We start from the raw sequence: 288,358 nt of genomic DNA, 5'->3' as shown, positions 1-288,358 counted from the left end.
CAATACCAGTTTTAAGAGTTCAGTGACTAATGGGGAGCCGATGGGATACATGCAGAACTGTGAAAGCGATCTCACTTAGCCAGCTGTACACGTAGACTGTAAATCTACATTCAGATCATTTCTGAACTAAGACTATCAGCTCAGTTTATCTGTTGAGGTCAGCCAGGAAACCCTAGAATATACCTTGATTTTTGCAAAAAAACAAAATAGGGGGAGGGGTTTCTTCAGCATTTCAGTCCACGAGTAACAGTATCCTAACAGGCAAAGTGTTCTCTCACTGTCAACATAGAATGAACTGCTGCTGGAGGTCAACTTGGGCTTTAATTTGCATTAGCACTTACATGCATAGTAGTCCAAGTTGTTGACCTCATGACTTTAAAAAGTAACTCTAAAAAGGTAAAATGGCCCTTCTTGGAAGACTAAAGAAAGACATCCAGCCACAGTTGTAAAAAGTCTCATCAAAACAATATACCCTTTAATGAATTACGCCTCAATTTAAAAAAAAAAAAGTAGCCCCAAATAAGAAGCAGCTCTGAAAAAGAAAATATAACTTAAGATATTTGAAAAAAAAAAAAAGGTGAATACAGGTTCAAAAGAACTTAAGATATATTTTCTTAAGGCTATCTAGAATTAGGCTTTAAAGAATTCTACCATTTCAAGTTTACCACTAGTTACTAGATACCTATTTACAAACAAGATGTTCACCTTTTTTGTTCCTTTATCAAGAGAAAAATCTACCTTCAGACTATGAGGGTGGTGATGGGGAGGGACTAGAAAACAAGATTCAAACAATCCCATGCAAATATCACATTTTTCAAATGAAAGAACTCCAAACTGCACTAGAAGTTCCAATCGCTAAGACACTTTCCATTGAAATGATTTAAGTACAACTACATGGCACCAAGGTTTAGGCCTAATATAGGCCTGACAACCAAGTCCTTGTTTTCTGGAAGAAAGGCCTCAAAAGTCCCACTCAATTCCATATAACAATACTTCAAAGATCAATTAAGTTTTCCTTTCCTTAATATTTTTGTTTTTGACTTCTAATCCTAAAGACTAGATTAAAACTTAGCTCATTTCCCAGAAGGCATTGCTTCCCTTTGCTCTATGAAAGAGTCCACCAAGACCTCTTCCTAAAAACCATCTAGCTCCCCGCCTCCAGCCTTTGCTTATGATGCATCTTTCTCAACATCCTGAAAAGGTAATGTAGGTAAAATATGCTCATAAACATTAAAACTAGTTGTTAGAAAGACGTAACTAGCTTTATAATTTAAGTTTTAAAGCATAAATACTTGCAGCTTAATCTGCACTGACAATGATTGTCGAAGCCTAGAATTCAACATTTACAAATTCTCATTCACACACACAAAACACACTATTATCACACAACTTGTGTCTTGAGAGAATCTTCTGCTTTTTAAATCTTTGGCCTCCCAGTCAATTCCAAGTTCAACCAACTTTTCCGAGTTCTGGTAGTTACCTGGACCACTGAGGCATTGCCACAAGACTTCTTCTCTTTTGAAACATCCTTTTTCTCTAGATATTAGGATAGCTACACCAGCTTGTTTCTTCTGTGGTGTATGTTGGTGTGGGATTATCTATTGCTTGACTTTTCATGGATGTGTTTAGCTTCTTTGGGTTGAATATTCCCTTCTAGTGCTTTCTGTAGGGCTGGGTTTGTAGACAGGTATTGATTAAATCTGGTTTTATCCTGGAATATTTTGTTTACTCCGCCTATGGTGATTAAGAGTTTTGCTGGGTATAATAGTCTGGGTTGGCATCCGTGGTCTTTTAGTGTCTGCATGAGATTTGTCCATGATCTTCTAGCTTTCATAGTCTCTATTGAGTAGTCTAGTGTTATTCTGATGGGTTTACCTTTATATGTTACTTGGTCTTTTTCCTTTGCGGCTCTTAATATTTTTTGGATCCAGCCTATTCGGTGTTCTGTAAGCTTCTTGTATCTTCATATGTATTTCTTTCTTTAGGTTAGGAAAGTTTTCTTCTATGATTTTGTTGAATATATTTTCTGTGCCTTTGAGTTGGTATTCTTCTCCTTCTTCTATCCCTATTATTCTTAGGTTTGGTCTTTTCATGGTGTCCCAAATTTCCTGGACGTTTTGTGTTATGACTTTTTTGTCTTTAGTGTTTTCTTTGACTGACGAATCTATTTTCTCTATCATGTCTTCAGTGTCAGAGATTCTCTGTTCCATCTCTTGCAATCGGTTGGTTATGCTCGTTTCTGTAGTTCCTGTTCGTTTTGTCAGGATTTCTATTTCCAGCATTCCCTCAGCATGTGTTTTCTTTATTGTCTCAAATTCATTTTTCAGATCTTGGAATGTTTCTTTCATCTGTTTAATTGCTTTTTCTTGGCTTGATTTGATTTCTTCCCATTTTTTGTTCGTTTTTTCTTCCATTTCTTTAAGGGAGTTTTTTATTTCCTCTCTAATGGAGTTTTTCATTTCCTCTTTAAGGGAGGTTTTTATTTCCTCTTTAAGAGAGTTTTTCATTTCCTCTTTAAGGAAAGTTTTTATTTCCTCTTTAAGGTAGTTTTTCATTTCCTCTTTAAGGAAAGTTTTTATTTCCTCATTGAGGGAATGTTTTATTTCTTCTTTAAGGGACTCTATCATCTTCTTAAAGTCATTTTTAGGGTTGATCTCTTCTGTTTCTTCTGTCATGGTATGTTTAGGTCTTGCAGGTGTAGAATCACTAGGTTCTGATGTTGCCATATAAGTCTTTATGTTGCTGCCTGTATTTTTGCACTGGCGTCTACTCATCTTTTCCTCTGTGCGGTGCAGGTGGTGTCTGTGTCTGAGAGTGCCTCTCTTGTTCTAATTTTTAGTCTTGGTTTAGTAGGGGTTCTTGGTTAAATTGGTGCTAGTGGGCTGTTTCTTCAGGGACAGCTGATTTCAGTCGGTGAATTATATACTTATGATTCTCGTGATCTGGTTTGGTGACTGGGTAGCGCCTTCTTCTGTGTTCCCAGGTCACGTTTTGTTCATTTGTCAACTCCTCAGCTGATCTTGTTTCTTCAGACTTCAAACTGTAGGCATCTGAATCCTCTCCCAGATGGGTTTCAGCTGAGCAGGGTAGTCTCACCAACACCTCCAAGTTGTTGGGTTTCACAGGATCAGCAGTTGGGCCCTGGGTTGTCCCCAGACAGAGTGTCCAGACTCGCCCTGGTTCCGACCCACAGAGATAGCCTCTTCCCCAGGTGTTGGGGCTAGCGGCATCCCCGTTTCAAGCTGCGTCCGCCCCTCTCCGTCCCCGGGCCTGTCCACCCCTGTGGCCCACCGCCACAGGCCCACCTGCGTCTACTTGTCTCCACCACTGGGCCTGTAAGTCCCTGTCAGCTGCCGCTGGGTCTGTCTGCCTCTGCGGGCGGCCAATGGGCCTGTATGTCTCTGCCGGCTGCCGCCGCGGGCCTACCTACCTCTGTTTGTCACTTCTGCCGGGCCCATCCACCTCTGCGAACTGCCACCGGGCCTGTATGTCTCTGCTGGTTGCCGCTGGGCCTGTATGTCCCTGTCGGCCGCTGCCACTGGGCCCTTCCACCTCCGCAAGTCGCCGACCTGCGTCCGCCTGTCTCCGCTGCGTGGCCTGTCCACCTCTGTGGGCCACCGCCAGGCCTGAATATCTCTGTTGGCAACCGCCGGGCCCGTCCACCTCCGTCTGCTTATCTCTGCCACAGGGCCTGTCCACCTCTGCGGGCCGCCGCTGGGCCTGAATGTCTCCACCAGCTGCCACTAGGCCTAAATGTCCCTGTCAGCCACTCCCGCCGGACCCGTCTACCTCCGCAGGCCGCTACCACAGGCCTACCTGTGTCTGCTTGTCTCCGCCATCTTTACACAGTCCTGAAAAATGGCAATCTTACCAAAAGCAATCTACAGATTCAATGCAATTCCCATCAAAATCCCAACACAATTCTTCACAGACTTGGAAAGAAAAATACTCAACTTCATATGGAAAAACAAAAGACCCAGGATAGCTAAAAGAATCCTATACGATAAAGCAACCATTGGAGGCATCACCATCCCTGACCTCAAACTCTACTATAGAGCTATAGTAATAAAAACAGTTTGGTACTGGTATAAAAACTGAAGACCCTGACATTAATCCATGCACATATGAACACCTGGTTTTTGACAAAGGAGCCAAAACTATACAATGGAAAAAAGAAAGTATCTTCAACAAATGGTGCTGGCATAACTGGATGTCAATGTGTAAAAGATTACAAATACATCCATATCTGTCACCATGCACAAAATAATTCAAGTCCAAGTGGATCAAAGACCTGAACATAAATTCAGTTACACTAAACTCAACAGAAAAGAAAGTAGGAAGCACTCTTGAACACATTGGCACCGGAGACCATTTCATAAATAAAACACCAACAGCACAGAACCTGAGCACAACAATTAATAAATGGGACCTCTCGAAGTTGAGAAGCTTTTGCAGGGCAAAAGACACAGTCAGTAAGACAAAAAGACAGCCAACAGAATGGCAAAAGATCTTCACCAACCCCACATCTGACAGAGGATTGATCTCTACAGTATATAAAGAACTCAAGAAACTAGAAATCAAAATACTGAACAGTCCAATTAAAAAATGGGCTAAAGAGCTAAACAGAGAATTCACAAAACAAGAATCACAAATGGCTGAAAGACATTTAAAGAAATGCTCAACATCCTTAATGATCAGAGAAATGCAAATCAAAACAACTCTGAGATACCACCTTACACCTGTCAGAATGACTATGATCAAAAACACCAAGGACAGTCAATGTTGGAGAGGATGTGGAGCAAAGGGAACACTCCTCCACTGTTGGTGAGAATGTAAACTTGTACAACCACTGTGGAAATCAGTATGGCGGTTTCTCAGAAAATTAGGAATTGAACTACCTCAAGACCCAGCCATCTTGGGCATATACCCAAGGAATGCCGATTCATACCATAAAGATACATGCTCAGCTATGTTCATAGCATCACTATTTGTAATAGCCAGAACCTGGAAACAATCTAGATGCCTGTCAATGGAAGAATGGATGAAAAAAATGTGGTACATATACACAATGGAGTACTACTCAGCAGAGAAAAACAATGAAAGCATGAAATTTGCAGGCAAATGGATGGAACTAGAAAAAATCATCCTGAGTGAGGTAACCCAAACCCAGAAAGACAGTCATGGTATGTACTCACTCATAAGTGGATTCTAGATATAAAATAAAGAACAATCAGACCACAACTCATAGAACCATGAAGGCTATATATATAGCATGGAGGTCCCTAGGATGACTGTGGCTTATAATAAATTTCGGATTTACTCAATTATTGAAAAAAATAGCCAAATGAATGGAAACACATGAACTATGAACCAAAGGCTGAGGGGCCCCCACCTGGATCAGGCCCTCTGAATAGGTGAGACAGTTGATTGGCTTGATCTGTTTGGGAGGCAACTAGGCAGTGGGATCGAGTCCTGTGCTCATTGCATGAGTTGGCTGTTTGAAACCTGGAGCTTATGCAGGGACGCTTGGCTCAGTCTGGGAGGAGGGGACTGGACCTACCTGGACTAAGCCTACCAGGTTGATGGCAGTCCTCAGGTGAGGCTTTGCCCTGGAGGAGGTGGGAATGGGGGGTGGGCTGGGGGGAAGGAGAGGCGGTGGGAATGGGGAGAACAGGGGAACCCATGGCTGATATGTAGAACTGAATGATATTGTAAAATAAAATAAAAGGAAAAAAAAAAAGCCCCAGCCATACCACTCTTGGGCATATACCCAAGGAATGCTGATTCATACCATAAAGATACATGCTCAGCGATGTTCATAGCAGCACTATTTGTAATAGCCAGAACCTGGAAACAACCTAGATGTCTATCAACTGAAGAATGGATGAAGAAAATGTGGTACATATACACAATGGAGTACTACTCAGCAGAGAAAAACAATGAAAGCATGAAATTTGCAGGCAAATGGATGGAACTAGAAAAAATCATCCTGAGTGAGGTAACCCGAACCCAGAAAGACAATCATGGTATGTACTCACTCATAAGTGGATTCTAGATATAAAATGAAGAACAATCAGACTACAAAAAAAAAAAAAAAAGAAAGAAAGAAAAGGAAAAAAAAAAGTAGGACACGGTTGATACCTCCACATTGTTTTCTGACTTTGGATAAAACCTGCCTCACTTGGAACAGCACAACAACAATAAAGTGAAGGCTTAGCTCAGGGGAATATTACCCTTAGGGCACCTTTTCTATGCTTACAGTGATAAGCAGGTACCTTCTCTTTAATGGCACTAACCTCCTTGAATTTTACTGCCTCTGTTTCAGCATGTAACTGCTAACTAAAGCTACCCAAGTTTTGGGATTAAAACATATGAGCCACCATGCTCAATGTCTCTGTCTTCATTTCCAGTTAGCAATTGTTGATAGTTTCCTCCAAACAACACATTTCATTTCTTTTTGTCCCAGTTAATCTTTTCTGCTATGGATCTGCATGATTCATTAGTAAAGGTATCACTTACTAAATGTTTTCTAAACAAAATTAGCTCATTGCTTTTAATTCAGCCTTACTTAGGTTCTCAGGATGTGGCAGAATATATACATTTGCTCTTAGCTAAAATATTGCACAAATAATATTTATTGTTTGGCTGCTTTGAAGAGGCATCATTGCCAAGGCAATTTTTATCATAGTAGACTTTAATGAAAGCTTACTTACATTTTTCACAGGATTAGTCCATTGCCATCATGGCAGGAAAAAAAATGGCAGTAGGCAGGCATAGAGCTAAGAGTTTTCTTATCTTCAGGCAAGTGAGATACTGGACCTGGTGTGTGCTTTTGAAACCTCAAAGCCATGTCCAGTGACACATCTCCTCCAGCAATGCCATACCTACTAATATTTCCTAATCAGTTCTGTTAAGTGTTCAAATATATAAGTATATGCAGGCCATGCTCATTCAAACCATGACACAACCTCTGGCCTAATTTTTCGTGGAGTCTATTTCCCACCAAATCTTGACTTCGATGTCCACTGACTGCACTCCTCTCAACACTCTTTATCTTCCATGTTCTTCTGGAATGGTCCATTAAGCTATGTGCATAGCTTCCAATGGCTTAAACTATCCACAGTCCTAATATCCTCCAAATTCCTCTAAAAGATAACACTCAGGTTCTTACAGCAACTGGGGTACTTTTTTTGTTCTTACTTGCTTCTCTGTTGCTGTGGTGAAATATCCAACCAAAATCAACTCAATAATGAATGGGTTTATTTGGCTGATACTGCCAGGCCACATAACTCAGACTAGCAGAAAAGTGAAAATCATGGTGGAACACTGCTTGCTGGTGTGTTTTCTTGCTGTGTCACTGCGTCATGCTCAGCTACACTCTTATCCAGCCTGGGCCACTTGCTTAGGTATATCGCTACTCTCGGTGACTGTGCCTTTCTATTCCATCCTCAATCAAAGCAATCTCCCACAGACATTGCCACAGATGGTAATGATCTAGGTAAGTCCTCATTTGGTACTCCCTCAGATCATGCTAGACTATGTAACACTGATAGCTAAAGCTAATTAGGACACACAGACAATATATAAACCAGGTGTATTATCCATATATTACTTAAATAGCAAAATACCAAGAAAATAATAACAAAATTTGGAAAACTCAGATATGCCTAAGAAATGGGGAAAGGGAAGCCACTGAGGTTGAGAAGAGAAAAATAAAACTACTTCCCTACAGAAACTTCCCCATGTCAAGAAATTTCAAGGGACTAGTAAGATACTACAGCCAATTTTCAGAATACAAAAAAAAAAAAAAAAAAAAAAACATGAAAGTCCAAAGTTCTGAAAAATGAATAATGGATAATTAAATGTATAATTAACTTAAAAATGTAACATAGCATCACCGATGAAAGACACAAACCTAAAAATATACCATGGTCCTTTAAACAAAGTACAAGATTCTAATAAAACAAAAATAAATCATGGGCCAGCATTCATACTGTGGCACTTTAGTACTCTGCCTTGCCAATAACAGAAAATGATGTGTTGGTGGAGTTCTTCTTCCAAAATTCAAGAGACTTACTTGAAGTAACTCTGACTACTTCAACAATGAAGATAACAATTTTAACAAATAAAACTATTTCATTCTCTTATGATAGAGGAAACGATGCCTTTTGTGATCACTTAAACTATGTTATTTCCTATGATTAGTGCTTGAAAGTAATTCTGTAGCATAGCAAGGTAAGGTAATACAAACCTTTTAAAACCAAAAGCAAGAATACAGATCTTAAAAGAAAATTTGAATGCTTTGTATTATACACCTAAAGCAACTTGTTTTCCTCCAATTGTTTCATACGCCATAAGCACTTAAGTGTAAAATAAAGTTTAATCTTTTTTTGAGTGTTTGTGTGTATGAAAGAATGTCTTTCAAGTCTATACAGGTGAAAAGATGTTTGTCAGATATCCTGGATCTGGAACTGCAGGTATATATGAGCTTCCCAGCATATGCACTGGAATGTGAACACAGGCCATCCCCAAGAAGAGTATAAGATGAGCCACCTGTTCAGCCTCAAAGTACATTTTATGCAATAAACTAAAAATCTATCACATATTAACAAAACAATAAAAGAACTAAATAAATGGTAACTCATTTGATGATCCTTGTAAAAATTAGGAGGTGTAACTTTAATGGCATGGGTATGGCCTTGTTAGAACAAGTGTGTCACTGTGGGAACAGGCTTTGAGGTTTCCTATGCTCAGGATACTGTCCAGTGAGTCAGTAGACTTCCTGTTGCCTGCAAGATGTAGTATGCTCAGCTATTCTTCCAGCACATCTACCGGCAAGCTGCCTTGCTTCCTGACATGATGATAATGGACTGAACCTCTGAAATGTAAGTAAGCCACCCCAATTAAATGTTTCCTTGATAAGAGTTGAGGTGCTCCTGGTGTCTCTTCACAGCAATAAAACTTAAAGACAACCATAGACATATCCTCCTACATACAAGTTAAAGTGCATTTTACAAAAAGAAGAGTGATGCTGGGTGGCGGCGGCGGCAGCGGCGGCGGCAGCAGCAGCAGCAGCAGCGCACGCCTTTAATCCCAGCACTTGGGAGGCACGGTCAGGCAGATCTTTGTGAGTTCAAGGCCAGCCTGGTCTATAGAGCGAGATCCAGGAAAGGCGTAAAGCTACACAGAGAAACCCTGTCTTGAAAAACCAAAAAGAAGGAGGAGGCAGAGGAGGAGGAGCAGGAGGAGGAGGAGGAGGAGGAGGAGGAGGAGGAGGAGGAGGAGGAGGAGGAGGAGGAGGAGGAGGAGGAGAGTGACAGTGCACATTGAACCTGTGAGATTTTTGCCTGGTGGGGGATGGGCTCATTTTCCATTGGAACTGAGCTAACCTTGAGCAAAATGGAATGGTGTGCTTTGCTCCAATCTTAGCTAATGACCTCATCACAATGGAAGCAGTCATGTGTCTTGGCCATCTTCTTTGGGTTTCCTAATGCCATGCAAGCTCTTGGTTAATGTAGCATAAAACAAATTGAAGATATCCATGAACTTCCTGCTGCCACTGGATAATCTGGTTATTCCCCTATTTATACTAAATAGGTGATACCTGATTTCAATGGTGTGTGTTAGTTTTATTTTTCACACATTGCTTTACCTGATATATTTAATGCATTTTCTTAGCCATGGGACTCCAACACTAGCAAAGCATCGAAGGGATCTGGCACTTTTAAATGGTTAGGCATGGAAAGATCAAATAAATTTTCATCAGCCTAGAAGCAGTTTTGGACAAGCACAAGCCCTACCAAAGAATACACCACCAGGTGCTAGAAAAATTGTTTCCAGCAGACACATTTTATAGCTGCGGGCTGGAGATGGAGGTTATTCTGGGTTTTTCTTAATAGCTAGCTTTCCCACCTGAAATCACCAAAACTTTTTCTCTAAATATTACTACAGTCCATGTTCTCTGCTCACTTTAGCACTAACATACACTAAAAACAATGTCTTTATTTTAATTTTCTAGTCTCTTCACAGGCCTTGGAAAAGCAGAATATCATCCCTTCCAGACAAATCAATATTCATGCCCGCCAATTCCTTTTTCTCTCCTTATAAGAGGCATAAACTATAGCAGGGGTTCTTAACAAGTGTCCTGGTGGGCTCTCATTGCTACCTATTTACCACATTTGAGGTAGAGATAGTCTTGCTGCTTTGGTCAAGCAGTCATTTTAAGACTTCGGTTGTGATATTCTCTGCTGAAAAATCTTTGCACTCTTCCCTCATTTTGTGCAGATTTGGGCTCATAAATTTCTTGAAGCAGCAATTCTAAGTTAGTTTCTGTTGCTAAGCAACCTTATTTCTTCTGGATCATCAGGACTGAAGTAAAAATGAACTGAAAAATGGCTATTTACATCTTACTGCTATCAATGACACGTAAGGGGTATGAATAGATGGCTCAGCAGCTACAAACACTGCTTTTTTTTATCCACAGGGCCTGGCTTTGATTTCTACCACAGAGGTCACAGCTGTCTGTCATTTAAGTCATGGGTTATCTAACAACCTCTTCTGGCCTCCACTGGTACCTGGAATTGAATTGATATACACACTGGCAAACATATACAATCAAAATTAATTTTAATTAAAAGATAACACATATGTGAAAAATTTTTTTAAAAATATGTAGTTACATACATGTATCTACACCATATGCATATCTGGTGCCCAGGGAGGCCAAAAGAATGCATATCTTCTGCATTTAGGATCACAGGAAGTTCTGAACCATCTGACATCGGTGCTAGGAATCAAAATTGGGTATCTAATAGGATCATCATTACTGAGCCAACTCTCAAGCTACTAAATGTCATTGTAATACAGTAGATGAAGATACCCCATTACTCTTTCTGTCATCTGTCACTTGAAGGTAATGAAAGCCCCTGCTACATGGTTGAATGATTCAAGGGATTTCTAGTCTTCTGTGAATGGACTCTGAGGGTTATTGTTATTGTTGATCCACTTGTCTTAATGTGAGTTAAGGCAAGAAAAGGTTTTCTTCAGTAGAGATGAGTCCAGCCAGATTACATAAAAAAATTTCCATAATCCTGGGTGGGTTTTGTTGTTGTTGTTCCTTTGAATTTTTGGGACAGGATTTCTCTACATAGTGATGGATGTCCTAGAATTCACTATCTTGATCATGTTGGTCTGAAACTCAGAGAGATCCTCCTGTGCTGCATTTACAGGCATGTACCACTATGCCCAGCTGAGATATGATGATAAATATCCTATTTTTGAAACAGAATCAACCAATAATATAAATTTTAAACAGGAACCATCATTTTGATGATCAGTCTACAATGAATTCATTTCAACTGGTAAATCATTTCATGTTCTCAATATTTTGGTTATTTTCTTTGCATTCCTGAATTTAACTTTTTAAATTGTTTTAACTGTGTATACACTTGTGCCATGGTGTTGACATTAAGAGGACAACTTACAGGTGTAATTTACTATTTTGCCCATGGGAGTTCTAACAATCAAATGCAGGTAGTTAAGTTTGGCTGCAAGTGACCTCACTCACCTCATTTCAGTTTAAATATTATTTGTGTATGTGCTGGTATATGAGTTTGCAATATGCCCAGCCCAGATAGAGAAATAAGAGAAAAACTTGGAAGAGTAATCTGGATCTCCCAGAAATTGAACTCAGATCATCAGGCTTAGCAGCAACCAATTTTACCCAGTGAGACAATTCTCTGGAACAAGTGTTTAACTCTCAAAATAAACTAACACTATGAAAAAAAAAAAATGACAACATAAGTATCATTTTCATTTCAAAATAGGATTCATTATTCAAATTGCCCCATGTTCCTCTATCTTTAAATGACTCTGTTTACAATTTGAATAAAAGAATAGTTTATTGCTGTAATGTTTCTACTAATCATATATGAGGACTGGTGAGACGCCTCGTTAGAAAAAACTCTGTCTGCAATGTACAAGGCTGGCAACCTGACTGTGATCAATGTCTTAGGATTTCTATTGCTGTAAAGGGACATTTGACCAAGGCAACTCTTATGAAGAAAACATTTAATTTTGACTGGCTTACAGTTTTAGAGGTTTGGCCCATTCTTTTTTGAGAGACATGGAAACATACAGGCAGAAATGGTGCTGGATGAGTGGAGCATTCTACAATTTGATCAGCAAGCAGCAGAAGCAACTGTGTATCACAACAGGCATATAGCTTGGAGCATTAGAGATCTCAAAGTCCATCCCCCACAGTGACACACTTCATTCAACAACACCATACCTAAAGCAATAAAGTCACACCTTCAAATAGTGCCACTCCCTAAGGGGACCATTTACTTTCAACTCATGACAATCGCCATATGAAGAGGGCCAAAAGAATCCCCACAAGGTATTCTTCCAGGCCCAACATATTTGTCATTGCCTACAAACTCATAATTGTAATACATACACACACAATGGAAATGTTTTTAAAAAAATAAATCCCGAGCTGGGCAGCGGTGGCACATGCCTTTAATCCCAGCACTCAGGAGGCAGAGGCAGGCGGATCTCTGTGAGTTCGAGAGCAAAGCTATGCAGAGAAACTTTGTCTCAAAAAGTCAAAAAAAAAAAAAAGAAGAAAAAATCACATTGCCCTTACATTATCTAGAATTGTTGTTGATGCTTTTAAGTTTTTCTCCTCAATAAATAATCTTGTGCAATTAAACTAAGTTTGTTGGCTAAAGATTGGAACAAATCCATTATAATCAGAGTTCTTTAGTATGATCAAATTCTATGATATACAAAGGCTTAAATTAATTACTCGGTGCAGGATTTACTCTTGGATAATTTCTTTAAGGGTTTCAAAGACTAAGGTGATGGACAAAGACTTTATAACACTGATTACATTCATAGTTACTCTTCAATATGAATTTTTCCATGACTTTGAGGATAACTGTGACATGCAAAAGTTTTATCACATTGCTTATATTCATAGGGTTTTTCTCCAGTATTTCTGGGGTTTTTGTTGTTGTTGTTTTAAGATTTATTTATTATATCTAGTGTTCTGTCTGCATGTATGGCTGCAGACCAGAAGAGGGTGCCAGATCTCATGATAGATGGTTGTGAGCCATCATGTGTTTGCTGGGAATTGAACTCAGGTTCTCTGGAAGAGCAGCTAGTGCTCTTAACCACTGAGGCATCTCTCCAGCCCCAAAATAAGGAGATTGCTTGTGGTTTTTTTGTTTGTTTGTTTGTTTGTTTGTTTGTTTTTTAGGCAGGGTTTCTCTGTGTAGCTTTGCACCTTTCCTGGAACTCACTTGGTAGCCCAGGCTGGCCTCGAACTCACAGAGATCTGCCTGCTTCTGCCTCCCGAGTGCTGGGATTAAAGGCATGCGCCACCACCGCCCAGCTTCTGTTTTTGTTAATGTAACATAATTTCCTTACTGAATCATTGGGAATTTCTCATCATGCACACCAATTCCACTCAACTTCCAGTCCAGCCATATCCTCATTTCATCCCTGCAGCACCCCCAAGCAAATTATTTAAAAAAACAAATCAAACCAAGCAAACAAACAAAACAAACCACAAAAAAACTTATTTGCTTCTCTATCTTCCCCACCTTCCCAACACCTCTTCATTTGGCCTGAGGGCATTGAGATCCTTGGTGTTCACACAGTATATCCTTTTGTACAATCAGCTTTACTTGCAAATGATCATTGCAATGAGTTTTATTCAAGGTCTCTTGTTATACCAGTATAACTTTATCCCTGGATCCTCACAGAAACTCCTCTTGGATATCCAGCAGATGCCCCAAGTCATGGAGATTCTGACGGTATTGTTCCATATAACCAATCCTTTCAGGAGCTCCTGTAGGTCCTAAATGACTCCATGTTAGAGTGCTAAGAGTGGGCCAACCCCAGGCCTGGCTGTGGGTCTGCATGGTTGTTGAGCTGGTCAGTCCAGGCACCTAGGGTTTCTTCCCTTAGGCAAAGAGTGGATAGAGCCAACTCTCTTATGCCCAAGTCATCAGGGTAAATCCTCCCTTGCCCATGGTGTGGGGTATGGCCATCTCCCCAGAGTACAGGGGTGGGGCCAGCTCTTTCAGTACCCAATGAGGGGCAGGAGCTGCTATCCTGAGGCTAGCCAAGGGCAGGGATGGCTCAGTATGGCCTTCTGATTTCATGACAAATGGTTCCTACGGTCCCCTGTGGTGACACATGACACAGGAATCCACACGGAGCCCTGTTGCAGGAGAACCAGAGACCCAGACATTGCCCTTAGCAGGAGCTTGGACCCAAATGGCATTCTGGCTCTGAATGGAAGCATACATCACTTGGATCACGATGGCTCTGGTGGTGGCCTGGCTCCCGCATACCAGTAAGGCCACAGGTTTTGGCCCTGACCCCAGGTTTCCATGTAACCTTTGGTAGTAGGACAGGCCTCAGACTTTAACACAGACCCTAGCTTGGAGAGGAACACAGACCCAGATATGGTTCTTACCAGCAGCTGGGTCTGGATGTCACTACTGTTTTGCGTGGCAGTGCAGGTCACTCAGGTTGATAGCCCCAACAGTAATAGGGCCCTAGGACTCTAACACGACAACAAAACTTGGGCATTCACATGATCTTTGATGGTAACAGAACACTGAACATCAACAGACAGTTGATGCAGTAGGGCCATGGACCCAGACATGGCTCTCAGATGCAGCTCTGGCCTAGACATCACCATGGCATAGGGTAGCAACACAGGCTGCTCAGGTCTGCATGGCCCTGGCTTCAACATGGACTCAGGTGGGTGACCAGAATCTGGGAATCAACATGGCTCTTGGTGGCAACAAGGGCCATGGACTTCATCACAGATCCAGGCTGCAGTAGGTTCATGATGCCAGACATAGTCCTTGGCAGCAATCTGGGTCCATATGTCACCATGGCCCCTGGTGGTGGCTCAGGCCACACAGGCAGGAATGGCTTTGGTAGCAGGGCAACCCTCAGACATCAACATGGCCAAAGGTAGTGGCCCAGACCCCAGAAATCAACATGCCCCCCACCTGGCATCAGGAGCCATGGACATCAACACAGACCCTGGCTGTTATGGGGCCACAGACAGAGACATGGTCCTTGGCAGCAGCCTGGGCCCAGATGACACCATGGCCTTGGGTGGTAGCACAGGTCACTCAGATCTGTATGGCCCTCACTGGGGCAAACCCCTCAGCCTCTAACAAGGTCACAGTTATCAGGTGGCAACAAGAGCCACAGACTTGAACAGACTCCAGCTGTGGTAGGACCACGAACTCTGACATGGCTATTGGCAGCAACCCCCTTCTGGATGTCACCATGGCCCCAGGTGGCAGCACATGGTAGAACAGCCCCTGGACATTGTCTTAGGGTTTTTATTGCTGTGAAGGGGCATCATAACCACAGCAACTTTTATATAAAAAACATTTAATTGGGGTGGCTCACTTACAGTTTCAGAATAAAGTTCACTATTGTCGTGATAACATGGCAGTGTGCAGGCAGACATGGTACTGAAACTGAGAGTCCTACATCTTGTAGGCAATAGGAAGTTGACTATGCTCAGTTTCCTATGCTCAGCAGTATCCTGAGCATAGGAAACCTTAAAGCCTGCCCCTAAAAAGACAAACTTACTCCAACAAGGCCATACACACTTCAACAAAGCCATATCTCCTAATAGTGCCACTCCCTATGAGATTATGGGGGTCAAATACATTTAAAGAATCACATCTACTCCCTGACCCCCATAAACACTATTATGGCCCCATAACAATATCATAATGGAAAATGCAATTAGCCCGACTTCCAAAGTTCCCACAGTATATCACAGTCTCATCAATGTTTGGAAGTCCAAAGTCTCTTGAGATTCATGAAATCTCTCAACTGTAAAATCAAAATGCAGATCACATCATTCCAGCATATAATGGTACAGGATATACATTACCATTCCAACATGTAGGGAAAGGACCATAGTGAGGAAATACAGGACCAAAGCAAGACCAAAAACCAGGTGGCCAGACTCCAAACTCTGCATTGAAACACCACCTCCAACTCTGTTCAGCTTTATTGACAGCAACACACTTTACTCTTGGCCTGGTTCCAACTCCTAGTTAGCAGCTCTCCTTGGTGAGTATATCCCATGACTCTGGCATCTCTAACATCTTGGGTTCTCCAAGGATTTCCAGGCTATAGCTTCAGTTACACATAATGTTCTTCCTACTAGGCCTCCATTCTGTGACACTTCTGACACATGCCTGGCCTCAGTGGCATTCTTGAGGCATTGAAACTATTTCCATAACCTACTTCTTCTATCCTTAACTCTAAAGCCTGAACAACATGGACAAAGCTGCCAAGTTCTGCTGCTTGCTGGGGCTGGAACATAGCCCCCATGTTCAACTACATCTTCACCAGTTTTCTGTTTTCCACTTTCACTGCCTAAGCTTGACTGTATTTGAACTTTATACCAGGTTGGCGTCAAACTAAGAGATCTATCAGCCTCTGCCTCCTGAGTGCTGGGATTAAAGGCATCCACCACCAATTTGGCTCTAAGCTTTTCTTTAGTTCCTTTCTACATGTTGGAAACATAGCTGGATAGGATCTTTCCCTGAAATAACCACTCACTTTATTCCATTTCTTGATCTTCAACACAGGACTTAGTACCATTCCACTTTTCGGTGTTCCTTTTCTCCGTAAATTTTACATTTTGTAATTCACCCTGTTCAACTTCTTCCTTTTCATAAATCTTCATAAGAGTTACCACTAATAACAACATGACAGAATCTATACTATGCCGTTTGGAGATTTCTTCTGCCAATGAAACTAATCCATAATTCTTCAATTTATATTCAGGCACACTCTTCAGGTAAGGGCAAAAGGCAGTAATTTTATTTATTTTGTTTTAGCTTCTGGAGGGCTCTGGGTCAATACCACAGTCACCTTGAGTTTATTTCTAATTGGATTTTTATACACCAGCAAGGGGACAGGCAAAAGTTCTGCCCCTTTCAAGATCAAAGCACAAAGTACAAACAAGTGTAGAACTTTCCATAATTGTTTTTCTTTCTTTAATTTATTAAGGAAATTTTTATTCATTTTACATACCAACCACAAATGCCCATCTCTTCCCTTCACATACGCCTCCAGCCTTTTCCCACCAACCCATTCCCCCATTCCCTCCTCCACCAAGGTAGGGCCTCCCATAGGGAATCATCAGAGCCTGGTCCATTCAGGACAGGCAGGTCCAAGGCCCTCCCCCTGCATCAAAGCTGTGCAAGGGGGCCACCATAGGCACTGGACTCCAAAAAGCCAGCTCATGCACCAGGGATAGATCCTGATCCCACTGCCGGGGGACCCTTTAGTGGATAAAGCTACACAACTGTCTTGTTTATTCAGAGGGCTTACTCCAGTCCCATGGAGGCTCCACAGTTTTGGTATAAAGTTCATGAGTTCCAACTAGTTTGATTTGGTTGTCTCTGTATGTTTCTCCATCATGACCTTGATGCCCCTTGCTCAAAGAACCCCTCTTCTCTCTCTTCAACTGGACTCCTGAAGCTTGGACTGATGCTTCACTGTGGATCTTAGAATCTGTTTTCAGCAGTTACTGGATGAAGACGCTATGATGACAAGGTATTCACTGATCTGATTACTGGAGTAAGCCAGCTCAGGTACCCTCTCCACTATTGATAGTAGTCTAAGATGGGGTCCTCTTTGTGAACTGCTGGGAACTTCCCTAGCACACAGTTTCTCCCTATCTCCATGTCTCCCTCTATCAAGGTTTCTCTTTCATTGTTCTCCTATTCTGTACCTATTCCAACTCAACCACCCCATTCCCTTATGTTCTCATCCCCCATACCTTACCCTCTATTGCTCCCCCTCATCCCCAGTTTACTCTTGGAGATCTCATCTATTTCACCTTCTCAGGGTGATCCATTTCTCCTGCTTAGGGTCCTCGTTAGCTGGCTACTCTGAAGCTGTGGGCTGTAGTCAAATTATCCTTTGCTTTACATCTAGTATCCAGTTAAGAGTGAGAACATACCATGTTTTTCCTTCTAAGTCTGGGTTACCTCATTCGGAATATTTTCTAATTCCATCCATTTGCCTGCAAATTTCAAGATGTCATGTTTTTTTACTGCTGAGTAGTACTTCATTGTATATATGTGCCACATTTTCTTAATCCATTCTTCAGTTGAGGAGCATGCAGGTTGTTTCCAGGTTCTAGCTATAACAAATAATGCTGCTATGAACAAAGTTGAGCATGTATCTTTGGGTATGATTAAGCATTCCTTGGGTATATGCCCCAAGAGTGGTATGGCTGGGTCTTGAGGTAGATAGATTCCCCATTTTCTGAGAAACCACCATACTGATTTCTACAGTGGTTGTACAAGTTTGCACTCCCAACAGTTGTACATTCATTTTCATTGAATTCTAGGAAGTCTTTAATTTCTTTCTTTATTTCTTCCTTGACCCAATAGTGATTCAATTGAGGATTATTCAGTTTCCATGAGACTGTAGCCTTTCTGTAGTTTGTGATGTTGCTGAAATCTACCACTCCACTTTTTCGTGTTCCTTCTCTCCTTAAATTTTACATTTTGTAATTTATACTGTTCAGCTTGCTCCTTTTCATTATAAATCTTCCTTAGAGTTACCATTCATAACCACATGACAGAATCTATACTATGCTGTTTTGAGGTTTCTTCTGCCGAAGGAACTAATCCAAATTTCTTTACACTCAGGCAGGCTCTAGATAAAGGCAAAAGCCAGCCATTTTCTTAACCAAAATAATAAAAGAATGGTCGATCTAAGCAACATACTAAAATCTTCTCTTCTTCTTCTTGAGTGAGCCACTCACATTTTATCAAAATCACATTCAGTACCACTGTCTTCTATGTACCTACTAGTTTGGCTCATTAAGTAGTAGTGCTTAAAACATTCCACTGCTTTCCAAACACCAAATTCCTCCAAACAAAATCATGGATCATGGTCAGGCCAATATGGATGTCTTCCCACCAGCTGAGGTCTTAACTCAGTCTGGCCTGTGGGTGGCTTGTATCCATCGGAGCCAAGTGGCATCAGATGGGCCATGGATGTCTTCTTGCCAGGCCAGATCTTGAGAACCCAGGCTGGCCTATGAGTGGCTTGGGACCCCCTGAAATGAGTAGCAAAAGTTGGGCTGTGTTTGTCTTCCCCTACTATGAATTTTGTATGCATTTGGAGACCACTGTATTCTGAAAACACTCTACCACATTCATTATATTCATAGGGTTTCTACTGATTATGAATTATTTTATGTGCTTGGAGACTATTGTAATCTGAAAAGTCTTTCCCACATTAATCACATTCTTAGGTTTTCACTCAAATATGAGTTCTTTTATGAATTTTGAGATGACTCCATTGTGAAAAGGCTTTCCCACATTGCTTACATTCATAGGGTTTCTCTCCGGTATGAGTTCTTTTATGCGATTGGAGACCACTGTGTTTTGCAAAGGCTTTCCCACATTCATTACATTGATAGGGTTTCTCTCCAGTATGAGTTCTTTTATGTGTTTGGAGACTATTGTGGTGTGAAAAGGCTTTCCCACATTGATCACATTCATACGGTTTCACTCCAGTATGAGTTCTGTCATGTATTTTAAGAGCACTGCAATTTGCAAAAGTTTTATAACATTGCTTGCATTCATAGGGTTTTTCTCCAGTATGGGTTCTTTTATGAATTTGGAGATGACTCCGTTGTGAAAAGGCTTTCCCACATTGCTTACATTCATAGGGTTTCTCTCCAGTATGAGTTCTTTCATGTAATTTAACATAACTGTAATCTGCAAAAGCTTTTCCACAATGATTACATTGATAGGGTTTCTCTCCAGTATGAGTTCTTTTATGTGTTTGGAGACTACCATGTTTTGAAAAGGCTTTACCACATTGATTACATTCATAGGGTTTCACTCCAGTATGAATTATTGCATGTCTTCTAAGATGAGTGTAATCTGTAAAAGCTTTTTCACATTGATTACATTGATAGGGTTTCTCTCCAGTATGGATTCTTTTATGAATGTTGAGATGACTCTGTTGTGAAAAGGCTTTTCCACAATGATTACATGAATAGGGTTTCTCTCCAGTGTGGCACCTTTTATGAATGTTGAGATGACTTCGATTTGCAAAGGCTTTTCCACATTGATTACATTCATAGGGTTTCTCTCCAGTATGTCTTCTTTCATGGTTATGGAGATAACATCGATGGGAAAAGGCTTTACCACATTGCTTACATTCATAGGGTCTCTCTTCAGTACGACTTCTTTTATGCCTGGGAAGATAATTCGCACACATAAATGTTTTACCATATTGATTAAGTTAATGAATGCTTTTATCAATATGACTTAATTTTACAGTTTGGTCTAATGGTAAAGAGGAGTCAGATCTTAATGTTTTACCATGTTGTTTACATTCATAGGGCTCTTTGTAATAATGGGTTCTTTTGTGTGTTTGAAGATACCTGTGATGGTCAGAGCATTAGTACACGGCTCATATTTTTGGCATTTTCCTATGAGCTTTTTCATGTTAATTGGAGAGAATTGGAAGAGCCCAGAGCTACACACTGATTATATTCATACCATTCTCCTATACTATGAGTCACACTACATTTGCAAAGTGAATCAGAACAAACAGAAGAATTTCCACTTTTTTTTTATTCACAGGGTTTTATGTGGTATGAGTTTGTTGATATATTTCAGATGAAGTTTACTACATTCAGAAAGCCTACTCAAAGTGGGGACTTACTACATATCTTCTAATTGTTCTAGGAGAAAGGTACATTGTATTCTTTCCATATCCTTTATGCAACTTGGTTAAAGAGTGGCATATATTATACCAATAAAGAAAAAATACTAAAGGTTTCCATAATGCACCCACAGTTTAATTTTTTGTTCATCATAGAGATATGGTATTAAAATTTCTCGGCAACCTTAACTCTCATAAACTGCCACTCTCACTATATTTTGCTAACTTACCACCACAAATACCTGAGTAACACTACCTTTACTATACACTATATGCTTATTAGAAGGCTTCAGACATACACTTATTGCCTAATCGACAGGTATGCCTTTTGCTATATCCCACTGGTATGGAACTAAATGGATTGACAGATCTACAGCCTAGCACTCATGGAGCTATGATTAAAATGACGATATCTGTTAAAGCATTGTTTCCTTATCTTCTTTCTTAGAAAAATGCTTTTCGAACAGAGAGATCAGCTACCTGACATTGAGATACATCATGTTGTAAGAATTTAATAGTCATCAACACACTTAAAGCTGTGCTTATTTTCACTGTTGCTTTTCCTTAAAACTTCCAAGGCACATTAAAGTTCTTGTGAGTATTAGCTTGCACATGAAAATTACCTTCCACGTCTTCGAAATCTTTGACAATGTTCTTCGATATTATGGTCTTCCCATTTGTAGCCTATAATATAGTATCAGAAAATGCACAATGTATTACTGGAAATTATGCAAAATTTAAGTTACTATATTCATTGACCCTAAAAACCATGCCTTATTTATTCACCACATTCTGCAGCATTTTCAATCAAAATTAAAGAGGAGCATCAATAACGAAAAAACAGTTGTCTCCTTATTTTAAATGTTGAAGGGAAATTCAGTCTTACCTATAGCAGTAAGGTTACTGTAGGTTTCCAGCATCACATCTTTGTAGAGTCTCTTCTGGGAAGCATCCAGCAAAGCCCACTCTTCGCAAGTGAAGTTGATATGCACGTCATCATAGGTCAATGAATTCTGAAATATCCCATATATGTGTGCAACAGAAAGCATGATATTGATCACAATGTGAATATATACATCTTTGACAATATAATATATTCATATAATTCTGGTGTTTCACAGACTCATTCCTTGATGGAGAAATTCTAATATAATCACCAAGTCATTTTAGAAGGAAACTCAAAAGGAGGTTCACATGTGTCATTTCTTAGCTCTTTGAATAGGATTTATTCTTCTAGGAAAAATGACTATTAACAGATATAAAGAGACAAGCAACAAATCAACAATACTAAGTACACATTGGAGAAATTGAAGGAACAATTAATAACTACAAAAAAAGGGGGGGGGAGAACATGGTATATTGTCCCATGTCTTTAATACCACCACACAAGAAGGTGAATCTCATTGAGTTAGAGGACGGTCTGCTCTATGAAATAAATTCCAAGAAGGTACATATTTGGACCATGCCCTACCCCTTCAAAAGACCTAAATCAACAAACAAAAGAGAGGATCTCATTGAAGTTCCTACAAAGAGACATGCATTCATTATGGTTCTGAATTCATTTTCCGAAAATTGGAATGTCATAGTTTGAATTGTAAGATTAATAAAATTTTACTAAAAGGGAATGCATGTTTAAATTCATTAGAGATGGATAGATGAAAACATAAGCATTGTAAAGGGAGATCATGAAAAAAAGAAAAAATAGGGTAGGATAGTTGGTGCAGCAGTGAACAGCACTTTCTGGTCTTGTAGAGATGTGTTCAATTTCCAATACTTATATGAGGTCTCACAACTATCAATAACACCAAGTTCAGGTTTTCTGGGATGATGTTCTGACTACTGGGTTCACCAGGCACACATGTGGTACATATCCATATAGACGGGCAAAATATTCATATTTGTTCAAAAATTTCAAAACATATACAAAAGGTAGTAAGAATGTCACACCCCTGCATTCCAATGACTCAAGAACCTAAAACAGTATTAGTGTCATGAATATAAGCCAGCCAAGGAGATAGCCTCTGCCATAGTTTTTAATTCAAGACATGTGAAGTTCAGCACAACAGAGTATGTTTTACATGTACAAAAACCTACATTCCAGGTTTACCAGCCAATAATATAAAACTTAGAAACCTGGGCATGTTAGCCCACACCTGAAATGTCAGTGCCTAAAAGGCAGAGTGAGGCAGATCTCTGATTTTGAAACCAGCCTGGTCTCAAAAACTATTTTAAGAACACCCAGTGCTATACAGAGAAACCTTGTCTTCTAAAACAAAACAACAAAATAAATAGATAAAAATGGGCAACAAAAATGGCTTACAGATGAAAAGCATTTTCTTCTAGCCTATGTTATTTAAGGATAGAGTCAACTTGGTAGTGAATACATGACAGCATGAGGAGCTGGTTGATCAATTTCAACCACAAGAAAGAAGACACAAAGAACAGAAAATGGGGTGAGGCTATAGACCCTCAAATCACATCCTAAACGAGGAGGAACTTCCTTTAGAAAAGCACCTCCTTGCCGGGCGGTGGTGGTGCACGCCTTTTTTTTTTTTCTTTTTTCCGATTTTTCAAGACAGGATTTCTCTGTGTAGCTTTGCACCTTTCCTGGGACTCACTTGGTAGTCCAGGCTGGCCTCGAACTCACAGAGATCCACCAGCCTCTGCCTCCCGAGTGCTAGGATTAAAGGCGTGCGCCACCACCGCCCGGCTGTAATCACTTTCTGACACAATTTTTTCCACACTTCTAAGGTGTTTTAGTTGCTGCTTAATTGCTTGAAGATGAGAAAGGCTGCTTTAATCATCTCTTCATTGGCTAGATAATCAGCCAGGTTACTAAGAATATATCATTTTATACAAGCCGAATAGTCTGCTTTAGACTTTGTGGGCTAGTGAGACACTGGGAAGTCATAGCAAGGCCTAAACTGCAGGTTGAGATGAAGGAAGAGGCAACCATCACTGGACAGATAGGTCCAAAGTGACTTAGGAAAGGAGGAAATCTTTCCCAGGACATGAGACAGTCTTTCCCAACACGGCTCTCTGCTTAGATTTATTTTGCATCCTGCCATCCCAATCTGGGCTCATATAACTTCTCTGTATGTACAGGTGCACATGCTCCTTTGCTGATCAATATGTGGATTAGAAAATTAAAAAACAACACCCCTCCCCCCCGGAAAAAAAAAAGCAGGTATTAGGACAATAGGGAAAAACACAAAGACAAATTATACTTCCTTTTAAATGTTCCTTTAAGAACTAGGTACATCAAGTCGATCACAGTCCTCGGGGGAGGACTTGTCCTGGAGGAGATGGGAATGGAGGGTGGGCTGGGGGTAAGGGGAGGGCGTGGGAGGGGGGAGAATAGGGGAACCCATGGCTGATATGTAGAACTGAATGGTATTGTAAAATAAAAAATATATATCACAAAAAAAAAAAAAAAAGAAAGAACTAGGTACATGAGCTGGGCGGTGGTGGTGCACGCCTTTAATCCCAGCACTCGGGAGGCAGAGGCAGGCAGATCTCTGAGTTCAAGGCCAGACTGGGCTACCAAGTGAGTTCCAGGACAGGCGCAAAGCTACACAGAGAAACCCTGTCTCGGTGTAAAAAAAAAAAAAAAAAAAAAAACTAGGTACAGAGCTAGGCTAGTGTGCATGTCTAATCTTAGCACTCAGGAGTCAGGACAGCCAGGGCCACACAGACTTTCAAAAACACCAAAAAGCAAAACAACAGAAAAACCAACTAGGTAGTAAGCAGCAAAGAGTTTTCAGCTCATACGCTAATTTACAAATACAAATGAGTCACTGCTGCTGTATTGTGTGAGGTTCTTTGGTGGAGGTAAGAGCTGGGACTGCTGTGGGCACTGCATGAAGAGGAATATCTGCTGTGGGGATCCACAGAGACCAGATGGAAGAATAGGGATGTTTTCTATTACATTTAAAGTTCATAAAACAATCAAAATGCACAGGTGCATTTGCATTCCTTTGACCCACCCCCACCCCCCCCCAAAAAAAAAAAACATACTGTCCTTTTCAAAATAATCCTAAGAGATCTTAAAGCCAGATAGTCTCAACATCGTAATGTACACTTGTAATAAAAATCCCATCACTTGGGAAATAGATGGCAGGATTTGAGTGAGACTTTGAAAAAACAATATCTTAAAAGTTGTGCTAAAATATTAGCTAATTTATTACTTACTAAATTTTCAGAAAACTTTGATCCTCAATTATATTATATTTTGAAACTTATTCTTAAAGTTCTCAACACTTCTCTAATGAATTAGAGCCTTCCTAAAATGTTTTTGCTTGTGCAACTTGAAGGTACAGTGCACTGGAGAAGATTTATCCATTTTGTACCCTCACCAAATCTTTCTGGATAACAACATCTTGCAGGTTTATGGAATTTACTGCTAAGCTATGTATTGATGCAATGAAATCTAACATATGCTGTTATTTAGTTTGGGTATTTTATTACTTCAGTCACTTCTGACCATATTTCCTTTTATATGACTGCTCACTCTTTAAACACACCAGATGATTGTACATGGAACACTTAATAAAATTCATATGTGTTAAAATATAAGTGTTTTCACTTATTTGTCCTAATTTGTTTAAATTTTGGTTATATATGTATTGGTGGAAAACACAGCATGAGCCAGTGAGACAGTTTAGTAGGTAAAGGTTCTTGCCACCAAGTTTGACAATCTGAGTTCAGTCTCCAGAACCCATATGGTAGAAGGAAAGAACTGACTACTGTTCATGCTCATACATTCATACCTACATACAAACACATAAGTGTAAAAATATAGAAATTCTGATCTTAAAAAAATCCCGTATCTGTAAGGACATTTCCAGAGAAGTTGAACTGAGACCAGCTCTGAAATTGGGTGGTACCATCTATGGCCTAAGATCCAAGGATAAATAAAAAGGAAAAAAGGAGAAAGCAGCTAGGTGTTAGCATTCATCTACCCTTGCTTCTTGACTGTGGGAGTAATATGACCAACTTTGTTAAATTCCTGCCATATTGGGTTGATTATATGCCCTCAGACCAATGATTCTCTGTTGGGAGCCCTGCGGTCTAGTTTTGGACCAGTATATGAGTGCTTGTCCAACAGGTCCAGATGAGGTAAAAGCCCACAGGGACAGTCTTACTCGGCAAGGACCAGTGGACTTCAGGATACTACAGGATACCTGCTGGGACCACGCAGCCTGCATTCTCTCTTCTCTCTTCTCTCTTATGATGATTCTCTTGGTGGATTTAGTGTCATTTTGTCAATCTTGCACGGAACAGATGTGATCATTCCTGGAAACCCAATTTTTCTCCAATATTTTCCCCTAAAATTCTTTGGGAGATGATGCTTCTCAGGTTTCTTGTCTGGGGAAGCCAGCTGTCTGAAAGAGCCTGGGAGCTGTTCTGATTCAGAGCTGACAAGATCGGAGGCAGATCACCCCTATTTCTGTAAATATGTTTTGAATGATATTGTTGTTCTTGAAAATGTGTGCCTATGTCAATTACCTTTTAGTTTTGTAAAGACAGGATGTACACAACTCGATATTTGGCCAAGCCAGCAAAATGATAACTTGTTTTGGGTTTAAAGATGTTTTGATGTTAAAGTTGGCCGCCGGCGGTGGGGGTGCACGCCTTTTCTTTTCTTTTTTTTTTTCAGAGCTGAGGACCAAACCCAGGGCCTTGCACTTGCTAGGCAAGCGCTCTACCACTAAGCTAAATCCCTAACCCTAAAATCCCTTTCTTAAAATGAACTCAACAATCCCAGTTTAACAACAGCAGAGGTCCCTATAAACAACTGGTTTGTTACAATACAGCAGTGTCTCTGACTCTTTCATCTTTGCACAGAACTGCTATTTTTGTCTGACCATTCTCAAGTCTCACTAAATAGAAGGGCACACTTGAGCCAGAAATGGGTGTGCAAGCCTGTAATAGCAGCAACACACTGGAGACAGAGGCAATAAGACCACTGTCAATTTGAGGAAAGCCTTGCTATATATTCTCTCTCCCCTGTAGTATATAATTTCTCTCTCTCTCTCTCTCTCTCTCTCTCTCTCTCTCTCTCTCTCTCTCTCTAAGACCACTGTCAATTTGAGGAAAGCCTTGCTATATATTCTCTCTCCCCTGTAGTATATAATTTCTCTCTCTCTCTCTCTCTCTCTCTCTCTCTCTCTCACACACACACACACACACACACACACACACACACACACACACACACAGAGTTAAATATAATTTTGTTTTGTTGTTTGTGACAGGATCTCATTAGAGAGCTCCAGTTGGCCTGGAACTCTCTATGTATACTTTAATTTATAATGTATACTAAAACTCATTATTCAAAGTATAAAGGTTTTCTAAACAAAAGGGAACTTCCAGCAATATTCTTTATATTTATTAATATTTGAAGAAAACTGGAAGTGAGAGAAATTTATACAGTTTACACTACTATGTTGTTTACCTTCATCCTATCATTCTATGAAACCAGTATCTTTTCTTAAACTTTCTATTTTATAAACATTTCAATTACTTTGTAAATTAAGCTGTTTGCATTTTGTTTTACTGCTAAGACCCTAACTATAGAAGCTGAAACAATGCCTATTAAAGTAAATATTCTAGCTACTAGCGACCCAGTAAATTTTTAAGGTTTTTTCAAAAGTAGAAAATTTCCAAGGATTACATTAAAATTTTAGGAAGATCAATTATTTTTCTTATTTTACTGGGGTCCAAAAGAGAAAAGGAAGTTGTTGAAACAGTTATACTATCATTTGTTGTGCTATCAACACATTGAGTTAAATAGTAGTCACTTAACTTCTTGGTCCAATGAGAGTTGGTGGATAGGGGTTGCAGGCAGATGGGTATTGGTGTAGGGCATGGGGTCTTGTTGCAGGATCTGATGGTGGGTTTTTGTGGGGGAGCCTGGCCTCAGGAGTTTTCCCTGCTGGCTAGCAACTGGGGCTGATTTCTGTTGAACATTTTTATGTATTTGTCAGCCAGTTGTGTTTTATATTCTAAGAATTCTCTATTTAGCTCCGTGTCTCATGATTAGTTTTAAAATATGAATACATATCAACTCCCTTCCCCTTCCTTTCTTTCTCCAATCACCTCATGCCCCTCACAGACTCCATCTTAAATTCATTACCTCTTTTGTTATTATTATTGATATATATTTATTAAGTATGCACATAAATATTTAAATATAACCTGTTGAGTCCAGTTGGTGCTTTGTATGATTTCATGGCAGACTACTTGGTTTTGCATAATCAACCAACAGGCTCATCCCTGGGAAAGAATTATTCTCCCCTCTCAATCATCGTTAGTTTCCTGTAGTCTTTTGTTCATAGATGGGGTCTCATATTTCCCCTCTCCTTCTATGTTAGTATGCTGTTTCTCCTTTACCTGACATCTTGCAGAACTCAGGGTCTGTCTACCCTCCCAGCTTTGGCTCTGGAAAATTCCCCTTAAAAAATTGAGGAACAGACAAACAAACAAAAAAAAGAAGAAGAAGAGGAGGAGGAGGAGGATGGAGGAGGATGGAGGAGGAGGAGGAGGAGGAGGAAGAAGAAGAAGAAGAAGAAGAAGAAGAAGAAGAAGAAGAAGAAGAAGAAGAAGAAGAAGAAGAAGAAGAAGAAGAAATCAATAAATCCCTTAAGGAAAGTCAAGAAAACCATGAAAAGGCAATTAAACATGTGAAGGGAACAGTTCAACATCTGAAAATTGAAATAGAAACATTGAAGAAGAGGCAATGCTGGAAATAGAAAATCTGAGTAAATGAACAGGAAACAAAGATGCAAGTATAACCAACAGAATACAAGAGATAGAAGAGAGAATCCCTAGTGTAAAGGATACAATAGAGGAATAGATTTGTCAGTCAAAGAAAACACTAAAGCCAAAAAAGTCATAATACAAAATGTCCAGGAAATTTGGGACACCACTTAAAGGCCAAAACTTAGAATAGGGATAAAAGAAGGAGAAAAATACCAACTCAAACTCACCGAAAACATATTCAACAAAATCATGGAAGAAAACTTTCCCAACTTGCGGACGATTATGACAAAAAGAAACTTGTGAAAGTCTTCAAAAAGAAATTTGCCTGTAATGGTACTGTGATTGAACATCCCGAGTATGGAGAGGTTATTCAGCTTCAAGGTGACCAAAGAAAGAACATTTGCCAGTTTCTTTTGGAGGTTGGCATCATCAAGGAAGAACAGCTGAAGGTTCACGGATTCTAAGATGAACCCAAACCCTTAAATGGTTTTGTTCTCTCAACCTTGTTTGGCTGCCTCAGGGAGATGATTCTCTACAGTCAACGATGGACTTTGCATTTATTTAATCATTCAGACTTCCACTCACACCTGCATGGCTACAGAAAACACAGGGTATGTAGGCTCCTGAGTCATAAGAAAATCGTGGTGAGATGGGAACGAAGCCCCAGTTCGTCCTAACATGTTTTCAATGGAAAAGATTTCGTTTTGAGTGTTTATTGTTCAGTTTATTTTCACTTGATTATTACATGTTTGTTGTTGTTGTTGTTGTTGTTGTATTAAACCGTGTATGTTGCAGCTTAACAATAAAAAAAAAAAGAAAGAATATTAAGAACAGCAAAGGAAAAAGCCAAGTGACTTATAACAACAGACCCAGCAGAATAACACCTGACTTCTCAATGGAGACTTTGAAAGCCAGAAGGTCCTAGACAGATGTAATGCAGACAGTAAGAGACCATGGATGCCAGCCTAGACTAATATGCCCAGTGAAACTTTCAATCACCATAGACATAATGAAGAAGACATTCCAAGACAAAACCATATAAGGATATCTATCCACAAATCCAGCCCTACAGAAAACACTAGAAGAAAAAATCCAACCTAAGGAAGTCAGATACACCCATGAAAACACAGGCAAGAGATAAACACACAGCAGTAAATCCCAAAGAAGATAAACACACACTACCACCAAAAGATAACAGGAAAGAACAATCACTGGTCATTAATACCCCTTAATATCAATGAACTTAGTATACCTATGAAAAGACACAGGCTAATAGAATGGACACAAAAGCAAGACCCATCTTTCTGCTACATACAAGAAACACAGTTCAACTTCAAAGACAGACACTACCTCGGAGTAAAAAGCTGGGAAAAGGCTTTCAATCAAATGGACTTAAGAAGCAAGCTGGTGTAGCTATCCTAATATCTAATAAAACAGTCTTCAAACTAAAGCCAATCGAAAGAGATTGGGAAGGACATTACATATTTATCACAGGGAAAATCAACAAGATGAAGTCTCAATTCTGAATATTTATGCCCCAAATACAAGGGCACCTACATTTGTAAAAGAAACATTACTAAAGCTTAAAATACACATCAAACTCCATACACTAGTAGTGGGCGACTTTAGCACTGCACTCTCACCAATGGACAGGTCTGCCAGACAGAAACTTAACAGAGAAATAAGGGAACTAACAGACATTATGACTCAAATGGACTTAATAGATATCTACAGAATATTCCACCCTAACACAAAAGAATATACCTTCTTCTCAGCACCCCATGGAACCTTCTCTAAAATTAACCACATACTCAGTCACAAAGCAAATCTCAACAAATACAAAAAACTTGGAATAACCTCCTGTATTCTATTGGACCACTATGGCTTAAAGTTAGATTTCAACAACAACAAAAATTACAGAAAGCCTACAATCTCATGGAAACTGAATAATGCTCAACTGAATCAAGGAAGAAATAAACAAAGAAATTAAAGACTTCCTAGAATTCAATGAAAATGAATGTACTACATACCCAAAATTATGGGACACTATGAAAGCAGTGCTAAGAGGAAAATTCATAGTATTAAATGCCCAGATAAAGAAGTGGAAGAAATCTTACACTAGTGACTTAACAGCACACCTAAAAGCTCTAGAACAAAAGAAGCAAAGTCGCCCAGGAAGAATAGATGCCAGGAAATCACCAAATTGAGACCTGAAATCAATAAAATAGAAACAAAGAGAACAACAGAAAAAAATCAATGAAACCAAGAGTTGGTTCTTTGGGAAAATCAACAAGATAGTCAAGCCCTTATCCAGACTAACCAAAAGGCAGAAATAGAACATCCAAATTTAAAAAATGAGAAATGAAAAGGGAGACATAAGACAACAAGGAAATTCAGAGAATCATCAGGTCATACTTCAAACACCTGTACTCCACAAAATTGGAAAATCTAAAAGAAATGGACAATTTTCTAGATAAGTACCACATAACAAAGTAAAATGAAGACCAAATAATTTAAATAGACCAATAACCCCTAAAGAAATAGAAACAGTCATTAAAAGTCTCCCAACCAAAAAGAGCCCAGGGCCAGATGGTTTCAATGCAGAATTCTACCACATTTTAAAAGAAGAGTTAATACCAATAATCTTCAAACTGTTCCACATAATAGAAACAGAAGGAATGTTACCAAACTCCTTTTATGAGGTTACAGTTACTCTGATTACCAAGCCACACAAAGATGCAAAGAAAAAAGAATTATAGACCGATCTCCCTCATGAACATAGATGTAATAATAATACTCAATAAAAAAATATTGGCAAACTGACTCCAAGAACACATCGAAAAACTATTCACCATGATCAAGTAGGCTTTATCCCAGAGATGCAAGGATGGTTCAACACATGAAAGTCTGTCAATGTAATACAACATATAAACAAACTGAAAGAAAAAAAAACACATAATCATTTCATTAGATTCTGAAAACACCTTTGACAAAATCCAACACCTCTTCATGATAAAGGTTTTGGAGAGATCAGGAATACAGGGAACATACCTAAACATAATAAAGGCAATTTATAGCAAGCCAACAGCCAACATTAAATTAAATGGAGAGAAACTCAAAGCGATTCCACTAAAATCAGGAACAAGGCACGGCTGTCCACTCCCCCATGTTTATTCAATATAGTACTCAAAGTCTTAGCTAGAGCAGTAAGACAACAAAAGGAGATCAACGGGATACAAATTGGAAGGAAAGAAGTCAAACTTTCGCTATGATAGTAGACATAAATGACCCCAAAAATTCTACCAGGGAACTCCTACAGCTGATAAACTCCTTCAGTAATGTGGCAGGATACAAGATTAACTCAAAAAACAGTAGCCCTCCTATATACAAATGATAAATGGGCTGAGAAAGAAATCAGAGAAACATCACCCTTTACAAAAGCCACAAATAATAATAAAATACCTTGGGGTAACTCTAACTAAGCAAGTGAAATACCTGTATGACAAGAACTTTAAGTCTCTGAAGGAAGAAATTGAAGAGTATCTCAAAAAATGTAAAGATTTCCCATGCTCATGGATAGGAAGGATTAACATAGTAAAAATGGCAATCTTACCAAAAGCAATCTACAGATTCAATGCAATCACCATTAAAATCCCAACACAATTCTTCACAGACTTGGAAAGAACAATACTCAACTTCATATGGAAAAACAAAAAACCCAAGATAGCTGAAAGAATCCTGTACAATAAAGCCTCCTCTGGAGGCATCACCATCCCTGACATCAAGCTCTACTATTGAGCTATAGTAATAAAAACAGCTTGGTAATGGCATAAAAACTGACATATGGACCAATGGAATCGAATTGAAGACCCTGACATTAACCCACACACCTATGAACACCTGATTTTTGACAAAGAAGCCAATACTGTACAATGGAAAAAAGAAAGCATCTTTCAACAAATGGTGCTAGCATAACTGGACATCAACATGTAGAAGACCGCCAATAGATCCATATCTATAACCATGCACAAAACTCAAGTCCAAGTGGGTCAAAGACCTCAGTAAAAACACTTCAAGCTACAGTAAGGACTGATCTGGCAAGACCTGCCCACTGATATTTACAACAGCAGCACAAATATCATGAGAGTAAACAACCACTTCCTAACTGTATCTAAGTCCCTCGCCACAGGATGAAACACACACTTGGAACCATTATCATACTAGTAAGTCATGGGCCTTAGCAAAGTATTTAACTATTATGCTGCTAACTGGACATAGATTTAAACTGACTTCAAATAACTTACCATTCTATCCATAGATTAATGGATCTCCTATCCCTCATCTTTGATGTTTCTAATTGAAGTTGATTGTGATTAAAGTGATACATAACTGGCCAAGGTGCAGAGAATAAGGGACTGGGGAATGGTCTTAAAGCAACCAATCACCTACTAAGACTCAGGGATCATTGTGGAAAATGTTACAGGAAGAGCAAAAATGGCAGAAGTGTGTTCTGTTCTTCCAGATCCAATTCCCTCAGGCTTGTCCCTAGTGGCCCAACAAATGACCAGCCAAAGCCTACCTTCCCCACTGCCCACATCTCCTGTGGATCTCACAAATCTTCATCTCAAAACATCCCTCCACACACGGGTTGCTGCATCCCAGTCACCAACACCAGCAGGCTTTCCCTGTGAACACACAGCTGAGCAGACCAGTAAATGGGCCACACACAGCCAAAACACTTTCATAAAATCCAGAGAGGAAACAAAAAACAAAGAACATAACACCCAACCAACTAAGACAAATCCAGAAATCAACACCTAGACCTATAATCATCACAGATCCAGATGCCAGCATAAGAATATAATCAATAACAACCAGGGCAATATGTCTCTACCAGAACCCAGCTATCCTACCACAGCAGGCTCTGAATATTTCAAAAATAGCTGTAGCACAAAAAAAAAAAAAAAAAAAAAAAAAAAAAAAGACCTTATACCAACAATATGAAGATGATAAATGTCCTTAAAGAAAAAATTAATAAATCCTTTAAAGAAAGCCAGGAAAAGCCAGTGGTGGAACACATCTTTAATCCCAGCACTCAGGGAGGCAGAGCCAGGGGAATCTCTGTGAGTCAAGGCCAGACTGTTCTACAGAGTGAGTTCTACAACAGCCAAGACTACACAGAGAAACCCTGTCTCGAGAAGGGAAAAAAAAAAAAAAAAATTCCATTCTCTAGGATCCATCTCATAACAGCTCTGATTTAAGAGTATAACTCAAATGTTGAGTAATCTGTATAGTAAGTGTTAATATTCTGATCTGCCCTCTTGAAATCTCACCCTCTGGCACCGCCTGATGTAAAAGGCTCATGTTAAGGAAAAACTCTACCCCTTCTCTCTCTCTCCACTCCTACAAAGTCTGCACCCCTCGATTCCTCTCTCTCCCTCCCTCCTTCTCTCCCTCTCCCCAATCTTTTCTTCATCTCTCTATTATAACAAACCATTACTGCATGCGGATGTAGTGTCTGGGTTGTGAAGATACACCTGCCGCCCCACCGCCATGCCTGCATGAAGTGGGTCACCCACCAGCTCACTGCTGCACCTGCCCAGCATGCCAGCATGGTTTCCTGCACAAGTGGGATACCCTAGTTCGAACAGCTGGGGGGTTCCTACATGTGCATAATTCATAACACTGATGTCCAACATCACCAGGCAATCCTATTGCTTTCAACTGTGCAACAGTAGTCTGTGGAGCTCTGGGATCCTATACTACCTGCCATTTTTCTAGCTGGAGGACCTCAGGGGACTCTTCACCCTACCGCATTGGTAAGATTCCTCTCTTCCTTTCTGGCCTGCCATTTTTCTAGCTGGAGGACCTTCACCCTACCACATTGGTAAGATTCCTCTCTTCCTTTCTGGCCATTTACCCACAACTAAGGATTCGTCTCCTTTCACTTACTGGTACTGTATGTCTTTTGGGCTCTAAGCCCCTCAGCCCCCACCCCTATGCGATGGCATATGGAGGTGGCCTATGCCCTCTGAATTCCACAGCCCATAGCCTCTATAATGACGGTCCATTAGCTATCCATTATCATTGGCCCTCGCTGACCCTCTAGGGTGCTGGAAGTCAGTCTGCTGGGCCTTGTACCTCATTATGGAAAAATGCACCTACCCCCTCCCAGCCACCCCCCCCCATGCTCCTCTAACCTCTGATGAGCAATTGCATCATTATCTGCTGCCAGGTTCCTTTATATTTCATGTACACCCCTTGCCTCTACTTCCTCTCCTTGTCTGTAATTCTCTCTTAAATCTTCTCTCTGTCACTTGATTCCTGTTCCACCCACAGGACTTTGGTGAAGGGCCCTTACCAAGCTCTACTGGTTGCTATGACACTGCTCAGAGCCAAGCCCCTCCTGCCTCCAGCAGCCCACCTTTCTTCTACTGCCGCTGCTACCAGAGCTTGAGAGATGGCCACGTTACCTTGTTTCTGACTAACTTTTAAATGCTTCACTTTACCAGTTCCTTATCTGTTCAATTTGTCTTGACCCCCCCCCCCAAAAAAAGACCATGTGGTCAGTCGCTATATTTGATAGGGGCGATCAATGATCAGGCGGCACCATCTTAAATAAGGACAATCACGTGATCAAAGCAGCATCTCGAATGTGGGCAACCAGGTGATCATCTTAAATAGATGTGGTCTAGCCACCATCTTGGCTAAGGTCAAAACAGGCAGGTCATATGGCCTCCCTGCCATCTTTACTAAAGGTAGCATGGGCAGAGCAACCGGCGCTTGTGCCGTCCGTATGGAGGGAAGTTAGGGAATCATCTCCCCTCACGCATTTTTCACCATTATTTTATGGGCCAAGGAAATGCCCTCCAGCCTTGGCCTGGCATCCCCTAGCTGCCTCTCTCAGGCTCCAGCCATCTGAGTAAAGGGAAGTCCAGTTGCAACATGTCATTTGTTCCTCTGCAGCTATTCATGTGGGCTGGGCATGGAGAGGTATGTACTCCCTTCTGGGGCATCAGTGGAACCACATGCAGGTGTTATTGTTATATTAAGATTTTATATTTCAGATTTTAACATTAATACAATTCTGATACACTTTGGGTCACAAGCTCAGGGTTTTAAATTTTCCTTGGCTACTCATTACCTGCTTTTCCACAATTTGGATTTCGGCACTGATTGATAATACTAATTTATCTAAAATTTTTATTTTTTCCTCACTTGTCTATGCCTAAGGATGGTATTTTTTCTCTCTCCTGGTCTTGGGACTCCTCCTCTTCTCAATTACTAAGAACATGGGCGAAAAGGCTCTAAACAAATACATAAATTTTAACTTCTGTCTCTAGCCTATATATTTCAGCAGGCTGGAAGTAGACCACAACCTACATCACTTTCCCTGCTATGGATGCCAGCAGAGATTCTTGTCTACATGATGTGGACTAACCCAGCCAAACGTAACTGTTCCCTAACTCTACAGCCAGTTCAGACAACCACATGCTTCTGACAAATGCCCCATTGCCTAGCCTTTGACTAGACATTCAGCCTTTTTGGGAACTCTGACAACACCACAATGCCAGCTTGAAGCAGTTCCAGAAGAGAATAATACATCGTCCCATGTTCCCTGTCCAGAATAGGCTCAAATGCTGGGTCCAAAGGAAACCTCCTGGCATAGAGAACCAATTGGCTAACTAATGCCAATTGATATTTATTAATTAAAATGGTTCTGCAATAAGACAAGACATTTGACCTTCTTCATGCAGAGCCAGAGATATTGTATGACTTTAAGGGATTATTGTTTCTGTATAAATCCTTTGGGATGGAATTTCTGGTCCACCAAGAGTATCCTTTTCCTCTTCTCAATGTTGGGTTGCACCCTCGCTTGCAAGCCCCTTTTTGTCTGTTCTCATTCAGCCGTGGGATCTTTCCCTATCACTCTTCTTTGCCTTCTCAGGATACAGCTTAAGAAATAATTATTTTACTGGGGGTAGTGATGCACACCTTTAATCCCAGCACTCGGGAGGCAGAGCCAGATGGATCTCTGAGTTCGAGGCCACCTTGATCTACAGAGGACAGGCACCAAAACTACAGAGAAACCCTGCCTCAAAAAAACCAAAACAAAAAATTATTATTATTATTATTATTATTACTATTATTATTATTATTTCTATATAAGCCATTCAGGATTATAATCTGGCTGCACTCAAAGATAAGCACCCCCTTCACTGCTAACTAACTGGGAAACCTGTATATTCAGATTTAAGTCATATATATATGCTCTCAAAGTTATAAATACATCTAACAGATTTTGTTTCCCCAGTCCTAAAACACCTGAAGAGATCTGAGAATATGGCATTTAATATAAAAGATTTTTATGATAAAGAGACATATCAGCTCCTGGCAACATCCTTTATCTCCTCCAAGAAGATGGATGGCCTCAGAAGAACTTCCACCCAGAAGCTTATGGCAAGGCTGGCCACACAGCAAAAAGCTGAAATCCTGTCCAGACTTTGAATAAGTGGAACAATGGAGGACCCATTGCCCCCTACTGCAAAGCCAAGGTGGGTCAGTCCCCCCAAATTTCTACTCCACAGAAAAAAATGTCAGATCTTCTAGGCCTATCAGGTGAACAAGTGCTGCCTTTGGGGCTCCCACCACACACACAACCATGGAGAAACTTGGGATTGCTGCTTAGGTAGCTGGGAAGCTGTCTCACTTCTTAAATTTATCCTTCTCAGATCTGATGATATTTGATTACTACGGTATCAGTTTAACAGCCCCAATCCCAAGATTTTATTTATATATTTGCTCTCCAATTACAGACAGGTGTGCTTCATTCACAAACATCATGGTACTGGTTTCAGATATAACTCTGGTGGCTCAAAGTTTTAATATTGATAAATGCAGCTTTGATAAACTGATGGAACATTGACCACAAAGAGTTCTTAAATTTCTATGGATTTTTAACCCTTTTGCTATGATGTAAATCCATTCCAACTGTCTTACAGATTACCTTCAGGTTCTAAGAAAAACTTCTGCTATATCTATCTATTCTAGCAACCTGCCCACTCAGCCCACTTAAGGAACAGTCACCTGAGATCTCCATGTCTGAGATTTCAACAATGACAGCTAACTATGCTTCTTTACTCCTGCCTCCCACCATGCAGGACTCAGCTCCCCCTCCCCACTTTGCCCCTAGTCAGCTTGAAGTAGCCTTGAGAATTCAGCACCCTTGTTCCTCCACTTGCTCCCATAACTCTTTTTATAATAATCAAAATGGAAGAATGTTAATATTCTGATCCACCACCTTGAAAAACAGCCCCTTGGGGCCACCCTGAATCGTGATGTAAAATCCTCATCTTAAGGAAAACTCTGCCCTTCTTTACTGTTCCTCCCATGAGGTGTGCACCCCTCTCTTTTGCTTCATCTTACTCTCTCTCTCTCCCTCTTCCTGCCTTTCTACCTCGTCATCTCTCTATTATAATAAACTTTCCATGTGAATGCAACATTTGGGTTGTGAATTACTGGCTGCCACCACGCCTGCATGTCGTGCATATGCCTAGCTCCCACTGCATCTGTCCAGCATGTTTTGCACAGGATATCCTCAGGGGTCCCCTTTCCCCACAAGCAAATTCATAGCAGTAAGCTCTTATTGCAATCCTGACAAGCAGCCAAATTTGGTTACCATTACTCCACACTTGTTGAGTTTTTGTTTTTCAATCCCTCCAACCAATGTATGAATGGCACAATGGATGTAAACAAATGCCCTGTTTCTCTGCAGCCTCTGTTATATAGCTCAAATTGCCTGAACCATTTTCCTTTCTAACTCTAAAAGAAGTAAACCTAGCTCTTCAGATCTGACACTAAATTTAACTATTCAGAGGAGTACATGGCATACAGGCCTAGCACTCAGAAGCTGGAAGGAAAACTGCCATGAATCAGTGGCTAACCTGGGCTAGATCACAAAACAATAAAAAAAAATCCACTCAGGACAGTAAGAACAGGCCTAAGATTTCCAAGTCACTGAAAAACTCTAAAACCTCAGAGTGGCATAAACTGAGCAACACTTTAACTCGATCACTTTGGTTCCTGACCTGCTTTGGTGGGGTGGTGGATGGGGGGGGGGGGTTCAGATCCCAAAGAAGATGTGTAGAGTCGGAGGAAGTGATTGGAAGGAGACCTACATGGTCTGAGGGTGAAACGGGTTAGCTGTCAGCAGCTTTTAATTGGGAAAAAAAAACTATACCTTTCATACTCAATAGTTGCACATAGGATTAAAAGGGAGACTAGGGGTGTGACTTGAGATCAAGGGTTGACAAATCTAACATTGACCTTGACATACAATACTCATGAAAATGAAAGGGCCACAATATCCTCTTGCTGGAAATAAGAATGTCTCCCTTGCCAGGCAGTCGTAGTGAACACCTTTAATCCCAGCACTCGGGAAGCAGAGGTAGTTGTATCTCTGTGAGTTAGAGGTCAGCCTGGTCTACAGAGTGAGTTCCAGGATAGCCAGGACTGTTACACAGAGAAACCATGTCTTGAGAAAATAAAAAAATTTTAAAAAAAGAATGACTCCCGTTTTAGCAAGCCGGAACTTTTCTCAAGACCCCGAGGGAATGGAGACCCTTATCCAAATGACTGACCTTGGGAAAAGGACTTCTTTGGGGGAGCACACAACTATAATTTCTATAATTATTCTATAATTTCTTTATATTTTGGCACATTCTGCTCATAATGCTCTCAAAAGGGAAGGTCCTGATGTCTTACTCCTTTCCCATTATAATGTACACTTCTGTTTCTCTGTATTTATTAACTGAACTCTTGCCCTTTTGGCCTCAGTCTCTGGATCTGAATTGTAGGCATTTCATCCTTGGGATCAGGTGTATCTAGTAAATAGCTAACATGCCTGTTCTTAGTGTAACTAGGAGGGAACAAATTAATTCCTGGTTCCATGGATTTTTTCCAACAAATTATTTTGTTTAGAGAGGTTACCATTTTACACGGTTTTATCCTTTACCAAAGCACACTCAAAATTTCTCAAAAAGAAAGGCATCAATATCAAGAATCATTAAAGATGAAATTAAAAAGGTGCTAGAGATATGTGGTCTGCAATGTTGCAATGCTGGAACTTTGTCAAGCAGCAATGGTCACCATGCAGACCATGCCATCTCCCCCTTTTTGTTTTTTAATTTATACTTTTTGAAATCATGTTGAGGAGATCTAACAAGGCTTGTCGGTCACTGGAGGATGACTGGAAGGAGAAGGATGAGAATGAGCACAACGGCTAGAATAACGTCTAAGTTGGTAATAAATGACCAAAGGGTTTTTCCTGTCACAATAACTAGATCACTCTGGTTCTTATATGGGAAATAACTATGTGGCAAAAAAGGAAAAAACACCACTCGGTACTCTTACAAAGGGGTAGAGTGTCAGTTGACTGATGCTAGAGTAAGAATGCCAATGAGCTGGTACCTTTGAGACACTGTAAAAAGTAGTGTGACACTATTGTCAATCATTCCACTGCCTGGTATTATATATGTTCAGTCTCTTTTTAAGGGTTTCTGTGACACCTGATAAGATTTAATGAATGTAAATCTGTGTGGTTTTAAAGCATTTTTTGTTGTTTTTTGGGTTTTTTTTTTGGGGGGGGGGGTGTTTGTTTGTTTTTGTTTTTGTTTTTTGAGACAGGGTTCCTGTCCTGGAACTCACTCTGTAGCCCAGGCTGGCCTCAAACTCACAGAAATCCACCTGCCTCTGCCTCCCAAGTGCTGGGATTAAAGATGTGTGCCACCACCACCCGGCTTAAAGCAGGGTTTTTAAAGGAAGAAATTATTTCTGTTTTCACTGGACCAAAAATGCTTATTAGTCAATCAAATTATTGAAATAAAAATATAAGCAAGTTAAATTTTAAATCAAATTTTAAACTCCCTTTATTAAAAGTACAGCAAAGAAACTTTATCCTAAGAAGGGGGAAGGTGGCTTCTCCCTAGAGAAACTTTTGGTATGATTTAAAATTGAAACATCTTTTTAAAGAAAAAGCACTATCATATAACAACTTGGCCTAGAATTATACATGCATACTGTACTATAAAGGCCGTAGTCCTAACTTTGACATTACAAATTAGTTAGGTAAAAACTAAGCACTGAGGATAGTTTAATAAAGATGAGAATCAAAGCCATTTTTAAACTAATTCATCCCATATTAAACACTACCAAGTATGTTTTCAGTTTGTGTCGCTTCTGTGTCTAGAACTTAACAGCATAGAGAGAATGTCTTGACTCCCCTATTCATAGTTCTCCATTTTATTTCCTTCTTTGTAAAATTATAATAATAGACATACTACTTATGCTACTTTCCAATGTTAAAATGAGGATCAAATGTATCTCGGCAGTTTCTATTGTTAATTGAAAAACCTGTATGTCTGGACAGCAGTGGTGCACGCCTTTAATCCCAGCACTTGAGAGGCAGAGCCAGGTGGATCTCTGTGAGTTCAAGGCCAGCCTGGTCTACAGAGTGAGATCCAGGACAGGCACCAAAACTATACAGAGAAACCCTGTCTCAAAAAAAAACAAAACAAGAAAGAAAAGAAAAAGAAAACCCTGTGTAAATGTACCTCAATGAGCATAAGGCCACACTGAATACTATTTATTTAAAAAGACCAGACATTATTAAGCTGTATCTAGAACGCAAATTATTTCCAATGATCATTACTGAATAATTCTCCATGATACTGGTGTGGTACACAAAAGTTTTCAGTACCTTTTGATGTTTTGGGTGTCTCTTTAGACTTTACCAGCTAAGCATATATCATCCATAAGGCAAAAGCATTTTGACAGGATTTCAGATTTTATGATGAGGCATGCTCAAAATACCTAGTGAATATTTTAGAAGATAAGAACACATTTCCAGAACTAATGGGATAAAAAAAAAAATCATATAGGCTAGAAACTTCAAAATACTTAGAAGTAATACTCACTCTCTAAAACATGCAGTTTTCCTTTCTACTAAAACAATTTCCAATTTTAAGTAATGAACTATGTAATTTACTAAAATCCCACAAATTCAGGAACTAAGAAATAGTCAATTGAATCACTGGTCAACATAAAAAAAAAAAATGTCATCTACCATGTACTCCAAATATACTTTTTCACACTAATTCCAGGAGGATAATAATGGATATTCCAAGGCTGAAGTTTTGTTAACAGCTTCATGGAATCCCTACAATGACACCACAGCCTTCTCTCCTATTCTTAAACTGTTGGGATCCTCTCACGACTTTCTTTTCTTTGTTTTTGAACACAATGAAAATAAAAATAGATCCAGGAACTGTGGATCATTCCCCTAGTCCCATAACTCAAAAGGCTGGGGCAGTAGGGTAAACACATAGTACAGCCCAGTCTCAAAGAAAGACAAAGTATACATTACAAACACATGTACAATGAACTTCAATGGTTTCAAAGATGCACTCTGAGGGGTTGGGGATTTAGCTCAGTGGTAGAGTGCTTGCCTAGCAAGCGCAAAGCCCTGGGTTCAGTCCTCAGCTCCAAGAAAAAAAAAAAAAAAAAGATGAGATGTACTCTGAATTCTAGAATAAAGAGTGATTTTATGAGAATAATGTAGGTTTCTGTGGGTTTAATCCATTCCAACAGTTCTATAGTAAGAATGAAAATCTGAATAACAAAAAGATTTATTTTATGGTATATTTCATTCCTGTTGTAAAAGACTATAAAAGAATGGAGTTATGGTATCTGTTTCAATCCAGGAGGAGACATATATGTGGTGGAATGTGGTATAATTAAGCAAATGACTAAGTGAGGAAAATGACTAAAACTGCTTGCAAATGGAACTAATGAATAAGGATACACATGAAAAGGAAATAAAAGCCAACAAGTCCTTATGAATTCATTTATAAAGGAAAATAAAAATTAAGAAAAAAATAAAAATGTAAGCAATTAAACCACCAGTAGGCCCACGTTCAGTCAAAAATTCCAAGAAATGCTTCCAAGCAAAGATCACATTATAGCTTGACTTCCAAGAGGATCACACACAATTCTTGACACATGATATATGTTAATGTTTGTTGTATGATTAAGCAACAGAATTTGGTGAAGAATAATTTCAAAGATACTCACTGCCTCCCTATAAATCGATGAAATCATTTAGAAATGTTTTCTTGAGTGAAAATTAAGGTAGAATGGTAATGGGTGGCATGGACCACATGGCAACCACTGCTGCTTGACAAAGTTCCAGCATTTTGAAGAATGAAAATGTATATACAATGACAGTCTCTTTAAACAAAATAATTCTTTGGAAAAAAATCCTTACTACTGTGTATGTATAGTATGATGACTACACACTGGAATCCCCAATGTGCTCTCCTGATTACACCAAGGACAGGAAAGTTAAAGAGATTTACTAATTGGACATACCTGACCCCAAGAATGAAAAGCATCCAATCTAGATCCAGAGCTGAAGGCCATTAAAGGCAAGAGTTCAGTTAGTCAGTATGGAGCAGTCAGAATGGTATGGTATCATGGAAGAGGGGTAAGAAATCAGATCCTTCCCTTTTGGGAGCATATGAGACAAACAGGCTCATATAGTAAAATTAAGACACAAAGAAACACAATTAGGGAAAAGTTCACTGTTTTTGCTGCATCATGCCCCTTGAGGAATGAAAATTGCTCTTAAATTGTAGTGGAGTGTCTGGTCTCCAAGGATGGCCTTTCTCAAGGTCAGGTATTTGGATAAGGGCCTCCATCCCCTTAGGTGCTTGAGGAAAGTTCCTGCTTGCTAAGGCAGTCATTCTGCTTATCTCTGGCAGGAGGAACTTGTGGCCCTTCCAGTTGATGTAAGAGGGTGCCAAGTAGAGTTACTGAACCTCTGAGAACAACAGGCATTCAGATACTTGATCAATGATGGATTGGATCCCCTCAAAGCCTGAATCTTTTGCAGGCTTAGCCATGGAATGAAAGATATCATAGTGGAAATGGTACCTATCTGAATTCCTTCGTGACCTGGATATGGTAGCAAAGGAGTCTGTGCCTTCCCGAACTGAAGAAATAGTTCAATCGCCTATAGTCCCATCCTTAAACTGCTCACCCCTCACCCAAAAGAGGCACTTATTGGATTTGGGAACCAACGGAATGGTCACGGCAATAGTAGCACTGCTGGCTATAAGACAACCAACTAAGGAAGGCATAAGAAAAAGCTTTATCTTCTCCAATTCATATTGTGTGTACAATGGTATAGCCATGTGGTCATCAAAATGGAAAACCACAAACTGGCAGATAAATAATTTGCTCAAGGGAGGCATGGATGGAAATGACAAAACATAGCAAAGACATCAAAAACTTATGTAAGCCATGTAAACATGCACACAGGCAGGTCAGACAAGACACTTAAAAATAATGAAATAGTAGACAAATTGGCATTGTGTTCAATTAAGACTAGAATATTAAAACTTCCTAGGGAACAAATTCAGAATAAATTATCAAGGATGATAGATCACATAGTTGGTGAACTTGAAAGTTTATCCCTATCACTAAAAAATGAGGGGAAATGGAGAACCAAATTAAATCATGACAACCCTATGAAAATAATTATTTTTTTAATTTTATAATTTAATTTAATTTTACATATCAGCCACGGATTCCCCTGGCTTCCCCACTCCCCAGAATAATCATTAAAATGAACACAGACTGGAAAATTAAGAAACCTGAGAATATTAGCATAATAGTAAACGAGAAATCCTAGATCACTTAAAACATAGACACACGTGGTTTGATAAAAAGAGCGTTAAAGTATCCTGGCAGACCTGTAAAGAAGCCATTAGAGACTGCTGCCTTTGTCCAGCACTTAAAACTAGATTCAGAAATCGAGTATCAGCTATAACATGGTCTCTTAAGTAATTTAATTATAAACTACAAATAGATTTCATTGAACGCTTGACTAGTCACAGGGGTCTATCTGCCTGCACCCTTGTAGATATAAGCACAGTCCTTGGATTAGCTAGAGAAAGTCATAGACCAGACCAAATGGCAACAGATATATACTCTAGTGTTGGGTAGCCAGATACAGCTGCCTAATAATTATTGAGTCAGATCAAGGAACATTTAACAGGGTCTAAAGTCCACAGGTGGTTCCAGACTATTGACAGTGGGTCTTCCATTTAGCATATAACCCAATTGCAGTTGGCAATATAAAAAGATGGAATGGACTGCTTCAAACCAATTACAACTCAAAGATACCCCTTGAAAAGGCTATTTAAATTGCATGTTGTGAGTTGAACACTAGACAAAGACTGAATAGAGCTTTTATTGAATAGAGCTTAGAAAAAGCTATTAACTCAGATTTAGAGATAGAATAACCATATAGTTCTTGACTATGCAGAATAATTCCCCATGAATGTCTTTACAGAAACAAGAAATACTTTAGATTTAAAGAGACAGAAGTTGTGGCACCTGGAAGAAGCAATACAATCTGGACTACAGACAAGAAAGGAAATCTGAACCGTAGAGAAAAAGAGAACACAAGGTGGAATACCACCATGATATCAATCTGCTAGGGCAAAGCACACAGGACACTACTCCTGGGACTCCTCCTGTTGAATTCCGTAAATTAAACATTACCCAATTAGTCAAGATCAGGCTCGTTAACAACACCATTGTTTGCTTCACCATCACCAACACCATTGAGATGGTCAAAGTCAGAGTCATCATCATCTTCATCAACAGCTAAATCTACAGCAACAGGAACAATAAACAAAACAACCATCATACCAACAGCTTCCATAACAAACAAACCAAGAGTAAACTATGATATTTGTGATTTACCCTACTACACCTTGGATGGATTCCTACCAGAATATTAGAACAATGAACACTCCATTCTAAACCCCATACACACCAGGAATACATTATATGATCAATATGCTCATTGTGAAGCTATTAGGAATGCAGTTTGGTATAGCTATTGTGATGAGAAAAGCTAATGCCCATATTGCACCAAGTTTGACAGTCACCAAAGACCAAAAGGACAAGGAAAATGCCGATTTTAAAGAAACACATTGAAATATCATTTAACATAAATTTGGAGAAATATCACAGCAGCATCAGGCATCTACAATTTAAACTAGAGAGAAACATCTCTTAAACCATCCTTCCACCCTTACTATGAAGAACAAGGAGATAATGAGATTTGAGATGCCAGATACGGCAGCAAACATAAAATTCCTCTCAGCACTTTTGGCCTTATACATATGGCAGACAAACCCTGTGTTTGGTTACCAGTACAATAAAACTACAGGGATTGCAAATAAAATGTATACAATAATCAGGATTGAGACCAGAATAAAGAGCCAGGTTACTTGACTGAAGGGACATCAGCATCAACCATCACACACCCATGAGACAGTCAGTGACAGAACACCACGGAAGCATTTTTCGCTCTTGGAATACAATACCACTACCATACAAATGCAAATGCTCAAAATCACTTTTTGAACTATAACCACAACTGAATAGGACAAACATAACTGTAGTGTTTCTGGCTGAATTTCCTAAACTACCCTACTATGGTAAAATGGACATATGAAATAACTGATAGAGAAGGCAGAAAATGATTCGTTTCCACCAATTAATAACTGGCTGGAAATTACAGCATTGGGAACACAACATTACAGACTTTCATTGATCTTGACTGACCTGCTGCCACAACCCTTCATAACCACCACCTGAGGAGAACCCATGTGTTCTATGGAACTCAGATTATACCTTAGCACAGTTAGTCATATTTTATACAGACATGGCTTATATAGCACAATTTTTAATGCAAAAGGCCTCAACCCCCATATAAGAATCTCTGAGATGGGTACCAAATGATGCGAATAGGACTAATGTACTAACTAATGTCACCTCTTACATATGAGATAAATTCTCAATGCAATCATCCAATTCACACTAGATCTGAGAGAGCAAGTCTTTTCAAATTGCCTTGTAGTCCATCAAGTGCTCCAACTTCAACTGGACTTCCACTATACAAGGTTCAATAAACCACCAATGAAACAACAAATCTAAGTGGTAAGAAGAGACAATGTAGTCTAACTAACCTATCCATCATTTTCATACACCATTTTCAGAAGATTTACAACTTGACAAGTACATTTACTGATGTATTTTTAAGGAAAATTATGAAAGCATAGGAACAATGGACTCTACTAATTATCAATGATACAAACCCATCTTTATAACAAAAAAAAACCCTGATTGCCAAATGAGGAAAAAAATTTTTGTGCTGTGATACCAAGCATACACTCCATGACAATGAAACAACACTTCTCAATTCCACTGAATACACACAAAGAATATCACACACTTCTTTCCTCCCAGAATATGAAACATTAGTTCCCAAACTGTTGAAATTTCAGCCTAGACTTATACCAGCTACCAAATTGATTATGTCAACCCAAGAGTGGATATGATACAATTTACAACCAGAAGATGCCCTAGATACTATGACTCTTTTGTGCCAAGTTATCACATAAAAAAGACAGACCACAGAAACTTACAGTTGTGGAAAACTGCAGGTATGATCTTTCCCAAACTGAAAACATGCACACCTACGACTTCCCTATTATTTCTACATGATTCTTCCACTGCCACAGCTCAAGGAATGGGGCACTGGAAACTTTGTGGCCTATGAGCCCAACCGCACATCACATGCAGGAACTCTTCACAAAGGACCCCAATTTGATGAGTGATATATCTTCCCCATAACATGGAAATCCTGTAAAATCAAAGAAAGCAGTCTAACACCATCCATTTGTCAACTTCCCTAATTCCCCTCAAATGGTTACCAGAGAGCCCATGGTGATGCCTTGACAGAGTCCACAAAGATACACAGTAATGAGAGCTGATATTTATAAGGCTACCATACAGAGAAATTCCTATCTGATGGAGGCTAAGTTCATAAGCAAGACTTATGGAAAATACTGTCTATAAATAACTGGCTGCATCTACCTGTGATTCTCTTGTGTTATCTCATGGTTTCTCTTTATAACAGGACTTGTCACACAAATGCTGGCATATATTCCTCAGTTTCTGAGCACTATTATCCCTGTGTGCTATAGAAGGATGACTTTTTCCTACACTGTATTTTCTGGTATATAAAACAAGCTCTCAGAGTACAGTCATTATCTCATTTTTTGGTGAGAAACTGATGCCTGTTCTCTATCAACAGCCCAACTGACAGGGTAAGTTACCCAAAGAAATGTCCTTGTGAAGAGAACACAGGAGGAGCTTTCACAGATATTATTCATGAGAGGAACTGCAGCTGTCTGGTCTTGCTTAGATCAAAGCCCTTCAGAAGACTTGTGGTGAACTAGAAGGATAGTGTAGGTGTCTGTCCTTGTTATATTATAGTCCTTCAAGGGATCAAATAGCGACTTGAGCTCCCTTCAACCCTTATCAGAACTGGCATTTCCACGCTCTGACTCAAAAGAGCACTTTACGCTTTGTTTACAGCTTACACACCAGTTTTTGATGTAAGATCTAAGCTCAGTTAACTGATTACCTTTAGTCCTGGATTTTATGTGCCTATCAGACAATTAGCCAACTAAATTATTTTAACCCAATTCAGAGGGGATTTAGTGTTACACTCAGCTCTACCATGGGAAAAGGCTCCAGAGCCCACAAGTTATGAGATAATTGTCCAGTCTCTCAGCCTTAAACAAAAAGTTACTAGACCCATTCCCTAGGCTATGGTAGGGCAGAAAATGTATTCTTAGATCTGAAATGTCCCCTTTTTTATGCAGCCAGCTTTTGGTGAATCAGCTCTACTTGCTTCCTCCTTGGTTAACAGGTTGCCATGGTTACTAACTATACCTGGCTCAGCAGGAAGCTGCTTTTTCAGGAAAGCGGCAGTACCTGTGCTTTTTTTAACCTTTCTGCATTTTAGGGAGTACAAAATATTAGCCTACACTCTTGTATAATATTTGAGGGACCAACCTTAATATTATACATCCCAGGGGCTCAGGAGAGAGAACTACTAACGGCGAGGACTATTTTCAGGAAATATAATCTCAGCACACCAAGTTCTATAGTCCACTTGCTTTAATTCCTCTGGCATAACATCCTTTATACACAGCTTCAGTTCTGTTCTCATGTCTAGCTCCTTTCTTGCCTGATTTCTCTATATTTATCTACTGTCCCCTCTAGGTTCTATCTTAATTCCTTCATCTAGTTTTGTCCCTTCTAGGTTCTCATCTATCTAGTTCTTTCCCCTATCAGCTCCTCTCACATCTCCTCTCTCATCTGGCTCTTCCTCATCTTGTTCTTCCCCATCTGGCTCTTCCTCATCTTCCATCTCATTCCTCTAGTCCTCTCTTTTAGCCCTCCATTCTAGTTCTTCCCCATCTCATTTTGTTCCTCTCAAGTTCTTACCCATCTAGTTCTTCCATTCTCTTTTCTCTTCTCTTCTGCCTCCTAGAAGTCTCGGTATATAAAGGGAGGGTCCGAGCTAAATTGTGTAAAGCTATTACTTAACATCCACCTCTCCTAGGCGGTGTCTCCTTGTGGAATTTACCGTAAATCAGGAGACTTGCATGTGGGCTGTTATCATTGTTAGTCCACCTGGGTGGTGTTTCCTGTAGTCCTTGAAAGTGGTCAAGGGAGATAATCTGATTCCAGAGAAAGCCTTTCCTGAGGCTGTTCTCCAAATACCTGGAATGTGTATGTCCAGAGAGTGATTAGTCTACACTGTTAGCCCTTCTTAGGGAAAAGTCAATTGGGAAAGCTATGAAGGCACACATGATTTTCATAACAGAATACAGCTGATATATAACAAGCCAAGTAACACCAAAAACTCCTTGGGATTTGGCTTCCTCTGGAGGAATTCCCTGATCCCTCCAGGTAGTGACTTTGCCATAACCAGCTGAGTTCTTATGATCTTATATATTCCTGCGGCCCGCAGCACTACACTATTAGTACACTTAAGAAATGTAAAATAATGCATACATTGTTTGCCTTTTTCTTAGATCTCTCAATGGTTTAGTTTCCTCCCTTTATAACCTGCCGCAGCCCCTTTAAGAGGTAGTGGAACCTTCAGAGCTGAGCTGCAGTTGGCTACAATATAGAAAAGTTTTGTTCCATGTAACTTTCATCATTTCTTCAAAGAATGCCTGTGTTCCTGAGATATGACCTTGTAAACTTTTTTAATGTTATCAAGTTGTTAATGAATGGATATATATGCTTGTGAATTAATTTATAATGAGAATAAAGAACACATATAATGAAGAACCCTGGCCTGTGTGTGTGAAGTTACTACAGAAATCATTTACCCCTCTCACTCCTGAGAAGTTTTTCTGAGGAACCCTGGGTAAGGGCTGGGAGCTGATCCTCTGGATCCTTACAATGCCTGACCTTAGTCTACCTGCACGACATAATTACACAAAGGATCCAGAAGATCTCACTTACCTTCAACCTCAAATCATGACTCCTACCTGAAGAACTCTGCTCTGAGACTGAATTTAGGAGAATACCAGTCTTCTCCTACTACTCAGGGAATAGGTTTGCTGCAAGAAAATCTTTATAATTGATAGTTGCTGGAGTTACGTTGGTTAGCTCCTTACTTGGAGTTGGCATAGCATCTTCTGTTCTTTTGGATATCAATACAGATATAGATATAGCAGACATTAGAAATCTTACTTAACAACAAAAATTGACTAATAATCCCTTGTCTGATGGACTAGCTACTACTCACAAACTGATTACCTGCCTTCATTTGGAACTGTCTTAAAGCAATCATTGGCAGATACTAACAAATATACAGCTTAAAGTTTGAAGAGACTAGCTACAGCCAGCCAGATCTCTCAAAATTATCTGCTACAACTTATTCAGAAGAACAGACAAAGAGAAGAATATATCCAAGCAAAACTCAGTTTTCAATGAGTATGCAGACCTATTTCAGCCCTTTTCTACAGGATTTGGAACAAAATGGTAATCTGTAAGTTTCTACTGGACCCAAGGCAAACCTCTTTGTGTGATCATGGATTCTGCAAAATATATTTATTCTTAGTCTATATGAACAATGCAGTACCAGCTTAATACACACACCTACTGCCTATTAGTCTAACTACAGAGAATATCTAGTACCCAGAGAAACATACCATTTCACTTGGGACCTTTGTGAACACCCACCCTCTGCCCAGTGAGCTCCAAATGTCGGAACTGACTCCTTATGTATTTGCAAACCAACTCAAAGACCAGTCTTTATGGAATGCTACATGAAGGCCTTCAACTTCACAGTTATTATCTACATCATCACCAGGGATACCTTGGACTTCACTTTTTATTCTGCACAACCTAAATGTCTGGCTATATACAATGCTACTAGAGTTACAACTCATTTCTCAGGACATGTAAACATGTCCAGGATCTCCAGCCTAATCCCTGAACAGAGAGACATGTTTTTGACTCAGGTACCCTATATAATAATGAACGCACAGATGTCTTAGGAAAGCTAGAAAGCCATTAATGACACTTCCACTGTTCTTTCCTTTAACATGCCACAATTACAGTCAATGGATTATGAGATTACTAGGGATATTGAGACCCTGGGAGGACAGATAGACAGATAAGAGTCCATCATTTATGAGCTGTATTCAAAGCAGACACCATTGCCTATGCCCATAGTAAGCAAGCTTAAAAAATGCTCTTTATTTGATATAACCTGTAGAATATTTAGATTTGACTATACCAGATGCCCCACGAGGAACTTATTCCACTGGATAAAGGAAAGCTTTTGGGGTTTTTTTGTATACATATTGGTCCTTTGGGCATATAAATTCCTTATGATTATTTTGGGCTTGTTTAATAAGCTTCATTTTAGGAGTAACTTTGACAACAAGCTCCAGAGACTATTGTTACCACAGAAGGAACAAAGCAAGAACTTATGATTCTGGCAGACATATCTGTGCAAATCATTATTCAAGAAACTTTTTTAGGAAATGTTTCATCTCCATGATGACACCTCAGGCTATATTATATTATATCCCATATCCTTGGTTCTGTCCTACAACATCATTGTCATTTTTGCCAAAAGGGGGGGGTCTATATACATTGGTCATACACAAAGGTGGAAGTCTCTAGAGACTCACCAGACTTCCTGATGTTTATACTCATAATTTTTTTCATAATATTAACATACAAAAAAAACTGAGAAACAACTTTAGAAGCTAATTATGAAGCTTACTGAACTCTTAGTTGCTCTTTTCATTAATAAAAGAAGAAATATCTGGCCCACAACCATGAACCCCAGGCTCTTACTTGACACTATCAAGTTAGGATGATGCTGTACTTTGATTGGCTTAGCTCAGAGCCCTACAGCTCCAACAAGGCTATGCCCCCTTTACAACATTTTTGTTTGAAAGTGATTGCATTTCCTTCTATTTATGAATGTGTTTTCAACTTGGTGCATACCAAACTTGGAGAAACATAAATTTGGGAAAGTAAGTATATGCCAGAGGGATCATAACAATATCCTGTGATCTATATAATTGTTACATGAATCTTAAAAGGTCTTATTAATAAAAACAAACCTGGGCCCAGGTATTGGGGTGAATGCTGAAAGATCAGAGAGACAAAACAGGCCACAGCTAACCTCGCCTCGCCAATGCCTCAGCTGATCTTGTTTCCTCAAACTGGAAGCCTCCAAGTGCTCATTCATAATCAATCTCAGCTGAACTGCTGCTAAAAGCCTAAAAGCTGAACCAGGCTCTAGTTCCTGGTTTTCATGCCTTATATACCTTTCTGCTTCCTGCCATCACTTCCCAGGATTAAAGGCGTGTGTCACCATGCCTGGCTGTTTCCAGTGTGGCTTTGAACTCAGAGATCCAAACAGATGTCTGCCTCCAGAATGCTAAGATTAAAGGTGTATGTGCCACCATTTTCTGGCCTCTATGTCTATCTAGTGGCTGTTCTGTTCTCTGACTCCAGATAAGTTTATTAAGGTTCACAATATATTGGGGACATGCCAGGCGGTGGTGGCGCACACCTTTAATCCCAGCACTCGGGAGGCAGAGGCAGGGGGATCTCTGTGAGTTCGAGGCCAGCTTGGGCCACAGAGTGAGTTCCAGCAAAGGCACAAAACTACAGAGAATCCCTGTCTCGAAAAACAAAAAAAAATAAAAATGTTGGGGGACACAACATAACATTTTGAATAGTTTTATGTTTTGGTTCCTGAGACTTTTTTTATATTTATTTGTCTATTAGTAATTAAAATTATTCATTGTATGCTTTGTCATTTTCCTATTGTGGCCTGAATTTGCAAATTTCTGTGAAAGTGTTAATAATTCTTATATGTGGTCCCCATTGGCACTATGCCTCAAGGACCAGGGGATGAAATGTAATGAGCATAGTTTTAAAAAAAAGACCTTTTAGATATGTAAAAGTAGCTGAATCAGGAACCCCACTATACTCAAGGCTGTACCCAAAAAGCAGTGAGTAATATCACTCACTCAAGATAACCAGACACAGCTCTAGAACTCCAAGACACCACTGGAGAGCATATAAACAGAAACCAAGAGCAATGCTCCGCTCTGCACATCTGGAGAGACATGACCAAGATCAGCCCAGTGGCTAGAGTGTCTCCCCTAGGATCCTGACCCTTGAATCAGACACTTCTATTAGCAGCTGGACCTGAATTTCAGGTAAAATAGGTCACACAGGTAAGCAGCCTTGGGGAAATAGGCTTAGGACCTTAGTTAGGAATTTAGAGTGTGAATCTTGTGTGATGACAGTATACTAACTATGCATATCAACCCTCTTGTTCACAAAAGTTAGGATCATTTTCCTATGATTAATATTTAGATATTTAGATAAAAGTCTACATCAGAGTGAGGAAAGGAAAATTTGCCAAACCAAAGGCAAGATAACAAATTTGTTTTGTTTTGGTTTGATTTGGTTTTTGGTTTTTCGAGACAGGGTTTCTCTATGTAGCTTTGCACTTTTCCTGGAACTCACTCTGTAGACCAGGCTGGCCTCGAACTCACAGAGATCCGCCTGCCTCTGCCTCCTAAGTGCTGGGGTTAAAGGCGTGGGCCACCACCAGGCAAGATAACAGATTGTTAAAGAAACATTGTAATAAATACCTAAAGCAACTTGTTTTGCTCTAATTGCTTTATAAGTCACAAGCACTTTTGAAAACAAATTTATCCCCATTTTTATGTGTATGTTTGTGTGTATCAGAGTATCTTCCATGTGTGTGCAGATGACCCAGCAGAAAAAAGTGTATCAGATCCCCTGGACCTGGAGTATAGGTGGTTATAAGCCTCTAAACTTGGATGCTGGGCTCTAACTCAAGTAATCTCCAAGAAGAATGTACTGACCAACCAAGCCCCATAATACTTTTTATCCAATAATCTAAAAGTCTTTCACATATTAACAACAACAAAATCTAAATAAATACAGTAAATAAATAATCCTTGGGAACATGATGCATCAATGTTAAGATGTTGTTTATGGTCGATTTGCACCAGAAATTGAATACAATCCAAAAACAATGACCCAAAATTTGTAACAGCCAAGCTGAATTCAAAGCCTCATGCAAAATTGAAACACTTCAGAATGCTAAATGGAATTATTAAAAAATAGTACACACATTGACACAATGTAACTTCTATATTTACCACTAAAGCTACAATAATAAAGAATGTGTGGGCATATACCCAGGGATGCTCAATCATGATACATGCTCAACTATGTTCATAGCAGAACTATTCGTAATAGCCAGAACCTGGAAACAACCTAGATGCCCGTCAACTGAAGAATGGATTAAGAAAATGTGGTACATATACACAATGGAGTACTACTCAGCAGAAAAAAACAATGACAGCATAAAATTTGCAGGCAAATGGATGGAACTAGAAAATATGATCCTGAGTGAGGTAACCCAAACCCAGAAGGACAAACATGGCATGTACTTACTCATAAGTGGATACTAGATATAAAGCAAAGGACAATCAGACTGCAACCCACAGAATGAGGGAGGCTATAAAGCAGGGGGGCTTATAATAAGTTTTGGTTTTACTCAATTACTGGGCAAGCCTCAATGAAACATTTCACTATTAGGATAAGAATTTATACTGTATCAAGCTGATAACAGAAAAATAAGTAAATAAATAAAAATGAAAAAAAGAATGTGTACAGTATTTGTGAAAGAATGAAGGAGATAGAGAGAAAAAGCCAAGACAAATACAGTCAATTTTAACCAAAAGACCAAAGGAAACCCAGCCAGGAAAACTGTGATCTTGAGCAATGCTACCTATGAGTCTATGTGTATAGAAATTAAATAATTGGGACTTCACAACTCCTACAAAATTAACTCAAAGTGATCCTTAAACTGTTAATTTTCTGACCCTCCAGCTACTGATATTTCTTACGGAGAGGCTCCATGCTCTAGAGCTCTCTCTGCAAATGAAGGTGATCTCCTCCAGAGCTTATTTTGGGCAAACTGAGCCCCAGTGATTCCCAATCACAAATCAATGTTCTCTGCTTCCTGCCACATGGATTATGGCACAAGATGTGGCATCAGTGTGAGAGGGGGGAGAATGGGGAACTCGTGGCTGATATGTAGAACTGAATGGTATTGTAAAATAAAATAAAATAGTTTAAAAAAAAAAAAAAAGATGTGGCATCAGCCCTATCCACCTGCCCAACACCATGCAAACCTGAGATACCTCTGCAGCTCAGAAACTCCGTTTGTCCCCTGGAACTGAACTTCACTAATCCACACCATGGTGGCTAACAGTAGCAGACAGTTAAAAGCATTCTAATCATGTATTGCTTTAGGATGATCCCCATTACCTACTTCCTACCATTTTCTAAACTATCTGTAACATTATAAGATGAACTTGAAAGTGGAGTGCAACATTCAGAACTTCTAGAAACTAGGTCTTCAGCTTTGCAACCTGTCTTCCCACTACACAACCAAAAGCAATGCCTATGTATGTGTGTGCACACTAGACCATGATTATTATAAGCATCATAGCCTCCCATACCATGGTGGCAGAGCCTCTTCAGGGAATCCATACTCAGCAAAGCAAAGAGGTCAACAGCTACCACACAGGGACCAACAGAACCAGCATGGTCTAACTCAGTCCCAGCAGCTTAGACTCTGACAGTTCAGCCAACCTGCTCTTCCTGGACTGGGGATAGTGGTCCCCACACTCACTATGACATTGCTTGTGGCCTCGCTCACAGCTTCATATAGCAGAACCAGAGAAGAATCCTGAAAGAGCCTAGAAGCTACCTCCCCTTGGTGCTCCTGATTGTTAAGTCTTCCTTCCAGAGTACCTCATTAGCTAGGACCACCCAGCTGGGTCGCAGGACATTAGCAGTTACTATACTGGGTGAGCTGATATCAAATGACTCAGACAACAAAGGCCTTCCCAGTTCTGCCTTTCCACCCTAGGGTCACACAGGATCCAGTCTAGGAAACTGTAGCTTAGTAGAATCTTCCATTCTCCCAGAACACTTCCTGTTTCTCTTACAAGGTACAGAGTCCTCTGTGTGCACATTCCATTATACAGTCAATGCCCAGTGCAGTCAAACACAGATCACATTCCAACAGTAACTGTTGTTAAAGCAAAAAAAGGCCATGGATTAGAAAACAATGAAGGGTCTATGGGAGGGTTTGGAGGCAGGAGAGAGATAGTGGAAATGACATAGCTATAATCCCCAAAAATTATGTTAAAAAGTTGAGACAGGTTTTATGGCTATGTGCTCCAGAGACCAGAGATTTGTATTAGAGCACACTAAGTACTACTTATACCATTTCTCCAAAGTTGTGCATCTTAAACCTTGAAAAAACACAGACATGTTAGGCAGGGCCACACCATTTTATCCAGTTCTTCTATTTTGGCTGAACTTAGTGTAACTAAGTAGATAAAAGTTCTTTATCCAGATTCTTAATTGCCTTGTCTGTGAACCCAGGAAATGGTCAGTCAGGACATTTACAGAACATCTAAAATTGATTCCCTCACTACTCATTGCTAATGTCAACTACTGTCAAAGCAGGAAAGCTTTTGTTATGAATTTGCAAGAGTGGGGAACCCCCAGCTGGCCAGAACAAGGTTATCCTACGAGTTGAGGGAAAATATGCGAGGCAGATGCAGTTCTGGGAGGGGGGCAGCATGTGGAAAGTCCTTCACACCCAGGTGCTGCATCCACATGGAGAGTTTTATTATAATAGAGAGATGAAGAGAAGGATAGGAAAGGAGAGAAGAAACAGAGAGAAAGTGAGAGATGTCAAGGATGCACACTTGGAGGAAAAGCGGAAGAGAGGGAGGAAGGGGAGGAGTTTTCCCTTAAAATGAGGCTTTTACTTCAGAACACAGGGCGGCCCCAAGGGGCCAGGTCAGAATATTAACAGCTTTCATCCTTCATCTTGACCTTTCCTTTCTTTGCTGTGACTACAACTGCTTTAAAGTTGGTCAGTGAACTCAATTCTTACTCTTCATTTGTAAATTCCCAATAAAATCTAGAGGAGTTGGAGGATACTAATTCACTAGTAAACTTTTCCTTCTCACAAACCAGCCTGAAAGGAGTTGCAAGCCCTGGGCAGCACAGGCAGGATTAGGTGTTCAAGAAATTCTCAATTATATATTGTGAGGCAGGCCTGAGCTACAGGAGACATTGATCTAAACCAGTGTTTCTCAACCTTCCTAATGTTGTGACCCTTGAATACAGTTCCTCATGATGTGGTGAGACCACAACCATAAAACTATTTTCACTGATACTTCATGACTATAATTTTGCTACTATTATGAACTGTAATATAAATATTTGTGTTTTCCAATGGTCTTAGGCCACTCTTGTGATAGGGTAATTTGATTTCCCCAAAGGGAGCTGCAACCTCCAAGTTGAGAACCACTAATATAAACTGATATAAATAAATATCACTTAAGATAAAAATGGAGCCGGGCGTTGGTGGACCACGCCTTTAATCCCAGCACTCGGAAGGCAGAGGCAGGCGGATCTCTAAATTCTAGACCAGCCTGGTCTACAGAGCAAGATCCAGGACAGGCACCAAAACTACACAGAGAAACTTTGTCTCAAAAAAAAACCAAAAAGAGCCGGGCGTTGGTGGCACACGCCTTTAATCCCAGCACTCGGGAGGCAGAGGCAGGCGGATCTTTGTGAGTTCGAGGCCAGCCTGGGCTACCAAGTGAGTTCCAGGAAAGGCGCAAAGCTACACAGAGAAACCCTGTCTCGAAAAACCAAAAAAAAAAAAACAACAAAAAAAAAAAAAACCAAAAAGAAAAAAAAAAAAAAAAAAGAAAAGAAATAAATAGAATGAAAGTCTTAATGACTAGAAAATAGAAACAAATAGACATTAAAGCAGTAATGCACTTAAAGAAAATGAAATTTTAAAATTGACTTTTTAAAATGATAAAAATAATTGGAAGAACACTTTGCTATACTGACTTTGAAACAAAGTAGGTGTTTCCCTGATTGAGAGAATGCCAATAACAAGACATTTTAATTCTTTGTCCCTGTAAAATGTTAGCTGCTAAGTGCTTTAAGCTGACACAGATTTGCAGCTAATGGCCTGTGTCTTAAACCTATGAGCTGTGTCAACCAGTATTGCACATATCTGCACAGGAGAATTTTCTAACTGCAAACTGAATACTTGGTAGTTCAAGCTACACTCCCTAAATTGTACACCCACCAATTCTGTGTCTTCATTCACATGGAAGGAATTAATACATGCCAGGAAATTACACAGAAAATCACTCACTGTGCCCCATCGGCTCCTTCTTTATGATGGAGACCCCTGCAGCTCACTGCCTTAAACTTCAATCTGTGTCCTAGCTGTTGCCTAATCTGTTTCCCCCTGCAGTGTACACAGTACTGTTCCTCCTCTAGTGATCTGCAGGGAGAAGCCCTGCTCCACACATAAATCTTTCTTTCTTTTTCCTGTTACTGCAATGGACAGTCTACTATGTAACCCAAACTGGTAAGTTTAGAATGCTGTGGTGCTGCAGACCTGTAATTCAAAAATTTAGGTTTGTCAGTCAGGGGGACAGCAAGAGCAATGTGGCTACAGCCAGGGTTCAAGTCCACCTCAATCTACATCTGAGACTTTGACTAAAAGCCACTTTTCTTTTTTGTTTTGTTTTGTTTTGTTTTTCAAGAGAGGGTTCTGCTTTGTAGCCTGTGCTGGAACTCATTCTGTAAGCCAGACTGGCCTTGAATTCAGAGGTCCGCCTGCCTCTGTCTCTCAAGTGCAGGGATTAAAGGTGTGCACCACCACCGCCCAGCACTCCAGCATTCAAAACTATTTTTCAAAAAGGCTGGAGATGCAGCTGTTCTACAATATACCTTTAAAGCACACCGGGACTTAATGGTGGTTGTGACACTATAATGTCCCCTTGAGCAGCATGTTAGAGGCCTACTTTTTGATGGGTGGATGGGTCTTGTAGCTGGTTGTAAATCAGGGTGGTCTCCTTTGTTATGGGAATGTGGCTTAATGTCTGGTTAATCTTGGTGAACATTTACATCTTATCCTAGTAATCTCTAACAAGCATGGCTAGCATACTACTTATCTTTGGAGTATTTGGGAGGAAGCCCTCCCCTAGCTAAATTCTACTTTGTGTAACTTAATGTCTCCTAAGAATTGATAAATCCTTATACCATCAATTCTAATCTACATCACAGTTTAGTAGTGGAGTACCAAGCGGAACAGGAGATACAGTTTTACTCCAGACAGATCCTAAAACTAAATGTTTAAAATACAGAACTTCTGGAAGATACTAGAGAGACCAGAGCTCTACCAGTTTAGCAAATCTGCCCTCCACAATGATAATACAAGCACTCCAAGACCCAGCATTTCACAGTGACTTCCACAAGGATACTTCTAAGCGCAGTCCCACTCCCAGTGATCTGCAGACCCAGTCCTTAGAGTGAAGTTATGAAGAAGCTGCTGCCCAGGCCCAAGGAGTTGCAAGGACTACCAGGCAGGACCAGGAAGGACGTGCAGGAACACGCGGTTCTGGCCGCTAGCTCCCATCCAGCCGGGGAAGGACACGGGTTCCCTCGGCTCAGCAGTACGCTCCTCCCAGTCTGAACATGGCCAGCCACTCCTCCCCATCTGAGGACATCAACCTCTCACTCACCATGATGCGGCTGCCGAGGTTGGCTTCGCTCTCTCCACAACGGAAAACACACCGCAGCCCAGGAGCCAACTTCCAACGTCCTCACGGCTGAAAACACACCGCAGCACAGGAAACAACTTCCGACTTCTTCAGCAGAAGTGCTGAGTTAGAAGCCTGGTGCCGGAAGAACCCTCCCATCTGACTAGCGGTTCCGCTGGAGGCTCTGATTGGCTAGTGAGGCCTGAGTGACAAGACAGGGTAAGCTGAAGGACATATCCCTGTAGTTCTCAGCCCTGGCTTCCACCTGAAGCACAGATCTATCCTAGGTTAGCTGGAGATTTGTGGCAAATTCAACAGCAAGTCTCTTGTTAAAGTAAACCAATGGGTTCAGTTTTAAAAGGAAGTATACAAATTTAGAAGGAAACTAATCAGACAATGTTGCACAAGAGGAACACAGGGTATTTTAAAGAACATAAACAAATGCCACAGGAGTGTTGAGACTGATAGCCACAGCAACATATGTGGCAGGAGTTGATTTCTCAGGATCTGAAGCAACCCCTTCCCAAAGGCCCTGTCTCCAGATCTTTTCCAGATCTCTCAAGCATTTTACTTGTTTTTGAGATGGAGTTCTGTTTTTGCTCTATACATCAGGCCTTAGACAAACCTCCCAAGGCCTAGGCAGATAGCCAAACTTGGAGAGGCCTAGTTTTTCAAGTATCTTCTAGAAGTTCCGGACTTCCCATTTGACATTTAGGTGCAAGGTCTATTCGCAGTTAATTTTGTGAAAGTTATAATTGGCATCTCATGTACTCCATTACTAAGTTGTGATGTAAAAGAGAAGAATTGATGAGGATTTACCAATGCTTAGGAGACAGTCACACAAAGTAGAGTTTAGCTAAAGGGGGGGCGGGCTGTAAAATACCCCAAAGATAAGTAGTAAGCTAACCAGGCCTGTTAGAGGTCAGAATGCTAATTTAAATGTTTGTTGGCTTTTTATGTATACTGTTATTTGTCACACATCTGTGGTAAAAACAACTAATGAGATCTTCATCCATGAAGAGTCTAGAGAGAAACCTCTGTGTAAAGATTTCTCTATACTAAGCTTGGGCATCATAGTTTTAAGAGGGATTTCTTAATCATATTGTACTGGATGCTACACACATTAATTCAATGATGTTTTGTTATGTATTTGCTATTTCTTTGTATCAACTACAAAGACACATTAAAAACCAAAAGTGTGCTTATAGTAGTAATGTCATGTATTATATGATGACTACCTTGTATTTTCTCTAAGGTTTAGTTTAACAGATTGTACCTAGGAAATATTATTACATTATCTTATACACAATTTCTATTCAACTTTCTGTCTTTCCTTTTTTTTTTTTTTTTTTTTTTTTTTTTTTTTGATTTTTCGAGACAGGGTTTCTCAGTGTAACAGCCTTAGCTGTCCTGTAACTCACTCTGTAGACCAGGCTAGCCTTGAACTCACAGAGATCCGCCTGGCTCTGCCTCCCAAGTGCTGGGATTAAAGGCGTGCACCACCACTGCCCTGCCTGGCTCTATTCAACTTTCTTATATTTATTTGCTGTTGCTCAGCACTATCTTTTTTTTTTTTTTTCATTTTATTTATTTATTTATTTTTCTATTATCAGCTTGATACAGTATAAATTCTTATCCTAATAATGAAATGTTTCATTGAGGATTGCCCAGTAATTAAGTAAAACCAAAGCTTATTATAAGCCACAGTCATCCTAGGTCCACCCCCCCCACCCCCCACCCCCGCGCCCCCCCCATCCCATGCCATATCCCATCCCCCCATCCCCCCACCCCCCCTCCCCCCCCAGCTTTATAGCCTCCCTCGTCCTGTGGGTTGCAGGGTTGCAGTCTGATTGTTCTTTGCTTTATATCTAGTATCCACTTATGAGTGAGTACATACCATGTTTGTCCTTCTGGGTTTGGGTTACCTCACTCAGGATCATATTTTCTAGTTCCATCCATTTGCCTGCAAATTTCATGCTGTCATTGTTTTTCTCTACTGAGTAATACTCCATTGTGTCTTTGTACCACATTTTCTTAATCCATTCTTCAGTTGACGGGCATCTAGATTGTTTCCAGGTTCTGGCTATTACGAATACTTCTGCTATGAACATAGTTGAGCATGTATCTTTGTGGTATGACTGAGCATTCCTTGGGAATATATATGCCCAAGAGTGGTATGGCTGAGGTCTTGAGGTCCCAATTTTCCAAGAAACTACCATACTGATTTCCAGTGGTTGTACAAGTTTGCACTCCCACCAACAGTGGAGGAGTGTTCCCTTTGCTCCGCATCCTCTCCAACATAGACTGTCATTAGTGTTTTTGATCATAGCCATTCTGACAGGTGTAAGGTGGTATCTCAGAGTCGTTTTGATTTGCATTTCTCTAATGATTAAGGATAATGAGCATTTCTTTAAATGTCTTTCAGTCATTTGTGATTCTTCTTTTGAGAATTCTCTCTTTAGCTCTTTAGCCCATTTTTTAATTGGATTGTTTAGTATTTTGATGTCTAGTTTTTTGAGTTCTTTATATACTTTGGAGATCAGCATTCTGTCAGACGTGGGGTTGGTGAAGATCTTTTTCCATTCTGTAGGTTGTCTTTTTGTCTTATTGACCGTGTCTTTTGCCCTACAAAAGCTTCTCAGTTTCAAGAGGTCCCATTTACTAATTGTTGCTCTCAGTGTCTGTGCTGCTGGTGTTATATTTAGGAAGTGGTCTTGTGTGCCAATTCGTTCAAGACTTTTTTTTTTTTTTTTTTTTTTTTTTTTTTTTTTGAGGAGGAGTATTCAAGACAGGAGTTTCAACCTGCCCTCAAACTTGCAGATCTGACTGCTTCTTCCTCCCAAGTGCTAGGATTAAAAGTATGAACCACCACTACCCTGCTTGGAATGCTCAGTTTTGGGGGGGGGGGGGTGTTTGTTTGTTTTTGGTTTTGGTTTTAGTTTTTGTTTGTTTTCTTTTTCTTTTTTCTTTTTTTTCCAGAGCTGAGGACTGAACCCAGGGCCTTGCACTTTCTAGGCAAGCGCTCAATCACTGAGCTAAATCCCCAACCCCTGGAATGCTCAGTTTTAAAGCAACATATTTAGCTCAATTCCCTCCTAAGTCTCAGGGATCACTGTGGAAGATATAGCAGGAAAAGCATAAAAGGTAGAAGTGTTCTCTGTTCCTCTAGCCCCAATACCCTCAGCTTGTCCCTTGTGCTACAACAGATCACCAGCCTCCCCACTGTCCACATCTCCTGTGGATCCCACAGACAATCCTCTCTTAACCTCCCTCCCCCAACTACTTGCTGCAGCCCACCCTCCAGCACCAGCAGGCATTCCCTGTGAACACAACAGAGGAAGGTCAACAAATCAGGCAACACACAGCCATCACACTCTTTCAAAAATCCAAAGAGGAAACAGAAACCAAGGAGCATAACACACACCCAACAGGGACAAATCCAGACCTAATAATCATTCCAAACTCAGATAACCTAGATGCCTGAGTAGGAACTTAATCAATAATAGCCAAGGCAATAAATATATTTCCACCAGAGTCCAGCTATCCTACCATAGTAGGCCCTGAATACTCCAAAATAGCTAAAACACAAGAAAAAGACCCTAAAGCCAACTCTATGCAGGTGAAAGAGGTCCTTAAAGAGGAATGAACAAATCCTTTAAAGAAATCCAGGAAAACATAAATAAACAATTGGAAGAAATGAATAGAGCCTTTAAAGAAAGCCAATAATAAACAAACAGTTGAAGGAAATGGAGGGAAAAAAATACTCTCCCAGATCTGAAAACAGAAATAGAAACAATTAAGAAAACACAGGCCAGGCGGTGGTGGCCCATGCCTTTAATCCCAGCACTCGGGAAGCAGAGGCAGGTGGATCTCTGTGAGTTCGAGGCCAGCCTGGGCTACCAGGTGAGTTCCAGGAAAGGCGCAAAGCTACACAGAGAAACCCTCTCTCGAAAAACCAAAAAGAAAAAAGAAAACACAAACAGAAAATTCTGGAAATGAACAATTTAGGCATGCAAACAGAAACCACAGAAACAAACTCAACCAATAGAATACAAGGGATGGAAGAAAGAATCCCAGGCATTGAAGACATGATAGAAGAAGTGGATGTATCAGTCAAAGACAATGTTAAATCTAAAAAAAAAAAAAAAATCCTGACACAAAACATTAAGGAAATCTGGGATACTATGAAAAGACCAAATATATGAAACAGGAATACAGGAAGGAGAAGGATACCAGCTCAAAGGCCCAGTAAACATTTTCAACAAAATCATAGGAGAAATTTTTCTTAATCTAAAGAAAATGCCTATAAAGGTACAAGAAGCATACAGAACAACAAACAGATTAGACCAGAAAAGAAAGTTCCCCCACCACATAATAATCAAAACACTAAACATACAGAACAAAGAAAGAATATTAAAAGCTGCAAGGCGAACAGATCAAGTAACACATACAGACAAGGCTATTAAAAATATACCTGAACTCTGCAATGAGATCCTAAAAGCCAGAAGGGCCTGGACAGATGTGATGTAGACTCTAAGAGACCAGATATGGCACCCCAGAATATTATACCCAGGAAAATTTTTAATCATCATGGATGGAGAAAATAAAGTAACCCACGATAAAGTCAAATATAAACAATATCTATGTACAATTCCAGCCCTATAGAAGGTGTTTCTTTTTCCTTCTTTTTTTTTTTTTTTCTTTTTTTTGGTTTTTCGAGACAGGGTTTCTCTGTGTAGCTTTGCGCCTTTCCTGGAACTTGCTTTGGAGACCAGGCTGGCCTCGAACTCACAGAGATCCGCCTGCCTCTGCCTCCCGAGTGCTGGGATTAAAGGCGTGCGCCGCCGCCGCCGCCGCCGCCGCCGCCGCCGCCGCCGCCGCCGCCGCCGCCACCACCACCACTCGGCTTAGAAGGTGTTTCTTAGAAGGAAAACTCCAACACAAGGATGATAACTACACCCATGAAAACATAAGAGTTAAATCATCTCATACCAGCAAAATCAAAAGAAGAGAAACACACACACAAGCTGGATAGAAGAGCGTACATAAAATTGTATAAAACTTGAACTTAGTCACACAGTTAGGAAATTTTAAAGTTTTTTTTTTTGGTTTTTTTTTTTTGTTTTTTTGTTTTGCTTTAGAAAGGTTAATTACAATGTTCCATATATTAACACAAGATGGGCTCCTTCGGTATAAAAAATGAAGTAAGTTTTAAAAATATTTTTATCTTCAATAAAATAAATGCCAAGTTTATAGAAATTGTCTAAGAAGAGTGTGTGAGAATGCATGACTTTAGAAGGGACCGCTAAGAGGCAGGCTGATCTCTAAGGCTTTGAGGCTATCCTGGTCTACATAGCAAGTTCTGGTGTCTTGCATGGGCTCACTCTCGTGGAATGGTCCTCAAGTCAGATCAAACCTTGGTTGGACATTCCCATAAGTTCTGTGACAACATTGCCCCAACACATCTCGCATGCAGAACTTACTGTACGTCAAAGGTTTTGTGGCTGGGTTGGTGTCCATGTTTCTTTTCCAGTAGCCTACAGAGTACCTCCCTGCACCAAAGAGACTAGAATGTAGGTGTGAAGGCTCCATGCAGGCATGAGCTTGACCTCTGCTCATTCAGTGAACTATGTGGATATTGTCCTCAGCAATGGGGCCATGGTGTTAGTTTGGGAAAAACAATTCTCTGTCCTAGCCTGAGCTGTTTAGAGATCTCCACAGAATCACCTCAGCTAATGACCCAACCCAATGTAGCCCACTTTTGCCACTGAAAGTCTTGCCTGAATACAAGAGATGGCCAATAGATACTGCATATCCTCATTATTAGGAGACCTCACTGGGGCCACCCTCATAGATTTCACAAGGTTTTTACACACACCCCAAGTGACTCTCAATTCCAGTCATTTTTTTCCACTACCCTCTCCCACTATCTGCCCACACCTGATTCATCTTGTACACATTCCTACCTGCCCGAAGTCCATCAGCAAGATCTATTCTATTTCCTTTTCCTAGGGAGATCCTTGCACCCTGCTTAGAGTATTCCTTGTTGCTTACCCTCTCTCAGACTGTGGATTATAGCATGATTATCCTTTACTTAACAGCTAATGTCTACTTATAAGTGAGTACATATCTTTGTTTTTCTGGGTCAGGGTTGCCTCACACAGGATAACTTTTTTTTTAGTTCTACCCATTTGCCTGCAAACTTCAGGATGTCATTTTTTTTTCTAACAGCTGAATAATACTCCATTGTGTAAATGTACCACATTTTCTTTATCCACTCTTCTATTGAGGTACATCTAGGTTGTATCCAGTTTCTGGTGATTATGAATAAAGCTGCTATGAACAAAGTTCAGCAAGTGTCCTTATAGTAGGGTAGAGTGTCTTTTGGGTATATGCCCAAGAGTGGTGTAGCTGGATCTTGTGGTAGATTGATTCCCAATTTTCTGAGAAACCATCATATTGATTTTCATAGTGGCTATAGAAATTTACACTCCCACCAGCAATGGTGGAGTGTTTCCTTTGCTCCACATCTTTGCAATCATAAGCTGTCACTTGTAATATTGACCTTAACCATTCTGACAGGTGTAAGATGGAATCTCAGAGTAGTTTTGATTTGCGTTTCTCTGATGGCTAAGAATGTAGAACATTTCTTTAAATGTTTCTCCACCATTTGAGATTACTCTATTTAGAATTTTTTTTGTTTAGATCTGTACACCATTTTTAGTTGGATTATGTGGTTTGTTGATGTCTAGTTTTTTGAGTTCTTTATAAATTTTGGATATTAGTCCTCTATCAGATGTGTAGTTGGTGAAAATCTTTTCCCATTTTTGTCTAATTAATAGTGTCATTTGCTTTACAGAAGCTTTCAGTTTTGTGAGGTCCAATTTACTAATTGTTGATCTTAGTGCCTGTGCTATTGGTGTTTTGTTCAGAAAGTCATCTTCTGTGCCACTTTCTCTTCTATCAGGTTCAGTGTATCTGATTTTATGTTGGTGTCTTTGATCCATTGGACTTGAGTTTTATGTAGGGTGATAAATATGAATCTATTTACATTCTTTTACATGCAGACATCCGGTTTGACCAGGACCATTTGTTGAAGATGTTGTATTTTTTCTTATTTCTGACTTCTTCATAAAAAAACAGATGTCCAATGAGGTGACACAGAGACCTAAGGTAGAACCATACTCAACTGGTATAAAAAAATCAATGAATAGGCCGGGAGGTGGTGGCGCATGCCTTTAATCCCAGCACTCGGGAGGCAGAGGCAGGCGGATCTCTGTGAGTTCGAGGCCAGCCTGGTCTCCAAAGCGAGTTCCAGGAAAGGCGCAAAGCTACACAGAGAAACCCTGTCTCGAAAAACAAAAACAAAAACAAAAAAAAAAAATACGCAATCCGTGGCAATAACAGTGATATTCTGCTATACTCATAGATGAGTGCTTTGTCATCAGAGAAGCTTCCTCTGACAGCAGATGGCAGCAAGTGCAGAGACCCACAGACAGACATTATGTGGAGAGAGAGAGTCTATACTGGAGGTCTTCATCAGGCTCCTTCTCCTTGGAACTCAGGGAATCCTAAAGAAGAGTGGACAGGAAGATTGAAGGAGTCAGAATGGGACTTCACCAGGTCCTCTGTGTATATGCTGTGGCTGTTGGCTTGGTGTTTCTGTGGGATTCCTGACTGTGAGAGCCAATGGGTCTCTGACTCTTTTGCCTACCCTTGGAACATTTTTCCTCCTGTTGGGTTGCCTTGTCCAGCTTTGGTGTAAGGGCTTTTGCCTTGTCTTACTGTAGTCTGTTTTGTGGTGTTTGGTTGCTGTGTCTTGGAGGTCTGATCTTTTATGATGGAAGATGGAGGGGAATAGATCTGGGGGAGGGGAGGTGTGTGGAGAGCTAGGAGGAGTGTAATGAGAGGAAACTGTGGTTGGAACATATTGTATTTGAGAAGAATCTATTTTAAAAACCAAAATATTGGGTTAGAAAGCTACAGTGTTTCTTAATTTTCTAGAAAATTTTCAACATTTACTTCAGTTTTACAAAATGATATGAAGTTTATATGTAGTATAAACATTAAAAGATAGTAGGTAGTAACTATGAGATCAAGCCATATTGTATTTATTCTTGCTCATAATATTAAGATTAGAATGAAACACACACAACCAATAAACTATAAGGTAATTACTATAGTTGTAGATACATAAAACTTGTGCCAAATAACTAATAGCTATCATTTCAAAATTTCTAGTCAATAGATTTTGAGTGTAAAAATTATCCAGAGCTAGTCATCACATGCTAGAGATATACAATGAAATGTCACACCATAGCCCATGAATACATAGTATAAAAAAATTAAAAGTAAAAAACAGTGCTGTAATAGTAACTCATGGTAAGGTGAGTACCTAGATTCAATCCAGAAGAATGAAAGGATCTGACAAATTCTGAGAGTTTTCTAAAGAAGGTCCACTGTTGATTATTTTTTCCCCAATCCACAACTCTTCTAACTCTATGACCAAGAAAATACAAAGAGCAAACTCTCAAGCTGCATGTCAGTTTTAAAGTTATCAATATACAATGACTATAGTACCCTCAAACTTGCCACCTCAAGTGTATAAAAGGACCTCAACTGTATAAAAAAGAAAATCATCAATTATCTAATATATAGATTTAGCATGTTACACAAAGTACCAATAAAAGATATAGATTGGACTATGACAGTGATGTACAAACTTCTGTACAGACACATCAATAAATTACCAACTTGTATGAACACATAACTATTAGAATCTTATTCTAGTTTCTTCATACAAAGAAGACACTACTATAACAGAAGCCTTCAAAGACAGGTACATCAGGAATAACACCATGACTAGCCCTACCACTTAATTACCTACAAATTTTACTTCCTTAACCAAACAAAAATTCCTTTTGGTTCTATATGGCTAAAAGTAAAACATATATAGGTCAAAATGTTCAGATGAAAATTTAAAACGATACTTCAAATACCTGTTAAGTCAAAATGAGAGCAGATTATAGAAACCAGGGAAGATGGAGCTGCAACTACTTCCTACCATCACCAGACAGAAGGCATTTACAGAAGTACCTATCTATGGCTGTACCACGACTCCCCAGACATTTCTGAATGCCATGGTGGGAGGTATGTGTAGCTAATGGAGCTGGTATAACAACAATTTATAATATAGGACAGTCTCTCCAGCAAAGAATTGCCTGATCCAAAATGTCACTAGTGATACAGTAAATCCCAATTGAGGTTTCTCTAAACTATTAAGTGCAGAAAAATATAATCCCGACACAATTAATACCAAAAGAAAAATTTTATCTGTACAAGTCTGAATATAAGATTGTGAAAACATTTCCACTATCTCTTTATGTGTAAGAATCTTCAGACTCCTTTCATTTCTTGAAAAGAACACACTCCATAAATTATTCTAGCTAAATAAATGCCAATAAACTTCCAATAGGTTTTGGACAACATCAAATGATTAAATGGGATACTGGTTTTATTACAGTAACATATACAACCTAGTGAAAAAAATTAAACAGGAAAAATGAAATCCAATGTAGCTAAAGTTCTTTCTCAACCATTATTTAAAACTTTAAAAATAGGCTAGGTGGTGGTGGCACACGCCTTTAATCCCAGCGCTTAGAAGGCAGAGGCAGGCGAATCTCTGAGTTTGAGGCCAGTCTGGTCTACAAAGTGAGTTCCAGGACAGCAAGAACTAAGCAGAGAAACCTTGTCTTGCAAAAGAAAAAGAAAACAAAAATATAGATATGATAGGATAAAAGGGTAGATTATTGAATCTACTTTTAAAGAGCAACAACTTGTTTAAAATTGCTATAGATTTTAGTTTATTACAAATTTATAGTTAATTTTGTTATACTGTATAATATATATATATTTCTACTCTTGTTTAAAGTATGTTTTATGCAGCTCATTTGAAATTGTAACATATAATTAAGAAATATAGATTAATAGTTAGTCATCCATGATAATCAAACTTATACTCATATTAGTTAAGTTTTCTAAGTACACATAGATATATTTCAATTAGGTAGGTAATCCTCAAACACTTCAAAGACCTACAGAATATGGCATTTAAAATGTTTTAAAAACTTAGACTTTCTGGACAGTGAGACACATCTGCTCCAGGCAGCACTGATTTACTTCAAAGAGAAAGATGGGCATCAAAGACACTATATGAAGTTTATCTTCTTGGCAAAAACAGACATTTGGGCAAAAAACTCCTCTTGCCTGGACTGCTGATAATATGTTATATAAACTGGATGAGCAGAACCCATAGAAAAATGACCAATAAATTTGCCAAAACAAAGTGAAATGGTCCTTCAGTTTCCTACTTTGCAGAGGAGACTACCAGACAGTCTACAGGACCAAAGAAGAAGCAACTGAGAGACTCTAGGCCTATAGGCCAAAGGTAATGCCCCAATGTTGCAGAGAAACTTTGGGTGACTGTCCAAACAGCCAGCTATCTGTGTCATTCTAGAATTTTGGAAGTTGCTTACAATTATTTTCCTGTTTACCTAGGTAATATTATATTCTTCTGGGGTCTTTGATGTAGTTGAAGACTAAATAGCTACAATTACAATTTTTCTTCGTTATGATAAAAGATAAATTAGTTATAAAACTTTAGACTCACAAATATAGGATAGATAGAATATTTTCTTTAATTTTGCCAAATACAAATAGACTAGATATTATAACTGTAATTCTTCTTGATAACTGTTTTGTTGTATGTAATTTTACTAGATTAAAGTTAAAGCCTTCCTTTTTTATTAGACAGAAAAGGGAAGTGCTGTGGGATGGCGTTCTGTATGCTGTGAATATGTGTTGCTCTGATTGGTTGATAAATAAAACACTGATTGGCCAGTAGCCAGACAGAAAGTATAGGTGGGGCAAGTACACGAGGAGAATTCTGGGAAGAGGAAGGTCAGAGTCAGGAGTCAGGAGTTGCCAGCCAGACACAGAGGAAGCAAGATGACAAGGCATAACTGAGAAAAGGTACCAAGCCATGTGGCTAAACATAAATAAGAATTATGGGTTAATTTAAGTGTAAGACCTAGTCAATAATAAGCCTGAGCTAATGGCCAAATATTTATAATTAATATAAGCTTCTAAGTGATTATTTTATAAGTAGGCCATGGGACTGTGGGGGCTTGCCAGGACCAGAGGAACAATTCTGACTACACAAAAATTATATACTTTCATCATTCCAGCCACAGGCCTACTGACTCATTATTTGTACATATGGGAATTTAGTTTCAGTTAAGTGGCAGATGTGAATTATAGAGTAAAATGGCTGAAAACCGCCCAATATTCAAACAATTAGTGGTACATTGAAGTAGAATGGTATAGGCAATAATTTAACAGACAGAGAATCATAAACTTACTTAGAAACAGATCCCTGAAATATGATTAAACAACAAGAAAAATGGGTTAAAACAATAAATAATCTTATTTTTGGTGATAATACAAACATGTCTGATTTCTATACACATGTATATAGTAAACAAAATATGTATCTCAAAATGTTCCTAGTTCATGAAAATTAAAAGTTTACCCCTCTAACTCTTTTTTCCCTTATTTTTTAGAGTCTCACTATGTATCCTTGGCTGGCATGGCACATACTTTGTAACTAGGATGGCCTGCAACTCATAGAGATCCATAGAGAACTTATTATTGCCTTCCTAATACAGGGATTAAAGGAACACATGCCTCTTAGGTTTGACAGGGGAAGAAAGGGGTACCTTGGTGGACTGGGACAAAAAAAATGCCACAAAGTCACACCACTCAACAGGCCTCACACAAGAGATGTATTAGGGGGAGAGGGGCTTGGTATACAAAGGCTGCCTCTGAGCAAGGCTGGAGGAGAAAGAGGACAGGCCATGAAGGTACTGGCTTTATAAAGGGGGATAATACATGTGCATAGGGAGAATACAGGACTCATGGCAACATTTGAAATGTGTTGCATTTGGCAGTTGATGAGAATGTGGTCATTGTTGCTGAGTTACTGGAGGTGGGCTGAGTGGTGGGTGGTTTCCAAGAATGACATTAGACCTTTCCAACTTTTAAACTTATAAACAGGCCTTACTTTAAAATCATGAAAAATTTAAACTTTGAAAAGATGCCAACATATAACTGAACACACAAATCTTCCCATCACTCTTTCAAAATTATATCTCTTAGCTTTTACCTGTATAAACTCTACACCAAGAGAAGATTGACTAAAGTAGGTTGGCACTACAGTAAAAACACAGCAGGAACCACTTCCAAACCCTAGGTACAATGCACTGGCTTAATTCAGTACAGTCTAATTCCAGAAACTAAATCACAAGCTCACTATATTTTCCTTCTTATGTCTTTATTTTAAATGTTTTTTTCACGCCCAGGTATGTTACTTCTCCAGGCTTCCTGCCCACTAATTGCACAAGAGACAATGTTAGCATTCAGGCATTTACTGCTGCCTGCCCTCAGGGACCTAGAAGGACATGTCATCAGCAGCAACCAAGATGTGACACTGTTGCTACTGCCACCACTGAGTCACACAATCCCTCTGTGCACATACACTGTCTTTCCTTATAAAAAGCAAGCTCTTCTCTCCACGCTCTCTCTTACCACCAAGGTATTTTTCACTGTTAAATCATTACAATAAGCTATATGCTATTTAATTACTTCAATAGAAAAATCTGTCTCATTTTCATTTCCTTGACTAAAGTCAATTAGTTACCTGAGACAAAAGTCAACACAGGATTAGAACCCACATTTTCTGTCTCCAAATAAAATGTTCTGTAATTCTTTCTAACTTAATACTTTAAATTAGTTCCTACAAATTAAGTGCAATTTTAGTCCTATGTAGAAGATTTACTGTATCTTTTGCTACAAGTTTGCTGCAGGCCGCAGGAATATGTCATAAGAACTCAGCTGGTTATGGCAAAGTCACTACCTGGAGGAATCAGGGAATTCCTCCAGAGGAAGTCAAATCCCAAGGAGTTTTTGGTATTACTTGGCTTGTTATATATCAACTGTATTCTGTTATGAAAATCATGTGTGCCTTCATAGTTTTCCCAATTGACTTTTCCCTAAGAAGGGCCAACAATGTGGACTGATCACTCTCTGGACATACACATTCCAGGTATTTGGAGAACTGCCTCAGGAGAGGCTTTCTCTGGAATCAGATACCTCCCTTAGCCACTTTCAAGGACTAGCAGTAATAACAGTCCACATGCAAGTCTCTTGATTTAAGGTAAATTCTACAAGGAGACACCACCTAGGTCAGGTGGACGTTAAGTAATAGCTTTACACAATTCAGCTCAGACCGTCCTTTCTTACAGCCTTACTAACTTTATAGACCTTTAACTCCTTACCTAACCACTTCTAGGAATATTTAGATAACCTTCTGTGCTAATAGCTATGCTCAACCAGAACCCCAGTTCAAGCCTGCCTGTAATTATCATCATTGGCAGCATCCGGCCAGGTCCATCCCCAGATGGAGGAAAGTACCTTATCAGAGATACCTCTGTACTCTCTAAGAACAAACTTAAGCATTCAGGCTACCTGTTTGAGAAGGCCTGTTGGATGTGCCAATTAAGCTTTACTTCCTCCTTTCCCAAATCTTACCTCTGGTTCCAGATCTCCCTTTAACTATCACCAAAGGCATCTAGCTGTACACAGGTTGCCTAGTGACTGAGCATACTTTCCCCCACCTTGCAGAAAAATGGCAGATAGCTTGAACAGATAGGAGCCACAGGAAAAAAGAAGACAGTTTTATTTTCTCCCGTTGACCTAGCAACTTATAGATTCTTAACATTTTCTACCAATCATGTTTAAGACTATAGTTGAGCACATAAGATTCCCTCTTCTAAGATATTACATGAATTTAGCCTTTAGTTAATTCATTTCCCCATTGGTCACTTCCCTTTTGGGTTGCAAATGATAATTAACAGTTATTGCCTCTCAATGTAATTCTTATCACCCCTCCGTTTGACCCTGGAGGCCTGGCTTTATATACCAGGACTTCCAGGGCACAGGGGATGGAGAAGAGAAAAAAAATGAAAGAACTAGACAGGTAAGAACTTGAGAGGAACAAACTGAGATGGGGAAGAACTAGATTGAAGGGCTGGAAGAAAGTACTAGAGGAATGAGATGGAAGATGAGGAAGAGCCAGATGGGGAAGTACTAGCTGGGTAAGAACAAGCTGAAAAGGACCTAGATGAAGCAGAATTAAAATGAGAGAATTAAGATAGAACTTAGAGGGAGCAATAGATAAGTATAGAGAGAAATCAGGCAAGAAAGGAACTAGACATGAGAACAGAACTGAAGCTGTATATAAAGGATGTTATGCCAGAGGAATTAAAGCAAGTGATCGATAGACCTTCGTGTGCTGAGATTCTATTTTCTGAAAATAGTCCTCGCCGTTAGTAGTTCTCTCTCCTGAGGCCCTGGGATGTATAATATTAAGGCTGGTTCCGATAATATTATACAAGACAAGTTCACCCTAATAATCTGCGAATTGAGGAGGTGGAGGCACATGGGTCAGGAATTAAAGGTCAACCTCAGCTGCATAGCCACTTTGAAGCTGGCTAAGCAAAAATAAGTGAAGAAAATAACAAGAAAATTTAAAAAAAAAAAAAAAAAAACCGCCGGGCAGTGGTGGCGCACGCCTTTAATCCCAGCACTCGGGAGGCAGAGGCAGGCGCATCTCTGTGAGTTTGAGGCCAGCCTGGGCTACCAAGTGAGCTCCAGGAAAGGCGCAAAGCTACGCAGAGAAACCCTGTCTCGAAAAACCGGAAAAAAAAAAAAAATATATCAAGAAAATTAAATTTCATCAAACCTCATTACTTTTCTCATTCAGCAGCTACAGAAACCTACAACTTACACTCATTCTAGGTATTTGAAATATCCATTTCTAAAAATCCATAATGAAATTTAGGTTTTAATATTTATACTACATTCACATCCTATTAAACCTAGAAAGCTAACACCTCTTTTACTCAATATTAAATGGTACTTCAAGATTGTATAATCCTAGACAGAGACCTTCAAGCATTCAAAGGCTGATGAGGGAAGAACAAGCTAGTCTGTCTTTTCAGGGAGGACACTGATCTCAATCTTAAATGGTCAGCCCTAAACACATACAAATGCAGGCAACATACTAAGCTTAGTATGGCAAGGCGTGTGTGTGTGTGTGTGTGTGTGTGTGTATGTATGTATGTATTAGTGTATACACAGCAAAGATCAACATAGAAGAATATATCATAAGTTTGTAAAGGTGTGCCTTCATCCACTGAGCCATCCCATCAGCCCAGTGCTTTCAATTTTGTTTTTGTTTCTGTTTTCCTGTTGTGCCCAGTTTGTAACCCCAGAGAGACTACCAAGGACAAGCATACCAGAATGCAAAAGCAAGATTTATCTGTTACAAGTCATGACAGGGAACTCATCTCAAGCATTCACTGGCCTCAGCGCAGTGAGGCAGGGAGGAGTTACTCTTTCTTAGGGAAGTTAGTTTTTATAGGCAAAACCCATAAAAGTTCTTAGAGGGGAGGGAGTTAGTACGGGTCCATCCTTGTTTGGTCCAGTCTTTCCCAGGCCTGGACTTTGTCTTATTTTACCTTATCTGTTTGCCCTGTCAGGAGTTTTACAACCCATCTCCGGGGTCTGGTCATGTTATCTCCGGAGAGGGGTTAACTGATTACCATCAGACATCCTGACTTTGTTCTTTTGAAAACACCTGACTTCACCCTCTCCAGGAAGGGGGAACTGACTCAGTTTTGTTTATTTTTAAGATGTCTCTTTCCTCAGCTCTTTTGGGTTTCTGGGGAAACTGTGTCTGGGTCTTTTATCTCCAGTGCGGAGATTAAAGGCATGTGCCACCATATTCCCATGCCATTTGGTTTTGAGACAGGATCTCTATAGCCCAAACTGGCCTGTGTTATGCCCAGATCGAGTCCCCAAAGAAGCCACTGGAGACTTTAGGTACAGAATGCATAAGCAAGGTGTATTCTAAGTTTACAAGCCCTGGCAGGAAAGCTCAGAATGAGCCTCTCTGACAGCAGGGAGGTTGGAAGGAGCAAGCGCTCCTTCTTTGTGAGGCTAGTTCCTAAAGGCACAGACCATATAATTCATTTCAACCCGCCTCCCTTTTTCAGTCTTTTGGTCGAATATCCTGACTCTTTGTTTTTCAAAGTCCCTGTAGCAGATACGGCCACCTGGGAAAAAGGGGTCTAAGTTCTTATCTACACTTAGGAATCCTGGTTTAAGCTTCTCTTTGTCTGTAGGGAATAGAGTGTATGTGTGTGTGTGTGTGGGGGGGGGGGTTACTGAGGTATCACATTTCCCTTTTATTGAAATAAATTCTTTTCTCATAAAATATATCCTGATTGCAATTTCTTCTCCCTCTATGCCTCCTAGTTCCTCCCCTCCCATCCAGATTTGTTTTCTTTCTGTCATTTATTAGAAAATAACATACTTCTCAAAGAGAGCAACAAAACAGAACACAATAAAATATAATTAAAAAAAAAAAAAAGCCATCATATGGAAGTTGGGTAAGACTAACCAACAGGACAAGAGTCCAACACAAGGCACAAGAATCAGAGACTCGTTTATATACCCAAGAGTCCCATATAAACACTAAGCTGAGTGCCACCACAGATATGCACACCTCTGCGGGCCTCGTGCTTGCTGCCTCAGCCTCTATGAGCTCCTATGAGCTTTATGCATAATGTATGTTGAGGGCCTTGATTCCATGGTGTCCTCCTTCCCCTCAGGCTCTTACACTATTTCCACCTCCTCTTCTGAAGGGTTCCCTGAGCTCTGAGGGGAAGGATTTGGTGGGGATCTCCTATTTTAGAACTGAGCATTTTCAGTTTTAAAATTAAACCCACCAGAAACAAAAATTATTATTTGATTAACTCCCAGAAGTTTTGAGGGGCAAAATTAATCATTCTAGTGTTAAGTATTTTTAATTAGCATACCAAGTATTAGTTTTCTGTATGATATTTTTAAAAAACAACTTGATTTTGAAGACACCCCACCCCCCGCCTGCCCGCCTCCAACATTCCTACCCTTTTGTACCTTTTCATCCCTAATTGACTTTTTGTCAGTTTTCCTATCATAGGCAGTCTATTATTACACTCCCTATCCCCATTAGGACAGCTATTTTCCCTTTCTTCCTTATAGTTCATGACCTGCCTATAGCCACATCACTGCCACATAGTACACACATAAAAAGCTAAGATCTGGGGACTGAGGAGACAGCTCAGTCAGTAAAGTGCTTGCTCTACAAGCGTGAGGGCTCAAGTCTACTCCAGAATCTGTTTCTCAGTTCTGCAAGAAAGTCCTTTTCCCAAAGTCTGGCAATCGGACAAAACTGGCATTGCCTCCAGGGCTTGAAGAAAATTCCTATTGCTAAAAAGGAGTCTTTCTCCTTATCTCTGACAAAAGGGACCTGTTGTTACCATTAACATATGACTGTGGTGTCTATTAGCATGGCAAGGGTGAGGCTTCCTCTGGTCTACTCATGAGCCCCACCTCAACTCACAGGTGCCCTTCATTCCAGGTGAGGCCGGGTGATCAGAACTGGATAAGGCTGCTACAATGAAACCTTCTGTCAACAAAAGACAAAACAAAAAAAAATCAGACTGCATATATTTCAACTCTATTCTGTAGATCACAAAAAAAAATTTCTGTTTTCTAACTCCCCTAAGAAGAGTCAATGAATATAATTCTGTCTGTGTTATTATAAAGCATATTTATTTATTTATTTATTTTTGGTTTTTCGAGACAGGGTTTCTCTGCGTAGCTTTGTGCCTTTCCTGGAGCTCACTTGGTAGTCCAGGCTGGCCTCAAACTCACAGAGATCCGCTTGGCTCTGCCTCCCCAGTGCTGGGATTAAAGGCGTGCGCCTCCACCGCCCGGCATAAAGCATAATTTTTAAAGAAAAAAAACTATCTGTTTTCACTTGACCAAAAATACTTATTCATCAATCAAATTATTGAAATATAAGTATCAGTAAATTAAATTCTGTACCAAATTTCCAACTCTCTTTGTCAAGAACTTAATAGAGTAAGAAAGTTTATCCTAAGAAGGAGGCAGAGTGGCTTCTTCTTGAGAAATTTTTGGTATGATTTAAAGTTGAACCATCTTTTTTTTTTTTTTTTTTTTTTTTTTTTTTTTTTTTTTGGTTTTTCAAGACAGGGTTTCTCTGTAGCTTTGCGCCTTTCCTGGAACTGGCTTTGTAGACCAGGCTGGCCTCAAACTCACAGAGATCTGCCTGCCTCTGCCTCCCGAGTGCTGGAATTAAAGGCATGCACCACCACTGCCTGGCTAACTATCTTTTAAAATAGAAGACACCAGCATGTAACAGCTTGGCCTAGAGCTGAACACTTCACTATATGAATGATATATTAATGGCTGCTAAAGATAAAAAACTTGTTTTTGATGCCTTTTCTAAATTACAAAAGGTTTTTAGCCTAGCTAATTTACAAATAGCCCCAGAAAAGGTACAGGTATCCTTTCCCTATGATTATTTAGGTCATGAATTGTTACGCACAGCATACGTCCACAAAAGATTACTCTGCATACGGATCAGCTACGCACGCTTAATGATTTCCAAACCTTTCTGAGAGATATTCAATGGCTTTGGTCCACTTTAAAAATTCCAACAGGTCAGCTTCACCCTTTGTATGATGTCTTAAAGGGCGACCCTGACCCTTTATCTCCCCGTAAGTTAACAACTGAAGGGCATATAGCCCTAAAACAAGTGCAAGAGGCCAGGGATCAGGCTCACGTGCAGTATATAGATCTTTCTTCTCCCTTATTGTATTTGATATTTTGTTTTTCTCACTCACCTACTGGAGTGTTTTGGCAAACAGGTCCTATTCTATGGGTACATTCCCCAGCTTCTCCAGCAAAAATCATTACTCCTTATCCATAGGCTGTTGCTCAGATTATATCTAAGGGAATCAAGATCAATGTTCAAACTTGTGGTAAGGAGGCAGATATTGTGGTGACCCCATACACCCAGTCTCAAAAAACATGGTTGCAAGCTAATGATAATGATTGGAACATATTGACATGCTCCATGCAGGGTCAGTTTGATACTCACTACCCCTCCAATGATGTGTGTCAATTTTTTAAATTGCATCCTGTTATATTTCCCAAGATAGTACAGATGACTCCTATTTCTCAGGCCCATGTGGTATTTACTGATGGCACTTCATGTGGTTTTGATGTGATGGTTTCTGGTAACATAGTGAAGAGAATGAAAATCCAGGGCACTTCTGCCCAGATGATAGAGGTACAGGCACTGTTGCTTGCTGTGGATACCACTCTATATAAATAAAACACTGATGGCCAGTGACCAGACAGGAAGTATAGGCAGGACAAGGAGAGAGGAGAATTGGGGAAACAGGAAGAAGGGGGGAGAGACACTGCAGCCACTGCCAGGACAAGCAGCATGTAAAGACGCCGGTAAGCCATCAGTCATGTGGCAAGGTATAGATTTATAGAAATGGGTTAATTTAAGATATAAGAACAGTTAGCAAGAAGCCTGCCATGGCCATACAGTTTGTAAGCAATATAAGTCTCTTTGTTTACTTGGTCGGGTCTGAGAGGCTGTGGGACTGGCAGGTGACAAAGATTTGTCCTGACTGTGGGCAAGGCAGGAAAACTCTAGCTACAGTTGTTTGCTTGACAGATGTTTTCTGATGAGAGTGTAAATATTTATACTGATAGTCAATATATGGTACATGCCATTATGCCTTTGGAGACAACAGCCTACATACCATCCATTTCTCCCATTCATGAATATTTATTGCAAGTACAAGGACTCATATGGTCCCGCTCACATAACCTTTATGTGGGTCATATTAGAGCTCATACCCAATTGCCTGGACCTCTAAGCAAAGGTAATCAGAGGGCTGATGCCATTACTCGTATGGCTGTCACATTAATTTGTTCTGCCTTTAAAAAGGCTACTAAGATGCATCAACGTTATCATCTTAATGCTGGATCTCTTTATCATCACACAGGCATAACCTGGGAACAAGCCATCCAGATAATTAAATCATGTCCTATTTATGTTGAATTTTTACCTGTTCCTCCTTTGGGAGTTAATCCCCGAAGACTTTTTACCTAATCATATATGACAGATAGACGTCACACACATGCCTTCCTTTGGAAAATTACAATATGTCCATATGTCTATTGATACATATTCTTCTCTAATTTTTGCTTCTGCCCATTCAAGAAAAAGGTTAAGGATGTAAAGAATTATTGTCTTCATGCTTTTGCCTGTATGGGAGTGCCAAAATGCATCAAGACTAATAATGGTCCCACCTACAGCAGTACGGGATTTTCAAAATTCTGTCAAGACTTTTCTATTATTAATAAGACTGGTATTCCTTATAATCCTCAAGGACAGGCTATAGTAAAATGCTGCCGTCATACCTTAAAAACTTATATTGCTAAAGTAAAAAGGGGGGAGCTAGGGGCTCATCTCTCCTCTCCACATTCTATTCTTTCCCTTGTTTTATATATTTTAAATTTTTTATTGGTGGAGTCTGCTGGAGTATCCACTGCAGATAAACACTGGAGGGCTCCTGTTGCAAATCATCCTCTGGTGCGATGGAAGGATCTTTCTACTGGCACTTGGAGGGGACCCGATCCAGTATTGGTGTGGACCCAGAGATCTGTTTGTGTCTTTCTACAGGACAATGAGGTGCCTCTCTGGGTTCCTGAGCACTGTGTGCACCCTGTGGCTGCTGCTGAATCCCAACATGACAGAGACCTATTGGGCCTTCGTAAAAAATCTCTCCCCTTCTGATGCCAATGGGGATTGAGAGCCCAATATGGCTAGCCTTGGCAAACATTAATGTAAGCCTAGGAACTGTAGCTATATGGTTAGATTCTTCAGAAGGTAATATATGGTAACTTTTTTCAAAAATGTTAAGAATGTGTCACCCAGACACCTTGGAGATTAAGGATAACTCTAAAGGTCACTGACCTTCATTTGTTAACAATAACATGCCAGCTAAGCCTTTTCCATTTTCACAATCCTCTTTGAGCTGATATAGTACCTACTTTCAGGAGTGGCTCTGTGCAACATTTATTGGCCTCCTGAAATTCATCTAGCCTCTTTTAAAGATATCTTAAAATCTGTGAGCCTAAATGTAGCCATTATGAGACCATTAGTTCTGCTCCTTGTTTGTTGTCTGTTTTTCTTTATGGTTCTCAGTTTTTCTTTTGTGGAGATGCCAGCTTAAGTCGTGCTAGGATCAAGAAAAATGGGCCTTTGTAGTTCGTGTTCCTGGAGCTGTGTCCATGCCAGTGGACTGTGGCAGTTAGACACAGATGATGCTCACATGCTCCAGAAGAGAATCTGACATCGCTGTTGTTGTTGTTGTTGCTGTTATAGCGGTGGTGGCCACTGCTGCTATTGTTTCTGGGATTGCTATTTCATAATTGGTTACTACAGCTAGCACAATGGAGACCCTGGCAACAAAAGTAGCTACCACAGTTAGTTAATCTTTCATTTTATTGGGCATGATAAATTTAGAGAAGCCCTCCAGCAACAATGTACATTTCAATTGGTTTTGAAAGTTGTAAATTTATAAACTCAAGTTCCACTTGCCTATGGTATACCACCTTACAAGGTCTCCAATTTGCAGTAAGGCTCATAAAGGAAGAGAATGGCTCAATTGCCTTTAGCCTAATGGTTTATGGGTGGGTTAAGACTTCTGTTGGTCTTTTCTGTGTTGCACAGATTGCAAGCCCAGTGCCATTTTGAGATCTTTGGCAGCAGTTACTCTACAGTTCACGCGGTTGAGTCTGTATGATAATGAGTATTCAGAGACGGGTAATGCCTGGGGGGCAGTCATCAACCTAAGTCAGAGCGCCTGTATGGCCTGGGCAGATGTCTCCATGACGGGTAAGGTGACCTGCTGACGTCCCACACAACCTAAGTCAGAAGCTCATTTTTTAGTGAAAAGGGGGTACCTGTGGGCCCTGGCCTTCCCATATTGAGTAAACTGTTGTCTGCTTGCCGACCTTGACCAGATGTCCTCCCTATGCTGATTCCCTGCCAGTTTCCTTCTTCCTGAACGCTCACCAGAGGTTCTTTGTTTGTGTATCCTGCATTTGGTGTAAACAGCTTAGATACAAGAATGTAGAGAACATTGAGTAGCAGACTTCTGCCCTCTGGGGACCCTCTATTGTGCTGTAAGCCTGTATTTAAGGTTTCCTCCCTCTTTCAGTAAACAGCACCTGGCATTCTGCTGAGGCGAATGACCTGCTGTCTTTTGTCTCTGTATTTCGATCCACAGCCCCTCTCTCGGACATGGTAAACATGGTGAACGGATGGTGGTAGCGCGGGCTTTATTGCTACAAACAAGCAAAAAGCCTCTGGTATTCTGTGGGTCTCCTCCAGTTTTCAATTAAATAATTAAATGTATGAGTAAATGTTGTCTACTTAAGCAAGATTATATCTTATTGTGAACAAACTGTGGAGTTTTAAGGAAAAACAAAAGTACTTGAGGGGTTGGGAATATAGCTCAGTCAGTAAGATCCTTGCCATGTGAGAACCCTATTCTGATCCCTGGAGTCTAAAGAAAGAAAAGCCCTACCAAAACAAAACAGACAACTTGTCATGCTTGTACACACTTCTCATCCCAGAGCTGGGGAGTCAGGTGTAGACTAGCATATCCCTGGTGCTTGCAGGCTAGTCAGTCTAGCAAAAAACAGTGAGTCCCTGGCTAATGAGAAACTCTATCTAAATGAAAAAAAATGAGAACAGGATATTGTATTGGAATTATTTTTTCTTTGAAAATATGGTAGAATTCTGCACTGAAACCATCTGCTCCTGGGCTTTTTTTTTTTTTTTTTTTTTTTTTTTTGGTTGGGAGACTTTTGATAACTGTTTCTATTTTTTTAGGGGTTATTGGTCTATTTAAATAGTTTATCTGGCTTATCTGGTCTTGATTTAACTTTGGTATGTGGTATATACCCAGAAAATTGTCCATTTCTTCCAGATTTTCCAATTTTGTGGAGTACAGGTTTTTGAAATATGAGCTGATGATTCTCTGGATTTCCTCATTGTCTGTTGTTATCTCTCCCTTTTCATTTCTGATTTTTTTTTGTTTTTTGGTTTTTCGAGACAGGGTTTCTCTGTGTAGCTTTGCGCCTTTCCTGGAGCTCACTTGGTAGCCCAGGCTGGCCTCGAACTCAGAGAGATCCGCCTGCCTCTATCCTGGGTGCTGGGATTAAAGGCGTGCGCCACCAACGCCCGGCTTCATTTCTGATTTTGTTTGGGTGCTCTCTCTTTGCCTTTTGGTTAATTTGGCTAGGGGTTTCTCTATCTTGTTGATTTTTTTCAAAGAACCATCTCTTTGTTTCACTGACCTTTTCTATTGTTCTCTTTGTTTCTATTTCATTGATTTCAGCCCTCAATTTGATTATTTACTGGTGTCTGTTTCTCCTGGGTGAGTCTGTTTCTTTTTGTTCTAGAGCTTTCAGTTGTGCTGTTAATTCATTGGTATGAGATTTCAAGGAGAGGATATTGATAGCTTCAGAGGAATGACACTTGAAAGGTACGAGAACTCACAACTGCATGCACACACATACCCCATGCTACATGCAAGCACACACAGAGAGAAAGAGAGACAGAGAGAGAGAGACAGACAGACAGACAGACAGACACAGAGACAGAGACAGAGACAGAGACAGAGACAGAGAGAACATCTTTTTGTTTGTTTTTTGAGACAGGATTTCTCTGTATAACAGTTCTAGCTGTCCTGGAACTCACTTTGTAGACCAGAATGGCCTTGAACTCACAGAGATCCACCTGCCTCTATCCTGGGTGCTGGGATTAAAGGCGTGTATCTCCTGGTAAGAAAAAGCATCTTTGACTGTTTATGTGAAACAATTCTTTCAGGGTTGAGTCACCACTCTTGTGTACCCCTTACAGTCATTGGAAACACTTGACCTTTTTGATACCACTTTCTTGTTTGAGTGAAGACAGTGAAAGAATATAAAAGTGTTTATCTTTTGTTATCAGAAGAAACACCCAGCATCTCTCCCATGCTCTCTAATAATATTCATACATTGTGGTTGTTAATTCTACAATGATCCACTGCAATTCATGTTCTGATCTCAGATTGGATTCACAAAATCCAATCCATTGAATTTGGAGCCTTCTTAATACAAGAGGATATTAGTGCAGGTGGCTGAGGTCAAAGTTGAAGCTAGTAGTAGTGATGGCTCAGCTGTCCTGGGAAACTCTAAGTCAGTCTGGCTTTCATCCTGTCATTGCTGAAGCAGCAGTCAAAAAGACAGAAGCCAAGTGCACACTTTTATGGAAAAGCAGGAGGTTATTATGTGAGTGCTGCAAAAATACCACTTACAGCATGTATTTCACTGTGAAACTGTCTGACATGAAAAATTACTCTTTTGAGCCAGTTAAATTTTAAACATGGGACAAAGGACTGAAGTGCCTATTTAATACAGCAAAGCTGAGCTGGCTATCAGGTTCTGCCTGTTTCTTCTAGCATCTCTCAGTCCCTACCTGTTACTGGATGTGGCTGGCATATCCCAATGCCTACAATAAATTTCTCCAGCCCAGGGGCTGGGCTGCACTCCTCCCCCCCCCCCCCCCAGGCTCTCCCATGTATAATTCAACCATTTTGGTTCCTCGCACTTTTGATGGTTTTAAAAATGATAAGCAGCGCTGGTTACTGGGCAGAAAGGTCATGAGGCACAAGCCGCAACTAAACCCAGTATCAAAGCTTTATTAGGAGGAGGTGGTGTAGCACGAATCTTAAAGGGTCTTATTAATAAAATTAAACCTGGAGCCAGGTTTTGGGGTGAACGCTGAAAGATCAGAGAAGCAGAACAAGCCATAGCCACCTCACCTTGCCAACTCCTCAGCTGATCTTGTTTCCTCAGACTGGAAGTCTCTATGTCCTTATTCAAATGGATCTCAGCTGAACTGCTTCTTGAAAACCCGAAAGCTTAACCAGGCTTTAGTTCCTTGTCCTCAGGCCTTAAATACCTTTCTGCTTCCTGCCTTCCTGAGATTAAAAGCATGATTCACCATGTTTGGCTGTTTCCAGTGTGGCCTTGAACTCAGAGATCCAGGTTTATCTCTACCTCTGGAATGCTAGGATTAAAGGTGTGTGCTACCACTGCCTGACCTCTAAGATTAATATTGTGGCTGTTCTGTTCTCTCACCCCACATAAATTTATTAGAGTGCACAATATTTTGGGGAACACAACACCACCACAAGGTGGGAAGACAAAAGAACCAGGCCTGGGGAGAAGCACATGCAGAGAGCACAGAGGAAGAGAGAGATAAGAGGGGAGGGATAGAGAACAGAGAAGAGAGAGGAGGATTCTGTGTCTAGCTTTTTAAATATTCCCGAGAACATACGCAGGCAGGCTTACAGAGCTACGCCATACATGTGCTGATTGCATAATCATGTCATGTGTAAGTAATCATGCAGTGCGCACTGATGATGTTAGACGGAAGACCCCTTGCTTAGCTACTGGACTGCACATGTGTGGCCACGCAGCTGGAATAGTGGCAGAATCCTAACAATTTTTGTACCTTTGTCCTCATGACTGGTGCACCTGGTTCCCTTCTCTTCCTTTTCCCTTCCCCTCTCCATCTCCCCACATGACCCAGCTTAGCCTTGTCATGCCCACTCTGGACTCTCCCAGATGTCCCTGTCTGCCTCTGACTGTGCTCTCCCATTTATCTGCAGTAAACTTTCTCCTCAGCCATACCTAGGAGCAGTCATATCCTTTCCTTTCCATTTTGTTTATTTTTTTCACTCAGCCTCTATCTAGAAACCCAACAATCCTGCTCATGCTTTCTTTCAGAGTTCTAGAAGGCCTTGCAGCTGGGGGAGACTCTCTAAGCTATAGGGCTAGCCTATGTTCCGAGGGCCTTATCTTCCCTAACAGTTACTCATGGGAATTTTTCTTTTCTCTTAATTCAGTTCTGTAAATAAATACTCTTGTTGGAGATAGAGAGATGGCTCAGTCAGTAAAGCCCTCACTGCACAAGCATAAAGACCCAAGACTGGTTCCCCCACACCCAAGTAAAGTCAGTTATAAGGACATGCATATATAACCAGTGCTGGGAGATGTGCAAAGGTGGATTCTGTTGGGTATATATAGCTTTGGAGAACAAAGGGAAGAGGAGCCAACATGAAAGAATGAAGAAAAGTAGCCATCAAGAAAACAGGTGTGTGTATTTTTCTTAACCCCTCAGAGAGAAAAAATTCTGAGCTTCAAGACACTGTGGACTTTTCCTTTGAGCCCTGCCTGCAGCCCAGAAGCTGGTCTCCCAGTCTTCAATATAGCAACTCTTATAAAAGAGAAAATTTAATTGGAGTTGGCTTACAGTTTCAGAGGTTTAGTCCATTATCATTATGGCAGGGAGCATGGCAGCATACAGGCAATCATAGCCTCAAAGAAGTAGCTGGTAATTTTATATCTGGATCTGCAAGCAGCTGGAAGAGAGGAACATTGGACTTGGCTGGGCTTTTGAAACCTCAAAGCCCAGCCTCAGTGACACACTTCTGTCGCGTCCGCCTCGACCAGCAAGGAAGATGCAACACCAGGCTCTTCTCCAAGCAGTTTATTCAGGAACCTTGAAACAATCTTCTGACTTCTGACCCCGGGGAAAGCCAACCCACAACCTAAATAGCTTCTGGGCAGCCAACCCCAATCTGCCACGTGGGTACTGCGGATAGGTCCAGGTGCGCGGAAGCAAGCCAAATCCTTAGCCTTAGCCAAATAAGGAGTTGTTTATCACAGAGAGCATTCACTGTCGGGAGGGTGAAAGGCGGAAGCCAGTGCCATCTTTGAGGCGGGGCTGCACGCAGCTCTCTACAACTTCTTCCAACAAGGACACACCTCTTAATCCTTTTCAAATAGTGTCACTTCCTGATGACTAATCATTTTAATGTATGAGCCTATGGAGGGCATTCTTAATCAAATCACAACACCCTGTAAGTGACATAGCAGCCAACCACAGAGTAGCCCTATGTTCTGAACACAGTAATGTGATTCTTTACTTAACAAGACTGTCCTGGAGTAATGGAGTCAAGCAACCCAATAAGGCTGTCTTTGTTTGTATAGTGCACTGAGAGAGATTAGTTCTAGAAAATTGAAACATCTCTTCAGCCACCACAATGAAGCATTGTCTATTCAAATGAAAAGGAAGCTAGCTACTCTTCAGGAGGAATGCAGTCAATGAGTTTGTTCAGGCAACCCAACATCTGCAGGATAGCAGACACCTTCTTAAGGCATTATGGCACTGCTCACAGCATTGTACCCAGAAACTTCACTTGACAATGGGAAAAAAAAAAGGAATTGCTTGATGTACAGAATTTACATATATCTTTGTGCTGGATACTTCTATGCCAACTTAACATGAGCTAAAGTTATCTGAGAGGAGCTAAATTAAGAAAACGTCTTCCATAAGATCAGGCTGCAAACAAGCCTATGGGGTATTTTCTTAGTTTGTGATCGATGTGGGAGGGCACAGTCCATTATGCCATCACTGGGCTGATGGTCCTGAGTTCCATAAGACAGCAGTCTGAGCAAGGTACGGGAGCAAATCATCAAGAAGCAACCTTCCACATCCTCTGCATCAGCTCCTGCCTCCAGGTTTATGCCCTATGTAAGTTTCTGCCATCACTGCTTTTAAGGATGAACTGTTATATGGAACTGTAAGTGAAATCAACCCTTTCCTCCCAAAATTGTCTTTGGTCATGGTACTTCATCACAGCAATAGTAACCCTAACTAAGACACTTGTTGTTAAACACTGCAAAACATTATAATGCCTTCTGTATTCTAAATGTCCTGAATCCAGAAGCTGAGGCCTGGAAAGGGAATGTGTAGTATCCACTATTTGTTCTAATCTAAGGTTCATAAAACACTTGCCTTGTGTCCCAGAGGTTCTAGGTTCTGCTTTTAGAGATACTAGTACCTACTCTACTGATCTCACCCAACATTTAGGGGCTTTTGTAAAAGTTTAAAACATTTACTTTCCCATGAATATGCAGTTTAGATGACTACTTTATTGCAGTGAAGCCATACCAGGATCAAAGCTACTATTATAAGAGGAAGTATTTAACTGGGGGCTTAACCTCTGTGGTTAAATAGATTGTAGCACACAGTCTTAAATACTAACAACTACCTGTAAGAGAAAAACATACAATATTTGTCTCTGGGGGTCTGGGTTATCTCACCCAAGATGCTTTTTCCTAGTAGCATCCATTTACCTGAAAATTTTATAATCTCATTTTTAAAAATTTATTTATTTATTTATTTATTTATTTATTTATTTATTTATTTATTATATAGTATGCCCGTGTGTCAGAAGAGGGCCCCAGATCTCACTATTGATGGTTGTGAGTCACCATGTGGTTGCTGGGAATTGAACTCAGGACCTCTGGAAGAGCAGCTAGTGCTCTTAACCTCTGAGCCATCTCTCCAGTCCATAATTTCATTTTTACCAGCTAAATAATATTACATTGCATAAATGTATGACCTTTTCCTGATCCATTTCTTTGTGAATGAACATCTAAGTTGTTTATAATTTCTGGCTATTATGAATAGAGCAGCAATGAACATGGTTGACTAAGTATCTCTGTGGTAGGATGAAACATCCTTTGAGTATATGCTCAAATGTGTTATATCTGCATCTTGAGGTAGATCTATTCCCAGTTTCCTGAGAACCACCACACTGATTTTTATATTTCTGTAGTGGCTGTACAAGTTTGTACTTCCATCAGCACAGGCTACTATTTCCTTTACTCTACATACTTGCCAGTACAAGCTATTATTTGAGGTTTTTGTTTGTTTGTTTGGTTGGTTGGTTTTTGGGGGGTTGTTTGTTACTGTGTGTTGTGGCATGGGTGTGTGGGTTCACCTGTATCTGTGGAAAGAAGACTCACAGGCATCTTAAGAATAACTCTACCCTTTCATGGCTGCAGGGGGGTCCAGCCTCAGAGGACTGAAGCATTTTCCCTTTGCCCAGGACATTTTTATTTCTAATAAAAGTGTTTGTTTCCGTACCTTTAAAGCAACCTGAAAGGAGCTCCCAGAGATAAAATGCCAAGTGCAAATTCCTTGATTTTTCAGGTACCATGGTTTTCTGGGTTTCCTGAACCAAGTTTTGCATACGCCTTTGATCTTTGGGACTCTTTGATCCTTGACTCTCAGTCAAGAGTCACACAGGGTGATAAGAGAAACAAAAGGTGTTGGTTAAACAAAGGATGCATTAGGCTAGGTACTTCTCTCTGGAGCCAGGCCAAGAGTAGCTCAGCAGGAAAGCCTCTACAGTTGTTTGTTTTTTCAATCTTGGTCATTCTGACAGATGATAAGATTTTATCTGTAAGATAAAATCTGAAAGTTCTGATGTGCATTTCCTTGATGGCTGATAATATCGAACAATTAAGTGTTCAGCCTTTTTTCTTTTAATTCATAATTACTTATAGAAAATTTATGCTGAAAATAAAGGTTGCAAGTTAGAGTGAAAGCTGTTTTACTTCTGGTTCAGTTTTGCCATCTGGGTGCCCTCCTTCAGAACCTCAGCCTAGTTTGTGCATGTTTGCGGTGAGAAAGGAAACAGTACATTATCTGACTCCCCATTACTTGTGCCCTTAAATTTTCTTCCATTCCTCTTACAGGCAGAATTATTTTTCTGTAAATCCTTGCTCAGTTTTAGCTTGTTATTTTCTTTTTCTACAGTATCCATTCCCCATCTGCTAAGATATTATAATACCATAAGTTAATATTTTCCATACTTTTTTGATATTTCAGGAGTTACTCCAAGTGAGCTATTTCAAAGTACCAATCCTTCCTTCATTATCTTTTATTTGACTTAACTGGGGGCAGTGTAAGGAGTCTGTCCTTATTACGTCATCAGCCTGCGACGTTGTCCCAGCCTAAAAAGCACCTCCCACACGCTCTCGCTCGGTATTCTCTCTGTACTTGCGTTCCGCATGGTTCAGTCCCCACCCCTTCCCTTCCTCTTAATAAAGCTCTAAAAAGGTAACCATGGCTCGTTATTCTTTTGCCACCGAGGCCAGCCACGAGCCCTGAACATGGGCCCTCATATATGTCAGAAAAATATTCTTCCACTGAAATATTTTTCCAAACCTCTTTCTACTTTTTATTTTGAGACAAGATCTAATTTGTTCAGATGATTCTTTAACTGGTTCTACCGCCCAAATTAGCCTTCCTGTGGTCTTGTCAAAGCCTCAAGCTGAGGTCACAGGCTTAACCACCAGGATCAGTCCTTCTCTAACTTTTTATTTTGTGATTAACAGAAGATTTATTCATGTAAGAATAGAGTCATCCTTGCCAAACTTAACAGGGCATCTTTAAAGTTCGGTTCAATTTTCCTTCCTGGATAAGTCTTTCCTTTCTGTTCCTGTCTGTTTTGAAAATATAATACCAGAAGATGAGGGGCCCAAATCTTTGGAGTGGGTCTGAAACTAGGATAAACATTTGTTGATTTTTGCATAGGTCCAACGAATCAAGGCAGGGTCATCGATGTGCAATGTGCATTTGGGGGTGTTATACTAAAGCAGATATTCCCATTTAAGCTGGGCCCTCATACTCAAGCGCTCAACCTGTGCCTTTCGGGTCTCCAGAGACACGTCATACTTGGCTAGTCGAGGGTACTGGGAAGAGTGGCCAGGGGTGAAGGCTTATACTTGGAACCCGACATCTTGGCGACCTCATTTTTTTTTTAACTCTATAATGGCACAGTGCAAATACTTGATCATTCTTTGTTTAATCTTAAATTGTTTCATATTTTAAAGTCATTATGAAATAAAGAGAACTTTACTTTCATTTTACTGTTTATAAAAATCAAGTCAAAGGACTGAGAGATGGTGCAGTAAGTAAGAGGCACTTTCTACTCTTCCTGAGGATCCAAGTTCAGTTCCTAGCACCCACACTAGACAGTTCACAACCTCCTGTAATTTAAGCTCCAGAGGAGTCTAAGCCCCCTTCTGGTCTCCACCAACATTTGCACTTACGTGCTCATACTCCCACACAGACAAGCACACATAACACATCATTTAAAAATAAAATTAAATATTTTAAAAAGATAAAGTCAAATAAAATAGTAGAATATTTTAAATACTTCATTATCAGTAATATAATATGTACTTGGAAAAAAATAATGACAGTTCAATTCAATCACATCTGAGGCTAAGATATGTTATACTTTTGCCTGTCTATTGATCAATGGGGGAAGATGAAAAGTTGCACACTTATATGTTGTAGATAAAAAGACAGGTCAACTTTTCTTGACATTTCCGTGTATTAAATATTATCAGAATAAAATATCATTTAATGTAAAAGTCAAATATTTAAGATACTAACCTTACCTGTCATTATTCATATTAATTAAAGTTGCTAGCCAATCAAAATTAGAGATTGAAAGAATGGATTTTTTTTTTTTTTTGGTTTTTCGAGACAGGGTTTCTCTGTGTAGCTTTGCGCCTTTCCTGGAGCTCACTTGGTAGACCAGGCTGGCCTCGAACTCACAGAGATCCGCCTGGCTCTGCCTCCCAAGTGCTGGGATTAAAGGCGTGCGCCACCACCGCCCGGCTGAAAGAATGGATTTTATTGTAATGTTTTAGCTACATATTCTACATAAGAGATTTACATATAGATCCCTAAATTTAGCTAGCCAGAAAGAAACAAGATAGAAAAGGATATATCATCAAAATAGTACTCAAATGGATATAATATCAAAATAGCAGCCAAATGAAAAGTAGAGTAGCTGTAACCATATTAAACAAGAACACACAAAAGTTTGTTTCCTGGAAAAAAAAAAAAAAAGAAATTGTGTGGTGGCATCCATCAAAAGACATAACACTTATAATAGATGAATTAAATAAAAGTCAAACCCATACAATGGAAAAAAATGTTTACAAATCATTTCTATAAGATACAAAAATATTTACAACTCCACAGTAAACAATTATTAGTTTGAAAATGACCAAAAAATTTTAATAGATATTTCTCCCAAAGGATAAAATGATGTACAAATATCAACACCACATTATGCATAGCACTTGTCATTATAGATGTGTGAATCAAAACCATCAAAACTCATATAACTAGAATCATAAATCATAAAAATTAGAGAAAACAGCATGTTTATATAGCATTACTATATTACCCAGAAAATGCTCCTTTGGGTATATACATAAAAACATTTTATATTAACAATGACAACGATCAACTGAGTGTAGAGACAGCCTTTAGAATGGGGAAAATACTAGCCAATCATTGATATGACAAGGGCTTAATATCCAGAATATACAAAGGACTCATGGAAATCAGTAACTGTAACATGAATCTTAAAAGGTCTTATTAATAAAAAAAAAAAAAACCCAGTGGCAGCTATGGGGTAAATTCTGAAAGATCAGAGAAGTAGAACAAGCCACTTGCCAACTTTGCAGCTTCCAAGAAGAGTGACTTCCTGTCTACCCAGGTTTATATGCCTTGCTGTTCTGCCATCTGATTTGCTCTCTGTCTAGCTACATTGTTTCCTCTTCCTGGCCAGCTCTTTCCCTTCCTGTCTGACAGGCCTCTAGAACTCTATGGTTGGTACTGGGATTAAAGGCATGTGTCACCATGCTTGGCTCTGTCCACTTTGAACTCACAGAGATCTAGACAGATCTCTGCCTCCGGAATGCTATGATTAAAAGGCATATGCAGCTGGGCGGTGGTGGTGCATGCCTTTAATCCCAGCACTTGGGAGGCAGAGGCAGGCAGATCTCTGTGAGTTCGAGGCCAGCCTGGTCTACAAAGCAAGTTCCAGGAAAGGTGCAAAGCTACACAGAGAAACCCTGCCTCGAAAAACCAAAAAAAAAAAAAAAAAAAAAAAAGGCATGTGCTACCACTGCCTAACCTCTATGTTTAATTGTTTAATATCGTGGCTGTTCTGTTCTCTGACCCCCAGATAAGTTTATTGTGGTATACAATATATCAACCACATTTCCCCTTTCTTTGTTTAAAATAAAAATATTATAACTAATATAAGGAAAAGTATATACAATAAGTATATACAATATATAGTCAAGAATTACATTAACAATGTCTAGTCCATTAATATTTGACAGATTCAGAGAAAATATTCCATTATCTATCCCATTTTGGTGAGTCCACAATGTACCTAATTCACTTTATATGCTATCTTTTCTTACCAACAGAAAAAAAAAAAAACCACTATCTTATAATGTATTTCAAACTTATACACTTTACACCTCCTTAGTGAGTTTCTTTTCTGAATTTCTTAATAAGGAAAATTGTTACTACAACTATGTAATCTTCAACTCCCTCAGAGACCCAAGAAGGAAATAATATTACCTAGTAAAACAGTAATTGCAAACAAGTGACTTCTAATAAATGAGTTATGACAGACAGACAGCTGCCTAGACAGCCACCTGAGGTTTCTCTGCAACATTGGGGCATCATCTTCGGCCTACAGACTTAGCATGTCTGACAGACTCATTTGTGAAGCAGGATGTATGCAAGGCCTTTTTCTTTTCAAATAAGAACCTTAAATCTAATCTCCTTTGCTTAGCTTCTTTCCTGACCATTAACAATAACAACTTGTAACCAACCATCCTAAACAACGACAATTATCCCAAATCCAAAACCCATCCAAAGACCAAAAACTACCTGCACCACCTCTTGGGAATGGGGGCATCGTTTTCTTAAAATTACTTCCTGCTTTTTGGGGTCAAAGACATCTTTAGAGGATCCTGAAAAGAAAATTTTGGGGTTAATTGCCAAGTCCTGGGAGAGTTAGCAGTATCATTTGTTGTCCAGTCTCTTCATGATGGAAAATGCAGGGTTTGTCTCAAGTCCTTGCTTGAGTAGTCTGTGAATCTGAATCATCTTAGCTAGCCATCTCAAAATTGTCCTGAGTAGTTAGTAGTCCAAAGCTGATCTGTGGGTGGTGTTAATCATCTTAATGGCTTTCTCATAGTCCATGTGGAATCATCATTGTGGGATCCCATCATCCTTTTGAAGATTTCAAAGTTGCTGCAAGACCATTTAAGATTTGTGTTACATTTGGCACCCAACTTGTGGGATCTGAATTTGCAAAAAAGCCACTTGCCTGTGGCCTTGTAGTTCCCAACTCAGGCCTGAGCTTCCCTCTGCCGGTTGTGGTGCACTCTGGTAGGATTTGCTGAAGAATGCAGAGTCAGGAAGATCCCAAGTTCGAGGCCGGCCTGGGAGGCTTGCTGAGGAGAAGCTGTGGCCAGGGCCGGACCCGTCCACAAATGGTGGCAGCGGAACCATGGAGGCAGCAGCTGCTGCTCCATGTTGCTGACTGCTTCTCATCGTGTTGATGGCCGCTGCAACGCTGTTACTAGGGATGAAAGGTTTACTGCTGCTTGTTCAGAGAACACGTGCCAGGACCAACGTGTTACAAGAAAGCATCGACAAAGGTCAGTTTGGAGAAGTTTGGTGAGGCAAATGGTGGGGAGAAATTACTGTGAAGATTTTCTCTTCTAGGGAAGAATGTGGTCCCGAGAGACAAACATTTGTGATTGCTCCAAACCACAGAGGAAAAAAAAAAAAAAGAAAAAGAAAAATTTCTGCAGGGAACCATGACTACGCCATTTTTCATTATGCAGAGACTGGACAACAAATGATACCACTAATTCTCCCTGGACTTGACAATTAACCCCAAATTTAAGAACACAATGCCCACATTCCCAGGAGGTAGGGTGGGTGTTTTGAGTTATTTAATGAGTTATGGATATTGTCGTTTATGATGGTTGGTTATAAGTTGTTAATTGTTAATGGTCAAAAGAAAAAGCTAAACAAAGGAGATTAGATACAGGGTTCTTGTTTAAAAAAAAGAAGATATAGAAAGGAGTAGATTTTTTAATCTACTCAGAAAAGAAAAAAGAGAGAATATGGATATAATAAGATTAAAAAGGTAGATTATTGAATCTACTTTTAAAAAGAAACTTGTTTTCAATAGTATAAGTAATGAAATTTTTTGTCTGAATTTGTCAAATGTTAATGGACTAGACATTATTAATGTAATTCTTGACTGCATATACTTATTGTATATACTTTTTCTTATATTAGTTATAATATTTTTATTTTAAACAAAGAAAGGGAAAATGTCATTGATATATTATGCACCACAATAAACTTATCTGGGGGTCAGAGAACAGAACAACCACTATATTAAACATAGAGGTTAGGCAGTGGTAGCACATGCCTTTAATCCTAGCATTCCAGAGGCAGAAATCCATCTCTGTGAGTTCAAGGCCACACTGGAAATAGCCAGGCATAGTGACACACATCTTTAATCCCAGCATTTGAGATCTCATGTCTTGCTTGAGAAAGACACATCCCTTTAATCCCAGAAAGTGATGGCAGGAAGCAGAAAGGTATATAAGGCATAAAGACTAGGAACTAGAGGCCTTTTAAGCTTTTATCTTTTAGCAGCAGTTCAGCTGAGATCCATTCAGGTGAGTACTCAGAGGCTTCCAGTTTGAGGAAACAGGATATGCTGAGAGTTGGTGAGGTGAAGTTAGCTGTGGCTTGTTCTGCTTCTCTGATCTTTCAGAATTTACCCCAATAGCTGGCACTGGTTTTTTTTTTGTTTTTGTTTTTGTTTTAATAAGACTGTTTAAGATTTGTGTTACAAGTAACAACAACAAAACTTTAATAAATATTATATATATTTTCATAGCTAGATCTTAGGAGAAGACTTACAAATATCCAACACATATATTTTTAAATTCTGAACACCTGAATGTGTGTTTTTCTTGTCAAAAAAATTTTTTTAACTACTTTGCGAAGCATCATCTATCCCTAAATAATGGGCTATCAAGCTATAAATGACAGTGGAAAGCAGGAATTGCATTGAGTGGAATATAAGAGTAAATCATGATGGGTGGTGGTCGCACACGCCTTTAATTCTAGCACTCGGGAGGCAGAGCCAGGCGGATCTCTGTGAGTTTGAGGCCAGCCTGGTCTACAGAGTGAGAGCCAGGATAGGCACCAAAACTACACTGAAAAACCCTGTCTCAAAAAACAAACAAACAAACAAAGTAAATCACCTTCACCTTCATTAATTCCTCTCAATCATTTTTTTTTTTTTTTCAGCAGGTTTGCCTACCACCACAGGCTTCCCTGGGTAAAGACTGGGTAGAAACATCTGAATTTATAGACAAGCATAAAATGTTGTAAATTTGAGAAACTTACCCTCAATTTGACACAAATTGTAGGGCCTTGTTACACATTTTTTAAGCATTCCAAGCCTAGTTTCTTTTATTTTTGAATGAAAAAATAAGGACATGACTGCTCCAAGGTATGGTTGAGAAGGTTTATTTTAGATATGAGGGAGAATACAGTCAGAGGCATCTACAAGGGTCCAGACTGAACATGGTCAGCATACTAAACAGGGCCATTAGATGAGTGGGGAACAAGAGAGAAAAGGCAGGGGGTGGGGGGCACAAGGGAACCAAGATAGGAGCCAAGCCCTTAACCAAAGAATAGATGAAGAAAAGGTAGTACACTTACACAATGGAGTATTACTCAGCTGTTAAAAAAAATGACATCATGAAGTTTGCAGACAAATGGATGCAACTAGAAAAAAAAATCATCCTAAGTGAGGAAACCCAGACCTAGGAAAATAAATATGAAATGTATTCACTTATAAGTGGATATAACTGTTAAGTAAATGACAATCAAGCTACAATTCATATACCCAGAGGGGTTAGGTAAAGAAGAGGGCTCTGAGAGAATGCATGAATCTCCCTGGGAAGGGGAAATAGAATGGAGTTTATGAATGGACTGGGGGTGGGTGAGGATAGTTGTGGGGTGATCAGGTGGGTGAGAGATGGAGGGACAGGTAATTGGAACTGGAGGGTATCTGGGAGGCAGCGTGAAAACCTAGTGCAGTGGAATCTTCCTGGACTCTATGAGGGTGACCCTAGTGAAGACTCCTAGAAATGGAGGATATAGAGTCTGAACTGGCCATTTTTTGTTTTTGTAGCCAGACAAGGCTTCCAGGGGTGAGACTGGGTTGGTTGCATTCAGCTGAGGTTTTTGGTTGAGGGAGTTCGTTCCATGGAGATCCTCAAACAATGCAAGCTGATTCAAGGACAGACGGTCGCAGTCTAAAAACCGACAGCAGGATCCCATTTCTAGGACAACTCATTGAGCTGGTGCTGCTTGGCACCTTCACTCCCATGTTCTAGTCTCTTTGGCATGGGAAGGCATTTTACAGGCTACAGAAAAAGAAACCTGGACACCAACCCAGCCACAAAACCCTCAACCTACATACAGTCTGTCCTGTCTGTAATATGTGCTGGGGAAATGGTGCCACAGAACTTGGTTTAATCAAGGGCCATTCCACAAGAGGGATCTCATGCCCAACACTGCCTGGATGGCCAGGAACTGGAGACTGAGTAGATATATGGCAGAACCAAACATGAGTGGCAAAAAGAAAATAAATGAAGTGATTCCTAATGATATTCTGTTATACTCATAGACTGGTGCCTTGTCCAGTCTTCATCAGAGAGACTTTCTCTGGCAGCAGATGGGAGTAGGTACAGAGAGCACAGCCAGACATTATGTGGAGAGTCTAAATTGGAGGTCTTTATTGGATCCCTCCCTGTGGAGCTCAGGGAACCATTTGGAAAAGAAGAGAAAAGATTGTAGGAGTCAGAGAGGACAGAGGACACCAGGTGAACATGGTCCACTAAATTAACTAATCAGGGCTCATATGGGCTCACAGAGACTGAAGCAGTAAGCATGGAGCCTCTGGAGGCAGAGGCAGGCAGATCTGTGTGAGTTCAAGGCCAGCCTGATCTACAAAGCAAATTCCAGGGCAGCCAAGACTTTTACACAGAGAAATCCCATCTTGAAAAACCAAAAGGGAGAAAAAAGAAAAGGAAAAAGAAAAAGAAAAAGGGGGCTTTGCAGAATTGTTTGAAGGATAATAGGTTATTTTTATAAACTTAAAAAGATTTGAACATTAAATATCTGTTCAACATGACTTTCCACACAGAATATAACTTTCAAGTTCCTTCTCCCACATCTCCCCAGCTGATATTTGTCACTCCATCAATTCAAAACTTGCTGTGCCTTGGAGCATTTTCTGATCACTTTACTTGAAAAGCCCCTTACCTCCTTCTTGGCTAGTTTCACTCTTTTGGAAATAGATAAGATGTCAGATTTTAAGTGACCCTAATCCAATGAGTCAGTTTCTCTTCTTCATGTTTTTATTGCACCAAGTACATAGTTGTTGTAGATAATTTACATGCTATGTTCATATTCATTTATATATCTAATTACATATTTGTCTCTACTATGTTGGCTTTTATTCTTATATCCTCTACATTGGTGGTTTTCAAAGTGGGGGAAATTCTGCCCCCGCCAGTAGCGTTTGGCAATATACACAAATATTTATTTTTAAGATTTATTTATTTTAGGTGGCAGTTGGTGGTGCCCATCTTTAATACTAGCACTCATGAGGCAGGAACAGGTAGATCTCGATGAGTTTGAGTGCAGCCTGTTCTACAGAGCTAGTTCCAGGACAGTCAGCACTACACAATGAAACACTGTCTTAAAAAAAAAAACAAACCCAACTTATGTTTATTTATTTTATGTGTATAAGTGTTATTGCCTGCATGTATGTATGTGTACCATGTATGTGCTTGGTGTCCATGGAGGTCTGAAGAAGGCAGTAGGTCCTTAGGACTGTAGTTACAGGTAAGTATGTAGTTATGAGCCAATATTTGGGTACTGGGAACTGACCCTAGTCCTCTGCAAGAGTATCAAGTGCTCTTACTTGAACAACTGAGGGGGAAGTTGGTAACAGTATTTAGTGTAGAGATGGCAAAGATGTTGCTAGCCAAAGGTTCTAGATAGTTCTCCATGAGCTATTCAGCCCAAAATGTTAATAAGAAATCATGCACTATATTTGGTTCCCCCTTGTCTTGAAAATAAATACATATACTTTCTCTCCCCAAATTCCACAAAATTATACACTGAAACAGGGCAAAATGAACTTTGGTTTTGGTAGTTTAGTTTCACCCAGCATCTCAGTCTGGACTTGAACTGGAGATCTTTCTGTCTTAGCTCCCCAAATGCTACGTGGAGTTACACTTGCATGCCACAATGTATGGATTTAAAATGAACATTTGTGTCAGTGTTCATGTGTGTGCAAGTGCATGTGTGTTAAATGAACCTTTAAAGTCTAATTTATTACTCCATGTCATGGGCAAAATAAGATCTATGGCAAGATAATACAAAGAAGATAAAGTGAGACAATATAGAAGCAATGTCTGGAAAGCTGGCGTTTCATCACTATTAGTTCATTTTCATAATAAAGTACAAAGACTAATCAAAGTCTCCCCAAAAAGTGCTGAAATGAGTTATAACAACTCTGAAGCCAAATCCCTTCACTTTGTAACTGAAGAGCTATGACTATAAAGGTCAACCCTGCTGCATCCTCTAAATCCCTTCTTTTCATAGCTGAAGAACTGTGACTATAAAGGTTAGCCTTGCTGATTCCCTGACATCATACCTGAGTTTCCAGCTTGTGGCAAAGCAAAATTTAAATAGAAAGAAACTACATGCTGACTCTTTGAAAAGAAGTTACTACCCCTTTTGGCTCAGATGATACTTTTTTTTTTTTAACTGTAGATTTAGTAAGAATCCAGAATTTTTTAAATACATTGTCACAAAACACTCAAATCAACAGACTTTCTAGCATATAGGCTAAAATGTAGCTACTTAGTAATGATTCAGCTATTCATGATCAATTACTAACAGAGACAAGCAAGTTTTTTAGCAAAATTGAACTCATGTACATCATCAGATGTCTGATTCTAAAATGCTATGGATTTTTTTCTTTAGCTCCAGCCATCTTTATTTATACATCAAAAACAAGCATGCTTTTCCATAATAACAAACATGTTTTTTCCATCCTCCATTAACCCCCAGCAAAAACAAATATGTCAAATGTGTTTTTCCCAACTTTAACATCAAAACATCTTTAAACCCAAAACAACAGTTATCATTTTGCTGGCTTGGCCAAATATCGAGTTGGGTACATCCTGTCTTTACAAAACTAAAAGGTAATTGACATAAGCACACATTTTCAAGAACAACAATATCATTCAAAACATATTTACAGAAATAGGTGTGATCTGCCTCCGATCTTGTCAGCTCTGAATCAGAACAGCTCCCAGGCTCTTTCAGACAGCTGGCTTCCCCAGACAAGAAACCTGAGAAGCATCATCTCCCAAAGAATTTTAGGGGAAAATATTGGAGAAAAATTGGGTTTCCAGGAATGATCACATCTGTTCCATGCAAGATTGACAAAATGACACTAAATCCACCAAGAGAATCATCAATATCACAAGAGAGAAGAGAGAATGCAGGCTGCGTGGTCCCAGCAGTATCCTGCAGTATCCTGAAGTCCACTGGTCCTTGCCGAGTAAGACTGTCCCTGTGGGCTTTTACCTCATCTGGACCTGTTGGACAAGCACTCATATACTGGTCTAAAACTAGACCGCAGGGCTCCCAACAGAGAATCATTGGTCTGAGGGCATATAATCAACCCAATATGGCAGGAATTTAACAAAGTTGGTCATATTGCTCCCACAGTCAAGAAGCAAGGGTAGATGAATGCTAACACCCAGCTGCTTTCTCCTTTTTTCCTTTTTATTTATCCTTGGACCTTAGGCCATAGGATGGCGCCACCCAATTTCAGAGCTGGTCTCAGTTCAACTTCTCTGGAAATGTCCTTACAGATACGGGATTTTTTTTAAGATCAGAATTTCTATATTTTTACACTTATGTGTTTGCATGTAGGTATGAATGTATGAGCATGAACAGTAGTCAGTTCTTTCCTTCTACCATATGGGTTCTGGAGACTGAACTCAGATTGTCAAACTTAGTGGCAAGAACCTTTACCTTCTAAACTGTCTCACTGGCTCATGCTGTGTTTTCCACCAATACCCATATAACCAAAATTTAAACAAATTAGGACAAATAAGTGAAAACACTTATATTTTAACACATATGAATTTTATTAAGTGTTCCATGTACAATCATCTGGTGTGTTTAAAGAGTGAGCAGTCATATAAAAGGAAATATGGTCAGAAGTGACTGAAGTAATAAAATACCCAAACTAAATAACAGCATATGTTAGATTTCATTGCATCAATACATAGCTTAGCAGTAAATTCCATAAACCTGCAAGATGTTGTTATCCAGAAAGATTTGGTGAGGGTACAAAATGGATAAATCTTCTCCAGTGCACTGTACCTTCAAGTTGCACAAGCAAAAACATTTTAGGAAGGCTCTAATTCATTAGAGAAGTGTTGAGAACTTTAAGAATAAGTTTCAAAATATAATATAATTGAGGATCAAAGTTTTCTGAAAATTTAGTAAATAATAAATTAGCTAATATTTTAGCACAACTTTTAAGATATTGTTTTTTCAAAGTCTCACTATACAACCCAGCTGATCTTGAACTCAAATCCTGCCATCTGTTTCCCAAGTGCTGGGATTTTTATTACAAGTGTACATTACGATGTTGAGACTATCTGGCTTTAAAATCTCTTAGGATTATTTTTAAAAGGACAGTATGTGTTTTTTTTTGGGGGGGGTGGGTCAAAGGAATGCAAATGCACCTGTGCATTTTGATTGTTTTATGAACTTTAAATGTAATAGAAAACATCCCTCTTCTTCCATCTGGTCTTTGTGGATCCCCACAGCAGATATTCCTCTTCATGCAGTGCCCACAGCAGTCCCAGCTCTTACCTCCACCAAAGAACCTCACACAATACAGCAGCAGTGACTCATTTGTATTTGTAAATTAGCGTATGAGCTGAAAACTCTTTGCTGCTTACTACCTAGTTGGTTTTTCTGTTGTTTTGCTTTTTGGTGTTTTTGAAAGTCTGTGTGGCCCTGGCTGTCCTGACTCCTGAGTGCTAAGATTAGACATGCACACTAGCCTAGCTCTGTACCTAGTTCTTTTTTTTTTTTTTCCGAGACAGGGTTTCTCTGTGTAGCTTTGCGCCTTTTCTGGAACTCACTTGCTAGCCCAGGCTGGCCTTGAACTCAGAGATCTGCCTGCCTCTGCCTCCCGAGTGCTGGGATTAAAGGCGTGTACCACCACCGCCCAGCTCATGTACCTAGTTCTTAAAGGAACATTTAAAAGAAAGTATAATTTGTCTTTGTGTTTTTCCCTATTGTCCTAATACCTGCTTTTTTCTTCGGGGGGGGGGGGGGTGTTGTTTTTTAATTGATCAGCAAAGGAGCATGTGCACCTGTACATACAGAGAAGTTATATGAGCCCAGATTGGGATGGCAGGATGCAAAATAAATCTAAGTAGAGAGCCGTTTGTTGGGAAAGACTGTCTCATGTCCTGGGAAAGATTTCCTCCTTTCCTAAGTCACTTTGGACCTATCTGTCCAGTGATGGTTGCCTCTTCCTTCATCTCAACCTGCAGTTTAGGCCTTGCTATGACTTCCCAGTGTCTCACTAGCCCACAACGTCTAAAGCAGACTATTCGGCTTGTATAAAATGATATATTTTTAGTAACCTGGCTGATTATCTAGCCAATGAAGAGATGATTAAAGCAGCCTTTCTCATCTTCAAGCAGTTAAACAGCAACTAAAACACCTTAGAAGTGTGGAAAAAATTGTGTCAGAAAGTGATTACAGCCGGGCGGTGGTGGCGCAGGCCTTTAATCCCAGCACTTGGGAGGCAGAGCCAGGTGGATCTCTGTGAGTTTGAGGCCAGCCTGGGCTACCAAGTGAGTTCCAGGAACGGCGCAAAGCTACACAGAGAAACCCTGTCTCGAAAACCCAAAAAAAAAAAAAAAAAAAAAGCAGGTGATTACAAAAAGTATCAGATTAAGAGTCTGAATTAAATTCAAACATTCCAACAATGGTTACAATAGACATTTATTTAAAGAGAGGCCTCTGCAGAGCAAATAATTCTTAAATTGTGATTCAAGTTGAAACTTCATAAAAACATGCTAAGGCCAGGCACATCCACAGATCTCAACTACAAGATCACTTCTTTGTCCATTCTTCTTTCTCTTTTCTTTCCCGAATAACCTCTTTCAGATAAGGTTCAAGGTAGAATTTGTCCTAAAGAATGAAGAAGAAAAATAATAGGTCTTAAATCTCAAATTCATTACAATCAAACTTTTTCCTTGTAACATAAGAAAATATAATCTGAACTTCTAGGAACTCTGTGCTCTTTAAATGTAACACCTCACAAAGATCATGCAATGAGGAGGTCAGAAGGAGTACCAAGGAAAAAACTATGTCTATAGGTTTGCCAGGTTTCAATGATGATGTCCAGGCTAGGAACTAGAAGATCACTCAGGGTCTTTATATAACTAAACTGAAACTCTTTTGATTAGAGCAGGAACTGGAGTAGAGGGAAGAAAAAATGGCCCACGAGGCAGAAAACCTAGATTCTAGACCAGGCTTTACAGACTAGCTTAGTGATTTTATTTTATTTTATTTGTTTTTGTTTTTGGAGACAGGGTTTCTCTGTGTAGCTTTGGAGCCTATCCTGAAATTCACTCTGTAGCCCAGACTGGCCTTGAACTCACAGAGATCCACCTGCCTCTGCCTCCCGAGTGCTGGGATTAAAGGCGTGCGCCACCGCCGCCCGGCTGCATAGTAATTTTAAAAGTCACTTCAGCTCAAAGTCTCTCCATGTTGTTCTTTAAAATAGAGCTGATAGTTTTCTGCTAAGCTCACTTGCTGTTGAAATGCTATTTCTGTAGCATGACTTGGAGAACACTAAAGCACTGCCCAAATGAGTGTTTCTCCTGTTTCTAATACTGCATGCTGAGTGACAAACACTGTTATTTAGAAAAAGCAAACCTGTTCTACCTCCTCATATTTTGTCCACTGCTCCTTAGGCAAGATCTGATGCCTCATGGTCAGGTCCAGAGCTCTCTTAATTCGAAACATTCTGTCATTATAAATATTCTCAGGAAGCCTTCTTATGGCTTCTTTCACATCTTCAGTCTCGTATATTGTATCATCTCGCATTAACCCTGTGATAGGAACAGAAAAAACAGATTAAAGAGCTATCTCAAAAAAAAAAAAAATTTTTTTTTTTTTAAGACAGGGTATCACTATGTAGCCCTGGCTGGCCTTGAACTCGAGAATAACCCAGTCTCAGACTCCTATTTGCCTTGAAATCTTGAAATGACCATCTTTTTGTCTCTGTCTCTCCACTGCTAAAATTAAGGCATAACTCACCATACGTGGTAGGAGCTTTTCATGTATGTGTGTGCATGCACATACATGTACCTCCACATACACGTAGAAGTCAAAGGGTAAACTGAAGGTGTCAATTCTTGCCTCTCCACCTTGTGTGAGATAGAGTCTCTATGCCACTTGCAAGAGCTAGACCACCAGCTTCTAGAAATTCTTGTCTCTGCCTCCCATCTTCCCACAGTGGCAATCTGGGATTACAGCTACTTGTGCTACTGTTTCAGCTTTTATGCTGGTTCTGAACTCAAGGTTATCAGGCCTGTGTGGCTCACTGAGCCATCTTCTCCACTCACATTTTCTCTTTCTAATGAGCAAAATATCTTAAGATTTATAATTCAAGATCTGACTGAAAAAGCACCAAATCACTATGAAAGACAGAAACCAAAAGCATTTCAGACCTGAGTTATTTCTTGAAGGAATATGTGGGCCTTTTAAAACCACTATAATAAAATTCCTATTTCATATAAATCAGTTCAAAAAATATTTACTCTTTCTTTTTTCTTTTTTTTTTTTTTTTGGTTTTTCGAGACAGGGTTTCTCTGTGTAGCTTTGCGCCGTTCCTGGAACTCACTTGGTAGCCCAGGTTGGCCTCGAACTCACAGAGATCCACCTGGCTCTGCCTCCCGAGTGCTGGGATTAAAGGCGTGCGCCACCACCGCCCGGCTCTCAAAAAAATATTTAAAATGTGTATCTTGCCATTGAAAACCTAAGTAGACCACATCTCTTTTTCTAATCTTAGATGAAGGAAGGTATTAAATAACTAGAACCAGTGAGATGGCTAGGCAGGTGAAGGTACTTATTGCACAAGTCTATTGACCCAACTTAGATCCCTAGACCCCATGGAGGAAAGAGAGAACAGATGGACTCCAGAAGTCCTCCTCTGACATCCACAAGCACACGCTGGTATGAGAAATTCTTTTTTTTTTTTGTTTTTTGTTTTTCGAGACAGGGTTTCTCTGTGTAGCTTTGCACCTTTTCCTGGAACTCACTTGGTAGCCCAGGCTGGCCTCGAACTCACAGAGATCCGCCTGCCTCTGCCTCCCGAGTGCTGGGATTAAAGGCGTGCGCCACCACCGCCCGGCGAGAAATTCTTTTTTAAAGTCATAAAGAACTTAAAAATTATACTAAGGAATCCTAAGATCTGCTGATGCTTCCATTCAGCTTCTAGACCACAAAATAAAGTTCACAGAAAATTAGAAAGCTCTAAGAAAGCCCACAAATCACATAAAGATGTGAAAGCAAACATCTGGGACTTTAGCCCTCTCTTCAAAAGATCAAGAACTCAAAATAAATTTGATACACACAAAAACAAAATAAAACATCTTTTTGGAACTATAAGAATTCTTGCTGGGCGGTGGTGGCGCAGGCCTTTAATCCCAGCACTCGGGAGGCAGAGCCAGGTGGATCTCTGTGAGTTTGAGGCCAACCTGGGCTACCAAGTGAGTTCCAGGAACGGCGCAAAGCTACACAGAGAAACCCTGTCTCGAAAAACAAAAAAAAAACAAAAAAAAAAAAAAAAAAAAAAAAGAATTCTTAAAAATTCAGAAAGAACACACACTGCATTCAGGAAGAACAAGAGGACCACAGAAAACAGATACTTACCCAGTTTGTTGAATCCTGCAGCATTATAATACCATTTTCGAAAACCATCCAGCCACTTGCTTGATGCTGCAACTATAATTACCACACTGTTAGTTGCTACACTTACAGACGAATGCATTAATAGCCAAAGAACTCTTATAAATTTAAGAATAAATATCCCTTCGTATACAATATAGATAATTATTTCACTTATGATATCATGTGAGAAAACCATGAGCTCAATACTGAAGGTGCCTAATATCCATCCACAGGTATACTTCCTGACACTTTGGGTTCTCAAAGTCCAATGCCCTCTGCCCTGACATCATCTGCTACTATCAGAACTGAAAGAATCAGGGACAGGAAAGAGACCTGGAGCATTTCTACTATTTGTAGTTGCAGAAATTAGTTTTTCTTTCCAAAGGGGGTAAATCTATGAGATTTCAGGTTAGGTGACAGGCTTCTCCTAGTCTCCAAAATAAAAGTTCTCATAATCTCATTTGGCTATCATCTTTGAAATATAATTTCTGGAAAAACTTTTATAACAGCACTTAATAATTTAATTATCAATAGATTTTTCTCCTCCCAAACAGCTAACTGTTCATCAAGGGATTTGAACAAGAATACGGAGAAATACTTCATGTTAAAATTTATTGTAACAGAGCACACATGTAACCTCAGCACTCAGGAAGCCAAGGCAGTTAAGATTGTGAATTATAGACCTTGTATAAACAAACAAACAAAAACTAAAATAAGGGCTGGAACACATAGCTCAGCCTTAAAACAAAACAAACAGCCGGGCGTTGGTGGCGCACGCCTTTAGTCCCAGCACTCGGGAGGCAGAGCCAGGCGGATCTCTGTGAGTTCGAGGCCAGCCTGGGCTACCAAGTGAGCTCCAGGAAAGGCGCAAAGCTACACAGAGAAACCCTGTCTCGAAAAAAAAAACAAAAACAAAAACAAAACAAACAAAAACAACTTATAACTTTTGGGGAACAAAGCTGAGCCTGATGAGTAAGTAACCTAGAAGAAGAGGTCAAGGAAGCAGGAGAGTGCCTGATGTTGACAAGACAGATGTAAAGGCAACAAGCCTAATCTTTCTTTTTAAAACATGAGGGGTGGGAGAGGGACAAGTGTGGGCCAGAGGACAACATTAGGTCCTAATCATCTTTTTTTTTTTTTTTTAATTTTTGAGATGGCATCTTTCACTGGCTTGGAACTTGACAAGTATACTAGGCTACCTGAGTCCCAGAGATCCACCTATCATCTCTCCACCTCTCCAGCACTAACATTAAAAGCATGGACTAGGGCTACTGAGGCAGGGCTCACCATGTAACTGGCTGGTCTGGAACTAAGGCATTATTACAAAACCAACCAACCAACCAACAACACGGGCTCTGGAAATTGAATTCAGGCAAGTCCATGCATTGCAAGGCAAGCACTTTATCAACTGAGCTCTCTTATCATGCCCTAAATTTTCTTTTAAAATTTTGTCTAGGGCTAGTTTCTTACCAAGGAGAAAAGCAAGTTATCTTCTCAGTTAGCTCCTTATGACTTCCTACTCCTTAGGAAGATTACTAAGATTAGGTTTAGATTACTACATGGCTTCGTCCAACCTCAGAAATTAAAAGTTGTGTATAAAATAGTTTCTAAGAGAAAATTAAAGCAGTTAAGGACTAATCACTCAGTTGGTACAGTGCCTGCCTAACATGCACCACAAAGCCCTGGGGGTTCCATCTCCAGCACCATATAAAATGGGTGTGGTGGTGCATTCCTTCAATTCTAGCATTTTTAGGTTACCAAAACGATCAGAAGTTCAAGGTCATCCTTCAATACCCAGTGAATTCAAAGCTGGCTTGGGCTACATGACACCCTGACTCAAAAAATTCAAATATAAAACTTAATGAGTAAAAAAAAAAAACTACAAACAAACGCATAGGAGCTAAACTGTACACAATGCAACGATTAATATTCATTTAACAAGTATAATGTGCCAGGCACTACTCTGTTCACCCTTTCCACATTAGCTAGGTTAAAAGTCTGTTGCAGGAAAGGAAGCAGCCTTATGGAAGGGAGCCAATCTGAACTCTGTTGAAATCAAGTCTCTAGTATTAAGCACCAACACCTAGGCTGACTACGTTAAATTTAGTAAGGTTCCTTAAAATTTTGACAAGTGGGTGACCTTCACAATTTCTAGGGATGTGAGAAAGGTACCAGTATTGTTTTGAAACGCTATTCCAATTTATACCGCCAAAAGGCAAAGATTTGCTTTAAAAAGGGGGGGGGGAGGGTAAGGGGTACTACTTGAAGTGAATGTTTTCAATATTCTAGTGCCTACAGTAAACACAAGTCCTTCCAGCTCTGCAGCTCCAGCTCACGTTCCAGATATACCTCAGCATAAACCTATCTTATCTCCCTCTAACTGGACGGAAGCTCGTGGTGCTGAATGTGGGGTCAGAACGCTATTTGCTCCGGTCACTGTCACCAGCGTGAAACAACAGAAGCGGTAGGACTTAAGCAGCTAACGCGGAGGACAGCGTCTGACTCGAAGTGCTCCCTCAGGTCACTGCGGCAGACTTCCGCTACCTTCTCACCGCCTCACTTCCCCAAGACGTCCTAAGGCCGAGGGGAGGAGGCCGAACCCGCTGTCCAGCCCCGGCGGGCTTCTTCGGGCAGAGGTCCCCGTTCGAACCCGCAGGCTGCCCGGGCCCGGCTCAGCGAAACCTGTCCTTTGAGCTGTGCTGGGACGCCACACTGTTTTTCCCACTGTGTGACGAAAAGTGTTTCTAGCAACCGAGCGCACAAAATCATCAGCCCAATGTGTGGACTTAACGCAGATAAGAAAGCCTAAACAAGAGCCTTCGGCGGGCCGTCAGAGCTCACACTGACTACTTAGAGCAAAAGGGGAGCAAGCCGGTAGGAAAATCAAACCGAGAAGGTTCACTTACCTGCAGGTCGGCCCGCCATTTTGACCTGAGCGTGGAGCGCTGCCTTCTGGGTAAGTCCTAGACGACGTGGGGCTCACGCGCAGGCGTCCTGCATACCTTAGGATGGGGGAAGGGGAGGCGGCGGCGGAGGAGGAGGAAGTGGGGGGGAGGAGGAGGGAGGAAGAAGAGAGGGGAAGGGAGAGGGGAGGGGGGAGAGAGGAGGAGGGAGGGGGGAGGGAGGAGGAGGGAAGGGGCAGAGAGGAGAAGGGAGAGGGGAGGGGGGAGAGAGGAGGAGGGAGGGGGGAGAGAGGAGGAGGGAGGGGGAGAGAGGAGGAGGAAGAAGTGGGGGGGGAGGAGGAGGGAGGGGGAGAGAGGAGGAGGAGGAGGGGGGAGGAGGAGGAGGAGGAGGAGGGCTCACGCGCAGGCGTCCTGCATGGAGCGGGGGGCCGCGCAGGCGCAGCTCTGACGGCCCGCGGAAGGCTCTTGTTTTGGCTTTCTTTTCTGAGTTAAGTCCACACATTGGGCGCTGATTTTGTGCGCTCGGTTGCAAGAAACATTTTTCGTCACACAATGGGAAAAATACTGAGCGAGAAATTAGGAGACGGGGATATTCAAGGTTCTGTTACAGGAAGGTACTTTTACGGTATAAATGGAACCATTACTTAGAGACGGTTAATTTACATGTATCTCCTGCATTCTTTAAATAACCTCTAGATTACCTTTAATACAGGATATGAAATAAACGCTACACAAATAGCTGTTACACTGCATTATTTTGGAAATAACACAGGAAAATGTACATACATGTGCAATACAGATATATCCTGCCCCAATCTGTGGTAGATTGAATCATTAGATGTCGGATCTTCAGACACAGAAGGGTGGCTGTATTCTCACTTAATTCTAAATCTATGGTGTAATTACCGTTCTTATCAGTATTGGAGAGAAAAGGAAGCTAAACCTCAGAAAGATTAGGTAACTTATCCAAAGGCACTGAACTGGGAGGAGTCCACTTTTTTTTAAAACTAGAATTGAGAAATACAGGTTCAAATTCAGGTTTCCTTATTTTAGAATCATATGCTGCATAACTAATCCCAGAAGACTAAACCTCTAGGCTTCACTTTCTCCACGTAAGGATCCATATCAGACCATTTTAGTAGAAAGGTCAGATAAACTCTAAAAATAATAACTTTAAGGCGGGAGTAGTGACACATGCCTATGGTCCTAGAATTCAGTAGGCTGAGGCAGGAGGATCACTGCCAATTCTAGGCTGGAGTTGTCTACATAGTAAATTTGACACCATTCTGGATCACCCACCACCACTCACCTAAAACAAAACAAAAAAACATATTAAACCTAAGGTATATTTTGGAATCTGTATATAATATTAAAAGTGTAGCAAGTACATAGACTGTATACTTTCAAGGTCTCAGCCCAAACAGGTGAAGTCTAAGACATAAAACTAAGGACAGAAAATAGGGAAACTGATAGTACTGTTGAGTTTGACTATGACTCAACATTGTCTTTACCCTGCTGTCTTTCAGTCTTAAGTTGAAACCTGGGACAGCATAGAACTGTATCATTATGAATTCAAGATGTTATTTAATGGCTTTAGTCACAAGTTCTAAAGTTCTGTTGCCTTCTCCCCTTCTGTTTCTGCTACCTTATATCCCTCAGCTCTAAGAGTGTATGCAGTAGTCAATACGAAGTCTGAATGATAGGAATAAACAAATAGATTAGTACACTGGCATATTGCTTTGCAGAGGTTATTCATTAAACTCTTCATCCTGAAATGTTTCAGCATCAGGGTGAAAGTGGCCAGAGAGGAAGATCAAGGTATGCCAAAGTATCAGATATCCACGATAGTAAAAAAAAAAAATCCAGCTTTGTAGACAGTAAGCCTAGGGCTTGGTGTTTGTTAGTGCTTGTTAATGCTGGTTTAAAATATTTTAGGGGATTGGGGAAATGGTTCAGTGGATACAAACACTTGCTGCTCTTCCAGAGCACCTGGGTTCAGTTTCCAGTGCCAATGTCAGGCAGCTCATCACCACCTCTAAAGGATGGGAGGCAGAGGCAGGCTCCTCCCAAGTGCTGGGATTAAAGGCGTGAGCCACTACCGCCCGGCTCTAAAGCCCTTTTTTGACTTCATGCATGTGTGAACATACATTCACACACATATACATGCAAATTACTACAATGAATTTTAATATTTTAAAAATTGTTTTATTTCTCTACCGCTGGCATAGAGATTACACTACTTTGACTCTTTAATACATGTGATGCTTTGGTGTACCCTGCCAAAAAAAAAAAAAGCTCAGCAAGTTTTAAAAAGTAATCTTTGACATTTCTTTTCCCTTTAGAAGATTGGTGACACTCCAGTCATAACGAAGACATCCAGAATGCATCAATCTGTTCCATTAAACCACTTGTAGTCTCAAGAAAGGCATGCTCAAGAAACAGCCATTATGTTTTAAATTGCTTAAAACTTTAGGATTGTCCAGCGCAGCAACACAGCTAACACATTCTTTGTATGCCCTGTGTGTGTTTGTATGTCAATATGTGTGCATGTATGTTTGTTGACATGTGCATGCCAGAGGTCTAAGTTGAATATTGTTGGTTGTTTTCTTACTCTTTCTTTGTGGGCCTATTACCCAGCTCCCAAATAAATCACACATGGAGGCTTATTCTTAATTATGAATGCATGGCCTTAGCTTGGCTTGTTTCTTGCCAGCTTTTTTTTTTTTTTTTTTTTTTTTTTTTCCCGAGACAGGGTTTCTTTGTGCCTTTCCTGGATATCGCTCTGTAGACCAGGCTGGCCTCGAACTCACAAAGATCCGCCTGCCTCTGCCTCCCAAGTGCTGGGATTAAAGGCGTGAGCCACTACTGCCTGGCTTGCCAGCTTTTTTTAAATTAATTTTACATTCCAATCACAGATCCCCCTCTCTTCCTTCCTCTCATCTCCCCAGCCTCCCCCCACAACCCACCTTCCATTCCCTCTTTTGAAAAGGTAAGGCCTCCCATGGGGAGTCAGCAGAGCCTGGTCCATTCAGTTGAGGCAGGTTCAAGCCCCTGCACCAAGGCTGTGAAAGGTGTCCCACCACAGGCAATGGGCTCAAAAAAGCCAGCTCATGCACCAGGGATGGATCCTGATCCTACTGCCAGGAGGGGCCCAGATCAAGCTATACAACCGTCTCATTTATACAGAAAGCCTCCAGTTCCATGGAGGTTCCACAGCTGTTGGTATAAAGTTCATGAATTCCCATTAGCTTAGTTTGGTTGTCTCTGTAGATTTCCCCATCATAATCTTGATACCTCTTGCTCATAGAATCCCTCTTCCCTCTCTTCGACTGGACCCCTGGAGTCTGGCCTAGTACCTGGCTGTGGATCTCTGCATCTGCTTCCATCTGAATGAAGGCACTATGATGATAGTCAGGGTATTCACTGATCTGATTACTGGTAGTGGTAGACCACTGCTAGTAGTCTAAACTGGGGGTCATCTTTGTGGATTTCTGGGAACTTCCCTAGTATCAGGTTTCTCCCTATCCCCGTGATGTCTCCTTCTATCAAGGTATTTCTTTCATTGCTCTCCCACTTTGTTCCTGTTCCAGCTTGACCATCCCGTTCACTTATGTTCTCATCCCCCATCCCCTGCTCTTTATTGCCCCCCCTTTAGTTTACCCATGGAGAGCTCATCTAATTCCCCTTCCTAGGGCAATCCATGCGTCCCTCTTAGGGTAATCCTTGTAAGCTACCTTCTCTAGAGCAGTGGGCTGTAGTTTGGTTATCCTTCTTACCAGCTTTTCCTAACTTTAAATTAACCCATCTGTCTTTTGCTTCTGAGCTTTTGCTGTTCTCTATTCCTGTGTACCCTTCTTTCTTACTCTGTTGCTGGTTGTATAGCTGGGTGGCTGGTCTCTGATGTCTCTGCTTTCTCTCACTCCTAGATCTCTTTTCTCCCAGATTTCTCCTTCTATTAATTCTTTCTGCCTGCCAGCACTGGCTATCCTTTCTCCATGCTATTGGCTGTTCAGCTTTTTATTAGACCAATCAGGTGTTTTAGACAGGCACAGTAACACAGCTTCACCGAGCTAAGCAAATGCAACATAAACCAAAGTAACACATCTTAAAATAATATTCCCCAATAGTTGAATGTCTTTCTCAACTACTCTTCACCTTAGCTTTTGAGATAGAATCTTTCACTGTATTTAGCGTTCACCAATTTGGACAAGATTGGCTGGCCAGCAAGCCCGAGGGATTCTTCTGCTTCCATCTCCCCAGCATTGGGATTATGTGTGAACTGTAGCCCTCAGTTATTACATGGGTTCTGGGGATTAAACTGAGGTTCCCGTATATGAGCAGCACTTGGCTGACTAAACCAATGCCTTAGTTAGCTCCAAGCTAGCCTATTCTGAGTGGATAGTTCATAAAGGCAAATGAAGTCCCCAGACATAGACAGACCAGGTAGGTCTGTGCCGTCTTAGCTGTTTTTTGTTTGTTTGTTTGTTTGTTTGTTTATTCATTTGGAGAACTGATGGAAACACACAACTGTGTCACATTAACCAATGTATTTTAGAACCTTAAATGTCAAATTAATAAGTAATAGGAAAGATACTATATCTGGTCCTGAGCAATCACCCACTTAGTCACTCACAGTAGTCTTTCAGGATATCCAATACAACATAGAACTCTGGTGTAAAGTAAACCACATCCTAGTTAAAACTCATTATGTCCCAACTTTGACTTGGCTGGGTGTTTCTGCAAAGACTGAAATACTCACACTGCTGGCTTTCCTACCTCACATCACTTGACATGTTGAAATGGCTGAATTTTTTTTTAATTGTTATTTTGCCAGCCATCTTCCTCTCCACCCAGTTTCTCTGGCAATTGGTCTTCTTTATAGTTCCAATAATTATTCTAAGACTAGCCCTAATATATAAATGGTTTTCAAGGCACTGCTTAATAATGTTCAATGAGCCAAACCATATTGGCCCAGAGTCACTGTGGAAGGAAACTTCTTGAGCAAAGACATAGGGACCAAGTCACTTGTCCTGGTTAACATATAAATAGTAATTGGGGAAAATGTACCAGCTCATGCTATAAATCTTGCTGGTGCTAAGCCCAAGGTTTCTTATGGCCATCACTATGTCTCATTGCTTATCTTCAGAGTTTCCTGATTCCCAGTAACTAATTGTGGATAATTTTAAATACTCATGCTCAGAGAAGGTGACATGATGGATAATCCCAAATGGTCTGTTAGAGTAGAACAGGAGATACTGGATGAGTGACATTTCATGCTCTAGCAACTCATAACATTTCAAAATAAAAAAAAAACTGTAACAAAACTATTTTCAAAGACCAGTGAATGCAAAAGGAGAAAATCCTCCACTATTCTCAAAGCTTCCCAGGAATGATACATTATTGGCCTGTAGTAAATTTACTCCTTTTCTCTAAGCTCACTAAATTTTAGTTCTTCCTAGGAAGGATGATTAAATCAAACATAAATTAATTTACTGGAAATTTGTAAGAAATCCCTACCAAGGTATATGTCTACAAATAGACAACATCAAGAAATCATTTCTGGGATTAGAGAGATGGATTAGTGGTTAAGAGCACTGGCTGCTCTTCTAGAGTTCCTGAGTTCATTCCCAGCACCCACAAGGCAGCCCACAACTGTCTATGACTGTAGTCCGAGTCATAGGATCAGATGCCCTCTTCTAGTGTGCATACATGCAGACAAACACCCATACATATAAAATACATAAATAAATCCTTAAAAGAAATCATTTCTAATGAAACCATCAGCTTACAGTAATAAAAAATTTAAATCAGCTGGAATGATGGCTCAGCTAGTTAAGGGCCTGCTGCACAAGAATGAAGAACTGAATTCAAATTCCCAGCACCCATATAAAAAAGCTACCCACAGTGATACACACTAATAACCTTAGCTCTGGGGAAACAAAGGAAAGAATGTCCTTGGGGCTTGCTAGCCATATAGTCTTGTGGAACTGGTGAGCTCCGGGTACAGTCAGAGACTCTGTCTCAAATAAGTAGGTGGACAGAAAAGATATGACTTTGACCCCTGGCATTCACACACACACACACTTTAAAGATTTTATATTCTACTACAGACACTTGCTTAGTTATGTTCATTGCCACTCTATTAAGTAGCTAGGAAATGGAAACAATGTCAATGTCCTTTAACTCATAGATAATTAAAATGTATATAACCACAACGAAATTATATTCAGCTGTAAAGCAAAATGAAATAATAAAATTTGTAGGCAAGTGGATGGAACTGGGAAATAATATACTGATTGAGGTGATCCCAACCCAGAAGACAGATTCTCTTCTGTTACTTGTGAATCCTAACTTTGAATCTTTAGGTTTGAGTGTACAGCCTGTAGTAAAAGCAGGAGCCAGGAAAAGAGAAAGGCATCCTGGGGCAATCAGCAAAGAAGGAGCTCTAGAAAGGGGATGGTAGGACAGAGATGCATGGAATGGGAATGGGGGGCACTTTAACTGGGGAGGGAAGAGGAATTATATAAAATGGAGTTATTGCACATGGGCTGATAATGCTTTCAAGAGCCATAGACTACAAAAAAAAATTAGTGCCAGCCATAGAAAACCTCCCTTCAAGTTGTTGGTCAGGAGCCAGGAGACTACCCACAAAACAAAGGCTATTGCTGTTGCCCTAGGTTGCCTCCCATACTTGGTGGATTTTCCCTGTGATAAATATGTAATGTCCTTCCTGATCTCTTTTGATTGTTTTTAGTTTGAAGTCTATTTTATTAGATATTAGGATAGCTACACCAGCTTGCTTCTTAAGTCCATTTGATTGGAAAGCCTTTTCCCAGCCTTTTACTCTGAAGTAGTGTCTGTCTTTGAGGTTGAGGTGTGTTTCTTGTATGCAACAGAAGGGTGGATCCTGTTTTCGTATCCATTCTGTTAGCCTGTGTCTTTTTATAGGTGAGTTGAGACCATTGATTGAGGGATATTAATGGTCAGTGATTGTAACTCCTGTTATTTTTTTTGTGGTAGTGTTGTTTTCCTTCTTTGGTATTGGTTAGTGTGGGATTATCTATTGCCTGAGTTTTTCATGAGTGTGTCTAATTTCCTTAGGTTGGATTTTTCCTTCTAGTGCTTCCTGTAGGGCTGGATTTGTGGATAGGTATTGTTTAAATCTGGTTTTATCATGGAATATTTTGTTTACTCCGTCTATGGTGATTGAGAGTTTTGCTGGGTGTAATAGTCTGGGTTGGCATCTGTGGTCTCTTAGTGTCAGCATAATGTTTGTCCAGGACCTTCTAGCTTTCATATTCTCTATTGAGAAGTCTGTGTTATTCTGATGGGTCTGCCTTTATGTTACTTGGCCTTTTCCCTTTCGGCTCTTAATATTTTTCTTTATTCTTTATGTTTAGTGGTTTGATTATTATGTGGTGAGGGGACTATTTTTTTTTTTTTTTTGGATCCGGCCTATTTGGTGTTCTGTAAGCTTCTATCTTCATAGGTATTTCTTTCTTTAGGTTGGGAAAGTTTTCTTTTATGTTTTTGTTGAATATATTTTCTGTGCCTTTGAATTGATATTCTTCTTCTTCTATACCTATTATTCTTAGGTTTGGTCTTTTCATGGTGTCCCAAATTTCCTGGATGTTTGTGTTAATGACATTTTTTGCTTTAGTGTTTTCTTTGGCGAACGAATCTATTTTTTCTATTGTGTCTTCAACATCAGAGATTCTCTGTTCCATCTCTTGCATTCTGTTGGTTATGCTTGCATCTGTAGTTCCTGTTTGTTTAGTCATATTTTCTATTTCCAGCATTCCCTCAGTTTGTGTCTTCTTTATTGTCTCGATTTCAACTTCTAAATCTTGAATTGTTTCCTTCATCTGTTTAATTGCTTTTTCTTGGCTTTCTTTGATTTCTTCCAATTTTTGTTTGTTTTTTCTTCCATTTCTTTTAAGGGAATTTTTCATTTCCTCTTTAAGGGAATTTTTCATTTCCTCTTTAAGGGCCTCTATCATCTTTTTAAAGTCATTTTTAGGATTGATTTCTTGTGCTTCTGCGTTAGTATGTTCAGGTCTTGCAGGTGTAGAAACACTAGGTTCTGATGTTGTCATATAGGTTTTTATGTTGTTGCCTATATATTGCACTAGCTTCTATCTACTCATCTCTTCCTCTGCTTGGTGCAGGCAGTGTCTGTGTCTGAGGGTGCCTCTCTTGTTCCAATTGGTATTCTTGGTCCACTGGGAGTTTTTGGTCAAATCGTTGCTGATGGGCTCTGTTTCTCCAGGAGCAGCTTAGTCCAATTGGTGTTAATGGGTTGTGTCTCAGGGAGCAGTTGTTCCCAATCAGTGCAGGGTGGGCTTATGGCTCCGCTGGTTGTTGGTGTCACATGGGATGGTTTTCTTGGCGAGGGGCAGGGAAAGAGGCCGTTGTCTGGTCCCTGGGGCTCCACTGGCAGGGACCAGGCAGCTGCTAGAGGGGCTAGAGATCTGGTCTGCCAGACGGGAGATAGGGCCTTACCTGTTCCCAGTCAAAGTAGGGTGGGCTTATGACACTGGTGACCCGGTCTGGTGGCTGGACGGCTCCTTCTCTTGTGTTCTTGGGTCGTGCTCTGCCAACTCCTCAGCTGATCTTGTTTCCTCAGACTGCAGGCTTCTGAGACCTCTTCCTAATTGCCTTGCATCTTCTAGGTGATCTGTATGCAGGTTGCACTTAAAGAATGAAGGATTCACTTGACACCCTCTTCTGACTTAGTGTGCCAGGGTCACACAGCACCTCCCATACTTGAAAGAAAGCCTGTTGCCAGAGACACCACATGCTTTGACATAAGATTTAGAGTAATGGAGCTGCAACTGACCTGGAAGCCTCCTCCCTAAGGACTGGTTCTTAACATACTGGAAGGTGCAATGAGATCTGTCAAGGGACAAACACAATCAACAGTCCTACCCAGGTATAAAGCCTATGACTACAAAAATGATGGGCCTAGGAAAACACCCACAACTGTGGAATAGTGGGGATATCTTTAAGGGTAATCAATAACTTTCTATTTGGACTTAATTGTCCAATCAGCCTGCTCAATAGGCGGGAATGCATGCTTGCTACTGTAAACCTGCCAACTACCTGTTGTTGGAGACGTCACAGAACCTAGAGAATCTACTATTGCCATTTTCCCAAACCAACATTATTTCTAACTGTATTCTAAATACTTATCCACAATCTATTATCACCACTTTACTAGAGCAGCATAACTACTTAACTTTCTAAATCTTATCCTTATACCTAGAGATAAATCTAGCTACGACCTTTCATCAGAAAAGCCTGTCTTTACAGTAAATGGAGACCATCACAGAAAACCACAACTGGATACAATGCAAAGATCAATGGATTGTGGCAAGCTCAGTCCCAATGGATACATCTACATCACAGCTCTTGCATGTATGACTCAGAGAAGATAGAGGAAGACGGGGCAGAAATATTTAAGAGCCAGTGTGGTGATATTTTGTTTGTGATCTAATCAATAAAGCTTACCTGAAGATCAGAGTGTAGAGCTAGGCCACTAGTTAGCCATAGAGGCCAGGCAGTGGTGGCACACACCTTTAATCCCAGCACTTGGGAGGAAGCAGGAAGTTCAGGAGTTCAAGGCCACCCTGGGCTATACAAGATTGATCCAGTCTAAAAGAGAAACACAGCCAGGGAGTGGTGGCACATACCTTTAATCCCAGCACTAGGTAGGTGGACACAGGAAGTGATATGGCTGGACAGAGAGAGGACTATCAGGTGGGAGGATACAGGAGCTCAGTCTTTCAGGCTGAGAAGTTCTCTGAGGTAAGAGGTGGTAGTTGTGGCTTGCTTCTTTTTCTCTCTGATCTTTCAGCATTTACCCCTATATCTGACTCCGGGTTTTTATTATTCAGACCAAATAAGATTCATGCTATAAGCCAGGACACTAAGAAGTCTACTATGAAACAATCTCTCTTAGAAATGACTGGATAAATAAGACTGAAATGAATGGCAATATCAATGGACATGCCAAACATGGAAGGGAGAAATTTTTGAGGGGTCCCATCCCTAGACAAATAACTATAGGCAACTAATGACTACTGGCAGAAAAATTTAGCCTCTCTCTGTGATGAGCTTCTATATTGATTGGTGTAGTATTTGAGTAAGAACGATTAATTACCAGGGAGTGGCACTATTTGAGAAGAATTATGCTATGGGATGATCCTTCTGTACACTGTTTATAAGTATTACTGTCATTGGTTAATAATAAAGATGATCTGTAGCTGGAAAGCTTTTCTCTCTGGGTTCCACCAAGTCCTGCCAGTCCCGGAGCCCACTTATAAAATAAACACACAGATGCTTACATTATTTAAACTGCTTGGCCATTAGCTCAGGCCTATCATTGTCTAGCTCTTACTCTTTTCTATTAATCTATACTTTACTGGTACCTTACATCTTGCTTGTCCTGGCAGTAGCTCTAGGCAGTCTCCCTCTCTGCCTTCCTGTTCCCTCAATTCTTCTCTCTGTTAGTACATACTTCCTGTCTGGCTACCAGCCAGTCAGTGTTTATTTATACAGAGCGATATCCACAGCACTGATCAACCTCCAGCAAGGCAGGATAAAGTTAGGTGGACAATCAAACTGAGGACTGGGAGGAAGAAGGGGGAGTCAGGAGAGACCCAAGCAAGCAGCCCAAGAAGCAAGACACCAGAGGATCAGTAAAGCCATGGCCATATGGCAATACATAGAAATAGGTTAATTTAAATGTAAGAGCTAGTTGGTAATAAGACTGAACTACTGGCTGAGCATTCTGTAATTAATATAAGTTTTTGTGTATTTGGGACCAGGAGGTCAGGACAGAAAAGCTCCACCTCCATTTACAGGATTAGGCGGTATGGACATATTGGCCCATGCCAGGCCCAGTCTCTTCCTCTCTGCCTATAGATTAGGATGTAGAACACACAGCTACTTCTCCAGCACATATCTCCTTGGGTGCTGCTATACTCCCTGTCATGATGATAAGGACTAATCTCTGAAACTGTAAACCATCCTCCAATGAAATGCTTTGTTTTATAAGAGTTGCCTTGGTCATGGTATCTCTTCATAGCAACAGAAAAGTGACTAAGACAGTTAGCCAATGCAGAATGATGAACCCTGAAACCGTATACACACAAGCAACAAAAAGACTCAGCAGACTGTATTTATATATTTGTGCATGCACATATATACATGTATACTTGCACTTAACAGTAATAAAAGGGAGCTATCAACTTGAGGGAGTACCTATGGGAAGTAGGGGAGAGAGTACCTGAGAGAATCTGGAGAGAGGGAAGGAAAGGGGGAAAGTGATATAATTTCTTCTAATAAAATTAATAATAAATGTAAAAAGCCAACCAAACCAAAACATTACCAAAAATGAGAATTATGAGAAAAATGTTTTCAATATTAAAAACTGAGGCATTTATTTTTTAAAATACACTGATTTATTCATGTATACATTTATTTTACAAGAATATATTTACACTTTCATCAAAAACTAAAGCGTTTTTAAGAATTTTTCAAAATCTTTTACTGAAGCTTTGGCAATCTCTTTGCAGAATACTTCATCAGGAACAGATACGAACTTGTCCAAAGAGACATAGTTAGGTTTTGCTGGATCATACTGCACTTTTCCCAAGTAGGTAAGAAACAAGTGTCTTTCTTTAATTTTAAATATTCTTGTATTAAATACCTGGAAAAGAAAGGAATTTACAATAAAAAGCGGAGGGGGTAGCTCGATTGAAAGATAAATGTCTAGGAGAGGCTCTGAGTTTGAGCCCCAGCACACACGTTAAGTATTAATAGATAAGAAATTATGAGTTGAGCATAGTGGTGTTCACCTGCAATCACAGCACTTGGTAAACTGAAGCAAGAGTAGAAGGTGTAGTGGTAGCCTAGGTCGTGTAGGAAGTTCCAGAGTAAGCCTGACATATTGAGCAGAAATCCTGGGCCATAGGGCAAAAGCCCATCTTTCAGAAAAATGAAGGAGAAGAAGGTAAATTATAATTTAAGAGGGACTAAAAACCAACATAGAATGATAATGAAAGAAAGCCTTTGCTGTGCAATGGTGGCACATGCCTTGAATCCCAGCACTTGGGAGGCAGAGGCAGATGGATCTCTGTGAATTTCAGGCCAGCCTGGTCTACAGAGCTAGTTCCAGCATAGCTAGGGCAACACAGGGAAACCTTCCTTGTCTCAGGGAAGAAAAAAAAAAAAAGCCTTCAAGAAATGCAGCCAACATGATGACTCTAGAGACCCAGGAGAGCATTGGAAGAGCAAATCCTCAGGTCTCACCCCCAAACCACTTCATCTGAAACTTGGAAATGAGGCCCAGAAATCTGTTTTAACTAGCTTTTTAGATTCTAGATTATCTGCCAAGTGTGAGAACCAACATTAGAGACCAAGATCTATGTCAGCACAAAGGAACTCATCATCTGTGTAGTGTTAAAGTGTCTCTGTTTTGATCTTTAAATTCTGTTACCCAACAAGAATCAAAGTAAAATAAGGCTGCCACTTTGGGGGGGAGAGGGTAAAAAGGGAAAGCATGCCTTTTCCTATTAAAATCCCCACTGTTGAAAAGTAACTTGCTTTGAGAACAGTGACCAAAGAAAGTACATGCTGCTAACTTGGAGTGACACTGGTATGCTTCTGGAACAATCCCTTTGTGTCTCTGCACTGATGGTCATGAGGTCCACAGAAAAAGAAACATGAGACCGAATAACACGTAGCAAAAGGAGGCCTGTGTGGACTGGCATAAACCATCAGTGCTGGACTTGCAGACAAGATGCTGGATTAGAAGCCCCCATGTGATGTTATGGAGAAGAGTCAGAATAAGAAAAAAATAGACTTGACTGCAAAGAGACTGGGAGAACTACTGCTGGAAATTAACTACTACCAAGAGAGGCAGACTGGTACCCTCCAGACACACCTACAGCCTACAGATCTTCAAAACCCACTGCAGGTTTTAGTGAGACAGTGATTCCTGAACCAGTGGTAGACAGGAATCTCATTTTGTCCCTTTGTTTTCCTCTTTTGTCAAATAGGGATAATTGTTGGAAGAATAATTATAATGAGTGCATACACACAAAGCAGTGACAACTCAATAGGTATTATTATATCTATGATTTTCTCTCTCCTTCGTACCAAATCAATTGCCCCATGAGCCCTCTACTAATATGTAAGCTTACTTTAAACCTCTGCCTCTCACATTAGATTACAAGCCACGTATGACTGAGTTCTGTAATCTTAGTGCTCACACACATTCTAGCCCAGGTTAGATTGTCCATTTTATAATGAATTTCTGGACCCCACTTGTGGGATAACCTTTCTTTACACTGTAAAGATGTGTCTCTGCCTAAGTCACCTTTTGATTGGTTTAATAAAGAGCTGAACAGCCAATACCTAGGCAGGAGAAAATAGGTGGGACTTCTGGGGAGAGAAATGAATCTGAGGCAGGCAGGAGATGCCAGTGAGATGCAGAGCAAGTTGGGCATACAGAATGGGAGAGAGGTAAAAGCCATGTGGCTGAACATAGATTAATAAAAACAGGTTAATTTGAATTATAAAAACTAGTTGGGAACAAGCCTAAGCTAAAGGCCAAGGTTTCATAATTAATAATAAGTCTCTGTGTCATTACTGGGGAGCTGGTAGTCTCAAGGAAAATCCAACAAGAAAGATAGTTATATCCAATGGGAAGGTAGGAAGAGGTCAGATTCTCATATAACCCACTCTCAATTATCTAACGGTCTAGAAGACAACAAACTGTCACTGCTCTTTCATAGATTACTTATAATTATTCCATAAGCTGAAGTCCCACAATTCTAGACCTCCTATACTTTATTATAATGAGCCAGCATCATCCTATATTAAAGGGCATTCAGAGTATGATGGGCAAATACACATCACTCCATGTGAAGGAAGTGAACTACATGTAATCTAGTTTTGAGAATTATTAAGATTATATATCTTTTCATATCTCTACACCATGAACAAAGGACTTAATATTTTTAAACTTAATGGAAAAAAACCCAAGAGACTGAGTTTTTTCCTGATTCCAACAGTCAAAGGTGGGAGTAGGTAAAAGCTACAGGGGTAGAGACAAACCTCAGGAGCCCTACAGCTGTGAACTTTCTACAAATACACAGCACCACACCTGGAAGTCTGAGAGCAGGGCAAGGGCAGCTGTCTGAGAGGGCCGGGAGATGTGTTACCTGTGGGAACTTGACAATGATGTGGTGGGGAATATTCATCACATTGTGTACATAATCAAAAGTCTCCGTAAGTTTCCTTTTGTTTGCAGTTAGCATCTTTGGGATTCTGGTGACCATATGTTGAATTTCATTATGTTTAAAACCAAGTTCAAGGCGATAAACCTACAAGAAAGTAAATTCCTGGGAGTTATGAGTAGAAATGGTCTTTTGGTACTATGCTGGAGGACAAATTGATTCTTCTGAAGGTTAAAGTAATGACCTTTTAAAATTCAGGGGCATATATACCAGTATGCCTCAAGGGATTACAGTTCACTTGTTGGGGCCACCCAAATTTCAAACCCCTTATCTGAGCAAGAGCTTTTCTGCACTGATGGTCATGAGGTCCACAGAAAAAGAAACACGAGACCGAATAACATGTAGCAAAAGGAGGCCTGTGTGGATTGGCATAAACCATCAGTGCTCACTTGCAGACAAGATGCTGGATTAGAAGCCCCCATGTGATGTTATGGAGAAGAGTCAGAATAAGAAAAAAATAGACTTGACTGCAAAGAGAATGAGAGAATTACTGCTGGAAATTAACTACTACCAAGAGAGGCAGACTGGTACCCTCCAGACACACCTACAGCCTACAGATCTTCAAAACCCACTGCAGGTTTTAGTGAGACAGTGATTCCTGGGCCAGTGGTGGACAGGAATCTCACTCTGTCCATCTGCACACTGTTATGCAGGGATTGTGCCATCTTGAGTGATAACCTATTATTTGAAACTGAGATATACTGGAGGCCTGAATTTGGGGAACAACAGGGTGCTTTAATCCAATCTGCAATAGCCTCAGGGTGAGAGAATGCCTGGGGAGGTAGTTGGGGAGGCAGAAGATGAAAAGTACAGGTGGCAGGAGGCCTACATGGTGAAATGCATAGGGAAAAGTAACCCTGCCCTTGGTTGCCAGGAGCACGTTGGCCTCTGGAGGACCCATCTCCCGCTCACTGCTGTAAAGCCTGAAAATTGAAGCTTCTGTGGTGTACCTTGTAGCAGGAATCTTAGAAGTTTTTATTAATAAAATCAAACCTGTAAGCCAGGTATTGGGGTGAAGCTGGAAGATTAGAGATACAGAACAAGCCACAGCTACCTCACCTCGCCGGATCCTCAGCTGGTTTTGTCTCCTCACACTGGAGGCCTCTGAGTCCTCATCCAGAATGGGTGTCAGCTGAATTGCTGCTCAAAAGCCTGAATGCTTAACCAGCCAAATGCTTCTAGTTTCTGATCCTCACGCCTTATATACCTCTCTGCTTTCTACCACCACCTCCTGAGATTAAAGGCTCGCTTTCTGAGATTAAAGGCGTGAGTCACCATGCTTGGCTGTATCCTTGAACACATGGATTTCTGCCTCTGGAATGCTAGGATTAAAGGCATGTGCTATCACTGCCTATCTTAAGTATCTAGTGGCTTTTCTGTTCTCTGACCCCAGATAAGTTTATTAAGGTACACAATATTTTGGAGAATACAATATCACCATAGTACCTGACATCTACTGCTACATCTCTCCAGCTAGCTGAATAAAACTTAGAGAAAAGTGTGAAGACAGGTTCACTGCCTGAACAGATCTCAATGTTATGACTGCTTCCCACACTTCTAGTGAAATTGGGAGATAGGTCCAGCTGGAAAGTAGTCAACATAGGGATTATTAGCTGGGGAGTTTTCTGAGGGTAAGGGGACCTGCCCAGCTTATAGACTGCAGAGCTAAGTGAATAGAGCTATGGTGGAGCTTCCAAACAAGCTAAATCAAAACCAACACAGGAGCAAGCTATACTACTCTTCAGTCTATACATGAAGAAATTAAGTCAACATACTGCAGATACTTGCATATCCATTTTTGTTGCTGCAGTAATCACAATAGCTAAAACATGGACTCAGTCTAGATGCCTATGAACAAAGGTAATGGGTAAAGAAAATGTGGTACATATATACAACAGAATTTACTTCACCTCTGAAGAAAAATGACATTAAAGGAAAATGAGGCTGGGTGGGGGTGGCCCACACCTTTAATCCCAGCACTCAGGAGGCAAAGGCAGGTAGATCTCTTGTGAGTTTGATGCCAGTCTGGTCTACAAAGTGAGTTTGCATCAGGATGGCCAGATACACAGAGAATCCCTATCTCAAAAAACTGAAAAGAAAAAAAAAAAAAGAGTAAAATTGGAGACCACTGTGTTAAGTGAAATAAGCCACACTAAGAAAGTCAAATACCACATGATTTCTCATATACAGACTTCAGACTTAAATTTAGACATAAATTTAATATACCAGTGTAGATGCATGTAGGTCATGAAAGTAGAAAGGGGACTGTGAAGGGGTGGAAGAGATCTTAAAGGGGGAGGGAGGGGAAAAAAGAGAGCAATGGAATTCATGTTGACTTGCAGGCACAAGGGGAGCTACTTGGAGAAAGAGTACCAACAAAAGGGGTGTAAGGAGATGGGGAGGGCAGCAGAGGGGAGTGAATAAGAACAAAGTAAAATAGCACACATATAGGAAACCATGATTTTATATAACTTAAGAAAATAAAACAAAGTAAGATTTTCAAAGCAGTTTTTGAGCTTTTGCTCCCAAGCATATACACATAGTTGTCATGGAATAGAAATCCAAATTCTGGATAAAAATGATAGATGAAACGAAACATCCAAATATCATAGGTCCTCTCTATATGCTTTTGCACTCTCTGAAACTGTCATTACACCCTACCCCACCCTGGCCAATCAATCCACATCATCACTTTTGACTATACTCCTTTAAATTCTAAGAGCCATGAGAACAGGGACTCCCTCCTCAGAACAGCACCTAGGTGGGAGGTTATAATAACACTTCAATGACTGAGTATGAAATACTTCGGCATCCCAGAGAACAGGCCTTACCTAACAATTTCTACTCCTTGTGCTGTTCTGTGCAAACCACTGAACTGCTATTGGTGTCATACTACTCTTTTGAAAGAGAGACAGGAAAGTGTACTTGGCATGTTCTGTCATAGAAGTGGAGCTGACAAGTGACAACTTCACAGAAGTTTCCTTGAGTCAGCCTCTGTACTTGATACAAGGTAGAGTCATCAGAGGAAGGAGCCTCAGTTGAGGAAAGGTCTTGAGATCCAGCTCTAAGTCATTTTCTCATTTAGTGATCTGTTGAAGAATATTACTTTAACTATGTAAATATGTTACATTTGTTATGGTGTGGAATATTACTTTAACTATGTAAAGGTGCGTTCCATTTGTTTATGCTCCATTTGTTTAATTATGTAAAGATGTATTGCTTTGCCTGCCTAAGGCACTAGGTTGGTCTAATAAAAATCTGAATGGCCAGGGCCAGTGGGCAGAGAATAAATAGGAGGAGGAACCTAGGCTCAGGAGGAGAGAGAAGAGAACGAGGGAGAAGATGCCTGGGGCCAGCCAGGCAGCTCAGACAGACATGGAAGAAGCAGGAAAGTAGGACATACAGAATGAAAGAAAGGTAAAAAGCTCCAAGGCAAAACATAGATGAAGAGAAACAGGTTAAAATAAATTATAAGAGCTAGTGGGGTAAGCATAAGATAAGGCCAAGCCTTCCTTCATAACTAATAATAAGTGTCTGTGTCATGATTTGGGAACTAGCTGGTGGCCCCAAAGAAAGCCTGAAAGTGATTAAAGGGCTGCTGGTCTTGTGTTCTATAAGGTGGGCTGAGCAAGCCATGGGGAGCAAGCCATTAAGCAGTACCCCTCCATGGCCTCTACATCAGCTCCTGCCTCCAGATTCTGCCCTGTTTGAATTCCTGTCCTGACTTCCTTTGTAATGAACAGCAATGCTGATGTGTAAGCCTAATAAATACTTTTCTCCTCAACTTGCTTTTTGGTCATTGTGTTTTGTAGCAGCAACAGAAACCCTAATTAAGACAGCCTTCAACATTCTCAAAACATAAATTCTCATGATAGTCAAAAGTGGTTTGTTTCACAGAATGAAAACACAGGCCAGGAAGCACAGACATTGCCTGTCACACCAAGTAATGAAAAGCCGTTTCCAGGTCCCAATTATACCTTACTGCTTCAGGATCATGGGTCCTAATGTCTACCAGTTATTGACTTAGGTAGAGTGGGTAGGTAGCATATGCAAGACAACTGGATAAAATAAACTGTCATTTCTGTCCTTGAGAAATAACTTCTGTTAAAAATCTGTTTTTTTCTTTTTTCTTTTTGCATGATGACAACAGCAATATTTAGTCTCTTATGAAAACTTGGCCAGGTGGTGATGACGCATGTCTCTAATCCCAGCACTCAGGAGGCAGAGGCAGGACAGCCAGGATTACACACAGAAAAACCCTGTCTCGAAAAAAACCAAAAAAGAAAACTTAAGTACATAAAGAAATTAGCTTCTTATAGCTTGAAGATATGTTACCTTCATATTTTCTTTCACAGGCTCCAGACTTCCCGTCAGTAGCCTTGGAAGACGAACAACCAGATCTCTAGTCTACAGTTAAAACATAATAGTTATCATCACTATACATGCACATTTAACTAGCTTGGAAAACTAAGGCATTACAAGGAATACCAAGCTAAAATTTAAAATATGACCCAATTAAATAACAGAAAGCTTGGAAATATGTATGAACTTAACATTATTTGATGAGAAATCCAACATGGAAACAGAATTTAAGGAAGCTATTTGATAGTCTATTATAAAGTGGTGGAGCCTCTTTTTTAATCTATCAGGCTTACTCATTTTTGTACACAGAGTATCATGCATTTACAGGATCTGCGTGGGTCAGGCACTTAGAAACATGACACTTAAAGGTTACTAAAAGAGGGAATACATTTCCTTACACTTTTTTCTTTTTTACCTTCTTCGTACTCAGTTCAAGTTCTTTCTGAAAAAATCCCAGTCTGTTATCCAGTCTTTCCACCGAGAAGCTCAAGAGAAATGGTGCCTGTCTGACCATCCGTGCGATATCTGCATTACTGAAATGTTTTGACTGTAGATAAGCTACTCTGGAGAAATAATAAAAAACAAACATATGCATGATAAACACTTCCTAGAGCAATAAAGCATATTATGTTACTTTCTGAAGTAATATCTAAAATTTTTTTGAGGCTTTGAGTACATACAGGAGTACTATTATTTACATAATTTCTATCCCTACCCTACTCCTGTGTCCCGCCCTCATCTCTTTACAATTTTTACTTTTACACATATATATTCACAATATGTATATATTAATAGAAACTTCTGAGTCTACTCAGGGCTAAAGTAACATTTTTTTTAAAGGATTCTATAACTTCTCCATAAAAAAGATCAGTAAAAGTACTCTGTAAGCTGGGTAGTAGTGGTGCATGACTTTATCCCAGTACAGATAGGTGGATCCCTGAGTTTCAGGCAAGCCTGGTCTACAGAGTGAGATCCAGGACAGCCAGGGCTACACAGAGCAACTGTCTCAAAAACGTCACCCTTCCCCCCACAAAAAAAACCTCTGTAATAGCTAAAATATGGGTACATTTTCAGGAGAAGCACCTGATACATGTTTTACTGGTTTCCATTTACTTTGAATCAGAAAACAATTCTAATATACTTCTGGGTAGATCTTTAAATTAAACAAATCATTATTATATGCATATCATGGGAGTCAGGGGACATGCACATGCCTTGGTGAACAAGTGGAATTCAGAGGGCAATCTTAGGGGTTGGCCCTAGCCTTCCACCTTGTTTTGGGACAAGATCTCCTATTGTTCATGGCCACATAAGCCAGTTTAGCTATGGTCTGAGCTCAGAAGATTATACTCTCTGCCTCCCATCACCAAAAGCCTGCTGAGATGGCATCTGGCTTTTTGTGAGTTCTGGGGAGTCCACACTCTAGTCTTCTCACATTTGGATGGCAAGCACTTTATCCACTGAGCCATCTGTTTCCAGCCAAAATTTTTGGTTTTGAGACAGGGTCTTATTACCTACCCCAGGCTGCCCTTGACCTTTTCATTTTCTGGGCTTAGTTTCCCAAGTGCTGGAATTACAGGTATGCATTTCCATACCTCACACAAAACAATATATATTTATATAAACTATATGCAGTTTATTCATTTGGAAATTCTACAAAGGACTTGCAATTTTACACTCTAAGTTATCTGCATTGAAAAGAAAATGAGTACATAAAATTGGTGCTATTATGGATATTGTAGAAAATAAGCCTGCTATATCTAGCAAAGACAAAACCCAAGTTTTAATTAAATATTTTTATATTCTTGCATATTCAGTAGAAACTCAGTTTATCATATACCTTTTTGAGTCTATACAGATAAAATATCTACAAAGATTCTAATAAACATTTCTCTAGAAGTCAAGAGCATGTGGTGACTTGAACAAGAAACTTGGCTTCCTTCAAACAGGTTTCTTTCACAGAATTAAATGTAGGAAGATGCTATGTACAGTAAGTATCAAGACTCTGGAGTTTGGCCAACTTAGTTGGGATCCTAGCTCTGCCATTTATACTGTGTATCTTGGTTAAATAACAAACTTTCTATACCTCATGCAATAATTACGGTGAAACCTCTCAAGTGATTCCCACTGCCTGACATTCATGCTTTCCTAGAATAAATCTGGACTAATGAGGTGCACTGGCTTTTAAATGAAGGAATCTGTACCTGAAGCCAGGATGCTGGGTCTGAGTTTCTTAGAATCACTCTTTCCCTGTGTCACATGATAGTTTGTATTATAGGACTCTATAAATCTCATGATGAGACAGCATCAGTCTTTTAAGTCTGATGCCTGGTCCAGCACCTTAACTATGTAAGATGGTGATATAAGAAATGCAGATTATTGAGTTTCATTTTTTTCCCTTCATTTTTTCCCCTAAGTCACAGAAAAGGAATTAGTGTATTAGCCAAGGAACTGCCAAGCCCTTAGCAGATCAATCCCAATGTGGAGAACAATCTACAGCAGTGGTTCTCAACCTGTGGGTTGAAATCTCTTTGGGAAAGGGTCAAAAGACCCTTCCACAGGGGTGGCATATCAAATATTTACATTATGAATCATAACAGTAGCAAAATTACAGTTATGGAGTAGTAATGAAAATAATTTTATGGTTGGGGATGACAACATAAGGAACCATATTACATGGTAAGAATTAGGAAGGTTGAAAACCACTGGTCTATAGGGATTGGAACTGGGCAATAAGAGACAAGTGTGATCTTGGCAGGACCAGAGACAAAGTATCCTAGGCAGAGATTGAGAGAAATGTGTAGGCAGAAGTTTCTGTGTCCAGCCAGCAACTCCCAAATAGCCGGCAGCCACTTCCCAAATAATTGACTCTGAGGCTTATTATTTATGAATGCTCAGCTGGTTACTCAGGCTTATTACTAACTAGCTCCTGTGCTTAAATTAATCCATAATTCTTATCTATGTTTAGCCATGTGGCTTGGTACCTTTTCTCAATATGACATTCTTATCTTGCTTCCTCTGTGTCTGGCTGGCGACTCCTGACTCCACCCTTCATTTTCTCAGCATTCTTAGTTTGGTCGCCCTGCCTACACTTCCTACCTGGCTACTGGCCAATCAGCGTTTTATTAAACCAATTCGAGTGACAAATCTTTACAGTGTACAGGAAAATTATTCCATAGCAGAAATGTCCAACTGATGTGACAGGTGATTGAGGTTGAACTGAGGGGTCTTGGTGTTTCACTGGAGGTGGATTATTGTAGAATATTATTTTAAGGTGTGTTATTTTTGTTTATGTTGCATTTGTTTAACTCTGAGAAGCTGTGTTACTATGCCTGTCTAAAACACCTTGACTGGTTTAATAAAGAAGTGGATAACCAATAGCAAAGCAGGAGAGAGAGACGGGCTGGGCTGGCAGGCAGAGACAATATATAGGAGAAATCTGAGAGGAGGGGAAGAAAAAGATGGAGGAGTGAAGGAAGAAGTAGCCAGAGAAGTAGGAAGACTCCAGGGGCTAGCCACCCAGATACACAGCAAGACATGGAGTAAGAGTAAGATTTACAGAAGAGAATGTGAAAAGCCGTGAGGCAAAAGGTAGATGGGATAATTTAAATAAAGGAGAGCTGGCAAGAAACAAGCCAAGCTAAGGCTAGGCATTTGTAAGTAAAAATAAGCCTCCATATGTGATTTATTTGGGAGCTCGGTGGTGGACCCCCAAAAAAGCAAGAGTAAAATCCCCCAAATAACAACAATGGATGCCAAAAGTTATGAGTGATAGTTGTGATTTGGGTAATAAGGTAAATAGAATAGTACTTCCACTCAGTGTGTCTGAGAATACACACCAACACATGGGAGACAAATGGTGAAATGAGAGTTAACCTAAGAACAGGGTCCTGTCTTGCTCTGTTATTCTTAATGTCTAACACATTAACATCTTATAGTAAATGTTTCCACAGATTAATAACTCTTTGATGAATGAAGTGCAAAGATGTTTATAAATGTTCTATTTAAAGAAACGATCATCAACTAATCTTGATTGTCAACTTGACTACACCTGGAATCAATTAAACCCAAGTTGTTGGATGCACCTGTGAGGGATTTTTCTTAATCAGGTTATTTGAGGGGTGAAGACCTACCTTAAATCCAGGTCACACCTTCTGGTGGCAGCCTGTAGTGCAAATTCTAATAGGTCTTAACAATAAAAATCCTGAGTCAGATATAGGGGTAAATGCTGAAAGATCAGAGAGACAAAGGAGCAAGCCACAGCCACTTCTTACCTCACCAACTCCTCAGCATGAAAAGGGCCTAGCTCCTGTCTCTGCCTCGCCTTATCACTTCCTCTCTCCACCCAGCCATATCACGTTTTTGTTTCCTCCTCCCAAGTGCTGAGATTAGTGTTGTATGCCACCACTGCCTGGCCTCTATGGTTAGAGTGGCTAGCTCTGCCCTCTGATCTCCAGGCAAGCTTTATTTGTTAGAGTACAAACAAAATATCACAGCACCCACATAAAAAGACCTCCAAGAAGGAAGCTTTTGGTTTTCGTCTGTTACCTTCAGTCTAGTTGACAAGAAGTTCATTTATTGTGTTGCTTTGGCTTTCCTTTGATGATATCAGTACCAACTTCTTGGGGTTTCTAACATATACTGAGGACCACCTACACGCCAGGAATTCTTTGAGGTTCAGCAGCAGTCTAGGTCTGCTGAGACTGAACAACTAGAGCATTCTTGGCCTTTTGGTCATGAGGCAATCATTGTTGAACTAGCTGAATTACAGCCTGTAATCCATTCTAATAAATATATATTAAAAGGCTACCAGTTTTCTTCTTTAGAGAACCATGACTACAACAGTGGGAATAACCTTCCAATTTACAGAAAAGTATATTATAAACAATTTGTTCAAAGAATGCTAAATGTCTCCTATCAAAAATCAGAAATGCAGCCAGGTGGTGGTGGTGGTGGTGGTGGTGGTGCACACCTTTAATCCCAGCACTCGGGAGGCAGAGGCAGGCAGATCTCTGTGAGTTCAAGGCCAGCCTGGGCTACCGAGTGAGTTCCAGGAAAGGCACAAAGCTACACAGAGAAACCCTATCTTGAAAAACCAAAAAAAAAAAAAAAAGAATTAGAAATGCTGGGTATTGTGGCACATATCTATAATTCTAGTACTTAGCAAGCAAAAGTAGGAGGGTTATGAGTTCAAGGCCAGTCAGGGCTACATAGTGAGATCATATCTCCAAATATGAAAAAGTACAGAAAAACAGTAACAATCTGCCCGACTTCTAAGTCTGCTTTTAGATAATTCAACTTCTTGTTAATAGAAACTTAAGAGAAAAATTTCCAGGTTCTGAAGAGAAATATTTCAATACTAACTTATCAATAAGTTGAAAAGAGAAATAATTGACAGTTGACAAAACAAATACTTAAAATATTCTATTTAGATTAAAAGTCCACAGCTAGAAGAACCATTCATACTCACTCAGCAGATCCTTGAATAGCAGACTAGAAAATTTCTCACACATACATAAGTAATTCTTCCATAAGCACTTCTTAGGTTATGTGGGAATCATTTCAAACTTTACCTTGTCTTAAGATTTTCAAGGTCTTCAGAGAAAATAGTATAATTTTTTGTCAGGAATGGTCCCAGGTGGTTATCTTCTAAACCCAAATCTTTAAGAAATAGGAGTATTTGCTTAATGTCCTTTTCAAAATCCAGTCTTAGAAGGAGGTTGGCTACATCTGGATGTCTTTCTATCTTAGACAAATCCACTCCTATAACAAATGAAAAGGATTAGTTAGAACTCAATTTGCTATTCAGCCATTAATTTCATACAGGAAAAAGTACTGACAATAATCTATTTAAGGGAGAAATGACATAGACAAATGGAAACTTAAGGTATTTTTAAATAAAACTGTTTGCAGAAATAAATTTAAATCAATAATACTATTTATGTCAAAGGTCAATGTAGAGAGGAAGACAAAACATTTGTGTTTAAATTTCCAACAAAGAGAAAGCCACTAAATCACACGGACAGCTACTTGGGAGGCTGAGTCAGGAGGATCATAAGTTTGAGGCCTATTTGGGTTATACAGTGAGCTCATGATCAATGGTCAAACTTGAAGAGACAAATATTTTAAATACAAAAATTAAATTAAATTAAAAAAGGCTAGAGAGGGTGGTTCAGTAATAGAGTGCTTGTTTAGTATACATAAGACTGTAAGTTCAATCCTTAGGACCACAAAACAAAAACCCATTTTCTAAAATTATTTCTAGAGGTACTTTTATATAAGTCTTATTTATAAAAGCAATGAAATAACATTTTTACCTAAAAGTATTCACACTCAAAAAAATCATCATATTCTCTCTTTGAGTTTGAGGCCAGCCTGGTCTACAAAGTGAGTTCCAGGACAGACAGGGCTGTTAGAGAGAGAAACCCTGTCTTGAAAAACCAAATAAAATAAAATAAAAAATCATCACATTTACTCACCAATTTTAGAAACAAATGCACACCTACCCACACCACACATGGAACAGAGACCAGAAACTAAAACAATTTTTCTACACACTAGTGATGGCATTTTAATTCAGTAAGAAAAAGATAATACTATTCCATTAGAGTACAATGGGATCACTAGTTATACTAAAATGTTTTTGTGTCTGATTTCCAGATTGATTAATAATCTAAATATGTGTTAGTTCTACACACAGAAAAAAATGTAAACAAATATTAATTATGGAAAATAAAAAGCCCATGGCTAGGTTTCCATTTACTTTGTAAGAGAAAGGTTTGGAAAGTTACTCAACAAACTGATAATAGTGGTTATACTTGGGGGCAAGGGTACCTCTTGGAATAGCTGAACTTTAATCAACTACACGTAATTCTTTTGTAAGTGAAAAATAATACAAAATCAAGTGTAATTAATGAATGAATAAAAAAATGAGATGGAAGCCAGTTTCAAAAATCTATGATAAATTAGGGAAACATAGCTTTAAAATAACTGAAAAAGACTTGGACTCCAAGTGAGTTTACACATGTGGGAAGGTCTTGCTCAGTGTGAGCTGTCACACCCTGGCTGTGAGAAAATGGAAAGCTGCTTTTTAGTAGCAGTAGGAGAGCAGAATCCCATCAGGAGAGCACAAGGCTTACTTAAGTCACTCAGCTCACTCAGGATTCTACTAAAATGAAAAGCCAGACACTGGCTGCCCACTGTGGACCAGATACTTTTGCTAAGCACTGGGAATAGAAAATGAACAATATATGCTGTAACAGATATTGACATTGAATCTATTACTGTTACATATATTTAGTCATCAGTCAGATCTGCAAAGCAGTAAATATTATCCTACAGAGCTCAAATAAAAAGAAATGTAAGACAGTGGCATGAGCAGAACTAAGTGGACACACAAAGGCTATCTAGCAGTAGAGATAAGGAGACCAAGCCTTTTCCGGAGCTCAGAGGGAACTGTAAACTATTAGGGAAGTGCTGCAAGATAGGAGCTGTTGCCATGGAATGAGCAGTTATAGGACATGGAGAATGAAGAAATGACCTGACCTGGCCCTTCTGGCCTTTATGCTGCTCTGGCAGAAGCTGCCTAGAAGCCAGGTAGCATAGGAGCCTCTGTGCACAGGACTGGCTTCCTGGGATATAGAACAATCAGAGAAAAGAGGAAAACAAACAGAGGAGGACCACAGCTTTATTACTAAAAACAGTGACAAGCACCAATGGACCCTCTTAGTTACTGCCATTTACAGTTACTTCTAAGACACGCTGTTGAGGTTATTAGCACATACAAAAAAGAATATCTGAAAGCTCTAAGTATACTGTAAATTATTTATAGGTCTGGACCATGTTGATCCTTTATCACCCTGAGTAACTGCTGTAGGCTAGGGAAGCTGCTCTGGAAGGAAAGGTAACTTACTCTTCTGCTCAAAGCAGGTATCAGATGTCATCTCTCACCTCTGAACTTACTACAGAAAGTCTTTTAAGCTGTGTACATTCTGAGGTTCAACAGATGTTTAAGGTATATCTACACTGTTTAATGATTAAACAAAGCTAATTAACCTATCACCACATGTACCATTTTGTGGATACTTAAAACACACTTAGAACTAAGTATGGAAACTCAATACCCTCCCACCATCATCTCCCTATGGTCACCTCCGCTACCCCAAACCACTATTCTTCTCTCTCTGCTTCTAATGTGACATGCCTTTGTATGCAAGTCCTCGAAGTCCTGTTGGAAATGACAGTACTTCACTCTCGCTACTGGTGACTAGTATAGCATTGTGTATATGTGCAGCACACTTCCTTTAACCATTCGTTAACTTATGGATGCTTGGGTTAATGAAAGAGCCTTTATTTGTATTTCTCATTTTGGACTTCTCATTTTACCTCCATCTTCATCTTCCAGTTCTTCTCAAATAGGTATTTGTAATCCTGACTAGCCTAGAATTCACTACATAGACCAGGATGGCCTTGATCTCAGAGATCCACTATTGGTTTAAGTATTAAGGCAACTCCATGTAGTTAAAAGGGAGGTTTATTTTGTGGGGTAACTTACAAGTGAAGGGATAGGTAACGGTCTGGGAAAGTGAAGTGCAGTCCAGCGGTGTTCTCTGGAGAATTCTGTTCGGTCTACCTCCAGTGTCCAGGATCCAGAAACCAAGAGAGCCGGCCCATTGGGATCTTGGGTCTTCAGGGGTCCTCTCTTGGCTCCGCCTTGTAGGCATGACAGTTACCGAAGCCTTAATGGGGGTGGTACTTCCAGGTCAAAGCTGGACCCACTACATCCCACCTATCTCTGGCTCCACATACAGGGATTCAATGCCTAGCCTCACATGAAGCTTCGTGAGAACACAAGCCATTTCCTACACATTTGGGTAACATCTGGCTAACTAGGTCCCAAACAAGAGTGAAACATTACCATATACTGTCATTAGTGCAGGCATAAAAGCAGGCAGAGTGGAACTCAGAAGGGTCACTCAGATGGTAGGGCCAGAGAACACATATCTATGGTGATATTTTAATTATGCTTAAATGTGGTGATATTTTATCTGTGCTTTGATAAATAAAGCCTGCCTAGAGATCAGGGGAAAAGGCCAGACATTTTAAGTAAACAAAGTCAGGCAGCACACACCCTTAATCTGATCACTTAGCAGGTAGGGTCTCTGTGTGTTCAAGGCCTAGGCAACAGAGCCAAGCATGGTGACACACACCTTTAATTCCAGTACCAACCATAGAGACCTGGAGGTCGGTACAGACAGTGACAAGGGAGCTGGGCTAAGAGCCAATGAGAGGGCAGAAAAGCAAGGCATATAAAGGTGTAGGTAGACAGGAAGTAGCTTGCATTTGGAAGCTGCATTGGTGAGGTAGTGTTGGCTGGTGGCTCTTCCTATTTCCCTGATCTTCAAGGTTCTCACTCCTATATTTGGCTCCGTGTTTTTTATTTAATAAGACCATTTAGAAATCCGTCTACACATATCAGAAGCTGCTTGAACTTGAGATAAGTTCTCCAAGAGTGAAGTAGGCAAGAGGAGAGGCTGACAAAATGAGCAGGATGAAAGCAGGGAGAACTCTAAGGCCTTGGAAGGCTTTGAAGATTTGAAGCAGTTAACCAGTGCTCTCAATTGCCAATTTAGAGGGAACACTACAGGGAGTTTTCAGGGCCAATACAGTGAATAGAAAGTTATCAAGTTAGGGGCTGGAGTTAGGCTCAGGAAGTATAGTGTTTGCCTTGTAAACATGGGGACTTAAGTTTGATCCCCAGAAGCCACATTTAAAAACACCCAGCAAGGTGGTGTGCACTTGTAATCCCAGCACTGGGTAAGTGGAGACAGATACATCTCCAGGGCTCACTGGCCAGTCAGTTTAGCCTATTTGCAAGTCCAAACCAAGGAAAGAACCTGGCTTTTGGCCACATTTACACACACACACACACACACACACACACACACACACACACACACACAAACACAAACTCGCACACAGGATTACCAAAGTAGGAGGTGTCTACCTGATAATTCAGTGACAAATGAGTTCTAAAGAAGGGTAACTACAGGATAAGAGCAAACTTGGGACATGGACTTGTAGCTTAAAGTCCTCCTGTGTCCACCCAGCTCCTGTATCCTCCTGGTCCTGCAGCCTCTCAGACCCAAATGAACACAGCTTATATTAATTATGAACTGTATGGCCTATTGGCTCAGGCTTCTCACTAGCTAGACCTTACATCTTAAATTAACCCATTTTTATAAATACTTTACCACATGGCTCATGGCTTACCGGTATCATTACAACTGGCTTCTCATGGTGGCGGCTGGTCTCCCTGCCTTGTTCCTGTCTCTCTCTGAATTTCCTGCCTGCCTTTAAGCTGCCTTGCCATAGGCCAAACAGCTTTATTTATCAACCAATCAGAGCAACACATATTCGCAGCATACAGAAAGATTCCCCATCAGGACTATGGAGGATAAGGTTCTGAACAGATGCTAAGGAAGGAGGAAGGAAAGAAACAAGGACAACCCTTAAGGGTTGTCCAGAGATGGCATGGCACAGGTATTCTTTTCCCTTTTCTGATAAACAAAACAGCTCTCCAAGACATGAGGAATGAGAAACAAAAGGGAGCATCTTTGGTGAAACAAGATTTATCTATATCCCCCAAACATAACCTATAAAAACAGACTTATCAGAGAGAATAAGAAACTGAAAGGCCCACAAATAGGAATTCTAATGAAAGATGCCAGTATGTGAAACACTGAAAGTTTTAGAATTTGGACTTTTTGGGTTTTGGATGATCAACTGTAAAGTCTATGCAAATATGTTGAAAAATATGAAAAAGCCTCAAATCTCAAACACTCCTGGTTCCAGGTATTTTGGATAAGGAGAGGTTGTGTGAATGAAAATGACCCCCACTGGCTCATAGGGAGTAGCATTATTAGGAGGTGTGGCCTTGTTGGAGTAAGTGAGGCACTAGGGGTGGGCTTTGAGGTTTCAAATGTTCAAGCTAGGCCTAGCGTGACTCCCTCTTCCTACTACCCGTGGATCCACATGTAGAACTCTCAGCTCCTCTCCTGCACCATGTCTGCCTGCATTCTGCTAGGCTTCCAGCCCTAATTAAACGTTTTCCTTTATAAGAGGTGCTGTAGTCATTGTGTCTCTTCACAGCAATAGGAACCCTAACTAAGACAATATTTAACACCCATTAAACAACAACAACAACCAGAAATTGGAGTCCCTAGAGATTAAGAGGTGCAAGATGAAGTAAAAACTAAAAACGGGGAACTATGTATGGCTATATGTGGAAACTTTGATTCCTCCATCTCTTACCTATCCAATTCCTCTTAACTCCCCAGGGTCATTACTGAGAAAATCAAGTCGAAGTGCCAAACCAGACTCAAGGAAGACAGGTTCAACAAGGTTGCTAGGACCAAAGGAAAAGTGTGCAATGAACAGCTCTAGCTGCCTTTAATTACCTAGATTCAAGGATAATGTACTAGCCAGCATATTGTTATGCAGGCTGAGAGAACAATATAGATGAGGTCAGTGGGTTCCAGGAGGAAGTTTAGGAATAATATCGCAGAGAGCAGTGCACCATGGGTCAACAAACTAATACATCACAGGCTGACTGGCAGGTTAGAAACTTACCAAGCTGCACTAGCTGCTGCAGAGTCTTGGAATGATCTACGTAGTCTCCAAGTGTGAAGGAGGATAGGGGCAACAGAGGGTGTGCAACAATCTGAATAGCTTCCTCCTCTGAAATTGGTTGTATTGGAGACAATGGAGGTAAGTCATCCAGTTCTTTGCAGGGAGTCATGAGGAAAAAGAGAGGCAAGTTAGCACTGTCACGCACATTTGGAAAATTATTTCTATAAAGGGGCTATAAAAATGGCTCAGTGGTCAAGAGTACGTATTGCTCTTGCAGTTTGGATCCCAGCACCTACATCAGGAAGCTAACAATCCTATAACTTCAGTTCTAGGACCTACCATCTTGTGGACTCCATGGGCACTAATACTCACATGTACACCCACATATACGTATGCGTAATTAAAAATGAAATACACCTTAAAAAGAAAACAACCCAAAAATTCCATAAATATTATATCTTCTTTAGTTTGTGTTTTTCACTGGTTAAGTACTAAGGTCATTTCAGAATTAGATGCTTATGAAGTCTAAGCATAGAATAATGGTCCATACCTGTAATCCCAGCATTCCACTGGGCAGGCTGAGAAAGGAGAATTACAGCAAGTTTGAAGCCAGCATGGCCTAATAGTGGCAACCCACACACCACAAAGGTCTAAAAATATCCTAAGATTTAAGAGTACCCAGAGGGACTATTCTCTCTTCAAGGTAAGAAGTTCGTTGGTAAAGTTCAAGGCATTCAATCCATTTTTTGAGACAGTGAACACAACCCAGGCAATCCTCCTGCCTCAGCTTCCTAAATGCTAGAAATGCAGGTATGAGTCACCTTGTCTGGGTAAGGTACAAAACTACTTCTCTACACTTTTCATCAACAAGTAAGAATGTTAAAGGTCTACTGCTCTTCAACCACATTCTGAGAGACATGGCTTGTGAACATGGCCAAAAGTATGACTTTTTTAAGTACCCCAAATCCACATTCTAAAGTTATGATACCCCGAATTTATTCATTTTCATCCAATGCCCTCCTCTGCAAATTCTCTTAAGAGAATTTCTATGTTCCTACCATCTGCAATCCTTTGCCAATCCTCTATTCAGCCCTGATATGTAGTTCTTCGCTGTTGTTTTTTTTTTTTTTTTTTTTGGTTTTTCGAGACAGGGTTTCTCTGTGTAGCTTTGCGCCTTTCCTGGAACTCACTTGGTAGCCCAGGCTGGCCTCGAACTCACAGAGATCCGCCTGCCTCTGCCTCCCGAGTGCTGGGATTAAAGGCGTGCGCCACCACCGCCCGGCTCGCTGTTGTTTTAATACGATTGGTATGAAAGATATTTGAAATTGTAACTTTAAGGACCCCAGACTATGATCTCTTATTGTTTTACCTTATTAACAATTCTTTCTCATTTTTCACAGCCAGCTTCTCCTCCCTGCCTCCCCTTTTAGCAATCATTCACATTTCCTAGTGGAGTATTATCATACCTGTGGCATAACAATGTATTCCCATATCAAGAGGCATGGAAAAAAAGAGGGTAGACCATACAGCAATCCAAGGGAAATTTGAAGTGTAACTCACTGTTCCCATTTGGTAATTATTACACAATAAATATATTTCAAAACTGTATACTCCAAAGATAAGTATCAATTAAACCCTAATATTTCTAATTAATGCCAAAAGGACACTTTTCAAAAGAAGCTACAAAATCAAATATGTAGAAAGCAAATGTTTTATACATTTAGCTATAAAATAATCTGACACAAATTAACCTAGGAACTTATTAAAATAAAAGTTTAATAGAATTAAATGAATACAACCGACATTGTTCCTTTTCCTGTCTGGTACAAAATAGGACATGAAATGGATGAGTATTGTCTAAATATATAGCATGATCAAAACTAGCCCTGAAAAGGGGACTTTACTCAATGTCCAGAATTACCTTCAAGAGGCAGCTCAGAGTCAAAACTGGGTATCCTGTCTGGCTTTTCACTCACTGAAGGAAGCAGAGTGCTTTGCACAGAACTGCTCTCTTGTCCATTGGATTTGGCAGAATGGAAACTATTCCAAGATAAGGAAGTTCTATAAGTCTTAATTCCACACTGGAGTAAGCAATTGTCAGAGGACAACAGAACCTGAGATGAGAAGCCACTTGACAATGTTTTTGCTGGTCTTGCAGAGTGTTTTGTGATTTGTGCAGGTTTAATGAAGCTACTCAGTTTAATTGAGTTGAACCATCTGGGTATCTGTTGGGCTAATAGGGCCATTTTTTTCTTAGTCTACAAAAGAAAAACAAAATCATCAAAAGAAGAAAGATTAACTTACTCAAATGTTTAAAATTGCAGTCAAATAGCAAATAAATAGATAATAAATTACTTCCTAAAATAAAGAATTTAAATAAATATGTCCAGGGTAGGCAAATGTTTCTTATATATGAAAAGCCACAAGCAAAAGCAATCTCAGCTACCAATCAAAAACAGAGACTTATGAACTGGAAAAACAAAGATATGCCTTACAATTTAAAAACAAAACAAAGAATCACTTTAAACCAAACAAGTCTGTAAATGCTCAAATTACAACAGACCCAAATCAACTGTTAATTTGCTCTTCACAAGGAAACTGTAACAGTGATAAAATGAAATGTTCTTGGAACTTGGTTTGAAGTCTACATAGGAAATATATTGCAGATTATAATGCTGAATTATTAAAATGTATTTTATACATATAAGTTAGTCACAAAGTAAACAAAAAGAAATACTCTTGGGGAATATTATTTTAAGGTGTGTTACTTTTGTTTATGTTGCATTTGTTTAACTCTGTGAAGCTGTGTTACTGTGCCTGTCTACAACACCTGATGGTCTAATAAAGAGCTGAACGGCCAATAGCAAGGCAGGAGAAAGAATAGGCAGGGCTGGCAGGCAGAGAGAATATATAGAAGGAGAACTCTGGGAGGAAGAAGCAGCCAGAGAAGGAGGAGGAACTCCAGGGGCCAGCCACCCAGATACACAGCAAGCAACAGAGTAAGAGTAAGATTTACAGAAGTAAGAGAAAGGAAAAAGCCCAGAGCCAAAAAAGGTAGATGGGTTAATTTAAGTTAAGGAAAGCTGGCAAGAAACAAGCCAAGCTAAGGCTGAGCATTTATAATTAAGAATAAGCCGGGCAGTGGTGGCACACGCCTTTAATCCCAGCACTCGGGAGGCAGAGGCAGGGGATCACTGTGAATTCGAGGCCAGCCTGGTTTCTAAAGCAAGTTCCAGGAAAGGCGCAAAGCTACACAGAGAAACCCTGTCTCAAAAAAACCAAAATAAGCCTCTGTGTGTGATTTATTTGGGAGCTGGGTGGTGAGTCCCCAAAACAGTACAAAGAGTAAGAAAACAAACAACAACAAAACCCACTGTTTTAAATGAGTCATAAATAATATTGCTAAATAGAGCACTGAAACTGTTGACTGATCTGATATCCAGTCATCAAAAGAGACTTGAACAAAGGTGGTTTGGTAAAACCCTGCTGCAATAAAAAGAACAGCTTTCAAACAGAAAGGGTCAAAATAAGGAGCAGCTGGGCATGGTAGTGAATGCCTCCTGTAACCCTCTCTTGGGACACAGAGAAAGCATTACAAGTTTAAGGCAAGCCAGAACAATGTATTTGAGGCTGTTAAAAAAAGAAAAAAAAAAGGACAAAATCCAAACAAGTAACAAACCAACTCCAAAACCAAAACAACAGAAACAAAGAAGTGACCAGCAATACTTAAATATTAATTAAGATAATACATATAAAAGTATGGGGGGGGGGGTCATACCTGTAATCCTAGTACTCAGTAGCCTAAGGCAGGATTGCTCAAAGTTCAAGGTTAGCATGAGCTACAAATGTGAGACAGATTCAAATAAATAAATGAGAAAGGCTCAATAAATTTTATCCATAATTACCAACTAGACAGACAAAAAATGTTCACTATGAGTTAACTCTTGCTTATGCCTCTGTATTTTCTATGTACAGTGGAATTCAGCCTTTTTTATGCCCTGAATGGAGGGTCTAATGTCTTGGAGGTTTGTAGTTTGGGGACAATGGCTAAGAGTTATACAAGAGCAAATCTCTTTCCTTCTGAAGTGACCTGAGGAAGGATGTGTTTGTAGTAACTTTGTGGGATAGGTAACTTTTGCTAAATTTTAGTTGGAAAGGAACTTCCAAACCTGTCAAAATTTCACTCAAATTTCTTCTGGTCTCCACAGTAGTTACACCAAAGTGGTGTATGTTATGTCACATAGACAAGACCAAATTTCTAGGGAAGGTACAGTACAGCCAGGCAGGTCCTATCCACAAGTGGTCAAGGACAGCTATGAACGGTGTGGCTTTCTTAAAACATTTTCTCTCATGGGAGTTGTAACTCGACAGCCTGGTTCTTGATGTGAACTCTCGGCAACGTCAAGACTGGACATGCCATTCTAGCCCATGATGATGGAGGCCCAAAAACTGTTCTCTACATAATGCTTTTATGTGTGCTGTGTTGGAGAAAACTCACAGCTACAGTTTACCCCGGGCTACACGCTCAGCTTCAACTACGTTTCTATAAAGGTAGAGAATACAATAAAACGATTTGTCTAAGCACTTTGTGATACATTCAAACCAACTCCCAGAACCCCAACTTCACTCTGGAGTCTATCCAGAATCAAAAGCAATAACTTGCCCACAGTTAGTGGACTCACTGTTAAATTCCAGTTGTATCAAAAAATCTGAGTGCTAAAGGCTAATTTCTCCCCCTCCCCCTTTTATTTGCCACCACACTCCCTCACATGACCAGTGTCCAAACCATCTGAACAACCCGCTAAAGCAGAAGGAAAAAGCAGAGCTCCGCCCCCTCCCTGGACCCACCTTCTCAGGGACTTTTCTGCACCAAGCTAGAACCTTGAACGTCAGAGGGTTTCCAGTTTATTGAGTGGGAGTGAATACAGGTCAAGTGCAGGCACACACAGCACTCAGAAACGAGTGAAGATCTGCACTTGTGTGTAATGCCCTGCGGTGTGTACATTAGGAAGACGAAAAGAAGAAAAGGTCCTTAACATCTTTCAAGTAAATCTTAGGGGGTTCCAGTTCTCGGCTGTATCCTGTACTATTTTGTTAGGAACAGGAAAAAGAGCGGAAACAGGCTTTTCTGGGTTCAAGATCTCTACCTTTAACTAATCCTGACCTTGGGAGGTAAAAGGCGCACTTCGTAATAAAGGACCTCTAGATAGCGTGGCCGCTCTCGCGCGGGCAATTTACCCAACACTCTTTAACCAAGCGTTCAGTCAGGAGACCTTAGAGTCTCTAACAAAACTCCACAGGAAGCCAGGACACTCTCTGGGCCCCCTTCTAGTGCTGGTAAACAAGCCCTGCAGTGTTCCCATTACAAAGTTCAGGGAAGCACCCCCTCCCCGGGACACCGAGAACCTACCAAGCCGCGAGGCTCCCAGCTGCTGGCTGCAAGCAGACCGGCCTCCAACCCCGCCGGGCCGCGGCCTTGCGCTCCCGCTACACCTGAGCCAGGTCCGCGGCGGCGCAGACCGAGTGCACCGTCCGCACCGCCCGGTCGCCCAGCAAGTGCGCGATTCGCCGAGCCCGCCCCGCGCCGCTACCTACGTGGGCTGCGCTCCGAGTGGGCGAGACCATCGGCGGCGAGTGTGGAGGGGACGCCGCGGGCGGTAGGTAGTCGGGAATAACTGCCGGGGTCTTGGAGACCCTGGGGCCGATCGACGCGCTCCTTGAATCCGAGTCTCGGAGGGTCTGTAGGGAGGATGAGTGCTCCGCGACGTCGTCCTGCCAGGGCCCGCCGCCGCCAGCTTCGCTCTCCCCCCACCCCAGGCCGCGGTGGTGGCGCCGCGACCCCGCCCTCGCGCGTCGGCCCTTCCCTCTGCTAGCACCCTGCTCAGGGCGCCAGACCCAGTCCCAGCGCCAGGCGGCTAGCTACAGTACGGCGGTCCGTCACTGTCGGGGTCCCAGCCTTCGCGGGCCGGGGCCTCCGCTGCCGCGGCAGGACGGGGAGGAGGACCATGGCGTCCTGCGTGGGGAGCCGGACTCTGAGCAAGGACGATGTGAACTACAGGATGCATTTCCGCATGATCAACGAGCAGCAAGTGGAGGACATCACCATAGACTTCTTCTACCGGCCGCACACTATCACCCTGCTCAGTTTCACCATTATCAGCCTCATGTACTTCGCCTTCACCAGGTGAGGTGGGCCTGGCCGCGCGCGGGGCGCCCGAGAACAGAGGGCAGTGGTGGCAGGGAAGCTGTGGCGGGCAAGGTGGGCCGGTGTGACTGGTGGTGAGGAAGCGAGTAGCTGCTCCATGCGTGCAAGCTCATGGACACACGGCCCACGCAGCTCCTTTGCCCACCGCGTGGCTTACAATTCTCTCCGCCTACTCTTCCACCTGCTACCCCTCACCTCCAAATCCCATCTCTCACATTCGGTGCCTTGGACCACAGCAGGAGCTCATGCAGGTCACCTAGCCGGGTCACCCACATCCCTTGCTCTGCATCATTCACCACACGTCACTACCGGGACGCTCTGCTCCGCAACCACTTCATCCGTGGTCTGTTCCTAGCACACCGCATGAATCATTTCATGACTGCACCACTTTTAGGACAAACTACACACATAAAACACATCATACGCAGGCCTGGTATACAACTAGATTCCCAATGAACTCCCCTGGTATTCAGTATTTCCAGGCACACACAAACACAAGTGCATACACTGTTTTTTCCAGTGCAACACCTATTATATGCATTGCATACAATCGTCTAACATAATCTTTACTCCGTCTCAAACATCACCTCTATGCCACAGCATCAACAGTCGCTGTTGACACACATCCCAGTGGACAACTCCCATCAAGCACAGCCCAGTATCCACCAGCTCCAATGCACTGTACTGCATAGGCTACAGCTGATCACACATCACATGGGGCTGACCCCGCCCTGTCATCCATCTCCTGACATACATGCTGGAAAGAGATAATGTCGAGCAATTGTGTAGTACCTGGAGACTACTAAACCCTAACTATAATAAACAACACATAAAATGTATACAACATAACACAGCTCTCTTATTCCTCTAAAATAATATGCATATATTCAAAGCACTTCTAGTAATTGCATATGTTCATACTTTTCAAGGGTACTGTTCCTGTGGCCCCTTGACCCTAGCCAAGGAGCTAATGGATCCCAGAGCACACACACTCCATTTTTATTTATGATTTATGTTATCTGAATTACATCTTTTTAAAGAGAGGGGAGTCATATCCTACCCACCACACCATTATGGCTTCCAAGAGTGACTGAGAGAGACTGTGGTTTCAAAATTGGCTGTGGTTTTAGTGAAGTTACTTAACTTTGTTTTGAGTATGAGGGTCCATGCCTGCAGAATGAATAAAATGTTTGTATTCACTTTAGGGTTATGAAGACTAAATGAATATGTGCAAACCTGTTGAGTAGACTACCTGGCATATGACGCCCCATTAATGGTACCTTTCTTGAGTTTCCACCCCTTTCTTTTTCTTTGCGAAAGGATTAGGCAGTATAGCCTAGGCTAGCCTTGAACCCTCACTCATCTTGCCGTAGCCTAGTGTTGTGACAATAGACTTATACCACCACACCCAGCTTCTTCTGATATTTTTATCCAATAATCAAAGTCTGGGGGAAATGTGCAGAGGTAAGTTGACCAGTCACAAGTATTGAAGAAACTTCTGGTATTTAGTAGAGGAGAGGACAAAGGCATGTAATGCTACATGGGACAGTATTGTATCACAGACTAGATTGCAAATGTTTATGTTATGAATCACTTCAAAGATAGAAATAGTAGCTAACAGTTATTCTTTCTTAGGGGTGCCACTACCATCATTGAAAAGTCTACTAATATTTTGCAGATCAGAACTTCCTTCCTATAGTTCCTAGTTTTGGAGAGAACTCGCTCTTGAGACTAGTTACTGTCAGCTCATCATGTCATCTGATTTTACCACATAAGATATGCATGCTCACATAATGTGTTCAGCCCCAGTTTCCTCATCTATATGCAAAGTGAAAATATCAGTATTAACACCTCATAGGATTCAGCTCAATGCATGGCACTGAGCTAAGTGGTTAAGAAGCAGGATTTCATTGTTTGATAATGCTTTCTAAATTATATTTGTTACTGAATAGGCTATAGTTTGTTCTGGAATTGGGAAAAAAGGTAGAGGCATTGGAATATGGACTTAGTAGAACATACCTACTCGTTTCACATTAACTTCAGCTAATAGGTGAGTTTGAAATGACAGAATGGTGAGGGGGTTCTTTTGAAATGAGAAAAGCAACAATACCATCTAATGATGGTGAGAAGCAAGAATCAACCATATGTCTTTAGTATTATTGCAGATCATTTCAAAATAGATCTGTCTTTCTCCTTTCTAAGGCAGAAAGTAATGTTCTGGAATTTAATTTTATATGTCATATTCTGTCTAATGGATGCATTGTAGCAGTGAAGTGCGAAAAATGAGTGAATTTTAGCAGCTTGTCAAAGATAATTAAAAAAAAACATAATCTGAACCTTGGGCTATAGACCTTTCCAGAAGTTATAACAATTTTATTTGTTATGCTAATTTCATAAAGAAATCACAATGAGGGGCTGGAGAGATGGCTCAGCGGTTAAGAGCACTGACTGCTCTTCCAGAGGTCCTGAGTTCAATTCCCAGCAACCACATGGTGGCTCACAACCATCTGTAATGAGATCTGGTGCCCTCTTCTGGCCTGCAGTCACATATGCTGTATATATAATAAATAAATAAATAAATCTTAAAAAAAAAAAAAAAGAAATCACAATGAGGAACAAATCATACATTTTACCTTACATAAAATCAGAAGCATAATTAATAGAATCAGGAGTTACTAGTATCTATTTTTTGTAATAACTTATGATTCATGTAAATGGGATATTATAAAGATAGCTCAATTTTACTCTATGAAGATTGAAAGTCATGTTTGTTTTTTTCAAATTTTTATTTCTTTTTCTGGTGTTTTGCCTGAATGTATGTCTGTGTGAGGGTGCCAGATCCTCTGGAACTGGACTTACAGACAGGTGTGAGCTTCAGTGTGGGTACTGGGAATTGAACCCTCATCCTCTGGAAGAGCAGTGAGGTGACTCTTAAATGCCAAGCCATCTCTCCAGCCTCAAAAGTAATGGTTTCTAAAATGAAAAATTTTTACACCATGCTCTTTTGTAATGACTGTCTGTAGTGCCTTATATGAACTTATAGTTAGATAATGTTCAGTGCAATTCTCTCAATCAAACTTTTAAAATATGGCTTAATATTTGTTTTGCAAAGGCTAGTTATCTAACAGAATAGAATATTTTTTTTTGGGGGGGGGTTGTATTACCAGGATGTAAGAGTAGTGCCTGGTGAGATTATGTGCTATGAATACCCTGTACGAATTTTGGAATGTGAAGGATTTGATACCTCAAACAAAAGTCTGAGGTAAAGTTGGTTATCCAGGAGTTCTTCTGTTAGAGTTCTAGTGGGCTGAGTATTACTCAAGAGTCCTTATTGATGGGAGGTTAAGTACAGGATTGCTATTGGAAGATGGTAAAATCATTCAGAGATAGTGCCTATTGGTAGGTCCTCATGTTCACTGAGGGCATGTGCTTGGAAGGTTGCTTTTTTATACCTCACCCTGAAACTTCACTAGAAAAGTCTTACAACTAGAGGAAACCTGTTCTCTCGTCCCTACTTTAACTACAGTTATTTGACATAGTGACTTTCTAGCAGCCAAGGCTACGTAGTAAGACCCTGCCTCAAAAGCAAAACAAAACCCCCAAATTGCAATCACACATGGTTCTGCCATTGTTAACCGTGATCTGAAGGGGTGCAGTGAGTTGGCAGCCCTGTTAGAACTTGCCAACAGGAATTGTTCCTTGTCTAGATGAAATTGCCTCATTGAAAATGGCTGTACCTATGTGGTTATCTGTTCACTTGTTCTTGTTTTCTCCAGATATGGAACTAAGAGGATAGAGGATAGACAAGGGACAGAGGAGTGGACAGATGTTTGATTTGTTTTTAAGTAATGGTTTTTACTTAATTTCCTTTTAGAAAGTATACTTTTTCATTTTTCCTTGAACCATATTTCTAGCTCTCTCTCTGAGTCTAGGGGTTTCTCCCAGCCTTCCTGATTTTTCCCTCAAGACCATATAAAGACCCACTAGAAAATGCCTCCCAATACTACCAATGAGGTTGTCTTGGTTCTGCTTTCCTATATTATATCTTTTTTTCTCTATATAACAGAAACCTTGATATCTCTGGCACCAGCAATATTAATTGATGGTTTGTAGTAATGGCTCAAGAAGTACATAAATGAGGCTAGACCAACCCTAGAGATAGACAGAGTACTGTTAGGCTATATTGTGTTAGGTTGCATTTGAAGGCCAGTTAACATTGATCCTCACTATTTCTCTTTCTCAGTTATTTGAATCATTTTAAAATTAGAATTAAATAAGCATCTTTTTATATTTTTTGAACTTCTCTTTTTTTCTTTTTCTTTTCTCCTAATAAAATTGTAAACTTATTAAAGGGAAAAGCTGTATGTTTCTTTGAGGTCATCTGTAGTGAATAGGCCCTTGGGTGACTCAGATATTTATTTGGTTTCAATGGTGCCCTACCCTAAAGAGATTATATGTCAAGGAATTACTGCCTCTTGGGCTCCTCTTTAATAAATGGTGCTAATTCAGGTTGGTCCTTTCAAATACTTGTTTATTGTTTCCAACATAGCACTGTTTATCTTGTGATAGTATCCTGGTAGCTCTAGATTGGTGTACAGGAATCAGATGTTTTTACATTTCAGCTAGTTCTAAAACCAAGATTGCTTCAGTCTGCTTGTTCTGCCTCCTTGGTCCTAGCTTTGTGTTCAGTGCTGCTCAACAGCTGAGCAATCCCTGTTCCATTCAGACTAACTCTTTGCCATCCTGGGATTCACCTGGCTTATCTTTAGTAGATCTTTTGGACCTTTCTTAGCTGTTCTTCTTTGACCATTTCAAGCTTTAGCTCAGCAAACCATCAGCCCCTCAGAACGGCATACCCTCAGGCTCATTAGCTGTTAAACCAAAACTGTGATCCTGCCTGCCCCCTGCTTGATGGGTAGCTGTGTGCCTACCACCTGGGGAAAATGCAAGCTGGATATGGAGACTCTGCCTCGTGGAGTTGATTGTGTTTTCTAACTTTTGTTCCTCCATGTCTGCACACAGCATACTCTTCAGACACAGTCAACTCCCTGGCTTACTCCAGTACTGCTGTCTCTCTCTCATGGCTCCTCTTGCCCACTCACAAGATCACAGCACCTCACACAGCTCCTTTGGATGGTTCTTTTCCTGAACATCTTCATGTTCTAAGAATCACAGAGGATAACTTGTGTATATAGTTCTCAATGCCTTTTAGTATAGCTTCTCTCATTGAAATATTTGTTTCCTGTCATATCATTAAGGCCCTATATCTTTCATCCTTGGAAGGCCCAACATCTTCCATCATTGAAAGGATGAAGAATGTCCTATGCAAACTTGAAAGAAGTTCTTTAGTGGATCTTTGAGCAAATAATTCTTGACCCAGCTCTCAAATTCCTTTAAGATAGAATGAATGCATTATGAAAACTATGACATCTGGGTGACATGGAAGTGTCCCTGGTTGTGACATGGTTTATCTGATTCAAGTACTCAAAGAAAATTAGAGAGTAGGTACACATAGCCTAGAGGCCTAGATCTTGTCATATTTCTAGTTCCATGGAGAAAAGCCTTGTCTAAAGGTCATGAATGAGTGGTTGCCTAGTCTCCTGAAGACTATACTGCAGTTGCCATAGATGTCAGAAATGGAACTGACATAAAATCTGAGTCCCAAAGCTCTCCTGATTTGTCCTTTTCCTGCTCTGGTTGTCTTCACTCTGGGTGGTTTCTGCACTACTAGATCCATGTTCACTGAGTGGAGGTATTTGAAAACCTTACTAGACTACCTACTGTAGTCTCAGCAGGTCCCTGCAAGTGACCCTTTGCAGGAAAGTCTGTCAGTGGACTCTCTATGTTGGGCTGGGATCACCCTCATGTTATCCAAGTCCCACTGACTCTGCCGTATCATCTGGAACATTCTTGCCATCACCCCCACCCCCACTATATTGCACATGCTTGCTATAAACCTGCTGTGAGCACTGAAGGTCCCTTGATAGAACCAGATGGGATCTGTCTGTGCTTTTGGGAACTTAATGACAATGTTCATAGCTGGCATCTTTGCATTGCCATTGTCTGGCCAGTGCTCTTTAGCACAGGTCAAGTTTAGCAGAGAGGAGAGAGGCAAGAGGGAGAGAGGGGGAGAGGGGAGAGGGAAGGAGAAGAGAGAGGAGAGAGAGAACTTTGTACCCCCACACCTATGTGTTGGTGAATGAGAAACCTTGACCTAGAACCTGCATTCCAAAGTCCCCCAACACAGCACCAATGAAGCAGCAAATGGAAACAACAGAAGAATGTTCAGACATGTGAACTAATGAGAATGGCCATTTTGTGCTAAGTCATTTAATCTTCATGAGGACCTCATGAAGTAGAGCTTATGACTAGTCTTTATTATTATTAATGGAGGAGGAAACAGGCACATAGAAGTTAAATAATCTGCCCAAGGTCATACAGTTGGCATTTCAACTAGAGACTGTGTCACTCATCACCCACTGTGTGACTCCTACAGAGGAGACAGCTTGGGACCAGTCCTGGGACCAGGACCCATCGATAAGATGCAGCTGTGATCACCTCCCATCTTATGTGTTATGGAGACTGAGTAGGTGGTTTACTCATAGAGCCTGTAGTTTGCTCAGTGAGGCACAGAACACAGTTGATAACCATACATAGAGTCTGGGTCTTGCCTGTGAGTGGGATTGCTGGGATAACTAAGTATAGCCCTTTCTGCCAAATTCCTTGTTATGAATAACTGGAAACTATCTGTGCACCCCAATCCAAGGCTAAATTTCTCAATGACTTGGAGTTTAGAGAAGATGGACTCATAGCAGGCCTTGAAGTCTGGCCTTGTGTACTCAGGTTACCATGAGGCTAGATAAGCAGCCCTGCAGTGTTTGGGTCCTGTTGTGCATTCACACCTGTGCTCAGTGCAGGAGACACCATATCTTCTCTGTACCTAATGCATGCCAGATTGTGAAGGTGGGGCTGTGGCCTGACAAGACTCAGATTACCAACTTCACCTGTCCCCCTCCTAAAACTCACTACTGAGTTTGATTCTCCTGTTCAGGATTTTTTCTAATTTATTAAAGTCCTCATTGTCTTTCCATTTTTTGCTAATTAGGCAAATACAAAGCTGCCATTGTTAGTGTTGTTTCATCACCTTTTTTCCTGTCAGACATATTTGGTTTTGCCCAATAATGTTGCTCAGAAATTAGAGGTTACAGGTTTGTTTTTATTATTAATCATTACCATCATAATAACTACTGTTAATAACAATAATAATTACTATATTATTATTTATTATTGTTATTGTTTTGAGATAGGGTGTCTTACTTTGTCGCCCAGGCTGACTTGAAACTGCTGTGTATCCCAAGTTGGCCTCAGTATTGATCTCAAGTTCTTATGTTGATGTGTATTTTCAAGTGTGTTGACTAGTCAGTAATTATTTTTGGATTAAGTAAAATGTGTTATTGTGTCTATGTAAGTGTGTGTGTGTGTGTGTGTGTGTGTGTGTGTGTGTGTGTGTGTGTGTTGGGGGAGTTTATGTATGTGCTGAGGTCAGAATACATCTTTGTGTATGTGGAGATCAGAAGGCATCTTTATGGAGTCAGTTCTGCCTTTATGTGAGTTGTAGAGATTGAACTCAGGTTTGCACACAACCCTTTATCGCCTGAGCCTTCTCACTTTCCAGTAATTTTAAATGGAGATTGATTTGCTGATTTCTATAGACATTTATTCACATTGTTTGAAATCCAGGTTATACCAGAGGTTTGTGTAGGGAAAAATATTTCCCAATAACCTCTCTTTCAGACCCTAATGTTGAGTATTTCCCTGTTTCATGGGTGGTTGTGCAGAAACATTTTAGGTGATTACAAGCACAAATTGTAGCTTATATTTCTATACATATTAACCCTTATTTGTACAAATCCTTGCTTATCAGACTTACTATTCCAATGTTTGTTTACTTCATTATGTCTTTTTAACTCCCTGGAACAGTTTAATTTTTAGAAACTTTCATTCTTTTTTATGGCTGCCTAGTTTTCTAGACTAGACTGTAATTCTGTCTTGTGTCTAGTCTTTTGAATATATATAAAATTTTACAATGAACAGCCACTTCACATTCACAAGAGTGTGTCTGAAGTAGAGGTTCCCAGAGTAGAATGGCTGAGCCACAGGATATATGTGGTTATAAGTGTAGAATGTTACCTAGTTACCCTCCATAAAAGCTGTAAATTCATACAACTGCAATTAATGCATAGGGTGCCTGCTTACCTGTTTCTTCATAGCCTCCCCTGCTTAGATAATAAAAAAGTGGTCTCTTGGTGTTACTTTAATTTGTTCATCTCTTCCTATGAGTGTCTTTCATTTTCTGCCCATTGATAATTTCTTTACAACTCTTTTCCCCATTTTCCTGTTGATTTTGCTTTGCTTGTTATGCTTTGCTAGTTGATTGTTGAAGGAATGCTTTCCGTGTTAGAACACCTAGCCCATTGTCTTCATATGAACCACAGGTCCTTTCCTCACATGTAGATCCTCTTGGCTCCCATTACTGCTTTGGTTTCCTTCATTTTACTGCTATGCTGATTTATTATTTGCTCATGGTTTCTGTGTGTTGTGCTGTACTTTAGGAAACTTTCCACTCTGAGGTGGTTGACTTGTTTTCAATTAATCAAATTTTCTAGTAGACACCCCCCTCTTAGTTTCTAATAATACATAATATTTTGGAGTAAAGTGTGAATTATGGAATCCCCCCTTTTTTCATACAACAGTGATTAATTTTACCCTGGAGTTTAACTTGTAGCATATATATAATGCGCCTGTCAAAGTCCTTCCTGCCAACTCTTTGCCTCTGTCATGACTCACACTGACTTCCTGGGTCAGGAAAAACCCTCCCAGCAGCTGGACATAGGGGAAGCGTCATCCTTAGGATCTAGCAGCCCTGGTTCCCATGCCAACGCTGCATCTTCTAACTTCTGCAGCTGTGGGAAAGTTATTCAACCTTTCTGAGCAATTGTGTCATTTTTAAGATGTGGTTGATAATATCTATTTTGCATTTGGCTGTGAAAATTAGCAATAGTGTTAATTAACTGTCTGTCAAGTGCTTAATACACACTAGATTCTTGATAAAGAGGAGCTGTTATTGTCACCATCTCACAGCAAGGGCAGTGGGGTGTTATTTTGAATGAGGATGTTGTCTTTCTCCTGTACAGCCATTCTTCAGTGAGACCTAGTACCCTAGAAAGAGAATATGGAGCCTCCTTGCTTCAACCAAAGGGCATTGTAAGTCCCCTTATAAGGACCAAGCTGGCATTTTTAAGGTGACGTGGTGGTCAGTAAATTATTGGGGTGTCCATTAAAATAAAATTGCACAGTGCTGGCCTATGAGATTTGTTGGCTTCTGAGGTTTGGCATTGGAGTATGCTCTGTGAAGAAACTGGCGTTTGTTACACTACTTGGCACAGAGGACAGTCTAGGAAATACTGTGTGATCTCATTTCAAAATCTGTGCTCAGCCCTGTCCTAACTCTAGAAGCTGATGACTTGCTGGCAGAAACTTAGCTGCCTGCATAGAAGCTGGCATCTAACTTAACTTTTGTTTTTTAAACCAATATCCAAGGACTTGGTCCTTATCAAGGTAACTCATTATTTCATTCCGTGTTTCTTCATGTTCTGATGACTCAGACTTGTTTTTGTGTGAAAACTTTTTTCCCTAAAATTTCTAAAATTTATTTATTGTGTGAAAGAGAGAGAGAGAGTGTATGTGGGCTTGTGTGCCACAGCATGTATGTAGAGACTAGAGGACAATCTTGATCTCTCCTTCCATCTTTGTACAGGTTTGGGCATCAAAGATTTGCACACCAAGAGCCTTTTACCAACTGGGTTATCTTGCTGGTCCTTCTAAGATTTTTTTTTTATCTCTTATTTTTCCTTCAGTAATGCTTTTCACTATATAAATTCAGCTGCTGCTGTTTCTTTCTTCTCTCTCTCTCTCTCTCTCTCTGTCTCTCTCTCTCTCTCTCTCTCTGTCTCTCTCTCTCTCTCTCTCTCTCTCTCTCTCTCTCTCTCTCTCTCTCTCTCTCTCTCTCTTCCTTGAGACAGGGTTTCTCCATGTAGCCCTGGCTGTCCTGGAACTCACTGTAGACCAGGCTGGTCTTGAACTCAGAGATCCGCATGCCTCTGCCTCTGCTTCCCAAGTGTTGAGATTAAAGGCATGAACCACCACTGCTCAGTACAAATTCATCATCTTTTTTTAAAAATCAATTTTAGTTGCTTGCTACTTGTCTCCTTGTCTTTAAAATATTGCCTTCCTTTCTGTTTCATGTCGTACTTTCTGCCTACTCATTCTGAGTTTTAAAAACTGCAGTGCTGAACTTTCTTCTCCCAAGCTTCTCAGAAATTATCAATAATTCAGGAAACCTCCTTCTTGTCTTATGTTTCTATTCTCCCTTTGCATTTGCTTTTCTTGAGTCCCACATATGCTGCCAGTCAATGTCTGTCAGTCTGTCTGTTTTGCTCTTTCAACATAAAGTGTCCAACATTGTGTTTGCATAGTTCCTTATAAACTGTCAGTCTGCAATATCTGTTGAGTGTGTAGCATGTGTCAGGTCCCAAGAACGGAGGGGAATAAGTCCCTATTTCAAAGTATGCTCTGGCAAGGTAGACAGGGAACACATCAATCACTGAAGGGACCAGGCTAATCACTGGGATGATGGGGCAATAGACAGGTGATGTTAGAAAGGTTGTGCCTGGGAGGAAGGGTAGCCATTTCCTTCTTTCTCATTCTGCTTCTGCTCTGATTTTAAATCTTGTGAGTTTTTTTTCTCCTCCTCTTGATTTTCTTTTTACGGGTCACTTTCCTGTTACCTGTTTTCATTCCTCTTTCTACATGCTATAAATCCCCAGCTTCCCATTTTCAAGAGTATTTGATATAATCTTGTTACATTGCTGCCTTCCTGGTGATCTCTTGTTCCATTCTGACTTTTTGAAAATTTTCTTGCCCCTTTCTGCATCAACCAAGTGCATCTTTTATTGTTTTTGTCATCAAAAGACATTTCTCAAAAACGAACCTTGTGTTTTCACATCTTGGGTTTTTGTTTTTGTCTTTGAAGAACAGTGAGTCTCAAATCATGTTTGAATAGAATGTATGTTGGTGTTTAAGATGATTGGTTTTATTTATATATTATTTAATATAATTTTGGTGTTGGAGACGAGTTTTCTGTGTGCTAAATACTCACAGCACTGCTGAGCTGTACTTTCAGCCCCCAGTTGCCTTTCCTGTAAGAACTAGGCAACTGTTCTTAACATAAATTAATAAATTATGAGAGTGTTGGTTTTAGGAAGTGACACTAAGCAGTAAACTGTGTGTAGTGACTTCGGTCAGCAAAAGAAAATCTGCAGTCTCCAGGTGTTAGACTGTGGAAAGCATACTACTGTTTGGTTTCCTGCTTAGATCTGAGAATGAATTCTCAGTGTTTTCTATTTTCAGGGATGACTCTGTTCCTGAAGACAACATCTGGAGAGGCATCCTCTCAGTTATTTTCTTCTTCCTCATCATCAGTGTGTTAGCATTCCCCAATGGTAAGTAATGTCCTGAGCTGTTGTAGTTCTCCTATGCATCATGCCCTCCTGACTTTTTAAGATGCAAGTCATCTATAAGATGGGTTTTGTATAGCAGTCATGGGCACAGACTCTGTAGGCAGACTGCCTGTTCTGCCTCCTCTCAGCTCTGTGGCCCCCCCCCCCCCCCCCGTCCTTAAATGTGTTTCAGTTTCTCTGCTGTGTGGTGGGGATAACAGGAAGATATTGTGAGAGCTAACTAAATTAATAATATTAAATCCATGTGTTGGCTTGTTTTTTATTGGTATAAAAATACTTAGGACTATATACATCATAAAGAATGGAGGTTTTGAAACTCACAGGTTGGAAGCTGAAGTCCATTCTATGTTACTGACTTTTGGTGAGACTTCTTGCCTTTGCATCATAGTGCATTGTCTCATGACTTCCCACTAGATCCTGCTTCCTACAGCTTTCACTACCTTTTAATATTCCTACACTGGGATCAAACATGAACCCTTGGGAGCCAACCCGGTGCAAACTCTGATGCATGCTAAGCTCTTTATAACTGTTCTTTTTGTTTGTTTGTTACGTAATTGTGTTTTGGGGTTGGGGGTAAGATCTCCGTATGTATTCCAAAGCTGTCTGGAATTGGCTAGACAGCACAGGGTGGCCTTGATTGCTTGATCTTCTTGCTTTGGCCTCCTGAGTGCTGGGATCACAAATGATTATAGGCATACACTGCTGTGTCCTGCTCAGCTGTTCTTTTCCTTGATTTTTTTTTATTATTAACAGCTGTACAGTACTCAGTTACTGTTTTTCTTTCCCTCTCTCCCTGCCTCCCTCCCTCCTTCCCTCCCTCTTTCTCTCTTCCTCTCTTTCTCTCTCTCTCTTCCTCTCTTCCTCCCTTTCTCTCTCTCTCTCTCTCTCTCTCTCTCTCTCTCTCTCTCTCTCTCTCTCTCTCTCTCTCTCTCGGCAGAACTAGCTCCAATGAGTATTTATTACTTAAGCAATTTGGCACCTGCTATCACAATTATCTTTGCTGATTGTGCATTTGGATTGACCAGAAATTTGATGATTCTGGACCTGCTCTGTCAGGATTAGAGAAAGAAAGAAGCAAAACCTTTCTTGCATTCTTCTAATTAACTCATACCTTCCCTCTGAAGTGTTCCTTATAAATTGCTATATTTTGTTCTTAATTCCTTTCCATACCTCCTTTCTAGAATATTCTGTGCTTGTTCTCTGAACCCATTTCTTTCTTTCTTTCTTTCTTTCTTTCTTTCTTTCTTTCTTTCTTTCTTTCTTTCTTTCTTTCTTTCTTTCTTTCTTTCTTTCTTTCTTTCTTTTTGAGATGGGGTTTCTCTGTGTAGCTTTGGAGCCTGTCCTGGAACTCACTCTGTAGCCCAGGGTGGCCTCGAACTCACAGAGATCCGCCTGCCTCTGCCTCCCGAGTGCTGGGAATAAAGCCGTGTGCCAGCACAGCCTGGCTATCTGTACCCATTTCTAAATGTTCAGTATATTGTATTTTTCTCACACCTCTGAGTTTTTGGCAGTCTTCCTTATGGGTTATGCAGCAGATCTTCTCAGATTTTAAATGGTATCCTTCAAGATGTATTTATCATGTGGGTGCCCATGCTTTGATAGATTGCTATGTATGGCATAGGAATCTCATTCTGAATGATACTGTGTGGTGGTAATCTAATTGTACTGAAATGTGATTTTGATTGTATGTTAATAAATAAAGTTGCCCGGGGGTCAGAGCTATTTAGAGCCATAGCAAGAGTGTGGCGGTGGTGCACACGCCTTTAATCCCATAGATCTCTGTGTGTTCAGGGATACAGCCAGCATTGGAGACATATGCTTTTAAGACCTAGGGGGCTGTACATACAGACAGTGACGAGGCAGTCACATGTTTGGGTTTACAACCAATGAGAAGGCAGAATAACAATACTGTAAAAAAGCCGTACAGACAGGAAGTAGCTCTCTTTTGGGAAGCTGGGACACCGCAGGCGGAAGGGTGAGATTTTAGCTCTGAGCTCTGACCTCTCGGCTTTCTCTTTTGCATTGTTTCTGTGTTTCTTATTTAATAAGACAGTTGGTTACATCAACAATACTGCATGGTCTATGACAAAGGCCTTTAGGTTTCCCAAACTGATGGCTGAAACCTGTAACCACCAGGGTCATCATCAGAGGTCGCCTGCCTGGCCCTGTCTGCCTGGCTTTCAGGCCTGGGTCTGCATCTTCCTTCCTCAGCCTTGCTCCAGTCATCTCTCTTATTAGGTGCATTATATGGGGCCTTCATCTGGCTGTGTAATATGTTCCCCTTCATTCTGTTTCTTTTCTTTACTGTCAGCTTTTCTTTTCCCATAGTGTGGACTTGGTTGACCTATGCATAGCATGCTTTGGATATTGCAGAAGGCAGGTGAAGGTTAGGTGTGGTGCTACTCTGCTACCTGCAGATGGTCTATGATTGGAAGAAGCTAGAAGATTGTTCTGAACTTCCCTGTGAAGAGATAAAACAGGAGATGCAGATGTCTTTATAATAACCTACACTTCAGATAAACAACACAGGCTCAAACCCATTAACTAATTAATTAACAATAACTAAATAACTAAAGAGCTGCATTAATCATCCAAACACCTCTTAAATGCCCCTCTTCCCAACACCACCACAGCAGCAGTCATCCAAGGAAGCAATCAGATTTCAGCATGCATTTCCAGAGCTTCCAGGGGACAAAACTTATCAAACCATAGCATCAGGAAGGCAGGCTGTGGGATTTTCTTGAAGCCATGCTTACATAGCACACATGTTTACATAATTTGTTTTCTAAAGGTCACTTGTTCACACTTTATATAGGTTGTAAAACTCATTTTTCCATGTGGAAGAATGCTTTAGAAGTAGCCTAGGGTCTGGAACGATGGTTCAGTGGTTAAGAACATCTGGCTGCTCTTCCAGAGGTCATTAGTTCAATCCCCAGCAACCACATGGTGGCTCACAACGATTTATAATGAGCTTTGGTGCCCTTTCCTGGCCTGTATATACATAATAAATAAATAAATAATAAATAGATAGATAAATAGATAAATAAATCTTAAAAAAAAAAAAAAGAAATAGCTTTGGGGGTCCCTTCAGAGAGTTTGCAGCCTTTCCCTGAGCTCTAGCTTTCAGGCTGCTGGCCTTCCCAGAAGGCACTATAGAAGGGTACATTCTCAAGCAGAGTATATATTACATGACTCATCTCTGGCTCTAGTGTTGTTACCTTACTCTGTTCTTCTTACCCTTGTCTCATGTTCCCAAGTGAAGTAATGAAAACGAATGTGAGAATGGGAGTCCCAAACTCATGTTTTCCTTCAGAGACATTTGGGGACATGCCTTCAAGTATAGCATACCCCTTTATAGGCATTTGTCCTTGACCTATGAAAAGCTGTTCCAAATGCTTGTATGTAAGTCAGTCTGTGTTCATGACCATGTGCTGCATCTTGCATTTGTGAATTCAGATACGACACCAGTGTGGTAGTTTTGGTCTACTCTTATAGACAGGGCTCTGATTTTTGTTTTTTCTTTTGTAGGGCCTGAGTAAATTGAGTACTAGAAAACCCTCCTCGGAATAGCTTAAAGGATAAGGGGATTGTTGACACTTACATAATGTTGAGTTCAGAGAGGCCCTTGAGCTTGGATAATGCAGCAAGTGGCTGTAGAGTCCCAACTGTCTTTGTGAGTGGTTAACCTTGGGCCTCTCCACCTGGGTGGTCTTCAGCTGACACTCAGGGTGAGTATTGTCCAGCAGCAGATGAGCTTAGGTGGTTTTCTATGTTGTTATGAGTGAAACAACTTGTTTTAGATTTTCAAAAATCTTTGTGTGTGTAATGGGTGTGCATTTATGTGCCCTTGTTGATATGGGTGGGTGCAGGTCAGTGATAGCCTTAGGTGTTGGCTCTCTTTGTTGTTTACCACTGTGTATGTCAGGGTATGTGGCTTGTGAGCTTCTGGAGATTCTTCTGTCTCTGCCTCCCATCTCAGCATTGGAACCCTGAGATTATAAATGTATGCTGTTGCAATCAGCTTTCTGGGATGTGCATTTAGGTCCTTATATCTGCCTAACAAATGGTTACCCACTAAGCCACCTACCTAGCCTCCTGCTTTTGATTTTTGAGACATGGTCTAGTTATGAGGCCCAGGCTGGCCTTGAATTCCTAATCCTCTTGCCTCTACTTCCTGTGCTCTTAGACTATAAGCTTGTGCCATGACGCTGAGCTTGAAAAATTATTTCCTAGAAGCTCTTTAGTGTACTTGTTCTCAAGTCTTTTGGGTTAGAATTGGGGCATATAATTCTCTTGCCTAGTCCTGAGGACAGGGATTTATAATACCCAGAGGCCAGTGGGCATACAGATGTCTAATAGGTGTATACTGACTGAACATTTTCAAGGGATTAGGATTACCTCTGGTGGTTTAGGGTGTACCTGAGTTAAATGGGAGAGGGGTGGACACTCACGGGAATCCCTTGTCAGTGGGTGGGTGTGGCAGGATTCGGTTCCTAGGCTTCTTCCTAGCCCTGTAGGGAGATGTCATTCTATAAGGAAGTGTAGTATAAGAGCCCTTGGGAGGTCAGGGAAGGAGGCGTATGGTGTCTACTTCACATCCCCTACGATGCACCTCCTCCTTTGCTAGTCTCCATTCTTCTTTGTTTCCTTTAACAAACAAACAACAACAAAACCTACAGTTAGTTATGAGACTTCTTAGAAGAGGACCTTCCAGTGGCTCTTCTAGTTTTTGTGGGCCCTGGGTATATTCTGTAATAAAGACCTTCCCTTGACCCTATGATCTCTCATGACTGTGCATCTCAGTGACTCTAGACTTGACTGAGAAGCTTCAGAATCTAACTGTACTTACACTATTGGCAGACTGTGTGGCTGAATGCAGACTGCTTCATCATTCTAAGCCTGTTTCCTCATCTTGTTGTTCCTCAAACCTGCTTACAACACCTGCTTGACATGATTGTTTTGCGCATTGGATATTAAACAAACAAACAAAACCAGGTTGTACTCTGCTACTTCTACATTGAACCCTACTTGGAGCCATCCTTGCCATGACCTTCAGTTCCCATGTGAAGATGCCACTGACCAACACTACCTGTGCTGGCTGGAGCTGGAGAAACACTGAAGATAGCTGTGGATCCTTCCCTGTTTTGTCACCAGCTCCTAGGGTCAGTTCCAGCAGTGGGCAGCTGAAGGTTGATCCTATGCTGTAACAGGCTGGGAAGAAAGTCCTGCCTGGCATCTCCCTTTTGGCATGTTTTTCAAGGTAAAGAAGACTGTTTGAAAAGGTGTGGGAAAAGAAAAGAGAAAATTAACAGTGGAGAGCCTTTCTCATTGTTACCTGTATGTAGCTCAACAGAGCTTTCTTTTCTGGCTCAATCCAGTTTATTTTAACTTCATGTCCTCTCTTTGCAGGTCCATTTACTCGACCGCATCCAGCCTTATGGCGAATGGTTTTTGGTGAGTCCCATTAGTAGATGACAAAATTCTTTCTACTTTAAAAAATTTTTTCTCACCAGGCAATGGTGACACACGCCTTTAGTTCCAGCACTTGGGAGGCAGAGGCAGGTGGATCTCTGTGAGTTCAAGACTAGTCTGGTCTACAGAGGGAGTTGCAGGACAGCCAAGGCTACACAGAAAAACCCTGTCTCAAAAAAACAAAAACAAAACAAAACAAAAATCTTTTCTCTGTGTATCATGATAGTGGTTTTATATTGTAGCTTAAAAACAAAACAAACAAACCAATTTTTTAGTGTACCTAATACAAAAAAATGTTGCTAAGATTCTTTGATCAAAAATAAGTGGTTGGTGATACCACAAATTCTCACACATAGATAGGTACCCTTTCCATGTGCCTGCACTAATGCTTTTATTTCGTATTTCAGAGCTTGGCTTCAGCAAAGGCCCCTGTTTTCTGACTTGTTTCCTCTACTAGTGCAAGCTCAAGGTCATGTTAGGAACACGTTTGTCTTATCTGTGGAAGCCCAGCAGTGCAGTTTCTAGGAATTTGGAAAAGAGAAACCTCTTCTGGTATACAGAGCCTTCATCTGGTCTGGTTTTGTTATTAAGCTTATAAATATTGAGTCTTATTGTTACTTGATTCTGAAATTCAGAAAGTCAAATGGCCTGAGTGAGCGTAAGATAAATTTTTAATACTTAGAATGTTTTTCTTCAACCTGCCCAAGTAAGCCATACAATAAATTATTGTAAGTTAAGGCAGTTTAACCATGCTTGGAAATGTAAGAGGATATTTTGCTAAACTTGCCCTCCTTATTACATCCTTCAGCTAGAAAAGGTATCTCTTCATCTTTGTTTTTTGTTTTGTTGTTTTGAGACAGATCTGTGTAGTTCTGGATGTCCTGGAACTCACTATGTAGATCAAGCTGGCCTTGAACCTGTAGAGATTCCCCTGAGTGCTGGGGTTCTCTTCATCTTACCAGCTCTGTTCACTGAGTATGTGACAGACTTGAATACCTAGGCTATCCAGGAGAATAAGACAATTAAGACCTTGTCCTTGGGAGCTTCTCTTCCAGCCAAGGACCAGAGGACAACAATAGGGAGTAAACTATTAATCAATAGTCAGAAATTGTTACTAAGCACTAGCTCGTTCAAGCTGGGTGAAGTGACAGTGACCAAGTGGCTGCTTCCACTGGAGTAATGAGGGGAGGCCTGAGGGAGTGACTCAATCTAAAATTTGGATGCAACTCAAGGTCTGTGAATGTAGCACAATGGGGGAGCAGGGCCTTAGGTAAAGAGGCTGCTAAGGTGGTCTCATGGCTGGAAGTACTTGGCATTTTACAGGCTCAGGTAGGCAGGGAAGAACAGTGAGCAAAAGAGCAGAGAGCCAGCATAGATGGAAACATTCAGGCTTGTGGGTGGGGTGAAGAGTGTGGTGCAAAGGACATCAGGAACATTTTCCTAGGATTTTATTTACTACTTGAAAAAAATATTCCTGGGGCTACAAAGGTAGCTCAGTTGATAAAGTGCTTGCTTCACAAGTTTATGGACCTGTTTACCCCCAGCACCCCAAGCCTTCCCCAGCATGCATGCTTACACACACACACACACACACACACACACACACACACACACACACACACACACAATTTTTGCTGTAGTAGCCATGGTTTCATAGTCCTCAATGCCCAGCCCCAAACTGTAGTCTAAACATTTCTGTGTCATAGGTCATTTTTTCTCTCTTAAAAGAATTGTTCAACAAAGATTGTAATTTTAAAACATTATAGTGTGTGTGTGTGTGGGTTCATTAAAGATGAAAATTTATAAAACTGGTATATAAATTGCAAACCCAAGGTAGTTCTCATGTATCAGAAAATTTATGTTCCTTGGCCCTGGGATGTGTGGCTGTGTTGGCCCTGCTGGAGGCCTCAGTGCAGTGTTCCCCTTGGTGAGTGGAGAGGGGCTGAGCTAGAAGGCCTGGGGCTGCAGCCCTTGTTATGGATTCATTCCGGATACAAACATCCTCTTCTCCAGGGTGGCTGTTTAGAGATCAGAACTAAGCCAAGTTTATGATTCCAGGTGATAAGTTTGACAATGTCGGGATGCCCTGCATCACCAATCTAATTCCAGTAGGCCTAACAGAAGAAATGGCAGTCCCTTCTGGTGACGGGGTAGGGAGTGTCAAGTCTTTTAGAAAAGTAACATACAAGCTTTTGCCTTGTAGTGTATTAGTGGCTTCACTTTTTTGTTTGTTTTTTGTTATTTGTTTGGTTTTTTGGAGACAGAGATTCTCTGTGTCTCCCTGGTCATCCTGGAACTCACTGTATAGACCAGGCTGGCCTCAAACTCACAGAGATCCTCCTGCCTCCGCCTCCCAAGTGCTGGGAGTAAAGGCATGTGCCACCACTGCCCAGCTGGATTTACTTTTTTAAATGACATGGTGTTTTGTTATTTAGGATAGCAATTATGATAGGTATGACAAGAAAATAGTACTTGTCAGGGCTAATGTGAAGGATAAGTCTCAGATAGAATATGAAAGTGTGACCCCCGTAGTCTGTTCATTCACCTTCATAAAACATTGTTTTGTTCATCTTTTTCCCCATTGACCTTGGAAGGAAATTAATCCTGTCACTTCAACACCCCTTAGTTCATCCCCCTCTCTACCATCACCGCAGCCTCACAGTGAGATATCTCTCTTCAGGGACATATTTTCATGGCCTTTCTCTACTTCATGTTCCCCCAAACCCACCTTACACATTATCTGGCTGCTGGTCCTTCAAGGCTTAGCTTAAGTAGCATTTCCTCAGAGAGAAGAATCCCTCTCAACCTGAGTTAGGACTGTGTGTCAGATCCTCTCACCCAAGAAAATACCTGGCTATGATAAATTCTCAAAAGGCTACATTGTGATATTCATGAATAGTCTAACTCTAAGCCACTTGGTCTAATGTATGTCTCTCCTAAACTTGACCTTATTTTGTTTCCATCAGGCCTCAGTGTGCTGTACTTCCTCTTCTTGGTCTTTCTCCTTTTCCTGAACTTCGAGCAGGTTAAATCCCTAATGTATTGGCTAGATCCCAATCTTCGATATGCTACAAGAGAAGCGGACATCATGGTATGTACTTGTTAGTGGCCCTGTTGTGAATTTGGTAGGGTCCTGGGTACAGGATATAGAGTCCACATTTTAAGTTGATCCCTTTCCTTATTTCCTGGGTGTATAGCTAAAAACTAGATCTCAGGGTGCACTGTTATGTGGATTTTCCAAAGCGATGTCATCCAGGAAAATGAAAACCTCTCATGAAACAAGGGCATATGCTAAGAGGAATACACATACTGCACACACTCCCATCACATGGCCTTGGTCCTGAACTCTGCTTGTATCATTTATCTGTTCTGCAAGGTGAAAATGTTAATGCATGTGGTAGATGGGGAGGGCTTATTATGAACTGAACAGAGTAATGATATCTAAGCATCCCACAAGACCTGCACAGTGCTTGGCACACACTGGTCTCTTCAGCTACTGCTGTACCAGTCAGGGTCATGCTTAGTACTTCTGCTATTGTGCCTGAAGCCTGATGGTATAGTCCTTCTACCTGCATGCACAACGGGGCAAATTTTATTTGTTATGTATTTAGAACACACATATGTGAACCCTTTTTAGTGTTAGCTAGAACAACTATTATTTTTACTTTCTTTTATTGATAAGACTATATATTTGGGAAGAAAAATCTTTATACTCACAGCGATCATTTCTGTGATGAGATGTGGTTTTTGTCCAAACTATTCAGTTCTCCATCTCTTCTGACACCAGCCACACTATGTTCATGAATTGTTAGTCCCCATAACTAAGAAGTCATTCCATGTGAGTCACAAGCCTATATTGCCGCTTGTGTTTCTGAATACGCAGCCACACATAGAAGCATTGCACTGTCTTCATGACTTCAGCCTGCAGGACTCAGGGATCCATTTTACCAATTTATTTAAAGGGATATGGTATGAGATGCAGATGAATGGCAAGAGAAGAGGTACTTGATTTGATGGCTGGCAGGGTTCCAAATGCAGCAACTTCAGTCCCTTTAGAGGTAAGGTATACCACAGTCCCAGCATGCAAATGTGTCACTCTCCTCAAAGCTCTCCAAACCCTACAGTTGAAGGGCTTTCATGGAGGTTTTGTCACAGGATGCAAGGTGGGTCTGGAAATTTGGTTTCTAATACTTCTTTGTCTTTTAGTACTGAGCTCTCACCTGCCCAGGAGCTACCAAATATTGACCTATTAGAGTAGGAGACACTCCAACACTCTGAAGTTTCCGAGGCATTAGGAACTCCTTCTGAAACAGGTCAAAGACCACTAGTACAAAAGATCTCAGTACCCTTTCTCCTCAGGAAACTGCAAGGGAGTCAGGGGCTAAAACCAAAGTCAGTAGCTATTGCTTTTTACTCTGACATTGTCTTTTAGTGTTTTGAATGCCTACTACCCAACACAGGTTGAAGGAAAAGCTGTGGTATTCTGGAGAAAGAATAGGCATTGGAGCACAGACATTTGCTCTGTCAATTAAAAAATAACAAAGAGCTTAAAAGATAAGGAAGTAATCATCATCACAGAATGGCTCAACCTTTTTGGGATGATACTTCTAAATGTTTATCTTAAGTTTTCTAGGGTACACAGCGAAAGCAAAAACAAGAGGAGAAATTATTTAGAAGCCTGGTTAGGATTTCTCACTCTCAAGGAAAAGAATAACAAGGATAACTTAATTGTTTGTGATGATGATGATTATGTTAACTTTCCATTGTGATTACAAAACATCTGGGAGAGCTGGATGTGGTGGCTCAAACCTTTAATCCCAGCATTTAGGAGGAAAAGGCAGGCAGATCTCTGAGTTAAAGGCCAGCCTGGTCTAAGTAGTGAGTGGTAGGACAGCCAGCGCTATGTAGTATGACCCTGTCTCTATTTATTTTGCTGTTTCCGAGGTTTCAGTCTGTTTGGTTGGCCCTGCTGCTTTGGGCCTGTGACAAGGCAGAGCACCATGGCAGGAAAACTGTTTACTTCATGGTAACCAGAGAACAATAAAGGACCAACATCCCACAATCCTCTTGGAGTACATGTCTCCAGTGGCCTAAAGCCTTTTTCTAGGCTGCACCTCTGAGAGTTTCTACCACTTTCCAGTAGCCTAAGTTGGCAACTAAGCCTTTAATGTAAGAACCTTTGGAGAATATTCAAGACTCCTGCTGTAGCAATAATTCAAATGATGATTGTAGTTTATTCTGCTAGACACTATACTGGACATTTTATATATTCAATATAATCCTCACACACAGGTCAGCTATTCATACCATTTTACAGAGGAGGGAAGAGAAACTTTAATGCTGTCTTGCTCAAAGCACAAAGCTCTTTGTGCTTCAAAACCTGTACTTTTCATTCTGACTGTGCTTCAAGTGTAGCATTATAGTAAGGATGGTCATGCTCATAGCAGTCTTAGAAGTGGAAGAAAGGTATATTGTAGATAAAATATTATTATGGTCAATCCACGTGAGTCTATTAAATGGGTAAAAGAACTTATTAAGATATAAATTGAGGAAATACACTCACAGTTACAGAACAGAGTAGACAGCAGAGGTCATCATCCTCTGATCTGACCGGGAGCAAATCCACCTCGCAAGTATGAGCAGGGAGAAGGGGCATATGAGCCTTCTCCCTTTCCTTATAAGAGGTCATGTACAAGGCAGGAAGCACCGCCTCCTTTGGGCCATATAGCCCAAGGTCATGGGCAGAGCAAATACCACTATAAAATATTTTCTAAGGCAGCTTTTTTAGGCTTGAGCAAAAGAAAGCTGACTCAAAGGAGGTTGTGTTGATGTTTCTGTCACAGGCCTCATGGCCTTTGGGAGCAAGTTGAATCCAATAATGTTTGTGACACTTCTTCAGAAATCTAACACCACAGTCATAGCTCCACAATAGCTGCAACTAGCTTTTACAATCTTATTTCTAGTGCTGTATCAGACAAGGTGTGCAGCTGTTTTCAGATTCCAGAGGTCTGGGTAATGTGGCCCCCATAATCTCACAGGGAGTGGCACTATTAGGAGGTGTGACTTTGTTGGAGTTGGTATGTCCTTGTTGGAGGAAGTGTGTCACTTTAGGGGCAGGCTTTGAGGTTCCTATGCTCAGGATACTGCCCAGTGTCTCAGTTGGCTCCCTGTTGCCTGTAAAATGTAGGACTTTTAGCTATTCCTCCAGCACCACATCTGCCTGCATGCTGCCATGCTCCTTGCCATGATGATAATGCATGGAACTTCTAAAATTGTAAGTAAGCCACCCCACATAAATGTTTTTTTTAATAAGAGTTGTCATGGTCATGGTATCTCTTCACAGCAATAGAAACCCTAAGACAGATGGGATGCCACCCTCCTGCTCCATTCTTATTGTGGTGCTACATCATAGTTAGTGCCATTTTTGTTATCATCCATTGTTCAACTAACTTCAGATCAAAAATATTCAGAAGGGAAAATTACCACTTTACTAAACATGTACAGGCTATTTTTTTTGTCATTATTCCCCAAACCATTCAGAACATTTGTACTGTGTTAGGTAACCTAGAAATGACTTAAAGTATATAAGAGGATGTGCATAGGTTTTATGCAAAAACTCGTTTTATATGAGGGATATGTAAATCTGGTATCCTTCGTGTATTCTTGGACCTATCCCTTGGGAGAGAGGAGGCAGCCAAACTGCTGTGCCTACTCTGCAGCAAGGACCTCTGGGGCCTCTGGAAGTGATTAATTGAGGGCCTCTGGAGGTGATTCATTGGTTAATCTACTCTTTAAAATTCTAATGCCAGGATATGCAACTTTGCTCTTTATAGTTTTTTTAAATGTCTTCCTGTAATGAAAGCATAAATGTATGTTCAAATCCCCCAGAAGCACTTCCAGCTTATGATTATGCTAAGAGTGGCCACTGAAAATAGACACTCCCAACCTAGGCCCTTATCTAGTCCTAAGCAGCCTATTGCAGAGTAATCACAGGGTGAGAGGTTGAGGAATCCTGGGCTGGTGGCACCTTGTCACTCTCCTTAAATTAATAGACAAGTGGCTTTAGCCCCAGGTTTTTTTCTGTCAGCCAGGAAGACCTTGTAACAAGAACACATTGCTGCAGGATCTGGGAACTTGCCTCTAGGATTCCTGCAGTGAATGAAGAGCTTGAAAGGACTCCAGCACTCATACATTTCCTGTTCAATTTAGAAAAGTCTTTTATAGCAAAAGGATTAGAGTAACTTGTCAGTTCATAAGTGAGTTGGTATAAGGAAGGTTTTAGTTGGTAGTTTCTAAATGACAGTTGCAACACTGATAAAATGGGAAAGAAAGTAATTTGGTAAAGCTTCAACATATCTTTAAAAAGTGATGTCACATGTACCTGGCCACTGAGAATAAAAGCTAGCAACGAAACATAGGGAATCAAGTACACTTGGAAATTTAAAAACACTTTCTAAAAACCATGGGCTGAAGAAGAAATCATGGCTGGATATTTGTAAATTCCTAATGACAGTGAAAATGCTCAGAAGATACAGCTGAGGAAGATAGAAAGCCTGAATTGCTTTATTGGATAAGAGCTGACCTACTCAAAGGGAAGAGACCCCACCCCAAAATGTATTCAGTATTACATAAACTCAAAGCTGAAAGTTCTCAAGCACTTAAGAATGTTGGTTCCATTTCTACTTTTAGTTTTGAATATATTGTATATTTCTAAGTAATTTTAAATCTTATATTTGTTATGCAAGCAGTTATCATGTTTGAACTTTTTATGTTAACCAGGAATATGCTGTGAACTGCCACGTGATCACCTGGGAGAGGATCGTCAGTCACTTTGATATATTTGCGTTTGGGCATTTCTGGGGCTGGGCCATGAAGGCCTTGCTGATCCGTAGTTATGGGCTCTGCTGGACAATCAGCATCACCTGGGAGCTGACAGAGGTAAAGCATGGATGGGGGATCCCTAGGGCCATGCAGTCACAGTGTATGTAGGGGAAGCTGTGAGTTGTCTGATGGAAGTCAGTCATTTCATCCTTCAGCCCCTGATGTACAAATTAAGACTTATACCATCCCTTGACCATACTGTATATTTTTGTTTAAGAAGCAAAAACTAAACAAAACTCTGTGTTCTTAAGGACTTGTGCTCCTTTGTGGTAAGTCTTAACGAAAAACAAATGATACAAATGAAGTTGGTGTCCAAAGTGAGAGAAAACGATATTAAAGAGGAAATCTGTGTAGGAGTGAGTCACTTGCTCACACACCAGCTTTCTTTTTGAGATCTGTGGAATCGGTGTTCTGTATTACTAGAGCAGGTGTTGTGTCTCTGATCATGGTTTCCCAGTAGAGCCCATTACCTGTGATCCAAAGTTAGTGCCAATTAATTAATGAGAGGTACCCCCTGAGAAACTATTAACAAAATGAAAGTTGGAGAACTACTTCCAATTAGTTTTAAATTTATTAATCATTCCCAGCACACATAATTTGGCTATGTGCACAGTGTATTTCTCAGTGCTAGCCACTGCTGATTTGAACTTCCAGAAGCATTCCAGTTAGGTAGGCTTCTATTAGTATACTCCTGGTTTGGGAGGCCAAAGTCTGCAGTCAAGCTCTGGGCTGGGTTGCTCCTTTGAACACTGCTCTGGCCATCCTCCCAGGCCTCCCTCTTAAGAGCCTTTGCCCACTTGTTGCAGTCTTTAGCATTCCTTGACTTACAGATGCATCACCCTGATCTCTGACTTCATCTTCAGTTAGCCTTCTCCCTGTGTGTCTGAGCTTTTGTGGGCTTCTTTTTATAAGGAAATGAGTCATAAATGGATCAAGTCTTACTTGAGTCTTCTTAAGTTGCTACCTATGTAATGACTTCAGTTCCAAGTAAGTGTGCTTTCTGAGGAACTGGAGGCCAAGGCATGGGAATTTTGAGAGGATGAGGTTCTATTCATCCATTGCACTGCTCAGTCCCTTACATCCCATCAAGAATCCTCCTGATGACTGGGGAGAGGCAGTATGTGTCTATTTCCATTGTATAGAGAAAGGAAACTAAGTTTAGCCTGACGTTGTAGAAGAGCCATTGCAGATGTAAAGCCTGCCTCCCTTCCATTGTATCACATTCTACCTGGGTAAGCATCATCCTTACCCAGTTGTTCTGTGACTGTGTAAGGCAAATGGCCTTTGACTCCTTTGCTTTCCTTCACCTGCCAGTGGTGTTTTCTGCTCTTCTTCGCTGCTCCCCAGCATCCTGTGGTCCCAAAGTCCTGGAATCCATTCTGAATAACTGTACAGCCACTGAAGTCTTTCATACCTCTTTTACCACTCAATGTCTGATCCATCTTTTGCTGAAGTGTTTCTCTTCACACTGTTGTAAAAGTGATCCTTTCCAGTCATTCATCATATCAAGACTTCTTCCTACAAACTCTTTAGTTGTCCATTGCTATTTAGAGTCAGCTTATGAGTCCCAAGACGAACTGACTGCACATCCCAGCCTGGCCTCACTAAACCGGTCTCCCCAAGCTTATGGTGCAACCATCTTTGTTATTTGTATTTTTGAAGGCCTTCTTCATCAGAGCCCAGGCCCAGTCCTTCCCTCTTCCCTTATCCTCACCCACAAGCCTGCTGTTTCCCTGGCCGTACCTGAAGGAGTGTCTTCTTATCCCTACACTACTAGTGTTCCATGTTCAGACACAGAAAGACACCTCTAAAATACCACTCACATTTAGACCTTTCCTAGGCATCTCTTTTCTGCCATGTCTGCATGTCCCGCATCCAACTTCTATACCTTACATATCACATAGTTCTGTTGTGAGTGAGTGAGTGAAGGTGTCTCTGCTCTCAAACTCCATCTCTCCCCAGAATCTTTTACCTTCCAGAAAGTTCCTAGGCTGAAGGGTATCTTCCATGCCCACTCATGGCCATAGTTTTGTTTGTTTGGCTTTTGTAGTTTCTTCCTAATCTTAGGACAAGTGCTCCAGCTCTGCCTGGTAGCTCACTGTGGGAGGAGAGCCCCCACATTTATTTACCCGAGGAACTCTTGAGGAATAAGGGATAAGAGACTTAGGTAGAAATAAAGAGGGGAGAGAACAGAGAAACACAAGATAGTCTCGGGTGGGCCTGGATCCTTATCCACCAGCTCAGAGCTTTATTCCAAAGGGCTATTTATAACAATGCCAAGTGGAGGGGGAGAGAACCTCCTGCTAGCTAGGTACAGCCAAGTGTAGTCTCTTATAAACACTTGATACTCAGGGCCGTAGTCCAGTCAACCTCTTACGCAGTCCTGCTGGTTACAGCCACTAGGAAACCTAGTGGCCTTCAACAGGTCTCTCTTCTTTATATTTTAAAAGAAAAAAACTTGATGCAACAGCATCAAACTTAAAGACTCCCTTAGCTTCATCATTAACAGATTAACATAATTCTAGCATAAATATTGTTATATATAGTTACAATTCTCTCAATCTAACATCTTAAAGCAAACTTTTAATAAAACAATTTGAATTTCTTGCTAACAAAACATAGGATAAACTGATGTATTCACATCAAACTTCAATACTTTCTTAACTTCACCAAACCATGGTGCATCAATATCAATAGGTTAACATAGTGACTCTAACATAAACATTACTATTCATAATTATAAATTCTACAGACCTACTCTCAATATAACCATTAACACTTTCTTACAAACCTACATTCAAAAAACAATTTCTTAATAGAACTATATAAAGCAAAACATTAATTCACTCAAGTAACACGAAAATATTTTTTAAATTAAGTAGACTGAGGAATATTAACACTCCCCCTTTTCTTTATGTTTTAAACTAAATCTCAAGCCAAGTTAGAAAAAAACCCAAACTTCTCTATATAAACAGTGACATTTTTAAACAGTTCCATTTTTATATAAACAGTTCCATAAATCATCAGTGTTGATAGTCTATATGCATAAGTAAATTCAAACTGCCCCATTGTAATGAAGTTACTACTGTCAATTTCATTTCTTAAGTCCGAAAAGTTCAAAAAGAGTACCAAACTTCTATTTTCAAATCTGAAGAAATGTTTCTCACAACCAAAAACTTTCTGCAGTTAACAATTTCAGCCCAAACAAGCATCTCTGTAACTTTTGTTTAGCCTTTTACAGCTTCTATAGTCCCGGTCTGTCTGTCCTCCCATAAGCAGGCCGTTCCCGGATCCTTGTGTCTGCTAGGAACTGAGCCGTTCTTTCCCACAGCAACTCTGGCTCTGGGAAGAAAACCCAGCTGCTATGAACTGTGGCTTTCTTGGGCTCCTTTACCTGTCTTACCATGCTCAGCATCCTGGATCCCGGAATCCTCTGTATGCTGCCCTGTTGTATGCTGTCCTGTTGCACAGAGGAACATAGCTCTAGGGCAACTCCATGATTCCAGTCACATTCTGCTGCTGGGAGCATGGGCTGCATTCAGTCTCAGCAGTTCCCTCAGAGCCCTGGTCTGGCTGTTCAGCCTGGAGCATTCAACAGTTTTTGTAGGGCCCCTAGTCTGGCTGTTCAGACTGGACCACAGCTCTCACCTCCATAGCTACCTGGGGTCCAGCACACTTCAGCTGCTTGTCCGGTATTGACATTGCTTCTCTGGTCCTGGAAGCAGTCTGGTCTCTGCCATCTCTGCTGTTCACTGCTGCTCACTGTTCACTTTTCCAGCATTGTGGCATCATTGCTGGGCTTTCCAAGCTGCTGCCTGCCGATTGCCTTTCTCGAGGCATGGTTTCTCCATTTTGCTCCTCACCACGGCTTTTTCATGGCAGAAAGCTTGCAGACTCATGCTGCTAGTGCTGGCTCTGCTTCTGCTGGCTCTTGGTGTCTGCTGCTTGGGAAGCTATGACACTCCACAGGTCTCAGCTGTGGACACCTGGCTACTGCTTTCCGAAGCTGGCAGTGTCTGAGGCGGCTTTATTCTGGAGCTTTTGGAGCCAACTCAGACTGCCAAGTTTGCAGTCTGCTATGGACACTGCTTTTTGCATCCCAGGTTGGGAAAACCTACTCTACCTAAGTTTACCTAAGCCTTATTTAGGCCTACACAATATTTTTATACCTAAAGCTTATTCTACCTGAAAATATCTAAATCTACATTTCTCAAACTAAACTTATGACTTATTTAACCCTATATTCTATAGGACTACTTTATAAACCTTACCTAAGTCTTAATCCTACATAATAAACTTACATTCTATAGGACTACTTTATAAACCTTACCTAAGTCTTACATTTCTTTTTTAAACTTACATTCTGTAGGTCTGCTTTATAAACCTTAACTATTATCACTTTACATAGAACTAACAACACTAAAGAAAACATCTATAAGATATTTTTTAACACCTAGAAAAGATTTAACATCTAGAAAAGGTTTTTTTTTTTTTTTTTTTTTTTTTTTTTGGTTTTTCGAGACAGGGTTTCTCCGTGTAGCTTTGCGCCTTTCCTGGAGCTCACTTGGTAGCCCAGGCTGGCCTCGAACTCACAGAGATCCGCCTGGCTCTGCCTCCCGAGTGCTGGGATTAAAGGCGTGCGCCACCAACGCCCGGCCGGTTTTTTTTTTTTTTTTTTTTTTTTTAGCTAAACTATTAACAAAACCAGAAGTTTGCAAATCATTTCTAAAGTTTATAGTCAAGTTCAGAGTTTATAGTCAGCTTTGATATTATTCTAAAGGTTTTTGAGAGTTTGAAACAAGAGCCTAATTTGACAATGGCTCTCTTAGCCCTGGGATTTTAGTGAGTACTGTCGCTATGGGCTTGTAACACTTGTTGCTAGGGGGTTGTAACACTGTCGGGACAACACCACTCCCCAAAGTCACCTTTCCCACGGAGTTCTCTCTGCCATTTTGGAACAGGCAGAGATGTACTCAGTGGCAAATGGTTTCTCACCAGAGGCAGTCCCTTTACCCAAATTCATCACAGCTCCCCTAAAGTACTTCAATTCAGACAAATGCCATTGACTTCACTCAGTTACCACAGAAGCCTCGCCTCAGGGCGAGGATGAAATTCTCTTATTGAACTGTTATAAAGCTCTTTGCAAAAGTCTCTTGCACAGCTATTAGGCAATGAAAGGTATTTTCTCAAAGGAGCCTGCATTGATACTCCATTTCCCAGGCTGCCTTTTGAGTACACTAGCAACCTTCTGGTTCCTTTTACAGGATTTCGCTTTTGCAAGAGGAGATTTTTCTTTTTTTTCTGGAGGCAACAACCCTTTAGGGCTTCACTCCAGGTCAGTGAGGGAAACTGAATGTGCTGGAAACAAAGCTTTTCAGAAAGCTCTTTTTCCTGATAGAAAAGAGAGCTTTTCTCCTGGATAGTTCTCTGTCCTGTCCTGGCTCAGCTCTTCCTCAGACAGATTCTGATGCTGCTGCAGCTGCAGCTGAGAGGCGTGGCCTTACTGCTTCCCCCATACCAGCAGTCCCTCCTGTCAGGAAGGAATCTGCCTGCATTCTCATCAGGCCCTTGCCTTGGGATTTTCCCATAGAGGTCCAGGTGAATCTAATTTTGTCCTTACAGAAAGCAAAACTGAGAATGAAATTTCTGAAAAGTTTTTTTTTAAGAGAGATTAAGTTTTTCTCAAAGACCACCAAATTTTCCCAAAACTTCTGTTCTCTAAACTTTGGCTTGAATGGCCAAGAGGGAACTAATTCAGAGGATACTGTGTTTCCATACTGTGGTAGCATCAGCAGAGTGAAATTATTATTTCACCTGCATTCAAGAAAAATTCTTTCCCTGCCACTTGGGACCAAAAGCTTCCCACAGGAATCTTTTTCTCACCTTTAAGCTTTTTGATAGATATTTTTTCTTCTGATTTTTCGTTCCTAGCCCCTTAGTTAGAAAATTAAGGACATCCTACTTTCCTTACTTCCATAAGTTTTTCCTATAGTATATTTCTATTTCCTACTTTCCTTAATTTTGATAGATAGATAGATAGATAGATAGATAGATAAGATAGATTAGATAGATAGATAGATAGATAGATAGATAGATAGATAGATAGATAGATAGATAGAGTGAGAGAAAACTTAGATCGAGAGAAATCTAACACCTTAGCCTTGAAGCATTTCACTGCCTACCCTATACACCTGAGAATAAAATACCATTGCCTTCATTTTTAAGTTCCTTATCGGTATGCCTACACTCAAAACCCCCCTCCCACAGCTCACAACCTAGAAAAGCACTTCAGTGGTAATGTCAGCCCCTCCTTAATGAAGAAGCATAGCAGCCACAATCCTGGCATGCAGTAGTAGTTGTACTGTGGCCTCTCAGTTGTAGGCACATCAAGAAATGTGTTTGTGTGTTGCTGACTGACAGAATGTTTAATTGCACTGCTGTAACTTCTTAGGATTCATTGTTACCAGTGATGACATCTGTGTCTTTGTCATTTCACTTTAAGCTGGATTTTCTCTCAGTAGGGTGTGGTGCTTCAGACACAGCTCACATATCCTTTGTTTTGGATACAGCAGTTTCCCAGAGACTTCGTCTCACTTTTTATCTTACTATGGCCCCCTCTGGAATGGCTTATTTTTCTGTCTCTTGAACTCAGTCATTTCTGTTCATATCCCTAATCCAACATGGTCTCCTCCCAGAAACCGTCCCCAGTCGCCCTCAGTCAGAGTGAGCCCATCTCATCCCCACAGTCCATTGATGCCACCACTGTAGCACTTGTCCAAGTCTGGTTTATCTTGGGATTCAACCTCCCTGGATACTAAGCCTAGATTTTATGTTATCCGGCCACGTTCATACCATGATGCCTATTGGAAGATGGCATTGTTGGGTACAGATAGTTTAAATGTCCTGTTGAGTCTCTCAGTTTCCTTCACTGTGCCATCAACAGCCAGCCTTTCTGCTTTTACAATTACTCACTGATTGGCCACCACACTGGAATTGTTTCCAAACACATTCTCCTGCTTCTCATTTTGAGGATTTTGCAGCACCTCATTGTCAGCTTTGAAACATTTCTCTATTCTCCTTGAAGGTACTTCTGTGTGTCATTAGCCAATGTGACTCATTGGGGCTGTGACTCTGGCACTGTTCTTTGAAATCCAGGTTTTTGTTTTCTTTTGTTCGTTTTTTAAAGGAGAGCTATTTGGGTAAATGTTGTTTGCAAATCCTTCAATAAAAAAAGCAAGAGCCTGTTTCAGACTTTGTTATTGTTGTTTTTATATACATTAGGGAAAAAGGAAACACATTTTCTGAAACAGTGTGTTATTATAAAGAATGTATATGCATGGTACCCCATTGACAGTATTTTTCAACCGTCGTCTCTTGTGTTCCTCAGCTTTTCTTCATGCATCTGCTGCCCAACTTTGCTGAGTGCTGGTGGGACCAGGTCATTCTGGACATCCTATTGTGCAATGGTGGTGGTATCTGGCTGGGCATGGTTGTTTGCCGATTTTTGGAGATGAGGACTTACCACTGGGCAAGCTTTAAGTGAGTCGTCTCCTTTGGAACCTTGGTCACAATTTTAGTATGGTTTGGGCTTTATTACAAATGGGTTTTAGTATGATCTCACAATAACAGATGAATGATACATTGGCAATTAAAGTACAGATGATTATAAATCTGGTTTTAAATATCCCTCTAGAAAATGCTGCTGGGTGTAGTGATTCACATATGCCATCTCAGCACTTGGGAAGCTGAGGCAGGAGCATTATGCAAATTCAAGGCCAGTCTGGGCTGTCAAGTGCCTTTCATACCAGCTTGGGCTACATAGTGAGTCCTTGTCTTAAAACATGAAAAATAGCTATAGAAAAATGCTAAATCATTTATTGTTTCATCTTTGAGCATCCTTCTGTTCAAAATAATTCTCACAGCCACTCCTTTAATTCATTTCCACAGGCTAAATCCAAACTCATCCGTAGATTAAGTGGTTTGCCTCTGGGGATGGCCTTTCCAATTTTTATCAGTCCGTTTTTTGAGGGAGTTCTTAAAAAACATTAGGTTCATCCTGTCATGCACCCTGTCTTAGGGATTTATTGCTGGGAAGTGACACCATGGCCACTGCAACTCTTATAATGAAGACATTTAATTGGGGCTGCCTTTCAGTTCAGAGGTTTAGCCCATTATCCTCATGGTGGGAAACATGGCGGCAGGCAGGCAGGCATGGTGCTGGAGAAGGAGCCCAGAGTTTCTACATCTGGATGGGCAGGCAGCAAAAAGAGAGAGTGATACTGGATCTGCCTTGAGCTTCTGAAACCTCAAAGCTTGCCACCCCCGCCTTGTGACATACTTCCGCCAGTAATGTCACACCTGCTCTTAACAAGGCCACACCTCCTAATAGCGCCATTCCCTGTGAGCCTATGGGGGCCATTGTTATTCAAACCACCACACACGTCTGTTGTGGCTTCTTTAGTCTTAAGTACAAATTGTCATCCACAGACTGGGAGGGAAGACCATTCTCCATGTCCCACCAGGTACCCAAAGTCCCATAGCCATCCACAAGCTCCTTCACTGGGGACTTGATCTGCATTCCAGAGACTAGACTAGTCCTACTTTCCCTCGCTGACCCTAATGACTTGTCACCTCATCAGGAAAGCTTACCCTGACTCTAGTTTGAGTGTAACACCCCCCCCATCCCCACCCCAACCCCCACCCCCGCTCTGTGTTTGTACGAGGGCAGTTTATGTCACCACCATTGCTTCCTTCTGCTTCATTCATTGCTTCTCAGCTTGTGATGAGCTGAGGTATGATAATGGAGGTAGATGTTTTCACTGCGTAGGAAGTTTATATTACAAAATATGAACATTTCTCCAAGTCAGCCAATATTCTTCTAAAAGATGATTTTAAAGGGCGTTTCCATATATATCTCAATTTATAGACAAACCATAAAATAGTAACTGGTTCATGGTTCATTTAGTTGTTTCTAAGGTTTTACTGTTACAAAAGCTACAGTGAAAATCATGACATGTCTGTGTATCTGTGCATTTCTAGTCCTTGCTTTCTCTCTTTTTAATTGGCAATCTTCTTACAACTAGAGTGCACTGATTTACAGCTCACCCATCCTGAATGTGTACATGTATTCATTCCTGTTTCCTTGAATCTATTTTTAAACCTTTCAGATTCATCCTACATTAAATTGAAAGGATTTTTGCCTATTTCTTCTGGAGTTTTCTTTTCACTGCCGTTTATAGATCAAGAATGCTTGCATGTTGCCATAAATGCTTTTAGCTTTCCATTTTGACATACCTACTCCCACAGTAATTAGATTGAGCCCAGTGCCTGCATATGCTAAGCAAGTTCTCTACCACCAAGTCATACTCAGCTCTCTTTCCGTCTCCAATCACATTAAATTGCTGGGGTGGCCTTCACCTCACTCTGTAGCCCAGGTAGACCTTGAATTTATAATCCTCCTGCCTATTAGTAGCTGGGATTACAGGTATGCCCACCAGGTACCTCTTTTTTCAGTTCTTTGATTAGAAATAATATATTTGATCTATCTCAGAGTTTTTGTTTATTGTTTGGCATTTTGTTTTGTTTTCCTTGTTGGTTTTTTAGATGGAATCTACTAACATAGCTCAGGCTGACCTTGAACTCCATCCTCCTGATTTAGCCTCCTGCATGCTGGGATTATAAACCTACACAACCATGTTTAACCTAGGTCAGATTTATATTGGTATGTGGTACAAAGGAGAGATTTTATACCTTTTGCCATTAATTATCTAGCTTATCCTCCTCTTTAGCTTACTAATAATCCCTTTGCCTATTGATTTGAGGCCTTTGTAATTATTTAAAGGTGAGCTACTGTGTAACAGTATCTTGACTACACACTGCTCCAAGCAAGTGGATCAAAGTGCCACTTTAGAGCCTTGCATCAGTCCTGAGGATATACACTGCTCCTCTCTTTGGGGTGGTAATAATAGTGAGGCCCCGGTTTAGTAACTTGCCTAAGGACACATGGGTCACTAAGCAGTGGAGTGTAAATTTATACCAAGCTGACTCAAATACAGCCAGAGTACTTCCCTGTATTTATGCATTATCCTTCCGAGTTCAACTTGGAATCATTTTGTCAAGATGCCAGAATATAAGCCCACACTAACCAGAGGCTTAGTATTTTCAAAGCCACATTAAATATAAATAAATATAGACTATTTTAAACTAAATTAACCTCTTCACTGCATTAAATAATCTGTTTCTGGATTGTGATGTATTTCAATTTGTTTTGTTACATTTGACATTTTGAAAATACAGGACCTTTGCCATCCTTCTTAATTTGGGCAGTCTCTGTTCTTGTTGCTATCATACCTCCAACCTTGTTGGGATGTCTTCCCAGCACATCCTTATGCTGGGAAGACACATAAGGTGGGTGGATAAAGGACCTGACCTGCTTCCCTTCTGCCTTCTACTCCTCTTCCTGTGGAAGGAAAGGTCTGGAGTGTTGTTATTTATGCAAGAGTCCTCAGTATAAACCTCTGTTGAATTAGACTCCCCACCAGGTATTTAATGGCTTGGTTTTGGCTTAACTGGACTAGTTGAAAGGTTCATACCCAGTTCTTATGTTGACAAAGCTGGTCTGCACCATCCACCTACTCTTTGAACCTAAATCTTCTCACGTGTAAGATACATTGTGACATGAGACATTTGAATGAGTAATTTCTAGGATTAAACTCATGAAAAGTTAAACATCATTGTCACCACTAACTCTGGGGAAGGATAGAGGGAAATAAATGTTGGTGAGCTCAAGAACATGAAACATGAGCCCTTTTACCGCAACACCCCCTTAGGAGACAGAGTGGGAGGGAATAGTATCCTTGCTCCATCTACTTTCTTCCTGGGTGCTTCCAGGTTGTGTCTTTAATTCCTGTTAACTTCTTTTGACAACGCTTCACAAACTTAGCCCTCTCATATCTCAGCAGCACCCAGATCTCTGATCTCATTGACATTATTGTACCCTTTCCCATCATCCCTGAAGCCCCACCCCCCATCCAGTGTGCTCCTGTGACTTGTGCTTGAGACCCTTCCAATAGAAAGGATCCTCTCTGCTCTGAGCACTTGCTAGAATATCATCAGTGTGTGTGTGTGTGTGTGTGTGTGTGTGTGTGTGTGTGTGAGTGTGTGTGTGTGTTTTCCTTTTTCCCTCCTTTTTACTCCTGGATTTTCATGGTTTCTAATCTCTTCTTTCAGGGATATCCATACTACCACAGGGAAGATCAAACGTGCCGTGTTGCAGTTCACCCCTGCTAGCTGGACTTATGTCAGATGGTTTGACCCTAAGTCTTCCTTCCAGAGAGTGGCTGGGATATACCTTTTCATGATCATCTGGCAGGTAATCTAATTGATGCCCATTCTAAGGGGGTGTGGTGAACAAAATATGAATCTTCCTGAGACTGGAATTAAAGGCAGGTTACATTTTGTGTCAGCTGGATACTTTGGAAGAGATTTTATAGCCGGCATATAGGGTGATCAAAATCGAGGCTACTCTCTGAGGAGTTGATTCAGTGTGGAGACATTTTAAGATAGGAGTCTCTGAATTACAAATTAGAAACTGATTTCCTGGAAAAGGTCATATTTAGTGCCCATCACCTAATGAATTAGGTGTAACACTGTTCTGAAGAATATTTTAAACACCAAAGGAACTATGGGAAGGCTTTTTTAATTTTTTAATTTAATTTTTAATTTTAGTTTTTGCAGTGCTGGGTATAGAATCCATAGTGTCCAGGTAATGTCCTGGAACCCATCCTTAACAGACACTAGGGGCTGTTGCTTATAAAATCAAGGCAGTAAGTGGGTTGGTGTTGAGTTTTGTCTTTTCCTTATTAGAAGGAAGCACAGCTGGGTTTTCTAGGGTCTTGCACATGCCAGGCAAGCACCTTACCACTGAATCTTTTCTTATATTCCTAATTCACTTTTGGTATACAAAATTGTATCTCAGCTTTTCCCAGTTTGTATAATGTTCACAGAGCTGTCTCAGCTGTGGGAATGGAACCCTTGCACAGTGTGTATCTTGAGGGAGAGAAGCATTCCAGGTGGAAGAAATCTCAGTTTTCCTGGGGAAGTATTCTCATGCCTCAGGTTTTGGAGATAAACTTTTTTTTTTCTGTTTTTGCTTTCTGTCCCCAGAGGTTTTCACAGCTTCTGGAAACTCACCATGGGAAACCACATTTTGCTTAAAAGTTCTTTCAGAATCATCAAACATAAAATTTTAGGACCTTCCTACATGCAGTATGTTGCACATATGCATATACCACACACACAATAAATATATAAATATATGGGAATAAAACATTGAAATAAAATGGAAAAGATCAATGTGTATCACTTTTAAGACTCAAAAATCTTGTTCACACATGGAAAGCAATTCCTTTCTTAATAGATGGAGTTTATAGTTACAGAAGTGCAAGTGGGTAAATCATTACTGTGGTTTGGAGAAGTCACTCTGCTTCTGTATCTGCAAGGTCCATATCTGAAGATTCAACCAACTATAAATAAAAATACTTTAAAAAATCCTTATAATCAGGGAGTGGTGGCACACACTTATAATCCTAGCACTCAGGAGAGTGAGACAGGTGCAAGTTCAATACCAACCTGGACTACCTAGTACCAGGTGAGCCAGTACTGCGTCACAAGACTCTGTCTCAGAACACCACCAACAAAAGTTGGATCTACCCTGAACATACACCTCTCATGCCTCTGGTAGTCAGCTCTCAGATGGACCTCAAGTGTCTTTAGGTCAGTGCTGATTTATCTAGAGTTGGACTTTCTTTAGACTGTCCTCATTTCTATAAGACTGTAGAAGTACTGATTTGTACAGTTTGTCCTGGGCTCAAAGTCTGTCCTGACTATCCCAGCAGATCACACAGAGGAACCAAGTGGCAGAAATGCAAATCAGGAAACATTTCAAATAGGTGATGACTAGAGATCATGCACTACCTTTCCACCACTCTAGTTATACATGTGCATGCACATGCATGCGTGAACACACACACACACACACACACACACACACACACACACACACACACACACACACGCAGAGCGACCTGCTCCCAGTTGGTCTGTAGTTATATACTGTCTGTTACTACTTTAAGTATCAATCCCTGGGAGACCCCATATATTTTCTGAGAATGCTTTGGACATACTGGTCATTTTTAGCTCTAGAAAGCCTGTTTAAGGAATGTATGCTCATGATGTAGTCTGGCACAGGGTAACTGATCTCTCTTCTCTTCAGCTGACTGAGTTGAATACCTTCTTCTTGAAGCACATATTTGTGTTCCAAGCCAGCCATCCCTTAAGCTGGTGTAGAATTCTCTTCATCGGCTGCATTACAGCTCCTACAGTGAGGTAATTCTGTCTAATCCCACTGCCATTTATTGAGGACATATACTTGCTTTGTTTTTTCTTCCCTAGTATAAGGACTGTCACATCAACTAACAGATTTTCTGTGAAAATGTTATGCTAAATAATTGTCTAGAATATGAAAAAATGTTTTGATCTGAGACCTCAGTACAACAGTGAGATTTTTTTAAAGTGGTTACTTAGTGGCATTCCCCTACAATGGCCCTTGTTTTCAACACCTGTACATGCTGTCGCTGCTGGTTTTCTTACATCCTGTTAAAAAGTAGTAAAGGTGATGGGAGGTTTCCTAAAATGGGATTATTGTAAGTAGAAAAGTTTGAAGTCACTAGTGGCAATTTGTTTTAGAATGAGACTTTGTTGAGATTCAGTTAAGCTGACTCCCTTTTTAAGTGCCCTGAAAGTTCTCCAGGACAGCCATGGTGAGCCTAAGTGTCCATGCCAATATTCTTCTGCATTTATGTAGGGCCAGAAGAGGGACATCATTCACTGCCCTTCATGGATACCCCCAATGGGCAATTTCAAACAGAACCTTTTCTTTTGTCTTAGTTTTCTATTTAGAAATGGCATTTACACAGTATAGCTCATAAAGAATGCAGTAGCTACACCAGTGATCTGCAGAAGGAACGTATACATAGAAACTAAGCAGTTAAAGGAGTTGCTGCCTTTTAAAAACCATAGAATTTATTTAGCTTATCCACACCCCCACCCCTTTTTCACATTTTAAAATTTATTTGGGGTATAGGTGGGGGCCTAGGCACATGTGTGCCATGGCACTCTGTGGAGGTTAGAGGACAGCTTGCAGGAGTCTTCTCTCCTTTCACCATGTGGATCCCAGGAATGGAACTCTAGATTGTCAGGCTTGGCAGAAGGTGTCTTCACCTGCTGAGCCATCTTGCTAGCCCCATCGCCACTTTTAATATGCATTTGAACCACACAGGTGGAGGGGCTACCTTACCAAGGAGAGGAGATATTGTCGCCTTGTTCAAAGAGACTTTCCCAACCATTGCCTCTTGTCATTTGTTATTACCCCAACACCAGCTAACAAAATTAGAAAAACTATTCTCTAGAGGGTAACATGTTGATCTAGTAAAGGCAAATAAGGTAATAAAAATGTGGGCAAAATGAGAAAACCTGTGTTTGATTTTTTTTCACTAGAGACTTTGAGGTAATGAGGTCATAGTTCATGAATGAATGTTATATAGTGTCTGAGTCCCACAGGGTTCAATGTAAAATTTGTGTGCATATATTATATTTTTTTTTTGCCACAGAGTCTGTCAAATCCTCAAGGGAACCTGTAACCTCCCCAAAATGGTGAGCTCCTGGTTCCCTTACCTTCTGTAGGCACAGACAGAGCTCAGGAGTACTTGTGAGCTCCAAACCACACTGTTTTGTTTGACACCCACTCACCAAACATAGCCAGTCCATACTGAAATGTGTGGTACATGTAAACACACATTTTACATGAGTTAATTCAAGAGCAATACAAAACACCTCATTCTTGTATTTTGGTATAGTTTATATATTGGTCACTTTATTAAAGTGACTTTTATCTGTCTTTATCTTCATGTGACAGCTAGTAACATCTGAAAGGTATCTCTGACTCATATGTAGTTCTGTCAGTGGGTGCTGCTGTGAGCACTAGAACACGCTTTGCTAATCTTGTCAGCGGCGTTCAGAGTCCTGTCATGCAACTAAAGTGAAGTGCACCTGGGGCCCCTCCAGTTTCAGCAAGACAAAGATGTCTCTGTTTTACCTGTACAATCAGCACCTAGATTGTACACCCAAGATGCCATAAGAGGCAGTTGAAGAAGCCCAGCGCTGATCCTCTGGAGTGGTCTCCACTCGACAGAGAGGCTGGATCAGGCCCAGGCTGCCTTGCCTAGGGCTGTGGGAGTGGTGCTGGACCAGTGTTGTCTTTGCCAACAGTGTGATCCTGTGAGCTGAGCTCCCTTCGCTCCCACCGAGCCCAAGTTCAGAATCCCTTACAGGAGTGTTGGAATAGCCCTGGCTGGCTGCTTGCTCCCTTGAGTACAGCTAGATCAGGCAGCTGGAATATGGCAAGCAAGCAAGGCAGGGCAGGTTTTTTATTCCTTCTTCAAAGAGATGCCATTGTGTAGAATCTTGGCCTGTAGAGGTGCTCATGAATTCCAATTCTGCTCTTTCAGACAATACTATGCTTACCTCACCGACACACAGTGCAAGCGCGTAGGGACACAGTGCTGGGTGTTTGGGTGAGTATCTGTGATTGCAGGGGTTTCAAAATCATTTGAGCCTCTAAATTTCTTTGAATATTTCTTGTTCAGAGTCTTCCAGTGTAATTCCCCATGAAGGACGTTGATCAAGGTCAGGAACTATTTCCCAAAGAGAGTCCTTGCTTTACAAAACAAATTAGATCCAGTATGGATCAGTTGAATTTTCTGAACATGTTTGAGTTTGGGACATCATCTTGTCCTGAGCTGAGCCACACTTCATGTTATTTCAAACTTAGAAGGCCCCCATGAAACAACTTACTGCATACCGAAGTGTAATTTTATTGCTCCAAGAATTAACACAGCCACATGGTTACAAATTGTGGGTACAAATGCTGTTAGTTAATATACTGTTTACTGTTTAATATTCCCTATTCCCCCTCCAAACCCTCTTATGCGTGAGCCTCTTTTACGTGTGTCAGGTAAGTCATTCTGCTGTGTAAACACCAATAATCTACATTCTTATTTCACATCCAGAGGGGCCTGGGCAAATCTGTATAGGAAGATGAGTCCCTGAGGTAGCCTAGGTTCAAGACCTAATCTAGGTTCTAATTTGAGTGTGACAGTCTAAAATAAATGACTTCAGGCAGAGTTAGAAATCATTGCACACATGGTTAAAACTTCTAAGCAAATATAAAAGAAACTGTCATGCAAAATCCAGAAATGATTATTGTGATCTTCCCTCCCAAATCCTCCTGTGTATGTATAAACATGCTACTATAACAAAGATTCTAAGAGGTCCTCTATGGTTTTAAAGAATAAAAATTTAGATACCCAAGTTAGAATTTAGTAAGTTCTCCACCCCAAGGAAACAAAGGGCCATTGTCACTAGTTTCTCCTGAGTCTGTAGGTGAGCCTATTTTCCTGCCCAGGTGATTGAAGCTTCAAGAGTAATCAGATGGATTAAGTTCCTTTGTTTAGTGCTGTGTGGGAAGAAGGAGAATTCACAGTTCTGGATTCTGATAGACTCTGACAGAGGAGGTCCTCTGACATCATGTGTTTAGTTCTGGAAAGGAGGGGTGTTAGCTGTTCCTCCTCATGTCCATTGAAGGAATCTTTCCAGCTGTGAGCTCTTTATTCTCAGTTAGGGTTTCCCCACATGTACAGTTTTTCCTTCATGTTTAAAAGTCTTCAGCAAAGGTCTTCTCCATAAAAGTATATCAGTTTACTAGTGGAAGGAAACATGGGTCAGATAGGTGGGTGGTGATGTGACAGTTTCCTTCTAATGGCATATCCAAGAAATACAGTGCAGGTGAGTAGGAGAAACAGCAAAGTTAACAAGGCTAAGTGTGGCAGAAAGGTACGCCTTACTGGACAGTGATTAAAATTAAGTTCCAGGGTCTAGAGCAGTGGTTCTCAACCTTTGGGTCACAATCTCTTTGGGGAGGTCAAATAACCCTCTCACAGGGTTTGTACGTTAGATATCCTGCATATCAGATACTTACTATTCATAACAGTAGCAAAATTACAGTTATGAAGTAAGCCACAAAATAATTTTATGGTTGGAGGTCACCACAACATGAGGAACTATATTAAAAGGTCGCAGCATTAGGAAGAGATAGTTCATCATTTTAGAGCTCATGCAGGAGTTCAGCGCTCATGTTGGCAGCTCACAACTGCCTGTAGCCTGTAACTTCAACCCCCGGGGATGTGATGCCTCTGGCCTCCTCGGTCACCTACACACACACACACACACACACACACACACACACACACACACACACACTTAAAAATAATAAGTATAAATTTTTAAAAATATGAAGTCAGGTGCAAATGTGAGCTGTTTGGGAACTGAGAACTGCTGGAACCCAGGCTTGGAAGAATTAGGGGCCAAGCTAAAAAATGAATCAATCAATCCCTCTTCATAAATCACAGGAGGACCCTATGAACACCAAGTAGGACCACCTTCAGTGAGGTACATACCAACATCTGGGAAAGGAACAGAGCCTACAGGCACTGAGTGTTCACCCCACGCCAGGCCTCCACTTCCCTCTCTTGCCCCACTCTCACTCCAGTTGCCCTTACATTATTTCCTCTCTCATAAAATCAAAAAGCACTGAAGTGTCTGATTTCTTTTAATAATTAGTAACTGTTGGTTAAACGCCACACTGCTCGTGGAGGACCGCCACCTGCAGCGGCCATGCCAGCAGAGGAGAGTGCTCATCGGAAGAATCCTAGGCCATGGTTACCTTTTTAGAGCTTTATTGGAAGAGAGGGAGAGAGGAGGGGAGGGAGAGAGAGAGGGCAGATGGAAGGAAGGAGCAGAAAGGAAAGAGAGGGATGCACAGAGGGCCCACCTGCTTTTTAAGCGAGGACACAGTCACAGGCTGATGACGTAATTAAGGACCAAATCCTTACAGTAACTGCTTTATATTTTTTTTGTCACTAATTTAGGAATGACTCCAGGCTTTAGCAAGATGTAGAGGGAGAAAAGTATCTACATCCCATCATAATGACATTTTATCTTTTGGAAGGTGGCAAAGGGCAGGGCAAAGGTCAAACAGGGCCGCCTGCCTCAGGTTTCCTTTCCACCATTTCATACATTTTTCTCCTGAAAGTGATACTTTGTTCTTATAAATATTTAACACTCAAAATGCTTCTGTGAATTAATTGCTGAGTTAGCTAACTACAGACTTGCTGTATCATCTCCCTCAGTTGAAACAGGTCTAAGTAGTTTTGTTTTGCTTGTGTGTGAAGTGTATTTGCATGTGTGTGTATTAGAATATGTGTTCACATTTGTGTGTGGGTGCATATGCGCTTGTGTGTATGTACACATGCATGTGGAGGCTTTGAGTTAGATGTCTCCCACAGTCACTTTCTACTTTATCCACTGGGGCATCTCTCAGGTGAACCCAGAGCTCACTAACTGGGAAAGTCTGATTGGTCAGCTTGCATCTAAGGTTTTCCCCATCTCTGCCTCTGAAGGCTGGAGTTACAGACAGGCCACCGTGTGCTCAGCACTTGCTGGTCTGGGACCCAAGCGCCAGTCCTCACGCTTGCACTGCAAGCATTTTATCCCCTGAGCATCGCCCCATGCCAAGAGCTGAGCTTTTCAGAAGTTTCTCATAACTGTGCCATTCTTCCTGGCTCACAGCCTGTTGTTTCCTGTTTACAGTCTGCCAGTCCCCATTCCTCAGCATAAGAATACCACTCTGACATCTAGAACTTTCATGCCTCAGTTCCAGTAGTAATCCTCACACTGTCTTGCTCCATTATCTGAGGAACTCCTCTCTCACCCTTGGCCCTGTATTAACAACACCCTTTTTCTGCCCAGTTAGCTAGCTGCCAAAGGCAGAGCTGAGAGTGAGTCAGCACTCCTGCACTACTAGGTTATAATCTCCAGTGCCTGCCTCTAGGCAGAGGGCCTCAGGCAATTCCAATGTTTATTTGCCTTTTAACCTTGCTATATCTAGGTCTTGGTGGCAGCAAGCATCAAAGATTCAGAAGGGGGAACTGTCTGAGATCCATCCACTGTATTGTCTGGCTACCTTGTTCAGCCTGGGAAAAAAAGCACAGGTATTTACATTTGAACTGAGTAAAGGGAGTGTCTCAGAGCCTTGCAAAAGGGAGATTCCTACCTCAAGTGTTCTGGAAATAGGTGGGGCAGTTAAGTGGTATCACAGTGGACAGGCTTCCTGTGTGCCAAGCCTTTGGATTTAGCCCAAACTAGTGCCATTTGAGTCTTAGTAGGAAAGCTATGCCAACCTTTTAGAAGGTTGCTGTTACTTAGGAATCCATCCAATGTGTTGAAGACAGTGGCTGGTGGTTAAATGAGTTCCTATGATTATTTAAACTAAATGCATCTCATGCTCACCACTTCCCACCACCTCCTGCTGGTCATCACACCTGGACTGCAGTGGTTGCAACCTTCAATCCACTCTCCTTCATTACTATAGTTTGGCTTAGCCTCCGGAATGATCTTATTAAAATGTAAACCTTCTTTGTTTTTTTTTTTTTTTTTTTTTTGAGACAGGGTTTCTCTGTGTAGCTTTGCGCCTTTCCTGGAGCTCACTTGGTAGACCAGGCTGGCCTCGAACTCACAGAGATCCGCCTGGCTCTGCCTCCCGAGTGCTGGGATTAAAGGCGTGCGCCACCACCGCCCGGCAAAATGTAAACCTTCTTATATTAAACCCTCCCTGACACAAAAAACCAAGCCCTAGTAGTAATGCAGATTCCTCTGGCTTCAACTTTGCTGGTTCCCTTTGTTCCCTTCACTTCTGGCCCTTGCCCATGCCTTGCCCCTGCCAGGCATTCATTTGACCACCCACACCAAGAGGACCCTACTAAGGAGTCTCTGCCAATGCAGTATGACAGATCAAGCCAAACTGAAAAAGTATAAGAACAGGTGTATTGAGCAAAGCAACTCCCGGGCTGGTTCACTAGCCTCAGAGAATGAGGCCAGAGAAGTCACCTGCCCAGACTAGGGCAGGAAAGTTTTATAGATTGTAAGTAAGGGGTGATGATGCATCCACCACAAGGTTTGTGCCCAAGTATGGTCAAAAGCTGAGCACTTAGGCGGGGACTTGAGAGGCTGGCAGGCAGCATTAGTGGAGGAAGCTACAGTAGTCACCAAGAATGCAGAACTGGGCTTTCTGGAGCCTTTCCTTTCTGAGCAGGTGGGGTTTTGGAGAGACAGAGAGAGACAGAGACAGGCAGACAGACAGACATGGGAATGGAGCTTTCCGGACCATGCAGGGACACTGGAGGCTAACACTCACAGCTGGTCTCTTCTAGTCTTTGCTATGTGAATCCCACCAATTGAGAATAAGAACACTTCCACAATTTTGACCCAAATTTGAAACAAGCTTGATTTTACTGGGTTGCACACAAGAGCTGTCCAGCAGAATGCCTTTTAAGTTGGGTTAAAGAGAACAGCCCAGGTCCATTTCTTGGGCTCCTTTTAAGGAGTAAAATCATGAGTACTTGCAAAGCAGGTTTGCAGAAGAGAGACAATAAGGAAATACAGAAAAATCTCAAAAACCACCATGTGGTCTACATGTGGACTGAGGGTTAGGGAGGGTCAAACAAGTCAAGGGCATAGGTTAGGCCAGGTCAGGCTCCAAGAAACAGACTTAAAAGTAATAGACCCCAGACCCAGGGTACTACCTTCTTGGGTGGGCGCCCCAAGAACCCAGACTCTGGTCCAGTTGATGCAAACAGCAAGAGGTTTATTGATGCGGCTGTACAGTCAGGCTCCTCTCCTCTCAAGAGCAAGGGGAATGTCAAGTATTTCCCCTTAGATGCTGGCCCTTCCTGGGTGGAGTCAGCTTATGGCTTTTCCTGGGGACGGGTGGTATCTACCAGTAAGCCTGTCATGGCAGCTGTGTGGTCAAGCTGTTTTGGGCCCCCACAATCTCAGTTCTCCCATTTCTTGATTAGTTTTGGCTAATATTTCTACTGTAATATTAGTAGCTTTTGAAATTAGATCTGCTATTTTAGAAATCTCTCATTGTAGTGCTAATCCTGAAATTTGCCAGAAAGACCAGTTCCACCATTTTGGCTGAATTTAAACAAGCTTTTATTAAAATATTAAATACTATCCAAGATGGAATTTTATCTAGACCATCACCTTCTAGGTGAGTGGCCACAAGACATGTGTTGACAGAGCTTATATGGGCAAAACCATAGGCCACCATACTTTCCCATGAGGCTTTGACCTTATTTTCTAAGAACTCCAACTCCCAGAATCCCAGGAAGTTATCTATCTGGTTTTTGGGCAGGTGTTATCTTTTAAGAACTACAGTTCCCAGAATCCCAGGAAGTTACCTGGTCTTTGGGCAGGTGGGGCTTACAGGTAAACTTTGGGTCTAATAGTAGTCCAACAAAAAGCCCTGGGATAGGTAACAGAAAGGCCACAATAGCAGCAACTGTAGTGGATCTAATAGATGTAAGGAATCATCTCAATTTTCAGGAAGAGCTCTTGTAATTCTATTAATAGATTGTAAAGATTTGCTGAATAAAATAGGTGTAACACATCCTGTACCACATAAGCCCTCATATCCTTCAGGGAGTACAGAATAAGTATTATTTTCACAGAAAAAAGTCCATCCTAAGGCCAATCGTTTACCAAAAGGGAGAGTGTGATAAGAAGTGGAATTACAATAGGAAGGGACATTTGTGCAATCAAAACATAGACATTATCAATGGGAACACCAGCTACAGCTTTTGAGACATTAGTGGGGCATGTTCCATTTTGTCCTCTGTTATCCTTGTATAATTTTCATGAGAAACCCCTATTCCATACAGATTTCTCTCTTAGAGCCGGGGAATAGAGGAATCTTTTCTGACACAGAAGGAGTTTTCTCCTTGAGTTTTTAGTGTTAAATGGACCCAGACATTTTAAAGTTATAGATAGGGTTACTCTGGGTATGTTAAATTCAATTGAAGTAATTAATGAGTCATCCCTTCCCCTTCTTATTTTATCACATCCGTAATTTCTGTTATCAGAAAATAAAACTGTTAGCCAAAGGACAATCTTGATGCAGATTCTAACAGCAAGAACACAGTTTAAAGTTTGTGACAATCAAACTTTAGGAAGTTTGATTTTTTTAATGGCCTTTTTTCATTCACTTTCTACCTCTGGGAGCTAGGCTCCTCTTCTGTGGGTCCTTTGGGTGCCTTCTTGAGATGTGAATGATGAACCCAGGAAGGAATACCAGCAACCTCAACAGCAGTAGGCATCCAGAGAATCACAATGTAAGGTCCTTTTTGGTCCTTTCCATCTAGGTTGAAGTTGGCCAGGTTTGAAGCTGCAGACCAATACAGTTACTCTGGGTTGGAATGGGTGATCTGGTGGGCAGTGCCCAACCAGTTGAGCATCCTGGACCTGAGGGAAAATCTTATCCAAGGTTAATTACAATCCTTTTAAGGACTTAGAGATTGGAATGGGGCAATTGCTAACAGTAATGTACCTGAGGGATCGTGGGAGGTGGTCACCCATAGACTATTTCATGTTTGGTGAACTTTTCTCGATAGGAGGTACAACATACCCTGAGAAAGTTGTAAGGCAAGAGGTTATCAACCCAGTTATCAGTCTCAAGAGTATATTTAGTTAAAAATCTCTTTAAAGTTCTATTCATTCTCTCTGTCTCCTGAGCTCTGAGGATGATATATACAACAAAGTTTCCAATTTATGTTAAGAGCCTTAGAAGACAATTGAGATAACTTGGCTGTGAAGGCTGAGGCATTATCAGATCCCAGAAATAGGAGGAGGCCAAATCTGGGAATAATTTCCATTAATTTCTTAACTACCACTTGAGTAGTTTCCTCTCAGGATGGAAAGGGCTCTACCCAGCCAGTGAATATCAACAAAGATCAGCAGATATTTGTAGCCATATAGTCCTGGTTTGGCTTCAGTAATGTCCAGTTCTCAAAAGTCACTGGGTAATGTACTTTGACTCTGTTGACCTAGGGGAAGCATGTCCTTCTTTGCATTTACATGGGCACAGATCAGGCAGTGATCTGAAATGCTCTGACATTTTTCTCAGTGTCCAGGTAGCCAGACAGAAAGAGAGATAAGTTCTGAGATCTTCTTAGGTTACAAGTGCATGGTGTGATACAAGGCCATTAGCCAGTTTGGGCCCAGTACCTTTGGTATGCAGATTCTTCCATCAGGCTAGATCCGTCATCCATTGCAGCTCTGAAAGCCCCCAAGTCAGAATATGACTTGATTTCTTCTGGATCATACTCAGGAACATCTTCATTGAGGCAGAGTGGGGGCTCTGGGAAAGCAGATGGTTCTAGTGCAGTTTGGGTTCCCCCAAAGCAGACTTGATCTGAATGGTTGTCGCCTTGAGTTTTATGGGGTTTTGTCTTTGTGTTGTTCTGGCCAGTGTATTATGGCCAGTTCAGTTGTCGACCAGATGGCCTCTATCAAGTATGCAATTTCATGTTTATTTTTAATAGTCTTTCTCTCTGAGGTGAGTAAGCTCCTCTGTTTATATATCTGTCCATGAACATGAGCTATGGCAAAAAGCATATCTGCTGTCTATGTAGATATTCACCTTTTTTTTCCTTCAGCCCATCTTTCCTACTTTTTTGTGTTGTTTTGTTTTTTTGAGACAGGGTTTCTCTATGTTAACAGCCTTGGCTATCCTGAAGCTGGCTTTGTATATCAGCCAAGCCTTGAACTCCCAGAGATCCGCTTACCTCTACCTGCCAAGTGCAGGAATTAAAGGCGTGCAGCATCACCGCCTAGCCCTTTAGCCCATCTTAAAGCCTGGGTCAGAGCAATTATTTCTGCTCCCTGGGCAGATGTGCCCCTGGGCAAGGCTTGTGCCCAAATGAATGCCTTCTGGCCTGTGACCACCACTGCCCTGGCATACTTGGTTCCTTCTTCCATTGCTGCCATCCATGTAGAAATCCACATCTTTTGGTAAGAGCAATGTCTGTCAGGTTTGGTCACATACATTGGATGATGTCCAGCATCTCCATGCAGTCATGGATGTTTCCTCAGTATTGTCATCTGACAGCAGGGTGGCAGGATTGATGGCCAAGGGTTTATTGAAGGTCATTCAGTCCTTATCTGAGTCATACTGGCATTTGACATCCACTGATTGGTGGCTTTCCTCAGCAGGATTTCCAGAATGTGTGAAGCTGTTACAGTTAGAGTCTGTCCCAGTGTCAGCCTGTCAACTTTTTTTTTTTTTTTTTTTTTTAAACAAGAATTGCAGTGGCTGCTATTCCTCTTACACAAGGTGGTCATCAGAGGCTATAGGATCCAGTCTCTTTGAGACGTAAGTTATGGTGTTTTCCAGGGACCCAGGGTCTGAGTCAGGACTCCCTTGCCAATGCCCTTTCTTTCATGGATGTTAAAATGAGAGGGGTTGGAGAGTTAAAGTGGGGGCCTGTATGAGGGCCTCCTTTAAGTTCTTAAAGACCTGTTCATGTTCCTTAGTCCATTCCAAAGGAGAAATGTTGTCCCTGGCCATAGCAGAGTACAAAGGTTTGGCAATTTTAGCAAACCCAGGTATCCAAAGACGGCAATATCCAACAGCTCCCAGAAATTCCCTAACTTGTTTCTTGGTGGTTGGAGGTGGGATTTGCATTGTGGCCAACTATGTGGCCCTAGGACAACAGTCTTTTCCCTACTTTTAGTTCATAGCCCAAGCAGGTAACCTGGAGTGAGTGAGCCAATTTGGGCTTTTTTTTTTTTTTAGAAACTCCATAGCCTAAATGGGCTAGAGTTTCCACAAGGTCTCTAGTAGCTCTCAAACAGTCCTCCTCATCTTTAGTGGCCAATAGTAAATCATCTGCATATTGAGGCAAGGTTACCTCAGGGTTCTTAACTATGGAAGAGGCTTAAATCTGGTTGAATGCTTCATTGAGGATGGTGGGAGAGTTTTTGAATCCTTGAAGCAGTCTGGTCCAGATTGTCCCCATATCCCCAATTCAGCGTTGGCCCTTTCAAATGCAAAGATGGGCTGACTTAATTCTAACAGGAATAAAGAAGAATTCATCTTTTACATCCAATACAATGTAAACTTTATGCTCTGGTGGTAATAAACTGAGCAAAATATTAGGATTTAGAACGTTGGGTGAATGGATTCTACCCATTTGTTTATTTCCTTCAAGTCTTATACTGGTCCTTAGTCTGAGTTCAGGCTTTGGGGCATGCAATAAGGGGGGATTCCAGATTGTCTGGCAAGGAGTAAGTATGCCTGTTTCAAGAGGGACCTGATGAGAACCTTGATCCCTTCCCTGGCTTCCAAACTGATGAAGTATTGCTTGACTTGAATAGGCATTGCTAGTTGCACTATGACAAGTGGCACGTTTTGCCAGCCCAGAAGGATGGATGATACTCTGCCCAAACTGTAGGAGTTTCCTGGATCAACAACTTTTTCCATTCCCCTTCTAGAGACTAGATTGGATTTTGGAGGAGCAGATATTCCTCACTCATTGGGCAGGTTATAGTTAAAGTCTTAGCAGGGCCTCCTAATTGCAACCTAGGAGTATCTTCTGAGAACGATATTGCTGCTTGGAGCTTCTTCAAGAGGTCCTGTCCCATTAAAGGGTAGGGACATTCAGAAATAACAAGAAATGAATGAATCATACAGTCCCTTGTTCTAGGTTAACAGTCCTGTCAGTGGTCCATTTATATTCTTTGATATCCCCTGTGGCCCCCGTTACTTCTATTGTTTGGTAAGGGGTCCTAGGGGCTCCCATAATGCTGAATGAATAGCCCCCACGTCCCCCAGAAAATTTACAGGTTAGCCCCTATTGGTGAAGGTAAATGGGCTTCTGGGGCCCTTGTTCAAAGGAGTCTTGGCCTCACTAATCCTCCATAGCTAGGATTGGCTTGGGTTTGGGGGGACCTGTTTCTGGCATGGACATTCATTTTTCCAGTGGCCCATTTTTTGTTTTTTGTTTCAATAGGCACATTGGTCCTTTTTTAAAGCTCTCCCCTTTTTATCACGGTGTGCATGGGCAGAGTTGAAAGTGGCTGGGGCTTGTCACACAGCCACAGTGGGATGCCCCATCTTGTTTATCAAAAGATCTTCTTTGCTATCTCTGCCATCAAACACCTTCAGGGCTCTCTCTAATAGTTCTGACCTGTTCTTTCCTGTAAATCCATCCACTTTTTCTATCTTTCCATGTATGTCAGGGACTGACTGAGCAACAAAGGCCAGGTTAATCGCCTTGAGATTTGCCAGGTCCTCTGGGTCTATAGGGCTATATAGCTGATAGGTGTCCAGGAAAGCTGAAGGCGATCCATCTGCATCCAGTTCCACATCTGCTAACTTAGATATATGTTAGTGGGCTTTTGGGATGCCATTTCGTCCCTTCCAACAGAACCTGGTGGTATTCACTGGGTGACCTCCTACCTTTCTCTGTGGTGTAGTCCCATTGGGGTCTCTGTCTTGGCAGACTGTTGTCAGTTGCATTTACCCTCAGGTTATCAGCCACTGAAGCTGTTTCAGGGAGTACTTCAGCTGCTTTTGTGAGAATCTATTCCCTTTCTTCAGTAGTAAAAAGGGTATGGAGAATCTGCTGACTGTCATTTCACATGGGGAGATAATTAAATGAGATCGAATCAATTAGAGAAATTAAGGAATCAGGGTTAGTACTGAAAGGGGGGTTCTGATTCTTCTAGAGAATCTTGTAGAGATCTGTAGTGGAGAAAGGGACATACAAGTAGTGATTTTTAGTGAAAAGCTATAGAGGAGCAAGGACCAAAGGAGATGCCACTCTAGAACCAGAATTGGAGGAGGAGTCAGGAGGGCTATATTGGGACCCCTGGCTTGTGTGTGGAGGGGAAAAGACATGAGGAGGTAGGGAAGAGCTGGGGGGAAATAGGGGGAGGTAGGGAAGAGCTGGGGGAGGTAGGGAAGAGCTAGGGGGAGGTAGGAGGAGGCAGGGAAGAGCTGGGGGAGGTAGGGGGAGGTAGGGAAGAGCTGGGGGAGGTAGGGGAGGTAGGGAAGAGCTGGGGGAGAAAAGATAGGGAGGTAGGGAAGAACTAGATGGTGGGGTAGGAGTAGATGTGGATGGGGGGCAGAGTGAGGCTATGATGGTGGGACTGGGGCGATAAAGGTAGAGGCTGAGGTGAGGAGGGGATAGAGTGGTAAAGTTATATATGGAAGGAGGGAGGGATTCTTCCTTCTGCGAATTCTACAAAAAGGTTTCCAGAGGGCTCCTGGGTCTCTGCTACAGACCCTCCGAGAGCCAATTTGCCAACAATCAGGGCTTGGCCACCTTGCCCATTGTGAACCATACAGACCTTCGTGAGGGGTGGGAGGTTGGAAGTTGCTTCAGCCCAAGGCAAAAATGTGTCAATCCAGTCTGATCTAGGTAGCCATAATTACCAAGGGTGACATCTGAGAATCGAAAGTGCCCTGGGAGGGCCAGTCAACCCCGAATATGGGCCATTCAGTTTCACAGAATGTTCAGAGGAAACTCTTAGTGAGAGGATAATCATAATTCTCCTTTACTAGAGGGGGCTAAATTTGTCAGAATTCTTTAAAACACAGGTAGAGGGCTGTCAGGCTTATTATCTATTCTGTCTGTCTGTTTAGTCACCCCAAGTCCAAATAAGCCGATTAACACAGAAAGTAAAATGACAGAACAGAAACAGTAAACATGAAGCCAAAGACAAGACAAAAAAAAAAAAAAAAAAAATGGGACATGAAACCAGACCTCAGGTGGATGGTGCTACATCTCGCTCTTTGTCCTGGGCGGGAGAATATTGAGGTTCCATTGAACATCCTCACATCCTAGATCAGGATCTCAACAGACCAGACTGTGGCTGACCAGGGAGGCCTCTAGAGGCTTACTGCTTTTCTTGCACAGCAGTTCACTCTGATAGTCCCTGAAACTGAAAGCACGCCTCAGAGTCTTGGAACCTCTCAAGATGTGCACTTCCTGAGGTGACCCTTCAGCCCTGGATTTCTGGAGTGAGGGTCCAGCTTTAGAATTTGGGTGGATGATCTGATCTCGCTGAGGCCTCCAGAAAATGTTAATTCCATTGGGCAAGGATAAGACCACTACCACAATTTTGAGCCAGATTTGAAGCAAGCTTGGTTTTTATTGGGGTGCACACAAGAACTGGCTAGCAACTCCTCCTAAGTCCAGTTAAAGAGACCAGGCCTTAGTCTATTTCTTGGGCCCCTTTTAAGGAGTAAAATTATGAGTAGTTGCAAAACAGGTTTACAGAATAGAGATGATGGAGCGATAAGAAAATAGAGAAAAATCTCAAAACCACATATGGTCTCCATGTGGAGGGGGCTAGGGAAGATCAGGGTATTCTCAAAAAACAAGTTAAGGTCATAGGTTGGGGCATGTCAGGCTCCAGGAAACATACTTAAAAGCAGCAAACTCAGCTTTTATGGTAAATGGGAACTTATTTTTTAACAATACAGCATAATGGCTCCTTCCTTAAAATGGAGTCAGGCAAGTTCCTCAACTCAGCTGTCACTTTCTTATTGAGATGTGTCCATGTACACAGATAATGGCATAACTGAGGCTTCTTATGTCCTGGAGATGTTGGTGTTCAGAAAAATCTGCAGGTCTTTATAAAACCCGTTGAGTAGATCCTGATCAGCATTTAAGTAGAGGGCTAGAGAGATGGCTCAGTTGTTGCTGGCCACTCTTTCAGAGGACTTCAGTTTGATTCTTATCACCTACACTAGCTCATGACCAACTTGTAACTTCAGTCCCATGGAATCCAATGCCCTTTTCTGGTCTCCACAGGCACAGACATACATGCAGGCAAAACACCTATACATATAAAACAAAAATGAAGGAAAAATGAAGCAGAATAGAAAACCACCAAAGTAGGTGTCAAAGGACATATTACAGTTTAGTTAAAGATTTTAATTGCTCTTATTTTCTAGAATTGGGTAACACTTATTCTGTAAAGTAGGACAGATAACACCGATAAACTGAGGAGTATATAGGTCCATTTTAATGGAGATTAAAGGGTAGGGAGAAAGCAGAAACAAAGAATAGAAAGATTATCACAGAATTATGCTCCTTTAAGATAAAGATAAGGAAACAGAAGCATAGACCGATAATTTACTGCTGGTATTAGGTTGCTTCAACTTACTTCCTTATAGGGTTAGATAGAAAGAACTTCTTTATGCCTATGAAATTGGCCTGTTTGGCACATAGTGCATTTTTGTAATCTCTAATCCCAGTTTCTTAAATCAGATAAATACCTTGGTTTCTACTTGGTGACAGAAACTTCTTCGGTTTGAGTGACTCCATCCTGACTTTTAGCCTACTCTATTGGGACCTGAGGCAAGAGTTGTTGAAACCAACTGACCTACTGTACTTTTTATTTAATAAGGGTTGCAATTAGTTTATGAAGCTTTTGTTTAAATGGTGTGTGGGGGAGGGGGGAGGAGAGGAGAGGAGAGGAGAGTGAATTGGAAATGCTTTGTTACCAACTCTACTCAGCTAGTCTTGTGCTGTGACCACATGACTGAGAAAGCATCTTGAAGGAGAAGGGGTTTCCTCTAGCTCACACTTTGAGGATGCAGCCTGTCATGATGGGGAAGGCAGGGAGCAGAGCATGTCAAGGCAGCAAGCGATCACGTCTCTATGGACTGGGAAGCAGAAAGAAGACATGAAGTGGAGCTATCTAAAAACCTCAGAGGTCCACCTCCTCCAGTGAGCTCCATCTCCTAAAGGTTCCATATTCTAAAACAGCACTACCAGCTAGAGACCAAGTATTAATATGTGAAACACAAGCTTCTTGAGGGGACATTTTACATGTAAACCATAACACCATGCTTTTGAAAAGGGACTCAAATCGGAATGAACAATCAGAATCTAGTACTATGCTTAGGATATTTTGATGACTGAAGTGAAGATACTCACACTTGTGCCCTGACACTTGTGTCAGCTTCGTTTTTTGTTGTCCCAGCACAAGAGTGACTCTGTGACTCTTACCAGCACCACAGGCTCAAGCTGTAAAAGGCAGCTGCCATCTAGTGTTAAATCATGTCCTAGACTCCAAGATTGGAATACTAAGTCTTTTTAAGGATTTATGAGTTTAAATGATGCTTAAGCAGGGGCTTTTAAGGGAGTGGTAATTAAGGAGCAGTGGTCTCCAATAATTCCAGATGGCTACCATTTAACTTTGGGTGCATACAGAGAAAAAGAAAGTCCCAAGCTCTAGAAGATAGTATCAAAAATACTTTCTGCTAATTTTTTATGCTTTTCTGAAATGGGCCTAATTACAAACACTGTGTTGTTTAGAACCAGCCATGTATCTGATGATGGCTGTGATTTTTGTCTGCCTATGGACAGAGGATCAAGGTCCTCACGCACCAATGATTGACTATCTGGATTCTGTTCCAAGCGTAGACTCTCTAACGTGGAATTATTCAACATCTGTATTCTTCGACCATCTTTCTAGCCCAACTCATAACCCTCACCTTATCCATTCTTATCTCCAACCTCTGAGCCTTAATAAAGGCCTAATACTTTTCTTTAATGTTTTAATTAAATGGAATTCATGAATTATTTGCATGCATATTAACATTTTTTTGTTCTTAGCAAAATTGCTTAAGAGAGGATAAAAGGATTATATTGTCAGTAAAATAAAGGATATTTAGTCATGAGACTCTTGAAAGACTAGGAGGGAATATGGTTGATGCCTTCAAGTATTGACAGACTCCATTAGAGGGCTCTAATGCTACCTGTATATGCCAAAGGTTATGAGAAGACAGCAGATGAAGGGTAGAGGAGGCAGTCCCTAGCCATAACAACCAGCCTGTAGCAGCTGAACTCTGACCAAAAAACTGAACCAACTCTCAAAGATAGTGGATTCTCTATGCTTCAGAAGGTCTCCAAGTTGGCTTGAGGGCCCACTCTCAGGTGATGCTGGGTGTTTCTAGATAATAAAAACAAGTGAGGCAAGATTTTAGAGAATAGAAAAGGAGAAAAATATTTCCAGAAAAAGTGTGGTGGGAAAGAACTATGTCATTTTGTAGAGGACCTGCTTCCAGTGTCTGAAGCAGGAATCTTGACCATTGGCTTTGGGACTCATCTGTTGCATGTTTCTGGCAATGAACACGCTCTAATAAGGTGAACTAACATTGAACCTCTTGCTCCTTGTGTGCTTAGGGTCATTGGTTTCCTGGAGGCTATTGTTTGCATAAAATTTGGACAAGATCTCTTCTCTAAGACCCAGATACTCTACGTTGTATTTTGGCTTCTTTGTGTGGTAAGTCATTACTCTCACACCCCAGAATGTTAGCTAAACTTCCTAGCTATCTTTAAGGAAACTGAAATACAAAAATAAGATTCTCTTGTACACTAAGTTTCCTTAGAAGTTCAGAGGCATTTTCTTAATAACTTAAGATTGGGCACTAGTCTAAAAGTTTGACTAAAATACAGCCATACAGCAGCTTAATTGGGTCACCTTGGCCATTTCCAAATAGATGCCCTCAGCAGGTACACCACCTATGTGATTTCTTTGCTTCTGGGAATGTGTCTACATGAGGTGAACTAGTAAGGACTTTGAGGAAGCAACAAGTACATTTTTTCATGCCCTCTCCTTCATCCTATCACTGTGACTTTTATAGTATAACATACATGGGTTTATATACAACTTGGCATTACAGAGTAGGTTTTGGAAGCAATCAGACCACAGGTGTTCTGCTTTGTAGGCCACACTTCTACCCCAGAGAGGGACCTACTCTGAAGAGAAGAGTTTAGTGGGGCATCAACCTAGAGCTCCAGCCTTTTTTTTTTTTTTTTTTTTTTGAGACAGGGTTTCTCTGTGTAGCTTTGCGACTTTCCTGGGACTCACTTGGTAGCTAGCCCAGGCTGGCCTCGAACTCACAGAGATCCGCCTGGCTCTGCCTCCCAAGTGCTGGGATTAAAGGCGTGCGCCACCACTGCCCAGCCGAGCTCCATCCTTTTATTTCTGTCCTTTACTCTCACCTCTGAAACGGAAATATTGGAATGTTGGCTAGCTTGATTATATTCAGGTCTTGTGCAGAAACCACGCCTGCTGTGAGTTCATGAGAGCAGTGGTCTATCATGTCCAGAGACACTGTTTCATTCATGCTTCCCTGAACTTAGACTTCACATTTTTATAATTTCTTTGAATTGCTGCCCACCCATCCCAAGTAGTTGTCATACTTGTCAAGTCTCTTTTGCTCTATAGCATTCCTTATGTCTCTAGCTCATCCTCCCTTGCACTTTAAGGGAGAAAGCAGCTCTTCTGTCCTATAGATTTTCTTACTGTCTTTCCAATTTCATCCTCTCCTGTAATTAAACACGTTTTTGATTTTCCATAAGGTATTTTTGCTTTGTTTTGTTTGTTATTTTTGCAATGTCTGTTTTTAGGGTTGTAGGTTTGAAATGCCAACTACACCAGCACCTTTCAGCAGCTCCTTGATCTCAAGATCAAGCAGTAACAGGGAATGAGTATCTCCAACGTAATTAAAGTACAGAATTAATAATTAATTAAAGTACAGAATTAATTATTTTTTTCTATCCTAGTAAGATTAGAAGAAAGAGTTGGGGTATTCGGTGTATGTGATGTTTTGCTTCTGATTTTCTTGGATTGTTCTCTGACATGGTCACTTCAGGTTTGGACTGGAATATGATCTGCTGCATGGGTAGAGGGCTGCTTACCTTACCTGCTACAGGAGAGCCATGGGACCACAGCAGGATAAGCCAGAGTGCCCCCCAGATATGGTAGAGGATACTTCTTACCACAGTACATCATGAGCAGGTCACACATGAGCAGGTCATACATGGTTGTTCTAGTCCTAACCCATGTAATGGAATTGATTTTGTTTATATCCTCCTTTCACAATATTGAACTTTTTGAGTATAAAGAAGCTTAATCATCCTTTTGCCATCATTGTCATGAGCATAGAACCTGGCATGTAGGAATCTCAGCAAGGATGTAAAGAATGAGTTGGAGAGGCAGAGACTAAGATATCCAGGCCAAGGGATCAGCTTGTACAGACATAGGACTGTGAGAGCAAAGAGGGAACACTGGAGAGGATAGGAGTTGCCTGTATAGAAGGGCTGTGCATACTTATAGTTGGGTCTTCTAGGAGTTGTAAGTAGTCTGATTTTTTTCACAGAGAAGCACTGTGCAGGATGGGGTCTCTAGGAAGAATGTTAAATTAGAGTATGTTGTTTGGTCCTAATTGACAAGTGACAGGTAGAAGCAAAGCACAGTCATTGGAGGGCAAGGAAAGGGCTAGCTAGGTTTGTTAGTTGTTCTAGAGATGTTAGCATAGGACACTTGCCCTGTCATTACCCAGAATGGACATGAAGATAACTCTGGTGTTTCTAGACTGTGGTAGTAACAGGGCACATGAGAGCAGCCTATAGCTGTTCTGAGTTGAGGTTAAATTTTTAGATGAAGATATCCTATCTCATCATCTGCCTCACTGAATTCGTCATCTGCTCAGTAACATTGGATAAGGCTTGCTCAGGGGTGACCTGACCCAAGATGTCCCTATGTAGGACCAGGAGAAGCCACGAGATTGTAGGAAGAGTTAGAAGACACCCCATAGGGACTTGAGATGCTGGCCAAAGATGGGATTCCATGGAGCAGCTGGATTTAAGAGGCCAAGTAGGGCTTTCGTGACAGCCATAAGATGACAGTGAGACTCTGAAGAGGGCAGAGTCCCTGACTGACATGATCAGGCATGACACATGGAGAGGACTCTGTAAGATGAATCTTAAAAGGTCTTATTAATAAAAAAAAAAAAAAAAACCCAGAGCTAGATATTGGGATGAAAACTGAGAGATCAGAGAAGCAGAAAGAAGCCAGCCACGTTTACTGCTAGGAAATCCTCAAAAAGAGAGCCACTTTATACTCATGCCTCTCTCTACCCAGCTTCCCTTTTTTGACCAGCTCTGTCACTTCCTGTCTGTCTGTACAGACCTCCAGACCTCTATGGTTAACTAGTGCTGGGAATTAAAGGTGTGTGCCACCACACCTGGCTCTGTTCCCATTGTAGCCTTGAACTCACAGAGATCTTGATGAATCTCTGCCTCCCGAATGCTAGGATTAAAGGAATGTGCTACCATTGCCTGACTTCTATGTTTAATATAGTAGCTGGCTTTTTCCTCTGATCCCCAGATAAGGTTTATTGTGGTGCACAAATAAAATATCACCATAACTCAGCTTGAAAAGAGGCCACTGAGCTGATCAGCTTCCATTCTTGTAACAAATACCCGAAGTCAGTTCAAAGAGAAAGGTTTATTTTGGCTCAAGGTTTATTGTTTTGGGGGCTTCAATCTACAATCATTTATCCCCATAGCATTAGCCCAGTAAGAACAAAGCATGCTTGTGTGATAGCTGGATGTGAAAGAAAAGACTTTGGCATGATCCTTTATATCAGCAACATTTGCTGAGTATCCTCTGAAGTCAGTGTCCTCCTAAGATCCCAAAAGAAAAGAGTCTCAGCACTCCCTTTGGCACCCCCTTCTTTACCAAGGACATTGTAATACAGACATGGTAACTGGAGAACATGAAATCCAATCCATATGCTAACTAGCAGGTCTCTACATGATGGAGTTTTACAGAATGGGAAGGAGAGACTCATCAGCACCTACTGGGCTCTGCTGTTTAGAGGTTCCTACCACCTCCCAGTTGCAGCAAACTGTGAACCAAGGCTACCATGGACCTCTGGGAGACATTCAAGACCCAAAGCACAGCAAGTCCCAGCTGCTGCCTTGTGCGTTTCACAACCAAAAAGAATGGAAACAAGATCCCAACACTTTTCATACCATGGCCTTTATTAAAGAGCAAGACTGATCTCCTTCTCAGAAGTGAGATGATCATTATTCAATAAGAGAGCAGTAGGTTACACCGTGCCTACCATTGTACTCAAGAAACAAAGGCCCCAATTCTTTCCTTTGCTTGGCAAGGCACCACATACAGAATTTGAGATTAATATGGAAGCAAGCATCTCATGTGCTGCCTAATAAGGTTGTTGAATAGCCATCATACATTTTAATGTTTATTACCATATTGTAAAGCCAAGGTGGATTCTGCATGCTCACTACTGCCACATCCATGGCCACAGACTGCCTGGCTTTCATCCCACAGAGTTTTCAGTTCTCCCTCCCTCATCTCTCTTTAAACAAAATCCATGCAATTACTATTTTAAATCCAGACCTTGACATTTTAAGTGGACATTTGCATGGATTTCCACAGGTATGATTGCAAATCCATAAATTATAAGCTTTTGTCTCCTGAACCAAGTAGAAAATGGGCCTCTTGTACCTAGGTAAAGTGGTACATTTGGCAACCATATTAGGCCCTTTGTGTGGTGATCGTGATGATGAGCACCTTTCTTTTGCCACCTGCCTGTATTTTCCTGGTCCTTCTGCGAAGCCAGCTCTGTCTGCTGATTCCTGTTGGAGAAAGCCCCAGCTGCAGCCCGACCGCACAGGCTTGGAGATGAGAAAGGAAAGAATCTGACCTCTGGTGGTCATAATCTGCAATGGCAGGCCAGTGGCGGCATTACCTTCCTTCTCCCAGGCTCATTCCATAGCCAGTACTTTGGGAAGAGGTGCCTAAGCTCCCCCTCCCAGTGTGAAGCTTAGGACATCCTGCTGTGCCCTTGTAACACCTAACACAATGGAGGCTCACACACACATGATACATTTCTACTTGTGGCTATTCTTTCCCTTCCATGAAAAATGGCAAATTTAATGTTGATGTATGTTATAAAATTTGGACAAGTATTAGAATATGCTGGAGGTTAGAAGCCATTTACATTTTGTAACTGTAATATATTCATTCATTGCATAGTTTTTGTTGTGAGGGAGTGTGAACTTCTCTTTAAAACTCCACATGTAGAGACCTGCTGGTTTGCATATGGATTGGGTTTCATGTTCTTTTGTCACCATGCCTCTGTCCCAGCCTCCTTGGTAAAGAAGTGGGCAGCTAGCCAGAGCACTGAGATTCTTTTCTTTTGGGTTCTTAGGAGAACGCTGACTTCAGAGACACTTAGCAAGTTGAGGACATGAAGGAATGGGCCAGAACTTAGGCTCCAGGCTATAGGGATAGGCTCACAATTCTGCTGCTCTTGTCTGTCTGCTGTTCTGTGAGGCATTGTTTTTCTTAGTGGATGGAGGAGCTCCACAGAAGGATGGTGATAGGAAGTTATAAAGACATAAAACTAGTATCTGACTAGAGATCAATAACCTCTTTAAAACTAGGACCTGGTCTGTTCCAGTTTTTCCCCATGTCACCCAAGTCCCTGGAAGGCATTCACTGCTATTTTTCCTCTTCTGTTAAGTGGGAAGATTAAGAATCTCTAAAGTGGCCTTCTAGATCTAAAGCTCTGATTCTCAGAAAGAAGTAAAATTATTCTCTCAGGAAGAGAAAGTCCCACCACGATTTCATACTGGTCCCCATGGTTAGGATGAGATGATAGGTAGTGATGTACCCAAGTGTCTATAGGAAATAGTGTGAACTCTGGGTATTAGGGATGGCTTAGTATAAAGTGTTCTTGAGAATGTGCTGTTTAGTTTGATTGCTTTTGTTTACCTCACTCACTCTCTCTGGCCCCTCCTTTCCCCCTCAAACCCCCTTTCTGCTGACCCCCTTGTTCCCTCAGCCCTTTGCTACTCAGTCTGGGCAGCCAAAGACTTTTCCTAAACTTGTTTTTTTTGGCACATTTTGAAATTTTAGATTCTCACTATCCATGAGTGATGGGTTTCATGCCCCCACCTCTGGGATACACAAATCCACTAGCTATCAAGTCTTACATTCTTGTTGACATTGTGCTTGCATAGTGTATGCATGTCCTCCTATAGCATTTAAAGCTTATGTATATAAAACATAAATACTGTGTAACTTGTTTTTTAGGGAAGGATGATGAGCATTTTAAAATCTTTATTTTGGTACAAATACATTTTTGTTCCCTCAAAAATTTCTAAGCCAGTTTGTTGACTCTGAGGATGGGAAACATCTGCATGCAGTGGGCCAATTGTCTATACTGTTGTCCTTACACTGAAGTTTAAGGTGTGATACTGGCTTCTGGGCAGCCACTCATCTCATGCAGGTTGTTACAAAGTATTTTCAGTCTCTTTGTTTTTCTGTCCACAAAAACAACAGCAGCAGGGGTCAGAGTGGAGCAACTGCTTCTGAAAAGCCAGGGCGGTGAGCTCAGCAGGGCCCTCTTGCTCAGTCCACGGGGATGCCTTTCCAGGCATTATTGAATGAACTTCTTAGCAGTGGATGCCAGGTAGATCCATTTGTCTGGTCTCACCATAGCCCTTCTTACAAATGGAGTATCTATGACCTGCCCAACCAGTCCACCAAACCCGTTCCTGCTCATCTCTGACTGTCCCATCTCAGCCACATCCAACCGTTTTGTTTGTTTGTTTGTTTGTTTGTTTGTTTTTTTTGGTTTTTCGAGACAGGGTTTCTCTGTGTAGCTTTGCGCCTTTCCTGGAACTCACTTGGTAGCCCAGGCAGGCTTCGAACTCACAGAGATCCGCCTGGCTCTGCCTCCTGAGTGCTGGGATTAAAGGCATGCGCCACCACCGCCCGGCCATCCAACCGTTTTGAAGCCTTGCCCTGAAGACAGATGGCAGAAAGGCGCTGAGCTATCTTCTGGACTCTCCCAGGATCCCAGTTTCTGGGAAGTGAAGTGTGTGTGCACTGTCATTTATAAAGGGGCTTTGTGTCTTTTTGTCTTCCAGGCCTTCACCACGTTCCTGTGTCTGTACGGCATGGTTTGGTATGCAGAGCACTATGGCCACCGGGAAAAGGTAGAGTGGAAACAGAGGTGGCCTCCATTTAAAAGACCCAGCGGGTAGCACAAACACACAGAGGGAAAGAGATAGCATAGCAGCCTTAGGGAGTGATGCCAGTCCTGCCGTACAGGAACTTAACATGTCAGAAGGTGCCCTGTTACACAGCTGTGCTTGCTTGTGGCTGGCCTGGTCAGTATCTGTATCCTCCTTTTGCAAGGGCTTTAAATCTTAGTTATTTAAATAAAAATTTTAAAATTAGCTAAAACAAGTGTAGAAGTGGGAAACCCCTGAACTCGTTCTCAAGGTTGTCTTATATTCTGGCTCTTTTGCCTTTTCAGACCTTTTTATATGTCCTATTCCAGGCTTCCCACCTGCATTGCCTGCTTCTTACAAAGTAGAGAATGGTTTGAATGGGTTTTAACACTAGAGTAATTCTGGGGATTATTGTGTTTGGTGTGTGTGTGTGTGTGTGTGTGTGTGTGTGTGTGTGTGTGTGTGTGTGTTGACGTGTGGGCTTGTTTGTGTGTGTAGGAGGGTGTCAGGGAGGATGCAGGTGGGGGAAACTTTTATGTGCAGGCCAGAGGCTAACTTCAGATATCATTCCTCTCTGTGTACTTGTCCATTGTTATTTTTTTTATTTTTATTTTTTAGCAGTCCCTCTCACTGATTATAATAAGCATGAGCCACTGTGACAGGCTCTTTGATTTGGGTTCTGGAGATTGAACTTAGCACTTTACTGACTGAGCGATATCTCCAGTCCTGTCTTTGTTTAAATAAAGATAATGCTGTCATCCTTCATTCATAACTTTGAGCTTGGATATCTGTATATGTATGTGATATCATGATCAAATCTAGGCCCTTGCCCATGCTGTATCCCAGCCTCAGAGCTAATGCTTTCTAGAAGGTTGATTCTGTGTGTTCTGGCAGGAGATCACAGGCTTTCTAGCTGAGAAATACAGGGTGAACCCTTTCACACTTAGCCTGGGCTCCCCCTCCCCTTTTTCCATCCTGCCATTCTTCTCAGGACTGACCTAAAGTTTACCCATTAAACCTGTGTCTCTCTCTAGACCTATTCAGAGTGTGAAGATGGCACTTACAGTCCAGAGATCTCCTGGCACCATGGGAAAGGCTCAAAAGGTAACAACTGTCTTGCTCACTGTTTAAAGCTTTATTGAGTCCTCTGAACCTCAGACCTACTGTGGAGACTTAGGGTCAGTGTTCATCCTCTGAGCTTCAGTAGAGACATTGAAGAGTCTCAACTTACTTATCACATCTCTCCTGTCTACTAAGAAACACACGGTTCTCCAAAATCTAGCCAGAAGCTTGCCTTGTGAGATGAGGCTACAAACTGGGTTCTGCTTTCCTCAGGCAGGAAGTTCTACGCTGCCTCAAGCCCCATAGTGGGAGCACTCCCCCTCTTGGCTTTTATAGTGGGTGAAAATGCTCAGAGAGTGCTGTGTGCCCCTGAGAGAAGGCCTTTCAGAAGAGGTTGCTGAATGTGATGGTTTTTATTCTGGAAGCAGAGCTGTGTGAATGGGACCCTCAGCCAGCCTCTCTCTGGGAAGCATTTTGTAATGATCTAGGGTGACTTGGTTATTTGAAAAATTTAGATTTATGAAACATTGACAGCGAAGAGGCTCCGCTGGCCAGTACTTTTCAGTTCTTGTCAAAACCAAGAAGCATGGCTGAGGGAGCAAACTGTGAGTCTGAGAGACTGAGGACGATGTGGCCTGTGGTAAGGAAGACTTGTGAGTTCTTTAGAAATTGTGCCGAGAGGTGACCCTGGGGAGCTGGTGGCTAGGAACTCTGCTTAGTTCTCTGCCACCCTGTAGACTGTTGTCATGTGTGGGCAAAGGGAGTCATCAGACTGACCTCATCTGGTTCCATCCAGTTGCATATCAGCCCTGGGCACTCTTGGTTTTCTAGTAGAAAGGATTCATGAGTGGAAGAGATACCACTTATGAAGAATAGTTTAAAAAAAAAAATCAGAAAATTTTGGACTGTGACAAATGATACTGAGAATGAAGACAAGACTATGGGTCTTTGGGGAGTGGGAGTAAATGGCTGTCTTTGGTAAATATTTCTCATGAAACTGAACCAGAACTCTGGGAGAGAGGGAGTTTATGCTTAGCCACTGCTGTAGAGACTGGCCACAGGCCCTATCAGAGGAAAGAGTCAGCCCAGTGTTACAATGTCACCTCAGGCTCCCACTCATGAGCAGCAGGATTGTAAAGATGTTGACCTTTCTGCTAATAGTCTTAATTTTATGAAGTCAAGAATCTGTTCCAACTGAGAGCTTACAAAGCCTGTTTAACAGTTCACTGTGTACAGCTTGGGAAATCTGTACTGTTGTGAGCATAGGATGGATACTGATGTTGTCTCTTGTTTGTGCTCTCATTTGTGCTCACCCTTCTGGTCTTCATGACTGTGCTGTGTCCAGTCTATTTTACATACTGCCAGAGTAAAAATTCCTCAGGGCCCAGGTCTTATGGTACATTTGCCTTGTATACATGAGGCACAGCCAGACTGTCAGGTTCACGTGGCCTTAATTTATCAATGAGGCCACTAGAGGGAGAGCAAGTGTCAGTGTTGGGTAAGAGCTGGCTTCTAGATGGCAGGCTAGGGCAGGCTAGAAAGGGAGAACCACAGATCCCAGAAGCCAGCCGCAAAGCGCAAAGGCCCCCGGTGATGATGTGTTGGCTTCCTTTGGGCAGGTTCTGAAGACAGCCCGCCCAAGCATTCAAGCAACAGTGAAAGCCATTCTTCCAGAAGAAGGAACCGGCATTCCAAGTCCAAAGTCACCAATGGAGTTGGAAAGAAATGAAGAAGCCTAGTTAATGTCAGATGTTCCAGAGAGTGCTTAGACCTGAGAGGGCAACAGAACATCTTCGGGTCTTCCTATGTGGAGATCAAAATGTACAGAACATACAGAAGGAACAGAGGGGGCTTTGGGGATCATGATTTGAGATTATAAGTCTTGGCTTCCATAGCCCTGAACACACATTAGGCTGGTCATGACTTGGGCTTCTTTGCCAACAGGAGGTGTCTCCTAACTTCAGCACATGGCCTGTGGTTGCTGGTAGCTATACAGTGTGCTGGTAGGACAGGATAGCTGTTTGCTCCTGCTTGCCAGCAATGGCTCTGTGCTCATGTGTCTTGTGGACGCTGTATAAATATCTTCATTCAGATGATTTAACCAATTGGTTAATGAACTGCTCACTGGGTTTTATTTTTATGAATCTGCCTTTCCATTTGATTGATTGTTTAAGTTCAGTTTGCTTTTCCATCTTTTACTTCCTGTTGTCAAGTTAGAGTGCTTAAAAGCTTCCAGAATCCATTGCTGAAATTAGGGTTCCTTCTAGAGAAACAAAGAGTGGGGGGAGCTTTTGTGTCCCTGCTTAGCATACTCAGTCCCTAGCCACACGGCATATGATCAGCAGCCTAAGTTTGAAGGAGGCTGGCTGCTTGCACTGGAGTCTCAGATTGGAACCTGTTCCATTCCCAACGCTGTTTGTCCAGACTGAGTGCACAAAAGCGACCCTGCCCGAGGAGCTGGGGCACTGCAGCTCCGCTCCTGCCAGGTGCCTTTCCCATGGGCTTGGTTTTCCTTCTATGGTTTGTTGCCTACTTTGTCTTTCTGTCTCATGTGAGGTGCTAGTGAGTATTAATTAACTTTCATCTGTGCCATGTTCTCCTAGAACATTCTCCCACCCTGGATCCTTGTTTTAAATAAACCAGTTCACACGAAAGACTCCTCAAATATCTGTCTGTTAGAATGACATTTCTTCGTTATCTTTTTGGTCTTTCAACTGTTTATAAGCAAGCTTGTATTTTACAATTGACTTTAGGATAATACATATGTATATGTGTTCTATATGCTGAAGAGAAAAAAGAAACATTATTTTTAAAGGGCTTATGATATATGTCCTAGTCTGAATCTTCCAGAGTAATCCACAGGAAGTGGAAGTGTAGCCATTGTCTGTTACCATGGTCATGCTGACCAAGTTGGATTTTCTTCTTCAAACAAGTGGCCTGTACACATACAAACTTACTAGCCCTTTCCCTTATTTCCTGGAGCACAATGATTTCTGCATCTTGGCTGTCTTAAAGGAAATCTTTGAACTATAGAAGTTATATTTTCCTTCTTTGAAAAAAAGAATTCTCAGATGAGAGGGTTAAATGAATCATGAACAGCCAAGGTCACAGTTAGTGCCCTGAGTGACCACTTGATCTAGAGCTACCTACAGACATGCCTCTTCAGCCAGACTGTTCTGAGAAGATCAGCAGCAGCAGCTAGCCCACACTGGGAATCCAGGGCAGGTCATAGCTCTCAGCTTCCCCACCGCGTCCCATGAATGTGTTTAAAGGGGGGCAGAGCAGTGCATGCTGCATATACTACCTGTCATTCCCCATCCCTTCTTTCATAGTTCTGGAATTGAATCCAGGGCCTCTTGTGTGCTAGACAAGAGCTCTGCCTCTGAGCTTTGGCCTTCCCTCACATTCCATCAAACAAGCTTTTATGAATGTAGTTATGACTTTAAAACATCCCTCTGCTTTGCAGATTGGTGAGTTTGTTTTGTTTCTGTGCAATTTTGGTGAGCCCCAAAATTTGTATCCCTCTTATAGGTTCTATGTCATGCCATTGAGGGTTTCCAAGGTCCTTCTCCAGAAGAGCTGGGTCTTGTGCTGAAGGACTCATGTAGTGGGTGGCCCAACCCCTCTGAAGGGGCACAGCCCATCTTCTACAACCAGACAGTTAAGTGCCTGTGGAGTTGATGGTGAACTTGACATGGCTGTGGTGTGCGTAAGAACCAAAGCACACATGAGTTAATGTTTCCTCTCTGGCTTTGTAGGAAACAGCTAGGAAAGCACGTTAAGTTCAAACTTTCTATTTCCCCTTTGAGTAAGTGCTCTTAGCTGCTGTAATGACCAAACCAACACTTTCCATGGCTGTGTTACCATTACTCCTCCACACCATACCACTGGTCCTGGCCTACATTTCCAGGTTGATGGAAGTAGAACACATGTTCCAGAGGCATCCTTCAGTGAGTGGTGACTTTAAGTCACCTCATGACCCCTTTGGCAGATTGCTGTCTTTAAAGATACCACTATTGAGAGTATAAAGCAGGAGGAAATTTTTTGTGTCTTTCTCCCTAATTCACACTGCACTGAGTGTCAGACTCTCTTTCCTTTTCATCATCCTTGGACCTTACAGGTCTCTGCCTTCCCTCTTGTTCCTTTCACCATTCATAAAGAAGCCTTGACCACCTGCTCTCCCACCCATGCTCAGATGTTTCACTGCCCTGTTGAGCATTTTGATGATACCCAGCATCTGGTAAATGCCAGTCTTCACTGGGACTGCCCTGGAAATCAGGTTCTCACCCAAGAAAATAAAATTGCTTACATCAGTCCCAGTCTTCTTAGTCCCTACTCAGAAGCCACTTGCCTCAGAGCATCCTGAGAAATGATACCTGCTTTGTTAAGGCCTGCGTTTTAGAATTGGATTTATAGAATGTTTGGGTTACATTTCAAAGCCCTGACAGAGTGACTGATTGGGAGGCTGGGTAGAGAAGGGAAGGCTTACTACTGGATGAGAAGCAAGAAGTGGGGCTTTTGGGAGCAGACTGAGTGTGTCCTTTAAACACTGTGTTTAACATCCATTGGCTGTGCCCAGGGACTGTCATAGGACTGCTGGGCATATCAGTGTTGACCAGGTGAGTGTGACTTAACATCCAGAAATCCACAGGTGGACTATTGTGCCTCTATATTTCCTATTTCTCTGATGGAGAAAGGCCTCTGGTTCCTGCATCTCACCACCCAATGGAACACCTCTTTATGTGTATGCATGTTTCCATGATTACATTTGAGATTTGGTTCTTTGCAGTCAGTATTGGAGTGACTGATACTGATGGGCCACAATCTTACTGCTCATCCGTAATTAAAGATGTGATTTTTACATCTTTTATTCTGAACTTTATGGTAAGATGGTCACAGGTAAAGCTGTAATATTTTTTTAGTTTTGCCCTTATGTGAACTTAAAGCAATTTGTTACCATGTATTGATTGTACAAAATAATGGGTTTCATTCTGACATTGTCATGTGTGTGTATACGGTATGCTTTGATCATATTCCCCATTTCTCTCTTTTGTCTCCCCTGCCACCCAGATGGCCCCTTTTCTCTTCCCAAATAATTTAAAGGAACTATTATTGTCTACAAAAGAAGAAGAAAATAGCTGGACTTGAATTGTTTAGTTTGTAGGCATGCTGAGTTGTAAAATATCTTCCTTGTCTCTGATGTCCACTAAAAATGCCTTTGGTCCACTTTAAAAATGTCACCTGTGACTTTGTCTACCCTGCTATTACTTTTCTTGCAATGTGTTGGATGGATTGAAAAAAAAAGGAGGGGGGGGGAGCCCAAGAGTTTTCTATGTAGCCAAGCTGGCCATGAGTTCACAGAAGTCTTCTTATTTCAGCCTTCTTCGTGCTGTGATTATAGCCCTGTCCCACCTCACCTGACTTGTTGGGTAGAAATTTAAAGCTTCCTGACCTCTAAGGTGACATATTTTACCACACTCCCACATTGTTCAAACGTTTACTATGGTCCAAGGTCCAGGTCCTGTCAAGGCTTCATGTAGCTCAGCTTAGCTTACAACTCTTTGTAATCTGGTATCTCAGTATTCATGTTGAAAGCTGGTCTTTTCGTTCAGTGTACCTTACTAGCTAGAGAAGTGGGTGTCAGGCCAGCTTCCTGCCTACAGTCCTAACAAAGACTTCCAGACCCCCAGCATTCTGCCTTCCTATGGCGGAGAAGAGGATATTAGCACATCCCTTTCCCCCAGAGCCTAATAAAGACAGGAACATCACTGGGAAAATAGAATTTGCTGGAGGGCTTTGCTGCCCAGCTGAGTCAACCAGCTAGGGGGTCTCCTTAGTTATCTGGACTCATGTTTAAATATTGTAGTATGATCATGTGTTAATTACTGCATTTTCTTTGGTACTGAATGTTACATTGCTATTACAACTATAAGGATTGTGGGCTCCAGTGGCATCCTGAGACAGCAGGAAGGGTTTCTTAATTACAGGCAGGACTTCTGAACACTCCCTTACTAGAAATATGTACTGTACTCCTGACTTTGCCCACTGCCATAACAAAGGGCTACTTGCATTTGCTGTCACCAGTCTGATTGTTCTATGCCACAGGCTGATGAGGTCCTTTCTAGACAGGTGCAACTGGGAAGGACTAAGTTATCTAGTTTGCCTGGATTTTTAGGATTCCCCACCTTCTCAAAGAGTGGAAATACCTAGATCAGCTGCAGGAGGGTAAGTTTTGTAGCACCATAGAGAACAAGTCTTCAAGACAAAGATGCTAGGGACCTCTGAAATAACTTTGGATGTAGCTCTCAAAACCCCTATCTTACCAACAACCTCCAGAGCACCAGGCTTGCTTCACTTGTACACCAGAGTCATAGCCCTATTCCAGAGGAAAGGTTGTCCCAGATCTTCACATATACACATGTTCTGTGAGTCCTGACAGTTCAGTGGTATCTGGCTGTTTTCTGGAATGAGATGGCATGGAGCAGTTGAGCACTTGCCTGCAGGCACTGGGCCAAGAAGGAGCTGTCAGGTCAATCCAGGACCCTAAGGCTCTTGTTCCAGATGTCTGGACATAATGTTTATTTATGTTCCTGTCCTGTTACTCCATCACATGACAGAGCTTACTTGTCTTTACCCATAGCACTCCTATCCAGTGTCATCGGATAGCAGATGACAGTCAGATCTTTGGAGGATCACACTCTTTATGTACCCCTCCTCCATTCAAAGGGATTCAGATCTCAGGGCTTCTGGGGTTGCCCTCATTTGAGATGTTGGCTGCAAGAGTGGTACTGGCAATTAGGTTCTGTCCACAGCTTTTCCGTCCCTTTGTGCCTATGATCTGAAGTGGGCTAAGATGCCATCCCTAGACATGGTTCTGCCTCTCTACTGGAATTCTTTTTCTGGATCGTTGATGTAGGGTGTCAACCTCCAAGGCAGTTTGTTCCTGTTATTAGCTCCCTCTGCCTGCAGGAATGTGATTTACAATCTGGAGTGGCCCTAAAGCCCTTCCCATCTAAAAAATAGCAAGTATGGGAAAGAATGTAAATTATACATAACAAATTCCTATGGTCAGCAATAATGGGATGGCTGGGGTGGGTTATTTTTTTTAATGAGGGATGCATATGGCTTTAATTTGTAAGGAACCCACCATATTTCTAGGAAGAACAGATAACAGTGCAATGTCCTGCTGAGATACAGTGTTTTTCCAAAATGAAAAAATAGCACTTCTTGGATGACTCACTAAATACTTTGAAGTACCCATTCTACACCGATGGGGAAGGGACAGTAGGTGGCAGTAACATTTTAATATTTGTAGGATTAGTTGTCTGGTGTGAGCATTCCACCCCCCTCCTCCGCTAGCTCCCAAATTTTACTTCCCAGGAGGTTTGGCTAGAATAGTTTTGTTTTCTCTTTACTAGTTTGTTAGTGGAGATTCTGTTCAAGGATCATACTGCTACTGTAAGCAGGAAAAACAGCCACAAAGTTGTCCTGAAGCATGGTGGGTCAGCTCAGGCTTTGGTTTCACAAGCTGGGCAGCAGCGGCTCTTGACCAGCCAGGAAGGGAGGGAACCACTTGTTGCCATGTGTATTCCTGCTTCATGAGACCACAGAAGCTGGGGTAATGTTAGCTTTACTTATGTTGAGCATTTTCCCATTTAGCCCAGTCTTCTGGTTCAAAGAGGTATGTGAAAGCTGAAAAAACATGCAGAGTTCAAACTTCCCAGGCTACTGTCATAACAGCCCATCTCTGCCAGAGCACCTATTAAAGTCAGCATGCATCTGTTTTTCCTTGGTGTGGTCAGTGACTGCTGACAGCAGAACAGTGTGCATAATGTGCGTGTGAATATACTGCTTAAAATTACGAACATACACAGAATATCCCCACAAACACCCATTCACTCACATACCCCCTTGCCTTCCTGACATTTTCTTTGAGCCACATTTGATTCATAAAAGGTTAGCCTCAGCTGGAGTGTGAGGTAGCCAGGCCCACATAAGGCATGAAAGAGAAGGACCATTGTGGTCTCCCAAAATGTCTGAGTTAGTGTGTATGTAAATGTGTTGGCCACCCAAATCACCCCAGCTGAGGATCCCTTATTTAGTACCTTCTCTGCTAGAAATTTGTGTTTGTGTATATCTAAAAATTCAACAGGAGGAGAAAAGTCTAACGGTAGTAACAACGGAGAATATGTATGTCAGTCTCATATTTGGTTTATAAGTTAAACGTATGAAGGGAAATGACAGAGAGGCATGGAGATAATGGCTCAGCAGCTAAGAGTACCGGCTACTCTTACAGAGGACCTGTGTTCACCCAGCACCCATATGGTGGCTCTCAACCATCTGTAACTCCAGCTGCAGGAGATCAGGTGCCTACTGAGTGCTGTGGCTACCAGGAACACACACAATGTGCAGACATGCATGCAGGAAAAACATTCATACACATAAGATTTTCAAAATAACTTTAAAAAATAGAGGGAAATGACACAATCAAAGGCCTGGGACTAGGTAGAAAGCTCAGTTAGTAGAATGCTTGCTGCATGAAGACTTAGGTTTGACAAAAGTTGGGTATGGTGATGGATTTGCTTAGCCCCATCACTGCAGGGATGGAGACAGCAGCTCACTCACAAGTCAGTCTGACCGAATTGGTAAGCACCAGGATCAGTCAGAGACCCTGTCTCAAAAAATAAAGGTGGAAAGTGATGAAGACGCTTGATGTTGCCCTCTGGATTCTACCAGCAGGAACACACAGAAGTTCTGGAATAATGGCTGCTTTAAAATGTGTTGCTGTATAAGTCAACTCACATTGCCACTGGTTTTTCAAACAACAATGCTCTGAACAGCAGAATTACCCTTTAGGTTTTGTTCAACCATGTAAGCATGACTTCTCGTACTCTGCTACACAACTGGCTGGCATCATGACACTCACCCAAAATGAATGTTACAGAGTAAGCCCAAGAATGGAAACAAAAATCTACAGCATTCGCTGCCTCCAGTTCCCCATTTCATCTATTTCAGCCCTTGATTTGATTTTTTTTTTATAAGTTTCTAAGTTAGTTACAGAGGTAAAGAAAATTCTTGAGTGTCCAGCTAGCTGGTCAGATTGAGAAATAAAGGGAATATTCCCCTTTCCCAAGCTAATTTTGTTGTATTAATAAGTTGCCAGATTTTACTATTGAGTTGCTGCAGTGACTAGCAAGGGCTGCTTTTTGCCAAAATAATATTAAAAAACTAACACTTAGCCGGGTGTTGGTGGCGCACGCCTTTAATCCCAGCACTCGGGAGGCAGAGCCAGGTGGATCTCTGTGAGTTCGAGGCCAGCCTGGGCTACCAAGTGAGCTCCAGGAAAGGCGCAAAGCTACACAGAGAAACCCTGTCTCAAAAAACCAAAAAAAAAAAAAAAAAAAAAAAAAAACACAAAAAAACTAACACTTGAGCTAGGGATGTGACCTGGTTGGTAGAATGTTGGCCTACCATGCATGAAGCCTTGGTTCAACCCTCCTGCACCACATAAACCACAGTGTGATGCATGCCCACAGTCTCAACACTTGAAAGGACAAGCAGAAGTTCAAGGTCATCCTTGGCTATATAGTAAGTTTGAGGCTAGCTTAGGTTACATGAGACTGCAATTCATGAATAAAAGTGAAAGCTAACAGTCAAGTTGGAAATATAGATCAGTGGTAGCTAGTATGCATGAAAGCCTAGGTTCAAGTCCCAGTACTACAACAGTAAACAGTTTAAAGCTAATACTTAGGCTAACCATGTACCAGGAGCTATGCGTAGTGATTCCCATGGGTCATCTGACTTAGGTTTGAAGAAGTGACTGTAGCTAATTCCATACTGGATTTAGAATCACCATGGAAACAGACTTCTGAATGTGTCTCTGGGGGTGTTACCAGAAAGGTCTGACTAAAGTGAGAAGACCCACTCTGGAGGTAGGCTGTATGTATCCCATGGGCTGAGGTCCTGGACTGAAGACAGTGAAAACAAGTAGAGCAGCGTCCCTCATCTCTGCGTCCTCTCCTTGGACACATTGTGACCAGACTGCCTCCCATTCCTGCCGTTGTGTGTCCTTCCATGATGTTCAAAGTAGGAGCCAAAACAACCTTCCTTCCTTTAGTTGCTTTTCTCGGGTGTTTTGTTAAAGTAACAAAAGTAACTAATCAAGGCTGGTCTCGTTTCCCTTGGTTGTACAGAAGCCCTTAGTCCTCTAGCCTGGGCACTCAGGCCTGTGTCTGCTCTGAGTTTTGCTTCACTTCCTCAGCTGCCACATTTAACTGTGCCCCTGAGCCCCACATCCTGCGTTTTGGAGGGCCATTTTGCTCATTTTGTTTTCCTGTTAGAGTTCAATCAACCATGGAAATTGATAGCCTTTCTTTTACTTTGTGCTAATTAGAAAATACATTAAGCTAGGTGTGGTGGCACATGCCTTTGATTCCAGCACCCAAGAGGCTGAGGCAGCTCTCTCCAGGTTCCAAGCCAGCCATGCCTACATGATAAGACCCCATCTTAAAAAACAACAGCCAACAGAAAAGAAAATACCACAAGGTATCTGTCCGTTGAAGATAACTGGAGACTACTGGTAAGTCCTCAGGGCACGTGCCAGGAACATACCTTCCAGAACAACCCTTCCACCTTAACGGTTTGGATATTTTTGCCAGACCCCAAAGAAGGTCCTGAGTTTCTCCTTTAGCTATGGGTTCATACAAATCTCTCAAAAATTCAGGCTTTGTGGGACCCTCTACTTTGGGTTTACAACCTTGAGGTCTTTTCTATGGAAAAAAGATACAAAAAGCTCTTAGGCATAATGTTTCATAAAAAGTAATGCCATGTGGCCTCATTGTTAGGCTACCCCTGGGAGTCTTGGAAAAGCCCCCCTTGCCAAAGGAAAGGACTTAAAAGCATTGGTTTCATTAACTTCACAGAAAACCCCCCACTAGCAACTAAAATAACTCACTTCACCTGGTTAGAGTTCAAACAAGCTACATCTTGTATTTTTTCACCCATAAATTGTGCAAACCCAAGATACCATTGTCCACAGGAAATGTAGTATTCCTTTACCCTCCAGCTTTCTAACCTGCCCAAATTTTCAAAATATGGGTCTGATTATTTGTTCCCCAAGGCCAGCAAACTGGCTAGTCCCATCAGCACATTCCCACTCTGAGATGCTCCCATTCTTGCTGGCACAGCAGAAGGCATCAGACAAATGGTCTGCTCTTCCTCCTGGACCAGACTCAGCCCTTGTTGCTTATGGAGGCAAATCTGCCATCCAAGCACTCTCTGTCTTTGTGAGGAACCTTCCTTTGGGGTCTTAGTATGTATCCATCACTGTCATGACTTACTCAATCCAAGAAAGTACTATAAGGGCTGTTTCCAAAAGAAAGGTGTGACACTTCGTCCCTTTCCTCCCCATTGGTCTGCTGGCAGATCCATCATTTCCCTTCTGGGCTTCTTGCTGATGGGGAACGTGGCTAACAAGTATCTTGCCAGGCCCACAAAACAGAACTGAAAGGTTCTGTGGCTGCAGTCTCCCAGCTTCCAACTTTCTTGTTCCTTCCCCTTGAGCCGGCAGGACTCAAGTCATTAGACCTGATGGTTTATAGAATTCCTGTTCCCATAGAAGTCTCTTTTCTCCTGGCGGGACCAGTAACCACTCTGGTTTTCAGATGGGGACCATGGTAGGGGTTCCAGAACTTAGATGAGCTGCAGAATCTAGGATGCCAGGAGCTGCATCTGCTCTGTATCTAAGGAAGATATTCTCTTGCAAGACTGCTCATTGCTTTAATGAGTACAGAACTCACAAGAAAAGGTGCTTCCACTGGTGGTTGTCCCCAAACTGAACTAATTATCTTTCATTTCACTAACTCTCCTGCTGGGACCAGTTTAGTTTAAGGAACTATTTTTGCCTTTGAACACAAATGTTCTTCTTTCTTGCATCTATTTACCACAAGTTTACCAGATAAGTAGTAATGGGACACTATTAGTTAAACGTTTCCTTGTGAATAAAAATGTGTTTGTTTTGTTTTTGAAATGTGATTCCCAGAGAAGACCATTCTCACGTGCAACATCCATTTATGAGAGTGTCTATACTACGTGGACTCTAAGGTAATGGAGCCAAGGACAAATCACTCATCTGGCCTCAGGGAGAGGCCAACCCTCCATTCTGCAAGATTACTACCCTGTAATCACCCCCCCTACCCCCCCCCCCCAGTTCCTTATTATGCTGATAGGAACCAGAGGGTTAGGCTGTACTAAAAGAAGGCTGAGGAAATGAAACAGAATCACACGTTTTCACTCCCTCTCCCACCCAAAGGAAGTTGCTCCCAGATGCTCTGCCTGTTGCGCAGTTTCTGATTCTAAATGCTTCAAGGAGGAGGAGTTAGCCTGGGTGGTGCAAAGCCCTGTGGAAAAAGTCATAGGAACAAAAGAAAGACGAGCCAGTGGAAAAGTCTGGGGGAGCAGGGTACTCCAATATTTCCTAGGTCAAGACACTAAGGCTCAAAATAGTTAAAACACTAGGTCAGAGGTGGGTTCCCTTCCATCCCTGCTCCTTGGATTCCTGCCCTATGTGTGGTGTTCACCTACAGTTGCCAAAGGTCTGCTGTTGCTTGTGAAATAGGAGCCACTGTCTTCTCAATCAGACTTCTTCCTCTCTTCCTCGACTTGCACATGTCTCACGTCCAGGACCCAGATCTGTTCTATCAGGGCTTCTATCATCAAGCATTCCAAACTTTAAAGGTAATATGCAAAAAGAAGTATACTCAGATGAGGGTACACTGTTAGTTACTTTATTCTTGCTATGACCAAATTCCTGATAAGCGATGCAAGGAAGAAGGGTTATTTTGGTACAGTGTTTGAGGGTATAGTACACCATGGCAAGAAAAGCACAGTGGCTGGTCATATCGCACCCTCAGTCAGGAAACAGGGAGAAATGAATGCTTGTACTCAGTTCACTTTCTCCTTTTTATTCAGTCTGGGATGCCACCCATGCAGTGGTGCTGCTCACATTCAAGATGAGTTTTCCTTCCTCAGAGACACATCCAAAGGTGTGTTTCCATGATGATTCTAAATCTAGTCAAATTGAAAATGAAGATTGAAAATCAGAAGAATGGCAGACACCCCTTCCAAGTGAAGCATTGTGGATGGCCGTATGAGGTGACCTGTGGTATTTAGAAAATGCAAAAGGAGGGCCAGCAAGATGGCTCATCAGATAAAGGCATTTTTTTGTTGTTGTTTGTTTGTTTTTAATTTTATTTATTTTATTTTACAATACCATTCAGTTCTACATATCAGCCACGGGTTCTCCCCCCTCCCACCCCGTCCCCTTACCCTCAGCCCACCCCCCATTCCCACCTCCTCCAGGGCAAAGCCTCCCCCGAGGACTGCAATCAACCTGGTAGACTCAGTCCAGGCAGGTCCAGTCCCTTCCTCCCAGACTGAGCCAAGTATCCCTGCATAAGCTCCAGGTTTAAAACAGCCAACTCATGCAATGAACACAGGACTTGGTCCCACTGCCTAGTTGCCTCCCAAACTGATCAAGCCAATCAACTGTCTCACCTATTCAGAGGGCCTGATCCAGCTGGGGACCCCTCAGCCTTTGGTTCATAGTTCATGTGTTTCCATTCATTTGGCTATTTTTTTTTTCAATAATTGAGTAAAACTGAAATTTATTAGAAGCCACAGTCATCCTAGGGACCTCCATGCTATATATATATAGCCTCCATGGTTCTATGGGTTGTGGTCTGATTGTTCTTTATTTTATATCTAGAATCCACTTATGAGTGAGTACATACCATGACTGTCTTTCTGGGTTTGGGTTACCTCACTCAGGATGATTTTTTCTAGTTCCATCCATTTGCCTGCAAATTTCATGCTTTCATTGTTTTTCTCTGCTGAGTAGTATTCCATTGTGTATATGTACCACATTTTTTCCATCCATTCTTCCGTTGATGGGCATCTAGGTTGTTTCCAGGTTCTGGCTATTACAAATAGTGCTGCTATGAACATAGCTGAGCATGTATCTTTATGGTATGAATCAGCATTCCTTGGGTATATGCCCAAGAGTGGGATGGCTGGGTCTTGAGGTAGTTCGATTCCTAATTTTCTGAGAAACCACCATACTGATTTCCACAGTGGTTGTACAAGTTTACATTCCCACCAACAGTGGAGGAGTGTTCCCTTTGCTCCACATCCTCTCCAACATTGGCTGTCATTGGTGTTTTTGATCGTAGCCATTCTGACAGGTGTAAGGTGGTATCTCAGAGTCGTTTTGATTTGCATTTCTCTGATGATTAAGGATGTTGAGCATTTCTTTAAATGTCTTTCAGCCATTTGTAGTTCTTGTTTTTTGAATTCTCTGTTTAGCTCTTTAGCCCATTTTTTAATTGGACTGTTCAGTATTTTGATGTCTAGTTTCTTGAGTTCTTTATATATTGTGGAGATCAATCCTCTGTCAGATGTGGGGTTGGTGAAGATCTTTTCCCATTCTGTTGGCTGTCTTTTTGTCTTATTGACTGTGTCTTTTGCCCTGCAAAAGCTTCTCAATTTCGAGAGGTCCCATTTATTAATTGTTGTGCTCAGGTTCTGTGCCGTTGGTGTTTTATTTAGGAAATGGTCTCCGGTGCCAATGTGTTCAAGAGTGCTTCCTACTTTCTTTTCTATTAAGTTTAGTGTAACTGGATTTAAGTTCAGGTCTTTGATCCACTTGGACTTGAGTTTTGTGCATGGTGACAGATATGGATCTATTTGTAATCTTTTACACATTGACATCCAGTTATGCCATCACCATTTGTTGAAGATACTTTCTTTTTTTCCATGGTATAGTTTTGGCTCCTTTGTCAAAAACCAGGTGTTCATATGTGCATGGACTAATGTCAGGGTCTTCAATTTGATTCCATTGGTCCGTATGTCAGTTTTTATACCAGTACCAAGCTGTTTTTATTACTATAGCTCTATAGTAGAGTTTGAGGTCAGGGATGGTGATGCCTCCAAAGGTTGCTTTATCGTATAGGATTCTTTTAGCTATCCCGGGTCTTTTGTTTTTCCATATGAAGTTGAGTATTTTTCTTTCCAAGTCTGTGAAGAATTGTGTTGGGTATTTTTCTTTCCAAGTCTGTGAAGAATTGTGTTGGGATGTTGATGGGGATTGCATTGAATCTGTAGATTGCTTTTGGTAAGATTGCCATTTTTTACTATGTTAATCCTACCTATCCATGAGCATGGGAGGTCCTTCCATTTTCTGATATCTTCTTCAATTTCTTTCTTTAGAGATTTAAAGTTCTTATCAAAAAGGTCCTTCACTTGTTTAGTTAGTGTTATCCCAAGGTATTTTATATTATTTGTGACTATTGTAAAGGGTGATGTTTCTCTGACTTCTTTCTCAGCCCTTTTATCATTTGTGTATAGGAGGGCTACTGAGTTGATATTGTATCCTGCCACTTTACTGAAGGAGTTTATCAGCTGTAGGAGTTCCCTGGTAGAGTTTTTGGGGTCACTTATGTATACTATCATATCATCTGCAAATAGTGAAAGTTTGACTTCTTCCTTGCCAATTTGTATCCCTTTGATCTCCTTTTGTTGTCTTATTGCTCTAGCTAGAACTTCTAGTACTATATTGAATAAATATGGGGAGAGTGGACAGTCTTGTCCTGTTCCTGAATTTAGTGGTATCGCTTTGAGTTTCTCTCCATTTAATTTGATGTTTGCTGTTGGCTTGCTATAAATTGCTTTTATTATGTTTAGAAATGTTCCTTGTATTCCTGATCTTTCTAAGACCTTTATCATGAAGGGGTGTTGGATTTTGTCAAAGGCTTTTTCAGCATCTAAAGAGATGAGCATGTGTTTTTTTTCTTTCAGTTTGTTTATATGGTGTATTACATTGACTGATTTTCGTATGTTGAACCATCCTTGCATCCCTGGGATGAATCCTACTTGGTCGTGATGGATGATTGTTTTGATGTATTCTTGGATTCGGTTTGCCAATATTTTGTTGAGTATTTTTGCATCAATGTTCATGAGGGAAATCGGTCTGTAGTTCTCTTTTCTTTGTTGTATCCTTGTTTGGTTTAGGAATCAGGGTAATTGTAGCCTCATAGAAGGAGTTTGGTAATGTTCCTTCTGTTTCTATTGTGTGGAACACTTTGAAGAGGATTGGTATTAGTTCTTCTTTGAAAGTCTGGTAGAATTCTGCACTGAAACCATCTGGTCCTGGGCTTTTTTTGGTTGGGAGACTTTTGATGACTGTTTCTATTTCTTTAGGGGTTATTGGTCTATTTAAATGGTTTATCTGGTCTTGATTTAATTTTGGTATGTGGTATTTATCCAGAAAATTGTCCATTTCTTCCTGGTTTTCCATTTTTTGTGGAGTACAGGTTTTTGAAGTATTATCTGATGATTCTCTGGATTTCCTCATTGTCTATTGTTATGTCTCCCTTTTCATTTCTGATTTTGTGAATTTGGGTGCTCTCTCTTTGCCTTTTGGTTAATTTGGCTAGGGGTTTGTCTATCTTGTTGATTTTTTCAAAGAACCAACTCTTTGTTTCATTGATTTTTTTGTATTGTTCTCTTGTTTTCTATTTCATTGATTTCAGCCCTCAATTTGATTATTCCCTGGCGTCTATTTCTCCTGGGTGCATTTGTTTCTTTTTGTTCTAGAGCTTTCAGTTGTGCAGTTAATTCACTGGTATGGGATTGTTCCATCTTCTTTATGTGTGCATTTAGAGCTATGAATTTTCCTCTTAGCACTGCTTTCATAGTGTCCCATAAGTTTTGGTATGTTGTACTTTCATTTTCATTGAATTCTAGGAACTCTTTAATTTCTGTCTTTATTTCTTCCTTGACCCATTGATGTTTCAGTTGGGCATTATTCAGTTTCCATGAGTTTGTGGGTTTTCTATAATTTTTGTTGTTGTTGAGGTCTAACTTTAAGGCATGGTGGTCTGATAAGATACAGGAGGTTATTCCAATTTTTTTTTGTATCTGTTGAGATTTGTTTTGTGTCCAAGCATGTGGTCAATTTTTGAGAAGGTTCCATGGGGTGCTGAGAAGAAGGTATATTCTTTTGTGTTAGGATGGAATGTTCTGTAGATATCTGTTAGGTCCATTTGAGTCATAACATCTGTTAGGTCCTTTATTTCTTTGTTAAGTTTCAGTCTGGTAGATCTGTCTTTTGGTGAAAGTGGTATGTTAAAATCTCCCACTATTAATGTGTGGGGTTTGATGTGTGTTTTAAACTTTAGTAGTGTTTCTTTTATGAATGTGGGTGCTTTTTTATTTGGAGCATAAATGTTTAGAATCGAGACTTCATCTTGGTGGATTTTTCCCGTGATAAATATGTAATGTCCATCCTGATCTCTTTTGATTGATTTTAGTTTGAAGTCTATTTTATTAGATATTAGGATAGCTACACCAGCTTGTTTCTTAGGTCCATTTGCTTGAAAAGCCTTTTCCCAGCCCTTTACTCAGAGGTAGTGTCTGTCTTTGAAGTTAAGGTGTATTTCTTGTATGCAGCAGATGGATGGGTCCTGTTTTCTTATCCATTCTGTTAGCCTGTGTCTTTTTATAGGTGAGTTGAGACCATTGATATTGATGGATATTAATGACCAGTGATTGTTAATTCCTGTTATTTTTTGTGGTTGTGTTGTGTTGTCCTTCTGTGGTGTATGTTGGTGTGGGATTATCTATTGCTTGATTTTTCATGGATGTGTTTAGCTTCTTTGGGTTGCATTTTCCCTTCTAGTGCTTTCTGTAGGGCTGGGTTTGTGGACAGGTATTGATTAAATCTGGTTTTTTTTTTTTTTTTTTTTTTTTTTTTTTTTTTTTTTTTTTGGATTTTCGAGACAGGGTTTCTCTGTGTAGTTTTGCGCCTTTCCTGGAGCTCACTTGGTAGCCCAGGCTGGCCTCGAACTCACAGAGATCCGCCTGGCTCTGCCTCCCGAGTGCTGGGATTAAAGGATTAAATCTGGTTTTATCCTGGAATATTTTGTTTACTCTGCCTATGGTGATTGAGAGTTTTGCTGGGTATAATAGTCTGGGTTGGCATCCATGGTCTCTTAGTGTCTGCATAAGATTTGTCCATGATCTTCTAGCTTTCATAGTCTCTATTGAGAAGTCTGGTGTTATTCTGATGGGTTTGCCTTTATATGTTACTTGGTCTTTTTCCTTTGCGGCTCTTAATATTTTTTCTTTGTTCTGTATGTTTAGTGTTTTTTTTTTTTTTTTTTTTTTTTTTTTTTTTTTTTTTTTTTGGTTTTTCGAGACAGGGTTTCTCTGTGTAGCTTTGCGCCTTTCCTGGGACTCACTTGGTAGCCCAGGCTGGCCTCGAACTCACAGAGATCCGCCTGGCTCTGCCTCCCGAGTGCTGGGATTAAAGGCGTGCGCCACCACCGCCCGGCTTAGTGTTTTGATTATTATGTGGCAAGGGGACTTTTTTTTTTGGATCCAGCCTATTAGGTGTTCTGTAAGCTTCTTGTATCTTCATAGGTATTTCTTTCTTTAGGTTAGGAAAGTTTTCTTCTATGATTTTGTTGAATATATTTTCTGTGCCTTTGAGTTGGTATTCTTCTCCTTCTTCTATCCCTATTATTCTTAGGTTTGGTCTTTTCATGGTGTCCCAAATTTCCTGGATGTTTTGTGTTATGACTTTTTTGTCTTTAGTGTTTTTCTTTGACTGACGAATCTATTTTCAGGTAAAGGCATTTATCACCAAACTCAATGACCTGAGTTCAATCCCCAGAACTCACATGGTAGAACCAAACCAATTCTCCCAGTTGTTATATGACCCTGTAACATGTTCTGTGGCATGAAAGACACACACACACACACACACACACACACACACACACACACCACTTAATAAGTGTGATTTTTATAAAGAGAAAGTACTAACGACTGAAAAACAAGTGCTAAAGTCAAGGCTTTCAAAAGGTGCATGAAGGACAAGAAGGAGAAATGAGAATGGGTGTCCATTGTCTGGGGAAAGAGCTTAGCATGCTAGGCCTTCCTGCTACAGACCCTATGATTGCACTATGTCTTTTCTTTATCTTCCTGCCCTGAGGATAGAAGCAGGGCCTGACACATTTATGAAAGTGCTTAGCCAACTAGGCTATATGCCCAGCCTGCTCCATACTCTACCAGGTCTCCTCAGTCAAGTTCTAGTCTCTATTTGCTCTGGTAATTTTCTCTTTCCATCTCTGCCTCTGGCCATACTGGCCTATGATTTTTATCCCATGAAACTGCATTAGGGCCTCCCTAATTATGTCCTGTCCCACCCACCAATACTAGGCAAGTTGTCATCTTGGAGGATCTCCCTTCCCTGAACAGCAGGGAGTCTCAAGGAGGGACAATTGGTGTGTCTGCCTTGAACATGAACCTTATTTACTTAGATTCCTTTCATATGTTCTCAGCCAAAATAGTACTCTTTAACATGGGAAAGTTAGAACAGAACTGAAAAACAAGATGGCCTAGCTTCATTTTAAATACGACTCTGAGCTCCTGATCAGTAACTGCCATGCCCTGCATGCCAGAAGTGATATGGATTAAACCCAAAGACACAAGAAAGGGTCACATCAGCACCAGGAGGTAGATTTTAAAGACTAGACAAATAAACTTGGCATTGGTTCTCAATAAAATCTAGAGCTCTTTCTAAAAGGGAGTGTTTAGAACCATCTTAACAGAGGAAAGCAAGGATCATTGGCATTAACACGGGTTCATTAAGAACAAACCATGGGAACTGTGGGTGGTGGCATACTCCTGTAAGCCCAGAATTTGGGAGGCAGGAAGATCAGGAGTTGAGGGCCATTCAGGTTCACATAGCAAGTTTGAAGCTAACCTGAGCTACCTGAGACCTCATTTTAAAAAATAAGCAATAAAAAGAACAAGTTTGAAAAACTAACCCGGTGTCATTTTTACACATGATTATCAGGCAATGAGGTCAAGAGAATGTTTCAAATGACCAAAATCCCAGAGCAAAACTTCCACTTAAATGAAAAACAAAAGGTAAACTGCCCCACTTTTCCAAGCCCCCTAACACTCTACCACAGATTTGAGAAGCAGCAGACTAGTATATGTCCTTGTGATGTTCAGTGTTAGTGGTCAACTTGATAGAAAATAGAATCCCCTGGGAGACAAGCCTCTGAGCAACCTATGGAGGGTTATCTTGTTTATGTTAATTGAAATAGGAAGACCCACCTACTGTGGGTGGTACCATTCCCTGAGCCTGAGATTCTAGATTGTATAAAGTCGAAAAAGCAAATTGAGCAGGATGCATTCATCATTCTCCATATTCATTGTAGATGTGAGTACCTGCTTCAAGCCTCCCACCTTGACTTTGCCACCATGGACTATGAGCTAAAATAAGCCCCTTCTCCAGGCCAGTGAGAGACCCTGTCTCAAAAACCAAGATGTGTACAGAACAAATCCCAAGGTTGACCTCTGGCCTCCACCAACATGTACACACATGCACCTGCCCTTAAGACTGTCACCATAATGTAGGTCATATACTTGTCCATCAGCTCCAAAAGCTTCCATCCACTCCCATTTTTGTAGTTACTTTTCTATTGCTGTGAAGGGACACCATGACCAAAGCAACTTATAGAAGAAAGAGTTTATTAGGCTTATAGTTTCAGAGGGTGAGTGCATGGCCATATCACAGGGAATATGGTAGCAGACAGGAGGCAGGTGTTCTGGAGCAATAGCTGAGAGTTTATATCCTAATCTGCAAAAATAGGAGACAGAGAGAACTAATTGGGAGCAGCATGGGCTCTCTCTCTCTCTCTCTCTCTCTCTCTCTCTCTCTCTCTCTCTCTCTTTCTTTCTTTCTTTTTTAAGATTTATTTATTATGTATACAGTGTTCTGCCTGCATGCCAGAAGGGGGCACCAGATCTCATTACTGATAGTTGGGAACCCCCATGTGGTTGCTAGGAATTGAACTCAAGACCTCTGTAAGAACAGCCAGTGCTCTTAACCACTGAGCCATCTCTTCAAACCTTTAAGTCTGCCACCAGTGGCACACCTCTGCCAACAAGGCCATACTTTCTAATCTTTTCCAAACAATCACCAACTGGAGACCAAGTGTTCAAATATTTGAGCCTATGGGGGTCATTCTCATTCAAACCACTATACCCATTATGTATGTATGCATGCATGTTAATTATTTTTCTTTTGTGATTAGAGAATGTAATATATACAGCTTTTGAGTGTACATCACAATACTGTTAACTGTGATTATGTTGTACAGTAGTTATCTAGAACTTACCTGTCTTGTATAACAGAAACTTGCCCTGATCAATACCTTCCCATTCCCCTCCCTAAGCTCTTTACAAGAACTCTCCTATGCTCTGCTTCTACAAATTTGACCAATCATTCTTCTTAAAAATTGGATCATACAATATTTGTTCTGGTGCCTGGCTTACTTTTCTTAGCATAATCTCTTCCAGGTCTAACCATGTTGTCACATAGAATATGATTTTCTTCTTTGTAGTGTGGAATATTGTGTTGCATGGCTGTCCAATGTTTTGTTTATTCACCTATAGACTTTTAGATTGTTTCATTGTCTTAGCTAGTATGATAGGCATCTGAAAATACATATGTCTGAGATTTTGACTTCAGCTCCTTTCAGTACATATTCATAGATGGGATTGTTGGATCATATGGTAATTCTGTTTGATTTTTTTTTTTTTTTTTTGGTTTTTCAAGACAGGGTTTCTCTGTGTAGCTTTGCGCCTTTCCTGGGACTCACTTGGTAGCCCAGGTTGGCCTCGAACTCACAGAGATGTGCCTGCCTCTGCCTCCCGAGTGCTGGGATTAAAGGCGTGCGCCACCACCGCCCAGCCTGTTTGATATTTTTTAAGGAAACTTTATATTACTTTCATAGTAAACACCATTGGAATTTATATCCCCAATTTTTACCAACTGCACAAGTGCTGCATTCACCTGTTATTTTTTTAAAATATTCTAACACATATCTGATTGTTGTCTTCATTTTCATTTTCCTGATAATTAGTTACAGTGAGCATGTTTTGCAAATTTAATAGCCATTTGTATGTCTTCTTTGGTGAACAATAATACCCATCATATATTCTGCCCATATTTAAAATCATATCACTTGGGTTTTGTTACTGTTTATTATTGGGTCTTGGATTTTCTTATAATCTTTCAGATATATGACTTATGACTTCTGGATTTTTTTTCTAATCCATAGGTTGTGTTTCCTATTCTGCCATTGGTTTCCTTGTTGTGTAGAACTTTTTATGGTTTGATGTTATCCCACTGGTCTTGCTCTTGTGTTGTAGCTCACTAGATTTCCTAGTGGCTGTATCCAGCAGGTCTGCATAAGAGGTTGACTGGACCATGGGCCTGAGTATCAGGTGTTTGTAAGGGCTTACAGTCAAGTGTGTGCGGGGCGGGGGATAACCCTAGGACTTGGTGAAAGGATTGAGGGGGTGTTGTGAGTTTAGGCATGCCGATAAGGAATGAAGAATGAAGGCAATGGTATTTTATTCTCGGGTGTATAGGTTAGGCAGTGAAATACTGTGAGGCTGCAACATTAAATTTTTATATATATATATATATATATATATATATATATATATATATATATATGGGTTCTCTCTTTCTTTCTCTTCCTTCTATAAAATTAAGGAAGGTAGAATGTGGTAATTTTATGCAGAAAGAAATTTAGATAAGGTAGAGTAAAAATGAAGGAATATAGCATAAAGATAAGCAACTAGACAGAGAAACTATGGGGCTATGAATGCAAAATCTTAGGAAAGAATCAAGTGAAATAGCAAAGAAGAGCTTAACAGGCAGAGAAAGGATTCTGGTGGAAGCTTTTGGCCTGTGGGCATTGATTTGGGACAGTCCAGATCTGAGCCCAGAGAAGCAAGGGGGAATTGTCCTTGAGGTGGACAAAACCCTCTGTTCCATCAGCAGTGCCTGAGAAAACTTTCACTCTGTTGATGCTGTCACTGTATGGAAACATCATACCCTCAGAAATAGTTCCCTGTTCACCACTGAAACCAAAGTTTAGAGAGCAGAAGTCTTGGGAAAACTTGCTGGTGTTTCCCTCTCTTGGGAAAAATTTAATCTCTCTCTAAAAAAAGCCAAAAAGACTTTCAGAACTTTTCTCAGTTTTTCTTTTTATAAGAGCAAATTAGTTTCACCTGAAAGGGAAAATCCCCCAAGCCAAGGGCCTGATGAGATAGCACAGGGCAGCTTGAGGAAGCTGCTGGTGCAGAGAAGGCAGGGAAGCCAAGCATCAGAGACACTATCTGGAGAAGGAGCCAGGACAGGACAGGGAGCTATCCAGGAGAGAAGCTATCTTTTTTCTATCAGCAAAAGGACCTTTCTGAAAAAAAAAAAAATGCTTTTGGTTTCCCCCATTGACTTGCCTCCAGCCAACTGGAGAAGTACACCTGTTAAGCAGAGGCGCAGGCATCCTGATGCAAGTTTAGGAAAGAAAAATCTCCTGTTGCAAAAGCAAAACCCTATATAGGGAACCAGAAAGTTTGCTAGTGTACTCAAAAGGCTTTCTGGGAAATGTAGTGTCAATGTAGGTTTGAAACAGTGTCTTATATTGTCTAATATCTGAGCAAGAAGTTTTTGCTAAGAGCTTTATGGAAGTTCAATATGATGATTTTACACTCAGCCTGAAGTGAAGCTTTCCGATAGAACAAACTGAAAGTTCTGCTGTAACAGAAATGTTTGTCTGAATTGAAGCACTTAAGGGAGCTGTTATGAATTTGGGTAAAGGAACAGCTTCTAGTTAGAAACCGTTTACCGCTGAGAGCGCATCCCTGCTGGTTCCAGAATGGCTGAGAGAGCTCATTGACAAGAAAGGTGACTTTGGGAAGTGCCATTTGTCCTGAAAGTGTTACAGCCCCCTAGCAACAAGTGTTACAACTCAATAGTGACAGTACTCACTAAAATCCCAGGGTTGAGAGAGCCATTGCCAAATTAGACTCTTGTTTCAAACTCTCAAGAATAATAACAAAGGTGACTGTAAACTCTGAACTTTACTAAGGCTTGAGTAGGACTTATTTAGGGTTTGTAGAGTAGTCCTATAGAATATAAGTTTATTATGTAAGCTTGAATGAGACTTGGCTAAGGTTTATAAAGTAGTCCTATAAAATGTAGGTTTAGAACATACAGGCTTTAAGTCTAGGGACATGGTGAAGGTTGAATATAGTGATTATATGGTGAAAATGTAATAAAAAAAGTAATTTAGAGTATATTTTCCCAACCTGGGACACAGAAAACAGCATCCCTAGCAGACTTGGCAGTTCCAAAAGCCACCAATAACAACAAAAAGCAGCTCCACAGACTGCCAGCTTCAGAAAGTAGCAGCCAGGTGTCCATGGCTGAGACCCGTGAAGTGTCATAGCTTCCCAAGTAGCAGATGATAAGAGGAGCCAGTGCAAGCGCCAGCAGCCAGAGGTTCTCGGAAGCTGAGACCTTTGAGGTATCAGTGCAGAGCAGGTGGCAAATGCCTGAGGGTCTGTAAGCTTTCTGCCATGAAAAAGCCTCAGTGAGGATCAGAATGGAGACACCATACCACAAGAAAGGCAAATGGCAGGCAGCAGCTTGGAAAGCTGTGGGAAAAGTGAACAGCGATCAGAGCAGCAGTGAACAGCAGAGACGGCAGAGAGCAAACTGCTTCCAGGACTAGGGAAGCAGTGTCAGTGACAGACAAGCAGCTGAGATGTGCTGGAGAGCAGGAAGCTATGGAGGTGAGAACTGTGCTCCAGTGTGAACAGCCAGACCAAGGCTCGGCAGGAACTGCTGAGACTGACTGCAGCCCAAGCTCCCAGCAGCAAGGCAGCCATGCAACAGGACAGCATACAGAGACTTCTGGGACCTGGGGTGCTGAGCACTTGGATTGTCAGCAAAGCAGGTAATGGGTTTTTCTCCCAAAGAAAAACTGTAGAAGAGCCACAGTTCAGCTCATGGCAGCTGAAGGAGCATTGAGCCTGTGTGGCTGTGAGGTGAAGCTCTCTAGCCTGGTCTGGGAATGGCCTGGTTACAGAAGGCTACAGACTGCAAAACACAGCAGTAAGCTGAGAGCGAAAGTTTCAGAGAGACTTGCTTGAACTGAAAAGTTTTGGTTATGGGACTTCTCGTATTTGGAGCTGTTTGCTTCAGAGTCATTATGACTCTGACAGCTATACACAGACTTAAGGGCAGCTGACAAGCCAGGCCCTGATTTTGAGCACTCAGAGGAACTTTTAGGCCTGGTACAAGAACTCCTTTTGAACTCAAGACAGTAATGATTTCATTACAATGGGACAGTTTGTATTTACTTATGCATATAGGCTCTATCAAAAGTGAGATTATTAACTGCTTATGGAACTGTTTATGTAAAAATGGAACTGCTTAAAAATGGAACTGTTTAAATAGACAAGTTTGGTTTTTTTTTTTTTTAAAGAAAAGGAGGAGTGTTAATATTCCTCAGTCTATTTAATTTAAAAAAATATTTTCGTGTTACTTGAGTGAATTAATGTTATGTATAGTTCTATTAAATTGTTTTGAATGTAGGTTTGTAGGTTGAGAGTAGATTTGTAGGAATTATAATTATGTAAGATTGAGAGTAGTTTTGTAGGAATTATAATCCTGTATCCTATGTTTTGTTAGCAAAAAATTCAAATGGTTCTATTAAGAGTTGATGTAAGATTGAGAAAATTGTAACTATGTATAACAATATTTATGTTAAAATTATGTTTACCTGTTAATGTTAATGATGAAGCTAAGGGAGTCTTAAAGTTTGATTCATTTGCATCAAGAGTTTTTTCTTTTAAAATATAAAGAAGAGGGACCTGTTGTAGCCCACTAGATTTCCTAGTGGCTATACCCAGCAGGACTGCATAAGAAGTTGATTGTACCATGGGCCTGAGTATCAGGTGTTTTATAAGGGTCTACACTTGACTGTAACTAGCAAAGAGGAGGTCTTTTGCTCCACCCCTTGGCATTGTTATAAATAAACCTTTGGAATAAAGTTCTGGGCTAGTGGATTAGGATCCAGGCCTATCCAAGTCTATCCTGCATTTCTCTCTTTCTCCCCTTCTTTATTTCTAACTAAGTCTCTTATCCCTCATTCCTCAAGAGTCCCCAAGGTAAATAAATGTGGGGGCTGGTCTGCCACACTCTTGCTACCCATGTACATCCAGGAAGCCATTGCCAAACCCAATGACTGGAACCCCCACTTTCTGTTTTCTGTTTTTTTTCTTTCTGAGTTTTATATTTAATGTTTTCTGTGGTTTTGGTTTGTTCTGTCTCTGAGACAGAGCTTCTCTGCTAGTGGTTTGTGCCTAAGGACAAACGCAGCAACCCTATGACTTGCTTTTCATCCCACCAGCTCCATTGCCACACAGTAGGAATCTGTAGTTCTGTTCATTTCTGGACAGAGACAGGTTTGCTCCACTTAGTGAATATTTGGGTTCAGTGAAGTGGGGCTGTCCAGCCCAACAGCCTACCGCCTATTTAGCAGGGCTGTACAGTATGTGCTGTTCTGATCCTCAAATGCAAGAAAAGCCTATTTTCAGACACCACAACATTTAATGAGCATCTTTCTTGTGTTGAATTCTATGTCAGTTGCTTTAACATGGCTAATCCCACTTAGTCTCCTATCTAAATAGTAGTGAAGCATGTGCTGACTCAGGGAAAACATCCTCAATCTGGTTCAAATGTGTTATATGCACAATGTCACACCAAGGCAGCAACTAGTAGAATCATCTACCATGGAGGGAAGATGCCTTCTGAAATGGGAATATCAGCCAAAGGCTCTAGTTACTGGAGGTTGTTATTTTTAGCTCAGCAACAGTCAAGACTCAGAGTTACTTATGGTTAGTGAATCACATTTAGCCAGCAGGTGAGTGTTTTGTTTTTGTTTATACTATTGTATTTTTTCCAGTGTTAGAACATATTTTTTTTTTTTTGAGACAGGGATTCTCTGTGTAACAGTCCTGCCTGGCTGTCCTGGAACTCGCTTTGTAGACCAGACTGGCCTCAAACTCACAGAGATCCACTTGCCTCTGCCTCCCATGGGAATAAAGGAATGTGCCACCAACGCCTGGCTGAACATATATTTTTTTAAATATAATTTTTTACTGATTCTTTGGGAATTTCACATCATCAACCCCAATCCCATTCATCTCCCAGTCCCTCCATATCTGCCCTTCACTCATGTATCATCCCCCTAAAAGAAAATGAATAAAGCAAACAAATAAACAAAAATTAAAAAATAAAAATATTAATTTTAATAAAGCAAAACAAAAACCACTTCACCCTCATCTTTTCTGCCTCTTAACCACCTCTTTATTCATCATAGTGGCACTGGGAGCTGTGGTATGTCATTGAAACAGTATACCCTTTTGTCTAAATAGCTTTGCTTGCAAATATTCATTGTATAATGAGTTGTTGGTCTGGTTCAAGGCCTCTGGCTTCTTGTACACCATCAATATTGGACCCTCATTGAAATGCCTTTTGGATAAACTGTTGTTGCTCCAAGTCATGAAGACAGTCCCTTCACCCACTCCAGTGGGTCATAGATAGGGTAGATGTTAGGAGGGTTCAACTGAAAGTCCTAAATGTATGCCTGAGTGGTAGCTGAGATGGTCAGTCTGAGGTGGTAGGAATACCCTGCCCCAAGGCCAGGGGCAGAGCCGGTTCTCTGACACCTATTGTAAGGAGTGGGGCCAGTTCTCCCATGAGGGTCAGGGCCAGTGAGGGCCAAGGCCAGCTCTCCTAGGACCAGAAGAGGACAGGGCCGGTTCAGCACTGCCCTTATATTTCAACATGTATGGTTTGTGTGGGCCCCTGTGGTAACATAAGCAATAGACATTGACATAGACCCCTGTTGCAGCAGGACTATGGGCCCAGCAGCTTGGGCCCATATGTTACCATGGCCCCGGTGGCAACACGGGCCACCCAGATCAGCATGGCCCCAAAAGCAGCATAGCCATCAGACATCAACAATGGTCTCAGGTAGTGGACAAGACCTGAGACATCTTCACAGCCTTCAGTGGTAACAGGAGCCAGGAACATCAAAATAGACTACAGATTGAGACATGGCCTTTAGCAGCAGCTCGGGCATGGACAATGACATGGCCCCAGTTGGCAGCACAGGCCACTTAGGTGGTCATGGCCTGGGCAATGACATGGCCACAGGTGGTGGCCCAGCCCCCAGGCATCCATGTAGCCTTTGGTGGCAACATGAGTTATGGACATCAACACAGATCCTGGCTGTAGTAAGACCACAGACCCAGACATGGTCCTTGGCAGCAGCCCAGGCCAGATGTCTCCATGACTCTGAGTAGCAATATAGGCCACTCTGATGGGCATGGCTCTGGCAGCAGCACAACCCTTGGACACTAACACAGACCCTGGGCATCCACATGGCGTTCTATGGTAACAGGAGCCACAGACATCAACAGACTCTGGCTACAGGAAGGCCACAGACCCAGACATGGCCCTCAGCAGCAGCTTGGACCTGGATGACACCATACTTCTGGTGGCAGTGCAGGATGGAATCTTATTTTTTAATTTAAATTTCTTTTAAAAATCCCATATACTAGTACTATATTTACATAATTTCTATCCCTCCCTTTCTCCACTCCAACTCCACCCATACTCCCCATTCCCTCTCAAATTAATGACTTCTTTATTATTATTGTTACGCACACACACACACACACACACACACACACACACACACACACACATACACACACACACAACCTACTTGAGACCTTTTAGTGTTGCTTTTATGTACATCTGTTTAGGGCTTACTACTGGGCACTGAATGACCTATCACAGAGAGCTTATCCCTCTATAAAACTGATTATTCTTCTCTCGGTACCCATTATTATCTGTAGCTCTTCAACTACGGATAGGAGCTTGTGAGATCTCTCCCATTCATGATGGCATGTCAACTGGTATTGTCATTGTGCAGAGATTGTTTAGGCCACCATATTGTTCAGATTCCAAGGGTGCAGTTTCCCTATCATGTCTAGAATACACTGTTTGTCAGTAGGAATCCTGGTTCTCTGATCTCTATAATCTTTCTGCCCTCTCTTCTATGATTTCTCTGAGCCTAAGGTTTAGGGGATGTCTTGTAGATCTATCAGTTGAGGCTTGGCTTACCAGCTACTTAGTCACTTAGTTTCTGCATTTGACTAGTTGTGCAACTCTGTAATTCCCCCAGATAGTTGTTTGTGAACACTACTTTCAAACCAGTCTGCTAGGAAAAGGATCTGCTACAAATCCCTATTCAGTTCTTTAAACCTTGATAATGCTCTGTATGCAACAGTCCTATTGACATTACCCTTCATAGAGAATGACCGAGAGTTCCAGAGGTTGACAGTGAGAAATAAGACACAAGGGAAACCCATGTTCTTTAACTTTGTAGAGTAGGCAGAATCCAAATGCAAACCACATTTCCCAAAAAGATCTTTCCCCTTAATTCTCCAATCCATATGTACTACATGAAAAATCTAATCCGTATGTTTCTTTCTCATTTACACTTACCTCATCAAAGCATTTCCTCTGTAGAATTATTTGATGTCCAAGGAGACTTTAAAGACTTTTTTCTTTTAATGAGCCTTTGTTCTTAGAAATAAAGAAGCTGCTGAAGTTGTATAGGCAAAGAATAAATGAACTTGAACTCCAGAAAGGTCAAACTTTGTTTCAAGTAGGATCTATATTTGGAAGAAACAATTTTGGGAGTGTGCTCTTTTTCCTTTGAGAGATTTCTCCTCTTATTTATTTTTTTTAAAGAGGAGTTCTTTTTTTTTTTAACTGGCAAAGTTTATTAACTAAATGTGGGAAAACTTCATGAAGTTTGAAAACACAGTTAAGAATTTTGAAATGAGAAAAGTAATACAGAAATAAAAATATTTGTAAAATTATAACCCCTAAATTTGCAAATGGAGCAAGAGTATAATTTTATAGATGCACATCTCCACAAACTTAAACACAAGAAAAATTGAAAGGAAACTGAAACACAACAAAATTTTTTAAATTATGCTCAAAGATTAAAAATATATGAGAGAAAAAGATAGATTATATAAAAAGTATTAAAGATTTCATTCATACCCCTCTAACAGAAATGATAAAAGGAAGACAAGCCCACAGATACACCTCTTTAGTACATAGGGGACTATAGTTAATGGAAATTGCACAAAATAATTTTCCTAAATAAACATGAAATAGATCCCTTTTCTTTTTTTTTCTTTATTAAGAAATTTTCTACTCACTCTACATACCACCCACAGATCCCACCCCCTCCCTCCTCCCGCCCCCAGCCCTCCCTCCCAAGCCTACATCCCTACATCCCCCAAATCAAGGTCTCCCATGGGGAGTCAGCAGAGCCCAGCACACTGAGCCTAGGCAGGTCCAAGCCCCTTCCCACTGTACCAATGCTGTGCAAGGCGCCACACCACAGGCACTGGATTTCCAAAAGCCTGCCCATGCACCAGAGATGGATCCCGATCCCCCTCGAGGCTGACTCATTTACCCATGGGCAGTCAATAAAGAGAAACCTAAGACAGGCTTAGGTTAATATATGATAGGGCTTTCTGGGTATTCTTTTGGGCAGCATATCTTCCAGCCAGAGGAGAAGCAAGGTGTTGAGGTGTTTACTTTGGGAAGATGTACGAAGAATGTCAGATCTGAGAATGGAGGCTGAATGCTGATGCTGAGGAGGGTGTATGTAATTGACCTTTCAAATAGGGGTGGTGACAATTGGAATCAGGAGAAACATTGAAACATCTCTGAGAAATATGAGCAAAGGGTGGGACAGGGAATCTGGAAGCAAGAGAAGTGAGAGTGGCCATGGCAGGGGGAAGTGGCTTTAGTCACTATGCCATATAAAAGCATCAGAGGTAAAGGTGGAAGGAGAGGGAGAGGACATTCTGGTCCTGAGAAAACATTGATGGCAGTGAAACCCAAGGAAGGGCACAGGTTTGAAGGGAAAGGCACTGAAGGTGTTGTGTTAAAGATTTTGGGGGAGCATCTGTAGTCCAGGCTTCTAGATCAGACTAGACCAGAGGTCTGTACTCATGTTGAGTTGCTACAGGCCAAGATGGGACTTATGGAGGGATGGGACTATTAGTCAAGAAAGTCGACCAGCCCACCAAACACTGACTCTTGGGAATCACCAGACTTTGCCTTTCAGACACAGAATTGCTGATTCTGAGGAGGTTCTTCTGCATCAAAGCAGGAATTCTGGAAAACAGAGAGGTGTTCAATCTTAAGTACCAGTGATAGGAATGTTGTGACCTCCAATGGATATGTAGGTCCCCAGGAATACATGATTCTCTATCAATAGTGTGATTCTCACAATGAAATATTACTCTGGGGTCAATTTATTTCTTATTATCCCAATTGGGCATTTATTTAGGTTCAAGAAACTATTTGGAAGTCTCTGAGCCTAGAACCTAATTACAATTTCTATAGATTTTTATATTTGTATTCCATTTATATTTATAATAATTTTCATAATAACATGAGCATATAAATAGAAAATTCTACTTTGTTTTATTGGAGCTTATTGAGGTATTACATTTTAGAAAATCACATCTCTGATGGAAATACTGTTGCTAGCATCTGAGGTATTGATGTGCAGTAAGTGGTGATTCCCTGTACCCATTCAAGCATCTGACTATTTGAACTTCAAGTATTTATGTTTAAACATAACATGAAATGCATTTCCCTTACAGAGTCCTTTCCTTTATCTTTCATGTTACAGTAAAGTTATTCTACTCTTTGTGAAAGTTTGTAAATGTAGATAAGTGATATGATTTATGAAATTCACTTTAGGAGGGCAAAGGTGTGTTTAAAAATTAATTTTCATAAAGGAGGTTTGGGATTAATGGAGTTGATAAGCAATGATTTTAGGCTATTGCCATCCAATAGAAATGTAATATGAGACAAAAAGTTTAAATTTAAATTTTATACCATTTTAAAACAATTTTAAAAATGGAATAGAATTTATTTCAAAAGGGAAGTAAGCTCTGTCCCATGCTATAGCACAGATGACTTCTGACTTCTGAGGACACTGTGCTAAGTAAAAGGAGCCAGTAGCAAAAATACAAATACTGTGATTCTATTTCTCTGTGGTATCTACATAATCAGTCATGTTTGTAGAAACAGAAAGTGAGGTGGTGGTTGCTAGGATTCGGGGGAAAGACAAATGGGAAGTTACTGTTAATGAGCATGGAGTTTCGAACTTGTAAGAACTTCTGGATTATCCACAACAATGCAACTATATTCAACACTGCTCAATTACAACACTTAATAATAGCCAACATGATGAATCTTGTACTCTGTGCTTTCTTAAAAAGTCACAGTGAGTGAAATTAATCTTGGCAATAAATTTCTTTAACTCAATACGTTCAAAATACTTTCATTTCAATGTGTAATCAATTTGTAGAAAAATTATCAATGAGAAATTTTATGTTTGTTCTTGAACAAAGTCTGGAATCTCTATGCATCTTGTAGTGCATATCAGCCATTTCTAGTGCTGTCAGTTGCCTGTAGCCAGTAGCTGCAGTATTAGATAAGCTGACACTTATAGAGCAAACCTCAGGTGTCAGGCACTGCTGAGAGTCCTTTACATGGAATGACTCTTTATCTTTACCTTTGAGATAGGTGCCAGGACACTCAAGCACGAGAAGCATGCCTGAGGTCAAGAACAAAGCAGTCAAGTGGAGAACTGGACCCAGGAATTCTGGATCTAGAGCTTAGCCTTAACTACTGTGCTGTGGACACCTTTGTCAAACTCTTCCCTAGGATGCCTTTCTGACTAACCAGAGTCTGAACTTCATAGGAAGTTGCCAGAAGTTTCTTCAGTGGGCCTAGGGTAGCAGAGCCCTAGCTGGGCAGGCTTTAGGACATTGGGTATCTGTTTAGTAAGCTTATGTTTCCCTGATTCCCTGTGTGGGTTTGGTAGCAGCAGAAAGAAACTTGTGTTTCTCTCTCTCTCTCTCTCTCTCTCTCTCTCTCTCTCTCTCTCTCTCTCTCTCTCTCACACACACACACACACACACACACACACATTCATGCACACACACCTGCACTATTCTCTATTCCATGTTTCCATTAGGGAGTTAGTGGATCTAGTGAATCAGGACAAAACACAGCTGTGACAAAAGACCCTGTCCTGACACACACACATCTAATAAGACTTGCTAGCAGGTCCTTGCTTGTGAATTGCCTACATTCCAATAACTTTTTCTCCTGAGTGTTCCTTAATCAAGACAGATTTCTTCATTTCTTGGGGCTCCCTCAAGATTATTCTGACAATTTCGCATTAATTATCAAATTATGCCTTGCTGCAAAATGATTACATTTACTTCCTACCTAAACACCTCCCCCTATTTATGAAAAGTCTCATTTAAACTAATATGCTTTTAACTTGTTTAATTTCAACACCTCCATCGAGGCTCCTAATGAGCAGATTCTGTGCTTGACTGGTCCCTTGGCTCTTCCTTGTGTTCTCTGTTCCAAGACCAATTTTGATTCTGCTCCCCAGGAAAGGAAAGGACATGCTCCTGGAGTGTAGTGCTTGATTGCAGCTTTTCTGAGTGATGGGTAAACATAAATAAGACCTTGAGTCCAAACCACTCCCAAAAGTTGGGCTACATTCCTTGTTTTAGAAGTGTGAAAATGGGACCACAAGAGTAAAAAACATCCTCCCAGTTTCAACTGGGCAGCTTAATGAGTTATGTGATTATACCCAGATTCCCTTTACAGGGCCCTCTTTATTATTATTTAATAAAGAGATGATTCCAGGCTATGCCCCACAAGGCTAGCAATATTATAACCTCAGAGCTGGTGAAATGCTTCCTCTGGGATGTTGTTCCCCCTCTGGCAGGGGGAAACAAGGGACTTGAAGACCTCCCAGTCCTCCTTTATGGAGAAGAGCCTGTGCCAAGAGCTCCTCTTCCTGGCACTGTCTTCTCCAAGGTGTCAGCTGGGTCACTTTGGTGGAGTGCTGGGAATCAGGTCAGTCTGTTCCTCTGATTAACCCTGATCTCATTCTGTTGGCAGCAGTCAGTAACCAGATGCCCTGCTGTTTTCCAAACACTCATGCCAGAGCACCTGGGAGGAGGAAGAGTGATGAGTGCATACTGCACACTGTGGGCCTCATTGGATTCTAAGAGCTTGCAATGCTCAGGGTCTCCTGAAGCTTTCATGTTAGTATCACTATACTTCTTTCCCCATTTTATAGATCAGGAAACCAAGGCACATGGGTTAGTAACATTTACAAGGCCACATAACCAATCACTGGGAGAGCTGACTCATTCTGGACCAGAGGTCTGTCTTGCTGTCTTGCTGTCTTGGCAAGAGTAATGGTGGGGAAGGAAATACTAGGCTATGTTTGTATGTCTAAGACTTTAATAGTCTATATGTGGACATCCATTGTAACCAGTGTTGGTGCTACATTATACTCTGGCTCTTCTCCATGAGTATGTGTACTCAGCCATGGTGACCTCACCCTACCCATAAGCCTTACACTAGACATGAGTCCATTATTCCTGCCAGACCAACAGATCTTTCCTGAGAATTTTAACATTTAAACTGAATAAAAATAAATGGGTGAAACTGGATAAGTGTGAACCCCAGACTGCCCAGGGCATGCTAGAGGCTAATGGAGAAAACAATTAAAAAAAAACAAAACCCAACAATAACAGAGAAAGAGAATTCCAATGGCATTTGAGTCCCCCATTTATCCCCTGTAGTGCAACTCTTATATTTCCTACAATATAGATCTACAAGTCAATGATGCCCCCTTTACCTAAGCTAGTCCTAGTCATATTTCTGTCACTTATGATGAAAAGACTTCTGATGTGTCATGCTCTGGAATTTGATCAACTAGAGACAATCAGAAGTCTCTATGGGGCTTCAATCTGTGCTTTAGGAAGGGTAATGTGGTATTATGGCACAGGGCAGAAATGGAGTGCAGATCCTTCCTGTGGTGTCGGCCATGACACTGATCCAAAGAAGACATGGAGAAGGTCCTGCCCAAGGCAGATGGCTGTGAACTAGCAGGAGCAAAATAAAAAAATGTCATTGGTAAGAAATTCTTAGGCTCAGCGATTGACTAAAATTAAAGATATATCCAGAAATTCTGAGAACTCTTCGTCCACTTGACACAAACCTAAATATACCTGGGAGAAAGGAAATCTGAATTGAGGACTTTCCTCCATCACGTTGTCCAATAGTGTCTGTGAGGTATGTTCTTAATTGCTAATTGATGTAAAAGGGCCCATGGTGAGCAGTGCTGTCCCAAGTTAGCCTGGACTGTATAAGAAAGCTGCACAAATCAGTAAGCATGATAGTCTCTGCTTCAGTTCCTGCCTCCAAATCCCTGTCTTGAGCTCCTGCCCTGGATTCTCTTGATGATGGTCTGTAAACTATAAGCTAAATATACCCTTTTAGTCCCTAAGTAGCTTGTAGTTAGCATTTTATTATTGTAGTAAAGAAGCAAAGTAGGACAGTTGCACATGCCTGAAATCCTAGCACTGGGGGGTTCTTCTTAGTAGAAGAGGGAAAACTAAGAATTCAGGGTCCTCCTTGGCTACACAACAAGTCTGAGGTGTGCTTGGGCTACCTGAAACCCTGTCTGAAAAAACAAACACAAAATGAAATAAAATTAGACAAATGATGATGTCAGCAGTTGAACAGGGAACAGGTGGCAGAGCAGACTCAGAGGATGTACATGGCAACAGTAGGTGATGAGCTTGATTGCAGACAGCTCTGGTCCAGCCGGGGGCAGCTCCATTAAGCTAGCACAGTATGTTCTGAAACTATTACTGAGGGTATACTGTGCCATCACCTGCTGCTCATAGCCTCAGTCGTGACCACTCATCCTGACCTGTACCTCATTCCTGGTTCTACCAGTTGCTAACTACTTTTACTTTTGTCTTTGAATCACCCTGCAAATTTGACTGGACAGGTATTGACTTCCTGTTAATACATGGGCTCTTTTCCATGGAATCTGCTTCTTCCTGCTGCTCAGTTAAACTGGCCATCTTTGCCTACTCCCTCCTGGAATGAAAAGAAAGGACGGCTAGCACTATTAAAAACAAACACAGGACCATGCTGTGGAAAATGGGTTCCTGCCAATTTGGCTGTGTCTACTCAGGAAATTCTTTTGTAAGATATCTAGAGCCTACCATAGTTAAAAGGAGATACAGGTACTAAATCCCCTCTACTTCTGCCCCCATCCCAAGAGTATCGAACTCTGCTGCACTTACAGCTACCAATAAGCATCAAGAATGATTTTTTTGCTTAAGCCCTAAACCATACCTCTATGTCTAACATATACTTTGCATGATGAAAAAATATTCTAGGAAAGGAATTCAGTAGATCTGCTGGTCAGAAGCAGGCAACAGAATCATGTGTTAGCTATTATACATACAACTAGGTGTCTAAGACTTAACAGACCATTAGAAAAGGTATAAGCTGTTAGACACGAAGAATTCGTAGAGTCTGTTCAAATGAGCATGGAGAGCCCAAATCATATTTCCAGGCATCTGTACAGTTCATATACCATTCTTGTCACCAAAAACTAATTTCTAGACTTATCATGCAAATGAACAAACCATTTATTGTTGAAAGGAAATGAGGATTGCTGAGATTCTTGCAGAAATCAGGTCTGGAGTGAGGACTTCCTATTAGAGCCATTAAAAACTAATGAAACACTCTGGAGTGTATGTTCCTGATTGGGGTACTTCACACATTGATGAATTGCTCCTATGGTGCTAATTAAGGCTAAAACACATTCCTTGACCCAAGCTGAAGTTCATAAAATGAATGACATGTAGTATTGTTCATATTCAGAACTTTTGCATAAGCTGTTCTCTGCATAAAATGTTCCCATCCCCTTCTCATGCATTTGTCTGAATAACTCATACTCATACTCAATCCAGACCTTAGCATGGTGATCACCTCTTCCAAGAAGCCTCATTGATTGGTCCTTCATCAAAGTAGAGTGTCATTCTCATGTATCCCTTTAGTATCTTCACATAGCTTCTTATCTCTGAGAGTCATTTGGTCTGTCCTCTTCATGTGACTTTTACTTCTAGTTTTTGTATCTTTAGTGCCAAGCAGACAAAGGTATTCCATTTGCTCATGAAATTGATTTCTTTTTTTGGAGATATGGTCTTGATATGTAGTCCTAGCTGACTTGGAACTCATTGTATAAATCAAACTAGCCTTGAACTTGCTGTAATTAATCATTAATTATTCCACCTCTGCCTCCTAAGTGTTGGGATTTCAGGTGTTAGCCTACATGCAAAATTGAATTAAGTTCAAAAGCAGATAATGTTTTCCTCATCCCTATGTATTAAAGGGGGAGACTGTTAGTAGGTGTGGTCAGCTGAAGATGAACCCTTCAGTGTGAGGGGCAATGGGTGAGACTATAGGTACACCACAGTTTCAGAATAACTTGAAAGTGAGTAAACACAGAAAACTTCTGCATTTGTTACCAGGGTAAACTCTGGAGCCAAATCTGTGGCAAGTATCTCTGGCATGAACTGGTTTTAAATTTTTATCCCAAAGAGAAGAAATTGACCAGAAGCCTCATTTAGCCTATGCTTCCCTGTGAGTTGTGCCATTGCCATGGAGCAAATGAAGGCAAGGTATAGCCAGCCAACCAGAGAGCCCAACAGGAGGCTGCTGATCTCATTTTGTTCACCATCAACCAAATGCACAGACTTGGTTATGACATTTGCCAAGGTGTTGCTGAACAAATGGCAGTAAAATGGTATCCCACCTATTCAGTAACTCAGCTGAGGGGCTGAGAGGCTTTCTGTGTCTTGGCCAAAATAATAAGATGTCTTCTTCCTTGCCAACTCAAAAATCTGTCATTTAAAGTACTGTGTTTCACTATGCTATATTTCATTTAAATAAGCCATGGAGAAGGTCGGAGGATGACGTGGACTCATGCATTTAAAATGTGTAAAGTTAATGTCTTGGGATCATGTAGGAAGTGCTTTAATCAACTGATGGCTATTCCCTGGGGTCCCAGGAAAGGAACCAGGTCCAGAGAACAATGCATTTTCAGTTTCTCTTCTGCTCTTTGATTCCTAGCCTTTACCCTTCTTATCCCTAAGTCTAAGATTTTATGTCATGAAGTCACATCAGGTCTGCCATTCTGGGGCAAGGCACCATTTAGGAAAGCTAGACAACACAGAGTTGAAATCATAGTTTGAGGAAACACACTGGACAGTGGTCCCTAAGGATCCCCTGGCCTGCCTTCAATTAGAGCTGGACAGGTCCTGACAACATCTTCTTATCAGTGAGAAAGCCATCCTGAGATATGCTTTTGGTTATTCACATGAAGGATATTCAATGAATGCAACTTCAACTCAGTAGGTGATGTTCTGTGCTCTGGAAATTAATAACTATGGTCAGGGAATCATTAGATGTGTCTAAAATCCTTTGAAATACTTTCAGCACAGTCTGAATTCAGAATGATTTGATTCATGATCTTGGATCTGTAATCAAGCTTTCCACAGAAACTATTACCCAGCTTAGATTTTTAGGGGGAAAAGACTAGTTGAAAATTCACTTTCCACTTAGGAAGCCCCTAGTCTACCTGCAGGTTCAGGGGAAATAAAAGGAACTCTCTCCCCTTTGGCCAGCATTTCTTCTCGGAGTTATTCTGACTCTCTGAGGATGTGATTTTGTTTCTCTTAACTTCTGCATTTTGCTTAAGGCAGAATGGGCTTCTTCACCCCTATTGATCCCCAAGATACAGAAACAGACAGAATAAGAACAGCTATGGTCTGCCACTGTGCTGAGAAGTAGCTTCAGTAAAAACCAACCTCCAGCACTACTCAGCTTTTTATTAGGTTCCAGTAGTTGCTTAACCCCTGAACTGCCTCTTACTCAACTCCAACCCCCCCCACCCATGAGGTTATATAAGATTGAAGCATATAAAATTGCTGACATTTGTGGTATGCTTGCTCTGTACAGAGTATTGTGTTAAGAGTTTGTCATGTAGGGACTTTTGACCAAACACATACTGCTCCTATTTTATAGATGGGGAAACTAAGGCTCAACAAAGTTTTATAGCAGAAGCAAGATTGTTAGTAAATGCAGAAGCTGACATCAACACTAAATTGCCTAACTCTGTTGTTATGACTCATTGGGGTGGATGAAATGTTTTGTAGGTTCAAGGACAGAGTTTGGGAACTGTGATGTCATGGAGTGATGATGGTGGTGCTAAAGAAGAATTTAAGTATATATACAACAAACATCTAGAACCTGAAGGAAGGCCATCATTGGGTGTGGTTATTGTTACCGATCACCAGCATATTGCTCTCCATTTCTCAACTTACGGATGATGTCCACAGCTCTCTCAACGTCTTTTAAAGTCAAGTCTCAAATATAAACATCATCTAGATTTTTTAAAATGTTGTCAGTCTCTCTTCAGTGTTTTCTATCAGTAATACAATAATGTCCTTGGAAACAGATGTACAGACTGAGATTTCTCTATAGACAGTTTGTTGGGATTATTCTAGATGACCAATGGTAGGACCCAAAGGAACTGGCTTGGGCAGAGGAAAAGCACTTTGTAATATTGTTGCAACAAAGACCTCTTACTACTCCACAGGCTGGGCTGAAATGGAGGTAGTCTGTGGGGCCTTCTATGATGCCCACTCTCTAATATACATACTTACATATTATGTTTTTTTGTGTATCTGAAACTTTTCTTCTCTCTGATGCTACTTATCAAAAGTATTAGAAAACCCCTTTTTCTATTCCCAGGCTTGGACTTAAAAGGGCAAGATCCTTGGTATATTCTGGTTGTGGGAGACCCTCTAGGCATGAAGTCTTTTTGGTTCTTCCAGGCTCTAGGGAACGTTTCAATCTGGACTGTAATAGCCTTGGGACTATGATTTGAGTTGCCTTTGATTAATTTGTATGGGATGAGCAGACATCATAACCCAGTTCCTGCTTATCTAGGGCCAGAGCAGTATTTACTCAGTAAGCCAGTGCTAATATTTTGTTGTGTAATATTTTTTTAACTATGTAAAGATGTGTTACATTTGTTTATGCTGTGGAATATTACTTTAACTGTGTCAAGGATTTGTTTGTGCTGCATTTGTACATTTAATTATGTAAAGACATGTTGCTGTTTCACCTTGCCTGCCTAAGGCACCGGAATGGTCTAATAAGAAGCTGAGTGGCCAATAGCTAGGCAGGAGAGAGATAGGTGAAGTTGATGGGCAGAGAGAATAAGTAGAAGGAGAAATCTATGCTCAAGAGAAAAGAAGAACGAGAAGAGAGAATAAGGGAGAAAAAGAGGGAGATGCCTGGGGCAAGAAGCCAGGCAGCTGCCAGCCAGCCAGAGCAAGCAGTGAAAGTAGGACGTACAGAATGAAAGAAAGGTAAAAAGCTCTGAGGCAAAACAGAAAAAGAGAGACAGGTTAAACTGGTTAAAACAGGCTTTCCAAATTTGATTAGGTATGCAGCCCTGGGGACGCCATCTGAAAATCACAGAGGGACACCCTAGCCCTTAGATTCTCTGATCCTGTCTGCCACCACCTCAATCATCACCCCTCATTGCCAAAGACTGGGTTTCTTACAGGCCTACTCCACAAGAACAGCATGACTATCCACTCTCTATAACAGCTTCTACAGGATTCCATCTAGTCACAAGCCTGTTTGCTCCTGAGATATTTCTACTCACCTCAATATCATGGTGACCTCTCTGCCTGATGTGTCAGAAACAATAGTGTGGTATCAAAGATAGGAAGACTAGCTTTGAGGAGTGACTTCAGGGTGGTTCTGGGGAGTTGTGGGAAAGTTCTGTGAATGATTAGTTGGTGGACAAGAGGTGTTCAGAAGAAAGACTTCTAATATTCAAGTGAGGGGAGAGAAAGACACAAAGACAAACAATAGATTGATCATTGTCAAGGAATTGGTTTTATGACCCTCTCTTATAACAATCCCTGTTAGTACTTATAGAAAAACACCCAGTCTTTAAGCAGGGAGTAGAAGAAGAGTCCTCCTCCCTGAACCTCATGCTTCAGCCTGTACTTTGAAAATCTCCTGTGTCTAATTCATTCAGTGAGAGGACAGAAGGCCCCTAGCTAGAAGACTGGGCTCCCTGCTCTGTGCTCTTCCATATGGGGACTCACTCTTGAGAAGCCCACACTTAGTATGTCTTATCTTTTTTCTGAGTGTCTATCTTTCTATTAACTTCTGTGGTGGTTTGAATAGGAATGGCCACCAAAAGCTCAAATATTTGAATACATGGTTGTTAGGGAGTGGCACTAATTGAGAGAAATCTATCTTTGGGTCTTGCCTAAAATTTATGTTTGAATAGAGGCTGTGGGGTATGCATATCTATGTAGACCTGGTCAAGGTGTAGTTCCCCTCATCATCATTGTCTCAGCTCTAGTCTCTACAGCAAGGTGTTCTGACAAGTGTCAGAACTAAGTGAAATCTCTTTCCTAGAGACAAGATCCCTTCCCCTCTGGTTAGTACCAGGCTTTAGCCTTTACTTCTCTCAGCATGAGATTCTCAAAGGATACATTCTGAGTTTTTTAGAGGGTGGGGAGGAACATTGTTTCAATAGTTCAAATGGAGGGGTACTTGTATCTCTTTAGAATATCTTCATTCCTGCCAGCCTGATTTCAAGGGAGTGCGGTATGGTAGCTGGGAAAGGGTTTAGGTTGGTCTGTGTTGACTGTCTTGCAGTAATGCTCAGTGATGATGGAAAATTGACAGAGCTGACACACATGGTCTCACTAGCAAGAAGCTTGAGAGGGACAACAAAACAGCAGGTGGAACCAAAACAGAAGGTGAAGGGATGCCAGGGCAGTGACAGGAACTATTCTGGATGGGAACAAGGTGGTAGATGCTGAGAATATGTCTCTAGTTAAGTTAGTCTTTGGCTGTCCAAATTGCCCTGTGAAGTTTTTCTGGTACTTTCTCATAAAAGAGACCAAGCACAGACATGCAGAAAACTGATGATTTAAAGTGATTGTTTGAAAACAGAGATCGTCTTTTGACTTGAATATCAAAGGAAGGTTTCCTCCTGACTCAGGAATGGGACCAACCATTAGAAAACAAACAGATATTAGTGCACCACCTGTTAGAATGTTTTGGCTTATCTTTCTGTGTTATCATCACTGTTTTTCAGATTTGGGACCATTCCTTCTTTCACTTTCTCACTTTATATTAGATTTGAATATAAAGAACAGATTGAAAAAGACAGAGTATCTACTACACGCTTATTTTCTAACTGTTTAGGAAATTGTTTACTAAGAGATAAACATATTCAAATTTCTATGGATAAATGCATAGATGATAAATTGGCCAAAGATAACTCATTCTATGCCTTGAGTAATACCACTGATGCTGAAACAGAACCACTGATTTTAACTCTTTCTCTTGACCTTCCCCAAACAGATCAAGATGAAAATAGCAGAATATGATAACTAGGGCAGCCATGTAGTTTGTTACCCAAACTGGGACCATTTTCCAGTGGAAAGCAATGTTGACTCTTAGGTTACTCTAGGATAAGACTCAAAAAGAGATGCATGGTCACCCTAATAGCATAGGAAATATTGTATATTCTGGAGCCAGGTCTAGATTTCAATCCAAGCCCTGCATGCTTTCTCATCACAAGAGAGAGGACACATTACTAGATGCTTCATCTTCAAAGTCTCACTTTGTTTATTGTAAAGAAAAAGGATGTTTGCAAGATTGGTATGAAGATCACATAGCACAAGACTGGCACTCCATATATATTCATATTCCTTACTTTATATCCATATGCTAGTATTAGTAAGTTTGCTTATTTATATATTATTCATGCACCCATATGTGCCTAGGAGAAGCATTTAATAAGTAAGGCCAATAGAGCAGCAGAATCAGTGATACTCCACAGGTGATGCTTAAGATAATTCATGGAAGGGCATTTGGTTGTCCTGGTGATTTATGTGTGTCTACCAGTACTCAGCAGAATGGTGCCAGGGACACAGGGCATTTCATAACATATTGAGAAGTACTATATGATGAAAAATTAACTTTCACCCCTCACAGTCTCCCAGTGTCTCACAGGATATTTATATAATTAAAACTATCTTTATTATTTTTTGAGCCTACAGACATTTATTTTGCATAAAAAGCAACACAGTTTTACAGTGTTTTAATATGCATTGGACTCTCCCAGAATGCATCAGCTGTATATATTAGGGAGGACTTCTTTGTTTGGATTTTCACTGAGAGTTGTTCAGCATCTCAGGAACTTTGTCACTGGCAGGGATACTGCTGCTAGAAATGGTAAAGTAAGAAGGATGTGGTAGACACTAATACAACACACCAGATACATCAACCATATTAATCACCTTCATAGTCAAATAATTCTTCATATGGACATAAGCATTTGGTGACTATCTTAAGGACTTACATAATTAGTGTTATATCATTTTAATTATAATTTTTAAATCTCTTTTTTATTACAGAACATTATATTTGTAGCAGAAACTTCTATTTAATCACTGAGATCCACATTCTCATCTCTTTCTTGTCTCTTACAACTAGACTCTATTACCCAGTCACCTTTGCAGGTAGTATTCATGTGACTATGTTCTAGTTAATGGATGCATCTTCCAGGCCTGGAGCACAAAAACCTCCACACACATTCTATATGTCTCTTTCTCTTTATCACATACTTATCTGCATGGTCCAATCAGAGGAACAGAAACAAACTTCTGTTGTGTTGAACCCATTAAATAACATAGGGTATATTTATTTTAGCAACTAACTAATGTGACATTCTTAATTAGAACTTATTTGTGAATTTCACTTTAAACTATTAAAAAGAACATTAAAACATTAGCTAAAAAGATCTTAGGTCTGATAGGGTTACAAATCGTTGATTTATACTATGGAAGATGCCTTAGGAACTGCAAGGAAGAGTAACAAGTAGTCAGTATTTAACTAAGTTTATAGTTCAGTGAACAAAGTACACACACATTTGCAGAGTTAATCATTAATCCAAGGAAATGTATGATAAGAAACAATGCATACAGGCTCACCTGGCATCCTGCACCCAGAGCTGTATCCATGGCCCTACTGCAGCTGCAGTCTGTGTTGATGTTCATGGTCTGTGTTACCAGAGAAGGCCATACAGATGCCCTTAGTCTGGGCTCCCATTTGAGGTCATGGATGTCTAAGGGCCATGCATGCTGATGTCCAAGGCCAGACTAATCTGAGTGTCCTGCTCTGCCACCAAGGTGGTGATGATGTCCAGGCCCAAGCTGAAGCTGACAGCCATGTCTAGGTCCATGGCATAACTGCACTTGGGGTCTATGATGATGTCTGTGTGTCGTGTTACTACTAGGTGCCACTGGAGAACTGGTCCCAGCCCTCACCTGTGACCTCAGCAAGAGAATTACCCCCTCCTCCTAGGAGAACTGGCCCCAATGGCATGGGTGTGGCACAGCTGGCTCCAATCTTCAATGGCCCTCGGAGCACTGCCTCTCCCCATTGGGATGCCACAACAGGAGAGCTGGCCCTACTTCTTGTCATGCACCGGAGAGACGGTCCTTACCTTTGTCTGAAGGGGTCCATCCCAGTGGAGCCTCAGACTGACCAATTCAGCTGCCATGCAGTCCCACATCCTGGACTTTGAATTTGACCCCTTCATCAACATCTACCCCATTTATGACCTGCTGGAGAGAATGAAGGCATTGGTCCTTGGAACCATAGTCACAGGATCTCCATGACTCAAGACTTTGGTGAGGGCCCAGTATTGAGGATATACTGAAAGCCAGAGGCCTTGAACCAGACTAACAACTCATTGCAATGAACAATTGTAGGTAAAGCTGTTTGAACAAGGGTATACTTCATGATGTATGGCCATTCCCAAGGACACTATGACAAAGGAATATGTGATGGAGAGGTGAGAAAGATGGAGAAGAGAATTTTTTTGGGGGGGAGGGGTAGAAAGCTGCAAGATTGGAAGGCAGACATGAGAGGACTGGGAAATGAGTGGGATTGAGGTGCATGATGTGAAATTCCTACCACCATAAGATCAAGGTCAGAAACAACCCATTTTACAGAGTGAACTCCAGACATTTTTGTTTTGCAAACATTGATAATAATAATTTTTTGAGTAACACTATGTATATATATGTAATATATAATATACATTATTTATAATAGAATTCAAGACAATGTCAATGATACACATATGTTATATGTCATAAAGAAAGAAAAATATCATTGCTAATTAAGTCACACCTTAGACTTTCTTTAGGCATCAACTGTAAAGTTTCCCAATATGAGAGATTCTAAATGAGACACAACCATGTACTTTAGATCTGATAAGAATATATTTCTAAATTACTATACTATGTGCATTTAGAACCATACATACACAAAAATGGAAGTTCTAAAGGGTTGAAAATTTATAAGCAAATATTCTAATATTTTCTCATTGAATCCCACAAGACTGTCACAGTTGGAGACCAGCGGCATAGACAGATGTCCTCAGTTGGCTCTAAAGAAACAAGGTGTTTCTATTAGACTTGTCTCTATGATTCTGGATAAACTGAAGAACATTCCAAATTAGAAAAGTTGCCAAAGCACATAAACAGAATGAACTGTCTGTCTCAGGGGTGTTGAGAGATAATGAATAAGCCTTGGGGCTAGAAAGTAACTGAACTTCTGAGCTTGATCACTAGGGCCAATGAGAGGAGAAGAAGGACAGTCAAGGGAAAAGATAAATGACATAGCACAAACAGGGGCCCTCCAGATGGAACAGAGCAGGAGAGAGCAAGCAAATGACAGCTGGGAATTGTGTTTAATGTCAGCATGAGGAAAGAACAACAAAAGGATTTTGTAGGTTCCACTTCAGGCCAATTTTATAAGCCAGGTGAGGTATGATCCTTGTGAGGAAGACTGAGGTATCAGGGTGCCTGAAATTTCTCCTTTGGAAATTAATCCCTCAAAGGTAAGAGACAGACAGCCCAATCAAGATGCCATAATGTGCCTCCCTTCCCAACAGATGTAACAGATGTCTTTGTTTCTTTTGAGTGGACTGGTTAGAGGAAAACTGTAGAAAAATAATGAGGAGAGCTGATGTGGTGGGCAACCCCTGCAATCCCAAGACAGGGAATAGGGGTAGAGGCAGAGGTATGAGGAGCTCAAGGTCAGTCCCAGCAATATATACAGTTTGAAGCCAGGCTGAGAAACATCAGACCCTGTCTTGCAAACACAAATATATATTAGGAAGGCTAGAGGTAAGTATGAACCCAAGAGGAGAAGCACTGCCCTAACTGGAAATGACTAGAGTCTACCTTAATGGCTCTGACATTCACAGCTTCAAAGAGGCCCAATTTCATTTTTCACTGAAATTTCCTCTTCTATTACTCTTTCATCTCTGTCTATCCAGCTTTTCTCAAAAGGTAGTTTCTAGAAAGATAAAAATATCTCAGAAATAAACATTTTAATTTGTTTTTGCCTTCTTTTTGGAGACAAGGTCATGCTGTACAGCCCAGGATGGACTGAACTCACTGTGTAGCCTAGATCAGCCATGAATTCATGCTTCCACTCTGAGTGCTGATTACATATGTCACCAGACCAAGATCCATTACAGCACCTTGAAAGCTTAAAAACAAAAGAAGAAATCATAAGAAAAAAAAATGACTATAACTGAATACTTATCCTCCCTTACCCATGGAGATATATTCCAAGACCCCACATGGATGCCTGATGCCGTGGCCAATACTTGCAAGTACTATGTTTTTTCCTAAGATAAAGCTAAGTTTATAAATGAGATACAATAAGAGATTAATTAACAACAATGACTACCCAGCAAAGAGAGCAATTATAGCATATATTTTACATAAAAAGATTTTATTTTAGTTAATGATTTTTTTTACTTCTAGAATTTTCCATTTAATATATTCAGATCACAGTTGATCACAAGCAGCTAAAACCACAGAGAATGAAACTATCAATGAAGGGAGACTGCTCAGAGAGCAAGGTCCTCCTCCTTCTGCCCACGGTCTTTCTGTCATGAGCCCTCCAGGCTGAACCATCACTAGCTTATGTGCAAAGGGAGTACATTAACATTTTCATGTCAGACATGCTATTCAGCACTTTGGAAAGTAATTACATTTGCCTTTGTGAGTGGATATCAAGGGAGGTAATCCTTTATGGACTTACGTTTGCACAAGCTTCACAGACCTAAGTCCTGCCAGGACAGCTTCTTGTGCTATGTACAAAAAGCCATTAATTTTTACCCTTGTTATAGTCAGGGAAAATCATTTTGGCACACTGAGACACTCAGAAAGAGGACAGGGCAGCTTGAGACCACTCCGTAGGGATCCATAGACTCACAGTGCTCAATGCATACCATGTTCATGGACTCAAGAAACAGGAAAGAAAACAGATTTGATGAAACAGCAGCATCTTCCTCAAACCTGGCAAGGTTTTGCCCAGTGATTAGCAAACAAACTTCTTGTCACCTAGCTGGCTGTCCCTGCCTTCCAAACCTGAACTTCTGCACATAGAAAATGACTGACTCTGACTGGATGACACAAGAAATCCCATAAAGCACTGTCAATACATTTGAGCCAGTCTTTATTTTATCTATCACATGAGATCCTTCAGCACTGATTTGAAAACAATAATGAAGCCAAGTTCTACACCTGAGGAACTCCTAACCCTTGACTAGAGTGTAAAAGGGCCAGCCAAAGAAACAGACCCTGACCCTAAAACCAGAGCCAAAGGATAAAAAAGGCCAGTGAAAGAAACACACTTTGGCCATGAAACCAGAGCCAAAGAAACATAACCTGATCCCAAAACCAGAGCCAGTGAAAGAAAAACACCCTATGCTTGAAACCAGAGTCAAAAGGTTAAAAACTGTCCATGAAAAAAACACACTTTGGTCCTTAAGCTAGAGCCAAAGAAACATACTCTGCCCCTGACCAACTCATCGTGAAAACCAACCAATTACTGAGCATAAAATCCAGTCAATCCCTGAGCTTGTCCAAGCTGACCAATTCCCACCCTGAAAATCTTCATCCTGGAAAAACTCCATCCCCAAGAAACCCTTTATAATCTGTTCAGTTTGAAGCTGCCTTTTTCTATCCTGGCAGAGGCAGCCACTCTTCTGGATTCCTCCCTTCCAATAAATCTCTTGAATGAGATTGAGGTGATGACCTTCTTTCACCAGAGTGGAGCAAGGCAGAGAAGTAACAACGTTCACCAGAGTAGGAACAGAACTGCTACATTTTTGTGGGGGAACTCTTAGCAGAGCTGAACGGAGCTGAGCTATATCAGTTCTTTGTTGCTGTGTAGGAAGCTACCACAAACTTGGCATAAGCTCTGCTTGTCTATTTGTTAATAGTGATGTGGGTGGCTGGGCTCTGTTCAAGACTATCCAAGGTACTAGCAGGGTTATGTCCTCATTGGGGCCTGGGATCATCTTCCAAGCTCATGTGGTTGTGGCAGCATTTGGTTCCTTGTAACATAGAACTGAAGTCCCCATTTCATTGCTGACTATCAGCATGAGGTGCTCTCAGCTTCTAAAGCTACCTCACATCCTTTATCACATTGCCTACCCCATCTTCAAGCTAGCTGCAGAAACCCCTCCACCCCTAGATTGCCCAGGTGTCAAATCTATTACACACTTGAGTCTCTTCCCTTCTAAGGACTCCCTAAGTAGATCAGCACCTACCCAACTCCCAAGCCACAGTGTAAGCTCCCTAGCTTGTGGTCAGTTGATTTGACACCTTAATTATATCTGAAAAAAAAAAAAAACTTATGTCAGGAATAGTTAGCTTAGTGTTTGAATATCTGTATTTGTTCACTGTGAAGGCACCAGTGAGAACTTTGGAGGGTACTTGGTCCTCTTCTGGAACTTTTAACAGTGGGATCAGGGGCTGACTCCTTTACTAGCTTTTGGGATCCTACCCCTCATACTGGGTCTCCTTGTGCAGACTTAATACATGGGAGGTGCTTAGTCTTATGCAACTTGATAGGGCATGTTTTGTTGATATCCATGGAAGACCTGCCCTTTCCTGGAAAGGAATGGGAGGAGGAGTGGATTGGGGGTAGGAACAGAGGGGGTTTGGGGGAGGGATTTGGAGGAGTGGAGGGAGGAGAAACTGCAGCTGGGATGTAAGTAATATTGAAAATAAAAAGAATTCCCTTTATGAGCTTAAGAAATTTAAATCCATGGGCTGAGGGTATAACTCGGTTAATAGAGTATTTTCCTAGAATGCTAGAAACCCTAAGATAAATCCCTAGCACTTCATGAAACTGGTGTGGTAGTGCACCCTGTGACCCCAGCACTACAGAGGGGAGGCAGGAGGATCAAAGTCATTCTCAACTATGTAGAGAATTTGAGGCTAGCCTGTGCTATTTAAGATCCAGTCTCAAAAATATTTTTTTCCCTGTAAAATAGAAGCTGGGTATGGTGTCTTTACTTATTCCAGCACCCAAGAGGTCAAGTCAGGAGGATCACCATGAATTTCAGGACAGCCTAAGCTACAGAATGAGATCCTAACTTAAAAACAAGAGCAAAGCAAACAAACAAAAACATTAAATGAAAGGAAGGAAGAGAAAGAAAGAAAGGAGAAAAAATAAGGCATAAAGGAAGAAAAAGGAGTTTAAATCAGTCTTGAAAAATACTCCAAAAGGTTATTCATCTGGACCAGATGTGGTAGTGCATTCTTGCAATCTCAGAACTCTCCAAGGCTGAAGAAAGTTTAAGAACTGAAGGCCAAGATAGTCTATAAGGAGGAAACAAAGACAGTGGCTTTTGTAGAATATTATTTTAAGGTGTGTTACTTTTGCTTATGTTGCACTTGTCTAACTCTGTGTAGCTGTATTATGCCTGTCTAAAACACCTGATGGTCTAATAAAGAACTAAGCAGCCAATGGCAAGGCAGGCAGAGAGAACATATAGAAGGAGAAATCTGGAAGGAAAGAAGTAGCCAGAGAAGGAAGAGGACCCCAGGGGCCAGCCACCCAGCTACACATCAAGCCACGGAGTAAGAGTAAGATTTTCAGAAGTAAGAGAATGGGAAAAGCCCAAAGGCAAAAAGGTAGACTGGCTAATTGAGGTTAAGAAAAGCTGGCAAGAAACAAACCAAGCTAAGGCCAGGCATTTATAAATAAGAAAGCCTCCATATGTGATTTATTTGGGAGCTGGGTGGCATGCCCCACAAAAAAGTAAAAACAACCAACAACAGTTTGGCATACCAATGTGGCGCTTGAATTTCAATAATGCCTGAGAAAACTTTAAAAAAAAAGAGGTTACAGCTTCTTTAAGAGTTTCTGCCTTCTGCCGGGCGGTGGTGGCGCACGCCTTTAATCCCAGCACTTGGGAGGCAGAGGCAGGCGGATCTCTGTGAGTTCGAGGCCAGCCTGGGCTACCAAGTGAGTCCCAGGAAAGGCGCAAAGCTACACAGAGAAACCCTGTCTCGAAAAATCCAAAAAAAAAAAAAAAAAAAAAAAGAGTTTCTGCCTTCTGGCAAGCCCTTGAGCAATCAGTATGTTAAGTAGGAACAAAAAAACTAAGTGAAAACACCTGCCATAGTGCAAGCATTCTAGAGCTCTAGCAAGGTTGAATGCAATTCCTGGTCAGACAAACCTCCAACCTGCCTTTAGGTTCATGCTTGGTTTTCATGACCTGAGAAGCCAGCAGAGCCAGTTGAGAGCCAGGCAGAGAATCCAGGTGTAGGTTAGCAATTTGAAGGTTTGCTCATATGGTCAAAAAAGACTAGAGATTTTCAGTAAAACAGGTCCAGAAGGAAAAACCTCTAAACAGGTTACAGTGTGATTAACAATGTGCATAGGCTTAAGGAAAGAAAAAGGGTATAGTCACAGAAAAAATGAGTATTTAAATAATAAAGTCTTTAAAGAAAGAAGTAAAATAATAAAAAAACAAGCCATGTAAGATGGGGAAATACACAGGGAGTCTGTGTCCTCTATAGCATTTTGTTGATTTTGAATTTTTTGAACATTGTTGAGCAAACAACAGCTGCTGACAGACATGGGATATGAGCAAACTGGAAAACTGAACCAATCTAGATATTTTAGGAATGCCTTAACTTTAAAAAAGAAGTCAAAAGTATATTTGTCAAATGGAAGTAAAAAATGCTTTAGAGTTTTGTTCCCACAGGAGATGAGAGACTGTGGATTCCTTCAGGGTTAATATGGATCAGGTTTGATCAGGTGAGACCTCCTGAAACTTGCCAGGTGATATCTATCAGCAAAGGTTACTGCTGGTATTCCCAGGACTTGGTCATTATCTCAAATTTTCTCTCTTGGACATTAAAGATGTTTTTGTCCATAGACAGCAGGAAGCAGTATGGAGAAAACCATGCCCAGATTTCAGCATCCTACTTCCAATACAAATTATACAAAATGACTCACTTATTTCCTAGTGTTTTTGAAACTCAGAAGTCTGCAGAACACAGTGAGCAATGGATCCCCATATGAAGGTTGGCATGGGGCTCACCTAGGGATGTTTATCTGGCTGGGCTTCCTGCTAAATGGCTGGCTGTCCAAAGTTCTTTCATTTGCCTCCTTCAGGTCTCTGCATGAAAGGTTTGTTGCTCTCTATGTTAAATAAACATGGTCTTCCTGAGTTAACTGTAGCTCAAACACCAATGATAGAAAAGATTTCTACCAAATCTGGGTGGGTGGTATCATTGATATATTAACTGTTTCACTGGCCCTCAAGATCTAGCATTGGAAGAGGGATCAGGGGGTCAGACAAGGCAGAGAAGAGATGTATAGAGCATGTCAAAAAATGCTGGTAAAAATTTATCAATAGGGCTAGAGATACAGTGATAGAGCACTTACCTGGCATGTACAAGGGCCTGGATTAAATCTCTACAACCTTAGCCCAAGGGTGGAGTGGCCAGGGATTTCCATCTTTTCAGAAGGAAATTTGGAGACTACCTTACAAGACCACTGTCAATGATCTTGTATTGCCTTGCTGTCCCTCCTCAATCTTCTCTTCCTTCTAACTCACCTCAGACCTTATTCACAGCTTCACCTTTCAGTTAACTGATGATTGACAGTCTGGTAGTGATCACATGCATGTCCTCCTGTAGTTATGGTATAACACGTCTTCCCACTGTTTTGAATTCCAATGAATAAGGAGTCAGGAGGGAGCTACTCATGGGCACTGCATCAAGTCAAAGTTTCAGAGATCCTTGGGAAGAATGGGATGGAGGTTTTTACCCCCTGAAAACTCCTATGGGTAAGCCTTGCATCCAATATGATGGTACTGAGTAGGAATTAGATTTAGTTGCTGTCCTGAGGGCAGGTGTCTCATGGTGGGATTAGTGCCCTTAGAAAAGGAATACAGATCCTACCTCCTTTCTTCTCCTTTCTCTCGAGCAAGGAAAGGCCAAGGGAAGATGCAAGACAGTGGCCCTCACTGGTAAGCCAGTCAGAGAGCCCTTACTAGGAACTGGATCTATTAGCACCTTCATTTCAGGCTTAGACATATGTATCTATTGCTTAAGCTACTGGTCTGTGGCATTTTTTAAATAGCAGTACAAACAGACTTCCACATGTATCATTGCATTTAATTCTTTGTATGATGATAGAATTCCCTCACTTAGACTGTAGCTCTGCAGGATCTTCTCATCCATGCATGGAAGCCATTGGGCCTGATTTTGCACCTAATGTATAGAGCTCAGGCTGGCCTTGAATTCCCAGTGATTCCTGCCTCAGCCTTCTGAGTGCTAGGATTATAGGCATGGGCTAGCGATTGTATTTTAGAAGGCCTGGTTTTTTGTAAAAGAAATTAGGTTACAGAAGAACAAAAGGCTGGGCAGTTATTTGACCCACAGATCCCTGCTGAAATCCAAGCTTTCCCTAGGATTTTCTGAAGCCCTCTGGCATTTCTTGCATAGGCATATCATCTGCTTAAAGACCAGCCTTAAAGACTAGCTTTATTTCCATTTATTTAAGCTGCACTGACCTTGTGTTTGAGTCATTCTTTTTAAGCAGGGGAAATGTCCAAATGTGTAAGGTGTTTGAAATCCTTCATTATGGGGAAAATGTATCATGACTTTTAACTTTCCTTCTAGGCAGTTAAGTGAAGGTTTCTTCCTAAATAGCTAGGCTTCAGTTTGCTGTTCAAGAACTACTGATGTCGGGGACTATGGGGGTCCAGCCCCTCGATAGTCCCCTCCCAGGGTCTGCGGAAGGCTCTATCTACCAGCTGAGAATCTATTCTTTAGGGTCAGTAAATCAGTCTACGCACGCAGAGTTCTTTGGTCCATTCGCTTTAATTCTTCTGGCATAACATCCTTTATACACAGCTTCAGTTCTGTTCTCATGTCTAGCTCCTTTCTTGCCTGATTTCTCTCTATATTTATCTACTGTCCCCTCTAGGTTCTATCTTAATTCCTTCATCTAGTTCTGTCCCTTCTAGGTTCTCATCTACCTAGTTCTTTCCCCCATCAGCTTCTCTCCCATCTCCTTCTCTCTCATCTGGCTCTTCCTCATCTTGTTCTTCCCCATCTGGCTCTTCCTCATCTTCCATCTCGTTCCTCTAGTCCTCTCTTTTAGCTCTTCAATCTAGTTCTTCCCCATCTCAGCTCGTTCCTCTCAAGTTCTTACCCATCTCGTTCTTACATTCTCTTCTCTCTTCTCTGTCCTCTCCTGCCCTGGGAGTTCTGGTATATATACACTTACAAGCAGTATTTCCTTAGCAGTGCAAAGCCAGGCTTCCAGGGTCAAATGGAGGGGTGATAAGAATAGGCTTAATTGACACATCCGCCAGGCCTTCTCAAACAGGTAACCTGGATGCTTAAGTCTATTCTTAGAGAGTACAGAGGTATCTCTGATAAGGCACTTTCCTCCATCCGGTGATGGACCTGGCCGGATGCTACCAATAATGATAATTACAGGGAGGCTTGAACTGGGAGTTCTGGCTGAGCATAGCTGTTAGCAGAGAATGTTATCTAAATATTCCTAGAAGTGGTTAGGTAAGTAGTTAGAGGTCTATAAAGTTAGTAAGGCTGTAAGAAAGGAGGGGTCTGAGCTAAATTGTGTAAAGCTATTACTTAATGTCTACCTGACTTGGGCGGTGTCCCATTGTGGAATTTACCTTAAGTCAGAAGACTCGCCTGTGGGTTGTTATCACTCTTAATCCTCGGAAATTGGGTGACCACCTGGGTGATGTCTCCTTTAGTCCTTGAAAGTGGCTAGGGGAGATATCTGATACCAGAGAAAGCCTTTCCTGAGGCTGTTCTCAAAATGCCTGGAATGTGTATGTCCAGAGAGTGATCAGTCCACACTGTTAGCTCTTCTTAGGGAAAAGTCAATTGGGAAAACTATGAAGGCACACATGATTTTCATAACAGAAGACAGCTGATATATAACAAGCCAAGTAACACCAAAAACTCCTTGGGATTTGGCTTCCTCTGGAGGAATTCCCTGATTCCTCCAGGTAGTGACTTTGTCATAACCAGCTGAGTTCTTATGATATATTCCTGCGGCCCGCAACATACTGAGAGGGATCAATCCTCGACTTTGAACTTGCAAATAACAAGTGTGAAACTCTAAAGTCTCGCCACAGTCGCACACACACTCACATGCCACATTCACACACTCAAACACATATAACACACACACACACACACACACACACACACACACACACACACACACGCCTGTTCCTGCCATTTCGTTCTTAGGAATGGCTTAGTTTAGGAACATCACAATACACTAGATACTTTCTAAAATGTATCCCAGCCATGTAATAAGGATTTCCAAATATGGAAGTGTGACTAAGGGCAGAGAGAAAAATGTGGTAGTGAATGCTGGTTTTGAATCTTGGATAATTCCCTGAGGAGGGGGGAGAACAGGAAGCACGGATAACAAACCTGGATGCCATGGGAAATGCTTGGCTAGCGTAATGGAGAACATATTCATGTGGGAAAATGCACAGGCTGGCAGGCATGGCTTCTAGCAAATGATGACTTCCAAATGCTCTCTCCTCATTGCTGTCCTTTCAGATTCCCTAGAGTTTCTTCAGGGACTTTTGAAAGGGACAGTGGCTCTCCAGGAGGCCAGGACATTATGAACTTCCTTTCTTCTAGGGTTAACCATATGTTCTTTGCAAACTCCTAAATCCTTTAACCTTGAAAATTGGCTCTGAAGTCATGAATTTCCCTTCAGGATTCTTGGTTGAAGTAAAGAGAAATGTAACCTGCTTTGGCTTTTAAGTTTATATAAAGGTATGCCTTGTCTGCCAGATGTAGGTATGTGCCACAAAATTAGTTATTTAATCCTTAACATTGCACTGATCTTTCTGGTCTAAAAATATCCCAGCAGACTACAATGCAAGGCTCAATGAACAAATATAAACTAGAAGAGATGGATTTAAAAAATCCCACCACACACTGCATTCACGAGTTGTCTACATGCAAGACTACTGGTGCTTATTCATTTGCTCTGTGCCATCTGTAGCTTCCTCTCTCAGCCTCACAGTCAAGGACATATGTGTCAGTTATTTTTCCATTACTGTTACTAAATACTTGACAGAAACAGCTTACAGGAGGAAAGAAAGCCTTGTTTAGGTTCCTGGTTTTGAGGCAGACAAGCACAGGAAACAGCTTGGTACCCTGAGACCAACACTCCAATCTGGTTTTGGTTGTGCATTTCCTCATCTTGTTATTCACATGGCAAGCTAGTTCTTTCACAATATGTACACACACAAACCTGACTCCAAACATTGTACCTCACAACCTCTGAACCCTCTTGATCCCCACTTGCATAAGTCTACATGTATTCCTATTTCTGAACAATAGTGTGAATTTCCCTGCCCCTAGTAATGATCAAGTTTAGTTTCTATTCAAGTATATTCTAACACATTGGGTATGAAGAATACAAAGGCAGATCTGGACTTAACTGGTTGAGTAAAGTAAGGCAAAGCTGTGTCCTGTAGGAACTTGTTAGGGAGAACTCCTTATTTACCATCAACATCTATATATAACAGTGCATGCATATGACTAATTCACATACAATATGTGAAGAAATACATGTAATAGGAAACATGAATATGTGACCTAGTCTGTCAATCAAAATAGAGCACCACCCAAACCATGCCACTTATTAACCCACTTCTTTTGAACCCTCCCACTCAAGTGCCTGCTGTTGACCTTAACAGTGTCTCTTCGGTAATCTGCACTATCATTTTGTCCAAAATAAACTTATCTCCCTGCCTTTAAAAACCAGTGTGAATTCCAGTTTTCAAGTGTTTCAGTAAGAAGCCAAGAAACTGGCAACACCTGACCCTGACCCTAACCATTGGCAATAGTTTAAAAAAAATACAGTTCATTGTGGCAGGGACCATGTGGCATGTGGTGGATGTGGGTGAGAGAGAGAGAGAGAGAGAGAGAGAGAGAGAGAGAGAGAGAGAGAGAGAGAGAATGCTCTTATACTAGAACCAAAAGTTGGGTTAAAAATCTTTAACAACCTGCCCTTAACAACCTATTTATGACAGCCAAGCCCACCTCCACAAGACTTCAGAGCCCCCTAAACAGTGTTATCAGCTCAGCTATGGAACAGGCACTCAAAACATGTGCCTCTAGGGGATAATGGAGCTCCAGACCATAGCAGCACAATGGGATTGGGCAGGCCACCTGCACTGCAGCCCATCCCATCCTTTACACAGGTGTGTGTTTGGTAGAGGAGTTACTTATCTTAGGCCTGAGGTTAAGGATTACAGGAAACCTTTGCAAAAGACAGATGAGGACCAAATGAGATGACAGGTTTGATACACTTGGCACAGTGCCTTAAAATCTCATTAAGTAAAAGCCCATTGTCAATAGGGAAGTTCCTCTGTATCTGGGTGGCATTTTAGAAGGCAGATTGAGCGCTGGGCTCAATTCAGCTTGTGTTATCTTTGATATAGCCTAATTCTTCAAGAAACATTACATCAAAAGCCACGAAACAGGAAGGGTTTCTTCGGAATAGCTTAAGATGCAGACCCACAAGAGCTTTGAAGCCAGACACAGAGTCTGAGTTGTTGATAGTATGATGGTGAATCTTGGTTGTCAACTTGACCGAATCTGGGATTAATTAAAGAGACGACCCACGAGTGGGTCTCAGACGGTGTAACTGCGGGGAGAAGTGCCTTCTCCAGAGTGGGCAGCCCCTTCAAACGCATGGCTCACGTATCACGAGGGCACAGCGATGCTGCCCACTTGCATTTGCCAACTGCAGCAGCAGTGCTCTGCTGCCACCAGACCCCAGCTTCTTTGGCCTTCCAGAGTGGTCTCCAGGTCTCCAGAGGTCTTCCTGGTGTTTGGCACCAGGCCAGGACTGCTGAGGCATCATCAAGCTTCATGGGTGATGCAGATACTGGGTTCTCAACCTTTTCAGGGTGCAAATGGCTACTGTTGAATGACTCACTGAGTATTGCATAATCCAGTCTGGTGAATCCCCTCTTAATATATATATATATATATATATATATATATATATATATATATATAATATTATATATATATAATATTATATAACACACACACACACACACACACACACGCACGCACGCACGCACGCACGCACACGCACGCACATGCACGCACGCATGCAAGCCAACGGACCTGTATGTCTCTGCCGGCTGCCACCGCGGACCTACCTACCTCTGCTTGTCACTGCTGCTGGGCCCATCCACCTCTGCGGGCTGCCACCGGGCCTGTATGTCTCTGCTGGTTGCTGCTGGGCCTGTATGTCCCTGTCGGCCGCTGCCACCAGGCCTGTCCACCTCCGCGGGTCGCCGACCTGCGTCTGCCCGTCTCAACCGCGTGGCCTGTCCACTTCTGTGGACCGCCGCCAGGCCTGAATGTCTCTGTCGGCTGCCGCCGCTGGGCCGGTCCACCTCCGTCTGCTTATCTCCGCTGCCGGGCCTGTCCACCTCTGTGGACCGCCGCCGGGCCTAAATGTCCCTGTCGGCCACTGCCACAGGCCTACCTGCGTCTGCTTGTCTCCGCCATCTTGAATCTCTCCGAGTCGTTTGTTTTGTTGGTGCTGATGACACAATGTTCAGATTAACACATTGGTGGGCTTTCCTCTTCAAAGTGTCTCACTGAGTTGAAACTTGTATTCAAATATTTAGCCTCTGTGTGCCTCAATTTCTCGAAATATAACATAACCCTGAGCAAGAAAATACCCACTTCCTGACAGCATGGGGGAGTATTCATGTTGTCCTTGAGGACATTTGGCCGTCAACAGAACAAGCTGGGAGCTGATCTGAATTCAAATCTCAGCATATCCTCTTGCTTGTCTGTGGATAAAGAATGATTATCTATCTATCTATCTATCTATCTATCTATCTATCTATCTATCTACCTATCTATCTATTTTTGTCTCTTGACTTGTTTTTTCCATTTTTCACAGAGAGTGCCAGTCTCCATGTTGTTTATCTCATATCCAATTTCCTATGCTGGTATACCAATAAAATCCTGACTTTATTTGGAGCTGAAATGTACTGAGATTAAAAGAAAATTATTGTTTAGGCTCCTATTTGATGAAGTTTGCCCAATGAGATACAAGTAGAAAGTATGAGGTACAGCAAATAAAAGTGTTCCTTCAAAGAACAGCTTGGGATGATATGAAATTCTTCCTTTGTCTTTTCTTGTTCCACTTGAACATAATCACCCATGGGACAGCAGCCATATCACCATCATGATATGGGAAGTGTATACAGATCAATGTCTAGGAAGAATGGAAAGATGTATGTCTAGAAAGATAGAAAGGTTCTGTTCTCTTCCACCTCAGGGCTTCTGGAAAGCCCCAAATCAACTTCTTACTTTGCCAGACAAATAAATCTCTGTCTTTTAAGTCTTCCTTAGTTAATATATCCCTTGTTTAAAGGCAAATTTGTTCAGATCAAATGTACATGGAACGAGGATACTTTCGTTGTGAAAGTAAAAAGAAGTAAGATGTTTTTGTTAGTGGTTTTTTTTTTTTTATAATTTATGTAACTTTATTTTATGTGCATTGGTGTGAAGGGATCAGATCCCCTAGAACTGGAGTTACAGACAGTTGTGAGCTCCCATGTGGGTGCTGGGAATTGAACTCAGGTCTTCTGGAAGAATAGCCAGTGTTTTTAACCACTGAGCCGTCTCTCCAGCCCCTTTGTTAGTGTTTTATTGTTGTGATGTGACACCATGACCACAACAAACCTTATATAGGAAAACATTTGATTGGGGCTGGATTACAGTTCATAAGTGTAGTTCATTATTATCATGGCAGGAAACATGGCAGGCAGACATGGTGCTAGAGAAAGTGCTAAGAGTTCTACATCTTGATCCGCAGTCAGCAGGAAAGAGGCATGCCACACAAGGCCTGGCTTGAACTTCTAAGACCTCAATGTCCACCCCCTAATGACACACGTACTCCAGCAAGGCCACACCTCCTAATAGTGACACTCCCTATGAACCTATGGGGGCCATTTTTATTCTAACCATCACAGATGTATAAAGCATTCAGCATGGTTCCCAGCACACAGCCTCCAATGTGTATTCCATTCCTTTCTTTCCTATATTCATATGGTAGATTCTTCATGCTGCAGGTAAATTCAAAGGAGGTGGGATGTTTGCCCCATTCAATGTAACCCCACATTTTGATGTGATTTTCCCAAGCACCTAGCTGTAGGCTGCCTTCTTAGAGCAGAATTGCAGGTTAAGAGAAGCAATGGCCATGAACTCTCCACATAAGTTGCAAGACAATGTAGCATCATGATCATTTTATGTCTAAGTTTTCTTCTTTATCAAAGGGCCAAACACTGCTGCCATATTGGTTGCCCTTTGGCTGCCTCTGTTGTGTGTAGCTTAGACAATAGGAGACGTCTTCGAGGATAAAGTTCTTGTCGCACAAGCACAAGGACCCAAATTCGATTCCCCAGCAGCCATACAAAATGCCAGGTGGGATAGCGTGTGTTTGTGTGGTTAGTGTCATCAACTTGACAGAACCTAGAAATACCTGGGAGCTGGACCTCTAGTCATGGCTGTAGGAGGTCATCTTAATTAAGTGAGGTGGGATGAGTCACCCACTGTGGGTAGCACCATTCCCTGGCTAAGATCCTGGACTAAATTTGTGGGGAAAGGAAGCTAAGTAGCAGCATGAATTCATGGCTTTCTGCTTTCCAATTGTGAATTCTCCTGCTGCTTTGTTTCCCTGAACTGTGAACCAGAGCACTTCATAAAAGAAACTAAAGCAATCTACAAACCCAGTGCTTGGGCAGTGAGACAGGCGGACCCCTCAGGCTTGCTAGCTGAATCAGCAAATCCCAGGTTTAATAGCAGACTCTGCCTCAAAAAAAGTGAAGAGACTGAGAAAAATATCTAGCAACCACTAGCTTCCATGCACGTGTGTGTGTGTGTGTGTGTGTGTGTGTGTGTGTGTGTGTGTGTGTGTATGTGTACATAAAACAGGAGAACCCAAGAAATATGGCAGCTCTCTGCAGGTGCCTTGGGCCTTGGATGGCCTAGCTAGCTATGTTGGGCTGGACAAATCAGCTTTATCATTCTGCAGGTCTAGATGGAATGAACTGCAGATCCTGGGCTTCAAATGAATTACTGTGACAATTTCTCAGCAGACATCTTGTAAACTATTAAAGACTTACTTATTAAGCCCTGATGGTTTCCTAGGAAAAAATCCATCTCACTCTACCTAAGTTACTGTTGACAACATAAGTTTGGGTAAATTGGGGTAAAATGATTTTGAGGTCATCTGAAATCCAGCCTTACCTTTGTTTCCCTCATGAACTTTCTGGAACTGCCAGAACAGACCATATGGAAGAAGTAAGAGTCCAAATCCAGAGGCAGTATGCTATCCACCTAGAATTGCTAAGACCCACGGGACTAGTTTATATAGAGTTATTTTTATGAACATCTTGTCTTATTTAAACAGAGTTAGCATCACACATATTTGGCATTTCTTTGAAGAAATGCCAGAAAAACATGAAATGGAACTGAGTTCCCATCAACGTCAAGGTTGATTGTACTTAAGTTATTAAATCTTGAATTCATGGAAAAGAAAATGTTATAATGATACCAGCAGAGAAGAGAAAGCACACAAAAATCTGCTAATGTGAAGACAGCATGTTGGGAAATGAAGCAAGGGGGCGTTTTTCATTGCCTCGATCTAGCTTTATGTTCCAAAGAAGAGAATTGGCTCCTTTGGTTGGTTTTATGTACACCTACTGGAAAACTACCTAGAATTTAATCAAATATCTTGGTTTTTAGCTAGGAAGCACACATGACAGTAAAAGAAAAAAAAACCAGAACCCAAACCTGAAGTATTACTGTCTTGGACTTAATAAATGTTCCTTTTCAAATTCAAATTGAAAAGAAAAGATTCTGAGATGGAGACAGGTGCTAACTTTCTTGCTTTGTATTTTTTACTTTCTTAGAGAATACACTTATTTTATTATTAGCTCCCGGGATTCAATCTCAAATTGCAATGCATTGGAACTCATTTTTGAAGTAGTATTGCAGAGAAAACATCCCATTTCTTTAATTAATTTTCCCCATTATCAATAAAAGTCAGCTGAAACTTTCCCCTTTAGTTTTCACTCCCACATCCTACCCCAGCTTTGCCTTTTCGTTCAACCTATCAAATTTAAAGCAAAAATCTGTCTTCTCAAACTGTAAGAAACTTTGAAAAATGAAACTCAAGCCACCTGACTCTGGCAGTGAGGACAAGGACAAGGTTCAGTTGTAGGTTTTGAGTATAATTTATTATAATGTCCACAAAAATTTATATTTATAATTAATTTTTTTAATGCTAGAAAATAGGTAAGGGCCTCTGGGGAAAGGTAGGAGGAGGTGGGATAAAAAATTAATTCCTCAACTCTCCAGTGAGGTTTCTGATGGCCTTACAGAGTCCATAGGCTAAATTGATGCAGGTGTCAAGGAAAGCTGTGGTTGGGCATGGTGACACAAAGGCCTCTAATCTAAGCTCTCTGAGGGTGAGGCGGAAGGATGGAGAGTTTGAGGCCACCTTGGGATACACAGTTGGATTTCGGCAGTAATAACTGGATATTGTAAATAGGAAATGCAGCAGAAGTAACTGACCACAGTAGACAGAAAACCCAGGAAGAATATCTAGATAGAATGCATAAGAGACATTAGAACCTGTAGTCAGAGTTTCACACCACAGTCCAGCCACTGTTGGTGAGGGAAACTCAACAGAGACAGGGTGACTGGAATCCACACCCGTTGAAGTGTGTTTGATGATGGTGGCGGCCTATGGCGTATAGGGAACCCAGCAGGTGCACAGCACCTGTCTCTGATGCCTGAAGTACCACAGGTGGAAGCAGTATGACTGAGTTCAGTGGCTGAGAAAGGCTCACAGAATGAAGGAACATGCAAAGAAGCTGAGTTCAGGTCACATGTAGAAACACACTGTAGTGGTTTGGATAAGAATAGCCCCATAGGCTCATATTTATGAATAGTTAGTCCCAGTTTGGTGGAACTGTTTGGAAAGGATTAGAAGATGTGGCCTTGTTGAAGGACATGTGTCACTGGGGGTGGTTTTTGAAGTTTGAAAAGCCTCTGGCATTCTAGTTCACTCCCTCTCCCTCTCCCTCTCCCTCTCCCTCTCCCTCTCCCTCTCCCTCTCCCTCTCCCTTCCTTCCTCCCCCCCTCTCTGTCATGCTTGTAGATCAGTTGTGAGTTCTCAAATACTGTTCTAAAGCCATGCCTGCCAGTGTTCTGCACTATGATGTTCATGGACTCAAACCCTCTTGAACCATGAGACCCCAAATTAAATGTTTGTTTATAAGTTGCCTTGGTCATGTTGTCTCTTCACAGCAATGGAAAAGTAGCCAAGACAGGCAGCACTCTGGAAAACTGCCCAAACAGAGCAAACTACTGCCTCATAAGAAGGTAATTGAGGAGTTAACAACTTACATCCCTCACTTGGAGGATGATGAGACACTTTATCTGGATCATTCAGTTGAGAGCTAATACCCATGTTTTACTGTTGAGAAGCTGAGATTCTGAATGATCCTAGGTTTTTCACAATCATAGAATCATGAAGCTAAGTGTTAGAAGAGTAAAGGATATCCTCCAAGCAAAGAAGGCCAGTGATGAAGTTAGATGGGAGTTATGCCTCAATCTTTATGTCTGGCTAGAAGTTTTCATATTCTGTCTAGCGGAGCTCCAGGAGTTCACCCATCCTTCCTGCCCTCTATTATCCCATAGCAGTACAACATGTAAGTTGAGCATCGTACTGTCTGGGTTTGAATCTGAGTTTGCATGTTCCTTGTAGTGTGAACTTGATTTTCTTACCTACTGGGGATGACAATAGTGAGTCTCCTCTGAAAAGGTCCAGTATTATAACATGTGGACCTTTCTGGGTACAGATCAAAGAATTATTGAGTTTTTTAAGCTTGGTCTTATCTCTGCCATCCCCTAGTTCTGGACTCAGCTCACTGGGAACTAGGCTAGCTTCCTCACTAATATTTCTACATCTTTTTGTGCCACTCTTAATTTACTCTCAGTATTAGGTATGACTGACTTTTCTAAAATACAGTTTGATTGTTTTACTCATTTCAAGCCTTAAAACTTTTACTGGCATCTAGTGATTTTAGGATAAAGGCAAACATTTAACAAGACCTACAGCACCATATATGGTCTAGCCCACACTAGGCTTCAGTCTTGCCTCACAGGAAGTCTAAGTGTTTTGAGGACTTTGTCACTGCTGTACCCACATCTAGCTGGTATCTGTTACTGAATGGGTGCCCAGAGAGTATGTGTTGAGTAAGTATGTATGTATCTAGAAGTTTTCCTGTGTACCACCCAGTCCACAGCCACTCAGACCCAAGTAAACACTCAGAAGCTTATATTAATTAAAACTGTTCAGCCATTAGCTCAGGTCTACCACTGACTAGCTCTTACCTTTAAACTCAGCCCATTTCTGTTAATCTATATGTTGCCACATGTTCTGTGGCTTTACCTGTGTGCTATTACATGCTGCTCCCTGGACAGCAGGCTGGCATCTACTGACTCAGCCTTCCACTTGGCAGAATTTTCTTTCTCTGCTTATCCCGCCTATACTTCCAGCCTGGCTAATGGCTAATCAGCATTTTATTTATCAACCAATCAGAGCAACACATTCACAGCATACAGTGAAATATCACCCACCATATACAACTTTGTAGGGGAGACTTTCACACTAGGTTTTTATACCATAGATTTACTTCAAGGTCTTTACTTGCTCTGGCATCAGATGATCTGATGCCTCCTTTTAGATCTTTCTTTTTCCTCCCTGGACATCTCAGTATTTAGATGAGCCTTTCAGTAAATAACCTGAGAGATATGGAATATGAACCTTAACCTGAGCTATGCAAGTTTTCACATTGTAATTATCTTTATCCCACACTTATGAGGCATACAACTTGGGCAAATTAATGGATATTTTATTTCTTTATTGTAAAAAGTACTGAATTGGGCTTGTGGTGTAGACCCAGGGTGCCCTTAGTTCTTCAATGCACCCTTCTTTTTAAAAATTAATTTTTTTAATTAAGAAATTTTCCATTCATTCTACATATCAGTCACGGATTCCCTTGTCCTCCCTCCTCCCACCCCCCTAATCTTCCCACCCAACCTACCCCCCATTCCCACCTCCTCCAAGGCAAGGTCTCCCATGGGGAGTCAGCAGAGCCTGGCACATTCAGCTGAGGCAGGTCTATGCCTCTCCTCCCTGCACCAAGGCTGTGCAAAGTGTCTCACCATAGGCACTAGGTTCCAAAAAGCCAACTCATGTACTAGGGACAGGTCCCAATCCTACTACCTGGGGGCCCCCCAAACAGTTCAAGCTAAACAACTGTCTCACTTATTCAGAGGGCCTAGTCCAGTACCATGGGGGGTCCTCAGCTATTGGTCCACAGTTTATGTGTTTCCACTACTTTGGCTAGTTGTCTCTGTACTTTTTCCAATCATGGTCTCAGTATCTCTTGCTCATAGAATCCCTCCTCTCTCTCTCTCTCTGTCTCTCGTTGATTGGACTCTTGGAGCTCTGCCTGGGACCCGGTTGTGGATCTCTGCATCTGGTTCCATCAGTCACTGGATGAGGGTTCTATGATGACAGTTAGGGTATTCAGCCATCCTATCACCAGAGTAGGTCAGCTCAGGCACCCTCACGACCATTGCCGGTAGTCTATGGTAGAGTCATCATTGTGGATTCCCGGGGACCTCCCTATCATTCTGCTTCTTCCTATTCCCATGATGTCTTCATTTGTCATGGTATCTCTTTCCTTATTCTCCCACTCTGTTCCTGATCCAGCTATAGCGTCCTGCTCCCGTAAGCTCTCTTCCCCCTGACTCTTGCCCTCCATTACCCCCCCCCCACCCCCAGTTTGCTCAATGCATCCTTCTTCAACCATTCCTTCTAGCCATTCTCATTACTTAGTGACCCTACACTGACCTGCATAATTACTCTCTACTAGGGACCCTACAGCTTCCTCATTTGGCAGAGATCTAAGTAGGCTTCCTCTGCCCTCCTCTGCCTCCTCTGTTCTGGACTTTCCAAAGTACTATTAGACCTTGTCTTAGTTACTATCCTATTGCTGTGAAGAGGTAGCAAGACCAGGGCAACTTATAAAAGGAAGCATTTAATTGGGGGCTTGCTTAAAGTTTTAGAGGGCTAAACAATTATCATCACAGCAAGAAGCATGGAAGCAAGCAGGCAGGCATGGTGCTAGAGCAGTAGCTGAGAGTTTCCATTTTATCCACAAGATCAAGGCAAAATCAGAGCAAGTCTAGGCCTGGCCTTGAAGTCAACCTCTGGTAGTGACACACCTCCAAAATGCCACACCTCCTCCAACAAGGCCACACCTCTTAATCCTTTCTAAACAGTCTACCAGTTGGCAACCAAACATTCAGATATATGAGCCTGTGGGGGCCTTTCCTATTCAAACCACCACAGACTTTCTATCAATTACCTACCTAAATCCACCCTCCTATCCTACCTCCATCCCCTTCAGCCTTGCTGTTATCTGTTGCCAGAATGAGAGTACCCATGTTTCTGCCATGGCTGTCCTTTGTGGAACTGGACCTCAAGTCCTGCTTAAAAGGACCACAGAGTGAGTACCCTTCCCCTACGTGGTAGCCTATCCACTCCATAGAATGTAGCATTCTGGGACTGCTTGGAGTCTGAATCCAGAGCTCAAACCCAATTTCAGATATAAGACTAATTGGAGTCTGAACCTTAAAATCCAGAGTGACCCCAAGATTGATGCTCCACAACCTGTCATATTTGGGCAACTGTAACCAAAAAACAAACAAAACAAAACAAAACAAAACAAAAACCTAAATACTCACCAAACAAAGGCAAGGTCAGATATCCACAAGAAGAAACACCAAATACCTCATAACTGCAGGTGCCTACATCTCAGTGTAAAAGCACAAACCTGAATAACCAAGACAATATGCCTCCTCCAGAACCCAGAAATCCTGTTGTAATATGCCCTGAGAAAACCAATTTAGCTGAAGACAAGGACTTCAAAATAGCAATTATAAATATGAATACATGCCTCAGTAAACACTGAAAATACAAACAAATAGTTGAATGAACTAAGAAAAACAATTCAAGACATGAAAAATAGAACTTAACACAGAAATATACTCACTAAAGAAAAGTCAAACTGAAATAAAACTCAAATGAAAAACATAAGAAATCAAACAAAATTTCAGAGGTAAGACTTGCCAACAGATTCAATGACATAGAAGAAAGAATCTCAGGCTTTGAGTATGAGATAGAAGAGTGGATGGCTCAGTCAAAGAAAATGTTAGATGAAAATCTAACAAACAAACAAAAAATAACCACAAAACTTCCAGGAAACCTGGAACAATATGAAAAGACCAAATCTACAAATAATAGGTGTAGGAGAAATAGTGGGAAGGAGAAGAAAACCAGACCAAAGGCACAGAAAAAATATATATATTTTTAAATCATAAAAGAAAATTCCCCAAATCTAATGAAAGAGATGCCTACTAAGGTGCAAAAGGCATACTGAACATCAAATAGAGAGGACCAAAAAAGAAACTCCCCATGGCACATAATAAGCGAAACACTAAATGTACAGAAAAAAAAGGATATTAAAAGTTGCAGGGAAAAATACCATGCTACATAAAAAGGCAGGCCCATGAGAATAGTACCTGACTTCTCAATGGAGACTCTGAAAGCCAGAAAAAACTGGCAGCCCAGACAACTACACCCAGCAAAATTATCAATCACAATTCATGGAGAAAGAAAAACATCTCACAACTAAAAACAATTTAAACAGTTTCAACTCCGTAGAAAGCACTAGAAGGAAAACTTCAGACTGAAAAGAAAGTTAACTACACCCAGGAAGACACAGGAATAATTCTATTGGTGAAGCTTGCCTCTGTAGTTCTTGTTGGAATTTATAAATTTTCCATTTCTAGAATTCCCTCACTTTGCGTTTTCTTTCTTGCTTCTATTTCCACGTTCATATCTTGAAAAGTTTTCTTTCTTTCAACTGTTTGTTCTTTTCTTGGTTTCTTTAAGGGATTTATTTATTTCCTCCAGGTGTTTGTATTTTCCTAGATTTCTTTAATTGATTACTCATTTCCCCTTTAAGGACCTCTATCATCTTCATATAGTTGGTTTTAAGATCTTTTCTTGTGATTCAGCTATGTTGAAATATTCAGGGCCTGTTGCAGTAGGACAGTTGAGCTCCAGTGGCAACATTTTTCCCTGGCTGTTGTTGATTGTATTTTTATGCTGGCATCTAGATATCTGGGTTTAGAGTGATTATAGGTCTAGGTGTTAATTTCTGGATTTGTCTTTGTTGGGTGGGTGTTTTGTTCCTTGGTTTCTGTTTCCTCTGTGGATTTAAGAAGAGCATGATGGCTATGTGTTGCTTGTTTTGGTGACTTGCTTGGCTGGTGTGTTCTTAAGTAATGACTGCTGGTGTTGGAGGCTTGGATGCAGTGAGCAGTTGGGGAGTGGGAGGCAGAAGGGGATGGTCCATGGGATGCACAGGAGAGTTGTATGGGGAGAAGGGAGTCTGAAGCTGTTGATGTTGCAGTGTTAGGGAGGAGACTAAGGTATTGCATCTAGAGGAACAGAGTGAGTGGAGAAGTTCTGTATGTACCTACTTGGTCTTCTGGCAGACTGTTGTTAACCCGGTACCCATCACAGTAATCTCTCTGAGACTCTTCTGTATCTGGATCATTAAAAATATATTTGGAGTAAGCTTAAAATCAGCAGATCAGCCACACAGGTTTTTATTGGGTTGAAACCAAGCTACTTCTCCTCTCTTCTGTGTTTAGAGATGAATCTATGCCTCCTTACTGTGCCTCCCATTTCCCTGTGTCCCTTGGTATTCTCAGTGGATCCTAATAAGTACTTGGACCAAAACTTTTAAAGGAGATATTTGGCCTTTGGTCTTGTGTACCTTGGATAACAACAATTATCCCGAGGTACGAGCAGAGGGGGATGATATCAGACCAGGAAAAATGGACGCCAACTTTAGACCAAGGCAAACATGACTAGAAAGTAACCTTTACTAGTCTGTCCAGCAGTAAGGCCAGACTATGCAAACAGTCTGTTTACCTCTCATCCAGAGACCAGCTTACAAAACTGTGATGCAAACTTCATAAACTTTTGGGCTCCAAACACCTTAGGAGTTACTTGCTTCTGTACATTCCCCTGTGCAGACAATTGGCTCCTTGGCTTCTTTTCTCCCAGTGGGTTGTGGGCTTTCCCTGGACCCCCTCCTTGGGCTGCTGTCAAACTAGGTAGCTGCCTTGAAAATCCACTCAGGCTTCTACTGTTCTACACAGAAACAGTCAGCCTCACATCTTCATTGTCATGGTGAGACAATTGGGAATTATTAAAGGGAAGAATTAGTTAAAAAAAGAGAGTTTTTCCCTCACATTAAAAAAATGGGAAACTCTATTACAATGAAAGGAGTTAGGTCTCTGTATAATAATACATTGGATGGTTTGAAAATGGAGTAATTAGCTTTCCGGTGGTGACGACCTCCCTACGAGAACATGCTTCTCGAAAAGGATTTCCTTCATCCCTCTCCAGAAGAGGAAAAGAGGAAACACAAGAAAAAGTGCCTGGTACAGAGCCCCAATTCCTACTTTATGGACGTGAAATGCCCAGGATGCTATAAGATCACCACGGTCTTTAGCCATGAACAAATGGTAGTCTTGTGTGTTGGCTGCTCCACTGTCCTCTGTCAGCCCACAGGCAGAAAAGCAAGGCTAACAGAAGGATGCTCCTTCAGGAGGAAGCAGCACTGAAAAGCACCTTATTCAAGATGAGTGGGAACCATCCCAATAAACACATTTTGGATATTAAAAAAAAAAGAAAAAAAAGAAAATGGAGTAATTAAATGAGAGGATAATTAATTTAGATGGGATTTATGTAATGTCAATTATAAATATTATCTGTTTGATCATTTTTGTTTTATCATTAAAAAAGGTGGTCAATATGAGTACCAAAACAAAAGTTTTAGAAAAACTTATTAAAACAGCATGGAGATATTCAGACCCAGACAGAGGAATTTAAAGGAGAACCAATCTCAACATTGCATTATAAGGTTACAAAGAAACAGCTTAAGAGAAAAGGACCCTCTGAGAAAAGGAAAAGGACCCTCTTGGAGTACTCTATGCTGGAATTTCCACCCTTAACTTAGCCCTCCACCCTGTCCTGGGAACAGGGAGCACAGGATGACATATTCTTAAGCTGAAACAGGGCATGGGTGGTCAGGCGGACTCTGGCTAGTTAAAGTAAGGAGGGAACTCAGACATCTGACTTGGCTGTAGAGGCAGGGAACAATTAAGATAAGCCTGAGTGAGACACAAGCCATCTCCATGTCTCCATATGCGTCACATAGGGCTGGGGGCCGAAAGGGCTTAAAGCCCAAAAGACATGTGGTACCAGCAAGTGAAATGAGACGAATCTGACCTCCAACCATCCCAAAGGGTCAGTGAGGAATGAACAGCACAAGATAGCCAATGGGGCATCAGAACAAAGGTTATGGGCCATGGAGGTGAGTGGACACAAGCCATTTCGATATGCCATTATATAGGCAGGGGGGCTGAAGGGTTTAAAGCCTGAGACTCCTTAGAACAAGATGAATCCTCACTTGTGGGAAAATGGCCAGAAGGGAAGGGAGGGATCTTCCTGATCTGGTAGGGTGAAGAGTCCCCAGTGGTGCTCCAGCCTGAAAATGGTGGGTGGTACAGGATCCCAGAGCTCCTCAGACTGCCAGTGGGCAGGAGAAAGCAGTGGGATTGCTTGTGACGCTGGGCACCAATGTTATGAATTATTGTGCGGGGCAGAGTAAGAAAACCTGAGGGTATCCTGCATATGCAGGGAACATACTGGGCCAATGCACACCATGCAGTCATGGTGGCGGTGGTGTCCAGTAATTCACAACCCAGATGCTGCTTCCATGTGGAGAGTTTATTATAATATAGAGATAAAAAGAAAGATAGGAGAGAGAGAGAGAGAGAGAGAGAGAGAGAGAGAGAGAGAGAGAGAGAGAGAGAGAGAGAGAGGTCAAGGGTGTACACATTGTGGGGGGAAGTGGAAGAGAGGGCGAGAGAGGAAGGGGAGTTTTTTCTTAGAATGAGGCTTTTATGTTAGGATGCAGGGTGATGCCAAGGGGGTGGGATTTCAAAGAACAGGTCAGAATATTAACATCTGGCATCTCCAAAATCTTGGGGTCTCCAAGGCAATCTAGGCTTCAACTTCACAGCTTCATGAAATGTCCTACCTAGGCCTCCATTCAGGGGTACCCCTGACACATGCCTGGCTTTAGTGACTTTCCTTAGTCAAAGGGGCAAATTCCATAACCCAGTTTTTCTATCCTTAATTCTAAAGCCAGAACCATGTGGCTGAATCTGCCAAGTTTTGCTGCTTGCTGGGCCTGGAACATGGACCCCTCATTCAATTACATTTCACCCGCTTTCTATTTCTGACCTTCATTGCTTAAGCTTGGCTGTCCTGAAACTGTATCTGTAGTCCAGACTGGCCTCAAACTCAGAGATCCACCAGCTCTGCCATCCCAGTGTTGGGATTAAAGGTGTGCCCCACCACACCCTGCTCCAACTTTTCTTTAATTCCTCTTCACAATTTGGAGATTTAGCTGGGTGAGATCTTGCCCTGAAGTCACCATGCCCTTTATTCCATTTCTTAATCTGTATATCTCTTTGAACACAGCACTTAACTCCATTCCTTTTATCTTCAAATTTTACATTTTCTTGTTCCTTTTCAATATAAATCTTCTTGAGAGTAACTAATAACCATAGGACAGAGTCTATACTAGGCTGTTTTGAGATTCCCTCTGCAAATGAAATTAATCCAAATCTCTTCACTTTACCCTCAGGTAGAGTCTTTGAACAAGGGCAAAAAGCAGCCACATTCTTCACCAAAATATCACAAGAACAATCTCTAGGCAACATATTAAAATTCTTCTCGCTTGAAACCTCTTCAGGTAGCCCCCCACAGTTCATCAAATCACACTCAGCACCACTGTCTTCCATGCTCCCATTAAGCAATGCTTAAAGCATTCCACTGCTTTCCTAACCCAAAAAACTAAAGTTCAAATATCTCCAAACAAAAACATGGTCAGACTTATCACAGCAATACTCCAGTCCCTAGTACCAACTTCTGTCTTAGTTAAGGTTTCTAATGCTACGAAGAGACATCAAGACCACAGCAACTCTTGTAAAGAAAATATTTGATTGAGTTGGTGGCTTACAGTTTCAGAGGTTCAGTACATTATCATCATGGTGGGACATGGCAGAATGTAGGCAGATATGTTGCTGGAGAGGTAGTTGAGAGTTCTACATCTTATAGGCAACAGGAAGGGGGCTCAGTCACACTGAGGGAAGCTTGGGTATACCTCAAAGCCCACTCCCACAGTGACACACTTCCTTCAAGACCACACCAACTACAACAAAGCCCCACCTTGTTATAGTGCCTCTCCTTTTGGAGGTCATTTTCTTTCAAACCACCACACCATTCCCTATGAGCTTATGGAGGCCAATTCAAAACTACATTCAAACTACCACAACAACCTTTGAAACACCACTTCCCATTTGTTCACATAGTTGGTTATTGTTTTAGATTCCAAGAAAACTTTGTGTTTTTAACAGGTGCTATCATTTTACTTGCTAGTATCAATTAAAAAGTCAACAGATGTGCCGGGCGGTGGTGGCGCACGCCTTTAATCCCAGCACTCGGGAGGCAGAGCCAGGCGGATCTCTGTGAGTTCGAGGCCAGCCTGGGCTACCAAGTGAGTTCCAGGAAAGGCGCAAAGCTACACAGAGAAACCCTGTCTCGAAAAACCAAAAAAAAAAAAAAAAAAAGTCAACAGATGTGTGTCCTGCCTCTTCCTAAATGAAGATGTAGAATAGAACACAAAAATCACTTATTGGACAAATCCTGGGTGCAAAGCCCTGTGCCTAGGCTACCCCAACATCACTGGCATTGGCAATGGCAACAGCATTCACTACAACCAACAACAGTCAGTTTTCTGACAAAGGGCAGGCTCAGTGCTGCCCAGGCATCATCTTTAGACAGCTATTCTCTGAGGTCTATTATACAATTTCCACTTCAAAATGAAGAAATAGGGACTCAAAGATCAAAGATCAGGTCTATCAGATACAAGGTCTATTGACTCTTATTTGGGAATCTGTTCCCACCGAAAGGTCCCCAGCTGAAATGATGTTTATTGACCTTTTATGATTAGGTTTGTCACTTTTAAAATGTGAGAACTGGACTAGGTTATTTTTATTTCACAGGTTCCATCAAATTTTATCTTCCTGTCTTCTGAAGCAGTAGACATTTCATATAAGGTAGAAATTCACCCTTCAAATTATAATTTCACATGAGTTTTTATTTTTAAAACTTTTTTGAAAAATTTTAACATTTATTGGGAAAATGTATCTTGATGAATGAACAGAAAGAGCACCTACTGTGAACAGCACCTGAAATGGAAGCATTGGCTTGTAGATGGAAGTTTTCCTGTGTCCTGCCTGGTCCCACAGCCTCTTGATCCCCAGTAAACACACAGAGGCTTGTATTAATTACAAACTGTATGGCTTATGTCTCAGGCTTCTTGATAGCTAGCTCTTTCATCTAAATTAACCCATTTCTATTAATCTATATGTTGCCATGTGGCCATGGCATTACTGGACTCCTGGCATCTTGCTGCTTCTTGGGCAGCAGGCTTGTGTCTCTCCCACTCCACCTTTCTCCTCCCCATATCTCGGCTTGGATTTTCTGCCTGACTCTAAGCTGCCTTGCCATAGGCCAAAGTAGTTTATTTATTAGCCTTTGAAAGCAACATATATTCACAGCATACAGAAAGACATCACACAGCTTTTCCTTTTCTGTCTAATAAAAAATGAAGGTTTTAACTTTAACCTAGTAAAATTACATAAAACAAAACAGTTATCAACCAAGAGTTACAGTTATAATATCTAGTCTATTTGTATTTGGCAAAATTAAAGAAAATACTCTATCATCTATCTTATTTTTGTGAGTCCAAAGTTTCATATCTAATTTACCTTTTATTGTAACCAAGGAAAACTATCTAGTCTTCAACTACATCAAAGACCCCAGAAGGATATACTATTACCTAAGTAATAGGAAGTGCATTGTAAGCAACTTCCAAAATTGTAAAAATGACAGAGACTGCTGGCTACCTGGATAGTCACCCAAAGGTCCTCTGCAATGTTGGGCCATTCATCTTCAGCCTACAGGCCTAGAGTCTCTGTGAGACATTTTAGTGAAGCAGGAAAATTGAAGGATTGTCTTGCTTATAGGTAAAGTTCACCACTTTCCTCTATATCCTGCAGACTGTCTGACAGTATCTTCCATGAAGCAGGAATCTGAAGAACCATCTTGCCCTGTTTAGACAAAGTTTAGTGATAATTTTCCTATGGGTTCTGTATGTCCAGTTTATACAGCATATTGTCAAGCAGTCCAGGCAAGGGCAGTTTCTTGCCCAAATGGCCAATTTTGCCAAGAAGGTAAACTCCAAATGGAGTGTCTTTGATGCCCATCTTCCTCTTTGAAGTAAATTGGTGCTGCCAGGATCAGACATGTCTCACTATCCAGAAAAGTCTAAGTTTTTAAAACATTTTAAATGCCATATTCTATAGGTCTTTGAAGTGTTTGAAGCTTACCTACCTAATTGAAATATATCTATGTATACCTAGAAAACTTAACTAACATAACTATAAGTTTGACTATCATAGATGATTAATTATTAATCTGTATTTCTTAATTATACATTATAATTTCAAATGAGTTGTGAAAATATAATACCTTAAATAAGAGCAGAAATATACATTCAGTATAACAAAATTAATTTTAAATTTGTATCAGTAAACCAAAATCCATAGCAATGTAAAATATTTCAAATAAGTTGTTGCTCTTTAAAGGTAGATTCAATAATCTACCCTTTCATCCTATCATCTTGATATCCTTTTTTCTTCTTTAGAAAGAGATTGTATTTATAATCACCCCCTTTAAAGAAAAATAAACATTCATAAACAATATTTTGGGAATTTGGGTATAACTTCCCATACTACTTTCTGTTGATTGGGGGCACTGGCAATCTTATAGAGATCCTGAGAAAATTAAGAATTATAGTTAAATCTTGGCTGAAGTAGTCTGTAAGTCTATATCAACCTTTCATGGGGTCTTGGTTGATAAAAGCATATTCACCTGGAAGCAATCCATAGGTTCTCATCTTCTGTGGAAACAAAAGCAGAACTTCTTTTCCAAAGCAACATATCCTTAGACATAAATTTCATTTCAGATATGTTTTCTATTAAAAATTCACTCATTTAATTAATATTCATTGAGCATCTATATTTGGTAAAAATGATAAGAGTTTAGAGAATAAAGACAAGTCATAGACTATAGACAACATTTTCAAAAAGACATTTCTGATAAAGGACTACACAAAGAACTCCTAAAATTCAACAATAAGACAGTGAATAATATGGTTAAAACTGAACAAAAGATGTGAACAGGTACCTCTATGAAGAAGACATGCAAGTGTCAACAAAGCATATTAAGGATATTAAACAGCATGTGACATTAGGTGATTTTACTTTTAAATACCATGAGCAAACACAGTACCTCTATTAGAGTGGCAAACATCAGGCTGGTGAGATGCCTCAGCAGGTAATGATGCTTGCTGCTAGGCCTGACAACCTAAGTTTTATATCTAGAACCCAGATGGTGGAAGGAAAGGACTGATTCTTCCACTCTTTCTCTGTCCTCCACATATATGACATCACGCATGTACACAGAACACCACAAACAAATAAATAAATTGATTAATATAACAATTATGGTGGTTTGAATAGGAATAGCCCCATAGGCTCATAGACTTAAATGCTTGGCCACCAGGGAGTGGCACTATTAGTAGGTGTGGTCTTGTTGGAGGAAGTGCATCACTGGGGATGGGCTTTGAGATTTCAAATACTCAAGCCAGCCCCAGTGTGTGTCTCTCTCTTCCTGTTCCCTGCTGATCCAAATGTAGAACTCCTAGCTGCTTCTTCACCACCAGGTCTGCTTATATGCTGCCATGCTTCCCATCATGCTGATAATTAACTAAATATGAATCTGTAAGCAAGTCCCAGTTAGATGATTTCCTTTATAAGGGCTACCCTGGTCATGGTGTCTCTTCACAGCAACAGAACATTGACTAAGACAACAACTCAGGAGTAGTAAAAATAATAAACACCGAGAATATCAAAAGCCATCAAGAATGCAAAAAAAAAATTCTCTCTTACTGCTAGGGGAAATGCATGATGACACAGCCATTGAGGAGGTAGTTTGGCAGTGTCTTAGAGAAATTTCACCACAGAGCACAACAATCATATTCACTGATAGCTGCCTGAAGGCAGTAGAAACATTGCTTCACAAAAGGCCTCTTATGATGTTTGTAACAGCTTTGACATAATCACCCAAACTTAGAAGAAAATATTATGTCTTCTGAGAGTCAATGGATACATCAAGTGTGATTTCTAGGATTACAAAATACTGTTTAGCTGTGAAAGGAAGGACTCAGAGGAGAGTAAAATGTGTATTACCACATTAAAAAAAAAACTAATTTGAGAAGGTTCCACACTGTACAATTCCAACTATAAAAGGCAAACTATGGAGGCAGTTAAAGCGTTAGTGGTTGCCAGCGTGGGAGGAGGGTGGGTGAAATGGTAGAGTACAGTACAGGGTAGTTTTTTTTGGGGGGGGGATAGTGAACCTCCTCTGTGTGACACTGTAACAGAGACAAGTGTCCTTGGATACATGTGTCCAAGCCTAAAGATTGTATAATACAACAGCATCATGGAACTCTAATGCAATCTGGGGACCCAAGGTCACAGGGATAGATTTCTGTAGGTTCACTGATGGTATGAATGAATCATTCCATGGCAAATGTTGCTAGTGGGGGAATGTAGTGGTTTAGATAAGAATGCCCTCCCCCACAAGCTCATATAGTACAATGTTTAGTCACCGAAGAGTGGAACTGTTTGAAAGATTATAAGGATTAGGAGGTGTGGCCTCCTTGGAGGAAGTACATCACTGAAGGTGGGCCTTGAGGTTTCAGTAGCCCATGCCAGGCTCAGTTGTCCTCTCTTTTCCTGCTGCCTGTAAATCAGGATGTCATTTCAGCTCCTTTTCCAGCACCATGTCTACCTGCTTGCCACCATGCTCCCTGCAATGATAATAGACTAAACCTCTAAACTGCTTTGGTCATGGTTGCTCTTCACAGCAATGGAACAGTGACTAAGAGAGGGAGGCCATGAGTGATTTAAGGCAGAGGATCCGTGGGGGCTCTGAACTTCTGCTCAGTTTTTATGGAAATTGAAACTACTCTAAAAAATAAAATCTAGTTTTTAACAAGATAACAAAGTGGAAATCGACATTAAGAAATGTTAATTGTAGCCTTACAACTCTAAGAGCTGGGGCAAGCTACTTAATCCTTACTGAAAACTAATCCAAATCCCCACTTCAACTGTAGATCCTGGGTGATAAAAATTCTATTCAAGAACTTAAATTATTTCACAGAGCATTTTGTCGTAGCCTGACTGAACCCTCTTCATTTTGAATTTTCCCCTGTGACAAGTGTTAGAATTCCTAGCCACTCCTCCAGCTACATGATCACACATGTGCTGTCCAGTAGCAGGGCAAGATGCTTAGTCATTTTAGGCCCTTACATCCTACATAATCCATGCACTGTGTGATCACGTAATCTATGCACATACGTGGCATAGCTATGTAAGCCCATAGGCACATGTGCAGGAGAATCTATAAAAGTGGGCTCCACATATTCCTCTCCACTCTTCATGCACAGTCATTCCATAGGCCTCTGCACACCCCTTCTGTTCCTTTCCCTTAATAAACTCTTACAGTGGGTTTTGTTGTGCCTTGTGGCTTTTCTCACACGGTAAGCAGTGCCACTTAATGAATAACATTTTGCCACTTAATAAATAACAACAATTACAAGAAAAGTTAATCACATGATAAGATCTTTCCAAAATTGGAGTATAAGAAATATAAACTTCAAACAAAATCATGAAAGAAACAAATTACACCATTTATGTCTCCCTGATGCCCAGGATCTTTACATTCTTCCTTTCTTCTTTAGAAGGACATGCTCTCAGGAAGGGATCTCTGCTTCTTTCTGACAAGCCCCCTGCCTCCTGTTCCATGAGGAATCAATATGGCTCCTGGCTACTTCCCATCTGCCTGGTGTGATGACCTGTCAGCTATGGAAAGGTACCGGTAGTTCTGGTGTCTCTGTCCACACCTGGCCTCTGACCCAGGTTCTAAATCTCTTGAGAATCAGAACCATCACTCTCTCCGAGGCTGTGGTGCCTCACAGAAAAATCTGCAGCTTAGATGAGCTTCTTTCCATCAAGGTGCCAGGGCTGTTGGTCAAGTCAGCAAGCCATCAATATCTATTGAACTAAGCCTCTTCAATCAGCGACACACAAGAATCAGGGTTCCTTATTGATCAACTGTTGGGAACAGAGAGTGGGAGAACCTGCTCCTACATTTCTTCTGGGGTCACTGGCTCAGTGTCCTCTCATTCCCTGTTTGTCGAGACATCTAGATCATTGTCAGTACAAAGTGTGAGAATCTGCTGCATTTGCATTTTTACCAGAAGAAAAGTTCTAGTTCTTTATAGAGATCTTCTGAATGTCAGGAACAAATGGCTTTAAAAAGTCAAGCAAGGCCAGTCTGAAGTCATAATCCACATCAAATCAACAGCTTAGAACATTCTACACTGTTGTCCTAGAAAAGTAGACGAGTAGCCAGCTGTCTTCCCACTTCCCAGCCTGTGGTTTGACAGTGGGAAATATGAACTAAAAAGTAATTATTTTCAACACTTATATTCTGCTAGAGATATCATTGGATGATTGTGTGTGTGTGTGTGTGTGTGTGTGTGTGTGTGTGTGTGTTTTAAAAACTTATTTTTAAGAAAAATGAAGTAATATTTGGTCTTTTACCTAACCTTCAGGTCTATGCTATTCTAAATCCAGATTTAGAATGCCAGATTTAAATTTAGATTTGATAAAGGCTCAAAGCAGAGATAAGTATTAAAATGTAAATTGTATCAATGTTCCATAAAACTGATTAGAAGATTGATATTGAGCAAAAGCTCTTTACTACTTGGAAAACGCAAATAAATGACTTCAAAATTTGCTACGGCCATTTTCTTTCTTTTTTAAAATAAATTTTTTTTATTAAGAAATTTTTCTATTCATTTTGCCACAGATTCCCCTGTCCTCCATCATCACACCCCCCAACCTTCCCACCCACCCCTCTCCCATTCCCACCTCTTCCAAGGCAAGGTCTCCCATGGGGAGTCAGCAGAGCCTGGCACATTCAGTTGAGGCAGGTCCAAGCTCTTCCTTCCTGCACCAAGGTTGTGCAAAGTGTCTCACTATAGGCACTAGGCTCCAAAAACCTGGCTCATGCACTAGGGACAGGTCCCAATCCCACTGCCTGGGGGCCCCCTATATAGCTCAAGCTAAACAACTGTCTTGCTTATCCAAAGGGCCTCGTCCAGTACCATGGGGGCTCCTCAGCTATTGGTCCATAGTTCATGTGTTTCCACTAGTTTGGCTAGTTGTCACTGTACTTTTTTCCAGTCATGATCTCAATATCTCTTGCTCATAGAATCCCTCCTCTCTTTCGATTGGACTCCTGGAGCTCTGCCTGGGACTGTGTTGTGGATCTCTGCATCTGGTTCCATCAGTCACTGGATGAGGGTTCTATGATGACAGTTAGGGTATTCAGTCATCAAGTATGCAAGCTCAGGCACCCTCTCAA

At 41.1% G+C, this 288,358-nt stretch overlaps 4 protein-coding genes, 1 long non-coding RNA gene and 2 pseudogenes across 8 annotated transcripts; 3 read left to right on the top strand and 4 right to left on the bottom strand.

The window, feature by feature from the left end:
* Positions 1-16,862: 16,862 nt before the first annotated feature.
* LOC102904544 (uncharacterized) lies at positions 16,863-59,878 on the bottom strand. Its single transcript, XM_015996394.3, has 4 exons — positions 59,700-59,878; positions 21,653-21,779; positions 21,390-21,450; positions 16,863-20,293 (listed from the first exon to the last, which is right to left on the bottom strand). Exons 1-4 carry the CDS (start codon positions 59,700-59,702, stop codon positions 19,348-19,350), a joined length of 1,137 nt encoding a protein of 378 aa, XP_015851880.2. The 5' UTR covers positions 59,703-59,878; the 3' UTR covers positions 16,863-19,347.
* LOC143269747 (uncharacterized) lies at positions 23,359-24,760 on the top strand. Its single transcript, XR_013046401.1, has 2 exons — positions 23,359-24,022; positions 24,215-24,760. It is a non-coding gene; the product is annotated as an uncharacterized LOC143269747 (long non-coding RNA).
* A 30,248-nt stretch (positions 59,879-90,126) lies between the features above and the next one.
* Positions 90,127-90,490, bottom strand: LOC102907630 (NADH dehydrogenase [ubiquinone] 1 beta subcomplex subunit 4 pseudogene; annotated as a pseudogene).
* A 12,239-nt stretch (positions 90,491-102,729) lies between these two features.
* Positions 102,730-108,764, bottom strand: Uqcrb (ubiquinol-cytochrome c reductase binding protein). 2 transcript variants are annotated; one of them, XM_042264715.2, is made up of 4 exons: positions 108,612-108,764; positions 105,688-105,759; positions 103,687-103,862; positions 102,730-102,936 (listed from the first exon to the last, which is right to left on the bottom strand). In XM_042264715.2, exons 1-4 carry the CDS (start codon positions 108,628-108,630, stop codon positions 102,859-102,861), a joined length of 345 nt encoding a protein of 114 aa, XP_042120649.1. In that variant the 5' UTR covers positions 108,631-108,764; the 3' UTR covers positions 102,730-102,858. The 2 variants fall into 2 exon arrangements, with proteins under 2 accessions (XP_042120649.1, XP_006977689.1); XM_006977627.4 differs by having other exon boundaries at positions 103,696-103,862; positions 108,612-108,761.
* Positions 108,765-120,050: 11,286 nt separating this feature from the next.
* On the bottom strand, positions 120,051-144,458 carry Mterf3 (mitochondrial transcription termination factor 3). 3 transcript variants are annotated; one of them, XM_006977625.4, is made up of 9 exons: positions 144,318-144,458; positions 142,686-142,746; positions 140,829-141,165; positions 138,908-139,060; positions 132,850-133,039; positions 127,692-127,839; positions 127,250-127,321; positions 122,840-123,001; positions 120,051-120,321 (listed from the first exon to the last, which is right to left on the bottom strand). In XM_006977625.4, the coding sequence occupies exons 3-9, from the start codon at positions 141,151-141,153 to the stop codon at positions 120,127-120,129; spliced, it is 1,245 nt and encodes a 414-aa protein (XP_006977687.1). In that variant the 5' UTR covers positions 141,154-141,165; positions 142,686-142,746; positions 144,318-144,458; the 3' UTR covers positions 120,051-120,126. The 3 variants fall into 3 exon arrangements, with proteins under 3 accessions (XP_006977687.1, XP_076412069.1, XP_006977688.1); XM_076555954.1 differs by lacking the exon at positions 144,318-144,458 and adding an exon at positions 143,756-143,780; XM_006977626.4 differs by lacking the exon at positions 142,686-142,746 and having other exon boundaries at positions 144,318-144,450.
* A 21-nt stretch (positions 144,459-144,479) lies between these two features.
* Ptdss1 (phosphatidylserine synthase 1) lies at positions 144,480-214,218 on the top strand. Its single transcript, XM_006977624.4, has 13 exons — positions 144,480-145,091; positions 156,582-156,673; positions 162,101-162,145; positions 165,130-165,254; positions 169,943-170,101; positions 177,432-177,583; positions 181,274-181,415; positions 183,318-183,430; positions 185,611-185,676; positions 201,262-201,361; positions 207,835-207,903; positions 208,956-209,025; positions 210,603-214,218. Exons 1-13 carry the CDS (start codon positions 144,913-144,915, stop codon positions 210,710-210,712), a joined length of 1,422 nt encoding a protein of 473 aa, XP_006977686.1. The 5' UTR covers positions 144,480-144,912; the 3' UTR covers positions 210,713-214,218.
* Positions 214,219-277,811: 63,593 nt separating this feature from the next.
* Positions 277,812-278,366, top strand: LOC107401294 (small ribosomal subunit protein eS27 pseudogene; annotated as a pseudogene).
* Positions 278,367-288,358: the final 9,992 nt, after the last annotated feature.

The sequence above is a fragment of the Peromyscus maniculatus genome, chromosome 20, assembly GCF_049852395.1.
Source record: "Peromyscus maniculatus bairdii isolate BWxNUB_F1_BW_parent chromosome 20, HU_Pman_BW_mat_3.1, whole genome shotgun sequence".
Taxonomy (NCBI): domain Eukaryota; kingdom Metazoa; phylum Chordata; class Mammalia; order Rodentia; family Cricetidae; genus Peromyscus; species Peromyscus maniculatus.
The sequence above is the reverse complement of the archived record's forward strand: the minus strand, read 5'-3'. Positions and strand labels throughout refer to the sequence as shown.

Coding starts and splice junctions, on each gene's coding strand:
- Mterf3 (XM_006977625.4), bottom strand. CDS start 141,153: ATGGCCCTATTAGCCCAACAGATACCCAGATGGTTCAACTCAATTAAA. Junction 133,040..138,907: donor GCAGCAGCTAGTGCAGCTTG/GTAAGTTTCTAA, acceptor CATTTGTTATAG/GAGTGGATTTGTCTAAGATA. Junction 127,322..127,691: donor TTGAACTGAGTACGAAGAAG/GTAAAAAAGAAA, acceptor TTTTAACTGTAG/ACTAGAGATCTGGTTGTTCG.
- Ptdss1 (XM_006977624.4), top strand. CDS start 144,913: ATGGCGTCCTGCGTGGGGAGCCGGACTCTGAGCAAGGACGATGTGAAC. Junction 156,674..162,100: donor TGTGTTAGCATTCCCCAATG/GTAAGTAATGTC, acceptor CTCTCTTTGCAG/GTCCATTTACTCGACCGCAT. Junction 201,362..207,834: donor TATTTTGGCTTCTTTGTGTG/GTAAGTCATTAC, acceptor TTTGTCTTCCAG/GCCTTCACCACGTTCCTGTG.
- Uqcrb (XM_042264715.2), bottom strand. Junction 103,863..105,687: donor TGCAGGATTCAACAAACTGG/GTAAGTATCTGT, acceptor TTCCTATCACAG/GGTTAATGCGAGATGATACA. Junction 102,937..103,686: donor AATATGAGGAGGTAGAACAG/GTTTGCTTTTTC, acceptor TTCATTCTTTAG/GACAAATTCTACCTTGAACC.
- LOC102904544 (XM_015996394.3), bottom strand. Junction 21,451..21,652: donor CAGTAACCTTACTGCTATAG/GTAAGACTGAAT, acceptor ACTATATTATAG/GCTACAAATGGGAAGACCAT. Junction 20,294..21,389: donor AGATTTCGAAGACGTGGAAG/GTAATTTTCATG, acceptor TTATCTTCCCAG/GCATAAAAGAAGTCGTACTG.